Here is a 288,358-nt window from a genome sequence, read left to right as displayed (position 1 = left end):
GCACGGGGTATCCTGTGGGCTTATTTCCCTGCCCAGTTACTTCTCCATTTCCGGTCCCTGTGTAGCTGCACGGCACAGAGGCAACTAGCAGCAGCATGCTCCGTGGGCCACACAGCTGGGCTGACACTCCGCTGCCCATCCCTTAGAAGTCAACAAACCAGACCGCAGCCTTATTGTCTGCAAATGACCTCAACCTCACCAGCTTTCCTGAACTGTGTGGCCCAAGAGGTCAGGAGTTACTTATTTCTTTTTGCCAGACCCCTCTCCACCTCAAGGTCACGAGTTTGTCCTGAGGCAGATACTACTGAGCTGTAGGCGGTTCCTACCATGGAAGCCCAAGCCCTAGTTAGTTTGTGTTTGCTGCTACTTCCCCACCCTGGGTTTCTGTACCATGATATCTTTGCTGAAAGATCCCACTCACATCTGACCCATGAAAAGAAACAGAAGGGGGCACCCAATTAGCTAGGCACCCAACTAGTTAGGTATCCAAGTAGTTGGGCACCCAACCAGCCTCCTTTTGCCAGGATCTGTCCTAGCTTTAGCACTGAAAGCTCCAGCCCCAGGAACCTGCCCCCTCTCACACAGACCGGGATGAATGACCACTCTAAATCGAAGACTCCAGGACCTTGGTGCCCGAGTCTCAGTTGGCTCAGTCACAAAATGCTGAGGTTGACCAATAGGCTTTGAACATTACTGCCACATCGAAGAGCCCATGATTCACCGCCATGCTCCTGCCCCAACCATCTGCAGCCCAGCTCCCAAGCAAACTTCCCTTGAAGTAAATCCTGAGTTTACATAATCTGACAAGGAATCATAGGTGTGTTCATGGGAGAACTTAGTAGGGGGGGTCCCAGATCAATTTGAACACCGGCCCCTTGGATAAAGGCATTGGACTTGAGCTGAGCTCTCTGAGTGTGAGTTCAGCAGGGGAGATGGAACGTGTGTTACCCTGTGAGGGAGGCATTTTAGGCAAGGTGGAATTTGAGCCCCCCTCAGGAGAATGTTGCCTTGATGGGCTGCTTTCAGCTTCCAGGGGAATGGTGGCCACAAGCAGGTTGTCTTGGTCTATTTGGGTCACTGTGCACACTGTAACCAAAATAATGTCTCCCTGAGTCCAAAGACAAAAGGAAACCCCCCACCGACTATTTCTGCACCATGGGCAATTCGTCTGACTCACACGAGCTTCCCAAACAGAAGTTCCATGTGGTTCAATGGAGCGTTTCCTCACAAGTGAAATGAAGGCCTGCACTGAGCTGAGAGGAGTTGTGGGAGCAAAATGAGAAAAGGCACTTCAAGCTCTCAGGACCGTCTCTGGCTCATAGTCAGCGCTTCTCAGTATCAGCCACAGAGCCACCCTTCTTACTGCTGAAGCAGTGAACAGGGACGACTGACCCGGCCAGGTGAACCTCCAGACCTCTAGTAGCTGCAGGACGAACTGGTCACCCAAGCTGAACTGAAGAAGGTCATCCAAACCCCAGGGTTCAGAAGATAGACTGTCAGGTCATTTGGAGAGCTCACACTATCAGATTACACCATTGGCCTGAGTCCTGGGTCTGTGACAAGCCCTGGACAGGGCCATTTGGCTAGGCTGAGTTATAGACAAACACAAACTGTGAAAAGAGCCCTGGTGGCGGCGTGGGTTGCCTGTAGGGCAGCTAACTGCCAGGTTAACAGTTCAAACTCACCAAGTGCTCTGAAGTAGAAAGAGGAGGCTTTCTGTTCCCCTAAAGATGTGTAGCTTCAGACTCCCAAGGACCCAGTCCTATAGGGTCAGGATACGTCAGCGTTGACGGCAGTTTGGCTTGTGTGTTCCATTTTGTATACATTGTGAAACACATACCAAATAAATAAACAAACAAATGAGATGGCCTCATTGTTATCAGCCTATACAACAGTGGCATTGGATTTCTTCTCTCACTAACTAACGAAATGTAATGCAAAGAGAGGACATAGAAAACATTTGCAGCTGCTTTCCCATAATTAATTATAAATAAATAAAATGTATTAACTTAAAGCAAATCGACTTGGGCCTTTTATAGCTCATGGCTTCTAGGAAATCGCTTCCTTACTTAAAATGAGGAAGTGCACCTGTAGAATAATCGTGATATTTTCCTTCCCTGTAAGCTCCTGTGCTTTATCTCTTCGTATTCATTCCCTTGACACTGGGGCAATCTGTTCCTAGAACAGGGAGCCCTCCTGGTCCTTAGGTCAAATACTCACTAGGTGAACCCTTTGACTCAAAGGCCAGCCCTGCTCCACTCTGCTGACCCCACAGGGACGCTGTCAGAGCGCTAAACAAACAAAACAAAAACAAACCTTCACCTGACTCCGTTTAAACTCTCGTCCAAGCGGACGTCTTTCTAACATGAGAAAGCTCAGCTCTCAGCATGTATTAACAAAGGGTGTTTACAGTGGGATGCCTGGTTGTGCCTATTGGCTTGACTCTGAATTAATTCCTTCCTAGTGACAAAGGCTGAGCTTTTGAACTTCTGGGTATGGCTAGGCAGGGCATTCGTGCTTGGGTAGAAAAGGCTTGGTTAGGCACCTGGTATTTTGTGGCCAGTAATTACACTCCAATTGTCACTGTGCATTACCGAAACTCTGCTTTTTGACCCAAAGCCAACTGTCCTCTTTAAACAAACATCTATTGAAAGCCTGGTGTGCTTTGAAATGGCTTGAAAATCCACTTCACAAACAGGCTGTGGCACAAGTCAGCTATTTTAAGACAATGTTTTGCTTTACCTGGGATTCTTTGCCTGAGCTCTGTCACTCTCTCTGAGCTCCTTGAGCTCTTACCAGCAGTGGCTGATCATCCCATGGAAGCGTCTGATGCCTCCTCTCCCCGTCATCTCTGAGGATGCTCTATCCAGGGGCATGCTTCCCAGGGAGCAGAGTTACAGTAGGGTGCATGCTCATAACTGAGGTAGGGGAAGTGATACACACTGAAACAGCCAGACAAACGGACAAATGCTCATTGCCACACTTCAAACACAGGATTTCTCAGGTCTGGGTCTTCTTTCGGGAAGACCAGGTCCCAACTCTTCAGAGAAAGCTTGGTTGCCAAGAATATCTCAAGGATCAAGGTTGGAGCCATGTGGGTTGTGGAGGTGAGTGGATGGTGAGACATTAAAAATCCATCAGGCAGGAGGGGCCTAAACTTCTAGCTCCCTAATAGAAAACTCCCCTCACTGTTAGCTTCAGAACAATGACACCGATACGCACCTCATAAGGACCAGGCTATGTTAAATGTGATGCACATGTGATGGGAAATATTTATTTCTGGTCATTCCCGTACCCCTTCTCCCCTCCTCTATCTCTTGAAAGGCAGGCCGGCCCTGGGCCCTCAAGGTAGGTGATCGGATACAAAGCCAAACAAGAACCCCAAAACTTCTGTGATCAGAGTTTTGGGTTACAAAGAACCCTCAGAGGACAAGAAAGGATTTGGAGCACATGGAAGAAGCCCACCAGCCTGTGCGATCACGAGGTGTCTAAAGGATCAGGTACCAGGCGTCAGCAGAACAAAATATCTTCTCATAGGGTATGAGGGGTGAGGAGTGTGGAGTGGAGACCCAAAGCCCATCTGTAGGCAACTGGACATCCCCTTACAGAAAGGTCTCAGGGAGGAGATGAGCCAGTCAGGGTGCAGTGTAGCAACGATGAAACATACAACTTTCCTCTAGTTCCTAAATGCTTCCTCCTCCCCCCTCACTCTCATGATCCCAATTCTACCTTACAAATCTGGCTAGACCAGAGGATGTACATTGGTACAGATAGGAACTGGAAGCACAGGGAATCCAGGGCGGATGATCCCTTCAGGACCAGTGGTGTGAGTGGTGATACTGGGAGGGTGGAGGGAGGATGGGTTTGAAAGGGGGAACTGATTACAAGGATCTACATGTGACCTCCTTCCTGGGGGACAGACAACAGAAAGTGGGAGAAGGGAGACATCAGACAGTGCAAGATATGACAAAATAATAATTTATAAATTATCAAGGGTTCATGAGGGAGTGGGGAGTGGGGAGTGGGGAGGGAGGGGAAAAATGAGGAGCTGATGCCAGGGGCTTAGGTGGAGAGCAAATGTTTTGAGAATGATGAGGGAAATGAATGTACAAATGTGCTTTACACAATTCATGTATATATGGATTGCGATAAGAGTTGTATGAGCCCCTAATAAAATTGTTTTTTAAAAAAAGGATTCGGAGCATAGTCAAAGTATTTGGAAGGAAAAAAACCACCCCCCCAACTTCATTGGCATATAATTCACATATCATATAATTCAATTGTTTAATAACATCAAAAATAGTTGTAGATTGTTGAGAATGAGGAGGACTGGAGCAGAGATCCAAAGCCCATCTGTAGAAAGTGGGACAACCCTCCCACAGAGGGGCCACAGGGAAGGGATGAGTCACCAGGGTGCAGCCAAGCATCTCTGACACACTCTATTCCTCTGGTTCCTTGAGGCTTCCTCACCCCCCACTATCAGGACCCCAGGGCTGCTTCTCAATGCAGACTAGACTGAAACATGTACACAGGTATAGATAAGAGATGGGAGCTCACGACACACAGAATCCAGGAACAGGATAGGAATAGTGATCCCAGAAGGACAGTGGGGAGAGGAAGGGAGAAAAAGGGAACTGATGTGAATGGTCGACACATAGACACACATCTCTACAGGGGGAAGGGAGACAGCGGTCGGCGTGAGAGATGAAAATAACAACCATGTACAGTCTATCAGGGGGTCAACCGGGTGGGGGTTAGGGAGGGGGAAAAAGGAGGAGCTGATACCAAGGGCTCAATAGAAAGGAAATGTCTAGAAAAGTTTGAAGGCAACATATGTACAAACGTACCTGATTCAATCGATGTATAGATTGTGGTAAGAGTTGTACAAGCCCCCAATAAGATGATTTAAAAAATAGTTGTAGAAGCATCACCACAATCAGTTTCAGAACAGCTTTTCACTCTTGTGCTCATTGTTATTAGCTCCCGACTTCACTCCAACCTCTCCCGGCATACCCCACGGGTCCATTCGGCTAACCACTGTCTATCGATTTACCTATCCTGTGTTTCATATACGGAGAAACAGTAACAAAACAAACAGTAACAAAAACCTAACTAATACAAATAACGAAGTAAAACAGATCAAAACCTCAATCAAAAGAAAGCGGAAGTATTTTAAAAATAGAACAAATTTTAAATAGGTCATAAGGAACATCAGATGACAGGGTGCTAAATTTTAACCTAGCGGCCTCGGAAACAATCCACTTTCTAATGCATCCTGCGTGTTATCAAGGCTGTTCACATCCCTGCTCCATGGTCAGAGAGGCATCCCCAGATGTTTAATCCATGTGCATTTCCCCTCATTTAAAAAAGCAAACAAACCGGAAGCAGTTGTAAAATGGGCTTAAAAGACTTTACAATGTTCTCTGCATGATTATAGGGCTCTTCTCCTCCCTCAACTAGAGGAGATTCAGCAGAGGTTAGATCCATGTGGGGACCCTGCAAATGGACTTTGGGTTTCCACTGTCACCCAGCACCTTCTGTAAACCAGGTGTTCACAATTTAAACTCGGATGCCATTCCCTCCTTTAGATTAGATTACATTATGTACAACCCAGAGTGGGAATACAGAAGAAAGGTAAGGGGGGTAAAGGCGTAAGTGGGTCCCTCCTACCTGATCTCCCACCCTCAGGGGGAAGGGGCAGAGAATCCCAAACCACCATCTGCTCCCAGGCATGTAAACTCCCATCGAGCGCTACAGTCCCAGACGCCAGGGGAGGTTCTAACCGATGATACAGAGTCACAAGGAGTCCCAGTTGACCTAATGGCAGTGAGTACTTTTTGCTTGTTTGTTCTAAGCACAGAAGAAATATGGAGAATGGGCTGTGGGAAAGGATTCCGGTCACGGGGATGCAGGCAGCAGTAATAAACAGCACGTTCAGACCCTTGTGTGGGCTTGTACGCACCCACTTGTCCCTCCATGGCAACCGATGAGACCAGATGTTGAAGAGGGCATTATAAGACGGGAGAAGCCTGAATATTCAAGTCACTGCTTAGAAGGGAACCCCCCAGAGACCCCTACTGATAATGGATTGTGACACTAGATATAAACGTTCATTTTGTTAAGCCATTGATATTTTAAGGTTTGTGTGTTAATGCACTTTAACGAGTCTATATTACCTAGAATATATATGTAGCCATAGGGTCCATTCCAATTCACAGCAACCTATAGGAGCGGGTAAAACTGCCCCTGTGAGTTTCTGAGGCTGTAACTCTTTATAGGAGTAGAAGGCCTTGTCTTCCTTTCACAGAGTGGTTTGTGGTTTTTGAACTGCTGTCCTTGCAGTTAGTAGCTCAATGCAGGACCTCTAGGTCACTAGGGCTCAGAATATATATTTATATAATGTATGGGGTCCCGGGATGGTTCAGTTAACGTGTTTGGTTGCTGCCTGAGAGGTTGGAGGTTTGAGTCCGTCCAGGCGTGCCTCAGAAGAAAGGCCTAGTAATCTGCTGCCTGAAAAACAAGCGATTAAAGGAGTTTGGGAAGATGGCGCTGAGTTAGCGCCCCTCTCCTCTTCCCTCTCCTGCCTCTCCTAACAAGACCTTGATTCTTCCTTGACGTCTCCAAACTCCGCCAGCCCATTCAGTCAGAACTGTACACGCTCTTGTAAGACCCTGCTTTACCACCTGCAGCTGTGCTGTTCCCCCAGCCCCATTACCTTGCCAACCTGACGGGAATGTGGCTGCTAGCCCGAGAGCAGGCCGGAGACCCGGAGCAGGCCGGAGACCCGGAGCAGGCCGGAGAGCCGGAGCAGAGCTCTCGTCTTCCCTTGGCCGTGGATACTGAGCTAAGTCAGTTTCCAAGGTCATCCTCAGCTGATGACAGCAGAGTGAACACACTCCCACCCACCCATCCCTTTCCAAGCTCAAACATCAGAAATACTGCCATTGTGACTCTGAACAGCAAAAAGAATTATGTACAAATTGTTCATAATGTCTCTGTAATTATCCTCAGAACAACCAATAAATACCAGTTACCAATAAAAAATCAGCTATTAAAAACTCTGTGCAGTTCTACTCTGACACATGCAGGGTAGCCACGAGTCCCATCCCATTCTATAGCAAAGGTTTTTTTTAAAGGTACGCATGTGTATTAAGCTACATATCCATCTTCAATGTATGGGGGCATTCAGGGGTGTTTCAATCAATCTTTTACCTTCCATATTGTGAAGAAGACAAACGTTTAATTCTGGGTGATCTTGGGCAAAGATGTCACAAACCCAAATCATAACCTTCAAATGTGTGTCTGGCTTGTTCCATGGAAGCATACCTAGAAACTGAGGAGAACACTAACCTGGAGTGACAGGCACCTCCGCCCTCTGTGCCCCGGGACCTCAGCTCCCGAGGACCGACTGCATGTCTGGCTGCACCATCAGTCTCTGCGGCTCCGGCGCACCTCACGTCTCCGAGGACACCCAGTGTGACAGCAGGGAGGACTCAGAGGCGCTCTTGGATCCAGTGAGGAAGAGCTGTCCTGTTGAGCATGGCTGTTACCAAACTTCTCAAAGCAGGAGGTTTTGTGTGTTTGCTTATTGCCATCTCTAGTCCCTAAACCAGAGGTTCTCAACCTGTGGGTCGCGACCCCTGGGGGTGTTCTAATGACCCTTTCATAGGGGTTGCCCATTTAATCACATTAGCAAAATGACAGTGATGAAGTAGCAATGAAAATCATGTCATGGTTGGGGTCAGCACCACATGAGGAGCTGTGTGAAAGGGTCGTGGCATGAGGAAGGTTGAGAACTGCTGCCCTACACAGTTTCAGCATGCACTACATGGATCCTGCTCAACCATCAGAGCAACAGGGACCATCGACTGTACTCAGAACAGAAACCTCCATGGCCCCTTGGACCCTGTCCAGCCACCGATTCTTCCCCTGGAGACCACAGTCTCTTTGTCCAGCACTGGCAAGACAGTCCGGTTACCTTCCAGGCAGTGGGCTTACCTTACCTCTGCGGCATGCCTGATCATCACTCCCTCCTGGGAGAAAGCTGTATTCTAATATTTGGATTCGTGGGAAGCCTCTGTAGGGAGGGCTGGGTATTCATTTCTTCTACTTAACAAAGACCATGTTTCCTTTGGACCAGTTAACTGGCTTTGATCCATCGCAGAGAGCCTTGGCCCGTGGCATGCTTAGGGCACCCAGAGAAAATGAAGAATCATGAATTCAGTGGGAAATCTGCTCACTACTTGGATGAAGTTAAAGCTCTGTCCTACTGAAGGGACAACTGTAGCTTCATCTTTAAATAAGTGATCCTGATGTTTGGGAAAAGAAAGCATTAATATACTTTCTATAGATATTCATAGTGATAGTAAAACTGCACTGAGAATCTGAAACCTGAAGAATAAAGATACTATAACTAATTTTAATAGGAATCTCTAGGTGGTGCACAAATGTCCGTTCAGTTAATCCAGCTACTCACAGAAAGTGAGAAATTTGTTTCTGAAGCAGTCTGATAAAGCACACTTCTACATTCATGAGGTCATCATTAGTCAGAATGTATTGGGGCGGGAGGGAGGGGGGTGGAAAGAGGATCTGATACCAAGGGTTTAAGTGGAGAGCAAATGCTTTGAAAATGATGAGGGCAATGAATGTACCAGGGTGCTTTACACAATTGATGCATGCATAGATTGTGATAAGAGTTGTATGAGCCCCTAATAAAACGTTAAAGAAAAAGAATGTACTGGGGTGATTTTTCCCCTTTATTTACAATTAAATTCTTTAACCATATTAAAAAGAGTTGTGCAATTATCACGACAATCAGACTGAGAACATTTTCTTCTTTCTTGTACTCATTGTTATCAGCTCCCCATTTCTTGCACCGCACCCCCTTGCTATAGCCCTAACAAACCATTAATCCAGTTATTGCTTCTATAACTTTACCTATCCTGGATTGGATACACAGAAAATCATACAAAAATGGAATTAAAACTAAGCCCCCCAAAAAATAACAAAATGAAACAGAGAAAAAAAAACTTCCATCAAAAAGAAAGTAGAAAATATTAAACACTAGAGAAAATTTAAAACGCGTCAAAGGGAGAACAAAGGATACGATGTTAAATTTTGACATAACTGCATCTCTATTGGTCCACTTCTAATGCATTCTGTCTGCTGGCAGGGCTACTCACTGTGCTGGTCAATGGTCAGAGGAAACTCATGGATGATTTTTAATTGTTCTTTTCTTAAATAATATCTTAAAATTTTTTAAATGGTATCTTTTTAGAACTATAAAACCAATGTGCTTATTGTAGACATTTGCAAAAGTCTGCAATGGTATAACAAGTATTTTAATAACATTGATCAACCTGGAAAGGGGCATTCAAAAACTGCAATGTTGGGATTGCTGAGGGGACAGGCTCTGGCACAGGCTGAACTCCATCTTTCATGGAACTGCATTTCTGCCTTCCTGAGCACAGGACCTGTGATGTGGAGCCTTAACGACGGACGTGTAGCTTCTTGTAGAGAAGTTACTTTCACAACCCCCAGGAAATGACATGAGACTTTGAAGAACAGTTTTTAGCCTAGGACAAAGTTCAGAGGGTTAGGGAAAAAGGAGAAATGGAAACAGGAAAACAGGGAGGAAGTAGAATAAGTGATGTTGTGTTGTGGGGATTTTAATCAATGACCTGAAACAAAATGGGTGTGACTTGTTGAAAGGAAAACCAATTTGCCTTGCACATGCTCACTCGGTTCACATGAAAACGCTGGAAAGGAATGAGAGAAATAAAAAAATGTATCGCATTGGGAAAACCTGCCCTAAGAGAACTTTCATTAGTGTCAAAGAACAAAGATATCACTTTGAGGAATAAAGTCAAAACAAAAGAAAAATGAAATGCCAGAATGTATATGTAGACACTTCCGAAAATCATCTGCTTGGCTGGCTCCAAGAAATCTGCTTGAAATCACATCAGTGAGGAGGGGGAGGAGGGGGGAATGAGAAACTGATATCTCAAGGGCTCAAGTAGAAAGAAAATATTTTGAAAATGATGGTGGCAACAAATGTACAAATATGCTTGACACAATGGATGGATTGTGATAAGAGTTGTACAAGAGCCCAATAAAATGATTTTTTAAAGGGAAATTACATCAGTGACCCTCATAGAATTTTAGCTTGCTATCAGGAGCTTTGAGAAGCCCCTGACATAGTGATTAAATATTGAGATGCTAATTGCAAGTTCAAAACCACAAACCACTCTGTGAGAGAAAGATGAGACTTTGTGTTCCTATGAAGAGTTACAGTCTCAGAATCTCACAGGGGCTGTTCTACTGTATCGTGTTGCTATGAGTCAGCGTTGACTTGATGCCAGTAAATTTGTTTTGTTCTTAAATAAGGATCTAGAATATTCCTGGTAGTGCAGTGGACTATGCATTGAGCTGTTAACCTGAAAGTCAGCTGTTCAATCATGGAAGCTGCTCCACAGGAGAAAGATGAGGCTATCTGCTCCCATAAAGAATTTTTTCTAACATTTTTGGTGGCAGTAATACGCATACCACACAATTCAAAATTCAATCACATGAAGAAATACAATCATTATAATAATCAATTTTGGAACATTCTCTTTTTTCTAGTTCTCATTGTTCTTAGCTTCCCACATACCCGCTGAGCTCCCTTGCCATGTTCCCAAGAAACTATTAATCCAGTTACTCTCTGTATATATTCCATAAAGATTTTAAAGCATCGACCCCCAAAGGGACAGTTCTACTCTGTCACAGAAGCTCACTGAGTCAGAATCGATTTGACTGCAGTGAATTCAAGTTATCGGGAGCCCAGGTGATGCTGCAGGTGCAGCGTCAGGCTGCTTACTGCAGGTCACTGGTTAACCCAGCAGTCACACCAAGGGAGAGAGATGAGGCTGCCTGCTCCCATTAAGATTTACATTCTGAGAAAGCCTGGAGAGTCGCTGTGAGTTGGCATCAACTTGATTACAGCGGGTTGGATATTGTCTTAAAAGTGGATGTCATCCAAAGCCCCTGTGATTATGCTTACGTCGTGCTCCCTTCCCCACCTGTCCCCCAGAATGTTGGAACCCTTGGTACTTAAAGGTCTTAGACTCTTTTCCAGTTCAAGCTGTGATTTCACCCTCAAGATACTTTCTTCCTTCATGTTTTTGATAGGGTGTTGTTTTAAGCTTTATTGTAAATAAGGCAATGGTTTATAAATTGGAGTAGTTTTTCATTCAGTCATCTGTCCACATTTGTTTCATGTCATTGATTGTAATCCCCACAATGGAACATCACTTATCCCATTTCCTTCCTCCGTGTTCGATTCCTCCTCCTTTTCTAATCCTTTTGCACGCTGTCCTTGAGTCAGTGCTGCTATTGTGCATAGTGTCATTGCTTAAGATTCTTTTCTTTGCTTCGACTAAGCAGTCAGTTGTACTTTTTTTGGACATTTTTGGCATAAGAATTGCGGGATTCAAGGTTGCGCTATCTTATGTGGCCCCGAGAAAGTGGGAACAAGGCTTTGGTACCAGCTGGGCCCCTTGAGCCCTCCACCTTTGTGGGATCTTGGAAATATTATCATGAGATAAATAAGCTCTCACATAGAGCTCCATGTCTTTGCAATGTAGCTCTTTGGGTTTTATTGAGTAATTTTGTTTTGCTTTCATACTGATACGTGAAGCTAATTTAACTCTTGTACTTACAATTTGATTTTTGGTTTTGCTCATGCAGAAATCTGTTCCTTCATCAGTGGAGGGAATTGGTCTCGTGCAAGTCTTGTTCTTTGCGAGTCTGACTGTCCATACAAGGGGATTGAGCTTGTTCTCAGGGGAATCTCAAACTCCAGAAACCACAAACAATAAACTGTGGGCATGGGCCAAGTCTCAAAAGCCACCAACAGAAAAATAGCACACAGGCTATTATTTTATGTTATTTTGGTTTATTGTACTACTTTGTTATTATTAAATATGCCTTAAAAATTTTTTGGCTATTTTTTCTAATTCTCGCTGATGCCTGAAAAAGCAATTCCTGGTCTGTAGCTAGTGCCAGCAATCTAACAGAATGCTGGATTATATGGGATAGGAAAATGCTTTACCCTTTACTTGCACAAGCTCATTCTGGTTCTGCTGTCTCAAATCTTACTGTAGATTTTGATAAATAAAAAAAACAACAACAAATGAACCGTGTGAAACTATGGCACCACACGGACTCATAAATGTATTCCTTTGGACCTTGATTTATTCTCCCTCATTTCTGGGTGAAATCCAAAAAATGCTCTGGTTCTGAGCATTGTTCCCTTTCTGTTCACAATTCTCCATATTATAGACAAACACAGGTTGTTGCCTTGGAGAGGATCAAATGAGTCTAAACTGCCCTGACTTCAAATCATCTAGCTAGGAGGACTGTCCATTTGTAAATAACTCCTTTACTGAAACCTGGCTTGAAGGAGCCACCCCATCTCTGCCATTCCCGAACTGACGAACAAGGGCGGGCGTGATTTATGCTCTGTACAGATGTTTCTACGTGGGGGTGATTCAAGAGAAAATGACCACAGTGGGTCTGACACCTGGGCTTTGCCGGAGGCTCTATGTAGGACCAAAGCACCCTAAGAACTCTTGGGATTCTATTAAATATCCACTCAAGTTCTGATCATCTACAATGGACTTGTGAAATAAATCAATAATTCTGCATAAAAGATGACTCGTCCTCGTGGGCAACTCTAACTCATCCAGCACACAGAACTGAGTGGGGTTGATTATTCCTTCAGGTTGCTGTGCCTACTTACAGCGTGGGGCACTTAGAAAAATCCATGTACAATTAATCTACTATCATGGTTCAAATTAGGAGCCTTGGTGGTGCACTGAGTTATGCAAACCAAATGCAAACCAAAAAGTCAGTGATTCAACTTCATACACCTATGGGGGTGTATGAGTGGGGATTCACTTGATGGCAGTAGGGTTTTTAAGGCTCAAAAGATCAATAATGTTGATAGCAAGGCTGTGGCACAAAGTTCTCTAAAATCCTTTGCTAAAGTGATCGTGGACAACATAATAAAACCACCCCACCCCCAATGAACTCACTGCCAATCGACTCAATGCCAACGCATAGTGACCCTAACAAGGTGGAATTGCCCCTGTGTGTTTCCCAGAGTGTAACTCTTTATAAGAATAGAAAGCTCTGTGTCTCTTTGGAGTGGATAGTGGTTTTGAACTGCAGACCTTAAGGTTACCAGTCCAATGTGTAACTGCTCCTTTCCCAGCACGCAACAGTTTGCTCTTGGATAAATTCTTCTATAGAAGTAGAACTAGACATTGCCAAAATCCCCCCAAAAGCCACTCTGGTATATATCATTCCTTCTGTGACCATTCCTTCATTTTATCTTTTTAGGATTGATTCTTGATTATGCTCTGTGGTGCAAGTGGACTAATACTTTTAATCATTGTTATATTAATCCTAGGTTTTGTCAAATGCCTTAAGAAATATATGTATAGTATTTTCAATAAGCCACCTACTCCACTAATTGTGATTCCCCCCTCCCCCCGCTCCAAGTCAGTTCAACTTTCCACTTTGAGCAAAACCTCTTCACTGCCCAGTTGTCCCTCCAGGTGTGGCTCTGTCCTGTGTCTGGGGTCTGGAAAGTCTGAAATTAAAAATGATCATCTTAGAATGGCATGCACAAAAGAAGCCCACGCAGAAGAAAACATCCTTTTAATAGGAATCAGAGAATTTCTAAGGAAATTTTTAATCAATAGGAAAGGTGAGGGGACATTTCAGCCTTGAGGCACTTAGCATAATAAAACTTCGCCTTTCATTAAACTTCAGCTTAATCCAAGTTTGGCTTGTCTGTGCCTTCCAAAGGATAAAACCTGTGATTTAAAACCTGATGACATATAACTTCGCACGCTCTCTCTTTTTTTCTTTCAAGTGTGTGTGAGTGAATTAAGTGAAAGTTTGCCAAGCAAATAATTTTTCCATTCAATCCTTCATACACATCTTGCTTCATGTGTTAGGTTGCAATTCCATAACATCAACCCCCTTATCCCACTTCCTCCCTGCGTTTCCTGTTTCCATTCCTTTTTCTTTACTAACACTGCTGAACTTTGTCCTTGGGCAAATGCTGCACAGTGGATCTCAAATATCTGCTATTTCTGAGGTGTTATTGTTTCCCTTTTAGATCTGTCTATTGTTTGGCTGAAAATTGAGCCATGTGAGTTCATTCACAGACCTCAAGGATGACCGAGGGCTGTAACCTTGGGAATTCCACCAGGACATGTAACTTAGAACATTAACCACCCCCAGAAAACAATAGGGTGTGTGAATAAATGTTTGCCAAGGAAATGTTTACTGAGATGGTCATGAAAGAATGGTTTTGCAGCCTGTCCTAGAAAGAATGCACATGTAGATATTTCAGGAAATCATCTGCTGTGTTGACGCTAAGACATCTGTCTTCAAAAATAAATCAGCTAGCCCTGTAGAATTTTAACTTGGCCTTGTCTTATGGTTATAGGAAATCCTGCAGTCCCATGACCGTGGTCATGCACCCTTACCTTCCCCGCTTTCTGTGTAAAGACTCACTTTTCCCTCAGAATGTTGGGATACTTGGTGTTTTTGTCCTTTACTCTGTGGTTCCCAGCTTGAGCTGTCTTTCACCCTGAATAAAACGGCTTTCTTTTGCTTTGCAGAGTAACCCGACTTAGATTTGGCAAGCGTATGCCTTGTAATATTGTTAGCCATATGCATGGCCAGCTCCGGTACATAGTATATGTTCTTTCTTTGAAAAAATAGTTTTATTGGCATCTACTTCACATGTCATACGGTTTAACCATTCAATCGTATTAAGGATATTCATGCAATCATCACTACAACCATTTTTTAGAACATTTTCTTCTCCTACTCCTCTGTTAGCTCCTCCTTTCCCCTCACCCTCCCCTCTGTCCCCGTACCCTCTCTGTTCATCTACCTACCCTGGATTTCATATACAGAAAGTCATATAATTGATGTTTCCTTAATCATAGCGTTTCTTCACCTTCGTATAGCCCACAACACTTAGTAGTGTAATAGTATGGTAAAGCACAATAAATACTTGTGGAATGAATATCATTCATTGAGTTCAGGAAAATTGTTCTCACCTGTTTTCTTTAAAAAAGGGTTTTATTGGCATGCAATTAACACACTATACAATTCAACAGTTCCATCATATTAAGACGGATTGTACAGTCACCACCACAATCAATTTAAGGACATCTTCTTCATTCTTGTTTGCATCATCACTGGCTCCCCCAAACTCCCCTGCCACACCCACCCCTAAGGAACCATTAATCCAGTTCCAGTCTCAAAAAATTTACCTAACCTGAATTTCATATACAGAAAAACATTTAAAAAAGAAAATAACAACAAAACTAACAGTAATAACAAAATAAAACAGAGAAAAACCTCAACCAAGAAGAAATCACTATAAATATTCATATTTCAGAAAAATGAGGAGCTGATACCAAGGGCTCAAGTAGAAAGCAAATGTTTTGAGAATGATGATGGCAACACATGTACAAATGTGCTTGACACAATGGATGGATGTATGGATTGTGATAAGAGTTGTACGAGCCCCAAGTAAAATGATTTAAACATATATATGTTCATATTTCAATACATTAATACACATTAAAAAGAAAATATTAAAAACCGTCACATATTTAAAGTGAGTCCAGAGGGAGATCAAATGTCAAGGTGTCAAATTTTCACCTCAGTGCGTCTGCAGTCATCCCCTTTCCAACGCTCTCTGCATGGGAGCCAGGCCGTGCCCATCCCTGGCCCATGGCCAGAGGGGATTCCCCAGAGGTTTAGGCTATGTGGATTTCCCCTGCACTTATTTTATTTTTTTTTAACTGAAACAACTCTAGCATGGATCAAAAGGGAGATCAAGTGATAAGATGTTACATTTTAAACTAACTACATCGCCATAATTGACTTTACAGTGCTCTCTGTCTGATAACAAGGTGATTCACATTCTCAACCATGGTCAGAGGGGGTTTATCGGCGGCTTAATCTGTGTGCGGACCTGGCAGGTGAATTCAGGGTTTACACTGTCATCCAGAGCTTTCTGCAGACCAGCTGTTCACAGAAAGCTCTGATATCACTCCCTCCTTAGGCTTTTGTTCTCACCTACTTTTGTGTACCAGAGTCTCCACGGTTAAAAGCAAAGCCCCAAACAGCTACGATAAAGACTCCGTACACCCAGGGGGGAGGGTACATAAAGACCACGGTCTGAAGACAGACACGTGTGGTCTGGAATCCATCTCTGTTCTCCAGTTATTGGAACCATCTGAGTCCCAGGCAGGTAAGGGCTCTTCTGCTCCACACTCTCACTCTTCGACCCAGGATCCTGGAGTAAGTGCGACCTGAAGTATTGAAAACTGCCCTAACAAGCCGACCGATCATCCAGTTTACCTGAAACTCGTCTGGTTTTAACACTCACTGAAAATTCCACATCTCAGAGAATTCCTTCATTTCTCCTGTCAGCCCCCATCTGGGTTTATAGTCTCTTCCATGCAGAACCCAGCTTTAGTACCTGATCCTAGCTCATTTATTGCAAATATATTTTCATTTCTCATGCTCCACTCCAAGAACAGCAGTGGTAATAAGCTGGGCACTGCTTGCCAAAGACACAATCAGGTTCTTCTTCAGTTTCATCCATTCAATCATTTATTGATCACTGGATTCATGTATTAGACAATTGCTAATTGAACCTCTATTGTGCTGGACATGTGCTAGGTGATATGATATGACCTTCAATACAAAATATATAAATCCAGGAAATAGAGAGCTAGTAATATTAGGCTTTTATTATGCTATTTATGGATCTCATTTCCTCTATTAAATTATTTTGTGGGCAATTTTCTCTCCTGCCTTCTTCTCTCAACATTCACTAAAGATGGAATTTATAGCCTTCAAGTAATATCATCTAGGTCTAAGGTGCACTGGTTCTCAATTACCTGGGAACTTAAAAAAGTCCTGTGCCCAGGCAGTCTCCCAAATCAATTAAATTAGAATCTCTGGGAAGGGTGAGGTTCAGTCACTGCCTGGTATTTTTATATCATTTCTTAGGTGATGAGATTAGTCTAGGACAAACTAAAACCAAACCTGTTAAGGTGATTCTGACTCATAGTGACTGTGTTAGTCCGGGTAGACTAGAGAAACAAACTCATGGACACTCCTGTGTGTATAAGAAAGAGCTTCATATGCAAGAGCAGTTGAATATTGAGAAAACATCCCAGCCCAGTGCAGATCAGGTCCATAAATCCGATATTAGCTCACATGTCCGATACCAATCTATACAGTCCTCTTCAGACTCATGCAACACATGCAATGAGGTCGAACGCAGGAAGATCACAGGCCACTGGGTGGAAAGTTTTGTAGATCCAGTAGTGTTGTAAGCATCTCAGCACTGGCAGAGGTCTCCACATGGCTCTTCCAGTTCCCGGGGCACGGGGTCTGTCGGTGTAGTGCCATGTGTCTTGTCAGTAGAGCATCTCCCCAGGAGTGAACAGAGAGAGAGTGTCTCCCACCTCCAAGGAGGAAATCCAGGAGTTCCCAGAATCCTCAGGAGAAGGCCATCTCCACACAGAGGCCTCATTGGCTATGACCCAATTGACACTTCACTCTTAATCCTTTGAAGTCCTAAATTGACACAAGATTATGGAACTATCACAGTGACTCCATACATTACACATTAGGTCACAGAGGAAGAACTCCAACGTTAGCTTCAGGTGTACTGGTTAAATCAGGTCTCCCCAGAAACCCAGGAATGAACTGGACCTCTTGAGAAGACCTCTGAGATTTCCATATCACTCAAGGAGTCTCTCTGCCTCCTCCTCCTCCTCCCTCTTCTCCTCCTCTTCTTCTCCTTACTCTCTTTCAAAATATAATGTTTGAAGAGGCAATAAGAATTCGTGGTCTTATGATGCCCCTCAGTGACTAAGGGCGATACAGGGGACAGCACCGGAGACACAGTGTGGGAATTGCACCTGACCTGATCCCACCACACCGAGGCAAAGCACTGGGGGAGTGCAGCGGAACAGCAAGGGAATGGAGTGGCAAGGTCCCCAGGGAATGCTGAAAGTGGACTTTGGGGCCAGGGCGTGGTGCCCCAACAGACTGGACTGGAAAACGCTCCTAAGGGCCAGCAAACGATCCTTGAACGAACTACAAGCCTTTCTTTTGCGAAGTGTTTTGTTTTGTTCTTTGTCAGTGGTTTGTTTTTGTTGTTTTATTGTCTGGTTGTATACTGTTGCTTTGTTTTCTTCTGTCTTGTTTTCGTGCATGTTAGTGTCTCCACAGGTCTGTCTGAATAGGACAGGCTGGATGAACTATCTTGAGGAAAAACAATAGGACAGACAGTTCCGGGGGGACAGACAGTTCCGGGTGGGGGAGGGGGAGGAGGGTAAGGAAGTGGTGTTAATAAACACAGGGACAAGGGAACAACATGGGACCCAAAATGGTAGTGAGGGGGGAGTCGCAGGCCTGATGGGGAATGATCAAGGGTAAGGTTGCGTAGAGAAGAGGTATAGCTGTAGCCCAGGTGGGGGCAGAGCATGGTGGTGGGGCAGGAGGAAAGTCAAGGAAGATGGAGGAAGGAGCTGGGAGTCAAGGGGCATTTATGGAGGTCTAGACAAAGACGTGTACATGCAAACATATATATGAGAATGGGGAAATAGATCTAAGTGTCTACATTTATAGGTTTAATATTAAGGTGGCGGAAGGAGCTTGGGCCTCTACTCAAGCACTCCCTCAATGCATGAATACTTTCGTTTATTAAATTGGTACTCTATGATGCTCACTCTCCCGACACAACTGCTGAAGCCAAAGTGGGTGAACAAGTAAATGTGCTGAAGAAAGCTGATAGTGCCCAGCTATCAAAAGAGATAGTGACTGGGGCCTTAAAGGCTTGAAGATAAACAAGCGGCCATCTAGTTCAGAAGCAACAAAGCCCACATGGAAGAACACACCAGCCTGAGCGAGCGAGTGATCCCAAAAGGATCAGTTATCAGGCATCAAAGAACAAAAAATCATCATATCATTGGCTGCACACCTCCATGATAGGATCGCTGAAGACAAATGGGTGCATAAGCAAATGTGGCGAAGAAAGCTGATGGTGCCCGGCTATCAAAAGAGATAGTGCCTGGGGTCTTAAAGGCTTGAAGATAAACAAGCGGCCATCTAGCTCAGAAGCAAAAAAGCCCACATGGAAGAAGCACACCAGCCAGTGCGATCACGAGGTGCCAAAGGGACCAGGTATAAGGCATCATGCAAAAAAAAAAAGAATATGTGTGTGTGTGTGTATATATATATATATATATATATATATATATATATATATATATATATATATATATACCACATTGAATGAAGGGGGAAGTGCAGAGTGGAGACCCAAGGCCCAAGTGTCGGCCACTGGAGATCCCCCCTCATAGAGGGGTTTAGGAGAGGAGATGGGTCAGTCAGGGTGCAAGGTAGTACCGACGAAGAGCACAGCTTTCCCCCAGATCCTGGATGCTTCCTCCCCCCAACTACCATGATCCGAATTCTACCTTGCAGGGCTGGATAGGGCAGAGGTTGTACACTGGTACATATGAGGGCTGGAGGCACAGGGAATCCAGGGTGGATGATACCTTCAGGACCAAGGGTGTGAGGGGCGATGCTGGGAGAGTGTAGGGTGAGTGGGTTGGAAAGGGGGAACTGATTACAGGGATCCACATGTGACCTCCTCCCTGGGAGAGGGACGGCAGAGAAGGGGGGGAAGGGAGACTCCGGGTAGAGCAAGATATGACAAAATAACGATGTATAAATTACCAAGGGCACATGAGGGAGGTGGGAGCGGGGAGGGAGGGGAAAAAAAAAAGAGGACCTGATGCAAAGGGCTTAAGTGGAGAGCAAATGCTTTGAGAATGATTGGGGCGGGGAATGTATGGATGTGCTTTATACAATTGATGTATGTATATGTATGGATTGTGATAAGAGTTGTATGAGTCCCTAATAAAATGTTAAAAAAAAGAAAAGGGAAAAGAAAGAAAGAAAAGAAAATGATTAGGGCAAAGAATGTACAGATGTGCTTTATACAATTGATGTATGTATATGTATGGACTGTGATAAGAGTTGTATGAGCCCCTAATAAAACGTCTAAAACAAAACAAAACAAAACAAAAAGAATTCGTGGTCTTAAAAATGAATTGAACAACAGAAGGATGAGAAGTAATTTTGCCTCCCTGTTACACTCCCTGATGTTCAAGTTCTGGTCATCATGGTTGACACCCGTACCTGTTTCTATTCTATGTCTCTAGCGATCTTGGTTGTAGATAAGAACTGCAAGTGTGGGCGTTAATGCCTTTGGAAATGATACTAACGATAGTGTCGATGCACATTGTTTGGCAATGAAAAAATAAACATATATACACGCTGTTTTGCCATCTGTTATTTTCCCCTTGAGTAAATTTTAAAAATCATTTTATTGGGGACTCATACAATGCTTATCACAACCCATACATCCATTCATTGTGTGAAGCACATTTATACATTTGTTGCCATCATCATTTTCAAAACACTTGCTTTTTAATTGAGTCCTTGGTATCAGCTTCTCATTTTTTCTTCTCCCTCCCCGCCTCCTTCCCTCATGAACCCTTGATATTTTATAAATTATTATTTTTCCATGTCTTACAGTGTCCAGCGTCTCCCTTTACCCACTTTTCTGTTGTCCGTCCCCCAGGGAGGGGGCTATATGTAGATTCTTGTGATCGATTCCACCTTTCTACCCACCTTCCTCTTCCCCTCCTGGTATTTCTACTTTCATTATTGGTCCTGAGGGGTTTATCTGTCCTGGATTCCCTGTGTTTCTGGTTCTTATCTGTACCACTGTACATCCTCTGGTGTAGCCAAATTTGTAAAGTAGAATTGGGAGAGGGGAGGGAGAGAACGCATTAAAGAACTAGAGGAAAGGTGTATTTAAAAAATACTTTTATTGGGGGCTCCTACACCTCCCATCACAATCCGAACTTTCATCCAGTGTGTCAAGCACATTTGCACATATGCCACCATCATCATTTTGAAAGCATTCTTTTCCCAATGGGCCCTTGACATCAGCTACCCACCTCTTCCCCCTCTGTCCCCCACTCACTCTTGCTCACGAACCCTTGATAAATTATAGATTATTATTTCCATATCTTACAGCATCCTCCGTTGCCCCTCACCTACTTTTCTGTTATTTGCCCCCCTGGGAGGGGGGTTCTACATTGATTCCCTTGAGTAAATTTATTTCTCCAATTTCACATTAGATATTATCCAGCTCCTACTTACCTCCACCCACCATTACTTACACTGACCTCGGTAAAAATAAGGAACAAAGGCATGTGAACAATCCAGTCCACAAGTGTTGGGGAAGAACAAAGGACCTCCCCTTATACTTCAAATCATCAGTGAATTAGCATTTATGGCCCTGAATATCCCAAGTCCTGGTGACTGAAGGTTAGTTAATGGTTTTCTTCTTTCTTTCTTTTTTAAAAATCATTTTTAAAAATTGTCTATTTTTAAAAAATCATTTTATTGAGGACTCGTAAAACTCTTATCACAATCCATACATCCATCCATTGTGTCAAGCACATTTGTACATTTGTTGCCCTCATCACTCTCAAAACATTTGCTTTCTACCTGAGCCCTTGATATCAGTTCCTCATTTTCCCCCCTCCCTCCCCGCCACCTCTGTCATGAACCCTGATAATTTATAAATTATTATTACTTTGTCATATCTTACACTGTCCGATGTCTCCCTTCACCCACTTTTCTGTTGTCCGTTCCCCAGGGAGGAGGTTATATGTAGATCAATGTAATCGGTTCTCCCTTTCTACCCCACCTTCTCTCCACCCTCCCGGTATCACCACTCACACCACTGGTCCTAAAGGGATCATCTGTCTTGGATTCACTGTTTCCAGTTTCTATCTGTACCAGTGTACATCCTCTGGTTCAGACAGATTTGTAATGTAGAATTAGGATTATGATAGTGGAGGGGAGGAAGCATTTAAGAACTCGAGGAAAGTTGTATGTTTCATAGTTGCTACCCTGCACCCTGACTGGCTCATCTCCTCCCCACAACCCTTCTGTAAGGGGATGTCCAATTGCCTACAGATGGGCTTTGGGTCTCCACTTTGCACTCCCCCTCATTTACAATGATATGATTTTATTTTGTTCTTTGATGTCTGATACCTGATCCCTTCTACAGCTCTTGGTCACACAGGCTGGTGTGCTTCTTCCATGTGGGCTTTGATGCTTCTCAGCTAGATGGCTGCTTGTTTACTTGCAAGTTTTTAAGACCCCAGACCCTATATCTTTTGATAGCCAGGCACCATCAGCCTTTCTTCACCACATTTGCTTATGTACCCATTTTGTCTTCAGCGATTGTGTTGGGAAGGTTATAGAACATGGTGTTCTTGCATTGAGGGAGAACTTGAGTAGAGGCGCAATGTCCATCTGCTACTTTAATACTTAACATATAAATATATGTACATAGATATATTTCCCTATCATTATGGGTATATCTACATATGTACATGCCTATATTTATACTTCTATAAATGTGCTTTGGCTCCTAGTTCTTTCCTCTATTTCCTTTTACTTTCCTCTTGTCCCGCTGTCATGTTTGACCTTCATTTGACTTTTGGTAACTCATCTTAGCTATGTTGCACTTGATCAAACCCCACCAGGCATTCTATGCCCTCCTTGCCATCAATTTTAGATCACATGTTGCTCCCTTGTCCCTGGGTTTATAAATACTTCCAGGTCTGTCTGTTGACCCTTATGAATGTTTTCCAATTGAGTTTGATGAAGTGCCAAGCCCTGTTCCTGAAGTCTATTTTGGGGATTCCTCAGGGACTTCATTGCTTTGCTCCCCTTGCTGCTCCGTTGCACTCCCTTCATGTTTTGCTCCAGTGTGTGTGCGTGTGTGTGTGTGGGGGGGGTCAGATTGGGCACAATTCCCACACTGTGTCTCCAGTGTTTTTCCCTGAAGCACTATGGGCCAGTGAGGGGATGCCGTGTCTCATGGTGGGGCTGGCCCTACAGTCCTTTCTGTGCATTGACTGCTCTGAGCAGGAATATCGTCCTCTGGTCTTGCTGGGCCTGGATGAGGTCCACCTCCCTCCTGTCTCTCTCCTTCCCTCTTAGCTTGCTCCTGTGTATTCTGAGCACTTACTTGGAGATAATTTCATATTAGCGCATATAGTTTCACATTACTCTTTTGCATGAACCTGTATCTCTCTATTGAAACGAGGTAGTATAAGTTATTTAACCAGGCATTTGAGATACACATATGTAACAAACTCAGTCTCATCAAGTCAATACTGAGTCATAGCAACCCCCTGGAGGTTTCTGAGACTGGACCTATTAATGGAAGTAGAAGGCCCAGTCTTTCTCTTGAGAAGCTGAGGGCGGTTTCAAATTGCCAACCATGCAGATTGCACCCCAATACATAACCACTATGCCACCAGGGTCCCATATACATATATACCCCACACCCACACACACATACATAAATAGTTTTCCATCCCTTTTGCCATTTTGGACAATGCAGCAATGATTATCCTTAGGCAAGAGCAAAACAGGTAAATTCAAAAAGGTGAAATTGATGAATCAAATGGTATGCCCAATTTTAATTTTAACCCAAGCTCCCTGAGAATTTCCAAGAGGCAATAAAGTGGCAAAGGTTTCCTCCCAGATGAGTTTGGCTGTTGGGTTGACTATTTACCAGCTATGGGACTTAAGGGAAATGACTCAGTATCCTTGTTTCTCACTCTCCTCATGCATAACATTGGAAGAGCATTTCTTTCCTAAGTGTGTTATTAAAAGCATTAAATGAGACTAAAAGTGAGTCTTGATACAAAATAGGACAAAAACATCAAAACAGGATAAGCAGGTCCAAACTTGCTGCCACCGAGTCAATTCTGACTCCCAGCAACCCTTATAGGACAGGGAGCTGCTCCTGTGAGTTTTGAGACTGTTACTCTTTGTGGGGTAAAGGCCTCCTCTTTCTCCTGTGGAGCGTCTCCTGGCTTCCAACGACTGACCTTGCCGTTAACAACCCAACGCGTAACCCACTACACCAGGGTGTCAAACTGGCTGCATGAGGCCCCGAGGTAATTTTTTGTGGCCCCCGATGCTCTGAAATAAAATGTAACAAGGGAATTGTGTGTACACTATTGCCTCGATCTCCCCTAAGCGTTATTTTCTTCATAACAGTTTGTTCTATTTTCATTTTATTTCAGAGCATCATGGGCCACAAAAATTTACCTTGGGGGCCACATGTGGCCCCCCCCCTGCACTACACCATCAGGACTTCTTGACATGTAGACTCCCTAAGAAAGGGATGGGTGCCTTGAATTATCCTATCTTGGTTTGGTTCCCTGCTCTCATGTGACAAAAATGGTTTCCAAGGGCCCACATTTTGGAATATTCCTGCAAGTGGCACAGATGGGACCTGTGAAGGTAGAGGGCATGGTATGACTAAGAAGGACAGCAACGTCACAACACCACTGTGACTTGCCTGCAGCCTTTGCTTTAGGTCTTGTCACAATCACTAAACAATAGTAGGAATGTGGGGTTGCTCATACTAAAGCCTCCGAAGGAGTGATGTGCCCATAGTGAGATCTGATGCTGGCCAGTGGTGAGGAGGGCTACCTGGGGGAAACTTATGCCAAGAGAAATTCAGTGACTTGTTTAAAGCCATATAACAAAGAACTCATCCGTGGGAATTAGTACAATTGCAACACATCTGGAAAGGTCAGTATAATGCAGAGCTAGAGATCAATGGGAAGTCCAATGTTTGGTTGGGGATGTGGTCCATCTAACCCCATAAACTCTCATTACTCCCAGTCACCTGAAATTAAAAAAAAAAAGGTTAACCAACTATATAAACACGATAGGATTGTGATAAAGCATAGCTTTAGGACAGGTTTTGTAACCTTCCACTTTCAAACCAGATGACTCTCCCTAAGCCTCTTCAGAGGATCAAATCCATCTACATTGGAGTTTTGAGTAAAACACCTGATGGTAAACCACTATGGAAATCAGTATGGGACCTCCTTAAACAAATGGAAACACAATTACCTTATGATCCAACAATCTCTTTACGGTTGGTATACCCTAAAGAAATAAAGAACTCAACATGAGCAAACATAGGCACACCCCTATTTATTGCAGCAATTCCTTAATAGCAAAAATGTGGAAGCAGTCAGAAGCTCCAGGTATAGAAGTGTGGACAAACAAACTCTGGTATAGGCACACACTGGAATATTATGCATCCGTTATAAACAGTGCCAACTCTCTCCAACACCACAGGACACGGACAAAGTGGAGAACATTATATTTAGCAAAGTTAGTCAATCTTATAAAGATGAATACTTAATGTACTTAATGACAGCATTATTTTATGGAAAATCAAAGAAAAAGAAACCTGGTTCTCACACCCAAGTCACAAGACTTTGAAGACTACACGGAGGCCAGGGATGGGATGCAGACAGGGAGAGAGAGACAATTAGGGAGGAAGAATGGGAGGGAGGGAAAGAGAGAGAACCACATTAATGGAAGATTTAATGGGATATTATTACTGATTTCATTTGTTGAGATCAACTGTGCAAATATATATAAGCGAGAGTGAAGGACTCACCGCCTTGAAAACCCTCTAGACTCCTTACCCCTTGCATCTAAATGTTGGTCAGAGTGGCTGAAAACAAGGAGGACAAGTCATGTTGACGTGAACTTCGCGTCTTTAGTGACCTACAAGGTCATTTCAAGCATGAGGAGGGTGGGGGAAATTATCTCTATTAAAACGGTGCATTTCTTCGTCTTCGCACCTTTTCTCTCATGGACAGTTTCTTTTCTGGCTCCACTTCCTTCTCCCTTCCCCTAACAAAAAGGTACTGTGTTGGACAGGGTTCTCTAGAGAGACAAACCAGATTGCTAGTAATTATATATAAATATATTTATAAAGATATATATATAATACAAGAAATGAACCATTAAATTATATACAGATAGATAATACAAGAAATTAACAGTTAAATTATAAAGCAGTGAGACACTAGCAGTCCTTTAAGGCTTGAGAGCCACCAGTTGCCAGTCCCTTTCTGTAGAGAGAGCTGGGCTATATACATCCAGGCAGCAAACAGCAAGGCAGGTCCCCAACTCTCATCAACTGTCGGTCCCCAGCTCCAGAGATGAACATTCCAATCATGTGGGCTTAAAGGGACGTCAACTTACAGCGACACAGTCCACAGGCTAGGCATCCCACAGGTAGTGTACCCCTTTAAACTGAGGCACAGAACCAGCAAGGCGAGGCTCACCGAGCCATTTATCCCTCTGCCCTTCAGTTAATCCTACTTGTGTTTATCGACCAGGCTGCCACAATAAACTATAGCAGGTACGCTACAGATTCATTCAGAATCTTTTATTGCCCCTCTCTCTGTACTGTCTTGATATGCACCACCATCTACTCATGTTACCTTACACAGTGTGTGGAAGTCTTTGTGGGCCTGAGCTTTTCTCTCAAGGTCCACGTTTCTCAATCCTCCTGGGCGTCACTGCCTCCTTGTCTTGCTACCTTCAACTTAATACATCCACCAATGAACTCACTGAGAGGACACGGACCAGAGAGAAAGGTGCTTTCTACCATCGCTGAGAAGAGGTGCTGCTGATGACAGAAGGGCTGTGTGGGAAGGGCTGTGTGGCAGGTAACTTGTGGCTCCTATCAACTTGCGAAGGGGTGGAGTCTAGTCTGTCAATCAGGCCATAGCCAATGAGGTCTCCATGTGGACATAGCCAAAGAGAATCCACGAGGATTCTGGGAACTCCTGTATTCCTCCCTGGAGGTGGGAGACACTCTCTGCTTTGTCTTCTTGCTGACAGGTCACATGGAGCTACACTGATGCAGCCAGAGCCCTGGAGCAGGAGGAGCCACATGGAGACCCACACCAGCGCTGAGATGCTTCCACCACCACTGGATCCACAAGACATTCCACCTACTGGCTTGCGATCTTCCTGCATTTGACATCATTGCATAGCTGCGAGTCTAAAAGGGAATTTATGCACTAGTACTGACATATGGGGTAATATCAGACTTAACGACTTGATCTGGACTGGGCTGGGCTGCTTTCTTAATGTACAATTGCTCTTTCATATAAAGATCTCTCTCACACACATATGAGTGCCTTTGGATTTGTTTCTCTAGTCAACCTGGACTAACACCGGCTGTCTCCTTAATGTTTTCTAATCTTGACTTGGTGTGGCCTGTGAACTTCCCTAACATATCCCCATCGTGGTGAGCATTGCCTGTGTGCCCGGTGTGGCCACTGTAATGATCATCGAACCCAGCAGAGAAGTGGGTAGTTTGTTGTGGGAAGGACAGCTGGTACTGAAGAGGGTAAAGAAGGAAGGATAATCCTGCCTCCTGGACATCACTCAACAGATGTGGGGTTGGATTCTCCTTCCCAGTTTTGTAGTTGGAGGAGACTAGACATGGGTTTTACTCCATTTCCTTACCTCAGATTTCCTCCTTTGGTCTTGTCTTCTACATACAAATAAAATCTACATCACGGTCTGTCAATTGTGACCACCCCAATGTTTCGTTTGTCTTCTAAGTTCTCACTACCATCACCTCTGTCTATTGTTCAGAGCAAGACAAATGCAATGGTTATAAATGGATCTGTACGGTGAGCTCACTTGGTGGACACTCACAGAGCGATGGCCATTGCTAGCCTATTCATCTCTTTTCCTTCTGATGCACGTCACCCCTGGGCACCCACTCAGTTCTGAAAACATACTTAGGATCATGTAGTTTCCCTGCTCAAAACCTTACTGTGGCTTCTTACTGTTCAGAGTACAAAGTCCAAGCTTCCTCGCCTGGTATGGGGTCTGTGAGTAATCCCAAACTAATTTACAGCGACATCCTTCATCGCTTGTTTCCCTTCGCGAGCCTTTCACACCTGCTACAGGAACTCTCAGCAATCTGTGCTACACACGCGTGCCACTTTCCGATGTCCTTTCTCGCCTTCTCCCATTCCTGCATTTCCAAAGCCTGCTTAGTCTTCCAAGCCCCGTTCCAGTACCACTTGCATAAACCTGCAAGGGGACGCTTTGCGCTGCCATAGTTCTCAATCTCGTTTTCTCTGATGACACCTAGCATTTTGTAGCTTGTAGTACCGTAATTTGTACTGATAACGTAAATTGCACTGATAAAAGAATAGTGGTTTCCATGCAGGATCTGGTTTAATCCCCCTGATGACTCTATGACGTAGCCACTAATGCTATGATTCCCATTTTCCAGGTTAGGAAGAGGAGACACGGGGAGGCCAGGGAACCTATCCGATGGCATAGAGATAGCAAATGGCGAGCCGATGGATGGAGAAAGTCTTCCTCCAGAGCATGTGCTTCTAACCGCTACTGCACAAGACACGGTGGGTGGCTTCCTGCACTAGAAGTTCCTAGCTGGCAAAAATCCTCATGATCCATCGTTGTATCTCAGACTTCCTAACGCCATCTAACTTTAAGGAAGTTCACTAAAAAGAAGCGAAGGCTTGGTCAAGGTGCTCTGTGCCTTATTAATAAAACTCTAACCGAATGAATCTCACTTCCATGGAGTCCGTGCAGACTCGCAGCGACCCCCTGTGGGTGTCCGAGACTGAAACTGTTTCAAGAGTAGAAAGCCCAGCCTTTCTCCCGCAGAGCGGCAGGCGGTTTCAAACTGCCCACCCTGTGGATCCCTGCAGCCCAACACACAACCACTCTACCACGAGGGGTCCTTTCTCCCAGCCATGGGTGGCCAAGCCTTGCAAGTATGAGCCCCATCCCCTTTCTTTCTTTTCCTGCTTCCGGTCCTGGGCTGTCGAGAAGGCGGGGCTCTGAGGGAGGAAGCCTCCAGGGGAGACACGCTCCTGGGCGGGGAGGAAGCTCCTCCCACCTGGCCTCGCAGTTGGATTTGCAACCCTGATCAAGGGAACGGAGCTCTTGCCATAACCAGAGTAATGGGAACTCACGCCATCTGCAGAGGGGATTGTGCCGCCTTCGAGGCGCAGAACATAACCCTGCTCTGCCCAGGTCGTGCGGCTCTCACCCTCCTAAAAGTAAGATTGTGTTTAGTAAATTGTGTTAACTGGAATGCCTACTTGAATTAAATTCTGCAGACAACCGCCTCTGAAAATCCAGATCTTTCTGGCTTGTTTTGAATTTAACTTTTCTCCCCACCCTCACCTTTGGCAAGGTTGCTACGTGCACACACTTGCCTGCACGCGCACGCGCGCACACACACACAATTGCAAAACTGTTGCTTTTGAGTCGAAGTCCGACATGTAAGTGTTATTTTTCAATAAGGATGAAATCTGAAAGTGGAGGTGTTAGGTCATTAGCGCCAGGGACCAGGGTGTCCACCGGGGGCCCCAAGCCGGGGGTGGGGTGGGGAGGGTGGAGGATGGGGTGGGGTGGGGTGGCAGTACACCTGCATTGGCCTAGGGCAGGTGAGCTTAATTCAGCCAATGAAGGCCCTAAAAAGCCAGAACCTGGAGAGTTCCCCAACCCCTTTCTCCATCTGCTCCGGGCCTTCTGCTCGGCTGAGTCGCAATCGCAGTCGTTGTCGGGCCTCAGGCGGCCACGTGTGGGTGAACAGGGCCGGAGGTGCTTGTGTGCAGTGATTGTCAATCCTGAAACTTCTCTCCTTTATGAAAACCCACTGGGCTCACAAACCAGGCTGCGGCGTGAATTCTTTCTCGTGCCAAGCCAAGGGCCGAAGCATTTCCCACCTGAAGAGTCTAACAGAAGTACAGTGATAATAGGTAGAAAAGAAGTGCGAGGGGCCTTCAAAGAGTTTCTGGGAAAATGGAATTAAAAGACAATGGGATTTTCCCACCAGTTTTTTGAAGCCTCCTTATAGGATAAAGTCCATCTGTTAGACTTTTATTTTCCCCCTCTTTCTGTCAGGTGTGGCCAGATGGTCAGCTTTTTCAATCAACAGCTACTCCGTGACCTCCATAAATACTTGTAATTTGGGGGTCCAAGAATAGAAAATAGAATTTCAAAAATGGTTGGTGCCATCTATTGGTGAAGCTATCAAATGTGAAACGATTACGTTACATAATCAGTTACTTCCGGTGTTTGCCCATCACGTGTTCCTGGTTCTCCCAGAGATTCCAAGGGTCACTGAGGGCTGTGAGGAGTAAGCAGGTCTAAAGCTAAGGTGTCCTTGTTTCTGCCTGGGTGGCTCCCTGCTGGTTGCCTTTTCATTAAATACCCAGCACTTTGGAGGATGCCAGAGAAGCGAAGCCGTGACCCCTGACTGAAAAATCCTCTCACCTACTTGGAAAGAGAAAATACTTCTAACGAGCACCATTAGCTGGTATCACCAACCAAACACTAAATAGCTTGACATTAAAATGCATGACATTCATGCCATATCCGAGTACACAGTAATCGTTTACACAGTGACTGTACTTTGAGATCCTGTAGGGCAGGAAGTCTGTTTTAGTGACCACTTCCTCTAGGTCTAGCATACCAACATGGTTGGGGTACCCCTCTTAGGGGTTCCTGTCCTGGAACATGGAAACCCAATTCAGCAACTCCAAGTTAGAAAGAGAAGTTTTAGAAGGTGCCACCAGCAGGAAGTTCAACAGCATCTCAGGCCATCTTAATGGAGTCTCACTGATACCGTGAGTCCCCAGTGCAGTTACATGCCAGAATGCACATTGATTTCTGGGAAATCAAGTACTTTTCCAGGTGCTGTGCATTTCTCAAGGAACCCTGGTAATGCTCTCATGTAAGTTAGATTGCTAACTACAAGGTTGGCAGTTCAACCCCCCCCCCCCACCAGCTGCTCCCTGTATGAGAAAGATTAACTATCTGCTCCTGTAAAAACTTCCAGTCTCCTATACCTCTCTCTATATATAGGGTCATGATGAGTCAAGAGTCAACTGGATGTCTATGTATTTGGGTTGAGTTTCTTTCTCTCTTTTTAAATTAAAAGATCATTTTATTGAGGGCTCTTATAGCAATCCATACATCAATTGTATCAAACATATTTGTATGTATGTTGCCATTTCTAGCCATTTACTTTCTATTTGAGCCCTTGGGATCTGCTCCTCTTTGTTCCCTCCTTCCCCTCCCCCTTGGTGACCCTTTGATAAATTATACATTTTTATTATTTTCATATCATTTTTTTCCCTTTTCGTCAAGGCTTGGTGGGCTAGGATGTGCGCCACTTTCTTCCTCCCCCTTCATCCGCCCCTATGTGCTCTGATCAGACACGTCCCTCTCCCCAAGCTTCAGCCTTAATGCTGTCCTCTGAAATAAGTTCTTCTGGGGGGAGTATTTCCGTATCTTAACTGACCACTGTCTCCCTTCCCCTATGATTTCTGTTGTTTGCGCCCCACCCCGTGCCTTTCTTAACATTACTCAAGTCACAAGATAATCACAAGACTTAAATAAATGTCTGCCCTCGCAATCAGATCCAACACTAAAAGCAGCTTGAGTGATACTCAAGCAATCTTATCTGATGACCCCACCAGCCTCCAGACAGAGTTGATCAGCCCTTTAGGGTGAATCGTCTCCACAATCACTCACAATGTATCTGTCTTTGGGCAATACGGAAAGTTGTACAACTTTCAGGGCCTTGGGTGAGGGGCACGGCAAGTGTGGTGTGAGTTAGGCTACTGCAGAGAGTAAGTTAGGTAAATGCTGGATGATGGTACTCTAATAGGTCACAGTGGTACATTGTAGCCAAAGTATGCTTAGATAATTGAATTGCCCACTGAATAATCAGAAAATGTGTGTAAGCACAGTAAACCTTATAGAGGAAGTGGCACTTGAGTTGGGTTCTGGAATATTTTCTCAAAGGATTTATTTGTTACTTAATACAAAATACTGAAGCCATGAGTACAGTGAGACCTCTTGAAGCCTTGAACGAGTCTTTAAAACTTGAGATTTTTGTGGTTTGCTGTACAACCCCCTTTTTGTCCCTCAGGCAGTAATGGGGTTTTTGCTGAATTATGATAAAGTCCAAAAGCAACGGAAGAAAAGAAAGTAGATGGTGGGGTTCGCAAGACCGTAATGGACATGTGACTCTCGGAAGCCTTAGGGGCCAGGAGCAATCCCTGGAGGATGCAAGGGGCCTATGGCACTGTGGGCTATGTGCCGGCCTGCTGAACCTTGGGAGAAAGGTAAGGCTCACTACTCCTGTATAGATCTACAGTTCTACTCTGTCCTATGAAACAGACCAGGAATCGACTCCATAGCAGTGAGTTTGGTTTGATTTATGCAAGAAGTCTCAGAAGGTTTTTATTTCCTTCATGCGCCTGCCCCAACCCTGTAGCAATCCCATACTCAAACTATTCTTACCCTATTTGAGAGATGTGCCAAAAGTCATGAAGTGGCCACATATTTTGCTTTAGTATTTTTTCTTGTAGTATAGTATGCTAAGTAAATAATGAGCGATGTTCATAAAGGCTTTCTGGATCAAAGGAAAATAGTCTATATTCAATATGGAAATTCCCAAATAAAACTTTTACAGATGTTGACATAAGATGATGTTTTAACACATTGCTGTGTGTGTGCAGGTATCTAGAAGTATGCGGAGGACCAGAGGGATAGAAGGGTAATGCATTTTTAATTCTAACATCATAAGAAAAAGCTAAACAATTCTGAAACTTAATGAGTATCCTGACTAGCTCCACCTTTCTGGTTCTCTTTAACCAAAAAGTCATTTTCTTTGACTAATCTTTGCTGTAAAGAGGTTAATAAGTAGGGAATTGATGGTAGCACAATGATTCTTATCAACAGTTAAGCAAATGATCCCTGTTCATGGCACTGCAAGAGGCTTTTTTTCTGGTAGAGATTACAAATCTTTGTGAATCAAATCCTCATTTGAACTGACTATAACATCTTCCTGGTTCCTTCATTAATAATTGACAAGTGAAATAAAAATCTGAGCTCTGCTTCACACAGGTACAGATAAGAGCTGGAAAAACAGGGAATCCAGGACAGATAAACCCCTCAGGACCAATAATGACAGTAGCGATACCAGGAAGGGAAGGAGAAGGTGGGCAGAGAAAGAGGGACCTGGTCACAATGATCTACATATGACCCCCTCTCTGGGATGTACAACAGAAAGTAGGTGAAGGGAGACCTGGGTCAGTGTAACACATGAAAAATATATACATAAGTTATCAAGGTTTCATGAGGGAGCGAGGGGTGAAAATGAGGAGCTGATACCAAGGGCTCAAGAATAAAGAAAATGTTTTGAGAATGATGATGGCAACAAATGTACAAATGTGCTTGACACAATGGATGGATGGATTGATTGTGATAAGAGTTGTATGAGCCCCCAATAAAATGATTTAAAAAAACCCAACATTCTGAGCTCTGTGCCTATTTTATATCCATATGACAACATTGAGTGCACCTTGTCTTGAGAACGGCCCTTTGTCCTGCTGTATTCCGGGTTTTCTATAATAAAAAATGTATTGCCACTTGAGTAAACTTTCTACTGACGTGTAATATGGACACATAAAAGTACATTTACCACTCAACACTTTTTCAGAAAAACCATCTTAGGATTATCCCCAGGAGACTCCCTCTGAGCCACTACCCCCTCCCTACCCCAGCACCCCTCAGGGTAAACACCATCCTGACTTTCCACCTCATAGATGTATCTTGTCTGATTTTGAACTTTATAGAAATTGAGAAATAGTGCTTGGTGCTGGCGTCCTCAGCTCACCATTATGTTTGTGTCACTGGGAGAAGCTTTATGCCCTTCACTCTCAGTGCTGCAGAGATTCAGGATGGGAGCACACCACGATGTGGTTCCGAATACTAATGCTGATGGGTATTTCCGGTTACTCCTGGTTTGTAGCTTTTAGGAACAGTGTCACTATGAACATTTTTGGTACATATTTTGTGGTGAATCCATATCTGTCGATTATCGCATATATTAATTTTAAATCTGGAAAATAAACCTACACCACATAAAAACATTCGTAAAATTCCTTTGATCAACAAGCTCTTTTTCACAAGTAAATAATGGAGTCTAAAAGAATTAACCCTCATGCATGCCTGATTGCCAATTTCTATCGTCCAATAAGGAGATCAGCAGTGCAGAAGTGTCCACTGCTGCCGCAGGGGGTGAGGGAATCCTGGGGGCCGATAGAAGGCGGAGCTTGGTAGGGAGCTGGGCAGGGCTGGGAATGAGGTGGAAGGTGAGAAGTGCAAGGCTTCACCAAGTCCTCAGGCTTTAGTCTTTGTCTTTTTGCAAAGAAGCTTTGTCTTTTTGCATGGCAGAGAACCTGATGTATTTCTTTGGAACAGTTTACAGTTGGCAAAGTGCTTTCGTACCCATTACCTCAGTGGTAAGCCTTAGGTCTCACTTGCATCGAAAGAAGGCTGGCACTTCCATCATTTTCCTTTGTTTTAGGTGCTTAAGAGTTTACAGTGGATATCACTGATGGGAGGGTAGGGTTAGGATTCTAGTTCTTCCCTTCTGAAGCCAGTTTCCATAATCCTAGCATACTTAGTCCATCCCAGTCAAGTCAATTTGCCATCTCTGAAGAAACAAATAAATTAAGAGACTAAGACAGAAAGAGAGAGAGAAAGAAACCTACTTTTTTAAAATTATCAACATTGTATAAGAGACATATTGGAAGTGTGCTGGGCATCTACTCAAGTCTTCCCTCAAGGTAAGAACACTTTGTTTTAATAACCTGACATTCCGTGATGCTCACCTTCCTGACATGATAGCTGAAGACAAAATGGGTGCATAAACAAATGTGAAGAAAGCTGATGGTGCATGGCTATCAAGAGATATAGCATCTGAGGTCTTAAAGGCTTGAAGATAAATAAGTGACCATCTAGCTGAGAAGCAACAAAGCCCACATGGAAGAAGCACGCCAGCCTGTGTGATCATGAGGTGTTGAAGGGGTCATGTATCAGGCACCAAAGACCCGGAACAGAAAATCATATCAATGTGAATGAGGGGGAGTGCAAAGTGGAGACCCAAAGCCCAATTGGACATGCCCTTACAGAAGGGTCACAAGGAAGAAACGAGCCAGTCAGGGTTCAATATAGCACCCATGAAACATACAACTTTTCTCTAGTTCTTTAATGCTGTCTCCCTCCTACTATCATTATCCCAATTTACCTTACCCCTAATTTTACCCCTGGCTAGACCAGGGCATGTACATGGGTATAGATAGATAAGAGCTGGAAACAGGGAATCCAAGACAGATAAACCCCTCTGGACCAATAATGAGACTATCGATACCAGAAGGGGAAGAGGAAGGTGGGCAGAGAAAGGGGGAACCGGTCACAATGATCTACATTAACTCCCTCCCATGGGTACAGACAACAGAAAAGTGGGTGAAGGGAGACCTGGGTCAGTGTAAGAAATATATATATAAATCATCAAGGGTTCCTGAGAGAGGGAGGGGGAAAATGAACTGATACCAGAGCTCAAGTATAAAGAAAATATTTTGAGAATGGTGATGGCAACAAATGTACAAATGTGCTTGACACAATGGATGTATGTATGGATTGTGGTAAGAGCTGTATGAGCCCCCAATAAAATGATTTTTTTTAAATGAAGTGTGCTGGCCCTATGTCACTAAAGGCCAACAGCAAGTTTACAGACTAGCAGGCTTAACACTGGCTTTCTGTAAGCAAGCAGTGAGCCAAAGAAGACACCAGGACAGTGTGGGTGAGGATGGTGTGAAGACAGGGCCCAGCCTAGCAAGCGTGGTGAGGGTTGGCTATGGGAAGGGTGGTAAGGATGACATTGGAATCGTGGAGCTCAATCTAAGCTCGGTGGGAATTCTAGTATATGTAACAGTTTTAAATAAAATAATGCGGTGAGCAGAATGTCCCTAGAGAAGGGTGCGTTTGGGGGAGGGAGGCATCAAGCAACCAGGCTACTGGATTGGCTTATAGGCAGCATGAGTTCGGTGGTGAAGCACAAGATGCCAAGTTGGGAATGCAGTCAGGTGTCTCCATGGATCAGATAAAAAGGATTCTGAGCACTTGTGGCTAGTTGAAGGGGTCCTGGTGATGCAATATTGAACTGCTAAATGGCAGGGGGCTTAACTCCACCAGCTGCGCTTTCTGCTCCCATAAAGACTTACAGTCTTGCAAACCCTAAAGAGCAGCTCTCTGGCTGATAGGATGGCTGCGAATCAGCACCAACTCGATGGAAACGGTCTGCTTTTGTAGCTATTTGATGCCCTGAATGTGGATCAGCCAAGATTGCTATAAAGCATCCTCAGCAGGGCTAAAAAGTCTGATGACTGGAAGGTGGCTGTGTGCAGGCCTCCTGAGGCTGGTGAAGCAGAATGAGACTCACCTAAGAGGTGCTCTCCCGTGCCCTTTGCTTCATTGCCCTGAGAACGGATTAAGGCTGATCCACGCCAACCCTGTCAGTGGGCTTACACTGCCTTGGCAAGCCTATCATTGTTGACAGCTTCCAGGTGCGTGTTTTCTTAGAGATGAATTCCATGTGAGAAAAAAAATTGCTGTTCTTGTTACGAAGGCATTAATTTAACAAGTAAACCAGTTGCAAAATGCTGAAGGGGAGGATGAAGATGTTTCCAAGCGTCACTGGGCTCATCAGAAATGACTTGATCTGCTGCTTCCCACACTCAAAGGCCCAGGGACTTTTAGCTGTAGATAAGGTATTTTTTAAATCTTTTTTTCTTAATAGATTAAAAAATTAATATGCTATTGTGTTTGAGGTGAAAGTTGCGCAACAAATTAGGTTCCCATGAACAGTTTCGACACAAATTATCCATGGCTTTGGTTCCATTTTTCGCAGTGCGTCACCATTCTCATGCATTCCATTCTGGTTGTACCATTTCCTGTGCTTTAGTTGCCCCTTACCTTCTCATTTTTGCTGTAGAGTAAGTCTGGTCCATTTGGCCTCATATCGATGCTTTTTACAAAAGAGCTCATTACTCATGGGTATTGTTCTTTATGTTGTGTCTTAACAGAGGTTTTAAAACTTGTTCTTATACCGGAACACCTGTCAGACATTGAATTTTCTTCCCTGCAAAAGACGTGTCAACTTGGCTGAGTCACGATTCTGATTCTCGGTTGCTTGGCATTGAGGTGCGATCCATCTGGTCAGCAGTTTGAAGCCAACAGCAGCTCCAAGGGCGAAGGAGTGGCTGTCCACTACCCTGGTGGTGCATGCTCGGCAGTTGAAAACCACCAGTCATTCTGGGTTTGCTACTCTGTAAACAGGTCCACTGTCAGCAGCTTACAGTCAACACTGATGGCAGTGAGGACAAGAGCCTTCAAAGTGCGAAAGACTTGATTTCTGTTTTGTGAACGCCACTCGTGTTCGCTCTTTCTGTTACAGCAGCACCAGATCATTCAGACAGGATGCTGGCACTGTATGCTCATAGAAATCCTTGTATTTACTTTGCAGAAAAGCAGATTGGATGGCTTCCATTTCAATTTAGGACAAAGGAGTCCAAGAGATTTAGGATACTGTATCACATGTGAAGTATTCAAACCAGAGCCCCGACTTGTAATTCAGTAGCTACCCAAAGAGTTCTATCTTTATAGAAAACATACAGCCATTGTGCGTCACTTTCTCCTTTCCACGGGGCTAGGTGGTCTCAATGATTAGGGAAGCCCTTAGCAAAGTCCTCTCCCCTGACTTCAAAAGTTTTCAAGGGAGCTGAGATAAATGCTCAATTGTCCTTTCAGGATTTCAGAGCTGGTGTTTTTGGTGTGGGGGTTGGGTATAACCCAGTCTTGGTTGCTCAGTTTGGCAGAAGCATGAGTGTGTGACCTTCTCCTCTATGACATCTGACATGTCTAGAGGGCATTTTAATTCATATAATAAATCAGCAGCTTGTTTGTGTTTCTGCTACAAATGGCACTAAGTACATTTCAAATTCTGGGAAAAGTTCATATTGCTGAATATAAACTTGTGTTTCTTATAGTTTAATGAAGCATTTTACATGCAAAGAAAGGGGGAAAGAAATTGAGGGGTTAATTATAAATATGATTTCTCACAAATTGACATTAAGTGAGCTTTGCATTTGGGGTGCATGGTAAGTGCAAAACTGCGATGTTACAATATTCTATCATAGGAATTGTTCATTCGGGTCAACAGAAAGAAGCAAGACTTCCTGAGAACGGACGTGTGTCATGAAATCAGGTGCCCAATCGCCAGGTGGTGGCCCAATGAGAGACACCTCTGTTGGTTTCTTCTCTTTTGATTTTTTACATATAATTTTCCTATTATAAAATGAACACATCCTAATCACACAAATAAAGATAGAGAAGGGAGGTGGGGAACACCTTAATACCAGCACTTGTTAAATAGGGACTTTCCATTTTATAGGAAATTAATTTTTAAATGAAGAGAGAAATGAGAATCACCCTTGAAAAGATTTTTCAGTGGTTCTCAACCTTCCTAAGGCTGCGACCTTTTAACAGTTCCCCATGTTGTAGTGATCCTGTATAAGGGTGTATCTGCATGTGGAGACGGATAGACGAGCAGTGTCTAGGTTCCTAAGACTTTTGGAAATATGGTCTTAGGCAACCCCTGTGAAAGGGACACTCATCCCCAAAGGGGTCATGACCCCCAGGCTGAGAACCGCTGCAAATCATTCAGTGTCGCAAATCGAATGTTGCTTCTTCAGTTTAGCAACCCAGTGAAGTAGCTGTATCGATAAGTCATGCTCTGTAAATGTGAACAAATACAAAGGACAGGATCAGTTAACACCAGGACCACAGCCAGCACATAGGAACTCACCAGCCTAGGGAGTGGACCAAGCATATGTCAACTTCACATCCCCTCTTTCAGTTTACTTTGGCTGACGTTCAAGGTTCAAGCTAACTGAAGAAAAAACCCACTCCCATGGGTAATTCCAACTCATGGCAACCCTGCAGACAGAACGGATTTCAGTGGGGTCACTCGTGGGATTGAACATTTCCTGCCCCATCCCTGACCTTCCCCACTCCCACTGGTCAATGTGGACACCCATCTCTCCGCCCAGTGTCCATCACTCTGGCCGGCCTGCCCATACCCTACTGGTGGGGTCCAGGGGTAGGGGTGGTGGTGGCCAGTTACAGCATTGGGCGACAGGACACGAAGCCTAGTGACATCATTGTTTCAGTGGCCCTTCCCTCCAGCCGCTGCTATAAACCCGGGGTCATTTTGGTGTCACTCATATAACGTTGTCAGGGGTACAGTCTTCAAACCTGTCACTTTCCTAGTGACGTCCCTGGTGGAGCTGCCCCAGGGCTCCAAGCCCTTCGGTCTTTACAGAAGCAGACTGCCGAGTCTCCCTCCCTCTGCCTGGTGGTTCCACCACCAACGGTTGGCAGCCCAACACTTTCAAAACTGAAAGGAAGTCTGGGAAGAAATCACACCATTTAAACAGGCCTCTCTGGCTCTCCCCTTCCTCCTCGCTTTCTCTCTGTTTCCTCTTTCCTTTCCTCTTTTGCCCTGTCTTTTACCAAGTTTAGGTGAATTTGAGATCAATGATCTGCTGCGGCTGTATCCAGGCTTTTGCATATACCCTTTAATGACCTTTAAATGATAAAAATATGCATATACTAAAAAAATTCAAATCATAGGGGAAAGCAAAAAGGGAAAATCTTCCCCCCCCCCATCCTTTGGCCTCACTGTTCATCATTTTTCCTGATCCCAGAAATGAAGGCAGGATTGAGAGCTGCGGGGGATGGGAGCCAGGGGGGTTCCTTTCTGCACTTATTTGTGAGTGTGTGTGTGTACACGCGTTCAAATCATTTTCGTGGATTTGAAGAATAAGTAAGATTGTGGGCATGTTTTCAATCCACTATGTTGTACTTTAAGAGCTTTCAAAACCACATACATTTATTTATTTACAAAGATGGATGCATTGTTGGTTACCTGCATTGGTCCTGAGTAAATTTTTTTAATCGTTTTATTAGGGGCTCATACAACTCTTATCACAATCCATACATACATCAATTGTGTAAAGCACATTTGTACATTCATTGCCCTCATTGCCCTTAAAACATTTGCTCTCCACTTAAGCCCCTGGCATCAGCTCCTCATTTTTTACCCCTCCCTCCCAGCTCCCCACTTCATCATGAACCCTTGGTAATTTATAAATTATTATTTTTGTCACATCTTGCCCTGTCCGACGTCTCCCTTCACCCACTTTTCTGTTGTTTGTCCCCCAGGGATGAGAGCACATGTAGATCCTTGTAATCGGTTCCCTCTTTCCAACCCACTCTCCCTCTATGTTCCCAGTATCGCCACTCACACCACTGGTCCTGAAGGAATCATCCGCCTTGGATTCCCTATGTTTCCGGCTCCTATCTGTACCAGTGTACATCCTCTGGTCTAGGCAGAGTTGCAAGGTAGAATTGGGATCATGATAGTGGGGGTGGGGGAAGGAAGAATTTAGGAACTAGAGGAAAGTTGTATTTTTCATCGTTGCTACATTGCACCCTGTCTGGATCATCTCCTCCCCTAGGCCCCTCTGCAAGGGGATTTCCAGTGGCCTACAAATGGGCTTTGGGTCTCTATTCCACACTCCCCCCCTCATTCACTATGATAAGATTTTATGTTCTGATGATGTCTGATACCTGATCCCTTCAACACCTTGTGATCATACAGGCTGGTGTGCTTCCTCCATGTGGGCTTTGTTGCTTCTGAGCTAGATGGCTGCTTGTTTACCCTGAAGCCTTTAAGACCCCAGATACTATATCTTTTGATAGTTGGGCACCATCAACTTTCTTAGCCACATTTGCTTATGCACACGTCTGTCTTCAGTGATCGTATAATGGAGGTGAGCACACAATTAGTCCTGAGTAAATTTTAGGCATCTTATCGTATTAATAAATCTCTCCATAACATTATGGAAAACACCAACTGTATATCATTATATGGATCACAGAGAGAATTATAAAAGTTCATGAGAAAAGAGAGTTAAAAGACCCTGGAATTATTTCCCATGAATTTTGGAAGTCCTGGTTTTTACTGAACTAATCTAGTTTTAACTCAGTTGAGGTTGCTCTTGTATTTCTGCCTGAAGAGCACGGCTTGGATGAGCTGTCCTGGTTCTCAGCCTTTTATGGCTGCTTCCTGATTTCCTAAAGATAGGTTTCTAAGATCAAAATTGCTCACCAAAGGAAATGTGCGTTTTGGAAGGCCTTTGCTTTGTCAGAGGGCCTTGCTCTTACACTGTAACTGTGCAGTCAAGAGCCTAACAATGAGCTCAGCTTCTTTTCTAGGGTGGCATGCGACTTCAAACTGTTTTCGTGTCAAGATCTGCCTCCTCTTCGAAAGTGGGGAGTTCCCGGAATTGGGCTTGTGGGGGTGGAGGCATAATCCTCCTCCTTCAGAATCTGCAGGGAGGCTTTACCAGCTTTCCTTTCTCCACCCTTACCGAGCACACACACGCATCCCTGGTTTGTTGGTTTTGTTTTTTTTTTAAGAGGTAGAATTCAGCCATTCAAGGTTCCATTCAGATAGGACCAGGCCATTCTTGCTTCCAGATTAGAATGTACTTGCCTCTTCCACCAGAGCTATTTAACCTGTTTCGTGGGCGGGAGTAAAATCTCCACGTTGTTGAAAAGTGTCGCTCCAACTCCTGGTGCCTGTGTTCACAGGAGGAAACGCTGCCCGCGTCCTTTCATGGTGGTCATGATGGAGCTCATGGTGGCAGCTGCTGTGCCAGTCCATCTTGTCCAGGGTCTTCCTCTCCTTTGCTGCCCCTCTATGCTACCAGTATGATGAAGCCATTTTCCAGGGACTGGTCCCGGATAATGATCCCGGCCCTAAGGATGTGAAGCAAAGTCTTACCTCCATTGATTTTCAGAAGAATTCTGGTAGCATTTCTTCCAAGAGAGGATTGTTCATTCCTTTGGTCGGCAACAGTATAGTCAATATTCTTAGCCAGCACCCTAATTCAAATGCACCAGTTCTGCTCTGGTCTTCCAATGTACTGTCCAGCTTTTGCATGCTATGAGGTGATTGAAAATGCCCTGGTTTGGGTCAGGTGAAAAATATTGGCAATGAAAACCCCATTGACAGCCGATTCTGACTCATAATGGCCCCCATAGAGCAGAGTAAAGCAGGTAGAATTTTCGAGGCTGTAGATCTCTATGAAGCAGGTTATTTCATCAATCTCCTGAAAAGTGGCTGGTGGGTTTGAACTGCCTACCTTGTAGTTAGCGGTGAACACGTAACCACTGTGCCACCAGGGCTCCTCAGAAATGACTGTTTTTGAAAACAGTAATGAAATGTCCTTAAGGTGGACAGTAATTTTGGCAGAGATTACTGACACCTGGGAGCCCTGGTGGTGTAGTGATTACGAGTTGGACTGCTTACAGCAAGGTCAGTCATTTGAAGCCATCAGCTGCTCCATGGGAACAAGGCAGGCCTTTCTATTCCCAGGAAGAGCTACAATCTGGGAAATCCACCCTGCCCCATAGGCTCACTATGAGCCATCGTCAACTCAGGGGCAGGGAGTTTGGTTTGGGTTTTACTGACACCTAGATAGACTCTCCTTCTTCCCATTTGGGAGCTAGATTATGTCACTGCCATCCTTGGGGTTGTAGAAAGCCCACACCTGGGAATATACATGTCCATACATTTCCCTCCCCACCCCATCCAACACACACACACACAAGCACCCATTCCTTTTTCTGTTTAACTTCCTGTTGCTATTATTAAGACACCACCACGAAAGTCGAGCAGTGTTGAAATGTGTACTGCTGTGTAGTTCCTGCAGACCAGGAGGCTCACTAGGTTGAAAAGCAAAGGAAATATCAATACAGACTTTCAGTACATACTTCTTTAAGGTTTTTAAAAAATAATTTTATTGGTGGCACATACAACTCTTATCACAATCCATACATACATTCATTGGGTCAAACACATTTGTACATTTGTTGCCCTCATCATTCTCAAAACATTTGCTTTCTACTTGAGCCCTTGGTATCAGCTCTTCATTTTTCACCTTCCCTCCACTCCCTCCCTCCCTCCCTCCCTCCCTCATGAACCCTTGATAATTTATAAATTATTATTTTTTCATGTCTTACACTGTCCGATGTCTCCCTTCACCTACTTTTCTGATGTCTGTCCCCCAGGGAGGGGGTTATATGTAGATCCTTGTAATTTGTTCCCCCTTTCTACCCCACCTTCCCTCCACCCTCCAGGTATTGCCACTCTCACCATTGGGCCTGAGGGGTTCATCTGTCCTGGATTTCCTGTGTTTCCAGTTCCTATCTGTACCAGTGTACATCCTCTGGTCTAGCCATATTTGTAAGGTGGACTTGGGATCATGATATTGGGGGTGGGGGAGAAAGCATTTAAGAACTAGAGGAAAGTTGTATATTTTATTGTTGCTACACTGTACCCTGACTGGCTCATCTCCTTCCTGAGACCATGCTGTAAGGGCATGTCCAGTTGCCTACAGATGGCTTTGGGTCCCCAATCCACACACCCCCTCATTCACAATGATATGATTTTTTGTTCTTTGATGTCTGATAACTGGTCCCTTCTACACCTTGTGGTCAGACAGGCTGGTATGCTTCTTCCATGTGGCCTTTGTTGCTTCTCTTGCTTATCTTTAAACCTTTAAGACCCCAGATGCTATATCTTTTGATAGCTGGGTACCATCAGCTTTCTTCATCACACTTGCTTATGTACCCGCTTTGTCTTCAGCGATCAGATCAGGAAGGTGAGCATCATGGAATACCAGTTTAATAGAATAAAATGTTCTTGCATTGAGGAAGAACTTGAGTAGAGACCCAGTGTTCATATGCTACCTTAATACTAAACCTATAAATATATGCACATATATCTATTTCCCCATCAAATATAAATATATTTACATAAGTACATGCTTATATTTAGCCCTCTATAAATGCCCTTTGCCTCCTATTTCCTTTTACTTTCCTCTTGTCCTACTATCATGCTCAGCCTTCATTTGGGTTTCAGTAATTCCTCTCAGTTACACTGCCATTGATCACGCCCTACCAGGCCTCTTACACCCTCCTCACCACTGATTTTGGATCACTTATTGTTCCCTTGTCCCTGGGTTTGTTAACACCACTTTCTCCTACCTCCCCCTTTCCCATGTCCCGTGGTGTTCTCCTCCAGATTTCTTTAAAGTTTATAATGTACTTCCACATAGCTCATCTCCTGTGATCCATATAAGAACCCCTTACACAGGACCCCCATTCCACAGGGAGCAAAGCCAAGCTGACGAGATAGTTTTGAGATTTCTTCCATTTCACTTCCTTCCCCTTTCTGTTGGTGCTGTGCCCAGGGCACTCATTCTACCGAAATCGTTCTTAATCTGAAGGAGAAGTAACACAATGCACCAACCCCTCTCTGGGATTATGAGTTATGCTTTGCTTTCCCGAAAGCCCGGATAGGCTGCTTTCCATTAGGAAGGATTATGGGCAGCTCGACCAGACCTACGTGACAAGTGGATCAATATGTTCTGGCTGTCCGGGACTGAACCCATCATCACAGAACTCTAGGATGAAATGTTCTGGTAAAACTAGTTCCCACAGCACGATATCTTACAATAAGCTAATGAAGGATTAATTTTCAGGAGATTCCAGATAAGCAAGGATAATTAGAACTTTGCAAATCATTGTGGTACATCCTTCACGATCCCTGGCACAGAGCACTATTTGCCCTGGAGTGGCTGGAACACTGATGGGCTCAAGTGAAGAATTGGTGCCAGCTCAGAATTATCTACTTCAGGCTGAAAGAATAAAGAACAGAGGGAATAACAGATGTGCTACTTACACAGGGCCAAGTTAACAATGGTTCAGAGCTCCACGAAATGGCAGGGAATGTAACATGGTTCTCAATCAAGCAGCGACCACATTGGGCTCCAAACGTGGTTTTCTTTGGGGACTTGGACATCCTTTCTCATGAAAAGACAAAACAAACACCTGCAATTAGTAATTATGTATGAGGTTTATTAGACTACACTGATTCTGAAATGGCATTATCGATTTTCCCACAATTCCATTCTCATTCTAATGATCCCTGTGGGGACCTTGAGTAGGCTGGGGAAAAGGGAGATTGAGACGTGAGACCCTCTGAACCCTGTAAGGTGCTGTTAGTTGGAAGTCTGAGGTTCAGTAACACCCACATGAGTGTGAGAGGAAATGTGTAACCCTTACACTCCTGAGCCTAAAAGGAAGAGCCGTCAAAAACATCAAAAGCTGTTCATAATGTCGGCGTCTCCAATCAATGAGTTAGCAATTGTTGGGCTAAAGTTTCTTTTTAACTTGATTAAGTGAAATTACTTTAGAACAAGATCAATAACTCGGACAAAATTTGCTTGTGTGCTTTCTGCCCCATTCAGACACTAGGACTTTTGTTGGCTATATAGCCAGCACCCAAAGAGACCTGCTTCACCAACTGAATAAGGTGGCTAACTAAGGTGTGTCTTTACTGATGAATTCTGGGAACAAATGGAGAAGATCCTAGGAGGCTTGCACAAGATCTGTGAGGCAAAACAAGGGTGGGTCAGCAGATTATTAATGATCACTGGGCAGGGTAAAGAGAACGAATCCCCCGCAATGCCACGGCCACTTAAGAGGTATGAGAGCTCCAGCATGTTCAGAACAAAACCCAAAGCAGCTGTGGGGGAGTAGTCAGGCCTGAGTCACAGCAACCTTATTGGTGGAACAGGGCCTGTAGGGTTTTCGATGTCTGACCTTTGGCAAGTAGCTCACTAGAACTTTCTTCTGAGGTACCTCTGAGTGGAATTGAACTGTGCATCTTTTGGTTAACAGTTAAGTGTGTTAGTCATTTGTATAACTCAGGGTCTCCGTGGACATCTACCCTCAAGGGGCCTCATTGATAAAATGGAGCATAATAATAGTGTCTAGCAAATAGGAGTTGGCAAGACCCTGGGGCCAGTGGCTGTATATCCATGTTGGGCGAAACAATAGAAGGCTTTTGGTTCAGCTGGGACCCTATAACAGATACCAGTCATGGCCACATTCTTGTGAATTGATCAGGAACCAGCTATCGTAAGCTGCCCCATTCCAGAATCCCTGGCACGATGCTTTCACTGCTACCAAGTTGATTCTGACTCATAGCAACCCTATGAAGAGGTCCCAAGACTGGAAAACCTTTCAGGAGCAGATGACCTCATCTAGTGGGTTCGAACCACTGACCTTGCAGTTAGGGTCTGGTACAAAGATCTTGAAGATACACCCTGAAATGAGCAAGACAACTTTTTCTTACAGCTCTGAGATATGGGAATGTAAAATAAAAATTGAGTTAAATAATAAGTTTTATTTTGAAACCTAATGTGGCTATTATTAAAAAGGTTATATTCAAAAGTCAAAGGAAAGAGCAGGGATTTGGGCGCAAGATGGATGAGAAGAATTTTACTCCAGATACCTCTTATTGCTCCACGGGCCACTTTGCAATTTCTAGCAGAAGACCCTCTAGGGAGAAGCCTGGTTGTAGGGAACCTAGGAACTTGTTTCAAAGACTCCTTAGTGTCCTTTCACAAACAATTGGGGGAAAATCAGTTGTTCCACATGAAAAGGAGTTGACAGGTCTGTGAGCGGGGGAAGATAGAGGTGGAGCCACTTTAACTCACTTAGGAAAACCAAGGGTCCCCAAATCCTTTTAAACAATTCCCTGAACTTGACCACACCTTCGTAGAGTAGGTAGCAATCACATTTACCTCAAAGTAGTAAAATTATATTTTAAAATAAGTATTAAAATATTGGAGTGCTCACTGACAGGTCAGTAGTCAGAAACTATTAGCGGCTCCATTAGGACAGAGATGAGTTTGTCTCCTCCCGTGAAGAGCCACTGTCTCAGAAACCCTGCCCAGGGCTTTGGAGTCCAGCTGGGATTACGTCAATGGCAGGGGATTTTCCGTATTCTTGTATTCACACTGAGGGAGAGGGCAGGGAAACTCTGGTAGAATGTCTAACATTCATCTTTGATCAACTGTGCAAACAAAACAAGGAACTACTACATGGTTTAAAATCAAGATAGGTGTGTGTCAGAGTTGTGTCTTGTCACCATACTTAATTCAGTCTGTATACTGAATAAATAATCAAAGAAATGGAATTATATGACAAAGAGAATGGTATCAAGATTGGATGAAGGCTTATCAGCAACCTTCGATATGCAGGTGAGATGATAAAAACTTGCTCGCTGAAAGTGAAAAGGACTTGAAGCACTTGCTGATGGAGATCAAGGAGTGCAGCCTTCAGGGTGGATTGCAACCCAATGTAAAGAAAATAAAAATCTTCACAAGTGGACCAGTAGGGATCATCAAGATAAATAGAAAAAATAGAAATAAATAGTTATCAAGGAAAATGTCACCTTCCTTGGATCCACATTCAGTACACATGGTAGCAGCAGTAAAATAAAATGCAAATGCCATGTTGCATTGGGTAAATCAACTCTTTAAAGTGTTGAAAGCAAGGATGTGCCTTTGAGGATTGAGGCGTGCCTGGCTCAAGCCGTGGTCTTCTCCATCGCCTCCTATGCATGTAAATTTGTTACTGAATAAGGAAGACCAAAGAGAAATTGATGCATTTGAATTGTGTGCTGGCAAAGAGTGTTGAACTGGACTGTGTGGACTGCCCAAAGGACAAACAAGCCAGTCTTGGAAGAAGTACAGCCACATGCTCCCGAGAAGTCACGGGGGGGAAGCTTCATCTCATGTACGTTGGGAAGCTGTTTGCCATTATCTTCTCAATCTCAAGATATACTTAACCTATAATACAGAAACCCCACCCTTATATTTACAACTGAAAAGTGTTCCTATGTTTAGCAATGCCCATAATATTGGTAATGACCCCAAACTGGGCACAATCTAAACATACCTTCAACCATGTGTCATCAAGCCAGTGTTGACTCACAGTGACCCTGGACAGAGCAGAACTGTCTCCACAAGTGTGCCTAGGCTGTCACTCCGGGGGCCCAATGGGGTACATGTTGGGTTGCTAACTACAAGGTTCTCAGTTTAAAACCCGCCAGCTGCTCTCTGTTGGAAAGCTGACGCTGCCTGCTTCCGTAACAGTTTGCAGCCGTGGAAACCTGTGCAAAGCCTCTAGGAGTCAAGGCTGTCGTGTGGACAGTGGTTATTGTTTGGTTTCAATCTCTCAACAGAAGCATGCTGTCAGGCCTTCTCTCCTATGGAGCAGCTCGTGGGCTCTAACCATTGATTTTCTGGTAAAGGACATTTTAATATACTTCAGTTGATCAATTTTGTCCTTTATTTTTTGTTCCTGTATGTCCAATTTAAGAAATCTATGCTTAACCATACAGAAGAATGGATCAACTGTTTTATCCAAATGCACTTCAGAAAGTTGGTGGGGAAATTCCCGTATCTTCTGATTCCCTTTTGCTATGAGCTTTTTGAAACCCCCTCCTCATATGCATATAATGGAGTACTATACAGCAATGAAAATTGTGTTAGTCTGGGTACTTTAGAGAAACAAATCCACAGAAACTCATGTATAAGATATTTTTATATAAAGGTTAAGAGCGCATCAAGAAAACATCCCAACCCAGTGCTGCCCAAGCCTACAAGTCCAGCATTAGCCCATTAACCCATATGTCCAACACCAATCCACAAAGTTCTCCTCCATCTCACAAAATAGACGCAATGATGCTGACTACAGGAGGAAAGCTGAGTCAGTGAGTGTGTAAGCATCTCAATGCTGGCAGGGGATTCCACATGGGTGCTCCAGCATCCAGGGCTGCATCGGGGTAGGTTCATGCAGCTTCTCCTTGGGGATGTCTTGCAGGAAGTGAGCCTTGCCAGCTAAAGCAGGGAACTGGGTAAGGCAGCTGCACCCTGGTCCGACCATCAAAAAGCAAGAGACACGAGAACTTGAAAGGTGAGGCTTACTGAGCCATTCATCTCTCCACCCTTCAATTAACCCCACATATGTTTATTGGCCAGGTTGACACAATAAACTAACTACCTCAAGAATGAACGCACTATTTACTACTAAGACACACAGCGTGTAGGAATCTTACGTATCAAAGGTTGAACGAGAAAAGCCAGTCACAAAGGAGGACATACTGTATCATTCCATTTTGTATAAGATTCAAAATGAGACCGCTTCCGTGTATTTCATGAGCAATAAGGCTTGGCAGAGGGCAGTTCCTAGAGCCCTGGTGGCAGAGTGGGCTAAGCACTGGGCTGCTGCTAAGCCACCAACAGCCCCTTGAGAGAAAGACGAAATGACCCGCCTCAGAAACCCTGGACAAGGTCACTTGGAGTTGGAATGGGCTTGATGGCAGTGGTAGGTCATTTCTGTGTCCTCATCTGGGTGCTGGCTACATGGATGTGGTCCCTTGAGGAAAACTCGTCGAGTTGTCTGATTAAGATTCATTCACTTTTCTATGTGCCTGATAGACTTCAATTAAAAACCAACTTATAGCAAAGCAAAAACAGAAAACACCCAATGACTGTAATTCTCTCTTTGACTCCCTTGCTATTGGGATTCCACGGGTGACTTAGGCTGTCAATGAAATGCAGTGATGTGAGATTTGCAGGAAGGGAAATGAGGTGGTTTTCCTATAGAGTGAGTGGCCCATGTGCTTCCCTTGATGGGATTTTCAGTGGTCAGGCTTTCTGTGCTTCACTCTGATGTGGCTGTCTCACAGGCAGTGGTTTCTCTGGCTTTCTGACCTACATGGCAGCTGTATGATGTGACCTAGAAGCCTGAGGACAGCCATCCAACTTCTGGTCTTCTAATCTTAATAATGACTCTGTAAGCATAGAATTCCTTGTGCTTAGAACCCAAACAGATGTCCGTACTTAACACTGACTCAAATGACATGACTGCTCCCAGCCCTTCCCCCAAGGACCAGGATTAGCATGAGAAAGTTATGCTTTACAGTTAACCTAAATCTATCCTGATGCACGATAAAGCCATTTATTAAAGTGGATATGCTGGTTTCTGCTGCCATTCAAAGGGATTCTTAAGGCATCCATTGTCCTCTCTGCAAAAGCTAAATAATGCCGGCTCTTTCAACTGCTCTTTACCAGTTCTGCAACTCCCCCAGTTTGGATGTTTGGATAAAGTGTTCCTACAAGGGCTGCCTATTCTGGTAGGATTAGCTATTCTCCTTTGGTAGTACTGTATCCCCAGGGTCACACTTCTTTTCGAACGAAAGCTCGGCATTGCTGACTCAAGTTTAGTCTCTGGTCCGAGCCCAGTATCATGTTATTATTAGCCAAGATTTCCCATGCTTGAGCTCCATTTGAAAGACAAAACTGGCCTTTCAATATGAAGCGACATCTAACACGACAGCTTGTAAACGAGGAGAACCATCAGCCTGGAGAAAAATTAGCCGCTAGGTGGAGTCGTTGTTGTTGGGGAGCATGGAGGCCCACAGAGGCCCAATATGACAAAGTAGAACTCGCTCAGAGGGTTTTCTAGGCTGTAATCTCTATGGAATCAGAGCCCAAGGAGCATCTGGTAGCTTCACACCATTCCCTCTCAGGTAGCAACTGAGTGTTTAGCCATTGTGCCACAAGGCTCACTTAGAAAGACGGAGAGGAATAATTAAAGCATAGAATCGTATAATTCCCACTCCCATGGAGCTGATTCCAACTCATAGCAAGTCTACAGAACAGGGTGGAAACTCCCCGTGTGGGTGTCCAGGGCTTCATTCATTTTTTTTGTACATTTGAATTAATTAATTATATCGTGAGCTCAGTGATAGTTGACAGAGTAGATTGATTTTCCATTCAACCATCCCTACACATTTTGCGTCCTTCCATAAAAAGAGCTTCAAAAATAGACTGTGCGCGCGAAGACACTGAAGCTCAGGTAGGCATCCTCACTTCTGGTTGGGGGCTTAGTCTCTCTTGCTGCTCAAGGTGTGGCCCTGCATTCAGAGTTTGCATTCTAAACAAGATTGAGTTGCATGCACATTAAGATTTGAGCAGTGATAGGCAAAAGCACCATAGGTGCTTGCTCAACCCCTTTGTGACGGGGGACATACATCGTTCCCCAAGGTTTTCAGCCTCTTGGTTTCTTGAGACGCTGTTATGCCAATTGTAGTATGTGCTACACCTGGTGGGGACCTGAATAACTGCATGGATCTGAAGCAACAGCTTCACTCCACCAATCCTACCACCAGAGTCTACTTGGGATATATGTGTCCCACACAGTTGTATCAAAACCCTTGTTACTTAAAAAGGATCTCCCCCTTTGATTTCAGCCTGCCTCCATTACTGAAGACGCATGGCATCCACAAAACACTCAGGGCAGAATGGAATCTGGTCACGAGAGGGTTAATGTCTTGCGTAAATTACATCGCATAGCAAATTCTGATTTGTTTGGGGCAAGATTGTCTAATAGAGTATTTGAATAGCTGGATTAAAGGAAAAGAAAAACTCTAATGCTCTCTGGAAAGCAGGAGGACATCTATTTGAGCTGCTTGTTTTTAATATACCCGTTTACATTTTCCGTCGCTAGAAAAATTAATAGACTATTTGGCAGCGGTAGCATGCCCTGCAAAGAGAAGTGCAATAAAATGGAAAGTGTTCAGATGAATAGTCCAACTATGCAGTCATCAGTGATTTAGATTTCAATTACACAAAGGTAATTATACTAGAATCCACCTCATTTGCCCTTCCGTGAGAAAACGCTGGAGTGTTGTAATAAGCTGATGCTTTCAGGTGGTGACTGATCTCCACTCCTTGTTGGCTGGAAGCTGAATTCATTGACTTTAAACAGTTTAGGGTGGATGCTAGGAATATAAATGATGGAAACACCCTTCGTGACCCTTCTCACAAATAAAGTCACACTGCTATTAAGGGTGCGTGGTGAGGTTACAAACCCAGCCCCTCAAATCGGGAAGGGCACCACACACACTGCCTGTGGGTTTGGCCGGTGCTGGGAAGGGTGTGGCTGTGGCAAGGGGCAGAGCACGCCGCAGCTGGACTCTGCTTGGTGTCGTCCTGGTCGGTTGCCTAAGTCAGTTCTGACTCCACATAGGCAGAGTAGGATTTCTCCATAGACTCTTCAAGGGTGTGACCTTTGAGAAGTATATTGCAAAGCCAGTCTCCCAAAGCCCTTGTGGGTAGGCTCGAACCGCCAATCTACTGGTTAGTAGTCAACGGCTTAACCATGCCCACCGCCCAAAATTTGTGGGCTGCTGATAATGTTTTGGTTTTCCATTGGTGTATCCAATTTGTAGAAATTCATTGAGCTATTTATCTGCAACCAATACAGCTGTTCTACACGTATTTTCAATCGCAAAAGGTTTTTAAAGGTTGAGATGCATACGAATAGATTTCTGTGCTTTCTCCCTCCCTTTGATCCGTGGTAGAGGCATGTAGCTGGTTACCACAGTGCTGGTGATTGGAAATCATTGGAGAAAGATGTGACAATCTACTTCTGGACGCTCACTGGGCAGGGCCTACGCTGCTCTATCGGGTCTCTGAGTTGTGTGCCCTCTATGAGGTCTCTGCGACGTTGAGAAACACCATCCAGCACAATCTAGGGAGGGACTCCAATCAGGAAATATTGACCGGTGAGCTTCATTCACCCAACGTGCACATCAACAAAGAATTCCCACTGAGTTGATTCGGACGCATAGTCTTCTCATGCTGAGGAACAGTGGAACTGTGCTCCACAGGCTTTTCCATGGCTGACATTTTGGAATTTGCTTGCTAGCCCGTCCTATCGAAGTGTCCCCAGGTAGACCTGTCCCTAGGTAGGCCTCCGACCTTTTAGTTAGCAGCCACGTGCATTAAATCTTTGCCCGACGCAGGGACTCCGTGTAATAACGCATCAAATCATAACGCCCAAAGCAGGGCCCGCTGTGTTCCAGGAGCTACATAAACACATTCTTCTGGCTTTTACAGCATCCTTATAAGGACAATGTTATCTCCATCTTATAAGGTAGGTAAGGTAGGTAAATGACACTCAAAGAGGAGACTGAGTCAAGAGTCCATGTCAGACCAGACCTATCTGAACCAAAGTCGATTTTATTGGTATTATCCCCTCTGCTAGGTGGCTAGAAGGAACAAATTCACAAGGACAGCACGAGGGAGGGAGAGAGGGTGACCAGAGAAAGAGCACAGACCCCTTTACCCAGATGGTCATTCATCTTTAAGACAAATCCCAGATGAACACCTCTGATGTTTTTAGAATCTTCTTATAAGTCGATGGGAGTGTCTCTGAGGCCCAGCCCCAAGGTCAAACACAGGGTCGCTCCAAGCAAGTGAGAACTCTGATCCAGGTGTTCGGGATCAAGGCAAAATCACGTTAGGAAGTCGTGAGATATATGGATTCTCGCCTTCCACCCCTGAGAACCAGCTTCAGTAGTTTCGTGATGAGGACTGAGAGCTGTTTAAAGAACACTCCGAGAAATTGTGATGTTGAACTGAACGAGGGAACCAGGACCCTAAGTGCGGTGACCACACGAAGAGTCAAACCTGGACTGATCTTGGTAGTGGTTCATCACAAGCTAATGGGGGGGGGGAGCAAGGGGGAGCAAAGGGCACATTATGGGGACCCCCCTCCCTGAATAAATGCAATCAGTTGACAGGCCGAGAAGCAAAGCGGAACAGAAGGAAACTTGGCTACCAAGAGAGGAAAACGTGATGAAGTTAGAGCTGCAAATGAGATGCCCGCACCTGTTGTACTGCAGCGGTGTGAGGTATACTTGATTTTTACATGTTTCTTCTTCTTTCCGCCCTTTACACAAGGATCACATCTTAGTATTTAAAATGCAATATGAAAATAAAATGTGGACAATGAGACAATTTATCTCAGATCTCAATCTGAAATCCTTGGCCCAGGACACTTTGGGTTTAGCAGTTTGAGAAGGTGAGCATTGCCAGGGATGGCTTCGATAGGGCCTTTCTAGCTATGATCTTATCGTGTGTAGCCAATGATTGGGCGGCACTATGTAAATAAGGTGTTTGTGGCCCACCAAGGGGATTGGAGAACTTGCTAATAATGCAAATAAGGTGCATAGAACCTTATTGGTGGGGGTGGGGGCAGGGGAGGGCATAGAACCTTACTGGTGGGGGTGGGGGCGGGCATACAAATAAGGTATATAGACCTCAAATGAGAGATTTGGTTAGTTTTGCCATTCAGTAGGTTTGAAAGAGGCAATTTCAGAGCAGAAGGGCGACGCTCACAACCAGCAAGAAAGAACAGCTGGGAGTGGAGTGTGTCTTTTGGGCTCAGGGTCCCTGTGCGGAGAACCTCCTGGAGCCAGGAGAGAGCGAATCATCACACTGGAGACAGCGCAAGGCAGCAGTAGAGGCAAGTACAGAAGAAAACCAGCAGCAGAACCAGGAGATGGGCAGGAATCAGCACGGTGGACTTTGTTGCTAGGGAAGCAGAGAGCTAAGTATTCTTGGGTCCAGGTTGACTAGTGGAGTGGGGTGCTACTGGACACTTAACGGTGGAGCTAAAGAGGCTCGCAACAGTTACTCCTGCAGCCCATTGGCTGGGTTGGGCTGGCCCACGAGCCTCCAAAGGCCAAGCCCCAGGAGAGCCTCGCCTGTGAACACAGCGGAGAGGCTGTGTCCTGACTGAAGAATTGTATCCTGGGTTGCTCTTGAGCCTGGATTTTAACTTGTTATTCCCCAGTAAATCCCGTGATTGTGAGTATTGTCCTTGAGTTCTGTGGGGCCATGGTAATGAGTGGTCAAACCCAGCAGAGAAGTAGAGCATGCTGTGGAGGGACGACTGGGGTCAGAATTGGAAAAAAGATTCGAGAGAGGAAGTATGCCTGGCTTTCCTCTCAGAAGAACCCACATTTGTCTACTGACGGTGGGTCTCCTTCTGCCTTGGGAAGCTAGAGGACGCTACATCCTTCTGCTCAGCCATGTTTACAATTTGCAACAGAGCAGAAATGGACTTCGCAAGGCTGAAGGGGGCGCTATTATAAACACACAAGGCTCAAGAGCTCCCTTCTTCCTTTTGACCCGAACTGGTTTACTCTAGATCTGTCACCTTGAACAATCCCGACTTCTATTAGACGCTAGAGCCAGGTGGTGAGAGCATAGAGGTGACTCTGTTCAGTCAGTAACTTCCCTATCTCATCCGTCAGCTAGAATAAAAAAGCCAAAGTTGATAAAGTATTTTTTAAAATGGTTATTGGAGTGTTAATAACTTACTCTAACATAGATTTTAATTATTGAACCTTGCTAACAACTGACATATGAATTAATTACCTGAACTCACTGCCAAGTTCAACCCCTGCACAAGTTTAGAAGGAGAACGTCATGACATTCGAACCTACAAGAAATATCAATGATATAAATAATAGAACACAATTAAATCTATTTTTCATCAGTCTAAATGGGAACAAAATACAGTGAGTGATAAAATAAGGCGAGAACCAGAGCCCATCAGGTTTATGAAAACCATATCAACCTAAGCATGCTCACATGAGAAGAAACAGCCTCTGAACCTCATTTGCAGATGGGGTTCTATGTTTTATTTCTATATGTGCAAGTGGTGAAGAGAGCTCTTTCAGCCAATGAAAGGTATTCCAAAGTCAAACACTAGAGAACTCGCCAATGGTCAGGGATTTTCTAAAGTGTTAATGTTACGCTTTCTCATGAAGGGAAAAAATTGAGGGCAAAGAGGGACAAATAAGTACATGTATTTAGCGATGAAGGAGACTGTGCTTAGATTTGCTAGCAGATGATGAGCTACTCTTGGGAGGGTCCTAGTTGAACTCACCCAAGAGGACATCAGCCAGTCTAACATTCAAGATGTAGGAGAGGGTTTGTCAAGGTTCAAGGGGAATGCACAGTGGGCCCCAGCAAGCAATCCAGAGGCTATCTCTCCTTCCCTCACTGTAGTTTAAGGACTAAACGTCTTCAGCTTTGCCTTACTTTATTTAATTAAGAGCAATAGAAGGAAATGAAGATGACTTTTCCACACAGGCCTCAAACCTAGATTAAATGGATCAGCAGACAGCTGGAATGCATGAGAAGAGAATCGTATAACCTTCTTACCATCAAAAGTGATGAGTTAAAGGTATGTGCCAACACTCATTGGTCTGATGAGGGTTCAGACTCAGTGGCATGCCTTAATGGTGCAACAGGATAGCGAATTCTGCTCGAATCCTAAGGGAATATGCAAACCTACTTTATCAAACAATGCTGACAATTAGAGTCAAGGCTTAGGCCACCAAAAGCTTTAGAAATCCAAACAGGATTTTTAATGGATTTCCTTCCTTCCTTCCTTCCTTCCTTCCTTCCTTCCTTCCTTCCTTCCTTCCTTCCTTCCTGTCTCTCTCTCTCTCATTCTCTCTTTCTTTCTTTTTAATCAACTTAGAATACAATTTGGACCAAACTATTAAATCAAATAAACGGAATAATGATTTTGAACGGTTAATCTTTCACAACAGGTACATAATAAAAATGGCCTATTTTTTGTCCATAATTTTATCTTCCTGAAAAATCTGGAAGGCCAGGCTTGATTTTAGAATTCTTGGACTCCTTAGCATTTGGTTCTGGGACATGGAAAAAGCTGGGCTCCAGCCTGAACCTGCCCTCTTCTCTTTCCTTATAGTCAGGAAGAGCCTTGTATGCATATGTGGATACCTCAGCCCACACATTCCCGCTCTGCCCCCAACACCGTTACCCTGAAGTCAACTCCAATCCGTGGTGACTCCGTAAGTATCCAGCTGCTGCATGCCATTTTCACTGGCTGGCTTTTCAGAGGCCGATCACCAGAGCTTTCCTCCACGGCACCCCTGGGTCCCTAAGGGTTCGCATACCCAGGGACGCGAAGCTCTGTTCACACCTCTGCAAACAGGTTCCTCTTGGCTCCCTCTCGAAACTAGAAGCACATGTACTAGTGGCATGGTCTGTCCTGAGGAGGACAGGTCTGGGGAAGAAGCCTGGGCAGTGTCTGGAATTCTAAAGTGGTTCTGAGGATTCAGAATGTGGCCAAGGAAGGAGCAATATGCTGGTTCTGAGTGAGCACATCCTCTGAGCCCCACAGTCTCCTTATCTTGTAATAAGGGACACAGCCAGAGAGAGTCCAGGCAGGGCTGTTTCATAACCTTAAAGGGCATCTCACGGTGGGCTCCACATTCTGGGATACACTCATCCGTTTAACACAAAACATCTGGCACGCACATCAGACCTGCTTAAGCAGGAGGAGGGAGGTAGCTCCAGCTTGTCCAGACAAGGAAGATGGCTCATGGCTCCTTCCCCGGAGGGTTCACAGAAGCTTATCAATTCTTGGCAAAGCAGAACAGCCCAACCTAGGTGCGTCTGCCCAGAGTTGAGTGCCAGTTTGGTTAATGATTTAAAGGAGCACTCACTTTTTAAGGTATGAAGCAAGTAACTGGAGTCACCTGGCGCTGTCTTGGTCGGGCCCACTGCACCTGTAGCATGCCCTCCTTCTTATGACCCCTGGCCCCTCCTTCGTGCTCTTAGAGGGTCAAGGATCTATCAGCCTTTGCTGATGTGCCTGGCCCCTCTGCGAGCAAGAATCCTGCCGGCTGTCTCATCCCTTTCACCCTTCTTTCATTCCTGTCTTGCTGGTCTCTAGCCCGGAATAAATTCCACCTCGCTCTTTTTGATCTCCCAACTGAAAACCAGACTGCTGCCATCGAGCCCGATAGGATAGGGTAGAACTGCCCCAATGCGTTTCTGAGACTGACCTCTTTATAGGAGTAGAAAGCCTCATCTTTCTCCTGAGGAGTAGCTGGTGGTTTTGAACTGCTGACTCTGTGGTTAGCAGCCCAACATGTAACCTCTATGCACAACAACCAAATCTCTGCTGACTTTGTGGATCACAGCCCAACGTGTAACCACTACGCCATCCCAGGCAAACAAAATTGTGAAGGGGAAAAGTTACATTTGAATTCAAGTCAATGTCGACAGAATGAACCCAATTGAGCCCTCACCTCTACAGAGCCTTCTCAGAGTTTCCAAAATTGCCCTCCTACCATACCCACCCTGCTCCTTCTTCTAAACCTTTTCTGCTTCCCTCTGCCGATTATGGCTTCTCTACCCAAGAGAAGAAATCAAGGTCCGTTCATAGAAGCTACTCTCTCCACTGTGGGGAAAAAAGAAGACATTTCCTCTTATCCTGCTTTCTCATTCCTTTTCCCTTCAGGATTTGTTTTCCTCTTGGACCCTAGGTCGTCTGGACTCTTATTCCTGCAATGTTGCAGCCTGCACGGCCCCTTCTCGGTACGGCAGCTTTTGTTACTTATTCTACGAACTTTCTAACTTATCCTGTACCACATCAAGACATTCCATTTTTGACCCCTCCTCCCCACCTCTTAGACTCGATCAGTGTCATCCCAGCTCGCTTCTATCCCTCCTGGACCTCGATGCTATTGTCCTTTACTTTACTTTGAAAACTTCAAACAGCATCTTCAATCCCTCCCTCCTGAGTTCTTCTGTCCTACCTTTCTAGAAAATCCCACATCACGGATCACTCTGTCAGTTCCCTCTGTTCCTACTTTTAAAACCCAAGTATTAAAAAACAAAACAAAAAAATCACATAATTTTGTGGATGAGAGCCAATACCAATTTTGGCCTCTAACCCTGCTAGACTCCCAACAAGAATGACACCGGCTCTTCTTTGCTTCGTCCTTCCTGGCTTACTTCCCTGCTACTTCGTGTGGTAACAATTCTGTGACACCCACCACCACGGCCCTCACGTCCTTGTTTGAAGCCTTCACTGACTTGGTTGGTGACACCTTCGGTCTGAGCCAAAACCAACCAACTAGGAGGCGCCATGTCCTCCTTTCCCTTCCCCTTCTCCTCCAGCCCCGTCAGCCCACATGCTGTTGATCAGCTTCTCTCTCAAATAGCTTGTAGGCCCGCCTTCTCCTCTTCATTTTGGCATTTTCTTTTCTTTTTAAAATTTTTAAACATCTTATTGGGGGCTCATACAACTCTTATCACAATCCATCCATCCATCCATTGTGTCAAGCACATTTGTACATTTGTTGCCCTCATCATCCTCAAAACATTTGCTTTCTGTTTGAGCCCTTGGTATTGCCTCCACATTTTCCCCCTCCCTTCCCACTCCCAACTCCCTCATGACCCTTGATAATATACAGCTTATTATTATTTTGTCATATCTTACACTGTCTGTTGTCTCGCTTCACCCTCTTTTCTGTTGTCTATCCCCCAGGGAGGAGGTCATATGTAGATCCTTGTAATTAGTTCCTCCTTTCCACCTCACCCTCCCTCTACCCTGACAGTATGGTCACTCTCAGCACTGGTCCTGAAGGGATCATCTGTCTTTAATTCATACCATCATCCTCTCTGCCTGGCTCATCCAATTGCCTCCCAATACTAGCTCATCTCTCTCCAATTCATCTTCCACAGTGCTCTTGGATTGATATTCCTTCCTGTGCCCATCGAAGCCATTCTGACTCATAGTGACCTATAGGATAGGGTAGAACTGCCCTTGTGGGTTTCTGAAGCTGTACTTTTTTACAGGCATAGAAAGCCCAGGCCTTCTTTCCAGGAGCGGCTGGTGGTTTCAAACTGCTGACCTTGCAGTTAGCATCCCAGCGTGTAACCACTACACCACCTGGGCTCCTTAGGGAAGGGTATTCGAGAGAGAGAAGAAAGGAGAGGTAAGAGAAGGAAGAAGCCAATATCTGGAAACCAAAGAGGAACCTGGAGGGGAGACTGGAAATGCCTGTAATGTAAACAGTCTGCTCTGGCCCTTTATAAAATCCTGTGTTACATTTACATCGCATTCCGCTTTGTGAAGTTGATTTGTGTTAGGAGAAAGATGATAAAGTACTGATTCTTGCTTCGAGGTAAAACTATCATGTGAGGACAGTTAATAACTGGTTTGCTTATTTTTTCCCCTTGATTCATTCATTTAAAAAGAAATTAAATGATTGTTGGATGTCTATGGTGCTATTAGATGTCAGACTACTAACTTCAAGGCTGGTAGTTGAAGCCCACCAGCTTCTCCTCAGGATGCCATCTGCTCTTGTAAAGATTCACAATCTTGGAAACCCCAAGGAGCAATCCTACTCTGTCCCCTAAGGTGTCCTAAGAATCAGAATTGATTTGATGGGAGTGGGTGCATTATCACGCCTTAGGTACCTGCTAGGGGTTGGAGAATGAACATTGATCAACACAAGTGCCATCTTTCCTTAAAAGCATCCACAGTCTAATAGCTAAGCAGACAAAAATTTAAAACAATGACAATATAATAAGTTGTATGAGATAAAATGCCTGTAACAATGCCTAGCAGAGGCACATTAAAATCAGGAGTGCGAGGAAGGTCAGAGAGGACTTCCCAAGGAAGGTGACATTTAACCTGAGGCCAGAGGAATGTGCAGGTGTAGGAGAAATAATCTAAGTAGGCGAGAAAGCCCAGAGGTCAGAGAGAGCGTGATGAGCCCATGGATGTCAACGAAGAGGAAGAAATGTTGGAAAATAAGACAAGAGAGGAAAACTGAGATGGTTCTTACATTTAAGTTGAACTTAAAAGTTTAGACTTTATCCTAAAGGCAATGGGAAGCTTGTGAAGGACTTGAGGCAGGTTAGTGGTAATCATAGAGCACAGGGGGCAGGATGATTGGGGAGATGTGAATGGAATGCACCCTCCTCTCATTTCTCTCCTTGGGCTTTGGGTTGCTACCTGTGTTACTCTGGGATGACTAAAGAAACAAATCCAGAGATATATATGATTTATATAAAAGGGTAATCATATATCAAGAAAACATCCCAGTCCAGATCAAGTCCATAGTCTATTAGCCCACAAGTTTGTTACTAGACCATAAATATCTCTTCAGACTCACGCAGCCACATGCAATGATGTAAAATGCAGGAAGATCACAGGCTGGTGGGTGAAAAGTCTTGTGGATCCAATGGCAGTGGAAAAACATCACAGGGCTGCCATAGGTCTCCACATGGCTCAATGTGTCAACAGGAGGGTGAAGCAGAGAGAGGAAGTTCCCAGAATCCTCATGAGAAAGCCATGCCTACAAGGAGGCAACATCATGTTGTGACCTGGTTGACAGGCTAGACTTCACCCCTTCACTCTACTACCTTCGAGTTGACATGGGATTATGTAACTACCACACTAACCCACATGCTGCTTCCCCCCACCTCCCCATGTGCTACTTTTGCCTGGAGTGTGTAGAGCCCCCTACTATGGAGAGAGACTCAGACTCTACATCACAGACAAGTTGCCGTGGAGATAATACCAACACTGCTCCATAGGCTGATGTTCTGGAAGTAGGTCAGGTGCCTCTGGGTGACCTTGACTCTCAAACATTTCAATTAGCAGCTAAGTATATTAACCATTTGCACCAACTGGGGACTCAGACTGTACATTACTGCATGTAAGCAGCTCATACCAGCACTGCCCCACCCCACCCAACCCCACTGCTGTCAAGTTGATTCCAACTCACAGTGAGTGTACAGGGCAGAATGGAGCTTCTCCCTGGCATTTCCTGTGCTGTAAATCTATATGGAAGCAGATTGCCTCCTCTCCCTTTCATTGAGCAGCCGCTTGGTTTGAACAGCTGACCTTGCAGTTAGCAGCCCTATGCTTACCCCACTCAGCCACCCCAGATGAACATCTCTACCCCTTTGCAATGTGTACAAGTCTCCGTTCTCTTTACAACTTCCTTTAGGCCACCAGCCCCAGGAACCCCCAGACAGCAAGAGAGAAAGGGAATGGTGAAGTAGAATTATGAGCTGAAATGGTTATATAATCTCAGGCAGCTGACAAGTCACTGAATTTACCTGGAAGCATCTAGATTAAGTTGTATGCTAGAAAGAAGACAGGCGGTTCAGATTTAGAGCTCAAAATTAAATTTCTTCTAGAAAAAAAAAGCTCCCCCTTTGCATGTGTGAGCATTTGTAGCCTCTGGTATCTGTGAAATTACATATCAAATGTGTTGGTTTGCTGCCAGAACTTGGAATGAAAAGGAAAGGCAAAGCCAAGGGCTTCCATAAATAAGGAGCGTGCTCAGGCAGTCAGCAGAGGACAGCTGGAGCAAACATTGTGGTATAATTGTATGGGTCACGCGTCTCAGAGGGTCGAGATCTAAGACTCAAGGAAGCAGCCGTGGGCAGCAGGAAGGACCTCACCCTGCAGTCTCCACTGCTGAGGGCTACTCAGGACGTCAAGTGCTTGAGAGGAAAGCAAGCTCTTTGAGGTCTAGACAGCTAAAGAATGTTCCGAGAAGAGCCCGGAGGTATCAGGAAAGGTGTTGTGGGTGGAGAGGGATCCCCAAGGTCACAGAGGAACATTTAGGAGGAAAGGGGGGAGTGAGGGATTGAGGCAAGCAAAATGAGGAGGAGCGTTCAAGAGAGCTGGATCTGTCAGGAGCAGCTTCCTCTCCGGCCCTCATCAAAGACGCCCTGTGTCTGAGGGATGGTGAGCTTGGTTGGGTGCAGGGATGCGGGAGAATGAATAAGGTACAGAGGTCTTGCAGGAGCTTAAAAAGAATGCTGATGTGCTGCCAATGGAGTTTTGCTCAAGAGATGAACCAAGATCTACTTACTGATCTGTTTATTTCAACCTTACAACTGACTGCCATTGAGTCAGTTCTGACTTAGCGGTCCCGTAGGTCAGATTTCTGAGACAGAGCTCTGACCAGGAGTGGAAAGCCTCATACTTCTCCCTCTGAGGCACTGGTGGTTTTAAACGGATACCCTTATAGTTTGCAGTCCAGCATGGCATTCGCTACACCACCAGGGCTCTGGACTCACGGATCTTCACTCCCCATGGCGATTTTGTGTTGTTGTTTAAAAGGCGCAGGTGATGTCTTAGTTTTTGTTCAGTTCATTACACATGAAAAGTCTGGCTTTCTTTGCAGAACTCTTGAGCCCTCAAAATGGCATGCCTCGGAGGGACCGCTTTCTTTATTTCCCATCAGGAGATTCTGCTGAGAACATCTTGCTGGTCGGGTCCATTTTATTGCTTTCTGAAGAGAGTCAATGCGCCTCTGAAGGGTAAGGGGCTTTGAGATCAACTACAAAGTTCTCCTTAGCTGTGTTCTACCCATTTTCTCATTCATCATTTCTTCCACCATAAGTTGCACACTTTGGATGAAGTGTTACCTTCGTGCTAACTTCTCTGCTTCATAGAGATCACGTTCCAGGACGTTCAAAGCATTAGTTGACAAACCCAAACTGAACGCACTGCCCTGGCGTCTGTTCTGAGTCCGCGTAGACGCACAGACTCTACAGAGAAGCCGAGTCAGGTACAGAGACCTCATCTCCAGTTGAGCGGCTGGTGGGTTTGAACCACAGACCTTGCTGTTGGCAGCCCAACGCTTACCTGACAGCAGCCAGAGGAGGGTCAGTCAATAGCACTGCTGGAGATCATAAATGAATGTACTACTTACAGCAAACCAGGCGGTCTGGAGTTCAAAGCTAGCTAGCAACATGACTTTATAACCATGCAAATAAGCTCACTTGAGGAGCTTAGTTTTCAGACGAGTGTGTAAGCAGGCTGGTCTTTGTCCACTGCTCTCAGTTTATCTTTAACGCTTTCCATCCTCACATGACTGATTACATCTATTTGGGGAGGAAAATGCCAAGAGCCAACCTCGGGCTCCGTTTCATAACAGGAGGGAGGATCGGAGGAGGGCTGTTGGTAGCAGTTTGTTGCCGCTGAAACCAGCTGGCTTCCTTCCAAGTTTCCCAGACATTTTTTCATCTGTGCTGCCATCTACAGGAGAGATTCACAAGTACCAAGAAAAATTGGAAGCCACAAAATGGAAGTTAGGGGAAAATGAGTGTTACATCGTTGACCTGTTTAAAAAAAAAACCAGACTTGCTGCCATCGAGTTGATGCTGACTCAGAGCGACCCTGTAGGACACAGTAGATGACACCCTAAATAAATGAAGAGACTGTAACACGGATGGACATATGCACGCCTATGTTTATTGCAGCCATTTCCGTGAGAGCAAAAACATGGAAATAACACAAAACCTAATGATGGAGTAATGGGTAAGCAAACTCTGATACATTCATACGATGGAATATGAATGACGCATCAATAAACAACAACACTCTTAAACACTGTGAGGCATGGACAAAACTGGAGGGCGTTATGCTTAGCAAGCTGCTGGCCTTGCAAAGATAAATATTTAATATCACCATGTTAATGACTACAAGGGGGTGGGGGCAGGAGCAGAGAGAGGGGAGGGGTAGAGGGAGGTATGTGTGAAAAAGAACCACATATATGGAGGATTTAATAGGATATTGTTATTGATTTCACTTATTGAGTTGGGCTATGTAGATATATAATGTTTCTTTTTTTTTAAAATTCCCCCAGATTCCTTATTGCTCAAACCTAAATAGTGGTTTGAGAGCCTTAACTTTTTTTTTTAAGAGGAAAAATAGGAAAGAGCAGAAATGGCCCTATGGGATTCCCAGGCTGTAAATCTTTCTAGGAGCAAGAAAGCCTCATATTTCTACTCAGAGAAGCTGGTGGTTTTGAACTGCCAACCTTGTGGGTTATGCAGCCCAATGCATAACCCAACCAATATGCATTAGTATAGAAAAGTGTGATGGCATCAGCAAAATGTAATAGCTAGGACTTTACGTGTTTTCCTACACCATCCCTCCTGCACACAAAGCAAGGAGCTGGGCATTTGTTCATCAGTTTTATGACAACATGCCGGGCATTGCTGGGCAGCCTGCCCCACATTCGGGTTCTGTGCACCTAGCATTCCATTGTAAAGCTGCCCCATTCGTGATCTCGTTTTCCTATAGCTGCTGGGAATGCTCACATACTTAGTCCTGCGGACCTGGAGATGAAATGGAGGAGCCTTTGTGAATTACCAAGAGGAAGAAGCGCGTTAACAAAGCGGGGGCAGAGATTGCTAAAGTGGATGTTCTTTCTGCAGGATGTTTAGAGGCGAAATGGATCCAATGAATTCGGAGAACGCTAGGTAAAAGGGTGTACGGCACTCCTCCGTAGTGCAGGCAGTCCTTGAGAGCCTGTAGTTTGCCAATGCCACTCTAAGCCTGCAAGAGAGGAAAGGGCTGGTCAAGGTTCCCCAAACTCATTTGACCTTGAAACCCTGGGCTTTCCATAGAGCTTGTGTCCTGTGGTGCAGGCTTTAGGAAGTATTTCAATCGGTGGAGGAAGTTGGCCAGCACGTGTGCACAACACGTGAGCACACACTCCTTCCCCTCTCCATCCGACTCTGCAGCTAAATAACTTTGAAGCTTTGTATTGAAGACAGAGCCTTGCTGGAGTAGTGGGCTACGCACTAGTTTGATAACCATAAGCTCAGCCCTCCCGGGGGAGAAAGAGGAGGCTGTCCGCTCCGAGTAAGGTTTACAGCCTTGGAAACTCACAGGAGCAGTTTGACTCTGTCCTCCAGAGTCTCTGCGACTTGGAATTAACTCAACAGTGTGTTTGCTTTGGGGGTTTAGCCGGAATCGAATAGAGGTGGAAATTGTTTGATATTGACTCAAATTCACTGCCATGGAATGGATGCCAACTCATAGTGACTTTAGAACAGAGTAGAATTGTCCCTGTGGGTTTCTGAGACTGTAACTCTTTTATTTTATTTTATTTTATTTGGTGTTTTTTTTGTGTGTTTTTTTTGTTTTGTTTTTTGAGACTGTAACTCTTTACGGGAGTAGAAAGCCCCCTCTTTCTCCTGTGAGACGACTGCAGCCCAGTGCATAACCTTGAAGCCATCAGGGCGCCAGGGCTCCTTGGATAATGACTCGTCCCAGGTAAAACAAGCTCATTCTACCCAGAGATCACACCAACTCTTCTTCTCAGGTTACATGGCAAATAGTACCTAACATGGCCCAAATGGTCTTTTGTCCTTAGCTTGCATTAATCAGGCAACTCTGTGTTAAGTAGTCCTGCTAGTACCACGGTTAAGTGTTCAACTGTTAACTGAAAGGTCAGTGGATAGAACTCAGCAACAGCTTATGCGAAGAAAACAATCATCATCTGGTTTCATAAAGATTACAGCCCTGGGAATCTTATCAGACAGGTCTGCTTTGTCCTGGACTGCAGAAGTTGATTGTTTTGTTTGATTTTTTTAAACGCCATGCAAGGTACTTAGAAACGCTGGTGATATAGTAGGTTATGAGTTGGGTGGCTAACCATAAGGTTAGCAGTTCAAAACCACCGCCCAGCTGTTCCTCTGGTGAAATATTAGGTTATCTACTCCTGTACAGCCTTGGAAACTCACAGGGGCAGTTCTGCTCTGCCTCTGGGGTCCTTGTGATTCAGAAAGGGGAGTGAGTTTGGTGAGGTTGAGAAAGGTGGGGAGAACGCAACAGACCTTAGTAAACATGAAAACCATCAAGTAAGTGGAGAGACAACTTGATATACGAATTACTGAAAGATTCCTTATACAGATAAGTAACGGTCCTGTATGGAACAGTAAAGTGCTCAGAGGCAAGTGGAAAGAAAGGTCAGCTGTTTGAACCTGCCATCAATATGACATTCAAGGGAACGGCCTAGGGCCATTCTAACTCTATCATGTAGCCACTATGAGTTGGAATTGACTTGAAGGCACACAACAAGGGTCATTATAAATTCACGCATCATCATGGACGTGACTGGGAATTGTTTCTTTGGAACAAGACCGTGGGCATCCACGGGGCAAGAAAACAATAGCACCAAAGACGTGTCATTGTACTAGCATCTGCTGTTAGAGGATTTTACTCTTTTTTTTTTTTTTTTAGTAAAAAGTCACTGGCCATTATTTTTTCTGTGTTGATTCTGGAAAACGACATTCTTAATGAATTTAACAAGCAACAGCAATGCTTCTCTTTTGACAGCACATCTGTGCTTTAGGGAAAGGAATGTATATTTCGTGCATTAGACTCAAGAAGCTGAATAAAGATAACAATAAAACATCAGTCATTATACCTCTTATAATATACATTATTCCCATTTCACAGAAGGGTTCAAAGACGTTCATTGTATGTCTACTAGTTTGTAAGGAGAAGACCTAGTAGTATAGAGGTTGCACAAGGTGAGCAGTTCAAAACCACCAGGCACTCTGAGGGAGAAAGTCAAGGCTTTCGATGCCCATAGAGTTACAGTCTCAGAAACCTATGGGGGTGGTTCTATCCTGTCCTACCGGGTCACTATGAGTCTGAATTGACTCAATGGCAGTGCATTTGAATAGTTTATAAGTGTCAGGATTCAAAACCAGTCTTTTTGAGCCCAAGTTCTTATTTATTTCCTCTATGATGAGGCAGAATAATTTTTTTTTTGTTATCCAGTTTCTTTTTGTTTTTTTAAAATTTATTGGGGCTCATACAATTCTTTTCACAGTTCATACATATACATACATCAATTGTATAAAGCACATCTGTACAGTCTTTGCCCTAATCATTTTTTTCTCTTTTCTTCTTTTACATTTTATTAGGGACTCATACAACTCTTACCACAATCCATACATATACATACATCAATTGTATAAAGCACATCCATACATTCCCTGCCCCAATCATTCTCAAGGCATTTGCTCTCCACTTAAGCCCCTTGCATCAGGTCCTCTTTTTTTCCCCCCTCCCTCCCCATTCCCCCCTCCCTCATATGCCCTTGGTAATTTATACCTCGTTATTTTGTCATATCTTGCCCTATCCGGAGTCTCCCTTCCCCCCTTCTCTGCTGTCCCTCTCCCAGGGAAGAGGTCACATGTGGATCCTTGTAATCAGTTCCCCCTTTCCAACCCACTCACCCTCCACTCTCCCAGCATCGTCCCTCACACCCTTGGTCCTGAAGGTATCATCCACCCTGGATTCCCTGTACCTCCAACCCTCATATGTACCAGTGTACAGCCTCTGTCCTATCCAGCCCTGCAAGGTAGAATTCGGATCATGGTAGTTGGGGGGAGGAAGCATCCAGGATCTGGGGGAAAGCTGTGTTCTTCATCGATACTACCTCACACCCTAATTAACCCATCTCCTCTCCTAAACCCCTCTATGAGGGGATCTCCATTGGTCGACACTTGGGCCTTGGGTCTCCACTCTGCACTTCCCCCTTCATTTAATATGATATATATATACATATATACACATACATATATACATATACACACATATACACATACATACACACACTTATATCTTTTTTTTTTTTTGCATGATGCCTTATACCTGGTCCCTTGGGCACCTCATGATCGCACTGGCCGGTGTGCTTCTTCCATGTGTGCTTATTTGCTTCTGAGCTAGATGGCCGCTTGTTCACCTTCAAGCCTTTAAGACCCCAGACACTATCTCTTTTAATAGCCGGGCACCATCAGCTTTCTTCACCACATTTGCTTATGCACCCACTTGTCTTCAGCGATCCTATCATGGAGGTGTGCAGTCAATGATATGATTTTTTGTTCTTTGATGCCTGGTAACTGATCCCTTTGGGACCACTCGATCACACAGGCTGGTGTGTTCTTCCATGTGGACTTTGTTGCTTCTGAGCTAGATGGCCGCTTGTTTATCTTCAAGCCTTTGAGACCCCAGTCACTATCTCTTTTGATAGCCGGGCACCATCAGCTTTCTTCACCACATTTACTTGTTCGCCCACTTTGGCTCCAGCCGTTGTGTCGGGAGAGTGAGCATCATGGAGTTCCAATTTAATAAAAGAAGGTATTCATGCATTGAGGGAGTGTTTGAGTAGAGGCCCAAGGTCCTTCCGCCACCTTAATACTTGACCTATAAATATAGACACATAGATCTATTTCTCCATCCTCCTATATATATTTGCATGTACATGTCTTTGTCTAGACCTCCATGAATGCCCTTTGACTCCTAGCTCTTTCCTCCATCTCCCTTGACTTTCCTCCTGCCCTACTACCATGCTTCATCGCCACCTGGGCTAGAGTATACCTCTTCTCTAAGCAACCTTACCCTTGATCATTTCCCACCAGGCCTGTCACTCCCCCTTCTCTACCATTTGGGGTCCCATGTTTTTCCCTTGTCCCTGGGTTTGTTAACACCACTTCCGTACCCCCCCTGCCCCCCCACCCCAAGTCCCCCCAGAACTGTCGGTCCCGTTGTTTTTCCTCCAGATAGTTCATCCAGCCTGTCCTATTCAGACAGACCTGTGGAGTCCCTAACATGCACGAAAACTAGACAGAGGAAAACAAAGCAACAGTGTACAACCAGACAACACAACAACAAAAACAAACCACTGACAAAGAACAGAACAAAACAGTTCACAAGAGAAAAGCTTGTAGTTAGTTCAGGGATCGTTTGCTGGCCCTTAGGAGCGTTTTTCAGTCCAGTCTGTTCGGGCACCACGCCCTGGCCCCAAAGTCCACTTTCAGCATTCCCTGGGGACCTTGCCACTCCATTCCCTTGCTGTTCCGCTGAGGCAGAATAATTTTAGAAAATGCTATATACATATGAATTGGAATCTACTTGACCATGGTGAGTTTGGTTTTTTGGAGGGTTTATAATTAATTAGGAGCTCTGGTGGCATAGTGGGTTAAGTCTTGGGCTGCAAAGTACAAGGTCAGTGGTACAAAACCACAAGCTACTCCACAGAAGGAGGATGAATTGGTCTGTTCCTATACAGATTTACTGTCTCTAAAACGGTAAAGAACAGTTCTACTTTGTCCCATAAGGTTTTTATGAGTTAAACAGACTTGACAGCACTAGAGGGCTTATAATGGCTTGCTAAACTAATCACATGTGACTTGCCCAAGTGTAAAAGGCAAAATAGTTTTCCTGGGATTTAGATAATGATACGTACATATACAGAACAGATATGACCACATCTGTTCCCTTTATTTTAGTAAACCCAGTCTTAGCACCTGTCTGGAATGCAGGTTCTCAATAAAGACTTACTCAATGGTGAACAAACAAAAAACAATGTGGACCAGGCAATGGGCACACATGAACATACTTCATTATTCATTTTTCAATGCCCTGTCAACATTTTTACAAGAGAATTCACAATTACGAGCACACAAGAGAACTAAGGTAAAGGATAACACGGGGCATTTCTTTCTTTTTTTAAAAAAATTTCTTGTTATTTTTTTCCCCACAGGATATTTCAAGCAGACCTTTTCCCTTCATGAAATAATCTGAACCCTGTCAGCCGTAATGTTCCACTCACACATGTATGTTCCTGTCAAGTCTCAGTGACCGATTGATTAATGGTATTCTGAGTCATTCCGTACCAGTTTGCGTGTGTTTGATGGTTGCTTAACCATTCCCCAACAAATTCATATTTGCATCTGAAAATGACCAAACTAAGCAGCCTTGAGAGAAAACTAGAGCTGAAGGAGGTAGAGTATAAGTCATGTTTACGCTTTGAAAAAAGAAAAGTGAGAGTTAGGAATCTTGGGGTTTTGACCTGGGTTTGCTATGTGAACTTGAGCCCGTCATTTCTACTTTATGTCCTTGACTTTCCTTATCTTGAAGCCAGAGATGTTGACCTACTTGATGACTAAGGCTCCTTCCGATTCTGATTTCCGGAGGAAGTGCCTGATCTTTCCTGGGACAAAGCAGCACTTGCTTGTTGTATCCACCAGGGGGTGCTATAGTATAGTGCGGGGCCACTTTTCCAAGGTTACCCAGTTCTGGGGACGGAATTTTTCCTAAAATTACTTCTCTAGGGAAAAAGTCCCTACTCTTAACTATCAAACAAATTTAAACACCAAGTATAAGATTCCATTCGGTAATACTAACACCAACAGCAAAATCCAGCTCAATGATTCATGAAGCTTAGTAGGGAAATTAGAATCTGTGTGCACAGTAAGATCATGGGCCCAAAAGAGGGACTTACAATTCTTTTCTATAAAAAGCTCCATCTACCACAGCAAAAATTATAAATGTAAAAAGTGTGCCAGATCTCCCTGAAGACAACTATAAAACTACCTGGGAGGGTGAAAGACGGCTAGAATAAATAGAACGATATGCCATGTTCTTGGGTAAGAAGACTGAGCATTGTAGAAATTTAAAATGATTCCCAGATAGTCTTAAGTATAACATAATTCCAATCAAACTCTCAATGGAATATTTTTGAAAATTCAACAAAATCATTCAAAAGTACATTGTTAAAATGAACTTTTTCTACATATTTCATTTTGTAGAAAATTAAAGTATAAGGATAACCAATAAATAAATAACAACCTGAGTGGCAAAGCAGATTGAACTACTAGATTTTAAAAGAAATTATAAAGCTGTTGAATTAAAATAGTATTATGGCCTCAATAGGATAAACAGACAGAACTTCAAGTCCAGACATAAATCTAAGTATAGTTTACAGGACACATTTGTATATGTGTTGGTTATCCATATATTTCTCACCATGGAAACCGAAAGGTCAGCTTTTTCCCTTTCCTTCATAGCAAGGACATTTGCACGACGGTGATGTTTGTCCATTAGGATTCTAACACTGAATCCACAAGGAGGGCTCAAAGGTGGGAAGGCCATCAAGTGATTTGCAGAGGCGTTGGCGATGTCCGTGTCCAGGAGAAGAGGCCGTCGTGTGGCGGAACTGCCACTGGAAGCTTCAGATTCCGTCAGTAGTAGTTATTAACCACTCTCTGGCAACATTCAAGTCCCACGATTCTTTTAAAAAAATCATTTTATTGGCGGCTCATACAACTCATCACAATCCATACATCCATACATTGTATAAAGCACATTTGTACATTTGTTGCCCTCATCATTCTTAAAACATGTGCTCTCCACTTAAGCCCTTGGCATCAGCTCATTTCCCCCCACCCTCCCCAATCTCTCCTCCCTCATAAGCCCTTGATAATTTATAAATTATTATTTTGTCATGTCTTATACTGTCCAATGTCTCCCTTCACCCACTTTTCTGTTGTCCGTCCCCCAGGCAGGAGGTTATATGTAGATCCTTGTAATCGGTTGCCCCTTTCTATCCCACCTTCCCTCCACACTCCTGGCATCGCCACTCTCACCACTGGCCCTGAAGGGATCAATTGTCCTGGATTCCCTGTATTTCCAGTTCCTTTCTGACCAAGGTACATCCTCTGGTCTAGCTGGATTGGTAAGGTAGAATTGGGATCATGATAGTGCGGGGGTGGGGATTGGAGTGGGGGTAGGTGGAGGAAGCATTTAGGAACTAGAGGAAAGTTGCTTCATTGTTGCTACCCTGGACCCTGACTGATTCACCTCCTCTGATAACCTTCTGTAAGGGGATGTCCAGTTGCCTAAAGATGGGCCTTGGGTCCCCAATCTGCACTCCCCCTCATTTACAATGATATAATTTTTTTTCATTGGTGTCTGATACCTGATCCCTTCAACACCTCGTGATCACAGAGGCTGGTGTGCTTCTTCTATGTGGGCTTTGTTGCTTCTCAGCTAGATGGCTGCTTGTTTACCTCCAAGCCTTTAAGGCCCCAGATCCTATATCTTTTGAGAGCCGGGCACCATCAACTTTCTTCACCACTTTGTACAGGGAAGGTGAGCACACAATTATATGATCGTTTGGCTAAGTTCTCTGTTGCCAGTTATTTTGATTCTGGCCTGTTTTCTGAGCCTGGTTTTCAATGTCCTTATATATTTTGTGTACTACTGGGTATCCTTGCAGTAAGTTCCACTTTATTTAAGCTAACTAGAGTTGGTTTGCAACTTGGAACCACACAGAAACTAGGAATGGGGAGTTAGTTATAAACAACAGACTTTTAGGGAAATGAGACTCTGGTTATCCACATAATTATGCTTAAAGGTAATTACACCCCAATTAATATTCAGAGAAGAGACGGGAGAAGCCCATGGTGATCACAGTGCGACAGTAATGAAAGTGAAAGCGGACACGATGAAGAGGAGGGAAATTCAGAAGCCACGTGGTGAGCTGCTTAACTTGACCCAAAGAGCTCAAGGCAAGGGACCAACAAGTGCAAATCTTCAGATTTCGTTTTAAAATATAAACTAACCCAAACTGTGAAATTGTTCAAAGATAAAGATAGCTAAAAACCATGATTTGTACTTGTTGACAAATGAGGCACTGCACAGGGAAAATGGATAAATGAGACCTCTTTAAAGTGCACCAGAGCAAGGAAGTCACTTTGAAGACTTTGATGTACACTTGACCGAAGCCATGGGATTTTCAAACACCTCATATGATGTGAAAGTTAGATATTAAATAAGAAGAATTAATGTGAGGGAAATGCCAGCCGCCCACAATTAATCATGGGTTTGATAGGCGCAGTTGTAAGATTAAGATATACAAAGATTATAGTAAAGTCATAGAGAGCATGAGAGACAGAAGAGAGAGTCAAGTAAGTCAGACACATTTCATAGTAGCATGCTCACCTGCTGGAAGGCCATGGTCTTACCAGCCAGGTTTGTGCACAGTGTGGGCCGAGGTGAGGTGTGACAGAGAGAGCTGGCCGGCTGGAGACCCGTTTGTTGCTAACCAAGGGTTATATCTACTGAGGGGATGTGATTACTGGTAATCACCTATCACAGGAAGGGGCAGTACAATAGGCATACAAGGAATAGGCGGGGGATATGCAATGGGCATAGGTGTAACAGGAAGAGGATTAGCTAGGGGTGTACACATGATAGGAAGGGGTGGGAACTAGGGGTATACATGTGACAAGATGGGTGGACCCTAGATTCAATATGGCAGCCTAACCTTGGTCACCCACCTTGAGTGGGTTTGACTTCTCTGGGCTCTGCTTCAGGGAAACAATCTACTACTATCCTTATCAGAAGGGAGTGGGCCCTACTTATGGGATAATCAATGGTGTCTGCTTGCTCTAGATGGTTTTTAACCCTTAGGGAGAATAACCCCTGACCTACTTCTGTTGACCTCCAAGTGTATAGTCATCTGCCACATGTAGCAAGCAGCTAAGTTTGGCATATATTTGGAGGAGACAACTTGGGAGAAATTCTTCTGTTTCCCACAAATCGATGCATTTAAATTATGGTGCTGGTGAAGAAAACCGAGAGGTCCACAGACTGCCAAAAGAACAAACAAATATGTTTTGGAAGAAGTACGGCCAGAATGCTCCTTAGAGGCAAGGATGGTGAGACTTCATCTGACGTACTTTGGACATGTTGTCAGGAGACAACAACAGGGCCCATCGGGAGATAGTCCCTGGAGAAGGGCATCATGCTCGGTAAAGTGGAAAGACAGCAAAGGAAATGAGATGAGATGGATTGACACTGTGACCGTAAAAATAGGCTCAAAAATAACAATGATGAGGATGGTGTAGAACCAGGCAGTGTTTCATTCTGTTGTGCATCAGGTCCCTATAAGGTAGAATCAATTCCATGACACTTAACAACAGCAAAGTACTTGCTGATAGTTGATTTTCTGTCATCATATGTTAAAATGCTAAAAGAGTAGGAACTCAAAAATAAAAATTATGTAAATGGGAGAATTTGGGGAACTAATGATGTTTGCCTTCAAACATGACTGAGCATCCTTTGCTGATACAGCTGAAGCAGTATCTCCTTGGGGTGCTGATACTGTAAATTCCCAATTTGAGCAAATTAGTTTATAAGAGGAGGGCAGTTCTCTTTCGCCTACCCTTCCCTTGCCCTATCTCCAGATCTATAATTAGAGTCAGATTCTAGTATGCCTCAGGAGGTCAATTAAAAAGTGAAATTCAGGAAGAAATGCTCAAGAGCCAAAGGAATCTAATACCTTTACTGACTGGTCTATGGACTGTGGGTTAGAATAAATTTAACGATATAAATGAAGAACACGATGGTAGTCTGGCCCATATTGACTAATAGAACTGTCAATACGATTCTGGATAAAACTCTTACTTAAAGACTGGAAATTTTTTAAAAAAGACTGGAAATTATACTAATGTTTTGTTCTGATAACAGTTGACCGAAATCTGGATCACTGAGGACTCATGTAGCTCTCTGTGATAAAACCTAAAAGAGCAAATTTTAAAACTTCAGGAGAAAGGAATGCCAGGATGGATTGATTACATTTGACCCACTCGCTCATGCCCTAAATGTGTTTTTCTTTCTTTTCAAAAGATCATTTTATTGGGGCTCTTACAGCTCTTATAAAAATCTATACATCAATTGTATCAAACATATTTGTACATATTTACCATCATTATTTTCTAAACATTTATTTTCTATTTGGGTCTTTGGTATCAGATCCTCTTTTTTCCCTCCCTCCCCTCCCCTTACCCTTGTGACCCCTTGATATATTATAAATTATTATTATTATTTTCATATTTTACACCAACCGCTGTCTCCCTTAACCCACATTTTCTGTTGTTTGTCCTCCGGAGGGGGTTGTTATGTGTCAATCATTTCTATCAGTTCCCCTTTCCTCTGCTCCTCTCTCCACCGTCCCCTTTCTCTCCTGGTATCGCTGCTCCCATTTCTGTTCCTAAGGGGTTTATCTGACCTGGATTCTGTGTGTTCTGAGCTCTTATCTGTACCTGTATACATGCTCCGGTCTAGCCCAAAGTGAAAAGTCAGGACTGGGGTTATGATAGCGGGAGGTGAGGAAGCCTCAAGGAAGTAGAGGAATATTGTGTGTTTCATTGGTGCTATATATAGTATGCCCTGGTTGACTCATCCCTTCCTGAGACCCTTCTATAAGGGGATGCCCCATCGTCTACAGATGAGTTTGGGGTCTCTGTTTCAACCCCCCTCATTCTCAACAATATGTTTGTTTGTTTTGGGTCTTCTGATGCCCACCTGATCCCATCAACACCTCATGATCACACAGGCTGGTGTGGTTCTTCCATGTGGGCTTGTTCCTTCTCTACTAGATGGTCACTTGTTTACCTTCAAGCCTTTAAGACTCCAGATGCTGTATCTTTTGATAGCCTGGCACCATCAGCATTTCTTCACTTTTGCTTATGTACCCATTTGTCTTCAGCAATCGTGTCTGGAAGGTGAGCATCATGGAATGCCAGCTTAATAGAACAACATGTTCTTGCATTGAGAGAGTACTTGAGTGGAGGCCTAATGTCTATCTGCTACCTTAGTACTAATCCTATAAATATATGCACATAGATCTATTTACCCATCATCATATATAAATATATTTACCTGTGTATATGCTTATATTTAGACCCCTATAAATGCCCTTTGCCTCCTAGTTCTTTCCTCTATTTCCTTTTACTTTCCTCTTATCCCGCTATCATGCTCAGCCTTCATTTGGGTTTCAGTAATTCCTCTTGGTTACTTTGCTCTTGATCAAGCCCTGCCAGGCCACTTACACCCTCCTCGCCACCGATTTTGAATCACTTGTTGCTCCCTTGTCCCTGGGTTTGTAAACACTACTTCCTTTCCCCCACTTTGCCCTCTCCCCTGTCCCCCTGGAACTATCAGTCCGTGTTTTCTCCTCCAGATTGTTTATCCAGCTTATCTTATCTAGATAGCTGAGCTTAGGTTTTTAAAAAGTCTTTCCCATTAGTGATAAATACTTAGATCTTTACAGATGAAATCATAGGTTACCTAGATTTTGTTTCAAACTAGTCTAGTTAGGTCATGGGTTGAGAGAAAAGTGAGTGGAATTATAGATAAAACCTGAGTGGCCCTGAGATGATGAGATTTATAGCTGGGGGACATATCATTTCACTAGTCTCTCAAATCTTGGGTATATTTGAAATTTTCTAGACTACAGTCCAAAAGTAAGCCAAGAATTTCAAAATAACTTCCCTGGAAATCAAGTTCAATCCTCTAGTTTACAGATGGAAAGCAATGAGATCTACAGAAAAGAAAAAAAACAAGGAGTGTCTTGCTTCCTATGGCTGGTGGATCAGGCATTGGGCTGTTAAAGTGGTTCAAAATCGCCAGCTGCTTGCCAGGAGAAAGACAAGGTTTTCTGCTCCTATAAAGGGTTTCTGTCTCAAAATCCCAAAGGGATTTCTGCTCTGCGCTAGAGGTTCCCTCTGAGTTAGAACTGGCTGGATGGCAGGGACTTTGACTTTTGTAATCTATGTGACCTGGGGTAAATAACTTCTCTGAGGTTCATTGTCTGTTCAACGAGGCTATTGTTATTTCCCACTAGGGTTTCCGTGAGAATGACAGGCACTTTATTGTACACGTACAGTAACTAGTACATTGAGCACCCTGGTCCTTCCAAAATAGCATTTTTCACAGTGCCTATGATCGCACAGCTTGAAGTGGCACAGGGAGATCTAGAGCATAGGTTTCCTGACTGCTACGCCCGCCGTGCTACATCCTTCCTCTTGAGTAAGATGCTTTTCATAAGTACCAGTTGTAATGAATGTTGACTGGTATTTGGCAAAAAAAAAATAATAATCTGGAAAAGATGTGTTTCTTAAGGGACTAAGACCTTAGTGGGGTAGGTAGGGGCGGGGTGGCGGGGACTGGACTTTCTATTAAGAGTCTCCGAAACACACTGCGGAGGGTGGCTATGACAGCAGTGAGAAGATCTTAAATAATGGCACCTACCAGAGCTCGTCAGAGCCCTGACAGCATAGTGGTTGCACACTGGGCTGTGATTCAAAAGGTGAACAGTTAAAAACCATCAGCCTGCTCCCCAAGAGAAACACAGGGATTTCTACTCCCTTGAAAGTCTTGGAGATTAAAAGTCTCATGCTCTACCAACTGATCTAGCTGGGCAGGTAAATATATTAATTTATAATGAAAGCAATAGAGGCCAATGTACATGTATTGATATGATAAGTATTAAGATAGCAGATGGATTTTGGGCCTCTACTCAAGGCCTCCATTAACACAAGAACCATTTGTTCTGATAACCCGGCATTCTGTGATGCTCACCTTTCTGACATGATCACTGAAGACAAAATGGGTGCATAAGCAAATGTGGTGAAGAGAGCAGATGGTGCGTCTGAGGTTTTAAAGGCCTGAAGTCAACACAAGCAGCCCTCTAGCAGGGAAGCAAGTAAACCCACATGGAAGAAGCTCACCAGACTCTATGACCATGGGGTGTCAACGGGATCAGGCATCAGGTATCAAAAGATCCAGACCAAACAACTGTATCGATGTGAAAGAGGGACATTGGAGTAGAGACCAGCAGCCCATCTGTAGATAATTGGATATCCCCCCTACAGAAGTGGTATAAGGAAGGGCTGATTCAACCAAGGGGCAGTATAGCACTGACAAATCACACATCATTCCTCTAGTTCTTGAATACTTCCACCACCACCACCACCACCACCACCCACTACTATGACCAGTTCTAATTTGCAAATCTCTCTAGACCAGAGAACACCCATTGATACAGACAAGAGCTCTCGACACATGCAATTCAGGACAGATAACCCCCTCAGGAACAGTAATGGGAGTAGCGATACCATGAAAGGAGGGGGGTGTTCAAGGAAGGGGAAGGGGAGAAAAGAGGTGAACCCATCACAATATTAGATATACAGCACGCTCTCCCCTCCCGAAGGGGACAAATAACAGAAATGCGGGTGAAGGGAGACAGTAGACAGTGTAAGATACAAAATAACAATATATAATTGATCAAAGATACACAAGGGAGGGAGGAGAAAAAAGAGGAGCTGATACCAAGAGCTCAAGTAGAAAATGTTTTGGAAATGATGATGGCAACATGTGTACAAATATGCTTGATATAATTGAGGTATGGAATGTTATAAGAGTTATAAGAGCCCTCACTAAAATGATTTTTTAAAAAACGTCCTGGAGACCTACAGGGGCAGTTCAACCCTGGCCTATGAGTCGTCATGGACTTCATGACAGTGAGTTTGCTTTTCTATCTAGTATACCACCTGACAGTCATGGCCTGACTCCACCTTCCCTAAGTCCATAAGTGACCCCACGAGGGCTGATGTAAATACAAAGAAGCACTTTTAGAAGGTCAAATATGTAACAAGAAGTCCATATGTAATGGAACCAGCTGGATACATGGTCATTTGACTTGCCCATGGCGACCCTGCTAGCCAGTAGGCAAAAACCAGGGTTAGAGCTACAATTTCATGTTTACACGCCTGATTTCATGTATATATTATTTTAAGGTGTTTACACCCAAGGTAGGATGATTTCTATTCCAAGCACACAACACAATACTCTCCTTTTCCTAAGAAGCCACAATAAACCATGCCACATGGATCATCACACAGATGACTTCCTTGTCTTTGACTTGCTTGAAACACCTGTTTTCAGGGTGGCCCTTTGCCACATACTCTTGGCATTTTGAACTTTTGGTCATTTGATTTGAGGGAAAGCTTCTGCGTTTTGAACATATACTCTGCTTGAATGCATGCTTTCTTTGGGGGCTGGGGTGGGGCAGTGCATTATTTGGTTTGTACTAGATTTTTATACACCTCTTCCCTACTTTATGCTTCTTGAATAGTGATTACGAAAGTCTTTCGTAAGAAATGTCAAGAGGCCTCAGGGTTTCTAAGCTCTGGAGTTGGCAAATGCGAAGGTGATATATGATAAAGAGAATGGCTTCGCCCCGTCACTCCGCTCCCATCCATGAAAAAGATCAATATACTGAAATAAACAGTGTGTATTGTGCTAGATGTGGAAGACAGATACAGAGACGAAACAGACCATGTATCAGTTCAGGGAGCAGAACTGAAGTAGAAAATAATAATCATAAAAGACAAAATATTACAGCTAATCAGTAAAAATGCTTTAAAAAGAGAAGCTCAGGTGCCAAGAGTTATCAGGCTGTCAGAGAAGGTGGCATGTGGGTAGAGCCTTTATAAATCTTATTTCAGTAGCATGAGATGGGGCCAGATACACGGCCATAAAGAACCAGGAATAACCATGGGTACCAGCGTCTGATCCCAACTGATGGCTAAGAGGGCACAGGACTAGGAAATGCTTCACTCATTATGCATGAAGTTGCCATGCATTGAGGGCTACTCCAGGGCAGCTGACAGTAACGTTTATGTGGTGCCTTCTAGTCTGTTCCTAGCCTCTCTTTGGATCTTCTCAGCAACCCTTGTAGATGTTAGGTGCTGTTGTCATGGTGTCTCCAACTCATAGCAGCCCCTTGCCCAGCAGAACAAAACATGGTCTCGTCCTACCCCACCGTCAAAGTAACTGGATTGCATGAAGAAGTGTGCGGCGTCAGGCTCAGAGGAAGGCTTACTAATGACCTGTGGTATGCAGGTGTTACAACCTTGCTTGCTCAAAGGGAGGAGGGCTTCTAGCCTTTGCTGACGAAGATCAAGGATTATAGCCTTCAGTATGAATTGCAACTCAATGTAAGCAACTGTGGCAATAGGTAACGTGAAATGGAGAAAAGGTTGAAATGTCAAAGTTGTCTTTCTGTTGCACAATCAGTACTCATGGAAGCAGTAGTCAAGAGTTCAAAAGATGTGTTGCACTAGGTAAATTTGCTGCAATAGAGTATTGACGAACAAGGATGTTTCTTTAAGGACTAAAGTACACCTGACCCAAGCCTTGATATTCTCTATTGCATCATATGCATGTGAAAGTCGGGCATTGAATAAGGAAGACCTTAGAAGAATTGATGCAGTTGAATTGTGGTGCTGGAAAAAAATATAATATGATATAATATATATATGGGAACGAATATTGATAAACTTCTAAAAGGACAAACACACCTGTCTTGTTATACGTCTGTCCAGAGTGCTCCTTAGAGGCAAAGATGGCAAGACTTCATCTTACATACTCTGGACATTTTGTCAGGAGAGACAAGTCCCTGAGACGGCATCATGTTTAGGAAAGTGGAGGGGCACCAAAAAAGAGGAAGTATCTGGACCAGATGCATTGACACCGTGGCTGTATCAATGGGCTCAGGAATAATTGTGGGGCTGGCACAGGACTGTGGAGTGTCTTGTTCTATTGTGTATAGGGTCGCTATGGGTCAGAGTCAACTCGATGATACCTAACAACACCACCAAGGCCGCATTTGTTATGCTTGATCCCATTGTTGCAGCCTGAGATAGTTAAGGTTTATAGTGCCAACCTGGCCGATAAACACATGTGGGATTAACTGAAGGGCGCAGAGATCGCCTTTCCAGTTCTCGGGTCTCTTGCTTTCTGATGGTCAGACCAGGGTGCAGCTGCTTTAACCAGTTCCCTGTTTCAGCTGGAAAGGCTCACTTCCTGCAAGACCGCAAGACACCCCTGAGGAGAAACCACATGGACCTACCCTGGTGCAGCCCTGGGTGCTGGAGCATCTGAGTGGAGACCCAGGCCAGCGCTGAGATGCTTACATGCTAACTGATTCAGCTTTCCTCCTGCAGTCGGTGTCATTGCGTGTGTTTCGTGAGATGGAGGAAGGCTTTGTAGATGGGTGTCAGACATATGGGCTAATGTTGGGCTTATGGACTTGGACAGCACTGGGTTGGGATACTTTCCAAATGTGCACTTACCCTTTACATAAAACTCTCTCTTATATATATGCATTTCTGTGGATTTGTTTCCCTAGTTTCCCAGACTAATACAGAGCCACCATGTCAATCTATATTGCCGAGGCCCTCCTCATTTTTGCTGACCCTGTACTTTGCCAAGCGCCTGGATACAAGCCGGTCTTAAATTCCAACTGGAGTAGAATTCAGGATGTCCCTTAGAGATTCCAGTATACAAAGAAAATGGGAAAGGCCCACTGTGTTCTGAGAACAGGAGTGTGACGGCAACTGCCTGGTTTTTTGGTTTTTGATTAACATTTGTAAGTAAAATTTAAAGACACAGACAGTAAAGCCAAATTTAAAAGCATAACAATATACAGGATACAATAGGTAACAAAATCGTAATTTCTATACCAGAACTTGTGTATCAGGGAATGTGCCATGTGTATCTCTAATATTCACCACTTGTCTGTCAGTCTGTTGTAGATCTGCTGCACAAGATCTCTTTTAACTGTTAAAAGCAAGGATGTTACTTTAAGAAGTCAAGTACACCTGACCCAAGCCATGGTTTTAAAAATCACCTCATATGCATGTGAAAGTTGGACATTGAATAAGCAAACACAAAAAAGAATTGAGGCATTTAAATTATGATTCTGGCAGAGAATATTGAAGGTACCATGGACTGCCAAAAGGACAAACAAGTCAGTCTTGGAAGAAGTATGTCCAGAGTGCCCATCAGAGGCAAGGTTGGCAAGACAGGATCTCATGTACTTTGGACACGTCCATAGGGACCAATCCCTAGAGAAGGACATCATGTTGGTGAAGTAGAAGGGCAGTGAAAAGAGGCAACCCTCAACAAGACACAGTGGCTACCGCAATGGGCTTGAATATAAGAATGATTGTGAGGGTGGTGCAGCACCAGGCAATGTTTTGTTCTCTTGTCCAGTGGGTTGTTACGAACCAGAACCAGCGCGATGGCCCCTAACAACCACATCTCTAGTACATGAATGGGGCTATTAATGCGACAATTATCTACTGAGCCTCCATCTGGTTCCAGGTGCCAAACACTGAGGATAATGAAGGTCTCTGTGTTAGTCTGGGTAGATTAGAGAAACACATTCATAGACACTCATATGTCCATGAAAAGATAGCCTTATATAAAGAATATTGTCCATTAAGAGAACACCTAAGGTGAACAAGCGGCCATCTAGCTCAGAAGCAACAGAGCCCACATGGAAGAAGCACACCAGCCTGAGCGATCACGAGGTGTTGAAGGGATCAGGTATAAGGCATCATGAAAAAAAAATCTTACCATAGTGAACGAAGGGGGAAGTGCAGAGTGGAGACCCAAAGCCCATTTGTTGGCCACTGGAGATCCCCTTGCAGAGGGGTCTAGAGGAGGAGAAGAGTCAGTCAGGGTGCGACGTAGCACCGATGAAGAACACAGCTTTCCTCCAGTTCCTAAATGCTTCCTCCTATCCCCCCGCCCCACTACCATGATCCGAATTCTACCTTGCAAGTCTGGATAGAGCAGAGGTTGTACACTGGTGCAGATAGGAGCTGGAGGCACAGAGAATCCAGGGTGGATGATACCTTCAGGACCAGGGCTGTGAGAGGTGATACTGGGAGGGTAGAAGGTGAGTGGGTTGGAAAGAGGGAACCGATAACAAGGATCTACATGTGACCTCCTCTCTGGGGGACGGACAACAGAAAAGGGGGTGAAGGGAGACTCGGATAGGGCAAGATATGACAAAATAATAATTTATAAATTATCAAGGGCTCATAAGGGAGTGGGGAGTGGGGAAGGAGGGGGAAAAAAGAGGACTTGATGCAAAGGGCTTAAGTGGACAGCAAATGCTTTGAAAATGATTAGGGCAAAGAATGTACAGATGTGCTTTATACAATTGATGTATGGATATGTATGGATTGTGATAAGAGTTGTATGAGTCCTAATAAAATGTTAAAAAGATAAATAAATAAAATAGCCACCCCCAAAAAGAAAGCAAACAAACAAACAAACAAAAACACCCCAGCCCAGATCAAGTCCATAAGTCCAATATTAGCCCATATATCCAATACCAATCTATAAAGTCCTCTTCAGACTCACAAGGCATGTGCAATGACGCTGAATGCAGGAAGATCACAGGCCAGTGGGTGGGAAGTCTTGTGGATCCAGTCTAGTGGTAAGAATCTCAGCGATGGCAGGGGTCTCCATGTGGCTCTTCCAGCTCAGGGCACTAGCATAGTTCCATTTGTCTTGTCAGCTGCAATGTCTCCCAGGGAGTCTGCCTGTGTCTCACCTCAAGTGAACTATTTATCTCCTTAGTGCATCCAAATGAGGTCCATCAAGCTGTCACCCGATTGACAGGCTAGACTCCACCTCTTCACTCTTAATTCTCTCAAATTGACAACAGATTCTGTAACTACCAGTCTTGACCTTATCAGGTTTATTTTCTGTCTAGAGCCTTTCAACAACTAATGACGTAGTTACAACTGTAATCAGTGCTGGGAAGGAGAAATGCAAGCTGCCCGAACCTCTCCTAGGTATCCTTGTGTCATCTGGAGTTATGGATTGAATTGTGCTTTCCCAAAGCATGTGTCAACTTGGCCAGGCTGATTCTAAAGATTATGTAATTATCCTTTATTTTATAGTCTGTTGTCACTACTTTATGTGTGGTAAATCCTAATCTCTATGATGTTAATGAGGTGGGATACAATCTGTATGATTTGATTGTATCTTGAGTGAATATCTTCTGAGCTATAAACCAGCGATTAAATAAACTAGTATAGACAGGGACCTACAACCATAAAGGACCATAAATCCTTTAGACTCAGGCTCCCTGAGCTGGGAGCCACTTAGAACCAAGACATAAAGAGAGAAGACTTCCCCTAGAACCAAGCGTTCTAAATTTGGTCTCCTAGCCCTCTTAAATTGTGGAAGGACAAACCATCCACTTGTAGTGTTTCTGTGATTGTGTCCCTAGATAACTGAGACATCTGGGTTATCAGACAACTTCCTTGAAGAAGTGAGTTTTGAACTCTGAAGTAAAGCAAGGGATGTAGGGTTAGGGTTGTGTACATGGGGAGAGTGCTGTAGGCAGGGAGATGGCCTTGTAGGTGTCATCTATTATTTGGGTCACTACCCCAGAAAGCAACACCTTGTTATTTATTTATGTTGCTTTTAAATTGTGGATTGAGCGAAGGTTACAGAGCAGGTCAGTTTTCCATGTAACAATTCATACACATTTTGTTTCATGCGTTGACTGTACTTATTTCACTTTCTCTGTTTCCATTTCTCCTTCTTTCTTAACCTTTCTTAACTTTGTCCTTGGGTCACTCCTTCCCTTTTGATGATTCTAAGGTGTGTGTACCTTTCCCTTGCAGACCTGTTTGTTCCTTGCTGAAAATTGAGCCTTGGGGGTGAGTTCAGTTCCCAACTTGAAGGACGACTGTAGGCTATTCCCTTGGGGGTTCTACTAACCTCATGCTGACCAGAAAGCCTGGTCTTTTTTTTTTATGATTTTGAGTTTTGTTTCACCTTTGTCTCCCACTGTAACCAGGACCTTCCAGAACAGTGGATTGTGGTAGGCAGACAGCATCCAGTTCTTCTCGTCTCAGGGTCATGGAGATTGATGTTTACATAGTCCAACAGTCCAATAGACTAATTACTGCTGGACATCTTCAATTGTCTTTACTCTGCTCCAGGAAGGAAGAGAGCAAGAGTGGCACCTTACATAGCTGCCCACAGGTTATTAAGACCCTAGTCATGACTTACCAACTAGGATGGAGGACACTGTCTTTGTGGACTATGTTATGCCAATGGACCTTTGGTGTTTCCCAAGATCATGGTCCTGGCCCTCTGGGCCCAGTGACTCACTTTGTCAAGGGGGGTGTTATGTATAAGATGTTTTTATAACTTTTCTTCCTGTATGCTCCACCAAATTCCTGAATATATTTACAGCGAAGATCAATACCTCTATGCAACTATCCTCTGTCAAACCTTTATACATCTATTTGTAGGCAAATTTCCAGCCCCCCTTCCATACCTGTTCAGCCACCAGATCTAGCTCAGCAGCACCTTTATCAAAGGTCACTCTGAGATCAGAAGCAAGCAAGGATCAAACAAGAGAAGAGTAGATATGGAAAGAGCGGCCTTGTGATACCTGTTAGAAATATGAGCAAGAAATTGGATGATTTCGACTAGGGTGAGGGGATATTGATATGGAGAAAGTGCAGAAGGGTGTCAGTAGACAAGATTTGAGGAGGGAATGTGTGTGGCTGTGTCTTCCAAAGTTGTGAGAGTAATCAATTATCTTTGTAAGCAGACATAAAATGTTATTTTAATTATCCTTCTGTCATTTTAGACTGTATTCCCCCCCCCCCGCCAGAATCTCACCTTTCCAAAGCAGGCCCAATGTTATACCAGACGCACGAAGGAAGCAGGCCCCTCTAATCCCCATATACAGAAACTGTGCAAGAGTTAGCTTGTGGGGGCACACCCCAGGCTGTCTCACGCCTTTCCCAGGATCCCGTGCTTACCTTGAACAGAGACAGCAGGCAAGGGTGCCAGGAAAACATAATAAGAGAGAACCTGAGTCAGAAAGAAAAGTAAGATGAGTAAACATAAGTTAACTCAACTGTGTGAGAGAAAAAATTTAAAAAGGTACAAATTCCTTAGACCTTCTTGTTTGTGGTGGAGCTGTAGAATCCTTCCTGGAAATTCAAGACAAGACATGAAGATGGGGCAGGGGTGTCAGAAAAAGGCAATGATGTTTCTGTCGGTAGGAAAATGGGGTGGAGCAGCCTCCCCTCAGGAAACAAGCCAACAAAAAATGCTGAACAATATTTACACAGAACCTCGTACTATGTCCCTAGTTGGATACTTTTGACTTCGTTCCTATCCAGCCTTGGTGACCCTGGCCATGTGCTGTAGATTAGGGACTTCAGGCTCTGTTCTTTTTGAGGCGCACGGCATCCTTCATAGGCCACACCAGAAGGACTCAATGTGGGAACCCTAATAAGGGAACAGGTTTTTAACCCCAAACTCACCTGTAGCCCTTGAGCATAATGCTGAGACTAACTAGTGTGAAAAGACTCCAATAACAGCTAGCCTCAGGGAACAGAACTGGTGGATGATGACTTTCGCTTGCACCTCTTTCCTAGAGGGTGCCTAATGATTGCTGGCCCAGTGCCCGATGCCCTCTTCGTCTGATTCTGGCACGGATTAATCTGGTTGGCATGGCTCTGCCATTGTGAATAAATATTATTGAAAGCTTTGCCTTATCACCCATTCCCATTGTTTATGTAAATAGTGTCCAGATATTTAAGAGTTTAATCTGTACAAGTCAACAATTCATATACTGCTGTTCTGAGCTGGCCTATACTCATACAATTTCCTTTTCTCAATAGTGATTTAAATTTTATAGCATTGACTAAATTAATGGCACTCTCAATAGAATTACTTATGCCCCAGGGAGATGGCTGATAATGTGCTCTAACTTAAAAGGACAATGACGTCTCTAAGGTGAACAGAACATATATAAACCAGAGATATATGAGTAGATTTGGGGATCACACTAAATTCTGGCCCCAATCTAAAAACAATTTGTTTCTATGACACGGCCCCGCTTAATGTTCACCTTCATGAAGAGATCACTGAAGATACGGGAGCTATAGCAAAGTATGGCAAAGAAATTAGATGGTGCCTGCCCATCAGAAGGGATCTGGGATCTTAAAAGCTTTTCTTTAAACAAGCAGTCATCTAAGTGAGATATCAATTAAGTCCATGTGGCAGAAGCACACCAGCTCATGTGATCTTAGGATTATAATGAATAAAATCCAAATCCAAATGAGCTTAAATTGTGAGCACCTGGTTTGCAGAACATTATGGATGACAGTGGAAGTCCGAAATCCGGTCCCCACCTGGATGAAGCCTGTAGGGAATGCCCTCTGACCACAGTCCAGGGATATGAATAGTCTTGTTATCAGAGAGCATTGTAGAGGCAATGATGGCAAATGTAACTAGGCTAAAATGTAACATCTTATCATCTGATCTCCCTTTTGACCCATCTTAAAGCTATTTCCATTTGTTGTTGTTTTTTTAAGTGAAGGGTTAATACACACGGATGAAGCCTCTGGTGACTCCCTTCTGACCATAGACCAGGGTGTGAATATCATTGCTACCATGCAGAATCCATTGGAAAGTGGGTGATTGCAGATGCAGTTAGGCAAAAATTTAATGCATTATCTTCTGATCTCCCTTTTGGCCCATTTTATATTTGTTCCGGTTTTTAATACTTTTCCGCTTTTTGATTGTCTCTGTCTTAATTTGTTATTGTTAGTTTTTCAAAAATATTTTTCTGTGTATGAACTTCAGGATAGGTAAATCTATAGAGACAATAACTGGATTAATGGCAGGGGAGGCTGGGGGAAATGGGGAACTAATAACGATAAGTATAATAATAAAGAAGATGTTTTAAAACTGATTGTGGTGATGATTGTACAGCTCTTTTTAATATGATTGGACTACTAAATTGTCTAATTTGTGACTTATATGCCAATACAATTGTTTTAAAATTTTAAAGAAAGTATTCTTGGCTTTATATTACATAATACTTCTATAAAGTTGCAATCAATGTCCTTTATTGGCTTTGAACTTTAAAAGTACAAAACTATGGGCAAAGTTTTTAAAAAGAGGAAGTCTAAAACTAAAATTGTATTTCAGGGTCTTATCTGCTAGAGCAGCACCTCAGATTAGGAGTCGGACCTTGTAGTTAATTAGAAAATATCTGTTGAATTGAAGCATAAGTACTAAAGCACAATCAAACAGGGCTGTCTCAAGATCCTGAGGGTAATATATTTCTCAACTCATTTTTAATTGTTCATTTTGACCAGGAGAGTGAAACAGATCAGATAGAGGCTTAGCTACTGTGATAGAAACAGGGACTTTGTGGCATATGCAGGTAAGCTGGGGGAGGAATTCTAATAACTGGCTAATCCTGGACAAGTCTGTGCCTTTGCTTTCTTATTTTTAAAGTAAGGATATTATATAAAATGGGCCCTAAATGTTAACATTTGTTATAACATAGTATGGAAAGCAAAGCCCAGAAAGGTATAACAAATTTGGATAGGGAAAGAAAAGACAGTGAGTTATTAAAGACGACCATGAACTTTCTCTGAAGTATTTCAGAGACTCTTAAGTCACGACCGGACTCAACTGTGCATGCCTTCTTTGGGGCCCTGATAAGGAAGTGATTTCCACCACTTGTTTGTATTTAGACAAGCAGCTGTTATTTCTAAGACAGGTGTCTCTTCTTCAATCCTGTCCTCCGTTTCCTGACAACAATTATCACAACACAGGAAAGCAAGTGTCCCAGCCTAGGACTTGATTTCCTCGGAGTTTCTGCACCTCCAGTCTCCTAGGGCAGCCAACCCTCTTCTCCAGCCCTTCAATCTTCTGCAACCAAGAACTAAAGAAACAAAAACCCCATAGGAATAAATATGATTTCGTAAATTGTCATTTTATTCTCTCCACTGGCAACAGGGAGAAGCTATGGAGACGCTGGGGTGTCTTAGTTACCACAGAAACAACCACGAGGCTGGCTCGAACAAAGAGAATTGTCTTTACTCCCAGTTATACTTTAGGAGACTTCGGGCAAAGGCTTTCTCTCTCTTCCGGCTCTGGGGGAAGGTCCTTGTTTCACATCAGCAGCTGTGAGCCAGGTGCCCCATGGAGGCTGCCAGGTGTCTTGGCATAAATCTTCCTCTGGGTCTTAAGTTCTCAATGCGGAAGCCCCAGGCCCAAAGGCTGTGCTCTGTTCTTTTCTTAGTAGTAAGAAGGCCCTTTCTTCTCTGCTCACTTATCTCTCCTTTTGTCTTATGTAAGATAAAAATGTGGCATAGGTCACACCCCAGGATATTTCTCAGGGCTGTCACCTGAGCAAGGCAAGGGTGCTTCATTTTACCCTAATCCAGTGGTTCTCAACCTTCCTAATGCTGTGACCCTTTCATACAGTTCCTCATGTTGTGGTGACTCCCAACTATAAAATTATTTTCATTGCTACTCCATAACCGTCATTTTGCTACTGTTATGAATCAGCATGTAAATATCTGATATGCAGGATGAATTTTCATTGTTATAAATTTAACATAATTAAAGCAGTGATAGATCATAAAACAGTATGTAATTATACCTTGTGATGTGTTTATTTCTAATTACAAATAAATGAAATTTTGTCTTGAAGCATGGTGTAGCATGGGTCGCTGTCTTCATGCTGGGTACTTGGACGTAGGCATATCTGCATGTGGGCGGACCCACCTGGAGACTGATAGAGGATCGGTGTCTCAGAAATATGTGTTTTTCGATAGTCTTAGACGACCCCTGTGAAAGGGTCATTTGATCCCCAAAAGAGTCGCGACCCACAGGTTGAGAACTGCTGCCCTAGTCCCTTTGATTGGCTGATCACCCCAGACCACCTCAGGGGAATGATGAAATCATATAGCTGCCAGATAACATAATTTTCAAACAGCTGAGAAGAATAGCCCAGCCAAGTTGACACATATTTTGGAGAGATAGAATTCAGGTCATAACAAAGAGTTTGTTGACCAAGAACCTTTAGAGAAAATTTTACCCATGTAAACCAAAACAGTGAGGAGTGCAGGCGCATCTGTAGGCAACTGGACATCCCCTTACAGAAGGATCATGGGGAGGAGACGAGCCAGTCAGGTGTGATGTAGCAACAATGAAACATACAGCTTTCCTCTAGTTCCTAAATGCTTCCCCCATCCCACCCACCCCATTATCATGATCCCAACTCTACCTTACAAATCCAGCTAGATCAGAGGACATTCCCCTCAGGGCCAGTGGTGAGAGTAGCAATATGGGAAGGTGGAGGGAGGGTGGGGTAGAAAGAGGGAACCGATTATAAGGATCTACGTATAACCTCCTCCCTGGGGGACGGACAACAGAAAAGTGGGTGAAGGGAGAGGTTGGACAGGGAAAGATATGACAAAATAATAATTTATAAATTATCAAGGGTTCATGAGGGAGTGGGAAGCGGGGAGGGAGGGGGAAAATGAGGACCGCATTCCAGGGACTTACGTGGGGAGCAAATGTTTTGAGAATGATGAGGGCAAATAATGTACAAATGTGCTTTATACAATTGATGTAAGTGTGGATTGTGATAAGAGTTGTATGAGCCCCTAATAAAATGATTAAAAAACAATAAAAAACTGAACAAAGCCAATAATCTTTCAACAAAACCATTTCAGACACTATAAATTCTCCTTCCTTATAACAAATATTCAAGCTACTTCTTGGGAGTGTCCCAAAGGTCTTGCTTAAGAATAACAGATAATAACCACAGCCTCCCAATTCTATTAGTAAGAAAATATTCAGGGAATCTTTGCATAGGATATCTTTCCTAGGCAGCAACAGAGAATGACATGAAAATGTGAAAAACTCCAAGGAGGCTAAGAAATCATAAAGAATGTTAAGTTAAAAAAACAAAAACAAAAAAAGAATGTTAACTTTACTTGGATGAGCTCAGACCAATCTGATTTTAGTTAAATAGCAACATACTACTTTGCCCTTTGCTTCTCTAATGGATGTCCATGGCTATTTTGCAGAATTTTTGCCACTGCTTTTTCCTCTGATGGGAAGAGACCAGCAGTTGGGCCTTAGAAGTCTGCTCATGAACTTCTAAGACCCAGCAAAGTAGGATCAGAGCATGACCTTTGTAAATTACATTATGCTAATTGACCTCGGTACCCCGAAGACTAAGGTCCTGATCCCTGAGGCCAACTCATCCCTAGGCATGTTTGTTCATGCCTAAGAAGATTTTATAATTTTGTCCCTTGTAAGTTGTACCACACCCATGGATATATTTGCAGCAAAAGTAAATATACATATACAAATATCCTCTGTCAAATATATCTATTAGCTCATTAATATGTATCCCTATATTAATGAGCATACTCCCGTGCTTGTCTCCCACTTGTTCAGTCTGTGTGCATAAGGGATCTATACTTGGTCTTCATATAGTCGAACTACTTGGATTATTTGCTCAGCATAAAGATTGATTAAGTATGGTAAGAGAATAAAACCGTGACACTTACCTTTCCTGATTTTAAACCAGGCAGTAACCCCTTAGTTTGTTCAAGCAATTGCCTGTTGGCCTATGTACAGGTTGCACATGAGCACAATTGTCAGATTTTCCATTCTTTGCAATGTATCTCTATGCATGAGCAGCACAACACAATGCCTTTGCACAGTCAATTAAGCACATTTAGCCATCTTGCTGGTGTTCTCTGCTGCCAGCCGAGATGTATGTGATACCAGCAATGATACCCTTCGTGCCACATCCTCTTCTGGATGTGTAGTTAATACTGCAATGTAATTAATACTGTCTATGCAATTAATACTGCAATCGTTTTTGAATTATCTTCAGCAAAAGTTTACTTGCGTATGGTCATGATATCACTTGAAAAGTTTTACATTCTGTTAAGTCACTTTCCTTTGAAATGGCCACTGGATCTCCTCCACTTGCTTGGTCAGAGAGCTGTCCTCCAAGTTTCTGGCACCGACTTGTGAGTGCTTCCAGCGCTGCATCATACTGACGGCAGAACAAACACTGCCCAGGCCTGCGCCATCCTCACAACTGTTCTCCTGTTTGAGCCCACTGTTGCACCCACATGCTAATCTCTTGCTCTCTACCTTACCAGGCCTGATGTCCTTCTCCAGAGACCGGTTCCTCCCGACAACATTTCCCAAATATGAGTTAAGAAGCATTCTGGCTGTGCAAGATCACGTTCTTCTAGCAGTGTGTGGTATGTTCAACATTTTTTTGCCAATCCCTGTCTTCAAGGTATGTTTTCTTTGATCTTTCTTGAGTCAGCTTTCCAATGGCTTTTATTGTCTGTGTTAGTCTGGGTTGACTAGAGAATAGACTCCACCCCTTCGTAAGTTGACAACATATTATGTAACCACCACATTAGCCTTCAATTATAGAATTTTACACCCTGAGGTCCCTTGAAGAACATCTGGACTATTCCAGGAAACCACGAGCAAGGAAGTTCTAGGCAAGAGGTTCCTGGGTGGTATTTCTACTTCCCTCTGCAGATTGGAGAACTGCACTGGGTTCTGGCCATTTCTCAAGGTGGCAATTTCCCACAGTTCATTTGGGTGAAATTATTACTTCTTCCTCTCTCTTTTATTTTTGCATTTTAAAATTTGCTTTCCAACAGTTTATTACACTGTTACTCGCTGATAGGGGATTACCAAAGGCTCCACATTGTATTTCTATCGCCACCTGACACCTCTGGCACCATTGGGTCAGTTGGAGCATACGGATCCCAGTGGCAAAGCAGCTTGCATGGCAGGCTGAACCTATTGCAGAGCCTTTTGTTGTTCTGGATAAATAGGTCATAGGAACATATCCAAATGTGGGATATGTTGCCGCCAAAATTTGAAGAGGCCCATTAGGCATTTACCTCCTGTTTAGATTTTGGGGTGTGTGTGCAGATGCAATAAGTTATCCTTTGCTTTAGTAGGAATATCTTGACATTCCCCATACCACAGACCCCTAGAATTTTACTGAGGTAGAGGGTGGTAGATTTCCCACCCTCTTGCACACAGATGTTGTACCCATGAATCTAGAGTTTTTGATACAGCTTCCTTAAGGGGTCTAATCAGCATAATGTCATTAACATAATGGACCAGTTTGACATTTTGTAGATGAGACAGGCGATCAAAGTCCCTTCAGTCTAAATTATGGCACAGGGGAAAAGAGCTGATGTACCCCTGGGGGAGAGTTGTGAAAATGTATTGTTGCCCCTGCCAGCTGAAGGCAAACTGCTTCTGGTGGTCCTTTGAGACTGGTATTGAGGAGAAGGCTTGGCCAGATCAATAGCTGCATAGCAGGTACCAGGAGAAGTATTAATTTACACAAGCAATGAATCCACATCTGGAACAGTAGCTGCATTTGGAGTCATCAACTGGTTAAATTTATGATAATCCACTGTCTGTGGATAATCCATCCGTTTTTCTTTACAGGCTATATAGGTGAGTTAAACAGGGATTTGGTAGGAATCACCACCCTTGGATACTTCTAGTCTTTGATGGTGGCACTAATCTCTGCAATTCCTACAGAAATGCAGCATTGGTTTTGGTTTACTAGTTTCCTAGGCAACAGCAGTTCTAATGGTGTCCACTTGGCCTTTCCTACCATAAGAGCCCTTATTCCATATTTCAGGGATCCAATATGGGGGTTATGCCAGTTAATAAGTATATTTATTCCAATGATGTATTCTGAAACTGGATAAATAATGATAGGATGGGTTCAAGGGGCCCACCAGCCTGTGTGATCATGAGGTGTCAATAGGATCAGGTATCAGGTGTCAAAGATCCAGAACAAAAAATCTTATCATTGTGAATGAGGGGGAGTACGAAGTGGAGACCCAAAGCTCATCTGTAGGCAATTGGACATCTCCTTATAGAAGGGGCGTGGGGAGGAGACAAGCCAGTCAGGGTGCAGTGTAGCACTGATGCAACATACAACTTTCCTCTAGTTCTTTAGTGCTTCCTCTCCGCAACTATTATGACTCCAATTCTACCTTACACATCTGGCTAGACCAGAGCACAAACACAGGTACAATTAAGAACTGGAAACACAGGGAATCCAGGACAGATAAATCCCACAAGAACAATAGCGTAGCCATACCATGAGGGTAAGGGTAAGGTGGGGGGTGGGGAGAGAAATGGGTAGCTGATCACAATGATGTACCCCTCCCAGGGTGATGGACAACAGAAAAGTGGGTTAAGGGAGACATCGGTCAGTGTACAACATGACAAAAAAAAGATAAATTACCAAGGGTTCATGAGGGAGGGAGGGTAGGTACGGGAGGGGAAAAATGAGGAGCTGATACCAAGGGTTCAAGTAGAAAGCAAATGTTTTGATAATGATGATGGCAACAAAGGTACAAATGTGCTTAACACAATGGATGTATGTATGGATTGTGATAAGAGCTGTACAAGCCCCCAATAAAATGATATTTTTTATTTAAAGAAAAGAAGAATGGCATTGCATTTATCTTCAGAAAGGGCATTTCAAAATCTATCTGGTTGCACAACACTGTTTGTGATAGAATTAAATTTAGGGGATTAAAGAAAGCCAATATATACAACTATTATTCAAATTTATGCACCAACCAAAAAGATCTAATGATGAAGAAATTGAAGAATTCTATCAGCATCTTCAGTCTGAAATTGATCAGGCATGTGATCACAATGCATTGATAACTATTGGAAATTGTAATGAAAAAGTTGAAAACAAAGAGTAAAGAGCTGTAGTTTGAAAATATGGCTTTGCTGATAAAAACAAAGCTGAAGTTCACATGAGAGAATTTTGCAAACCCAACAACTTGTTCATAGCAAATACTTTTTTTTTCAAAACAAATGGTGATTATACACATGAACTTCCTTTGATGGAACACAGAGAAATCAAATTGACTACATCTGCGGGAAGAGACAATACAGAAGCTCCACATCGGCATCTAAAATGAGGCAAGGGTCGGATGGTGGAAGAGACTATCAATTACGTGTATGTAAGTTCAGATTCAAGCTGAAGATAATTAAAACAGGTCCTTAAGAATCAAAATACAAACTTGAGTATATGCCACGTTGTTTGTTTGTTTACACATGAATGTCAAGACCATCTCAGGAACAGATTTGATGCATTGAATACTGATGACAGAAAACCTGAAAAACTGTGGGATGACATCAAGAACATCATACATGAAGAAATAAAAAGGTCATGAAAGACAACAAAGGATGAAAAGATCAATGTGGATATCACAAGATATCCTGAAACTTGCTCTTCATCATAGAGTAACTAAAGCAAAGAGAAGATATGATAAAAGCAAGAAGCTGCATGGAACATTTCAAAGGGCAGCTCAAAAAGACGAAGTAAAATATTACAATGAAATGTGCAAAAATCCACAGTTAGGCTACTAAAAAGGAAGGGCACACACAGCATGTCTTAAACTGAAAGAACCCACGGGGAAAAAGTCAAGCCTCAAGTAACAAGATTGAAAGTTTCTCTGGGCAAGATATTGATTCATGCAGGAAGCATCATGAGGAGATGGAAAGAATACAGAGTCATTACACCAAAAACAGCAAGTCCACATTCCACCATTTCAGGAGATAGCATATGAGCAGGAACCAGTGGTACAGAAAGAAGTTCAAGCTGTACTGAAAGTTTTGAACAAAAGCAAAGTTTCAGGAACTGATGGAACACCAATTGAAATGTCTCAACCAGTTGATATGAAACACTGGAAGCACTCACTCATCTACACCAAGAAATTTGGAAGAGAGCCACTTAGCCAACTGACTAGAAGAGTTCCATATCTGTACACATTCCAAAGAAAGGAAATCCAACAGAATGCTCAAGTAATAGAACACTATCATTAATATCACATGCAAGTAAAACTATGCTGAAGATAATCCAGCAAGGGTTACAGCTGGACATTGACAAGGAACTGCCAAGGGTAAGGCTAGAAGTAGAGCAGGACGCTGCTGGGACAAGGGCTGTCATTGCTCATGTCAGATGAATCTTGGCTGAAAGCAGAGATTACCAGAAAGATGTTTACTTGTGTTTCATTGACTATATAAAGGCATTTGACTATGGGTAGCCTTGAGAAGAGTGTGAATTCCAGAACACTTAAATGTTCACATGCTTAACTTGCACATAGATCAAGAGGCAGTTGTGCTAATAGAACAAGATAATACTACATGGTTTAAAATCAGGAAAGTCACATCAGAGTTGTATCCTCTTACCATACTTATTCAATTTGTATGCTGAGTAAATCATCAGAGAAGCTGGATTATGTGAAGAAGAATGCGACATCAGGATTGGTGGGAGGCTTAAGAACAACCTACAAGATGCAGATAACAAAACCAGAAAGTGAGTAGGGCTTGAAGCATTTCTGATGAAGATCAAGGATTACAGACTTCAGTATGGGTTACAGCTCAATATAAAAAAAACCTAAATCCTCACAACTGGACCAACAGATATCATCATGATAAACAGAGAAAAGCTTGGGGTTGTCAAGGCTTTTGTCGTGCTTGGCTCCACAATCAATATTCATGGAAGTAGCAGTTGCATAATCAAATGACACGTTGCATTGGGTAGACCTGATGCACAAGACCTCTTTAAAGTGTTGAAAAGCAAGGAGGTTACATCGAGGATAAGGGGTACCTGACCCGAGCCCTGGTATCTTCAATCACCTCATATTCACATGAAAGTTGGATGTTGAATAAGGAAAACTGAGGAATAATGCAGGTGTTTGAATTATGGTGCTGGGGAAGAAGATCCAAAATACCAGGGACTGCCAAAGAACAGACAAATCTGTGTTGCAAGAAGTACAGTTGGAATGCTTCTTAGATGCAAGGGTGGGGAGACTTGGTCTCATGTACTTGAGCTATGTTGTCAAGAGAATCCAGTCCCGGGAGGACAGCATGCTGGCTAAAGTAGCAAGGCAACGAAAAAGAGGAAGGCATTTGATAAGATGGGCTGACACAGGGGCTGCATCAATGGGCTCAAACCTAAAAACAATTGTGAGAATGGCATGAGACTGGGCAGGGGTTCGTTCTATTGTACATAGGGTCACTATGAGCTGGAACCAACTCGATGGCGCCTAACTACTGATTGCTCTTTACTGATGTGTGAAAGTTGGACATGAATACTTCCCACAGAGAGTCTCTGAGAAGATTAATGAGGTAAATCGCCTATCACAGGGCATGGAACGAAGGAGGTTCTAAATGAACATTAATGTCATTATTAATAGCTTTCTCTCCAAATACATAGGTTGTCTAGAGAAACAAAACCAGTGCCGTTCATATACATATGAGAATGAGCTTTACATCAAGAGGTAGTCTTGTATCAAGAAAGCATCCGAGTCCAACTGCAGTGTACGGGTCCAATGCTAGCTAGGGGCCTCTTTAGACTCAGAGAGCTGCAGGCCAGTGATGCAGAAGGGTGAAGCTGAACACACCACAGGCTAGTGGGTGCAGGGCTGCATGAAACCAAGGTCAATGGAAACGGCAGAGTGCTGACAGCCTCAGGGTCAGGCAGCCCACATTGGGCCACTCCTGGGGGCAGGTACAGGTTGCAGTAAGCAGGAAGGAGAAGAGGCAGAGAGAGCAGAAGGGTTACAGTGTTTCTCTTATAAAAGAGCCACACGTCCAAGGTGGCATCACCAGGCTCCCACTTGATGGACAGGTTGGGCTCTGCCCCTGCACATTACACATTCACACAAAATTAAAAAAAAATCCTCACTACCATCAAGTCAATGCTAACTCATAGTGACCTTTATAGGACAGGGTATAACTGTTTACGGGAGCAGATCACCTCATCTTTTCCCTAAAGAACAGCTGGTGGTTTCAAACTGCTGACCTTCTGGTTCACGGTCAAATGCTAAACCATCAGCACTCCTCACAGAAATTCAAGTTGACATAAAGTCTACATCTAACTGCCACAACCTATAACTTGATTTCCCTCTTCAAGGTTTTCTTCTTTTTACTGTGCCCAGTAGAAACGGTTACCTTCTTTTGGCCTGAGGCTAACTCCTCTGCCCCTATAATTTATGTCCTCCTGGCGATATTTCCAGGTGTATGTTGTTGTTACTGTTGTTGTGTGCTGACAAGTCAGTTCCAACTCATAGCGACGCTGTGGACGACAGAAGGAAGTGCTGGCCCTGCGCCATCCTCATAACTGTTCTTGTGTGAGCCCATTGTTCAGCCATTGTGTCAATCCATCTCATGCAGGATTCTCCTCTTTTTTGCTGCCCATCTACTTTATCAGGCATGATGTCCTTTTCTAGAGACCAGTCTCTCCGGCTAACATGTCCAAAGTAAGTAAGATGAAGTCTTGCCATCCTCACTGCTAGGAGAATTCTTGCTTCACTTCTTTCAAGGCAGCCTCACCAAATACCTTCTGCAACCTGCTACCCCTCTCCTCCCCTGCCAATTTCTTTATGTTTTAACCTTTCCTCTGTTTGGCTCTTTTCCCTCTTTCACCACACCTCTCTCTTCCTTTCCATATTGCTGCCATCCTTTCATAGGCAAACTTCTCCAAAGACCAGTCCACACTGTCTCCATTTCCGTGCAGACTCAATCCACTGCAGACCTGTCCCTCACAGCGCTCCTTTGAGCATCCTTTTGCCAAAGTCCTCAACAATGGTGAGCTTACAAGTGGCAGACTTTCTATATGTTCTTCTGATGTTTTTGACCAGCCTCTCCAGAACATTCTGTCCTATCTCTGTTCCTATTTTGCTCTTGTTTTTTTTAGCTTTCTTTCAAATTCCTTTCTACCTCTTGGGCCAATGCAGCTTAGCTCTGTTGTAGGCTATTTACTTTTCTTCCACAATGCTGATATTCCCCTCTTCCTGGCCCTGGTCCTCTGTTCTTCTTCCCCAGTCCCCAAAGGGCCTCACCCATTCAAAAAGGTTCCAATCCTCACATTTCTTCTGAGAAGTAGGAAATCTCTTTTCCACTCTCAGAATCTATCACACGTCTCTACTGTAAAACGTTCTAAGGCATTCTTGAGCTAACCAATTCTGTGACTCTCTGAGAGAGGGAGTGATAGATGGTGCCAAGGTTTCCAACTTGGAGATGCATTTTGGATAATGCTGTTCTGAGACATATGCTTCCCAGTTACTTTAGTTTCAACACCCACCCCACCCACCCCAGATACCTATAGGCACCTCTGTGTATTTCTAGGCCTCACTGCATTATACTTGTTTGACTCATCAGCTCCTTGAAGCCAAAGCTTACTTCACTTTGAATTCATGTCTGGCACAGGGTCAGCATATAGAAAGAGTTTGAAAATGTCTGATGAGTGCATAAATGATAGCCTATTTCTTCCTGGTTTAGCATGGATATAAAGTGATTTATCTAAAGTAGTCCTAATCTGGCAGGACCTGAAGGTCAGTGTTGAGAAAGTATTATGTTAAGTACTATAAAAGCAGAAAAAACACAGCCATTGAGTCAATTCTGACTCACAGTGGCCCTACATAGAGTTCTTGAGACTCTGAGTTTTTAAAGAAGTAGACAGCTTTAAATAGCCATGGAGTGGCTATTGGGTTTAAACCAACAACCTTGAGTTTAGCAGCCCAATGCTTAACTCACTGAACCACCAGCTCCCTAAGTGCTATAGTAGTTGCAAAGATACATGACCAAACCAGACTCACTGCCTTTGAGTCATTGTCAACCCATAGTGACCCTACAGGGAAAGGTAGAATTGCCTTGTGAGTTTCTGAGATTGTAACTATGTACGGGAGTAGAAAACCATGTCGTTCTCCCTAGGAGCAGCTGGTGGTTTTGAACTGCTGACCTTGTGGTGAGCAGCCCAATTTATGATCACTACACCACCAGGGCTCCTCTAAAGACATATGAAACCTACTCTTCTTCCTCAAAGAAATCAAAATGAACTTAAATGAAAGAGCTAAGAATACTGAAGTACAAAGTTACAGGCATGGCGATAGTCAAAACTTTCATTTGTAGAGATCATGAAGTTGTTGTAAGTGTTTAAGTGGGGTTATGCTTTCAGGAATGTTTGTGCAAAGAATTTAAAATGAGGAACCTGGAGTAGGTTAGATGGGTTATGAGTGGGGAAGTGCGGAATGTTGGAGACGAATAGTGTGAAAGAAGTAAGAATGGAGATTCCTTTGCTGGTGAAACTTGGTGATTCTTGAAATACAAGTGGAAAGACCAGAGACAAGCCAAGAAGGGGTTTCAGGTTTCTCCCTGTGACTGGGAGAAATTAGTCCCAGCAGATAAGGGGAATTTTGTTATTATAAATACAGACAATTCAAGCTCTTAGAAGTCACAACTCTAGAATATATTGAAAAGAATGCACTGTAGACATTTAGACTATACAGAAACTATACAGAAACTCATTGAGTTGCTAAGGCTTATATACCAGGCAGTACCCCCCAAAACACTGAAATTGTTTTTTCAAAGCTACATATTTAAATTTTTAAACTTATCCCCTTCAAAGTACTCTCCATTAAACTTAATACATTTGTCAAATCTGTGATTTCATTCTTGGAAATATCTTTCAAATTCATCTGTTTAGAGGGCTGACAGCACTTTCCTCATTTTTTTCATCACCTCTTCTACATTGTCAAATTGCTGTCCTTTCATGTCCCTCTTCAAAAAGTTGCAAGGAGTGAGGTCAGGTGAGAAGGTGCCAGAGAGGCATTCTGTTTTTTGCTAAAACTGGAGCACTGAGATGGCTGCGTGAGCTGGTGCATTGTCGTGGTGGCAAAACCAGTCTCCCGTTTGCCAAAAATCAGGCTTTTTTTTTTTTTGTCGCACACTTTTAACACTATCTTTTCAGAACCTCTAATTAGAAAGTTTGACCTGGTGGAATGAACTCCAAATGCACTATCCCCCTCATAGCAAAAAACAAATGAGCATCGTCTTGATCTTTGATTTCACTTGATGAGCTTCTTTTGGGCGAGGTGATGGTGGCATCTTCCACTGGCTTGATTGATGTTTGGTTTCGGGGTCTTAAGAATAGCACCCTGACCTTGGGAAAAACAGTCTGGGTCGCTTTGGAGCTGTTCTTTCAAAGCCCGGCATGCTTCCCCTCGATGCTCTTTTTCCTGCTCAGTCAGAACCCAAGGCACAAATTTCTCAGTGACACTTCTCTGTCCCAAATCTTCCATTAAAATTTGCTGAACTGAGTTCTAAAATAGTCCAGACAACTTCCTCATCTCTTGAATGGTTTGTTGTTGGTCTTTGAGCACAAGTGCAAAAATTTTGTTGACATTTTCTTCCATTTGGAAAATTTATGGACATCCAGAATGAGGTTTGTCATAAATCGATATTTCACCTTTTTTGAAATGAGAAAACCACTCATACACTTGAGTTTTCCCCATAGTCGTGTCCTTGTAAGCTGTGTTCAACATCAACAGTTTCTGTGGCATTTTTCCCGAGCAGGAAACATCATTTACAGCTGCACACTATTCTCTTAAATCAGCCATCACACACACAAAAGACTGAGGTTCGAGTGAAACTACTTTTATGAATAAATTCGCTGTGACCAGAGAGAACCATCCCAGGCGATGCCACTGGGTGCACTAACTCAGAGCAAGTTGCTCCATGCTTGCCTAGCGGGGGGAAATGCATACTACAATTTTTTTTACATTTTTTTACATTTTTTTACATTTGGGGTACTCCTTCATATATAATAATGACTGCTTACCTCCAAAAAAGGAGCCTTTGTAGTGCAGTGGTTAAAGTGCTTGGCTGCTAATCAAGAAGTCTGTGGTTCAAATCTACCAGATGTTTTGAGGGACAAAGATGTTGCAATCTGAAGTCTTAAGGATTGTAGCTTTGGAAACTCTCAGGGGCAGTTTGAATCTACCAGAGAACGTCTCTGTAGTCAGAATCGACTCAGTGGCAATTAGTCTGGTTGTTCCTTTAATATTTTCCATGAGTTTCTGATCAAGATGGCTAAAAAGGTTATGCATGACACACTGTGAAAGCAGAACCAGGAAGTTCATGATTTCATATGAGTGTGTAGTAACTCACTTGTGATCCACTAATCCTGTTTGTAGCAAGGCCTCCTTGCCAAGGGAGAGGTGCTATAGCAAAATGGGTCTTTGACTGCACATCTTTTCAAAATATTTCATATTTCTATGATAATTCAGCATAATGAGAATTGCTGACATTGAGAGTCAATGCTTAACAGAATTACTGGACTAAATAACATTAAGGAAATGAAATAAACATGTTTTAAAATTGAGGCACAGCTAAGAAGTGATGCAAGTGAAATCTGCTTTTGCTGGAAACATGGACATTGAGAATCCGGAATGGCACTTTATTAATGTTTTCTCTGACGTTGGGCTACTCACAAGCTCCTCTGTCTTCATTCATTGCACCCCCAGGATGCTTACACCCACCCACAACATAGCCCAGATGCAGTTCTAGAAGGTCACATTTTTTTTAATGGAGAAATGCACAAAGATGATTATTTTCTTTTGTTGGATAAAAAGCTGAAAAGAAATAATGGGGATTATTCATGGGCTTTAGGGTGGGAGATACTCTGTCCATTTTGTAGAAACGTGGCACAACTTTATCAATCTACTTCTATTTCGTTTGTTTATAGTGCTGTTGCCAACTCAAGTTAAATGTTAAAGACAGTTGCTGGCCTTCCATCATGTACAGCTTGCTAATCATAAGGACCATCCCCTTAAGGAAGAAACACAGGAATACAATAGAAAGAATCACTATTCATGCTGTGTGCTGAAACATTATTAATTTCCTTCCTTGTTTACAATGTTCTTCTAACTCTGTACCTTTTCCTAATTCTCACTAAGTAGAATAAGTGCCCAGGTATTTAGGAACATCTGACTCAGGACAGGGGACAACTTGTACTTGACCTTTAATGTTATAGAAATTTGGCCCAACTTTGAAAAGATTGAACTGACCTCTAAAAGAAACAAACAAAAAATCCCAGATCCCTTCCCATCAAACATTCCCACTTAAACGGACCCTGGGGGCACAGTGGTTAAAGCACTCAGTTGGGAAGCTAATGGTCAGTTACCAGCCACTTCCTGGGACTAAGATATGGTAGTTTCTCTGTAAAGATTACAGCTTTGGAAACCCTATGGGGCAGTTCTACTCTGTCCTATAGGGTCGAGTTTGAGTTTCTTTCTTTTAAAAAAATCATTTTATTGGGGGCTCATACAACTCTTATCACAATCCATACTTATATCAATTGTGTAAAGCACATTTGTACGTTCGTTGCCCTCATCATTCTCAAAACATTTGCTCTCCACTTAAGGCCCTAGCATCAGCTCCTCATTTTTCTCCTCCCTCATGAACCCTTGATAATTTATAAATTATTATTTTGTCATAACTTACACTGTTCAACATCTCCCTTCACCCACTTTTCTGTTGTCCATCCCCCTGGGAAGAGGTTATATGTGGATCCCTGTAATCAGTTCCCCCTTTCCACCCCACCCTCCCTCCACCCTCCTAGTATCACCACTCTCACCACTGGTCCTGTAGGGATCATCCATCCTGGACTCCTTGTGTTTCTAGTTCCTATCTGTACCAGTGTACATCATCTGGTCTAGCCAGATTTGTAAGGTTGAGTTGGGATCAGGATAGTGGGGGGTAGGGGTGGGGCGGAAGAAGCATTTAGGAACTAGAGAAAAGTTGTATGTTCCATTGTTGCTACACTGCACCGTGACTGGCTCATCTCCTCCCCGAGACCCTTCCATAAGGAGGTGTCCAACTGGCCATAAATGGGCTTTAGGTCTCCCCTCCACACTCCACCCCCCCTCATTCACAATGATATGATGTTTTGTTCTTTGATGCCTGATACCTGATCCCTTCGACACCACGTGATCACGCAGGCTGGTGTGCTTCTTCCATGTGGCTTTGTTGCTTCTGAGCTAGATGGCCGCTTGTTTACCTTCAAGCCTTTAAGACCCCAGACGCTACATCTTTTGATAGCCAGGCACCGTCAGCTTTCGTCACCGCCGATTTTGTGTTTCTATGAGAATGAACCAACTCCTGCTTGCAGCAAATCAGTCACGTTCACTTGTTGCTCATGCAACTTTGAAGTCACTGGAAAGGTTTTGAGCCTTGATTTACACTAAAATAAGACTAAATAAGAACCATATGTATTTCTTCCAGCTTACCCACACATTTGACTTAAGGGTACATTTAAGAACAGATCTCATCTGTAACTTGGGACTAGCTGTCTTGATGTCTTGCCTCTTCTTTTGAATCATTTGTTGGCTATTTTAATATCATTTTCAATCCTTGTTCTTTTACCCAAGGAATTAGCAAACTCATGAGCCTTGGTCACTATTTACCTTAAAGCTTCATGAAACACTCAACTGATATGTACACGTGTGGGAGTTTATGTTTGATAAGTCTTCTTGTCTAAAAGGCATAATGCTATCCAATTAACTGAATTTACCTTAGAGCCCCATACAAATATTTTTTTACTACCTAGACAAATATATATATAGCTTAGTATCATCTTCAAATGTTATGAACATGTTCCCTAACATGTTCTTTATCCGGGACCCTAAGAGACAGTGAATCCTTTGAATTTTGGCTTGACCCCTTGAGTCACCATTCCAGAACAGTGATTCCTCAGTGAGAGCTACCCTTTGGTGCTGGTCTTGGTGAAGCATAGCTTGAGCACCTTCTCTGAATGACCTCGTGATTTAAGTATCTCAAAGTGATGTAAAAGCCATGTGGAGAAATACATTGTGTTATACAAGGTTAAGCTCTTTACCAGCTCCAGGATAGAGTGTAAGAGTCCAACTTCTAATATAAAGATTTCTTTCTACTACAACAACATGCAAAACAAAACAAAAACAAAAATGATCATAATGTGTTTGTGAAAATACCTCCTGGGGAAAGGATGTGACTGAGAAGCATAAGAGTGTGTGCATTATTTGGGTAAAAGTATGATATAGTACCCTTAGCTTCTTGTGAGGAGGTGTGTGTGTATAATGTATTTTTATACACATAACAGATTCCTTCCATGTTCGTTTTTCAAAACTGCCTCTGTCCTCAGAGCTTGTTTACAAAAATGCCTCCCAGAGGGAGAGACTAGTTGGTAAACAAAGGTAGAATGTGGATATTGTTTGTGTAAAAATAAGACAATTGGATGAATCTTCAACTTGAAAAAAATTTTATACTTATTTTCCTGTTTATCACTCTTAAACACCCCAACAAGGTTCATTTATGGAGACCTAATCTTTGCCTAAACCAGTAAATGATGATTGGTCTTGTACCAATAAGGGGAGAGGGAAGTATGACTTTACTATCTTTTCTTTCATCATATTGAATATTTGTGAGCATTTGAACTGTACCAGAAGTAAACAACCATTTTCCCCCTTACGTGGGTTTCCTGTTATCATGCCTGATATGAAGCCACACTATCCGAGCAGGCGTTGGTCCCTTTCTGAAGGATTAATAATATATTATTTTGTTGACTTTAGTATTTCTATGTTTATCAAAAAGTATGCCTAATCCAGGTTATTCTCTCTCTTCTTTCTGGCATTACTTATTAGATTTAGTCTTTGGCCCTGTTTAAGAGTTTTATTTTTAAAGATTATAAAACAGCAACAAATACCACATATGAATAAGTGACATTTTAAAGACAAGCTTAATTTTGAACAGCACTTTTGTTTCATTAATTTGTTTGACCCTAACAATATTTCTCCAAGTGAATCAGGAATAACATTTCTCATAAAAGGTAAACACAGATTAAGATCTCCACTCAGCAGCTACTGGGGCCTTAAGAGATATCTTCTCATTAAATGGAAAAGAGAGTGAAGGAAATTTAGAAGTCTGGAAACAATTAGTCTAAAGAATAATGGAGCTAAGTATTAAGGTAGCAAATGGATATTGAGCTTCTACTCAAGGCCTCGCTCAACACAAGAACTTTTTGCTGTAATAACCTGACATTCTGTGATGCTCACCTTCCTGACATGACCACTGAAGACAAAATGGGTGCATAAGCACATGTGAAGACAGCTGATGGTACCTGGCTATTAGATGATACAGTATTTGAGGTCTAAATGGCTTGAAGTTAAACAAGCGGCCATCTAGTCGGGAAGAAACAAAGTGCACAGGGAAGAAGCACACCAGCCTGTGTGATAATAATGTGTCGACAAAATCAGGCATCAGAAGACCCAAAGCAAACGATCATATAGATGTGAATGAGAGGGTCAGAGTGGAGACTCAAAGCCCATCTGTACACAATTGGACCTCCCCTCACAGATGGGTCAACATAAAAGGAAACATCTAGTCAGGGTGCAGTATAGCACCGATGAAACACACAACATTCCTACAGTTCTTTAATGCTTCCTCCCAGCCACTATCATGACCCACTTCTACCTCACAAATCCAGCTTGACTGGAACATGTGCACTGATACAGAGGAGAGCTCTGGACACACAGAATCCAGGGCAGATAAACCCTTCAGGAACAATAATGGTAGTAGTGAGATCATGAGTGTAGGGGAAGGGGAAAGGTGGGGAAGAAGGGAGAAACAGTGGGAACTGATTGTGATGCCCACCCCACCAGGGGAATGAACAACAGAAACGTGAGTGAAGGGAGACAGTGGGCAGTGTAAGATATGAAAATAACAATAATTTATAATTTATCAAGGGGTCATGAGGGTGGCAGGGTAGAGGAGGGAGTGAGAAAAGAGCTGTTTCTAAGGACTCAAGTAGAAAGAAAATGCTTTGAAAAGGATGGTGGCAGCATATGCACAAATGTGCTTGGCACAACTGGTGTATGGATTGTTATCAGAGCTGTGAGAGCCCCCAGTAAAATGATTAAAGCAGAAAAGAAGAATGGAGCATGGTCTCCACCACGCTGAGACTAGGAGAACTAGATGGGGCCCAGTTACCACAGCTGACCACTCTGAAAGGGATGACAATATGGCGTGCACATATGTAAATATATTTATACATGAGGATGGGGAAATAGATCTATATGCAGATATTTAGAGGTTTAGTACTGAGGTAGCAGATGGACATTGGGCCTCTACTCAAGTACTCCCTCAATGCAAGAACACTGTTCTATCAAACTGGCATTCCACGATGCTCACCTTCCCGACACCATTGCTGAAGACAAAGCAGGTGCATAAACAAACAGGGTGAAGAAATCTGATTGTGCCAGGTTATCAAAAGATATAGCATCTGGGGTCTTGAAGGCTTGTAGATAAACAAGCAGCCATTTAGTTGAGAAGCAACAAAGTTCACATGGAAGAAGCACATCAGCCTATATGATTACGAGGTGTCGAAGAGATCAGGTATCAGGCATCATAGAACAAAAAATCATACCATTGCGAATGAGGGGGCATGCAGAGTGGAGACCCAAAGCCCATCTGTAGGCAACTGGACATCCCCTTACAGAAGGGTCATAGGGAGGAGATAAGCCAGTCAAGGTGAAGTATAGCAACTATGAAACATACAACTTTCCTCTAGCTCTTTAATGTTTCCTTCCCCGACTATCATGACCCCAATTCTACTTTACAAATCCGGTTAGATCAGAGGATGTACACTAGTACAGATAAGAATGGGAAACACAGAGAATCCAGGACAGATAAACCCCTCAGGACCAATAATGAGAGTATCGATACCAGGAGGGGAAGGTGGGGTAGAAAAGGGGAACCAATCACAAGGATCTGTATATAACCCCCTCCCTGGAGGATGGACAACAGAACAGTGGGTGAAGGGAGATGTTGGACAGTGTAAGACATGACAAGATAATAATTTATAAATTATCAATAGTTCGTGGGGTGAGGCTGCGGAGGGAGGGGAAAAATGGGGAGGTGATACCAAGGGCTCAAGTAGTAAGAAAATGTTTTGAGAATGATGATGGCAACAAATGTACAAATGCGCTTGACACGATGGATGTATGTATGGATTGTGATGAGTTGTAGAAGCCCCCAATAAAATAATTTTTAAAAGAAACTAAAAACAAACAAACAAAAAAGAAATGATGATAATAGCAGTCCTGGATAGAATGAAGGAAAAAAGTTGGAACAAATGAAAGAAAAAATTATGATCGAGTTTTGGCAATAGATGTACGAATGTGCTTGACACAATGGATGGATGGATGGATGGATGGATGGATGGATGGATGGATTGTGATAAGAGTTGTACACACTCCCAATAAAATGATTTAAAAAATAATAAATAAAATATTTTTTAAATGATCAAGTTTAATGAATGACAGTGATAGCCTAAAATCCGTTTACACAGTCCTTATTTAGATTAAGCCTCCACTGAATTCCTTTGACCATTCCAGAGTGAGGTGACAACCTTGCTCAAAGACAGTGCATCAAAAAGGGAATTGATGCAGATACCTCAGTGCCATTGAGTCAATTCTGACTTATGGTGACCTGTAGGACAGGGTTGAACTGTCCCTGCAGGTTTCCTAGGCTGTAACTCGTTACAGGAGTGGAAAGCCTTATCTGTCTCCCAATGAAAACACAGCTAGGTTACATTTTAATATCTTATCATGTGATTTCCCTGTGGCCCATTTTTAATTTGTTCTGGTTTGTATTCATTTCTGCTTTCTTTTGGATTTAGGGTCTTCCATGTTTTATTTTGTTATGTTGTTTGGGGAGTGGGGTTTGTGTATGATGAAATCCATGATAGGCAAATCTATAGAGATAGTAATTAGATTCTTGGTTTATTAGGGTTATGGCAGGGAAAGTTGGAGAAATTGGGAAGCTAATAACAAGGAGCACAGAAATGGAGGAAATGTTCTAAAAATGATGATTTGGTAATATATTCAAACCATGGAATTTTATGGCACAAGAATTATGTCAATAAACTGTTATATTAAAAAAAACATCAGTTTTATTGGTTGGGTAGAGACTGGTGGAACCCCCAGAATATGATCCTTATTCACTCTTCAGGTTTGAATTGAACTCATCCCTGGGACAATTTTCAGTCAGTAATTAGAGAGGACTTTAAAGAGAACAATCAAACTAGTGAAGTGTACACATTCTTGGGTATTCAACCATTGGAGATTTAAAGGGCAGATTTACTCAGGGACGAAGTTCAGGAGGGCTAGGAAAGAAGGGGAAATCGAAGCAGGAAGCGGGGGAGTGGGATAAGGGTCTTACAGCCTAGGGACTGCAATCAATGACATGAAACAAACTGTGAGTTGTTAAATGGAAAACAAATTGGCTCTATATACGTTCACCTAATTCAGTATAAAAAGTTAAAAGACAGAGATCTTCATTCGAAAGGTGAATAAAATTAATAAAATAAAGAAAAAAAGACAGCAAAAGATTTACCTCCGGACATGCAAAATCAGAAGTGCAATCTGACTCACAGCTCTTAGTTAGATCTACAAGAAGAGGCTTCCCCCTCTCTAGCATCATCAGGCCCTAAAGCTAAATGTGTTCAGCAAAGGAAAACATGCATCAACCATTTGCATCGCTGATCTAAAGCTGTTTGGCTTTCTATTCTGTTTCATCAAGACTAATTGCTATGCCTTAAGTCATTTTATTTTATTTTAAAAATCATTTTATTGGGGGCACATACAGCTCTTATCACAATCCACACATACATCTATTGTGTCAAGCACATTTGTACATTTGTTGCCATCATCATTGTCAAAACAATTTCTTTCTACTTGAGCCCTTGGTATCAGCTCCTTATTCCCCTTGCCCCCTGCCATAAACCCTTGATAATTTATATTATCACTATTTTTTCATGTCTTACACTGGGCTGATGTCTCCCTTCATCCACTTTTCTGTTGTCCGTCCCCCTGGGGGACATTATGATGTAGATCATTGTGATCTGTTCTCCCTTTCTCCCCTCACCTTCCCCTCCTGGTATGGCTACTCTCCATATTGGTCCTGAGGGGTTTATCTGGTAAAGATAAGAGCTTTTGACACATGGAATCCAGCACAGATAAACACTTCAGGAACAGTCATGGGAGTAACAATCCCATGAGGGTAGGGGAAGTTGGGAGGGGTACAAGGGGGAACCAATCGCAATGATTGACATATCACCACCACCCCCACCACCGTGAGGGGGACGAACAAGAGAAACATGGCGGAAGAGAGACAGTGGATGGTGTAAGATATGAAAATAATAATAATTTATAATTTATTAAGGGGTCACAAGGGTGGGAGCTAGGGCGGGGGGAGGTAAAAAAGAGGAGCTGATATCGAGGGCTCAAGTAGGATGAAAATGTTTTGAAAATGATGATGGCAACATATGTATAAATGTGCTTGATACAATTTGTGTATGGATTGTTATAAGAGCTGTAAGAGCCCCCAATAAAAGTATATATATATAAAATTAAATATAAAGCTCTTAGGGGGATTCTGGTTTTTTTGGGTGCCCCTCATATTCCTTTGTTCTGTTCATACAAGTGCCTCTTGGTTCATGCACAGGTTCCGCATGAGAAAATTGTTTGGAGTTCCCATTCTTCTCAATGTAAAGCACAATTTGTTATCATCCATATCTGCAAATGCCTTTGCAGAGCCATTGAAACAGAAGTACAAATCTTTCTGGCACGTTCTCCTTTCAGCCAAGACCCACAGGACACCAGCAATGCTACCCTCACACTCCATCTTCTTCTGAATCTGGCTCGGCTTTCAGGCGGCTCCCCGTTGAGGTACTTTTGCAACCATATCTGAATTATTTAGCAAAACTTTAGGTTCATATGATATTAATGATATTGCTAGATAATGTCCACATTTTGTAGGGTCACCTTTCTTTGATATGGGTACAACTATGGCTCTCGTCCAGTTGGTGGGCCAGGCAGCTGTCTTCCAGATTTGTCGACACAGGCAAGTGAATGCTTCCAGTTCCTCATCCTCTTGTTGCCACATTTCAATTGACATTTCATCAGTTCCTGGGGTTTTGGGTTGTTTTCTTTTCAAATGTCTTCAGTGAAACTTTTATATCTTCCTCAGTGCATTGATCCTTGATCATATGCTACCGGTTAGTGGTTGAACGTAATCCAATTATTTTTGGTTCAATGACTCTGTATGAAGGTTTTTAGTATTGCTTAATATTATGGTAATAGGAAGTAAGAAAGCTTGAAAGGTAATTTGGGGTCAAATTGTGGATGGCCTCAAATGCCAGAAGACAATAATGGAGATTGTGATTGCTTTCAACGGAGATGTGATGTGCAGGGAAGTATTATGGGATTCTCAGTTTGCAGAATGAATTGGAAAAGGAATAACACAGAGCACTGGTTCTCAACCTGTGGGTCGTGCCCCCTTTGGGGGGTCAAATAACCCTTTCACAGGGGTCGCCTAAGACCATCGGAAAACATATTTCCAATGGTCTTAGCAACTGAGATACCACTTTTTCTATCCATCTCCAGGCAGGTACACCCACATGCAGACATGCCCACCTACCAGTACTGGCATGAAGAGTGTTACCGATGCTACACCATGCTTCAAGACAAAATTTCATTTATTTGGAATTAGAAATAAATATTTCACAATATATAATTACATATTGTTTTTAGATTAATCACTATGCTTCAATGATGCTCAATTTGTAACAATGAAAACACATCTTGCATATCAGATATTTACATGACAATTCATAACAGTAGCAAAATGACAGTTATGAAGTAGCAATGAAAATAGTTTTATGGTTGGGGGTCACCACACATGAGGACCTATATAAAAGGGTTGTGGCATTAGGAAGGTTGAGAACCACTCACATAGAGGAGCCTAGTCTAGTAATCAAGGACAATTCTCCAAACTATGGAGGTAATTATAATATTTGGTTTTTATGAAAAATAAGAAGACAGGTTTACCTTATAGTTTTGAAGTCTGAAGATGAATCATTGATGTAAATCTTTTAAATTACTTTGGAATTAATTGAGGTTTGCTGTTAGACAAAACTTGAATACGACAGATGACTATGCTGGATGAAAGAAAGTGTGTCCTGCTTGACCTCTGTTGAAGAAGCTTGGGTGAGGTGGTGGGCTAAGTGTGGGACTCCACTAGTCGCTCTGTGGGAGATACAAGGGGCTGTCTGTTCCCTTAAGAATCTACCATCCTCAGAAACCATATGGAGCAGTTCTGTCTGCAGGGCCACCATGAGTCAGAATCCACTTGTTGACCGTGCATTTAGTTGATTGCCCTTTTTCAGTGCCTAGTGTGCTTGTGGTATCTCCATTTCTGCCCTAGCAAAATCTGCTCTGATAAAAAATCTGATATAGCCATTTACTCTTTCGTAAGAGGTTTCCAGGAGTACCTGATGTTCTTTTACATGCTTGTGTAAGACAAGATTTATCTCTGAGCCGACGTTGCTGCTTTCTACCTCACATACACACAAATAATACAGAATAAACTTCTATCTCTGGTTAAGGCCACAGCAGTCTGTGGGAGTTCTTCAAAAATAAACATATAAGAAAGAAATTTGACCGGCTGTTAGGATCAAAAACATTTTCACCCCTGGGAAAAAAGTGTCTGCAAGAAAAAACAAACTACATATAATCTGGCTGTATAAACACAATAACCCATAAAGTATAAACCCCAAGGGGAGAATCTCTCAGTTCTAAACTATTTCATCCTCTGTTAAGGAATGAAAAATGTTTTATTTTAGTTGGCACAGGGAGTGAACATAATATAGGTTCTTTATTTTTTAGAGTGGTAGGAAAAACTCTCCTTTAAAAATATCAATGAATTACCTTGACAAGAAGAAAACGTCTTCTGACAACCCTGCAATTCCACTTCTGATGATAGCATCGGGAGGACTCAAAAAGGCATGCCCCTCAGGACTGTGGGCTGTGGAGCTTCCTCCTGTAGTGCGAGGACATCACGCTGAATAGTGACTCTTCCACTGAGTGGAGGGTCATCTGCATCAAACTCTTCCCACTGAAGAGCCAATTTATTATCCTACAGATAATCAAAAGGATTACATTTCTCTTTTGTCAGTGAGTAAAATTACTATCAAGCTTATTGCTTCTTGATAGCTATTATGAAAGTGAAAAGATGTCACTCAATTTCCCCTTACCCATACATTATACATAAATAATCATTCCTTTGAGTTTACATGGTTTGCCAAATTTAGAGCTACAGTTGAGTATGTTGTTACTCTCTCTTTCACACACACACACACACACACACACACACACACACACACACACACACAAACTTCTACTTGCAATAGATCTTGTTGCTAGGTGCCAGTGAGTTCCTTGCAACTCATAGCAACCTTATGTACAACAGAATGAAACACTGCTAGTCCGCTGCCATCTTCGCAATTAATCTCCCTGAAGGTCTTTCTCTTTCTTTTTTCTTGATAGCAGTGAGTTTGAAGATAACTGTGATTTTACTCCCTGACACTAAGATCCACCAGGGAACTGGAAGACCCATAGGTTGGCTAGAATAAGCAAATTCCCTCGTTGATGGTGTGGTCTTTAAAACATCCTATGTAGAACTTGGGATGGTGTCCCCATGATTAGACCTTCACGCGGAGCTACGGTGCAAAAGGGCAGGTCAGCAGGTAGCCCTTGAAGGTGGCTTTTGTGAGCCCTCAGTGCCACTCAGAACTAGCACACAAAGTGGCTCATTCGCTCCAAGACGTGGCCCACTCCCCGTTGGCTGCAGTGGGGCCTAGATCTTTTCATTATTTTTGCATCTGGCGTCCTGTTTTTTCAGATGGCACACTGCTTCCCTGCAAGAGGTTTCTTCAGGTTCACACCTGTTAGCTTCCATACTGTTCTCAGCAGGACTCATCCTCTGACCTCATCCTCACCCCACTTGGGTGATTCCTTCTAACTTGACCCGTGATTCAATGGGAGGCTTCAAAGCTTTTTTATGGATGATATCTCAAATAATAAAATAGTGCTAGACTGACTCTAATTAAATTTTCAGTTTATTAGGAATTTTAATCCCTTTCCATGAGCAAATTGGAATACTACTTTTGATCCCACAGCATTGGGATTTTCTTTAAAAATTAGAAAGAATGTGTTGATCATCCCTGGCATTGAGTGCCTTCAAATGAGAAATAAATAAGATCTAATACTTTCAAACACACCATCTTAAAATAAGCAGAATAAAGGATATATTATGAAGGTTATAGTCAGAAGGTCAGACAATGTCTTTGAGAACATATTAAGTATAGGATGCCCTTTAGCAGAATTCCTTGTTCTCCTCGCAATTGCCCTTGCATTCCTGCCTCCTGGTCGACTATGTGATTTTATACAGGCTTCTGTGTTGGGGTGTGCTTTGAACTCTCCAAGGGCCTCCTGGCTATCCTCTCAGGACTGGCTCTTGGCTCATGGGTTGATTGATTTTATTGACCCTGAGTAATTTCTTTTCTCACCTCTCTCTGACCCCACTTTATGTTGTGAAAAACAAACCCAAACCAGATGGGTCTAGAAAAAAGAATAAAAGGAGGGGCAGGGAGGGTCTGTTGCTGGGTGCCATCGAGTCAGTTCCCCTCCACAGCGACCCTGTGCCAATGGAACGGATGGATGGTCCTGCCCCATCCCTACAATAGAGCAGCGGTTTGCAACCTGTGGGCCTTGACCCCTTTGAGGGTTGAACGACCCTTTCACAGGGGTCGCCTGATTCATAACTGTAGTAAAATTACAGCAAAACTAATTTTATGGTTGGGGTCACCACAACATGAAGAACTGTACTGAAGGGTCACGACATTAGGAAGGTTGAGAACCACTGCAATAGAGGAAGTGTAGTGGTTAAAAAGTGGGAGGAAACGTCAGAAGAAGAGCAGGAAGAAGTTACCATATGTCTTTGCTTAAAATTCTAGTCTTCTAATATGTGAAAAGTATTTTCCAAAGTATATTTAAAAAGCAGATTTTTCTCTTTTACATAGCAGGTATAGGGGTGCCATGGGAACACTGAGTCGGTAAAGAGCAGGCCATCTAAAACGTATTACTCAAAGTAACTTAGACTTTTTCAAGCCTTAAGAGATTTGATTGCTGGAGGCTGGAAGTGGGCCATGGCTCAGTTCAACTGGAAAGAGGTGTGTGCATTCCCAGTACGTTCGCAGAAACTTTCTTATAGCATAATCTAAACCAGCGGGAAGTAAATTCAACTTCCTCTTAAAAACAACAAATAGGATATGGTGAGTAGAGAGAGGACTAAGGGCTACAGGTAGGGTACACAGACAAATTACTTCTTTAGTAAGTTTTCCTGAATATGGAGTAGGGATTCCTAAAAGAATGTGCAGTCTTAAACGAGCCAAAGGTACAGTTAAGCAGAGCTGACTCATTTTTTACTGAAACCAATGATTCAGTTCTTTGTAGGTTCGGAAGGAATCATGTGCACTGCCAAAGTACTAACTTCACCCCTGTGTCCCAGGTGGCCTGAGAGAACTGAGAAAAAAAGAGGTGAAAAGGCCAATGGAGATGTGAGTTAATTTCTAAGCTATGATGACATGGAGCGCTAATGGTGCTGTGGGTTAGGCATGGCGCTGCTGCTAACCCAGAGATTGTCTGTTTACACCCCCAGGTGCTGTGCAGGAGAAAATCAGGCTGTCTGCTCCCACAAACATTTACAGTCTCAGAAACTCCAAACAGGGTCACAATCCGTAGGAACTGACTCGATGGTGCTGTTGTTTAAGCTACAATGTCAATAATATTGTTATTCTAAATACAAATCATCCTGGAAATGGCTTACTTTTAAACTACCACAAACTTAAGTGCAATGATAAAAGCAGCCTTGAGTCTAAGATGGTAATGAGCCTGATCTTATAACAAATAACTTGGATCACATAAGTTGTACAAAATTTAGCTACCCCAATTTTTTTTGTGTGTGTGTATACACACACACACACACATATATACATATACACACATATATCTTTTTTTATGATCATGTTGATTTATTTTATTTTTATTTTTTTAAATTTTAACAATTTATTAGGGGCTCATACAATTCTTATCACAGTTCATACATATACATACATCAATTATATAAAGCACATCCATACATTCCCTGCCCCAATCATTCTCAAAGCATTTGCTCTCCACTTAAGCCCCTTGCATCAGGTCCTCTTTTTTTTTCCCCTCCCTCCCCTTTCCCCCCTCCCTCATGTGCCCTTGGTAATTTATACCTCGTTATTTTGTCATATCTTGCCCTATCCGGAGTCTCCCTTCCCCCCTTCTCTGCTGTCCCTCTCCCAGGGAAGAGGTCACATGTGGATCCTTGCAATCAGTTACCCCCTTCCAACCCACTCACCCTCCACTCTCCCAGCATCATCCCTCACACCCTTGGTCCTGAAGGTATCATCCACCCTGGATTCCCTGCACCTCCAGCCCTCATATGCACCAGTGTACAGCCTCTGTCCTATCCAGGCCTGCAAGGTAGAATTCGGATCATGGTAGTTGGGGGGAGGAAGCATCCAGGATCTGGGGGAAAGCTGTGTTCCCCATCGGTACTACCTCGCACCCTAATTAACCCATCTCCTCTCCTAAACGCCTCTATGAGGGGCTCTCCATTGGCCGACACTTGGGCCTTGGGTCTCCACTCTGCACTTCCCCCTTCATTTAATATGGTATATATATACATATACATATACACATATATACACACACTTATATCGTTGTTGTTTTTTTTGCATGATGCCTTATACCTGGTCCCTTGGCACCTCGTGATCGCACTAGCTACCCCAATTTTATAGGCAATGGATTTGGAAATTTGCATTGTAAAGTATAGGAGTCACTTTCACACTGTGAATATATGAATAAGAAAACATCAGATACTTCATTAAAAATGTATCAACAGAGGATGCACAGCGGTGCAGCAGGGATCTGGAAACACAGGGAATCTAGGACAGATGAACCCCTCAGGATCAGCGGTGCAAGTGGTGATACCGGGAGGGAAGGGGGCATAGAAAGGGAGAACCGATCTCGGGGATCTACATGTAACCTCCTCTCTGGGGGATAGGCAGCAGGAAGGTGGGTGAAGGGAGACGCTGGGCAGTGTAAGATAAGATAAAATAATAATTTATAAATTATTAAGGGTTCATGAGGGAAGGGGGAGCGGGGAGGGAGAGGGAGGGAAAAAAAGGAAAATGAGCTGATTTCAGGAACCCAAGTGGAAGGTAAATATTGAGAATGATGAAGGCAACAAATGTATAAGGGTGCTTTACTCAATTGATGTATGTATGGATTGTGAAAAGAGTTGTATGAGCCCCAATAAAATGATTTATTTAAAATATGTATCAAAACATGAATTTATGTCTAATTTTTTTGAGACTTTGGTTTACAAATAGTGGCTTTATACACTACGTCTTTGTGGCAAAAGCATTGACTCCATCGAGTTGTCTAATACTTCCGCAGTGAACACAGAGGGGATCCTTGTAGAACAACAGCTCTTGTTAGGACAGCAGCTCTCAGTGTGGGGTCCAGGAACCCCTGGGGTCCTCAAGGTCTCTCCCTGGGGTCAATGAATCAAAACTACTTTCATCATAATTCTCAGACATTATTTTCTTGTTTCACTTTCATTCTCTCATGAGTGTAAAGAGATTTCCAGAAGTTACACAGCATGTAATAGCTTAACAGATTCAGTTCTCTGTAGGCTCTGAAGGAGTCTTGTGTAATGGCAAAGACTTATCCCATCTTTTTACCCCAGGTGGCCTGATTTCAGAAACAGATATAAAAATCTATTTTTGCAATTTTGCTATATTTGTTAAAATCTGCTATTAATGTCTATTAAGCAAGACATTAAAATATTTGCAAAATTATAAAGGGATAGTGTTCATTCACTATCTTTTTATGGATAATAAAGTTATTTAAAATAAAATATAAGAGTTATATTAATACATACTGTCTTATAATTATTGATTTAAAATAAATGTTAAGGAATATTTAAATATTTCTCCATTTTAATTATATCTACACAGAGAGATAAACAGAGGCCTCAATTTTTAAGATTAAAAGGCAGTTTTAAAAATCAAAAAACCTTAAGAACCACTGCTTTAGAGTGCTAATTGACAAATGTCAAATCTTGATTTTTTTTATGTTCTAGAGAAAATAATTATTTTCAAATGACTTTGAATATTATTTCCAAAATACATGCACATCTATTATTTTAAAATAAATCAAAGAGACAGGCCTGTCTGAAATTATTCCCCTTTCAAATATGAAGAAATCAAGAAGTACATTAGCAGCAGAAGGGTAGTAGCACATCAAGCACTTAAAAAAAAAATTTTATTTGGGGCTCATACAACTCTTTTTTTTTATTTTAACAATTTATTAGGGGCTCATACAATTCTTATCACAGTTCACACATATACATACATCAATTGTATAAAGCACATCTGTACAGTCTTTGCCCTAATCATTTTTTTCTCCTCTTTTCTTTTTTTACATTTTATTAGGGACTCATACAACTCTTATCACCATCCATACATATACATACATCAATTGTATAAAGCACATCCATACATTCCCTGCCCCAATCATTCTCAAGGCATTTGCTCTCCACTTAGGGGCTCATACAACTCTTATCCCAATCCATACATATATCCATTGTGTCAAGCACATTTGTACATTTGTTGCCTTCATCATTCTCAGAACATTTAGTTTCTGCTTGAGCCCTTGATATCAGCTCAATTCTCTCCTCTCCCTGCCCCCCTTCCCTCATTAACCCTTGATAATATATAAATTATTATTATTTTGCCATGCCACTTTCCGATGACTCCCTTCACCCACTTTTCTGTTGCCCATCCCCCAGGGAGGAGGTTATATTTAGATCTTTGTAATTGGTTCCCCCTTTCAACCCCTCCTTTCCTCTACCCTCCCGGTATTACCACTCTTACCACTGGTCCTGAAGGGATCATCTGTCCTGGATTCTCTGTGTTTCCAGTTCCTAGATGTACCAGTGTACATCCTCTGGTCTAGCCGGATTTGCTTCTTTCATGTGGGTTTTGTTGCTTCTCAGCTAGATGTTACTATCAAGCCTCTAAGACTGCAGATGCTCTATCTTTTGATAGCCAGGCACCATCAGCTTTCTTCACCACATTTGCTTATGTACACATTTGTCTTCAGCGATCGTGTCGGGAAGGTGAGCATCATGGAATGCCAATTTAATAGAACAAAGTGTTCTTGCATTGAGAAAGTACTTGAGTGGAGGCCCAATGTCCATCTGCTACCTTAATACTAAACCTATAAATATATGAACATAGATCTATTTCCCCACCATCATATGTAAATATATTTACATATGTACATGCCTGTATTTGGACCTCGATAAATGCCATTTACCTCCTAGTTATTTCCTCTATTTCCTTTTATTTTCCTCTTGTCCCACTATCATGCTCAACTTTCATTTGGGTTTCAATAATTCCTCTCAGTTACTTTGCCCTCAATCAATCCCTATCAGGCCTCTTACACTCTCCTTGCCACTGATTTTGGATCACTTGCTGTTCCCTTGTTCTTGTGTTAACACCACTTCCTTTCCCCCACCTTCCCCTCTCCCATGTCCCCCTGAAACTGTGGATCCGTTGATTTCTCCTCCAGATTGTTTATCCATTTTATCTCGATAGATCTGCAGAGATAATAATATGCACAATAACAAGACAGAGCAAAACAAAACAACAAAACATCAACAACAAAAAACAATGACATACACACAAAAAAGAAAAGCCTGTAAAAAGTTCAAGGTCTGTTTCTTGACCTTTAGGAGTGTTTTCCAGTGGAGTCTGATGGGGTGCCACGCCTTGGCCCCAAAGTCTATTTTTGGTACTCCCTTGGGATTTCCTTGCTCTGCTCCCCTTGCTGTTCTGTTGCACGCCCTTAGTGTTTTCCTCAGTGTGGTGGGATCAGATTGGGTGCAATTCCCACACTGTGTCTACAGTGTTATCCCCTGTAGGGTTATGGGTCAGTGAGAGACGTTGTGTCTCGTAGTGTGGCTGGGCATATGGTCCTATCTGTGCATTGGCTGCTCTGAGAGGGAATATCATCCTCATGGCTTGGTGAGCCAGGATGTGCTCTGCTCTCTCTTCCTCCCCCTTCTTCTGCTCCCGTGGGCTCTGATCAAACTTGTCCCTCTCCCTGAGCTGTAGCTTCTGTGCTGTCCTTTGAGGTAAATTATTCTGTGGAGAGAAGCGCTGTCCATGTAATTGGGTTTGGGGCCGGCCCCTCAGATCTCTCTATTGGTTCCCTGCTTCATGCTGCTATGTTGTATTCACATCGTGGAGCATCAGCTTGAAGTCTGGTCCCTCTTTCTCTGTGGAGATATAAACAATACCTTGCCCTTGCATGGGTTAATGCCCTGGTTCCCCCACTACCATTTCTTTCTCCACACCCCCACCCCCTTTTTAATTGGCTACCATACGCATCCCGCGATTTGGTCTGGCCCCTGCCATACTACCTGGACATCACCCCAGGAATGTTTGTGTACAGTATCTTTTTCCCTATGCTTCTTTTGCATTTTTAAGCTTATCTCAGCGAACTCATGTTGTACGTGTCCTTTGTACTTGGCTTACTTTGCTTAGCATAATTTCCTCCAGTTCTTCCCATGCGACGATGTATTTCATGTGTTTATCACTGCTTTTTAGTCATGTGTAGTACTCCATTGTATGTAAGTACCACAGTTTATTAATCTATCCATCTACTTATGGAAATGTGGGTTGCTTCCAACTCCTTGCAACTGGCATATCAAGTGCTTTCAACTGTGCCCCAATGTTTGGGCTGGTTACTTCAATCAATTTCCCATATCAGACTTACTTTCATGTGTTGTGGTATACTGAAACAGAATCGTATCAAACGGCATATGCTGCAAACAGATCAAACATTTGCAGCCATTTCCATATTAGAGAGCTTCTGTCCAGCTACGCTAGCTCACTGTTACTTACAGGAGCTGATGGTTAACCACGGTTCAATGCTTTCCTAATATGAAAACACTGCTAACTTGTTTAGTTGGAATTCTTTGGGGCTTTCTTCATCCTCCTCTGCACAGCCTCTTTTTACAGCTCTCAGAAGGTTCCTAGGTAACTCCGAGAAGCCAGCTTTCACTCAGTCTAAGTACTGCTCTGTCTAGACTTGTCATGCTCACCACTCGGGTACTTTCAAAGCTCCCACTCCCTCAAAATCGTACTCCTGAGTTAAATTTGCAATGCCCCCGTGATTAGTCTTGCCTTACCTACTGACCGTATTTCCCTTCTTCCAGCATGGACAATCTTCAAGGTAGGCTCTCCTTCCTACACCCTCCTCATTCCAATTTCCATAATAACGAGCTCATCTTTTTTATGAGAAAATTTTAACGATTTAAGTAGAAAATGGGAAGGACTCCCCCCCCACACACACAGAAACGTTCAGGATCAATTTTACTTTTGCCACCAAAAAAGAATGATGTATATTTTCCTATTCCAACCAGATAGTTTAACGATCTCTCACAGAAATCCACTGGAGACTCAAACATTGACAACGATGACTGTTTTCACTGGATACCATGGCAGAGTGTCATGAGTCCAAGTTCCTAGTGGTTGCACCACTGAACACCAAATGTAAGAAACAACCTAATCTATAGTACCTTCAGGCTTCCACGTGAAGCCATCAGCCTCTTAGATGGGGTTTTCTCTTTCTGAAAGCAGCTCCTGAGTCCAGAGAATGCTCGAGATTCTTGAACCTTTCTTCTTTCAACTAGCCAAGAAACAGCTAAGGCTCCCACTCTTTTTTTGAGGCAAGTTAGGCTGAATCCCAGTCTCCAGGTGTGACACCAGTTTTGAAGATGACAGTAAATTGTCATCACATCCTTGCTGATGAAACACCAGTGCAGACAGTCTCATGTACAGGAAGACAAGCGAGTGGCCGACCCCTCTCAACTTTGGCCTAGAAGAAAATGATTGTGTGTGTGTGTGTGTGTGTGTGCGTGCGCGAGAGAGACCTTACACTTACAGTGGAAGATAGAGATGCAGTTTGGAGTCTTTGACAGGCTCTTGGTGGATCACAGCACAGACTCTTGGAATTTATCGTCTCACTCACTGAGACACAGCTTTTGGCTTGTTACTGGGCCTCAATAGAGACAAATACCTCACCATGGGCCACCAAATCACCATGATGCCTGAGCTGCCCATCATGATTTGGATTTTGGCTGAACCACGGCATTATTAAGTTGGAAGTGCACAGCACCACTCAATCATTAAATGGAAGTGGTGTATATGAGATCGGGCTCAAGCAAGACTTGCAGGTACAAGCAAGTTGTATGAAGAAGTCCAAATGCCTATGGTCTCCACTCCTGTTACATTACCCTCCTTCTCCTAATCTGCACCTATACCCTCATGGAGAGTCCCTTAAGATCAGTTGACTGTGGGAGAGAAACCTTGTGCTCCGCTTAGAGATGGTTCTGTATGATAAACAGGCACCACTTGAAAGTAGATGGTAACAGTATTGTAGCCCCTTCCTGAGACCTCCTTGAAGGGTAGTGGTGATGGGAAATCCTCCCAATGAGCAGAACTTAGAGCGGCAAAACTAGTTGTTCATTTTTCTTGGAAGGACAACTAGCGGATGTATGGCTATGTACTGATTTATGTGCTGTGACACATGGCTTGGCTGGATACTCAGGGACCTGGAGGAAACATGATTGGAAAGTTGGTGACAAGTTTCTCAGAGTAACCTAACCTCTGACAACCGCGAGGTCCATAAGTGCAATTGTATGGTTATAATATATAAAGATCATAGAAGATAAGAGACATAGGAGAGAAAGTAAAATAAAGGAGTCAGACACATTTTAAGGTAGCACGCTCACTTCCAGGATGGCCATGATCTCAGCAGCCAAGTCTGTGCAGAGAGCGTAGGACGAGGGCGTATATTTCCAATCACAGGTTATATATACTTAGGAGGTGTACAAGTCCCTCTGATTACAGGTGACCACACTGTAACAGGAATACACGTGACATGACAGGGATGAGCTGGGGGCCTACGCGTAATAGGAAGTGGCGGTACTAAGGGTACACAAGATGGGTGGACCCTAGAATCAAGATGTCAGCCTAACCTTAGCCCTCCTTGAGTTGACTTGACCTTGTCTCTGGGCTCTGCTTCAGGGAGACAATCCACTGTCCTTATCAAAAGGTAGTGGGTTCTACTTAGGGTGGGACAGACTATAGAGTCTGATTGCTCTAAATGGCTGAATGCCCTCAGGGAGATAACCTCTAAGCAGTTGATATTGACCTCCAAGTACAGTCATTACCATGGGTTGCATGCAGCATCTTAGGTTTGGCATATATTTGGGGTGACAACCTCGGGAAAAACCTTTTTACATCCCACAAAGGTAGTGTGGGGTAGTGTAGGGAAGAGTTATGTAGGTAAATCTTTCTGCAGAGGAAGATTTTAATAGTCAAGTGGCTAGAATGACAAGTTCTGTGGAAAAGAGTCTTTCTCTTTCCTCAGCTGCTCAACGGGCTCATGAAAAAAATGGTCATAGTACTAGTGGTAGAGGTTATGCATGGGCTCCGCAACATGGGCTTCCACTCACCAAGGCCAACTTGGATACTGCCACTGCTTAATGACCAATGTGCTAGCAGCAGAGCCCATGCAGAGTCAGGCGGGCAAACTGAAGGACCCTCCTTCAAAGCAGAAAATTGGCTAGGCCAAACAGAGCCAAGACAGAACAACCCGGCTCAGGGAGTACAACCTCCCATTCGCGTACACGGAGCACAGCCAAGAAGCTGACAAACTGTTCTCTGGACATCTTGCAACACTTGCCACCTTGGACTGTTCCCCCCCCCCCCCCCCAGGTACTGTTAAGTAGGCTAGCATAGAGCTGGGGAATGTCCATTAACGCATGCCCAGAGAGGCAAGTCACCAGAAACAAAGGAGTGGTGCACTGCACATGCTCAGAGGCTCAGGTTTCCCGCCAGTGGGCATGGGTGGGCGCTAAACCTGTATTGGCCCACCTAGGCCAGGTGAATTCAATTCAGCCAATGGGGTCCATCAGGGGTCATCCACCATGCCTCCCCGTGGAATCCTTGAAAAGGCAGGAGCCTAGAGTTGAGAGAACTTTGTCTGCGTGATGCTGAGCAGCTTCCGCCAGGCTGCATGGTCGGGAGGAGTCCTATGGGTGCCATGTAAACCTGAAACTTCTTCTAACTCTCATAAAACTCACTTGGATCAAGAACCAGGATTTGGTGTGAATTCTTTCTCGTGCGGAGCCAAGGACCGAGGTATAACTCTATGTCCAGAGAGATCTAACAGTACCTTTTAAGAACCCTACACCCTGACCACCAGGCGGGACTTCCCTGGGCTACTTGCTAGCCCATGGAACCTCATCTGGGAGCTTTCCTAATAAAGCTATTTCTGTTTTTGCTCTCCCTTTGTCCTGTCAGTTATGTTTGTCCACCTCCTTGTGCTTCGGTTTACCTTACATTTTGTACTGAAGACCTGGGAGCAGCAGGGGGGCCTCTGTGCTGCCCCAGCCTCACTCTGGCTGGTGTGCAGCCCCATCCTCTGCTTCCACGGACCTCTGAAGCCTGTCTGCACAAGCAATTGGGTTTGGCTCCTGATCTCCACCTGAAGTGCCTGGTCTTTTTCTATAATCAAGTTTAGCCTCATTACCAAGTGGACAATGGCTTGCATTGGCCAGAAAATGGCACTTTTACTGTTTCTACCAGTGAGCTCACAAGTGGCCAGAAGTACTGTACACTCAGGCTTTTCTTTTTCTTTCTCCGCTCCCGTCCCTCTCTTTGCATCTCTTGCCAACCCATACAAGTACTTTTGGATCAATTCCAGGCACAGGCACTCCCAAAGACCTAGGCAACTGTGCCTCCAACACCAATTCCCTCTCTGAAGTGACTGCATCTCCAATACCTGTCCCCTTCCCCAGAGCCAAACTGCATAATATAATGCTTGCTGGCTGGCTTGCAGGCTATTTCTCATAAAGCTGAAGGCTGATTGGCAAGCCCACGCCTTGGTCGCTGCCTTGAGGCCAGCAGGGGTAAGGGATCAGAAGACTCCAAGAAGAAACAACATTAATTGCCCGCCACCAGGATCCTACTTCAAATGTGGCCAAGAGGGCTACTGGGTCAAGCACTGCCCGCAACCCCTAACACCCAGTAAGCCTTGTGTGGAGTGTGGTCAATGGGGCCACTGGAGAAGTGACTGCCCATCGGCACCTGACTGTGGAAGGTCAGTCTCTCCAGACCCCAACCTGCTATTGGCACTGCTGGGCCTGGCAACTGATGACCAGTGAGGAGGCCCTGACTAGGCGACCCTGGTAACCCTCGCTGAGCCCAGAGTATCGATCATGGTAGCTGGTAAACTGATCTCCTTCTTGGTGGACACGGGAGCTGCCTTCTCAGTTCTCCCCTTCTTCTTGGACCCAACCTCCCATTCCCAGGTCTCGGTTATGGGAATAGATGATAAACCCTCAAAGCCTTTGGTTAATGCCACAGACTCCCCGTGCCTAGATATAGAAGGGTTTCCTCTCTCTAATTCCTTTTTGGTTATGACTTCATATCCATCACCACTGTTGGGGAGGTACTTGCTCTCCAAACTTGGGGTCAGCCTCCGGTGGAGTTGGATGCTCCTCTCTCCTTCTCCCTCTATTCCACTTTTATTAGCACTTTCTCCCACTGAGCCCCTGCTAACACCTTCTGGAGCATCACTGGCTAACTCTGTCAATCTGGTGGCATGGGACACCTGTGATCGCAACCCACCATCATCCTGTCCTTATACGCCTTAAAGACCCTACCTTTTCCCCATTTTGACCCGTTTCCCATATCACTCACACACTACAGAGGTTTAAAGCCCATTATACAGTGCCTTCTTGCTGGCAATCTCCTCACTCCCATCCATTCCCCTTGCAACACTCCAATATTGCCGGTAAAAATAAAACTAATGGCACCTATCGCCTGGTCCAGGACCTCCGTCTCATTAATGATGCTGTTGTTCCCATCCATCCGGTAGTCCATAATCCTTATACCTTACTGTCCCACATTCCTTCCGACATAACCCATTTTTCTGTCCTTGACTTAAAGGATGCCTTTTTCACCTTTCCCCTGTATGCCAGCATTTGTTTGCCTTTACTTGGGATGATCCTGACACGCAAACCACCTCCCAATATACTTGGGCCGCGTTACCCCAGGGCTTCTGAGACTCCACCCATTTCTTTGGCCAGGCCCTTGCTGCTGACTTGCAGGGGTGCCCACTCTCGCCATCCACCCTTCTGCGTGCCTCATCTGTTGTTGTGCAGCCCCTCCTTAGCCAGCTCAGAGAAGCACACTATACAACTCTTAAATTTCCTGGCCGCCAAGGGCTATTGAGTTTCATGCTCCAAAGTCCAGATTTCCTGCATCTCTGTCATTTACCTAGGGCTGTACCTCACTCCCACCACTCGGGGACTCGTGGCTGATTGGTGACACACAATAGAAGAACTCTTAAGTTCCAGACCATGGATCAGATACTTTCATTTTTGGGTTTCATGGGATGTTTTAGATATTGGATCCCTAACATTTCCCTTCTGGCTAACCCTCTATATGAGGCTGCGAGGCTATGCCTGCTGGACCCCTAGACTCTCCTTGGGTGGTCAGGATAGTCTTTTGCAAGCTTCAGAAAGCCCTTTTGTAGTCTCTGCCCCTGCACTTACAGAATCCTGAAAAAACCTTTCTTTTTGTTTACAGACGAGAAACAGGGCATGGCAGTTGGAGTCCTAGTTCAGCCACTGGGACAATTCAATTCTCCAGTTGTATACTTATCCAAGCACCTGGACATGACAGTTCAAGAGTGGCAACCATGCCTCTGGGCTCTAGCAGCTGCAGCTGCTTTAACCAAGGAGGCCCTCAAGTTAACCTTGGGACAGCCCCTCCAAACACTTTCTTCACATAGACTTCAGGATCTTTTGTCACATCGCTCCCTCTATCTGCTCCTTCCAGGCTGGATGCAGGAAATCCATCTCCTTTTAATGAAAATCCTGATTTAAGCCTACACCAATCTCCCTCTCTAAACCCTACAACTCTCCTGCCACAGGTACACCCAGCCCCCAGTGAAGACAGAAACGAAACCCTCTAACTCCTTAGAATAGGTGAAGTTAATCTAAGAGGTTTTAACACTCCTCAATGTTTCGGAGATGACTAATACCTCTTGCTTCCTTTGTGCCTCCCTCCAATGCCCTTTACTGGCCGAAGTTTCCTTGCTAATGTTTACCCCCACCAGCAACAAAAGTAGTGACTTCCCACCTCAATATTTAGCATTCCATATTCACCCCCCAAACAGACCCCAACGTTACTTACCCTCGGTGTTATCAACAACACAGAGTCCCTGCAGACTTGGCCTGAAGCTCCACCCACAACATCACAGGTCTTATCAGAGCCCTCCAGGGATGGTCTTTTGGTGCAATGGCACCCTGACTAGGTGCCTCAATGATTCTACTGCCACCCTTGGCCACCCAGTAACAGCTTATCATGTACAGTTAGGCAGAGTTCAAATGGCTACGGAACATAGAAACCTGCTTTGCCCCCCGCAACCACCAGGCAGTGTTTCTGGCCACCCTAGTGGTCTGTTTTGCCTCCTCCCTAGCATCAGCAGGAATATTCAGTGGGTTTGGGGAGCTCCAACTAGTGATGGTCTTTCCCTCAAAGACTCTCATATCCTTACAGTGACAGCTTACCTCACTGGCACAGGCCCCTGCCTGCTGACCCTGACCCAGTACACGCCAGCCTGTAACCACTCATTTTCTCCATGCCAGCAGGAAGTAACTAGATCAGATCCCTGCACCCCTTTATCACTTAAAGGCTGGAATATCTGGATGGAGGCAGGCAGGGGAATGGAAGGCCCCCCCCCCTTCAAAGCAGAAAACTGGCTAGGCCAAACGGAGCCAATACAACTCAGGGAGTACAATCTCGCGTTCCCGTACACGGAGCACAGCAAGAAGCTGGCAAACTGTTCTCTGGACAACTTGTAAACTTGCCACCTCGGACTGTTTCCCCACCCCCAGGTACCTTTTAAAAATCCTACACCCTGACCACCAGGCGTGACTTCCCTGGGCTACTTGCTAGCCCATGGAACCTCGTCCAAGAGCTTTCCTCTAATAAAGCTATTTCTATTTTTACTCTCCCTTTGACCTGTCAGTTATGTTTGTCTGCCTCCTGTGCCTCAGTTTACCTTACAGAGCCCATGATATAGAACCACTCCTTGGGGAGATCAATCAAGAGCCTGGTGATGGATTGGTTACAAAGGCTCACATCCATCATTGAAAGATCAGTGCTTTGGTCTTACTGGAATAGATGCTTACTTCAGGCACACATTTGCCTTCTCTACATCCAATGCCTTTGCCAAAAGAACCACTCATGAACTTACAGAATGCCTTATCCGCTGGCATGGTCTCACATCAAGGGACTTACTTCACAACAACAAAAAAAATACAACAATGGGCCCATGCTCGCAGATTTCATTGACCTTACCATGTTTCCATCTTCCCAAAGCAGCTGGCTTGATAGAACAATGGAATGGCCTTCTAAAATACGATTACAGTGTCAGCTAGGTGGCAACACATTGCAATGTTAATGTTCTTTAGGAGGCTGAGTGGTGTAATTAATGCTGATTACTAAGGGGGAAATTGGATTGGTATTATGTAATGGAGGTAAAGAAGAATGTTTGGAATCCAGCAGATACCTCAGAATGTCTCTCAGTCTGCCCATGTCCTGTGATTATAGCCAATGGAAAACGATAGCAACCCAATTATGACATGACTTAATGGCCCAGACCCTTCAGAAGTGAGGGTTTGGGTCATTCTGCCAGGTAAAGAAATTTGAACAGCTGAGGTGCTTGCTGAGGGCAAAGGAAATATGGAATGGGTTGTGGAAGAAAGTAGTTCTAAATACCAATTATGGCCATGTGATCAGTTATAGAAATGATGATCGTAATTTTTTGCAGATTTTCTCCTTCTATGTATGCATCAAATATTTTTGTTTCATTCACATATAAAATATAAGGTGTAGATGAGGTTAATGTGTTTTCAGCTGGTGGTACAAGTGGTAATTGTATCATATTATACTTGTCATTATTCAGAGATTATGCCAGAAATTTGTAAGACAGCTTCTTGGTCAATTGACTATAAGAGATGAATACTTATACTCAAGCAAAAGAAAGGTAACTCAACAGAATGCTCAAGTTGTAGAACAATACCATTATGTCACATGCAAGTATAATTTTGTGAAGATCACGCAACAGCAGTTGCAGCAGTACATTGACAGGGAGCTGCCAGAGGGTCAGGTCAGATTCAGAAGAGAATGTGAAGTAAAGAGTATCATTGCTGATGTCAGATGGATGTTGGCTGAAAGTGGAGAATACCAAAAGGATGTTTACTTGTGCTCCTTTGGCCATGAAAAGACATGCAGCAGTGCGGGTTATGAATTATGGATGGCCTTGAGAAGAACGGGAATTCCGGAACACTACATTGTGCTCCTTTGGCCATGAAAAGACATGCAACGGTGCGGGTTATGAATTATGGGTGGCCTTGAGAAGAACGGGAATTCCGGAACACTACATTGTGCTCATTTGGCCATGAAAAGACATGCAACAGTGCGGGTTATGAATTATGGATGGCCTTGAGAAGAATGGGAATTCCGGAACACTACATTGTGCTCATTTGGCTCCTGTACATGGATCAAGAGGCAGTTATGCAAGCATAAAATGGGAATAATGCATGGTTTAAAATCAGGCAAGGTTTGCCTCAGGGTTGTATCCTCTCACCATACTTATTTAATCTGTATGCTGAATAAATAATTAGAGAAGCTGGGTTAAATAAAGGAGAAGGTGGCATCAGGATTAGAGGAAGGCTTATAACAACCTATGATATGTAAGTGACACAACCTTGCTTGCTGAAAGTGAGGAGGACTTGAAAGATTTACTGATGAAGATCAAGAACTGCAGTTTGTAGTATGGATTACAACTCAATGTAAAGAAGACCAAAACCCTCATAACTGGACCAATAGGTAAAGATAAATGGATGAAAGATTTACTTTGTCAAAAGAAAACAGAGGAAAGAACTAGCTAGGAGGCAAAAGACATTTATGGAGTTATAAACCTAGGCATGTACATATGTAAGTAGATTGTCAATGAGGGATATGGGTCTATGTACATATATTTATATGTTCAATATTAAGGGAACAGATGGATGTTGGACCTCTACTCAGTCCTCCCTCGACGCAAGAACTCTTTGTGCTAATAACCTGGCATTCTGTGATGCTCACTGTCCCAACACGAAGACAAAATGGGTGCATAAGCAAATATGTTGAGGAAAGCTGATGGTGCCTGGCTATTGCAAGATATAATGCCTAGGGTCTTAAAGGCTTGAAATTAAACAAGCAGCCATCAAGCAGGGAAGCAACAAAGCACACATGGAAGAAGCACACTAACCTGTGTGATCACAAGGTGTAGATGGGATCAAGTATCAGGCATCAGAAGACCCCAAACAATCATATCAATTCGAATGAGGGAGGTTGGAGTGGAGACCAAAAGCCCATCTGCAGACAATTGGACATCCCCTCACAGAAGGGTCACAAGGAAGGGACTAGTCAGCCAGGATGCAGTAGAGCACCGATGAAACACATAACATTCCTCTAGTTCTTTAATGCTCCCCCCACCTCTCAACCCCTATCAGGGCCCCATTTCTTTTTTTTTAATTTAGAAGAGGCTTCATTCTGTTATAACGGAACTGCTAGAATCTAAAAGCGATTCTTTGATTGCAGTTCTGAGTTCACATTTCAGTCCCTCTTTTAAAGGCGAAAAACTCATCTATCTGTTGTCTAAGACTTAAGCAAGCGTGAACAGAAGCAGAAAGCAAAATTAGTGGTACTATTCTTTAGGGTTAGGGAACATTACAAGGTATGGCATTGATTGTAACATTCTGGTAACTTCCAGCAGAGCAAGCATGCATTACAAGGTACATCCCGTATCATAAATGAAACAATATCAAAATGGACAATAACATCCTGATTACCATAACAAGATTAACTACACCATTCAGATTACAACATCAAAGGGAACAATATTGAAAATAGTCAAAAGAAACGATATATTGAAGAATAGTCTAAATTAATTGTAGTGTCCCGAACCTGGAGACATGGGAGTTCATTCTCAAATTAATCACCAGCAGACGTTCCCATAATGGGAGGGAGAACAGGCAGGCCAGCTAGCAGTCGACTTTCTGAGATGGGAGAGAGGAATGGGCAAGTCACTTAGCAGCTGACAAAAGCGGAGTTCCTTTTGCTAGTCTGCCTCAGTATCCCCTAACTAATCTGCTTCTCACAAGGTCGAGAACCACCAAAAAGAGGAGGCAGAGGCTGGGTGAACGAGGCACAGTCTAACCGTTGTCCATTTCACATAAATAGAAACCCATCCAGGAAATCAAACCAGTCTCTGCAGCTCCCACTGAACAGCAGTGACGTGAACACTGGGCCCGTGTGCCATGACTTGACCAACTACTTGCAGTTTTCTTCATCTCTGTACCTCAAAATGTGGGACCGACTCGAGGGAGTCAAAAGTGCTCCCCTGACATCGCATAGGATGCCCTGCTTGGACCTGCCCCCCTCCAGCCTTGCTGTGCCTCCGGCTTCCGAAGCCTTCCCCCCTCACTCAGAAGCTTTCCCCTCCTTTTGCTTGCCTCTGAGTCTCTGCCCAATGCACGTGGTAGCAGTTAATCCCCTCTCGATGGCCATCAGTGAATAAGCAGCCTCTGCTCGCTCTGATGGGGATGTTCTTTATCGGCCGTTTCCACAATGGTTGTGGGGGTCCCAACAAGACATGGTCTGCACTGCCTGTCCCTGGAGACCCCAGTCTTTGACCACGTGCACCCACAGAGACCCCTCAGGCCTTGCTGCTTGTGGCTTGCTGAATCCCTGCCCGTGTGGTGTGGTAAGCCAGCACTCGATCGGCTCTTCGCATTGAGTTCCTTAGATGTTTACTCCCAGTTTGGGGTCCAGGTTTTTGTGAGGTCCAGCCTTACAACCGAGAGGGACCTCTGCCCTGCCTGATGGTCCACGTGGAAGGAGAGAGAGTGGCCCCATTTCTATCTTACAAATTTGGCTAGACTGGAACATGTACACAGGTACAGATAAGAGATCTCGACACATAGAACCAGGACAGATAAACCCCTCAGGAACAGTAATGGGAGTAGTGTTACCATGATAATTGGGGGAAGTGGTTGGAGGAGAGCAGGGAGGAGAAGGGGAGAAAGGGGGAACCAATCTCAATGATCGGGGAAATAGAGGGATAGTGAGAAAGAAGAAGGCCCTTGACAAGATGGACTGACAGAGTGACTGCCACGATGGGCTCAAACAAAAACTGTAGTGAGGATGGCACAGGCTGGTCAGACTTCCGTTCTGTTGTCCATAGCGTCACTATGAGTTGGAATGGGCTAGATGGCACCTAACAATAACAAGATGATATATGGCTTAAGAAGATGTGTACTGGTGTCAAACTGATACGTGGTGATCTGTGACAGGTTTTGTGTCAATTGGCTAGGCCAGGATTCTCAGTGGTTGGGCAATTAACATCTAGTAATCTCCACGACATTACCTGACATAATGTCATCGTAGCCAAAATATTGTAAGAGGACCAGGGTGGAATACAACAGCTTTACTCAGGCCAAAGCCCTGATTCAGTACATTGAACATTTCCTCAGGAGCCTGTCCTGCTTTCCATATAAGTCAATGCTGTGGTTTGTCTTTTGTTGGGTCTGGATCCTGCCTATGGTTCATGTACCTCTGGTTCTTTAGACTTGAGCCAATGGTTTGCCATAATGCTTGCTGATCCTGGGAGATGTAGAGACCTGCCAACTTTGGTTTCATTGCCTCTGCAGCCAACAAATCTGACCAGCTGACCTTGAAATCCTCCTCGTCTGCAGCCACTGGCCTGTGGTCTTCCTGAAGATCATCAGCCAGAGAGTTACATAAGGCAGAGGTAGCTTCCAACCTAACATCTGAACCAGACTTGGAACCTGCCTAGACTTGGACTTGCCCACTTCACCCATCATGTGAACCATTCTCTTGATAGAACTTTCTCTTGATACGTACATGTATATGCACCATTGGTTTTGCTTCTCTAGAGGACCACACCTACAACAGCCTCATAATTAAGTTTGTTATTGGCCTAAAATTGAGGATCCAGATTCAGCTAAACCTGGTCATTTTTAAGAAGCCTCTTTTCAGCTCTTCATAATAGCAATTTATAAAATGGTTTCCTTTCAATCTAGCAACAGTTCTTCCTATCATTTTGATATTGCAAACCTCAAGCATTCAAATATGGATTTGGGAAACAGGGCCTTGGCTTTGGAGACCCAATACCATGCTTTCCCCCAAAGTTTAGGGTTTAAAAAGTATTTGTATCCCAGTCCTCTTTGGATTTGCTAGCTATCAGAAGATCATTCAAATACAAAAGTAGGATACCACTGATTTGTTGTAATGATCTTAAATCTTGAGAGAAGTCTGTTCCACAGATAGTAGGTGAGATTTTAAACTTTTGTGGAAAGTCTCTAACACCAGTTTTAATTCCTGTGTCATGGTGTTCCCACTCAAAAGCAAGTATTTCTTGGCTTTACTTTGTAAAGATATCCTTTAACTCAAGTACTATAAAATGAGTGCATTTGGGTAAATGGTGACTAACAAGATGTAGGCATTTGGCACTACCAGGTGCATTTACCATCTGAGGCCTAGCCTATAAAACTTGTACAAATTGATAGTCCTTTGGACACTTCAACTGGCGGGATAGGTGTATTAAAAGGAGATTGGCAAGGGTATAGTTTTTAAATGCCCCAAGGACTGGCGGCAGGCCTTTTCCTGTTTCTAGCTGCAAGAGATATGGCTTTATCCAGGGTGGTTAGAAGTTGGGAAGGACTGAACAACTGCAGGCTCAGACTTTTCTCCAGCTCATACCCATGGAAACACTGCCTGTTTTATATGGTTTTGCATAGTGGTGGCTTAGGAATTTTAAAATAGCAGCGTAGATCCTTCACCCCTGCTCTTGGCACACTGAGAGGGTAACTTTATCTTGATAAAAAGTAATTTGTGCACTGATCTTTGCTAAGAGAATATGTATTAAATGCTATGTTGTTTGCTTCCAATGACACAACTCTTAAGTTTACTGGACCTTTATTCAACCAGCTTTCCAGTGACATGGAAACTTGTGTTTTAGACCAAGGGCTCAAGTAGAAAGACAATGCTTTGACAATGTTGATGGGTGGGTGAACAAGTATATGTGGTAAAGAAAGCTGATGGTGCCGGCTATCAAAAAAGATAGTGACTGGGGTATTAAAGGCTTGAAGATAAACAAGCGGCCATCTAGCTCAGAAGCAACAGAGCCCAAATGGAAGAACACACCAGCCTGTGTGATCGAGTGGTCCCGAAGGGATCAGTTATCAGGCATCAAAGAACAAAAAATCATATCATTGGCTGCACACCTCCATGATAGGATCGCTGAAGACAAGTGGGTGCATAAGCAAATGTGGTGAAGAAAGCTGATGGTGTCCCGGCTATCAAAAAGAGATAGTGTCTGGGGTCTTAAAGGCTTGAAGGTAAACAAGCTGCCATCTAGCTCAGAAGCAACAAAGCCCACATGGAAGAAGCACACCAGCCAGTGCGATCACGAGGTGCCAAAGGGACCAGGTATAAGGCATCATGCCAAAAAAAAAGATATATGTATGTGTACATATATATATGTGTGTGTGTGTATGTATATATATGTGTGTGTGTATGTGTATATATGTATATATATGTGTGTGTATATGTATATATATATATACACACATATATATATATATACCATATTGAATGAAGGGGGAAGTGCAGAGTGGAGACCCAAGGCCCAAGTGTTGGCCACTGCAGATCCCCTCATAGAGGGGTTTAGGAGAGGAGATGGGTTAGGGTACGAGGTAGTACCAATGAAGAACACAGCTTTCCCCCAGATCCTGGATGCTTCCTCCCCCCAACTACCATGATCCGAATTCTACCTTGCAGGACTGGATAGGGCAGAGGTTGTACACTGGTGCATATGGGGGCTGGAGGCACAGGGAATCCAGGGTGGATGATACCTTCAGGACCAAGGGTGTGGGGGGCGATGCTGGGAGAGTGGAGGGTGAGTGGGTTGGAAAGGGGGAACTGATTACAAGGATCCACATGTGACCTCCTCCCTGGGAGATGGAGGGCAGAGAAGTGGGGAAAGGGAGACTCGGATAGGGAAAGATATGACAAAATAACAATGTATAAATTACCAAAGGCACATGAGGGAGGGGAGAGCGGGGAGGGAGGGGGAAAAAAAAGAGGACCTGATGCAAAGGGCTTAAGTGTAGAGCAAATGCTTTGAGAATGATTGGGGCAAGGAATGTGCGGATGTGCTTTATACAATTGATGTATGTATACATATAGATTGTGATGAGTTGTATGAGCCCCTAATGAAATGTAAAAAAAAGAAAATGATTAGGGCAAAGAATGTACAGATGTGCGTTATACAATTGATGTGTGTATATGTATGCATTGTGATAAGAGTTGTATGAGCCCCTAATAAAATATTTTTTAAAAAAAGAAAAAAAATGTTGATGGCAACATATGTACAAGTGTGTTTGATACAACTGAATGACAGATTGTTAAAAGATTTATAAGAGCCCCAATAAAATGATTAATTAAAACACAAAATACAAGCCTGTATTTTAATTTTTTTTTGTAACAACCCTTTCAGTGTAGTTAAAACAGAATGTGTGACTCCATTATCTAGCAGAAGATGGTTGGTTTATGATAATGCATAGAATGGGGTGTTTTACTTTTGCTTACTTAATTTATTTCACAATAAAATAAGTGTCAAACACAAGCATACTGCCATCAAGTTGTTTCCAACTCATAGCAACCCTATGGGACAGAGTAGAACTTCCTCTGTGGGTTTCTAAGACTGCAAATATAGGAAAAGAAAGTCTCATCTTTCTACCTTGGAGTAGCTAGTGGTTTTTTATTGCAGACATTGCGGTTAGCAACTCTACTCGTAACCTACTACAACAGGGATCTTCATTCATGGGAAATTTGTTGCATGTTTCAATAGTTTGTTGTTAGGTGCCATCATGTCTGTTCCAACTCACAGTGGCTTCATGAACAACAGCCTGAAACAATACCTAGCCCTGTGCCATCCTCACAACTGTTGCTATGTTTAAACAACCCACTTTTGCAGCCACTGTGTTGATCGATTTCATTGAAAGTCTGCCTCTTTTTTGCCGATCCTCTTTCAAGGCATATTTCTTCAATCTTCTCAAAGTCTATAGAATTTTCAAAATTCTTCACCAACACCATAATTGAAATTTAAACACAGAAACTCTTCTTCAGTAATCATCATAGTTAAACTTTTAATAGCTCAGGCTAATAAAAATTTAATAAATGCAAAAAGGCCAATCTACTTAAAATTCAACCTGTCATAAGTTTACTGGTGTGTTTTTGCAAATGATCTGCCCCTCATTGAGATCTAGTTTATCAAAGGTCCCAGAACTCAGAAGGAACAGGCTTGTTGAGATGACCCTCCTGAATGAGCTAATTCACTGGAGTTTGATTTCTGTGGGAATCATACATATCCTAATGCATCAGATTTCATGTGAAACATCTCTTTCTCTGAGGTAGCAAGAATTAAGTTTCAGGGTATTCTGCTTGGGCTTTGATCATGTATGGAGAGGCAGTAGGAAAATTTTCACTTCAACCAACCAACCAAAACAACTGCCATCAATTCAATTGACTCACAGTGACCTTGTAGGACAGAGGAGAATTGGTCCTCTTTCTCCTGTAAAGTTGAACTGCTTACCTTGTTGTTAGTAGCCCAACACATAAGCCACTATACCTCTGGGGTACCTACTTATTTCACCAAAAAGTTCTCAGACAGTTTTTTCTCACATATATCTTGATTTCTAACTAACCGGGTTATACCATGGACATGGGTCATTCTTTTATGTACTGCTGCATGTATAAGCCATGTTGGAGGTCCTATTCTACCTCCTCTGCCTCCACAAAGGGGAAGGATTCCAATATTTACCAAAGGTCAAGTGCCACAAGGCAGAGATCAGACATGCCTCCCCCTTCCATCCTTCTTTACGCTATTCTGATACCAACCATCCTTCCCCCAGCACTCTACTTCTCTGAGTCTGAGAATCCATTGCAACAGCCACATGAAACTCACAGACAGTACTCATGATTAAAGGAGTTGATAAGGGAAGATAGAAATTTACCACAAGCCAAGATCAGGAAGACAGAAAGGACACCCTCACTGCTACACAGCAACACTTCTCAGGCAGCAACCAAGTCTTATTTTCTAGTCCTCAGCACCTCAGAAACGTGATCCCGGGACCCCTGCTTCTCTGGGCCAGGAAGCCAGCCCGTGGGGCTGCCTCATCATCTCAGTCTCCACACCGCTCTTCTGCTCGGTTGCATGATCTTCTTGCCTCTGTCTCTGGTCTGGACATGGCATGGCGTCTGCTAATGACTCCGTTAGACAGGGATTGCAAATGTGCTCCCGTGGAGGCCCTTGTTCCTTGGTGGTCCCCGTAATTCTCTCTGTTCCTGCTTCTGAGATGGTACCTTTTTAGGGCTAAGGTAGTGGCAACTTAAAAGCCGAATCCCCTCTATGAGTGTTTCACACACTCTATTTTCTTTTTAAAAATCATTTAATGGGGGGCTCGCACAACTCTTATCACAATCCATCCATCCATCCATCGATCGTGTCAAGCACATTTGTTGTCCTCATCATTCTCAAAACATTTTCTTTCTACTTGAGCCCTTGGTATCAGCTCATTTGTTCCCCTCTCTCCCTGCCCCCTTCCCTCATGAACCCTTGATAATATATAAATTATTATTATTTTGTCATGTCTTACACTGTCCGATGTCTCCCTTCACCCACTTTTCTGTTGTCCATCTCCCAGGGAGGAGTTTATAAGTAAATGCTTGTAATTTGTTCCCCCTTTCTCTCCCTCCTTCCCTCCACCCTCCCAGTATCGCCATTCTCAGCACTGGTCCTGAAGGGATCACCTGCCTTGGACTCCCTGGATTTCCAGCTCCTATCTGTACCAGTGTACATCCTCTGGTCTAGCCAGATTTGTAAGGTAGAATTGGGATCATGATAGTGGGGGAGGAAGAACTTAAGAACTAGAGGAAAGTTGTATGTTTCACCGCTGCTACCCTGCACCCTGACTGGCTCGTCTGCTCCACACAAACATTCTGTAAGGGGATGTTCAGTTGTCTACAGATGGCCTTTGGGTCTCCACTTCACACTGCCCCTCATTCTAAATGATAGGATTATTTTTTTTTGATGCCTGATACCTAATCCCTTCGACACCTCGTGATTACACAGACTGGTGTGCTTCTTCCATGTGGACTTTGCTGCTTCTCAGCTAGATGGCTGCTTGTTTGTCTTCAAGCCTTGAAGACCCCAAGTGCTATATCTTTTGATAGCCGGGCACCATCAGTTTTCTTCACCATATTTGCTTATGCACCCATTTTTTCTTCAGCAATTGTTCCGGGAAACTGAGTATCACGGAATGCCAGGTTATTAGAACAAAGTGTTCTTGCTAGAGGCCCAGTGTCTGTCTGCTACCTTGATACTTAACCTATAAATATATGCACATAGATCTATTACCCTATCATCATATAAAAATACATTTACATATGTACATGCCTGTATTTATACCTCTATATATGCCGTTTGCCTCCTAGTTCTTTCCTCTATTTCCTTCTGCTTTCCTCTTGTCCCACTATCATGCTCAGCCTTCATTAGGGTTTCAGTAATTCCTCTCGGTTACATTGCCCTTGATTGCACCCTCCTAGCTGCCCTAGAGCTTGCATGTGGTTTTTCCCCTTCAGACTTCTTTTTGTTCCTTAGAATCAAAGACTATTGAAAGGGAAAATGATTTTCTTTCCTTCAAGGATTTAAAATCTACCATTGTCCTGTGGTGTAAATCCAGGAGTGCAGAATTCTTCAGGAAATGGTTAGAGAGGTGGAGACACCTCCTTGATAAGTGCACAGACCTCCATACATCAAAAGCATTTTTAATAAAGATTTCTCTGATCTAGTAGCAAAACTTTACAATTTACCTTTGTATGTACAGTTCATGTTGATATGTAAGAAAGCAACATTTTCCCCTGTATATGCCTGCATATATATGCCTCTTCTCTAGGACTAAATATGAACTATTTTAGTAGGGAAGGAAAAGAGAAGGGTCGGTATTGATATTTCTATACTCTAATAACAACTCTATCATTAAATCTGTAATTTTGTTGTAGAATAGTCAACATTAGCCACACGTGGTTATTTAAATTTGGAATTATTAACATTAAATTAAAAATCCAATTTATTTGTCATGTTAACCACAATTTAATTGCTTAACAAGTCACACACGGCAACATTGACGGCATTGAACTGCACACATATAGAATACTTCTGTCATAGTGGAAATTTCCATCGTAAAGTACTGCTCTATAAAATAACTTTGTATATTAATTACAATGTCGGCATCCAGTTGGGGGGCATAGGGGTAAATAGTTCCGATGAGGACTATAACTCTAGTCACTCTAGTCAAATTAAAATTAATAAGTCACATACAAATTAAGTGCTTATAAGACTCAGATTCCTGTAAGTCTCAGGTGTGTTTAGAGAAACAGACTTACAGAATGGAAAGCTCATTAATCAGGTAGTATATGATAAATGGCAGATCACAGTCACAGATTCATTGATAAACACTGGATCCAACGGATACAGAAGACAATGTGCTATTTATGTCCTGGCTGTTAGTGGTAAGAGAGAAAGAGGCTGAAAAGAGTCCTGTGGCTGATGGGACAGGATGTCACTGGGGACAACAGCGAAGCATAAATGGAATCAGGGAAAATGAACTGTTTCTATCCCAATCAGGGAAGCACAGACATTTGCTTATGCACCCACTTATCTTCAGCTTCAGTGTCGGGAAGGTGAACATCATGGAAGACCAGTCTAATAGAACAAAGTGTTCTTGCATTGAAAGAGTACTTGAGTGGATGGCCCAGTATCCATCTGCTACCGTAATACGAAATTATAAATATATGCGCAAAGATCTATTTCCATATCATCATATATGAATATATGTGCGTATGTACATGCCTTATTCAGACTTTTAAAATGTCCTTTGCCTCCTAGTGCTTTCCTCTATTTCCTTTGACTTTCCTCTTGTCCCACTGTCATGCTCAGCCTTCATTTGGGTTTCAGTAGTAATTCCTCTAGGTTACATTACCCTTGATCAAGCCCTACCAGGCCTCTTACACCCTCCTCTCCACTGATTTTGTATCACTTGTTGCTCCCTTATCCCTGAGTTTGTTAAAACCACTTCCTTTCCCCCACCTCCCCCTCTCAAAGGAAATGGTTCCATGTCCCCCTGGAATCATTGGTCTAGTTGTTTTCTCCTCCAGATTGTTTATACAGCCTATCTAATCTAGGGAGACATGAAGAGATAATATGCACAAAAATATGACAGAGCAAAGCAAAGCAACAAAGAAAACAAAATAACAACAACAACAAAACAAAAAAAAGAGAGAAGCCTGTAAATAGTTCAAGGTCTGTTTGTTGACCTTTATGAGTGTTTTCCAGTCGAGTATGGAGTACCCTGACCCCCAAGTCTATTTTTCCCTAGGGACTTCCTTGCTCTGCTCCCTTTGCTGTTCTGTTGAATGCCCTTAGTGTTTTGCCTCGGTGTGGTGGGATCAGATCTGGTGCAATTCCCACAATGTGTCTCCAGTGTTGTTTTCCATAAGGCTATGGTTCAGTGTAGATGTCCTGTCTCATAGTGGGGCCGGCCATATGGTCCTCTCTGTGCACTGGCTGTTCTGAGCAGGGACATTGTCCTCAAGGCTTGGTGGGCCAGGATGTGCTCTACTCTCTTCTTCCCCCTTCATTTGCTCCCGTGTGCTCTGATCAGACATGTCCCTCTCCCTGAGCTGTAGTTCCAGTGCTGGCCTCTGAAGTCAATTCTTCTGGGGGGGAAGGGTAGCTGTCCAAGTGGTTTGGGATTGGAGTCAGCTCCTCAGACCTTTTTGCTGGTTCCCTGCTTCATGCTGGTATGTTGCATTCACATCTTGGAGTACTGGGAGTAATTAAGTTTTAACTTCAACATTCAGACATTTCTTTTTAGCTTACTCCTTGCAATCACCACAACACTGCCTCCAGTTCATCCTTTCCTAACCATTCTGAAATGAGTCGTTGTGCAATGCTGTCCCTTTGACCTAACCTGGTTTATTATGCTAAGGTGCACCTCATTGTTGTTGTTCCTCACGCAACAGATCTGTCTATTGTGTGGATGAAAAGTGAGTCAGATGGAGCAGATCAGTTCCCGACTCGAAGGATCACAAAGGGCAATAATCTCTGGGATTCCTGCAGTATCTGACCAGCCAATGCATGATGTCTTCTAGGATTCTGAGTTTCAGTCCACATTTTTATCCCATTCTTTCCAAGACCTTCTACAATGATTCCATTTGTCGTACTGGAGGTAGCTGTAACACCACTTAATTCTTCTGGTCTTAGCGTTAAGACTGATATTCACACGACTCCTTAGCCCATTGTATTGTTTCCATCTCTTTGATTTTCTGCACTTTTATTTCCTCAGGACATGGTCTGACCAATATTTGCATTGTAGAGGGCTCCTCACAAACTTTTGAGACCCCAGTCACTATTCCCTAAAACAGAATGTAGACCACTATCAACATCCCCACCACCTCAGGATCCTATTCGTTTCCCTAAGTTCACTCCTGGTATACTCTGCCATATTCACCTGTGTTTGTAGCAAAGGTTTCTAGCTCTGTATTTTGTGTGAGCCACTTTGTCTTGTTCCACATTACCTGAAGCAATTTTGTTTGTTTGCCTCAAAGAAATTGTTGTTTTAAAAACTTAATTGATGGCCGTGTGTTGTGTTCTTAGGCACTCACTCCCTGTCTCCTGGAGAATATGATCGGAAACAGGAATGTGTGGGCAGCACATGGAGGGCACATTTGCTTGTTGTTGGCCATTGCCTATCAACATGTCAATAATCAGGTGGCCCAGGTCATGAGGCTGCAGGAGATATGAGTGTTGCTGTCTTTCATTTTTTGTAGTCAGCCACTTGTGTGGCCAGCTGGGTCTAGGTGGGAACCTGCTAGTAAAGTCTCTATTTAACCTACCTATCTTCCCTTCCCTCTGAAGCTCAGGTTCCCAAGATTATTACCCACCTGTTTCACCAGCTTTGGGGTTCCCATCCTTGGTCAGTGTTTCTGCCTAGTAGGCCATCTTGCCCAAGTCTGCAGCTGCAGAGCTCCTGTATGCTCCCTAGCTTAAAGGTCAGTCAGGAGGCTTCTGGCCTCATGATAATCCTGTAGTCTCTGGCACCACCCCTTCTGAGATTGTAACTTAAAAAAAAATCATTTTGTTGGGGGCTTCTTCAACTCTTATCACAATCCATATATACATATATCCATTGTGTCAACACATTTGTACATTTGTTGCAATCATCATTCTCAAGACATTTGCTTTCTACTTGAGACCTTGGTATCAGCTTATTTTCCCCTCCCTCCATCACGCTCCTTCCCTCATAAATCCTTGATAATTTATAAATAATTATTATTTTGTTATATCTTACACCGTGTGACATCTCCCTTCACTCACTTTTCCGTTGTCCATCCCCCAGGGAGGGGGTTATTTGTAGATTCTGTGATCGGTTCCCCTTTCTTCCCCACCTTCCCCTTACCCTCCTGATATCTTTACTCTCATTATTGGTCCTGAAGGTTTTATCTGTCCTGGATTCCCTGTGTTTCTACCTCTGATCTGTACCAGTATACATCCTCTGGTCTACCCGGATTTGTAAGGTAGAATTGGGATTATGATAGGGGGGGAGTGGTGGTGGTGGGAAGCATTAAAGAACTAGAGGAAAGTTGTATGTTTCATATAACTCTTTATAGAAGTAGAAAACCCCATTTTTCCGTGAAGGAGTGGTTGGTTGGTGGTTTCAAACTGTTGACCTTGTGAGTGTGTATTTCTACAGAATCTGTAAGACATAAGAAGTAAAACTGCTAGGACTATGTGTCATCTGAAGACTTCTCAAATACACTGCCAGCAGTGGGTCTTCAAACTTTTAAATCAGTGACAACATCTCTAATTCACAATAAAATACAGTAAGGGGAGGGGGAATCCAGGGATTCTCTCCTCTGCTATCTAACATACAATAGCACATACTTACTAGTCTTGCCACCAGCTGAATCCTGAAAAAGCAAACCAGGAAGAAGTTCTACTGTCTTGTGCATGGTATACAAAGAAACTGGGCCCAAACACCTAAGAGTCAGGAAGTAGTAGTGTGGAAGGTTCCATATTTAATTATACAAAACCAACTATAGAATCTCTATAACTTATTTCACCACTTCTCTGTTGCTGGCCATTTGGGCTGTTTTCAATGCTTTGTATACTTGTATATGGATTTGCGGAAGAAAGGCCTGTAAAGGGCCAGGTGAAACACATTCTAGGCTTTGCAGAGTCATGTCATATCACACACACATGTATATTTTAAATGAAACACTTTCAAAGTATCAAAAGCCATTCTTAGTTTGAGGGCAGTGCAAACACAGAGTGTAGGCTGGAGTTGGCAGTCCTGCACAGATGTGGCTAGACCTTAATTGATAGTTCATAATCAGTGTGAAAGTTCAACATAAAAGCAGAACTCAGTCTTAGAACTGGCAAGATCCTCTAGGTCAGTGAGTCAATATCTAAGCTTAGGGAGGTGATATGCTTCAGATTCTTCTACCAATATTTTTCTCTTAAGAAGGAAGGCAACAAAGCCCACGTGAAAGAAGCACACCAGCCTGTGTAATCACTGGGTGTTGATGGAATCAGGTATCAGGCATCAAATAACAAAAAAATCATATCACTGTGAAGGAGAGGGAGTGCAGAGTGGAGACTCAAAGCCCATCTGTAGACAACTGGACACCCCCTTACAGAAGGATCGTGGGGAAGAGAGGAGCGGGTCAGGGTGCAGTGTAACACTGATGAAACACACAACTTAACTTTGCTCTAGTTTTTTCATGCTTCCTCCACACCCTCACTGTCATGATCTCAATTGTACCTTACAAATCTGGCTAGACCAGAGCATGCACACTGCTAAGAGCTGGAAACACAGGGACCCAGGACAGATAAACCCCTCAGGACCAATAATAAGAGTAGTGATACCAGGAGGGGAAGGGGAAGGTGGGGTAGAAAGGGGGAACCGGTTACCAAGGATCTACATATAACCCCTCCCTGGGGAATGGACAACAGAAAAATGGGTGAAGGGAGATGTTGGACAGTGTAAGATATGAGAAAATAATAATAATTTATAAATTATCAAGGGTTCGTGAGGGAGAGGGGAACGGGGAGGGAGGGGGAACAATGAGGAGCTGCTATCAAGTGCTCAAGTAGAAAGCAAATGTTTTGAGAATGATGATGGCAACAAATGTACAAATGTGCTCGACACAATGGATGGATGGATGGATTGTGATGAGTTGTACTAACCCCCAATAAAATGAATTTTTTTTAAAAAAAGAAGGAAGGCAAAACATGAAGGTAGTGACATCCATGATGCTGAATGGCAATGGCCAGTGTACAATAAATCATAAAGCATGACGCTGGCAGGAAATGATCGTGTTCTATGGGAACCCCCTGATTTCAGAGTGTACTCCTCTTGAAATGAACTCAACTTGTCAGTAAGTGAGAAGGGGTTGGTTTTTTGTTTTTTAAGGATATAGAATATACCTCCATTAGGCACAACCCCCAGCAATCGAAAGCGAATCTCGCCTGTCAGTTTAGTTCCACGCGGTTAGTTCATTCCACAGTGCATGCCTTGGAGCAAGTCGGGTAATACCTTTGAGTCTCAGTTTTGGCGTTTGCCGTCTGAAAAATGGAGACCCAGAATTAAGCACCGCGGCAGGCATGAAGCAGGCAAGGAGAAAGTGACAGCTAGGAGTCTTTGCACTCATGGTTACAGGGCATGAGTTGTTTCGAGTTCCACAGGGTCCTTCCAGGACGGGGGCAAAGGTGGCTCCACGCACCTGGATCTCCGACTGGCAGGTGGTGCTGGTTCCGCTGCAGGTTCACCACGATTGACCAACACTTCTGCTTCCAGGCGTCACGGCGTCGAAGGGATCAGGACACCTACGCCCGGCTCTTGGCACACCCACGCGCAGCGGCACCCAATCCTAGAAGGCGCCCCCTCACCTGCCCGGCGGGTGGGCGCGGCCGCGGGGGCGGGCGGACGAGGTGGGCGGGGGCAGAGGCTAGGAAGCCCCGGGCGCGTGGCCCCCGCCGCCCAGTCGCCGCGGTGGCTGCCGGGACGCGCCGCAGCGAATGGTCGCGTCGGGCGCCGCTCTGAGTGACCTTTCACCCGCGCCCAGCGGTCCGAGGCGGCGGCACTAGGCGGAAGCCATGGCGGAGGCGGCGGCTGCAGCGAGCGGGCCCGGCGCGGGCCGCGGCGCCGCGGCGGGTGGGGACCAGGCCGCGGACTGCGCGGGGCGGCGGCTGCGGGTGCTGTCGGGCCATCTCCTGGGCCGGGCCCGGGAGCCCGTGGCCGCCCGCGAGTGCGGCGCGCAGAGAGCCGCGCCGGCGCCCGCGGCCACTCCCGCCGCGCCCGAGCCGGGCACCCTCCCCAAGAAGCGGTGAGCGGCGGGCGGCGGGCGCCGCGCGGGAGCAGGCCGGGCCTGGGCCGCGGGAGGGGCGCGCTGGTCCCGAGCCCCGAAAGGGGCCCGCTCCCGTTCCGGGGAGTACACGGACCCTGGGCGCGGTCGGGAAGGGGCCTGCCGGGCTGCTGGAGTTGGGCGCTCTCTGGGGGAGGGGGACGGGACCCCGGCCCCTGGGCCCCTTCTGCCGGGAATTCGTTCTCGAACCCGGGCGAACCCTTGGGGGGCTCCGATTGCGCCACGGAGCGGAGAGGACTCGAAGTTTGTCGGTGGTCCTCGCCGAGATCGCTCTGTGATTTGCGCAAGACCTGGAGGGAGACGCTGAGGCCTCGGGGGAAGGTGCCGACGTGTGTGTGTGTCTGTGATGGGGAAGGTGCTGGTGTGTCTCTCTAATGGGAAAGGTGCTGACTCTGTGTGTATGTGTGTGTGTCTGTGATGGGGAAGGTGCTGACGTGTGTGTGTGTGTGTGTGTGTGAGAGATGGGGAAGGTGCTGGTGTGTGTGTGTCTCTCTGATGGGGAAGGTGCTGACTGTGTGTGTGTGTGTATGTGTGTGTGTGTGTGTGATGGGGAAGGTGCTGGTGTGTCTCTCTAATGGGAAAGGTGCTGACTGTGTGTGTGTGTGTGTGTGTCTGTGATGGGGAAGGTGCTGGTGTGTGTGTGTGTGATATTCTTCCTGCTAGGGGCATGGTCTTTAACTTTGAGTAAAACCTGTGGATAAGTATGAAGCAATAAACTGCAAACAGTTACTGATTCCGGGTATGGTAGCCACTGAGCTCTGTGTAAAGAAGTCTGGAAGATCTAGTCTGAATAAACGGTGGTCGTAGGAGATTTTTTAAAATTAATTTTTTTTGGAGGGGAGATACTAATCTCTGATGGAACATCTGGGGAAAGTTATTTTCTGAGATGTGGCTTTCTGTGGGGGCAGATCAGTGTTTTAGAATAGAGGGGAAATGATGGGAATGTGTATCGAGGAGTACTCTGTGTGTGTGTGAAGGATCATGCTAAGCGCATTGTTTCTTTTCTTCCTCCTCTAACGATGAGGTTAATGTGGCGAGCTCCCATTTTACAGGCGATGAAATAAAAGACACCAAAGGCTGCTGCAGGTTTGGTAGGTATGATAGATAGCTGGTTACATTGTGAAGCCAGATCCTGTTGACTTCAGGCCCAAGTTCTTAAGCTATATTTGAGTTATTTCCCTACTACATCTGACGGGACTTCAGGAAGTTTGTGGAATAATGGAATGAAAAGATAATGGAACACTGTACCAGGGGTCCTCAAACTTTTTAAACAGGGGGCCAGTTCACTGCCCCTCAAACCCATTGGAGGGCCGGATTATAGTTTTTTAAAAAAAACTATGGACAAATTCCTATGCACACTGCACATATCTTATTTTGAAGTGAAAAAACAAATAGGGCAAAAACACCCGGTGTGCCGGATAAATGTCCTCTGTGGGCCGCAGTTTGAGGACACCTGCTTATATGTACATTAGTCATACAGATATTTAAAGATACTGTATTTCCTCCTATAGGAGAACGATGAATCGCTCGCTTCTCGGCCTTTTGGCTAAGATCAAGTGTAGGAGAAAGATGAGAATTTCTACTCCTATAAGGAATTACCGTCTCAGAAACCCAGAAGGGGTTCTGGTCAGTCCTGTAGGGTCGCTGTGAGTCAGAATTGACTTGATGGCAGTACGTTTGGTTTTGGAGTATTTCTTCCTCAGAACAAATAACCTGTGTAAGGCAAAGCTGTAATACACGTACAATGTGATAGGGAATTTAAGTGACAGCTTAACACAGGGTGAAAGCTTTCCACAACAAGGATTTTTGAGTAAATCTTGAAGTTTGCTTTGGAAATAGCCCACAGAAGGGGAAAAGTGTTCTTAGTTGGGGTGGGGGGGCGGGGAGGCACATAGTCAAAGAGGTAAGAGGGAAATCTGGGAGTGAATGAGAAATGTCATGTTTCCGCGTTTTGGATTTTACCCTGATGGTGATGGGGAGGCTTTGTAAAATTTGTTGTTGTTTAATCATTTTATTGGGGGCTCATACAGCTCTTAGCACAATCAATACATCAGTTGTATAAAGCACATTTATACATTCACTGCCCCCATCATTCTCAAAACATTTGCTCTCCACAGAAGCCCTTGGCATCAGCTCATTTTCCCCCTCCCTCCCTCCCCTCACCATTGCAAAGTTTTATGTGGGGCAAAAAAACCCCAAAAAAAACACGGCATCATATTTACCTTTGAAAAGGTCTCACTAGGGATCAGCCTTAGGAAGCTTGGCCTGAGTTGATTGTTCATGCCAGTTTCTGCTGTATGACTTTGGCCAAGTCACCTCACCTCTTAGAGCTTCAGTTCACTCACGGCGACAACAATTTCTGCTTTTCAGTGTTGCTGTGATAATTGGAAGCACTAGAGAATTAAATGATGTAGTGTTTAGCACTTATCACATGGTCTCTACACATGATTGCTGCTGTTTCCCTCAGTCCAGAGACAGGAATACCAATTAGAAAATTATTAGCCTGAGGAAAAATGCTGACATTCTGAACTAAGGAATGATGCTGAATGTAGACAATATATTAAAAATGGATTAAAATATAATCTATACTTTGTCATCACTGAGTATAAAAAATTTTATCTATTCTAGATGGCTCCATGTATATTAAATTGTGTATATGTATATTTCTATGCAGCTTCACTGACTTAGAATCAAGTGGATAGGGCAGCTTTTCCATATGGTTGGACTTTTAAGGCCCTTGGTCTGCATGCATTCAGAGAAAAACAACTAGTCATGTTTGTAACACTAGCCTAATGGGCAGAGGTATCTATGACTGAAGTTGACTGGTCTGGGGACTCCATGTGGCTACTCGGGACTGAAGGCATCAGTCGCTTGGGTGCACCTGTGAACCCATTTATGGCTTAGATCACAGTGGGGAGGAGACTGGTGTTTGGTTGAGGCTTAAGGTGGTAGAATCTAGTCTCACAAAGTTGGTATCAAAGTGTGAGGTAATACAAAAACTTGTGTTCGATGAGAACCTCAAAGGTCTCCTTACAGGATGATCTACTGAATTGATGAGTTATGGGGAACCCAGGTCTTCCTACTCTTCACTGCTTCCCTGAGCTTAAAGAGAAGCCAAATGACGGGGCAAGAGGGGCCAGAGCTGGAGGCTGGTAAAAGGTTCAAATGGAAAAAAGTCTTTGTGTCAGAATCTAATTGATGTCAGTGGATTTCATTTGGTTGTTGATGGACATTTGGGTAATTTTCATTTTTTGTGTCAGAATCTAATTGATGTCAGTGGATTTGGTTTGGTTGTTGATGGACATTTGGGTAATTTTCAATTTTTGGCTTGCCAGGTTACTTAAATATGAATACATCAAGCTGGTGTTTTTACAGAGAATATTTGGCAGGATGAGGCAAAGATAATTTAAAATAGATAGTATTTTGGTTACCCTATGCATATATTACAAAAATCATGGGCTCAATGCTCAGAATGAAAAGTTTGAACTTTTAGTAACTGAATCCTCTAGCATAACTATTTTGAATTGATGTTTTAAATGGTTAGCATGGGTCTCTAAAATGAATTATTTAATGCTGAATTTCTAGATTATATTTTAGCAGTATTGGAAAATGACTTAACACAAGGTGACGGGTGCTTTGTTTGTATATGTATACTACTCAAAGTTATATAGAGGGCTTCAAAGATAGTTGTGCTGTAGTAAGAGTTTTTAAGCTAGATAGGAAATACATTTTATCTCGTGCTATATACTCCTTCATGTATGGGATATACAGGATTGTAAAAAGCTGAGTTGATGTAATGAAAATAATAGATGAGAAGTAGTGTAGGTGGTTGAAGGGTAAGGCAGAACTTATGAAGGGCTCACGTGACTATGCCGGTTCAGAAACACTGGGTTAGGCTATTTCTTCTCCCTTGGAATTCCTCTAAACTCAACGGCAACTACAGCAGCAACAGCCATTTTAAGTGTTCTGTTTGGCCAGTTAGTACTATTATTTCCAAGTTCTGCTTCCCTGACAGTTTGGATCTGATGTGTCTGGACCTTGCTGAGTTGTGCCGTTTCCTGTGTGAGGACATTTCTGTCTCCCCCACCAGCTGCAATTAACCTCCTCCGTTGTTGCTCCCCATCTCTCTTGTAGTGATTCTCTGTATTCAAATTAAGCTTGATGTCACTAGTCTCCATTGGCCTAGATTTTTGAGAGCAGGGTATGTAGTAATTAAACAAAGATAAAATTTATTGTGGTAAAAAAAAACCATAGTGGTGCAGTAGCATTGGCTGCTAACCCAAGGATTGGCAGTTTGAATCCACCAGTTGCTCCGAAGGAGAGAAGAGCTGGTGTTGTGCTCCTATAAGGATCCTAGCCAGGAAGCCTTCTCTGTTCTCTGCCCTTCTGGGCACCAAGTACTTAATTCAGTGACTTTAGTAACATGCCCTCAATAACCATCACCCTAAATGAAAACTCAGTGTGCTCGAAGCAGTAGCTCCCTTTGTCCTCACCTCTCTGTCTTCCATAACCACTTACCAGACTTTTGGCTCATGTTACTGGAGATCATATAGATTTGTCCTTTTTTGTCTGACTGATTTCACTTAGCGTAATGTTTTCAAAGACATCCATGCTATAGTATGTGTCGGCACTTCATTTCTCTCTATGACTGAATTCCATTACACCTCCCATGCTGTGCACATTTGCTCCGTCCGGCCCTCTCACGCACAAACATTACATTTTTTTGTGAGTAGCCAGTAATTGTTGATGAAATCCTTGTAGGGTATCAAACTGCAGGAAAAGAATGTTGTAACAGAGTGAATGGCTCCGAGGTTCTTGGCCATCTTTCTGTGTAATCCCTCAGATTTTATCTGTTCTCCTGTTTTCAGCTGCCGCTCTTCTTCAGAAGAGATTTGAGAATATTTCAGTCTTCCAATCTTCCTGCTGAGCTTCTAGCTCCTATCTTGAAATGCCTTGAATATGTTTTTTTAAATGTGTGTGTTATATGTTATCAAGTGTGGCTTTTGAATATGGAAACAACTATTCAGAAGTTAATTTTTATTTTAAACTAATATATGATGTTCTGCAAAACATTTAGACTTTATTTTCTTATTAACCTCTTTATTTTTTTTACTTCAAGGGACTTTATTTTTTAAAACAATTATTAACCTCTTTAAATGTAGAAAATGTTACCAATTTTCAGGGACCTTATTTTTATGTTTAAGAGCCCTGGGGGCATAGTTTATTTAAAGGTCAGCAGTTTGAACCTACCAGTTGTTCTGTGGGAGAAAGATGAGGCTTTCTGCTCTCATGAAGATTTACAGCCTCAGAAAACCAAAGGGGCAGCTCTGCTGTGCTGTACAGGATCAAAATGAGTCAGATTTGACTCAATGGCCACGAGTTATTATGTTGAATCATGTGAAATTGCTGGCAGATGACCATTTCTGACCAGTGCAAATAGTACATTCATGTGGTTTAAGCTTATAAAAAACGAATGCCCTTACATTTAAACTGTATTTATGAATTGAAGAAAGAGCTCTGGTGGTGTGGGTTATGAGTCGGGCTGCTAACCACCAGTTCTCATCAGTGGTTCCTCAGAAGAAAGATGTGGCTTTCTGCTCTCTTAAACAAAGGCTTGGAAACCAACCCACAGAGAGTTCTTTCCTGGGTTTGAGGGTGGCTATGAGTTGGAATCAACTCAATGGCAAGTGAGTTTATAAATTTAATACACTCAATTTTCTTAAGCACATCATTTGACTAAATTAAACAAAATGTCCCCGGATACTAAATAATCTTAATACATGCATTACGTTAGGTGTATTAACACAATGGCCTTACAGTCCTTACAATGTCCAAATTTGATTCGTGAGCTTAGAAGATTATCTGTGTTACATCACATTTAAATCTATTACACAAGTACACATTTTAGAGTTATAAGTCAATCATTCTTACAGGTCAGATTTTCTTAAATTCTGGAAGTATATTAAGGGTGAAATTTTGCATAGTTTTTAAAAAATAAATAATTTTATTGGGGCTCTTACAGCTCTTATAACAATCCATACATCAATTGTATTAAGCACATTTCTACATGTCATTATTTTCAGAACATTTTCTTTCTACTTGAGCCCTTGATATCACTCCTCTTTTTCCCTCCTTCTCCCAACCTCCCACCCTTGTGAACCCTTGATAAATTATAAATTATTATTTTCATATTTTATACTGTCCACTGTCACCATCCACGTTTCTGTTCATCCTCCTGGGGGAGGGAGGTGAATTTTACTTTGATCATTGTGATCAGTTCCCTCTTTCTCCTGATTCTCCCCCGATTCTTCCCCTACCCTCATGGTATCGCCACTCCCATTACTGCTTTTGAGGGGTTATCTGACCTAGATTCCATGTGTCGATAGCTCTTATCTGTACCCGTGTACATGCCCTGGTCTACCGTTGTTTGTAAGGTAGAACTGGGGTCATGATAGGGGGGCAGGGAGAAAGGAAAGAATAGTAAAAGAACTAGAGGAATGTTGGGTGTTTTGTTGGTGCTATACTGCACCCTGACCCTTTCTTGTGATCCTTCTGTGTGAGGGGATGTCCAGTTGTCTACAGATGGGCTTTGGGTCTCCACTCCGACCCTCATTTGCATCTATATGATTGTTTTGGGCCTTCTGATGCCTGATAACCTGATCCCATTGATATCTCATGATCGTGCGGGTTGGTATATTCCTTCCATGTGGGCTTTGTTGCTTCCCAGCTGAGTGGTTCCTTGTTTGACTTCAAGCCTTTAAGACCCCTGATACTATATCATCTGATAGCCGGGCACCATCAGCTTTCTTCCCCACATTTGCTTCTGCATCCATTTTGTCTTCAGTGATCTTGTCGGGAAGGTAAGTATCACAGAATGCCAGGTTATTAGAACAAAGTGTTCATGTGTTGAGAGAGGACTTTAGTAGAGGCCCAATGTCCATCTGCTAACTTGATATGTACATAGACCTATATCCCTATTGTTATATATTAATATATTTACATACCTGTATTTATACCTCTATAAATGTCTTGCGCCTCCTAGTTCTTCTCTGTTTCCTTTTACTTTCCTCCTGTCCCACAACCATGTTCGACCTTCATTCGGCTCTCAGTAATTCCTCTCAGCTACATTGCACAAAACATTAATACACTGGTGCTGACGTTGTTCTCCTAATCATTTATATTTAATTGCCTTCAATTCTAGATCTTTTTGTTGAAAGATGCTTACTACCAAAAGCTGCCATCATGCCACTTAACTGTGGTTATGTTTGATGAGAGAGTTTTGAGTTCTGGGTGAGATTCAAAACAAAACAAAACAAAAAGTTTTAAATTTTGTATTAGGTAAAAATTTACAGATCATGAATTTCCCTTCAATAATTCATACACATTTGTTCCAGTTCACCCATTGGAATCCCCTTAGTGTACTGTTCATTATCCCGCATCCTCCCCATGGTTCCTGCTTCCATTTGTCCTCTCCCAACCCTCTGAATATTGTTCTTGGATAAAGGCTTATCTCTCAATCTTGAATGGCTAATTTTTCTAACTTTGAGCTGAGTTCAGTTCTAGACTTGAAAGATAAATGATACGGTTTCAGGGCTCCCAGCAGTCTCTGTCCAACCAGTAAACCTGGTCTCTCTTAGGATTTTCAGTTCTATTAGGGAAGTTAACATTTTTCTCCTACTCTATTCAGGACCTTCTAATTTGGTCCTTTTGAGAGCAGTTGGTAATGGTAGCTGAGCACCAGGCAGTTTTTCTGGTTTCAGGCTTGTGGAGATTGATGTTTGCATGGCCCATTAGTCCATTGGATTGATTATGTTTCTATATGTGAGTAAATGACATGGGCAGAGCTGATCTTCTCTTGCTATATAAGGGAGAAGGAGAATTCAACTCCGCACCAGCTTACGGCCATTGTGGCTGAGTGCTCCAAGGCAGAGGAGACACTACATCCACCCTCCAGTCTGCTTTCTCCTGTTTTTACTACAACCGCCCCCCAGAACTCACAGATAATACTCTTGATTATGGACTTGATTATGGCAGTTACTGGTTCCTGCAGGTTAGGAGCAGAACATATTAAGACTACAATCCTTTTGTCTGAAGTAGTTGTTCTTCTTAGACATGTTGACAGGCACGGTTCTCAGCCTCTCAGCTACATGGTCTCTTGGCCTCTGTCTTGCTCCAGCAAGTGTTTCAGAGCCACTTTAGTTGTCATAAATGGCCAACGTGCACCCCACTCTGCAAGCCAGCACCTTGCAGAAAGGCATTCAGCTTTACCTGAGAGAAGCCGTCTACTCTCAGCTGAGAAGACCACTGCTCCTATCTCATGGTCTCTGTATTTCTCCTCTGTTCTGTCTCATGGTATAGGTGCTGTGGCCTCTGGTGTCTCTACTGCATTAGGTAAGGATCTCACAAGGGTTCTTCTTGTGGCTCTTCATTTTTTATGACTGTGAGATGCTTCCTACTTCTGAGATGATGCACTCTTGTTTCTAGCAGAAGATAAAATCGACCATTCCCTGAGTTAAGTTTTCTGCACCTTATTTGCGTGCTCCCACTCAGTCCTTTGGTGGAAGTTGCAGAAACTATGCATAGAAGAGCTTTGTCAAACAATTTCACTTCACAGCTCAATGCAATCATTTTGTGAGGGTCGCCAAAGGCTACGGGTAGAAGAACCATATTAAGTAATCCATGGAACTGCAATTTCTCATTCCGAATGAAGTTTCTCTTTATGTCTTCTTAACTTCTCTTAGTATTGAAATTGGCCCTGTAATCAAACAAAACAAGTTACCACAGAGTTGATGTCTTTTAACCTTTAATTTTGAATTTCTTTCCATTCTTTTAAGATTGAATTGATTTTTAAATTAATTTTCCCCAAAATTAATAATAAACTCAGTAGTCACTAGTTGCCCTTATCTATTCCGATCTCATTTGATTCTCACAACTACCTGGAAGACAGGTAGCAGGTAGATGGTGCTCACCCATTTCAGAGTTGGGAACTGAAGTTCATAGATACTTGCCAGAAAACAGTCACTTTTTGCTAGTAAGTGCTAGAGCTTGGACCTTTATCTAGATCTTTAATGATCTTAACTCTAGCACTTTCCCCCTTCATATTATACTGATACTATCAACTCTTAAGGAACTATGGTAGCAGCTGAACATTAGACTGTTAACTGAAAAGTCTACAGTTCAAACCCACCAGCTACTCCGTGGGAGAAAAATTAGACTGTCTGCACCTGTGAACCCCTAAAAGGGTTGTTGTGAGTCAAATTGACTCAGTGAAGTTTTTTTTTTTTTAAGTTTTTAAATGGTGTTTTCATTTTTTTATTTTACCAAATGCCAATTCTCTTTCTTTAAAATCTCCCATGTCCATTTCATTCATTAAGAGAGTATTAATTGATCACTGATATTCTAAGTCAAGATCACCAATGGCATAGTGCTTGTGCTGGGTTGCTAACCACAAGGTGAGCAGTTTGAAACCACCAGACCTACGCTGATGAAAGATGGGACTTTCTACTCCTGTGAACAATAACAGTCTCAGAAACCCATAGGGCAGTCTCTCCTGTCCTAGGGTCACCAAGAGTTGGCATAGATTTAGCGATAGTGAAGTTTGGTTGGTTTTTGATATACTCTAGGTGTTTGGTCTATATCATGAACGAAGTGGAAAAAGATCTCTGCTCTCACAGAGCCTACATTTAAATGAGGAAGGGCTTATACACGCCACAGTTGCTACCTCCTACACCTTTTCATTTCTGAAACACCTTTGATGATTGACACCGGGCTTTGGAGTCTACTCTTTGGGGGGGCTTTGGAGTCTACTCTTTGGAGGAGCTTTTCTTTTTGAAACATGAGGACTCATTGGTCCATTCTCTATTACTTGTTTCTCATGTATCAGGATATGCACAGTAATTCTAAAATCATAATGTATGTGTCATGGTAAGTGACAGATCTGATCAGATGGAATATCTAGACTTGAAGCCATGTAATATCTAGGCTTGAAGTTTCACGTGTTTGAAGCTTCATCTACTTAGGTTTCTTGGCGAGTTATTCAGTGTAGCCAAGAAACACTGAGGAGGATTACACCTCTTCATGATGTGAATATGATATGCAAATTATATGTCAATAAAACTCATGGGGAAACAAGTCTCATGTACGAGAAGTACATTAACTCTCATCACGATTGGGAGAATTTTTAAGTTAATGTGTCTGATTTTCTCATGACCATTGTTCCCATTTTCAATTATTGGATATTTCTATCTGAACAAGATTCCTTGCTGGTTTCTCCAACCTCACATGCATATATTAGTAGTCCCATGTTTCCATTCATTTCCGTCATTATGTAGTCATGCAGGCACAGCACCTCATTGATGAGACCTTGATGAGGCATGTTCCTAACCCCTTGCCTAGGTACTTGGTAAAGCATACATGCTTTTACTTTTGAGTCCAAGATACTTTGGTTTTTCTTCATTGTCGTGCCCTAGAGAAAAATTTAATTACCTCACAACTTTTTGTATTGCCACACCAACTTTTGTTCAGGGATTGTGTGGGTATTTGTTCTCAGCGTGGTGCTTACATTTTAACATTGCAAAAGTGATTGGCACTCCAGTGGTGATAGGTAGATATGTTGAAGATAAGATTGTGTAAACACTATAATCAATGTATACAGAAGAAGGAGTTAGAAATTCTTAAGGAAGATGCAATGGCTTTAGAGAAATGACTGGAACTGGTTCTTAACAGATAATTAGGAGTTCACTAGGGAGGAAGGGCATTTCATACAGGGAATATACAACAAATACAAAACCAGGATGACATAAAAGACATGGTGTGTAGAAGGAATTGTGACAGCTTTTAGTGTGGCTGAAGGAATAGCGTTTAAAAAATGTTAAAAAATAGGTTGGAACCAGATTACCAAGGACATTATCCCAAACCAAACTCCCTGCCATTGAGTCAATTCCTGACTTATGGGTAAAATCTGTCCCTGTGGGTTTCCCATACTATAACTGGGTGAGTGGAAAATCTCACCTTTCTCCTGGGTAGCAGCTGGTGGTTTCCAACTGCTGACCTCGAGGTTAGCAGCCCAACACGTTAACATTATATACTGTGTTAAAGCATTGGATTACACCCATATTGGAGAGCCAGTAAAAATTTTAAGCAAATAGTGTTAAATTCCTACTTTTGGTGGCTTTAAAACTTTGCTGGCATTGAGAATTGATTGTTTCTGTCTTATTGCTATCTATTTATTATGGAAATAATAAAGCTTAATAATGTCTTTAATTTGCCCTCAGGGCTTTCTGCTGTTCACCATGATTTTCTTATATATATGTACTATGCTTCAGCTAGGTTGAATGACTTACTAGCTTGGGAAAGTCGTGGTACTTTTCTGCCTCTGCTTGTCTATTGGATTTCAGTCCCGTTGGGCAAAAATTGGGGATTTGAATGTTACCACAGTGAAGCTTTGTCCTCCATGGCAAGGGAGGTGGATGGGGAAATAGGGAACTAACAATGAGTTTGAGAAAGAAGAAAATGTCCTCATATAGATAGTGGTGATTATTGAACAACCTTTCTTTATGTTACTGAGGAAAAAAAAGAAGCTTCGTCCTCTCAGCTAGACATGAGCAGTACATTCTCTGGGCTCTCATAGTATTTTGTATTCCTTGTGTGGCAGTCAATACATTGAAATCATGGCTTGGTTGTTAAAGAGTGTTAGAGTATGTATGACAATCATGTTTAAAACCCTGGGTGTATCATGTAATGTTTGGGTGACACTGGCAAGGAACTAAATCTTTTTGAACCTGTTTTCTCATTTTTTAAATAGGAATGATAACACCTATGTCCAAGGATTGATAAGAGCAGCAAATGAGAGAATGATTGTAAAGCCGTTAGCTTTATAATATTGTACAATATTTTGACTATTGCAGTAAATGGGAGAAAAAGAGTAGTAAAAATCCAGTGTGCAAATAGTTTCTGTAGGTAAAAACCCAACCAGAGGCATGAAGTCCTCACTGAAAACAGCGACATGTTATTAGCAAACCAGAACTGTATAGTAGACTGATTATCATTGTCATGCACATGTTGCTCATTGTCATGTTATTTCTTATTTGAAGTTCTCATCTGAGGTTCTTAAATGCCATGGCCCACTCCTAAGTCCACTTGTTAGTGACTGGGTACCTACACATACTGGGATTTGAGTAGATCTGTTGTGCTACAGACTAATTCTGTGATAAGCCATTGTTTTAATTTCTTGTGCTCTGTCAAACAAAGTGGGAGTAGACACTTGCAGTTTGGGAGCCTCACAGCAGTCTGTCCTGTCCTATAGGGAGACAATTTAAAGTGTGAATCAGGAAAAGTCCTACATTAGATGAAATCCTCAAAGTCTGGATCAGACAGTGTTAACTATGTACACCTTTCATGCCTTCTTCAGGGATACCAGTGGCTACCTCATTGATTCCAACTCCTGGCAACGCTGTGTCACAGTAGAACTGCTGCTCTCCCGGGTTCTCACTGGCTGATTGGGGGATGCAGTGTAGAAGGCCTTTCTTCAGGGCTCTTCTGTGTGGGTGCATTCGAACCATCAGTCTCTGGATTGGCAGCCAAGCATGTGAAAGTTTCCATCACCCACAAACTCCCACTCCAGGGTAGGTGGTTATAAAATTTGACTGTAGGTCTATGCTACCTTCCCTTCAGGTAACCAGCCTCCACCTGTGTTACACTCCCATCTCCTACATGGTGCGTGCCCTACTTTGCCCTCTTGTTGAAGTTGCTTTGCTCTGAAACTGCTTAGGTTCGTTCATTCTCTGCTATGAGTCATGAGTTTACAGATTTTTCTTTCCCTCGACTCTCCTGGCATCTCGTAGTTTATGAATTGGGCTGCTAACTGTATGGTTGGTGGTTCAAATCTACACCCACTCCAAGGGAGGAGGATTAAGCATTCTACTCCTGTACAGATTTATAGCCTTGGAAACCAACAGGGGTGGTTTTGCTTTGTTCTGTCTAATTCAGTTTAACAGTTACTGTCTCGGAAACTCACATGGGCAATTCCACCCTGTCAGTGTTCCCAGGAGTCAGAATTGACATGAGGGTAGTGAGGTTTTGGTTTCAGAAGGAGTTTGGGAACCTTTGTTTGCTCTGTTTAGTTTCTTTCCTCTTCCCTAGTCCTTATAAAATTTATTTTTTCCTTGTGGATTTTCCAGGGCAAAAATAATAATCCCAACAACCTATCACAGTAAAAGAAGCTTCTTCTGAAACTCAACATTATAATGTTCATAAATAGCAAATACATCAAATAAGTATGACTTTCAGCCTTGACCTTTCAAGATCTTGCCAAGTTGGTCTGCACTTGTGTGACAGCTATGAGAGGGGATTCGGAGACTAGACTTCTGTGGGAAAGGACATAGGTTAGAAACTTACATATGTTGAACATGTGTTGAGAGCATTCATATTTCTTTGTTTTGGTCAGTTTAATAAGTTACTGCAGAAATGTAAGGCTGTCCCAGAAATAGTCATTGTCACAATTTGATCAGCCTAATCAGCTTGTAATGTGATTCCTCATTTAATCACCAGCAAGAAGGGAGGGCATAGGGAAAGTGAGTAGAGAAAGTCTGTTTGTAGAGGCTCCCTATACAGTTGGAGAAAGTCTGGAGTTGGTTGCCAAAATTGTCACATAGATTTAAATTATAAGTGGAAAGTAGACATAATACTTCATGGTGGAAAAGCACAATCCAAGCGGCCAAGGGAAGTTTACAGCTTTGCTCTTTCTCTTGGTAACACAGTCAATTCCCTGATATCTGTTTGGGGTGTTTTCACCATTACATAGACCAGCAAATAGGATAAAGGACTGCATAGTGGTCTCCTGTTAAGTCGTCAAAATGGCAAATGCCAAACTTGTATGTACATGTACACCTATCCTCGAATATAAGCCGACCCGAGTATAAGCCGAGGTACCTAATTATTACCCGGGAAAGCAGAAAAACTGATTGACTCGAGTATAAGCCTAGGGTAGAAAATGCAGAAGCTATTGGTGAGTTTCAATAATCAAAACAAATGAAAATAAAATTACAAAAAATTGAGACATCAGGAGGGTAATGTATTTAAATATTTATTTTAAATAAAATACAAATAAAAGGACAAGTCATTTAACATTAGTAAACCAGCATAGTAAGTGGAAAATAGGTTCAACCAAAGCAATAAGGTATCAACAATGATACCTTAAGAGTACTATTCCCTGAGCTCAATCAGCAACTAAGCTAAAATGTAGAGTTAAAGTCCTTCAAAACTGGATTCCTCATCATCATCCGTATCCCAATGCAGAGCTTTAGCTGGTGTGAGGTCATCATAGCCGCTGTCCTCACTGAGATCGCCGTCATCACCATCACTGCTGTCATTTTCATACAAAGCGCAGTCTTCACTGCCATCCATAGCATTACTAATACTACATTTCTGGAAGGCACGTTATACCGTGTCTTCTGGAATGTCTTCCCATGCATCTCAAACCCACTTTGCTATTAACTCTATGTCAGGCTTCATGAGATTTCCTCCTTTTGTTAGTCGTTCTTGACTAGATGACATCCATTCATGCCACATCCTTCGCACATGACCTTTAAAAGGCTTATTCAAATATACATCCAGAGGTTTCAGTATAGATGTAAGCCCACCTGGAATAACGGCTAAAGTAACTATACTAGATTTTGCCAGTTTTTTTTAATGTCATCTGATAGGTGGGCTCTGAACATTTCCCAAACAAGTAACGATGGCTTTCTTTTAAAAATAAAGACAGGACACAGCTTAATTCCATTAACCAAACATGATAGAACAACTGTAAAGTAGTTTTTTGGTTTTTTTTTCATTTCCTATGGTTTTGAGAAAAAATGTTTTTTTCTCCTAAACTTGCCACAGTTCTGTTGCTTGGAAGATCAAAAGTTATGGCAGTTTCATCCATATTCCCAATATCTGCCAGGTCATAATTATAAATCCTTCTTTGTTTTATAATAAATGACTGGAATGACATACGGTAATTTTTTCTTCAAGGTCTTGTGGCACTTTCTGGGAAATCTTCGTTCTTTGTCTCAAACAGTAGGCCAGATCTATTCATGAAGCAGGTACACCATACTGCTGATGCAGCAAATTTTTCAATGCCTGGTGCTTTATATTTGTCATCCTTAGCCATTTGTAGAGCACGTATGTGGAGTCCCATGCGTGTTACGCAGTAACCATATTGATGACACTCCATAACCCGTTTATGCAATTTACTCGCTAGAGCACCATAAAAAGACGTTAAACCACGACGAGCTTTTTTAGCTTTTGGAATCTGTTCCAAGTCAGCCTTCAATTTTCCGCCACTCCCTCACTTGCTTTTCGTCAGAATTCCCTACTTGCAATACTGTTATTGCTCTCTTCTGCTCTTGACACAATCTTCATTTTGAAACCAGCCTCATACCGGCGTTTTTGTTTTGGCTCAAGAGTATCCATTTCTAATAGGATAAAAAAACAAGACTTTGAAAAAGAACTTTCATGGTAATCCCACTCCCCCACCTCCCTGACATGTTAGCTGGGACGGGGGGGGGGGGGGGGGGGGGGGGCGCGGAGTCCGTGCGGGAGGAGGATGCAGGATGTGAATTAATACAGAGACCACAGGGGAGAGACGTTGCGCAGCCACAGACACATCCTTATCAGTTCAGCTGCCTGCGTAAGTGAATCACTACGGGTGCTTCTGCGAATTGGAGCCGTCCACATCATAGGATGGCTCTGATTGGTTAGATGTGAGTAAGCAAACATTCAAAACCCTGCAGTGTCAGCGGGGCTTTGAATGAACAGTGGAGGAATGGCAATCACCTGTGAGATAACGGGCGCTCGTCCTGTTACGTCAGGGGGCCCCAGTGAGATGTTACACCTTGTTGGGGTACCACTGACCCGTGTATATACGGTAATTGTTTTTAAGTAGGAGCTATGATGCAGCGCAAGCCCAAACCCAATTTGCCCCCTTTTGATTTGTTATTACTTGGGTATTAATACATACGTCATATCATTCCTTAGTTCAATCGCATCAGACAAATTGTACGATGGCTTTTATAATCTGTTTCCCAACATTCTTTTCCTTCCTGGTCTCGATATCGCCTCCCTTTTACCTCCTGAATCCCCCACATACCTTTATTCTGTTTACTGTCGGTATAGGCTCACCAATACTGGGTTTCATTTACTGAAAAACAAAAATAGGACGGCCCCAATGACAGCACCTCTGAGATACACTGTACTATGAACAGCAATAAACAAAATGAAACAAAATGTATATCACCCATTTGCCAGAATGATACATAGCTTAATACTGCTTATAGGGCAGCGGTTCTCAACCTGTGGGTTGCGACCCCTTTGGGGGTCGAATGACCCTTTCACAAAGGTTGTCTAAGGCAATCGGAAAACACATATTTCCGATGGTCTTAGGAACCAACACACCACTCTCTATCTGTCTCCAGGTGGGTCTGCCCACATGCAGATATACCCACATACGAGTACCCAGGGTGAAGACTGTTGCTCATGCTACACCATGCTTCAAGACAAAATTTCATTGATTTGTCATTAAAAATATTTTGTAACATAAAAGTACATATTGTTTTTGAGATTAATCACTATGCTTGAATTATGTTCAATTTGTAACAATGGAAATACATCCTGCATATCAGATATTTACATTTTGATTCATAACTAGCAAAATTACAGTTATGAAGTAGCAATGAAGGTTGAGAACCACGGATACAGGGTATTAGTGAAGCAGGATGTTGATTATCCCTTTACCAACAGTTCACCATCCTCAATACAGCTGTCTTCTGCTTCTTAGACACCGTGTATTTTCCAACTTGAGACCTCAGGTTTTAGTGTATCTGATGTAGGGTGCAGCTCATTCAGTGGAGCTGCCGCTTGGGCTCTCACTGGGGTAGCTTCTGGAGCAGGCCGTGCACCCCAAAGATCCAGGATTCAGTGACTTAGTGTTCCACGGAACCCTGGCTTTTGTATTTCTATTGGGAACTTCTATTTAATTCTTATTAAAATATGAAAATTCTAAAAATAGAATGTAAAAATATGAAACTTGAGATTTTCTTTAAAGAAGTCCGGAATATTATTTCGCCTATAGAAATTCTTGGTATATTTTCCCAGGAATATTTGCTCTCCTTGAACCTTTTAATTTTAATTATTTTATTGGGGGCTCATACAGCACTTATCACAATTCATCATTTGTGTGAAGCACATTTGTACATTTGTTACCTTCATCATTTTCTTTTTTTTAAAAAATATTTTATTAGGGGCTCATACAACTCTTATCACAATCCATACATATACATACATCAATTGTATAAAGCACATCTGTATATTCTTGGCCCTAATCATTTTCTTTTTTTTTTCTTTTCTTTTTTTACATTTTATTAGGGGCTCATATAACTCTTATCACAATCCACACATATACATACATCAATTATATAAAGCACATCCATACATTCTTTGCCCTAATCACTCTCAAAGCATTTGCTCTCCACTTAAGCCCTTTGCATCAGGTCCCCTTTTTTCCCCCCTCCCTCCTCGCTCCCCACTCCCTCATGAGCCCTTGATAATTCACAGATTGTTATTTTGTCATATCTTGCCCTATCCGGAGTCTCCCTTCCCCCCCTTCTCTGTCGTCCATTTCCCAGGGAGGAGGTCACATGTGGATCCTTGTAATCAGTTCCTCCTTTTCAACTCACTCACCCTCCACTCTCCCAGCATCACCCCTCACACCCCTGGTCCTGAAGGTATCGTCCACCCTGAATTCCCTGTGCCTCCAGCTCCCATATGCACCAGTGTACAACCTCTGCCCTATCCAGCCCTGCATGGTAGAATTCGGATCATGGTAGTTGGGGGGAGGAAGCATCCAGGATCTGGGGTAAAGCTGTGTTCTTCATCGGCACTACATTGCACCCTGACTGACCCATCTCCTCTCCTAAACCCCTCTATGAGGGGATCTCCAGTGGCCGACAAATGGGCTTTGGGTCTCCACTCTGCACTTCCCCCTTCATTCACTATGGTGTGTATACACACACACACACACACACACACACATATTCTTTTTCTTTTGCTTGATGCCTTATACCTGGTCCCTTTGGCACCTCGTGATCACACTGGCTGCTGTGCTTTTTCCATGTGGGCTTTATTGCTTCTGAGCTAGATGGCCATTTGTTCACCTTCAAGCCTTTAAGACCCCAGACACTATCTCTTTTCATAGCTGGGCACCATCAGCTTTCTTCGCCACATTTGCTTATGCACCCATTTGTCTTCGGCGATTGTATCATGGAGGTGTGCAGCCAATGATATGATTTTTTGTTCTTTGATGCCTCATAACTGATCCCTTCGGGACCACGCGATCACACAGGTTGGTGTGCTTCTTCCATGTGGGCTTTGTTGCTTCTGAGCTAGATGGCCGCTTGTTTATCTTCAAGCCTTTAAGACCCCAGTCACTATCTCTTTTGATAGCTGGGCACCATCAGCTTTCTTCACCACATTTACTTGTTCACCCACTTACCTTCATCATTTTTAAAACATTTTCTTTCTACTTGAGCCCTTGGTATCAGCTCATTTCACCTCTCTTTCTCCCCCACCCTCCCTCATGAACCTCCTGGTATCTTTTACTTTCTCAGCATATTTTTTATTTCACTCATGATTGACTTAGTCTTGAAGTAATTAAGATATAATCAAATAAATAAGGATTTTAATTACACAAAACATTCTTCAAAGATTAAAAAATATCTACGTTTTGCATATGTAATTGATTTGGAGTGACTGTTATGAGATGGGTTATCTAGAAATCCAACACTGGGCCTTCATACTTCTATTTATTTAAAGTTCTTAAATAATAGGATTTCCTTATTGTTTACATTGAACAACTCAACCCAAATCACTGCTATCAAGTCTATCCTGAGTCAGAGTAATCCTGTTACTTCAACTCAACTGCTATCCAGTCAATCTTGGTTTATAGCAACCTTATAAGAAGGACAAAGTAGAACTGCCCAGTTGGGTTTCAAAGTCGAGATCTTTATGAGAGCAGACAGACACCCTAAACTTTGTTCTTTTTTTTTCTTCTTTTTTTACATTTTATTAGGGACTCATACAACTCTTATCACAATCCATACATATACATACATCAATTGTATAAAGCACATCCATACATTCTTTGCCCCAATCATTCTCAAAGCATTTGCTCTCCACTTAAGCCCCTTGCATCAGGTCCTCTTTTTTTTTCCCCTCCCCTTTCCCCTCTCCCTCATGTGCCCTTGGTAATTTATACATCGTTATTTTGTCCTATCTTGCCCTATCCGGAGTCTCCCTTCCCCCCTTCTCTGCTGTCCCTCTCCCAGGGAAGAGGTCACATGTGGATCCTTGTAATCAGTTCCCCCTTTCCAACCCACTCACCCTCCACTCTCCCAGCATCTCAACTTTGTTCTTATGAGTGCCTGATGTGTGGAGCTGTTGACCTTGTGGCTTGCAGCCCATTAAGTAATTTACTGTACTATCAGTGCTAAAATGGGAATGGTAGGTGTAATAAGCAGCAATGGAGGTGGACATACTGACCTCTGGTTTCCCTATTGCCACAAGGCAGGAGTCAGACATGCCTCTTTTGTCTATCCTTCTTTACCTATCCTGATACCAACTATTCCTCCCACACCACTGGGTTTTAGCTGACTGTGCTTGTTAATTCGTTGCCATGGCCACACAAAACTCACAGACACTACTCAAAATTATAAGGGTATTTACTTGGAAACTTGTATCAGCAAACAGTAAGGATATAGTAATTGGTCTCAACCAGCTTATTCTGTCGGCCACATGCTCACTTGACCTTTGCCTCCATGACTCATACCATGGGCTCAGACAACAGTTGTGAACATGGCCCAGACTGGGCAGTGTTTAATTCTATCTTACGTAGGATTGATATGAATTGGTGCTGACTTGAGGACCCATACTAGCACTTTTTTGTCTTTTTCTTATAAAATATGAAAAATATGGTTAAGAATTGTAGTGATGATAGAAATGATGTATTTATACAGGATGTTTAGGATTTAGCACTATTTGAAGAACAATACTAATGGACAGAGAGACTTAAAAGTGAACATCTTACTCTTTAAGATAAACGTATTGGGTGATGAAAAAGTTTTGGAAAATATAAATATAACCAATTCTATATCTCTTGGCACAAGTTTTTTTAAGTATAAAAGAATTTGAATTCGGAAATAAAAATGCTAACAGTATTTTTAAAAGAATAAGGAATGAATTCTTTATGATCTTTTTTATGACTAAATCTAATATTTCAATGATTCTACCATCCAGGGGGAATGCAAAGAAATGATTAGGTAGACACAGTATATCATAGGAGAATACTGCCACCTTGTGTATATGTGATGCTATTTTATAAGTCCCCATTTTCTTTTTGCTGCCAACTAATTACAAATATGCTTGATACAATTGATGTATGGAATTGGGGACTGTAAGAGCCACCAATAAAATGATTTTTTTTAAAGGTAAAACCCAGGCTGATTTGTTTTAATAGCAAAATCAGGTTGCTTTCTTTTTTGCCTTTTTAACAAAAAGACATTAAATTTGGAGTTTGAGGTGTCAGAGTCTTTGGTTAATTGACCTTTGGGGTAGTTGAAAATTGCATCCTTTTATTTTGGATCTGACAGGGAGTTGGTAGCATTTTGATCAGGCTTCTTCATTTCAGGCCTTGCGCCACTATGGGATCTTTATTCTGAATGGCAGAATGAATTTTCACTAACATAAGGGCAAGGAACTTACTGAAACAACCATATCTTTGGGTTGTAAAAAATATTTTTCAAGTTACATGCAAAAAATGACCATTATAATAGCATGTAAGGTTTATTTAAGAGAAATATTGACATATTGAAGTAGTTGTTTTAAATCCTTTTGGTTTATGCGAGAGCATGGCTTCTCAAAATCTCAAAACCTAGGAGGCCTGGTGGCATAATGGTTACACATTGGGCTGCTAGCCATACAGCCAGCTGTTCAAAACTACCAGACACTGAGGGAGTAAGCCAGGGCTTTCTGCTCTCTGTAAATATAGAGTTATAGTCTCAGAAAACTCACAGGGGCAGTTCTGTCTTGACAGAAGGGGTGGCTATAAGCCTGACTTGGTGGGCTTCAAATATGAGAGGCTTCACATGGTCTTGGACAATTTTTTTGATCTTTTTAAATTCCATGTTTTCATGAATTATTTGAAGCCACCTTTTATTCTGTCTTCAGAGCTGGCTAGGATTTGGCTTTCACATGCTCCCCACTAGCTTCGCCATGACAATGAGCACTTCTCTGAGCACTGCTCCTTGATTTGAAAGATTAGTAATTGTTCGGGGTGGTTTCTGAGAACCTTTTTAGTTTTAGGGTTTTGTGATTTTCAGAAGTTTTACTTAAATTTTAAAAATGTTAATGCTGTATGTCCTTCTGTGTGCTTATTATACTTTCCTAAATACTATTATTTAGTTTTAGATTTTAGTTTCCTGAATATTATTATCTAGTATTTAGTTCCTAAATACTATTTAGTATATTTGTACTTTCCTAAATACTATTATTTAGAAATTCAGTTGCACATATTGTATGTAAATTTTTAGTATGTGTTAGTAAATTGAAGAGGGGCATGGGTTTATAAAAGTTTAAAATCAGAAGCCTATTACCTATTTAATTTAACACATGAAATACTTGATGATGTCAGAAGATTGATATGGAGGTAACTTAGCTGCTAATTGTATCTAAGTTCTGTAACACTGTTTTGAGAGGGATTGCATGCATTCCAAATGCCTGTATTTCAACTTCTGGGAAGGCTAGGAAAGTGTATATAAATAGAGTAAGTCCCCTGACAGGAGGAATGAATTTGCTCATTGAGATAAAAAGACAGAAAATGTTAGCTTTACCATTTTTTAGGACATTATCTCAATTTGAAATGGTAAGGTCCAAGATTCTTCTGTATGTATCTCTTTCCAGAGGCCAGCAGCAGATCTTCTCTGCTCCCTTGATTCACCTCCTTGTCAAGTGCTGAGAGTGATGAGTGCATGTGACCACGTTTATCTTTTCCCTTGATACTATCTGGGAATAATTTTTCAGAATCCTCTGCCTTATTTTAAAGAAGTGAATCTCATTGTTGAGCTACATAAACATACCACATTTAGCTACTGTACTAAAATTATTTCTCAGTGTTTATTTTGGTGCCTTGGTGGCTCACTGTTTAGGCTCTCAGCTGCTAATAGAAAGGTCTGCAGTTCTAGCCAAGTAGTAGCTCTGTGAGACAAAGAAGCTGGCTACGCACTCCTTTGAAGTTGGTGACATCGAGCCCGTTCCGACGCACAGTGACCCTCTGACAGTGGAAACTGCCCGTACGGCTTCCTGGGCTTCAATCTTTGTAGGAGCAAATCTCCAAGTCCTTCTCCGGTGGCGTTGCTGGTGGGTTCTAAACGTTGACTTTTGTGATCAGCAGCCGAGGCCTTAAAATTTTCATCATAGTTGAATTTCCAGTAAGAAAATTCACCAACAATTCATTTCAGTAGTTCAGATCACATTAGGGTGCCATTCTTTTTTTAAAAATCATTTTATTTGGGGCTTATACAAGTCTTACTACAATCCATCCATCCATGTGTCAAGCACATTTGTACATTTGTTGGCATCATCATTCTCAACACATGTGCTTTGAGTAGGGTGCCATCTGCTTGAATAGAGTGCCATTCTAAGACACGTTCCAAACAGTGATACAATACTGCTTCCATGGGGTTGCTTACTGTATTCTTAAAATGTTTGTAAACTCAATACTCAGATTTTTAATCTACTGTATTCAAAGTGTATACTACTAGAGAATCCATCTTGTGAATTGGCCTTTTTCATCGGAGCAGAAAATTAGTAATTATAATTTATCTAGTATGTCTACAACTTTATCTTTCAAGTGAATCATTGGGTTTAATTGCGCACCTTTTTCAGGTCATCCTTATGGTGTAAACTCAGTGTTGTAGAAGATGAACTCAGTGTTGTAGAAGATGAACTCAGTGTAAACTCAGTGTTGTAGAAGATGAACTCAGTGTAAACTCAGTGTTGTAGAAGATGAACTCAGTGTAAACCCAGTGTTGTAGAAGATGAACTCAGTGTAAACCCAGTGTTGTAGAAGATGAACTCAGTGTTGTAGAAGATGAACTCAGTGTAAACTCAGTGTTGTAGAAGATGAACTCAGTGTAAACTCAGTGTTGTAGAAGATGAACTCAGTGTAAACCCAGTGTTGTAGAAGATGAACTCAGTGTAAACCCAGTGTTGTAGAAGATGAACTCAGTGTAAACCCAGTGTTGTAGAAGATGAACTCAGTGTAAACCCAGTGTTGTAGAAGATGAACTCAGTGTAAACCCAGTGTTGTAGAAGATGAACTCAGTGTAAACTCAGTGTTGTAGAAGATGAACTCAGTGTAAACCCAGTGTTGTAGAAGATGAAATGTATTTATACTCTAAGTTTCTTTCTTATCCCTTCTTTTTTCTTCTCAGTGCATTGTGTTTAGTGACTGTAGGCCCTTGTGAAACTGCTGCTTTTCTAAGAGTGATTCTGCATTCAGAAATTGTATTATAAAGGAATTTTGATATAGACTTCACTTTATTTAAGCTCACAATATTTTGTGGGCCACTTTAAAATTACTGTGTAAGTTAATTTTCAACTTTATTTTTTCAGTGTGGAGATATTTGGCATAGATCTCATTTTTATGCTTTTTTGTTCTCATTAGGCAAGAAGTTATGAAATGGAATGGATGGGGATATAATGATTCCAAGTTCATCTTCAATAAGAAGGGCAATGTTGAATTGACGGGGAAAAGGTAAACTTGATTAATTTATTCTTTTTTAATTTCTTTCAATAAAAATACTTTAAGCATACATGCAGATAAAATAATATACAGGTTATCAACATTTGTCATGTTTCATTTTTGTCTTTGCTGTTGTACTTCAGATTCTGGCATTGTCATGTCACCTTATTTATATATGTATCTTTTAAAATTAGTATTTTTTGGATTAGACCATAGCTATACTCCAGTAAATAGTAGTGATGTTATAATACAGTCAGAATTGATGGCAGTGGGTTGCAATAGTTTTAGAATACATAATTATTCTAATTTTATATTACCCAATTCACATTTCCTCAGTTGTCTCTAGAAGGATTTTTTATAGTTAATTAGTTTCAGTCAGGATCCAAACAAGGTCTGTATCCACCCTGCCACTCAATCCATGCTGTTTGCTTGTTAAAAGTTAAAAGTCACTTCCCTTTTGTGTTTGTTTAAAGATCATTTTACTGGGGGCTCTTTTAGCTCTTAAAAAAATCCATACATCAATTGTGTCAAGCATATTTGTACATATGTTGCCATCATTATTTCCTAAACATTTGCGTTCTATTTGAGCCCTGGGTATCAGCTCCTGTTTTCACCCTACTTACTCTCTTCCCACCCTCGTGACCCCTTGATAAATTATGAATTATTACTACTTTTATATCTTACACCGACCATTGTCTCCCTTCACCATATTCCCTCCTCTCCCCACCTTCCCCCTACTCTCCTGGTATCACTACTCCCATTTCTGTACCACCTGAGGGGTTTATCTGACCCGGATTCTGTGTGTCATGAGCTCCTATTTGTACCTGTGTATATGCTCCAGCCTAGTCCGCAGTGAAAGGCAGGACTGGGGTCATGATAGTGGGGGGTGAGGAAGTCTCAAGGAACCAGAGGAATATCGTGTGTTTCATCAGTGCTTTACTGTGCCCTGGTTGACTCATCCCTCCCTTGTGACCCTTCTGTGAGGGGATGTCCCATTGTCTGCAGATGGTTTTGGGTCTCTGCGCTGACCTTCCTCATTCTCAACAATATGTTTTTGGTGTGTTTTGGGTCTTCTGATGCCTGTAAAAGTAACTCCACTTTTAAATACAGGATTTTACTTTTAAGCAGCAGTTATCATGAAAGCAGAACAATTTCTGGTGTGTGTAAGAATATAAATGCTACCTTTATTATTAATTTTCTTTAATATACTAGAGAAGAAGTAATGGAGAAAGATTGTTTGATAGCTCTAACAATATTTCTGAAATGTTTTTTGATTAATGTATTGATAAGATTTCAAAAGGATATTTATAGTGTTACTATTCTTTCCAGGTACAGTTTTTTAAATATAATTTACATACAAATTTTTTTAAAGAATTCTTATTGATTTTAAGTAACATTCCCTGCTCTTGCCCAAACTGATGTTTTGGTTTGTCTGTTGAATTTAAACACAGCTTTTGAAAGGGCAGTGGGTGCAAATATGTTATACTTGAATGTTTGTTGACTTTAAAAAATAAATAAAAAATGGAAAGCGGGGAAAATGGGATACTTACTGAATTCCCTTTCTGAGGTTATTATAGTGGTATTTTCTTTACAGTGACTACGTTAAGGATGAGAGAAGTTAGATAGTGTAGCCCGGGTCACTTGCTCAGCAGGGTTGAAACCAAGTGTCCTGCACATCCTTCTTTTTCCTTCGGTTGTACTGTGTTGTGAGTTGCTTCTGGGGCTGACTCCTCGCCCCTGACCGTGCCCTCAGGGGTTTTCTGGACTTTCCACAGCAGCAACAGTAGAATTAGTCAAGATCTAAAAGCTTACTCTTTGGCAAAGCTCCTTTTAAAAGAGAAACAATAAAATTTTTGTTTGCAAACTGATAACAGAAAAATTAACCACTGGCTGGACAGTGTTCATTTACTCAGTGTATGTTTGAATAGTGTTAGAGGATAGCAAACACATTTTTGAAATTTCTGCACAGATTTTAAATTCTGGCAGTGTGGTGGACTGGACAAATACATACCCTTTGCACATAAGGAACACACAGAAAATGATGAATAAAGTACCACAATAAAGAAATATAAACAGAGCTGGAAAGAAACAGAGATCCTTAGATGGGGGTGCGAATTTATAAGATGTTCCCCTATTCTGACCCAAACAGTGCTGAAAAGGTTTTTAAACTGGTGATTGCCTATAGAGTATTTTGGGGAGGATAATTTTGGCAAGGAAAATCTTGCTGAAGATGATTCAAAAATAGTTGCAGCAGCCAGAACTTCAAGCCAGATTTAGAAGAGGACATGCAGCGAGGGATATCATTGCTGATGGATCATGATAGAAAATGGAGAAGACCAGAGATTGTTTTCTCGTGCTTTATTGGCTGCGGACCATAAAGAAAGATGATAACATTTTAAAGACTGAGAATTGCAGAGCATTTAGTTGTACTTATACAGAGCCTGTACACGGATCCAGAGTCGGAACAAGGGCCTCGTGCCTGGATTTACATCAGGAAGGTTCGCATCAGGGCTCTGCTCTTCTCTGTGCTCATTCAGTGTGTGTCTTGGGCAAATGATTCGAGAAGCTAGGCCAAGGAAGAGCGGGGCCAGTCAGCAGAATCATGATAACTGATAGAAAGATTGAAGTTGTCAGCTGTGCCAGTCTGGATGAAATGGCCCTTACTTCAGACACAGGTGGAACCTGAGGTCTCAAGTCGGAAAATACATGGTGGCTGAGGAAGCAGAAGACAGCTGTATCAAGAATGGTGAACTGTTGTAAAGGGATCATCAGAGTCCTGCTTCATCAGTACCCTATATGCTGTATTAAGATAGGTATCATTTTGGCAAATGGGTGATGGGCATTTTGTTTCATTTTGTTTATACTGGTTTCATAGTATGGTATGTATCAGAAGGGCTATGACATGGGGGTCAGATGTAGATCTCTGGGCAGTCAATTATGCCTAGAAATTTGGATATTTACCTGGCCAAATGATTAGAAAAGATCCAAATTGTGCTCATTCCAAAGAAAAGTAATTATTGAAAATTATTGAACAATATCATTAGCATCCCACACAAGTAAAATTTTGTTGATTATTGTGACAGTATATAGGCGATTACCTGAAATTCAAGCCAGTTTGATGAGAAGATTTGGAATGAGGGATGTCATTGCTCATGTCAGGTGGATCTTGGCTGAAAGCAGAGAATACCGGAGTGATGTTTTCCTGAGTTTTCTTGACTGTGCAAAGCATTTGTCTATATGGATCACAACAAACTATGAGTAACAGTAAGAAGAATGGGAGTTCTAGAAAGTTTTATTGTGCTCATGCAGAATCTACATAGACTGGGATATAATCAATCATTCAAATAGAATAAGGAAATTTTGTGTGATTTAAACTCAGGAAGACTGTTTAATAGGGAGGTAGCCTTTCACCATGCTTATTCAGTGTGTGCGGAACAAACAGTCCCAAGGTTGGACGGCATGAAGAATAGTATGGCGTCAGGGTCAGAGGAAGGCTCATCCCAACGTGTCCGCATTGGTGTGCTGAAAGTGAAGAAGGCTTGAAGACTTACTGACGGAGGTCAAAGATTATAACCTTCAGTATGGATTACCCGACAGTATGAAGCAAACAAAACCCTCACAACTGGATCAGCAGACAACACTGTGATAAGTGGAGAAAAGGTTTTATTTTGTCTTGGATTCTGTATTAGTCTAGGTACTTTAGAGAAACAAATCTACAGAAACTCATGTATGAGAGAGTTTTATATAAAGGTGAAGTGCGCATCAAGAAAACATCCCAACCCAGTGTTGCCCAACAACAAGTCCAACAGTAACCCATTAACCCAGATGTTCAATACCAATCCACAAAGTCTTCCTCCATCTCACAAAACAGATAAAATGGTGCCAACTGCAGGAGGAAAGCTGGGTCAGTGAATGTGTAAGCATCTCAGAGCTGGCAGGGGTCTCTACACGGCTGCTCCAGCAACCCAGGACTGCTCCTGCAACCCAGGGCTGCATTGGGATAGGTCCATGTGGCTTTTTCTTAGGGATCATCTTGTAGGAAGTCAGCCTTGCAAGCTGAAGCTGGGAACTGCTAAGGCAGGTGCACCCTGGTCCAACCATCACAAAGCAAGAGACGCAAGAACTAGAAAGGCGAGGCTCACCGAGCCATTTATCCCTCTGCCCTTCAATTAACCCCACTTGTGTTTATCAGCCAGGTTGGCACAATAAACTAACTCAGATTCCATTTTACTTGGACCCACAAGCTATGCCCACGGAAGCAGCAGTGCAGAAATGAAAGGATGTATTGCATTGGACAAATCTACTGCAAATACTCTCGTTAAAGTGTTTAAAAACAAAGATGTCACTTTGGGAACCAAGGTGTTCCAGATCCAAGCCCAGGTATTTTCAGTGCATGTCAAAGTTTGACAGGGAATAAGGAATACTGCATAAAAATATATGTGTTCAAATTATGTTGTGTACAGAGAATATTGTATATACCATGATCTGCCAGAACAATGAACAAATCTGTCTTGAAACGTTCAGGATGCTCCACAGAAATGAGGGTGGGGATATTTGCTCATTTACTTTGGACATATTACAAGGAGGAGACCTGATGTTGGAAAAGGACTTCATGATTGATGAAGTAGAGAACCAATGAGAAGAAGGAAGAGTGTCAGAGAGATAGATTAACACAGTGGCTGCCACATTGAACCCACACTTGGCAGCTCAGTGTTTTGATCTCTTCCACATAGGGTCCCTGTGTGTTGGGATCAACTCGGCAGCACCTAACAAGTGATGTTCTGGTTCTTTGCCAGGATGTTGGGTAATCCATCGTTGTTGGGGAATATGATGTAGAAAACAGTTTGGTGTTTGCTCAAAAAGATAGTTACCATATGACCCAGTGATCCCACTGCTAAAATTTACTAATGGCCATTGAATTGATTCCAACTCACAGTGACTCAGTAAAAGGTTTGGAGCAGATGGTCTCAGCTTTCTCCCTTGGAGCTGTTGGTAGTCTTTAACTGCCTACCTTGTGGTTAGCAGCCCAACAGTAACCCAGTCTCGCCACTTGGGCTCTTGTAGTGTTTTCAGGGGATTAAAGTGTCAAGAGCACTGCTGATTATGGTACTGTTCATAGTAGACAAAAGGTGGAAACATAATGGCCATCAGTAAGTCTTTAAGATGCTGTTTACATGGCAAGTTTACTTGATAAAAATCCATTTTCTGCATACTTTTTATTTGCCCATAGTTTTATGTGAATGCTGTGCTTTAATATTTTATAAATGAAACATTTACATACAAATAAAAATAAGAGCACTGTAGTATAGTCTTCTTACTTAGGTGTCCCATTTAAATTTTTGGAGGGGAAGAAGAGGTGATTTAAACTTTATGGTGAAAAGAATGATTGAGTGTGATTTTCTAAATACTACTCCTAGAGAATCATAGGAAATTGATCTTACTTGAAGTAGTAGCAAGGAGAGAATTGAACTGAAACCAAAACAGAATAGGGGAAAAATGCTGACTATGATTACCGTGATTTTTCTAAATCTCATTTCACAAAGAACAGCGATCTCATTTGGATTGATTGGCCAGGAACTACTTGACCTTTACTGGAAGAGGAATCTAAGCTTCAAATTTAAACAAAGTTAACTTTCTCTAAAACAGTGGCTCTCAACTTGTGGGTCGCAACTGCTTTGGGAGTCAAACGACATTTCACCGGGATTGCCCGATTCATAACAGTAACAAACGTACAGTGATGAAGTAGCAATGAAACGTACAGTGATGAAGTAGCAATGAAAATAATTTTGAAATATGGTTTGGGGGTCAGCACAACATGTCACCACAGCAATGACCATCATGTTATGGTTGGGGGTCCCCACCACATGAGGAACTGTAAGAAAGGGTCACGGCGTGAGGAAGGCTGAGAACCGCTGCTCTAACATTTTCCCTTCTTTGTACCTTAGGTACCCTGTTAGTGGCCTAACGTTACCAGCTTTTAAAGATTGGGTCCAAAATAACCTAGGAGTATCTGTGGAGCATAAAACTACCTCTAAAGTAAGCTTATAAGAATGATTAATAACATGGTTAACTCTCTTGTTTAAGACCCTCAACTGTATTTAGATAATTAGAGTTACTTCTATAATTTGTTGTAGTTGCTTTCATGGGTTTGACATGCTTTTTGGTTAAGAAATCTACTAGTAATATTGACATTGTAAGCTCGTTAGAGGCAATTTATTTAGAGTCTCAGACGTAGTTACTAACTCAGAATTCATCAGAGATTTATTTATCTGGTACATTCTTTATCCTTTTTGTGCCCCAGTATCCTAATTTGACAAGTGGGAGTAATAACTGCCTCTTCTTCCTCTCACAGGCCAATGTCGAAGTTCAAATTAGTCAACCGTGTGCAAGTACTTAGTTACAAAAGTGTAAATTGATGTAATCTATAGCTTATTTAATAAACTGACAGTAATGTAGAGTTAGTGTAGAATCACTAAAAGTGTAATGTTACGTTTAATATTCGGACACGTAGAATATGAGGAGACTTCAAAAAGTTCATGGAAAGGAAATAAGATAATGGAATTTTTCCATAAATTTTATGAGGCCCCCTTGTGTATGGAGAATTATTAAAAAGTAAACATTGATTAAGATATGAGTGATAATTTTAGTTTGCTTATATTTACAAATTGGGATTAGAAAAATTGCTGTGTATACATACCAAACTGATGTTTATCATGTCTTTATGTTATTATCGCCATAGCACATTTTCTAACATCTACTATGTAACATGGGATATAGGGTGGATTCTAGTGACTACTTAATAGGCTTATTTATAGATCCATAGCTTTTTTCCATAATAATTACATTAGCCTAGACAATTCCTGCCCCCTCATTTCAGACCCTTACTTTTTCTGAAAAAGATTGGAGGTTTTTTTTGGGTCTTTTCTTGTCTTTATTTCTCTCTCCTTTTAAAGGGACTTAGTACGAGACTAAGAAAATCTGAATAAATGCCATGTGTTTTTCTTTAAATGTTCTATAATTTTCCTTTTCCATATACCATGCATAGTTTTTTATTTTGTGTTTTTTGTTTTGTTTTTGCAGATTTGATTGCCTAGCCTTTATAGACATTATCCTATGTATGAGGCAGCATAGTAGATGTTTTTCACAAAAATGATTAATTTAAACTGCCTTTCTTATAGTAATCTTGTAAATTTGGTGGTGACCATCTCATGTAACAGAGAAGTTGGTTGCTTGTCGAGATAAAGTCTTAAAGTTGCTTATTAGTTTAAATTTAATTTAATTTAATTATGTTTTAAGATTCAAAATGGTCCTTTAAATAGATGTTTCATATTTTTGTGAAACTTTGATCATTTAAAGATAGAACTCAAAATGCTAAGTTTTATCTAGTGGTATAGGATGACAAATAAGATAAAAAAGAATAATTAATAGTATGGTTAATTTTCTTGTATAAGAAATAGTAATGCAAAAGTCGAGTGGCTTTCCCTCCCTCCCTCTGAAACGGACGGTTTGAGGTTTGGTTATGTCCCTTTGCTGGAAGGCAGTCAGGATGCAATGAAAGTCAGACCGTGGCGCGCAGAGAGAACGCGGAGCCTCGTGTGTTGGAGAGTGGGAGTAAGCAGTGTCTGTGGTTGGTAGCTGTCAGCACACAGTGGCTTCTGTAGACATTGCTTGGTCTTTTCCTTTCCTCTTCTGCCGTGCTTTGAATGCTGAAAATAAAGTGCCTTTTGTAGTCATTGTCCTTTCTGGGATAGTCCACTATTTTAGGCATTTTGTCTTCTAGAAATAAGTTAAAGAGACCAATTTTATTTCCTAGGCATCCCTAAACCTCAGTGACATACCTCCTTCTATTATAAATGAAGACTTTCTTCATGACCTCAAACAAACTAATATTTCATATTCACAAGACGCAGATGATCGAGTCTTTAGAGCTCATGGTAAAGTACTTTATACAAATACTATTAATTTTAAATTTAAAAAAATTCTATAATTTAAGATGTTTCTGCATTTTTTCTCTTTTAAACTATAAAACTAGGTCATTGTCTTCATGAGATGGTTATGCTCAGGGAAGGAATATTTGAGCGAATTCCTGATATAGTATTATGGCCAAGTAAGTTTTTTCTTTACCCTTTTATATCTAGTGTTGTTAATTCTTAACAACACTATAGATTTTACCTGTAAAAAATAAAGATAGCTATATTTTTAGATCTCTGATTATCTTTCTTTGTAGGCAGTAAGGTTTGGTTTTATTTTTTGATGAGTTAAATCTATTGTGAATGTAGATAATCGTGTTGGGATGTCAATAGAAATATGCCTTTTATGGTTAATTTGAAAGCTTAGTGCAGTTGGTGTATATAAAGGAAATGAAATTACTTCCCCCTTATTTGTGATAAAAGTTCCTCTGTGCCTTTGGATTAGTTAGGAAATAAATCTTTCGTCCTTGTTAGTTTGTATAGAAATGTAACTGTTCCTGCACCAAGGACAAAGTACCCTCATTCAGAGCAATACTTTTAACTTAAGGCTCACTCTGTTTTTTCCTGGGAAGTAATGAAAGCAAACTTTACTTAGTGTAATTTCACACAGGAAACCTTATAGAACATTCTTTGATATATTTTGAATAGGACTTTCAAATGTGCTTTTGTGTGTGTTTAACTATTAAAATAATAAGAGAATATCATAGTGAAGATATATGTCTTGCTTTAAAAAATCCAAAGAGTTCTAAAATTACAGGTTTAGGAAACAGATGGAGTTGGGCATTACACAGAAGATTATGTGCTTTGTAAAATATTTCTATTTTGGTTAGTTCCTTCACACTTTTGCCCTTTTATTGTATTTTCCATCTGAATTTCTGTTAGGCCTTTATCAGGACATACCTAGATTTTTTCGATAGTCCTAGAGGTTTCTGTGCCTTCATTTTCTTGTCCCTCCCATACAACATTGAGTGAGGTTATTTTTCTAAAGTATTCCCTTTGCTATCTTACGTTGCTGAACAAATCAAGTATATATGTTTGTTTTTTGAATCTTTGGGTATAAGAACTTCTTGGAAATAGTTTGTTTTCCAACAGTAAATTTCCAAATTTACATCATGTATATGTAAATTTCCTCTGTGTGACAAAGTCTTTAAAATAGTTCCCTTTTTTGTGTTACTCCCACCTCTTTAACAATCTCCATTAATGCCCTATTACCTGTCGAATTGAGTCTTAGCACTTCATTTAAAATCTTCCCCATGTGACTTACATAACTTTTACCTTGATTTATTCTTTAGTTATTTACAGTAAAAAAGACTGCATGTGGATAGTATTTACCATTCATTCATTAAAAAAAAACCATAACAGAGGTAAAAGCCTCAATGGATACTACAATTTGTTGGTATAAATATGAGAAACATGATATTTATATAGTCTTCAGTATCTCCCCACATGTCAATTGTTAATTTCACCAGAAATATAACATTCTAAAGGACCCCCCCTCCCCCGTGGCATATTGGCATATCAGCATATAGTGAGTGGGCTGTGCATTGGGCAGCTAACCGTACAATCAGTACTTTGAACCCATCAGACCCTCCATGGGAGAGAGATGAGACATGAGGTGTGTTCCTATAAAGACTTCTCATTTTGGAAACCCCAGGGGACACTTCCACTCTGTCCTGGAAGGTAGCGATGAGTCAGAATTGACTTGATGGAGTAGGCTTTTTTTTTTTTAAATTGTTGAGAAGTCTTGTATATGCAACATAACTAAATGAAGAAAACTAACATTGCCTGAAATAAGATGTGTCTACCTCGTGTATCTAAATATAATGCACACTATTTCTGTGGAATTATTGTCCAAAATGTATAGCCTGAACTTGATCGTGCAGAAATGCCATACAAACCCCAAATGAGGGATGTTTATGAAATAACTGACCTGTAACTGTATTAAACTTTCATGGATAGGAGAGTGAAAGACACACGGAAGAGCTGTCTTAAAGAAGAGTAAGGAAGAATGATAACTAACTGCAGGATGTGGTCCTGGATTTTCTTCCATCCAGAAAAGAGGAGGACATTGGGCCAATTGGCGGCAGAGTAGTTCATAGAATTGTACCCACATTGATTGCCTAGATTTTTGGTCATTGAATCATCATTGTAGAAGATGTTAATATTTAAGTATGCAGGGTGAAGAAAATTTTTTTGTATCAGTTTTGCAACATTTCTATTTGTCTAAGATGATTTCAGAATGAAACGTTAAACGTTAATAAACAGCCTGTGTTAAAATAAAGCTGCTAAGGAACGGTATAGATACTTACTTTGCAGGGTCTTTCATACCCTGTGATTAATCTATTTCCCTTTTTCAACAGCATGTCATGATGATGTAGTGAAGATTGTGAATCTAGCATGCAAATATAACCTGTGTATCATACCAATTGGGGGTAGGTATTTTTAAATTTTACGATGTTGTAAACTCACTGTAAACATTTTTATAGGTAAAATATGTTTATTATCAAACTGTATGATGTTCATTGCTGTTCTAAGGCTGTCCATCTAAACTGTTTGAGGCGTCATGGACTTTGAGTTCATTCATTGCTTCGTTCCATATGTATCGAGTTGAAGCTGAGATTTCATACCCAAATAAGTTCTGCTTTAGTAATTACCTTCCAAGTTGTACATTTATGGAGAGAATTTCATTTCCCAAAAGATTAAGTATAAATAACATATATAACCATTTGAGAATGAATGCTACGCAAAGCAAAAGATTAACCAATTCAGTATTGACCAGATTAGTAATGCCTGTTAATACAGAAAACTAATGCTGTTGTTGAATTTTAAGACAAATTTTGTCTCTTTGGATCTTTTTTCGTACCATACTGTTTTACCAGTGTACACAAGCCAAAATAATTTTTTAAAATCATTTTATTAGGGGCTCATACAGCTCTTATCATAATCCATACATACATCAATAATGTAAAGCACATTTGCACATTCATTGCCCTCATCATTCCCAAAACATTGGCTCTCCACTTAAGCCCATGGCATCAGCTCCTCATTTTTTCCCCCTCTGCCTGCTCCCTCATGAACCCTTGATAATTCATAAATTATTATTATGTCATATCTTGTACTGTCCGACGTCTCCCTTCACCCACCCTTGTGCTGCCTGTCCCTGAGGGAGGAGACCATATGCAGATCCTTGTAATCGGTTCCCTTTTCCATCCCACCCTCCCTCCACCCTCTGGTATCACCACTCTTACCACTGGTCCTGAAGGCATCATCCACTCTGGATTCCCTGTGTTTCCAGTTCCCATCTGTACCAGTGTACCTCCTCTGGTCTAGTCAGATTTGTAAGGCAGAATGGGGATCATGATAGTGGGGGGGAGGAGGAAGCATTTAGGAACTAGAGGAAAGTTGGTATATTTCATCATTGCTACATCACACCCGATAGGCTCTTCTCCTCCCCAGAACCCTTCTGTAAGGGGATGTACAGTTTGCCTACAGATGGGCTTTGGTTCTCCACCCCACTCTCCCCCTCATTTACAATGATATGATTTTTTGTTCTGATGATGGCTGATACCTGATCCCTTCAACACCACACCTCATGATCACACAGGCTGGTGTTCTTCCATGTGGGCTTTGTTGCTTCTGAGCTAGATGGCCGCTTGCTTACCTTCAAGCCTTTAAGATGCCAGACGCTATATCTTTTGACAGCTGGGCACCATCAGCTTTCTTCACTACATTTGCTTATGCACCCTCTTTGTCTTCAGTGATTGTGTCAGGAAGGTGAGTATCATGGAATGCCAGTTTAATAGAACCATGTATGCTTGCTTTGAGGGAGTACTTGAGTGGAGGTCCACTGTCCATATGCTACCTTAATAGTAAACCTATAAATGTTTGCACATAGATCTGTTTCCATATCCTCCTATATAAATATGTTTACATATGGGCATGCCTGTGTTTAGAACTCTATAAATGCCCTTTACCTCCTAGCTTTTTCCTCTATTTCCTTTTACTTTCCTCTTGTCAGACTATCATGCTTAGCCTTCATTTGGGTTATGTTACCCTTGGTCACACCCTACCAGGCTTCCTATCTCCTCCTCGTCACCGATTTGGATCACTCCTTCCCTTAGCCCTGGGTTTGTTACCACCACTTCCTTTCCCCCCACTTCCCCTTCTCCCATGTCACCCCGGAACAGTTGGTCCCATTGTTTTCTCCTTCAGATTGTTCATCCAGCCTATCTTATTTAGACAGGCCTGTGGAGATAATAACATACACAAAAACTAGACAGAGTAAAACCAAGCAACAAAATAAAACAAAACAACAACAAGCCAATGACAAAAAAAAAAAAAAACAAGAACAAAAAGTTTGTAGTTAGTTCAAGGACTGTTTGTTGGTCTTTAGGCATGTTTTCCAGTCGAGTCTGTTGGGGTGCCAAGCCCTGGCCCCAAAGTATATTTTTGGTATTCCCTGGGGACTTCGTTGCTCTGTTCCCCTTGCTGTTCTGTTCCATGCCCTTAGTGTTTTTCCTTGGTGTGGTGGAATCAGATCCGGCGGAATTCCCACACTGTCTCTCATGTTGTCCCCTGTAGGGCTGTGGGTCAGTGAGGGGTGTCGTGTCTCATAGTGGGGCCAGCCATATGGTCCTCTCTGTGGATTGGCTGCTCTCAGCGGGAATATCATCCTCCAGGGTTGGTGGGCCAGGATGTGCTCCACTCTCTCTTTTGCCCCCTTCATTTGCTCCGGTGTGTTCTGATCAGATAAGTCCCTCTCCTGGAGCTGTAGATTCAATGCTGTCCTCTGAAGTGAATTCTTCTGTAGGGAGGGGCAGGTGTCCACGTAGTTTGGATTGGGGCCGGCCTCTCAGACCTCTCCACTGGTTCCCTACTCCATGCCAGCATGTTGCATTCACTTCTTGGCGCACTGGGTTGATATCTGGTCCCTCTTTCTCTGTGGAGATATAAACAATATGGTCCCCTTGGGTGCGTTAGTGCCCTGTGTCCCCGCTACCCATTTCTTTTTAAGTTTTCTCCCTCCCCCCTTTTAGTTGGCTACCATATGTATCTCTGGATTAGGTCTGGCTCCTGCCATCCTACCTGGTCCTCACCCCAGGAATGTTTGTGTAGAGTAGCTTTTTCCCTGTGCCCTTTTCATTTTCCTTTAAAGCTTACCTCAGTGGACTCATGCGCTGTCCTTTTTGTGCTTAAGCCTAAAGAAATTCACTCCAGTGACAGCATTGCCATCGATGGAATGAGGCTCCACGAAACCCCCGGTTTCTTCAACTTTAGCTTAGTTTTTACTTGTTGCATTCTTGGGCTGGCGGTGAGGCAGGTTTGGGGGAGAAGGTGGTACACCACAATGCTCCTTTTATTGTGAATATTTTTCTGATTTCAAATAACTTGACAAGGAAAAGTGATTCCTGATTGCAGATATGTTCTGAACAGATAGGTTATCGTTTCACCTTATTATAAAATTCAGTCGAGTCCTGTAAATCAACACCTTCTGTAATTCTTACCTTGTACCAAAGTGACTTCTACATTTTTTTCTGTCCAAAATGCATGGAAGTATCATTTAAGGAATTATTCTGATCAGGGTAATAGAGATCTGGTTAGGAACTGGGAATATAGTGTTCCTTATTGATGTCTAAAATACATTTTTCCTTTGACAACCAGTACTAAGAAAACATCCATAAATTGTTTAAATGCTTATGTTTCTTTTGCAGTAACATCAGTTTTTCACCCCAAAGCAGGCAAACTTGTTTTATGGTATAATCTAGACATTATATTGAAGTCATCTGTTATGTGAACATAAAGCAATTTCTTAAATAATAAATGGCTCTCATGATTATGATAGAAAGGAGGTCCTGGGTTCTTTAATTCTCTTTATAGGATGGAAAAAATTTTTCTATTACGCTAACTCCACAGTAATCATTAGCTTTTAGAACGTTTCTAACTGTGGTTTTGGAATTCCATAAATTGCTAGGGCCTCCACCTGAGTGTGACATACTCTGGGATGGTGTCACATTCTTTTGCTTTCCACTTCATGGCATTTCTTCATTTTGGCACAGTGCAAACAATAAAGTTTAGTTTGTTTTTAGAGTGTTAGCATTTGTGGATCATGTTTTACAAAGTGGAAATAGGTATCACTTTCTTCGTGTGTGTAACTACCTATATTCTCTGTTAGGAGTTTCCTGTGAGAGCATAGGTGGAAAATAAAATCTTTAGACGAGTTGTCACTTCCTCTTTTTGCAGGAGGAACAAGTGTTTCAAATGGCTTGATGTGCCCTGCCGATGAGACAAGAACAATTATTTCTTTGGATACTTCACAAATGGTAAGTGATAATGTACTGGAAGATAACTTTCTATTTGGAATATCTTTATGACTCAATCTCAGTTGTTATTTTCAAAGGATATAGTGTCCATTTTGACACTTAAGTAGGTGCTTGAAATTCTAGTATAAAAATTTAAATGCCCTTTTAAAAAAGCATTTATTTAACAGAGAAAGTGGATTCAGTTCACCTTAAACCAGGGGTCCTCAAACTTTTTAAACAGGGGACCAGTTATCTGCCCCTCAGACCCATTGGAGGGCCAGACTATAGTTTAAAAAAAGAAAAACTACGAACTAATTCGTATGCACACTGCACATATCTTATTTTGAAGTTAAAACACAAACGGGACAAAAACCCGTGGCGGGCTGGATAAATGTCCTCGGTGGGCGTGTGTGGCCCGCGGGCCGCAGTTGAGGAGCCTGCCTTCAGCAGTCGGAGCTGCTCGGGATAGGTGGCACTCATCACTGAGCCGTGTCTGTGCAGAGTGGGAGTGTGCACAGCGTGCTTCTGATAGGTTGAATCACAGCTACCCTGTGTGGCAGCAGAACCGCCCCACGATTTTTCTAGGCTGTGATGTAGAGAAGCAGGTGTTTTGTTCACAAAGCCATGGGGGTTGGGGTTGGATAACCGATCACCGACCTTTCAGTTACAGCGTGGTGCCTAACCGATGAGCTACCAAGGCTCCTTTCTGGTATGATGGATAGAAAATTAGTAGAGTTTTACCAGTTTTATAATGAAATGTATATGGTAATACAAATGTTTTGTTCTTGTTTTCATTAGGAACCTGGGGTGAACGTACTGGATATAATAGATGGAATAGAGTAGTCTGTTTATTTTCTTTAGGTTTCATAAAAGTTTCCTTTAAGCCTTTCATAAAATTGGTTTTCTTCTCACTCTTCATTTTCTTTTGTCTACCACAAATATATTTAGACACCTGGTTGAAGTACAAGGTATAGAATTAGCTCACATACATAACTGCCTCGAGCCAATCTGTTGGGAGAAGATATATACAATATAAGGGCCATCAGGTTAACATGTTCTTTGTCTTCTCACTCTACAGGTTTAGCACTTCCTATTCTATAGTGGCTGTAAGATGAAAAACCTGAATTTCCCATCGTTGCCTTGAAATTACTTTGAAAGTGTCCTTTGCGCAGAGTAGCAGCATATTGTTGGGGTCTTGATCTAAGTTCTCTAAAGGCGCTAAACCAGCTACTCTTCACTTCCTGAGTGACTCGCTCCTTGAAACGCCTTTGAAAAAATTCTCAGGTGGAGCCTCTGATGGTCTGGGCCCCTTTAGAGCTGCAGCCTGACCAGGGTACTTTGATGATGAGTCAGCCACAAGAGCAACAGTGACTGACCAGTCATGGAACACCTCCCATTTGTCCATAATACCATAGTCTAGCCACAAAGGGCCCGTGTGATAGCAGTAAGGCAGAGTGAGCACTGATTGGGCACCTTGGACAGGAGAAGGGGCTGTGCATGCTGGGAAAAATGGAGGACAAGCAGTTCCTCCAAGCATGGGCAGTGGGAGATGGTGGGCAAAACCTGACACCCTCACCCTGTGGGCTTCATGGTGAGAAAGGGGCTCCCACTGCTCTATTTGATCCCAAGAGGTACCAGAGGTACTTCCAAATTGAGAGGCGGAGAGGGGGTTTTTGGGGCAGAGTTGGCAGATGACACAGTGCTGAAGATCTTATATAATCTGTGGCCCTGGATCTTATATAATGCCAGTTTAGCGGAACAATCTGGATTTGGAACCTGACCATGTCAATAATGAAGGAGTGAGTGTGGAATGAGATTTCCTTCAAGGAAGTGATTGATGCTGTTTTAGGGGCTGTCAAGTTCCACATCTTTCTGTCAGGGTAAGCTGAAGGTTCTGTTGACTCCGGTCCCAAGATCTGGAGGTGAGATGAGAAACATGCAGGAGCTAGAGGGAGAGAACTTTTCCAGAACCCTCATTTCTCTACTGGAGGGAGGTCTCAACTTGAAAGGAAATTTCTTTTTAACTGATTGGCTTGCTCGTATCAGATCACAGAATGGTGATTTTGCATAGTGTCTGCCAATCCCCTGAGAATCATAGCGTAATCAAGTTGGATAAACAACATTAACTATCACAGGTGATTTTAACTAACAAAAAAATAAATGCATTTACATACTCATTTAATGATTATACTAATAGTATTGTGGGGATCCCTGGGTGATACAAAAATTAACATGTTCTGTTCCTAGCCAAAAGGTTGGAGGTTTGATTCGATTTAGAAGCACCTTGGTGGTTTAGAATTAAACATTGCTAAACAACAACAGCAAAAGCATTGCTAACTGCAAAGCCAGCAGTTCAAACACACCGAGGAGAAAGATAAATCTGTCTGCTCCAGTAAGGCTCTCACTTTGGTAAACCCAGAGACCTGCTCTGCTCTGGCCTGCAGGACACCTGTGAGTGGCTCTCACTCTGGGAAACCCAGAGACCTGCTCTGCTCTGGTCTGCAGGACACCTGTGGGTTAACACCAACTTGCTGGCAGTGAGATTTCGGGGTTCGGGACAAAAGGCCTGGCAATCTACTTCTGAAAAAGTAGCCACTGAAAAGCCTACAGACCTCAGTTCTACTTGGACACACATGGAGTCTACAAGAGTTGGAATGGATAACATCTGACTTGGTTGGCATTGTAGTATGGCCGAGCTCTGTGAATTAAACAACGCAGAGTTACTTGTATATATTCCCATTTGTAATTAGAGACTTTCTGTATTACCATACATACTCGAGTATAATCCGGCCTGAATATCAGCCGTGGCACCTAATTTTACCACAAAAACTGCATATATGCTGAAAAACTTGGCTTATATATGAGTATAAATGGCATTTAGTGTGTCACTTTGTTTTTATTATTAGTTCTACTTATACTGATAAGTTACTATTGTTAAATTAACCATAGCAAACTGCAAATAGAGCTCTCCTGAAATCCAGGAGCGGGTTCTCTATGTTGTTTGATTGGTCAGTACAACAGAAGCAGAAGTAACTCAAGATCTGTGTGTACATGTAAGCATTCATCAGAATAAGAATGTTACATTTTTTTATTAGCAGTCATACATTTGGTAAATTGAGCTGGTTGGTACTCACTTTCTTATTTTGCTTATGAGGCAGGTATGTGGTTTTTGTTTGTTTGTTTACCCAGTTTCTCTGGGTTTATTTTGGATCATAAATAAATTAGGGATAGCATTTGTATGATATGTCTTTGTAATCACCTTTTCTAGCCTTATGGCTGTCATCTGATACTGCTAAAGTAGAAAGATCACTAACGATGTTAACACCTAAGCAGATAGTACTTACAGTCCTGTGTGTGCTAAGCTTTTTTCATGTAGACTCTCATTTTGTTTTCTGGGTACACATTATTCCTATCCCCACTTTACAAATGGGAAAGCCTTAAGCTTGAACAGTGAAGAGATTTGCTTAAGGTAAGAGGCAGGATTTAATTCAAATTAATATCTGACTGAAGAAGCAGCCACGTTTTCAACCTGTCTCCACATAGTATATTGCCTTTCTTACCAGGGTTCTTATGTTGTCTGGTTAGGATACGTGGAGCTCTCCCTTGTGGGTAGGGGAAGCCCTACATGATATCTTGTCATTTGCTGCTTGAGTTATAAAGTTATATTTCTTGAAGAATAAAAATGTGTTAATCTTACATAGCTATCTGACTTCTTTTTTCTTTGCACCAGAATCGAATCCTCTGGGTTGATGAGAAGAACCTGACGGCTCATGTAGAGGCTGGCATAACTGGACAAGAACTGGAAAGACGGGTTTGTTACTTTTTGGTTGAGGTTTTTACAACCGCTGTTGCCCCATCTGAATGAAGTACCTTCTATTAAATAGTCATTCACTGAACAAATTTGTTCCAATTCTGTTCTGCAGACTTTGAGCTAGATGACACAATAATGAATTACTCATTACCCCTACCCTCAGGTAGTTTATTTTAGGAAAACAAGGTAAGTGGACAATTATGATTCAGAATGAGAATTACTCTGTGAGGGCTAAGTGCAGGGAGCTAGGCCCAGCCAATAGAGGGAGGGAAAGCTGTGGCCAAAGGAGGCATCGCAGGATGTAACATTTTATCACAAGACTCTTAAGATGAATGGGAATGAGAACAAAAGAGTGTGGGGGGAAGGCCAGCCCCCCACAACTAATCGCGCGGGTCGTTAAGTGCAATTGTACAGCAATAATAAGTAAAGATTACAGTAAAGTCATAGATAATAGAAGAGAGAGTGAACTAACAGACTCAGACACATTTCATGGTAGCATGCTCACCTCCTGGACAGCCATGATCTCAACAGCCAGGTCTGCACCTTACGGACAGAGAGGGCAGGAGAGGGGGGATGAGGAAGGACGGGGAGAGCAAGGAGGAGAGAGCTCTTTATTGCTAACCAAGGCTTATATATCTTTGGGAGGCATGCACATCCCCTAATTACAGGTAAAGATATACATCACAGGAAGGGGTTGCACTGTAGGTACTACAGTAATGTGGAGGGAGAGCTAGGAAGGGGAAGGATTGGGAGTACACATGTGACAATTCATGATGGTGGCCTAATCCTGATTGCCCTTGAGCTGGAAACTTGATTTAGCCTAAACTTTCAGGAGAAGTAATCCATTGTCCTTAATAGCAGGGAGTGAGCTCTGCCTATGTGGTGGGACCAGACAGTAGTCTGAAAGCTGAATGCCTTCAGGGAGGATATCTCTAAGCATCTGACTTCCCACCATGTGCTGGCAAACAGCCTCTGGTGTTTGGCATATCTTTGGGGAGACAGCTGGGGAAAGTCTTATAATCCACAAACGAGTGAGAGGTTGAGAAGAGCAATCCAGGTGAGGAAGGGGCATGTGCTGAACCTTCACAAGGAGCTGCTGCACTTCAGGGGAGAAGGTGGTTTTGGCCTCTCCAAGAAAAGACGTAGTCTCAGAAACCCAGTAGAGGGTGCAGTGGGTGTGTGGTCTGGTAGCCCTCAGGGTGCTCAAATAGCCTAGTATGGTTGAAGCAAATCATAACTATATGGCAGAACACATTCTCGGGGTGTTTTTATATTGAGTGGGTGGATATAGTAATGGTACAGATAGATCTTTTAATAAGAGTTTTGTAAAGCCCCTTTTAGACGTTTACCCACGCCTGTTTCTCAGAGGGCTCATTCTGTACACAGCAGGGTAGCATTTCACGACATCCTGGTCACAGTTAACTCACAGGTGAATCCTGTTAGTATCTTTCCCCACCTTCTTACCAGACCCATGCAGGGAGAGGCCCTTTGGTGGGAGTTACAGACTTTGGCTAGAAGAACCACATTAAATAATTCACTGCCCCTGCACTAATTACTGAACTCAGTTAAACGTTTTTACCTACATCCAACAGAAGTTAAAAGGATCATGACGAATATTTAGTACCACATTAATACCAACATATAAGGCATAAGTTACCAAAATGGATTAAAACACCAAACTCCTGGATAGACCTACATCAAGTAGAAATGGAATTAATTTTTAAAAATGCTCAGGCCTTGAAGGCTTCATTCATAAATTCTATGAAATAGTTATGGTTGAAATAATACAAATTTTCACAAGCTTATTTAGAATAAGAGAGGAAGGCATACTTCCCAAGTTAATCTATGTAGGCAGAGTACCCTGATACCAAAAATCAAAGTATTTACAAAAATTTATAAAAAACAATATTTCATATTAACATAGGTATAAAACTTGTTAACAGACTATTAGCAAATGGAATCTAGCACACTGTAGAGAGGATTGTATACATTAACCAGATATACTTTGTTATAGCAATACAGGTTTGGTTTGACATCTGAAAATTAATTAAAATGCCATATTAATAGATTCAGTAACTTAGAGCTAATCTGCGTAATTGTGGAGGTTAGAATGCTTTGTCTTGGAGACTGGAAACGAAGTAAGGTTATCTACTCTCACCACTTCTATTTGGTGTTGTAATGGAGAATCTAGAAAAAGAAAAACATTTTAAAGATATACTGACGAGGCAACATAATTTCAGGAAAACTTTATAAGTAATTTATTTTTAAAAATGAGTTTAGCAAGAGATATCTAAATGGAAGGACCTAGCTCGCTGCCTGTGAGTTGATGCCAACTGACAGGGGTATAGAAGTGCACCTGTGAGTTTCCGAGACTGTAACTCGTGACGGAAATAGAAAGCCCGTCTCTCTCTTGCTTTTATGTCATACTAATGAATAATGAAGAACTGGAATTAGAATAATTCCATTTCATAACTTCAAAAAGTAAAATATTTAAGAATAAATTGAGCAACCAAAACGTGTAATGCCTACATACTGAAAATTTCAAAGTATTTGGATGTAAGTAAAAACCCATTTGCCATCGAGTGGAGTCTGGCTCAGAGGGGCCGGTGGGGTGTGGTGGAGCCGCTTCCTAGATGCCCCAGACTGAACAGTTATGCAGACAGGATGCGCCATCTTTCTCTTGTTAGTTGGAACTGCTGACCTTTCCATTAGCAGCCCCATTCGGAACCCACTGTGCCACCGGTGCTCTTACCGAGAGAGAGAAAAATGCTAAATGTTGACATTACCGTATATGATTGGAGGACTAAATATTGTTATGATACCCATTCTTCCCAAATTTACACATTCGGTGTACATGCTATCAAAATCTATTATATGAAAATAAAAAGTTGATTCAAAAGCTTAATGTTTTAAGAATTGTTGTAGCTAAAAACTGAAACAAAGAATCCCATTTAAATGATAACAAAATTGAAGGATGTACTAAATGCCTGAATTCAAAACTAGTATCAAGCTCTAGTAATCCTAACTGTGGTTTTGAGTGCCCAGAAGTAAACGCACACATGTAATCCTCATCAATTGATTTTCAACAAAAGTGCAAATATAATGAAATAAGAGGGCTGATGAGCCTGTCAGCAAATACTACTAGGCAGTTGGATATCAAAATACAAAAAATTATGGCCCATTCACTTCACCTGAACCATGCATCAAGCATAGAATAAAATCTTGTAAATCACAGGAGAAAAGAGGCACTGTTTTCTTAGATAGTTTGCATCCATATTTCTTGACATCAGACCTTTTTTCCCCCTCATTGGAGTACCTGCTTCCATTTACTTGAAGTTCTACTTAAGCTCAATTGTTAATAAAATGCCTTGAAAACATTATTAAACTATTACCTTTGCTTTTTAATTTACTGCTGTAAGATGCAAAGAACTAGAATAGAATGGACTCTATTTGTTGAGTAAGTGTTAAAGATTTTCAGTAAGCCAGGGTTTTAAAGTCAAGATGATTAGATATATTAATTATTATAGTTTGTCATCAACTTCAGCGGGCAGAATAGTTCATGAAAAACCTGCATCAATCTTCCATAATGCCTGAACGCGGCATTATCAACACAGCAATTATTTTATAACACAGGATGGCCTTTCATGTCTCCAATTTTAGCATCTGATGTAGTATTTTAACCTTTCCAAGTTTTCATTTTTTTGAAAGGTTAGAATTAAAATTCAAGGAACATATTTCCTTGAAATTTAAGTGACATTTTCGTAGACTAGGAACTTCTGATATTTTACCTACTAGTTCATTTCCCTAAATGCCAATGTAGAACTTTCTCTTTTGCCTCTAGTGGGGAGTTTAATAGAACTTCTAGAGCTGTTTTGATCCCAGTTCAAGCTCTTCCTCATTAAACTTCAGTTCCCTTCAGTCACTTCAGCTGAATGGATGTAACCAGCACAGGATGGTACAGATAGTTTTTCCTTCTTGAAAGTTTAAAATGATGCATTCCTGCCCTCCCATCATCAAAGAACCCCAGTGGCACAAATAATTAAGTACTAGGGTGCCAGTCTCTTAGCAACCCAAAAGGAACCGAGCAGAACTGTCCCTGTGGGTTTCCAAGACTGTTAACTGTTTTTACTGGAGTCAGAAACCTCATATTTCTCCTGAAGAGCAGCTGGTGGTTCCAAACTGCTGCCCAGGTTAGCAGCCCAATCCACAACCATTACACTACCAGGGCTCAGAAGCAGCACCATGGCATGGAGACTGCTAACTGAAAGGTTGGCAGTTCGAGCTCACTCAGTGGCTCTGAGGCAAAAGGAAGATCTGGCCATCTACTTCCGTAAAGGTTGTAGCCTAGGGAATTGATCCTCACTGCCAGCAGGCCAATTTGACTCACAGTGACCCTTTAGGACAGAGTTGAACTATCCCTGTGGGTATGAGAGACTGTCCCTGTTTTCACAAGAAGTGAACCCTATTGGCAGTTTTATTGCCATCCTAGATTGTTATGGCTTGGAATTGACTAGGTGATATCTACCAACAACAAACGGTAGCAACCCTGATACTGTAACATTACTTCTCTGTTTTGGAATGAACCTTTTGGAATGATCTCATTAGCTTTTAACTGTTAAAGTCAAATATGCCTGTATGGCCTTGGGCAGGTTAAAGTTATTAAACTCTTTGCCTGAGTGTCATCTACCAGATGAGGATAATGCCTACTTCAGATTTTTGTTGGATGAAATAAGTTAATAATTTAAGTACCTAAAACTTTGCCTCATTCAACTCATTATTGACCTTGTGCCTGCTTTACTTAAAAGCAACCGACTTTAAATATTACTTCAATGTATTGAAAATGCCCAAATTTATATTAACATCCCCAAATTCTTAACTGAACTCTGTCTAAACCTGGCGTCCTCAAACTCCAGCCCGCGGGCCACATGCAGCCCGCCAAGGACCTTTATCTGGCCTGCCGGGTGTTTTTGCCCCGTTTGTTTTTTCACTTCAAAATAAGGTATGTGCAGTGTGCATAGGAATTTGTTCATAGTTTTTTTTTTTAACTGTAGTCTGGCCCTCCAACGGGTCTGAAAAACAGTGAAATGGCCCCCTGTTTAAAAAGTTTGAGGACCCCTGGTCTAGACCAACGGTTCTCAACCTGTGGGTTGTGACCCCTTGGGGTCCGGGGTGTCAAATGACTCTTTCACAGGGGTTGCCTAAGGCCATCGGAAAGCACGTATTTCCCATGGTTTTAAGAACCGAGACCCCGCTCTTCTTTCTGTTTCCAGGCAGGTCTGCCAACATTCAGATACATTCAAATACGAGGACCCGCTGTGAAGACTGTTACCCATGCTACACCATTGTTCAAGACAAAATTTCATTTACTGTATATACTCGAGTATAATCTGACCCAAATATCAGCCGAGGCACCTAATTTCACCACAAAAATGGCATAAAAATGTGCTGTAAACCTCAGCTTATACACGAGTATATATGGTATTTGTAATTAGAAGTAAGGATTTCACAATATATTGCTTTTGTGATTAATCACTATGCTTTAATTATGTTCAATTTGTAACAATGAAAATACATTCTGTATATCAGATACCAATATTTACATTGCAATTCATAACAATGGCAAAATTACAGTTATAAAGTAGCAGCCATAAGATAATTGTATGGTTGGGGTCAGCACCACATGAGGAACTGTCTTAAGGGACTGCAGCACGAGGAAGGCTGAGAACCGCGGCTGATGGGGTGCTTTGTAGAAGAGTTTGTAGTGGTTATTAATCAGGCACTGTCTATTTCTGCTCTCAGAGTTGTAAAGACTGATGTTTGCATGACTCATTGGAACACTATAACCTAATATTTGGGTTTACTGATACAAATAATATAAATATATATTTATAATGTTCTGTTGCTCTGTAGATACTGTGAAGGCTTGTTTTATCATGAGAGTGCATGGGAATTCACTGCTTAATTAAGCCTAGTACATTTTAGCAAATCCATAAATGTATTTTCTTCTCAGTTATTTAGAACAAATTAGTAACAGTATTCTTTTTAAAGTAAATATGAATACAGATTTGGGGGATAGGAACTAAAGAAGATACAAATTAATAGCCTTCTAGTCTTCAGTTTCATGTGTTTTCTGGTATATTTAGATGATTAGTTCTAAAACTGTACATGAATAATATTTAGTGAAACAAATTCTATTATGTAGCAATCGAGAACTCTTTAAATCTTGTTTTCTCAGCAACAACATGAGATACCGTGTCGGACTTACATTGCTGGTGTAGGAAACTCAAGTTTATGTTAACCCTGGTGAGCTCTCAGAGTTTGGGTTGCAACTTTCGTGCCGTACTTGCCTACATACACTGCCACAGCCGTGGTTGGCATGTGGTACATCTCTGCTTGGCTTATTTGAAAACCAGAAGCAGTTGCTTAGCTGGATAACAGTCAGAGTGGTCAACACAGATTGATGGGCTTGAGTGCAGTAGGGAGTGGGCATGCAGATGGTGGTGTCTCTGTGTTTGACACAAGATGGCTGAGTCTTTAAAGTGATTTCAATGGATTGGCTTTGGAGTTGTTTTAGGAAAGGGCATCCATTCAACCTCAGGTGCTGTGCAGATGGCAAAGCCATGCTAATGTAGAAAAATGAGAAACAAGTGACTATTTAATGTACAGGAATGCATGATCTGAATCACAAATAAATGACCATATTACATGCAGGAAAGCTAGCCAGATGGCTGTACATTAAAACACATGACTCCTTGAGAGAATTAAGTACAGGCAATTTGCTCACATTTTCTGCAGACCTGCTGCATATTATATTAAGGTAGGGAGGACAAGAGATTAAGTACTTCATTTATTGAAAGTGTTTGGGTGAAGCTGGCAGTTATTGAAGCATAATCTGATCTCCATGAGTATTTAAATTTTATGAGGGAAAAAGTAGAAGGGGTGGATGGCTTTAAAACAAAAAGGTATAAGACATGAGTTTGCCCAGTGAGCCTATGGAAACACTGGAACCGATACATTGTCTTTTGGTCCAAATCAGGCAAAATCTTTTTTTTTTTAATCATTTTATTGGGGCTCATACAACTCATCACAATCCATACATACATCCATTGTGTCAAGCACATTTATGCATTTGTTGCCATCATCATTCTCAAAACATATTTTTTCTACATCCTTGGTATCAGCTCCCCAAAGTATCTCATTTTTTTCTTTTATGATTATGATAAAAGTATTTCTTTTTTCTATGCAGTTTTAAATGAATCCAAAAACCAGTGACATAGAGACACTTTGAAAGAGGGAAGGTTGATGTGTTGAGTGCTGTGTGAAGTGGACTCATTGAGTGAAAAATGCTTTTGTTTTTCAGCTTAAAGAAAGTGGTTATTGTACAGGTCATGAACCAGACTCCCTGGAATTCAGCACTTTGGGCGGATGGGTATCTACTCGGGCTTCAGGCATGAAGAAGAACATCTATGGCAATATTGAAGACCTGGTAAATTCCAAGTATTGTATCATTGATTAGTACATAGAGCTTATTTTAAAATGGTTAAATGTCTTTGAAAATTAAGAATTGTACGGCAGGGCTCTGAAAAGATCTACCCCCTTCAATTATAGTAACATTAAGTAATATGCACCCAAAGCAATTCCTTTGTTGTTGAGTGGATTCTGACTTAGAGACCCTAAGACAGGTGGAGTAGGACTGCCTCTGGGGTCTCCTTGGCTGTAAATCTTTGGGGAAACAGACTGCTACATCCTTCTTCCCAGCAATGGCTGGCAGGTGCCAAACACTGACCAGGTAGCTAGCAGCTGAGAGCCTAACCACTGCCCCATCAGGGCCCCTAGATGCAGCTAAAAGAAACAACTGTGGGCATTAATTGGGCTGTCACCGCAGGGTACTGAAGGACACCAGGTGGCATCATTGTTAGAGCTCTAGGCATAATCAAAAGGTTGGCAGTTTGAACCCAAAGGGCTTCGGGAAGCTTTGGGGGAGGGATCCGTTATCTCAGTTCCATTTTTCCACAAGTTTTTCTTTAAGCTTTCATGCTGGTTTTCTGTTGTGCAGGTTTCCCATGAGTTGGGAATTGGCCTGAATAGTAGTGGGTTTGCTTGGTTTGGGCAGATCACTGACATAAACTCTTTAGAGGCTTACTATGTAAACTTTGTAGATATTTCATGGAATTTGATTTATACGTTGTATACATTTTATTTTACAAGCTTCTCAGACATTCAGTTTTCAACTCTACCAAGGTAATAGTCATTATTTAGATGATCTCCTGTTACCTAAATATATAATATTTCCTGTTTTGAAAACAATTTTTTCTATGTAAAATTGCAGAGCCTGATTGAAAATGTTCTACAGAGTAACAGAATGACATGTAATGTTTCGTGTACACACAGTTCTGTATTAGGTGGTCCTAGTGCCAGTTCTATGGGAACAAGTATTGACACAGGGTAAATATGGGCAGCCTGGTTAGCCATTAGCTATTTTTTGTACCATTTGCAACTTTAAAAAAATACGACATCTTTTTTTTTTCCTCCTGGGATGTGTTTATTTGTATTTTCTTGTTTGGGCGCTGGTGTCTCAGGGGTGGGCCTCCCTCGGGAGATGGGGGGACACCACTGCCCTCACTTCTTGACGATTTGGATGACGTCCTTATGCTCCATGGTGTGGGACAGCCCCACCTGCTGCGGGCTGTACTTGGTGCTGGTGCCCCACACCAGGGCGTATTTGAACTGGCTGGCCAGCGACCGGTGGATCCGATGGCACACATGTTCCACGGAAGCCCCTTTCCGGAGGATGATGGCGTCTGTGAAGTCAGGTCTCTGCCCTCTTTTCTTGGTGTAGATGCAGGTCAGGGCCAAGTATTCCCACAGCATCTCCAGCAAGTAGTCCAGATTCAGCTTCATCCCGCAGCTGATGACCACACTGTTGGGTTTTCGGGCCAGGGGGTCTACTTCCTCCATGGAGATCTGGTCAATTTTGTTGTACACATACAAGCAGGGCATGTACACGCGGTTTCCCACAATCACATCGATGAACTTGTCTGGGGAGCAGTCCTCCCGGAAAAGCACTTCCGTGTTGAAGATCTTGTACTCGTGCAGGATGAGCTGCACCGGCTTCTCAGAGCAGAGTCAGCGTGACGGTCGAGTTGAAGGAGATGCCGCCGCCTTTCTTGGGCTTGAAGTAGATGTTGGGCTTGTGCTTGTTGAGGCGATGCCCACCGACTCCAGCTCCTTCTCCAGCAGTGACCGCTGCACCTCTCCTTTGGTGGCATCTAACATCATGATGACGACGTCGGCGGTTCGAGCCACGGCAATCACCTGTCGGCCACGGCCTTTCCCTGTGCTGCTCCTTCGATGATTCCAGGCAGGTCCAGTAACTGGATGCTGGCTCCTTTGTATTCAATGACTCCGGGGATGCACGTCAGGGTGGTGAATTCATAGGACGCCGCTTCGCTGGCGATGGAGGTCATTAAGCTCAGGAAGGTGGACTTACCCACAGAGGGAAATCCAATCAGCGCCACCTGGGCGTCGCCTGACTTCATCACATCGAAGCCCTCTCCTTTGGATGAGGCCGACTTGGAAGGTTCCAGGAGCTGCGCCCGATACTTGGCGAGTTTGGCTTTCAGCAGGCCCAGATGATACTCAGTGGCCTTGTTCTTCTGAGTTCGAGCGAGCTCCTGCTCGATCTCCGAGATCTTCTCCAGGATCCCCATGGCGGCGGCTCAGGGTGGGGGCCCACCGGCGGCGGCGGCTCCAGCTACCAAATACGACATCTTAACATACTGTTTATCTTTCTAAATTTCATATCCTCTTCTGTGAAAAAAATCGTTGTCCTTAAGTTAGTTTTGACTCATGCTGATCTCCTCTGTGGGTCAGAGTAGAAGCACACTCAGATGTAGCCAGTCAGAAGTAGCCGGTCAGGCCTTTCTTCTGAGGTCCAGCTGGACGGGCTGAACTTCCATGTTTTGGTTCATGGTGGAGCACATTATCTGTTTGCACCATCCAGGCACTACTTCTGTTAAAAACTAATGATATTTGAGGTACAAACGACATAAAATGAAAACTCATATCAAAAGTCCCTGGTGTATTGGTTGTTGCTTCATAGTTCTTGGTATTTTAATAATAATTTTAAAGAACTTTTAATTTGCAAAGCTATTAAAATGATTATAAAAGCATTATACCTAGAATGGTTGAGCTTTGCTTTTCAAATACAAAGTCTCAACATTTTCATTATTGTCTGTATTGATGGGAATATAAAATCTTTAATGAAATGTATTTGTGTTTTATAGTTAATACCAAATAATTTGAGACTCTTAAAGTGTCTTTTATGAATACTTTTTATATTATTTATAATTTTAATTGAAGATATTAAAATTCCATTTTTCCTTTTGGGGTTAAAATAGTTTACATTCTGTGTCAGGAGAGGTTTGGTTTTTGTGCTATTGCTTACGAAGATCTTGTTTGGAGTTCTGCCTGCATTGGACAGACAGCCTCACTTAGCACTGCTGAAGCATATAGTTTAGTCATGCTTGAGAGCTAAAAGCCACAAGATATAAACACGCATCCTAATGGACTGTTTTACATTAGTAATTACTTAGCATATTTTGTTCTTGACTTAAATTTCTTTTACAATATATGATTTTCTCTGAAGCAGTCTAAATTTATCTTGAATTGCTTTGTGGAAGTTTTACTAGAGTTGATATTTTTATCTATGTAGCTGCAGTAGGACTCATGAAAATAAATTTAATTTTTTTTGAGTGTTGAAATATTTCTCCAGTCAATGTTAGTTAGTGTTTAATTAAGGCACAGTAGACAATGATACCAATACCTTCTTTAATTAGTTTGGAAACAAACTAAAGATAGTTGTGTAGTCACAATTATTTGATATAATGATCTGAGGATTTGGAAATTTTAAGTGCTTTCTATAGCTAATAGATGGGATTAATTTTAATTTCTGGCCCACACATGTTTTCAAGGTCATTTTAAAGAATACCAATTATAGTAGAACTCAAATACTTCTTGATTTTGTAAATATCCCTTTACTAAATACATCAGGATTTCTGCTTCAACTCTCTGCTACTGGCCCTGGAACGCACGACTATCACAAGAATTCACTGCAATGCGTTCCTGTGGTAGAGGGGGCACAGATAAGACCGATAGAGGTAAAGTGGTGTATATTCACGTATAGTGATAAAATCACCCTAAAAATTTGGAACAAACAAAATCATGTATGTGATAGAGCTTTTGGTTTTTAAATTTCTTTCCAAAGATCCTTCTCTGAAATCATACAGTTATGATAAAGTACTTTAGCAATTAAAAATATGTACTCATTACAGAAGTACAGAAGATTCAGTTATAATTTATATACTTAATACATATGAGCACTTATAACAACTTTTTAGCATGTTCATGTTTTTCAAACCCTTTCATAGACATACTCATCAACATACGTATATAGCTTTAAAATTTTTTTATATCTAACTTTTAATAATAAACCATTTTGTGTTTAATCTGCCCTTTATATTTATTGACATACTACTAAGGAAATGCACATAAGCTTGTACCATTGATTTGAAAGACTGTATAATTATTTTCTGATAATTATTGAGGAACATAGTGTATTTCTTTCGGAATCCAGCTTCCTGAGATCCATGGAGTTGGAGTGGCCCATCCACGCCTTTTCCCTCTGATGTTTTCTTGAGTTTTGAGCCTTGAGAAACTGGTTTACTAAACTCACTGTCACCGAATCAGTTCTGACCACTACCAGCCCTTATAGGACAGGGTAGAACTAACTGTCCCTGTGGATTTCTGAGACTGTAACTCTTGATGAGAGTAGAAAATCTTGTCTTTCTCCTGGTTTCCTAAACTTACATTTAAGTGTTAACAGTAGCCTACTCAGTAAATACTTCATTGATATCTTTCATGGAACTATTTGTGTACAGAAATAACACTGTGAGGACCTGTTTCCATGGCAGTGTGTAGGTAACATGGGATATAAGACTCTTTGTCGTTGTCGTTAGCTGCCATTGAGTTGGTTCCGACCCATAGCTACCTTACACACAACGAAAGAAATGCTTTCTCAGTCCTGTGCCATCCTTACAATTGTTCCTAAACCTGAGCCCATTGTTGCAGCCACTGTGCTCATACATCTCATTGAAGGCCTTCCTCTTCTTCGCTGCCCTTCCCAGTTTACCAACTATGGTGTCTAGGGTTTGGTTCCTCCTGACAATGTCCAAAGACTGTATGATGAGGTCTTGCCAGCTTGCTTCTCAGGAGCTCTCTAGTCATACTCTTTGGAAGTTAAGACTTTTTGGAAGTTCTTTAATCTTTGGAACACTTTTTACTCCCAGTTGAAACTTACTGAGCCCTGGTGGGAGGAGTGGGTTACATGTTAGGCTGCTATCTACCGTGTCAGCAGTTCAAACCCCTGACCCCGTCTTTGTTAGAAACGTGAGGTTTTCTGCCTCTTGTGAGACATTTACAGCCTTGAAAACCCTAGAGAGCAGCTCTGCTCTGCCCTGTAGGGTTCCTATGACTGGGCAGTGGGTGATAGTTGAAATGTTATTCCAATATGCAAATCATGTATTTAATTAACTAATCAATTTCTATTAATGGCTTTATGGATATAATTTTTGTTTTGACATTATTAACATAGGCCTCCATTAGAAAATATTTAAATTGTTTTTCATTAAAAGCTTACTGAAAACAAAAGAGAACATCCACTACTAATTTCTCTGGCTTATATCTTCAATCATTTTCTTTGGATATATTCTTGAGTTTGAATTGTTGAATTAAAAAGTTAATGTAGTTTTAAACCCCTAGGGACCTGTTTGCTCTGTAGAAATTTTGTAAACATTGGCATCCACTAGGAGTACGAGAATCTTGATTTCACTGGAGGTGTTTCCCTTGGGAGCAGGGGAGGTTCTTTTAATTTTGTATTTAATTACTGAATATAATCTTTTAAAAAGTACTCTTTGACCTTTTTTCTTTATGAATTGATTATTGATGCTTTCATTTCATTCAATAGCGAATAGTTATTTATTTGTCAGAAAACAAAACCATGCTAAAAATGTGTTGTCTTGTTTCTAATACTGACCTCAGAAACTGATTTTGAGTGGACCCCACGGGCTTATAGCCTCACTTGTGTGAGATATATCTTACACACACGTGGGTGCTACTGAAAGTTTGTGGGAAAAATGAAATTGAAGGATAGTGGGATTTTTCCATAAAGTTTTTGAAGTTCCCTTGCATGCGGCACAGCTATCTTTTCTATTTCTTGAAGTAATAGCCGGGTATCTCTCTCTAACCCACTTTTGATCTGCTCTTAACTAATAGGTCATCCTTTGTACGCGTTTCTAACTAAGTGGGTAGAGTAGACAGAATCTCATGATTGAGAGCAGCGCCTGACATAAATAATGTTATTAGCTGCTGTTGAATCAGTCCGCACCTCTTGGGTCCCTCACGTGTTACAAAGGAGATGTGTCCCATAGCTTTCTTTTTCCTTCGTTGTAATCTTTAAAGAAGCCAAACCTTTCTTCCACAGAGCCGCTTGGGTGGGTTCAAACTGCCAACCTTTAGGCTAGCAGCCAAAATTGCTTATGCTACCCAAGCCCCTGACTTGAATAAAAGTGCTCCCATATGTGTCATTAAATAAAGACTGAACCTATTATAATATGATCATTGCTGATGTCTTGGATCCTTTAATGTCATCTGGGAAGCCTTGGGTTAAATTGGCTTTAAATTCTTAGGATGATAGGGACTATGTCTAAATTTAGTATTTTAGAATAGTTGTTTTAAAGCTTTATACAAATTAACCTTTAAGAATTACTAAAAATATTACAATTCTGAAGGCATTACAATTTATCACTTGATCCAGTGTTTTAAAAGTAACTGTTTTCCATAAATATCATAGACACACCTACACAGAATGTACTGGCAGATGTCTAGAACTTACATCATGTATTGTATTAAACAGGTGGTTCATATAAAAATGGTAACACCTAGAGGTGTAATACAGAAAAGCTCTCAAGGACCTCGTATGTCAACAGGCCCTGATATCCATCACTTCATCATGGGATCTGAAGGTAAATAGAACTACAAATTTATTATGGAAAGCTACAGATTCGTGAATTAGTTTTGTGAACATCTGTGATATTTTAATGTCAGATCTTTAGAAAAAAGATAATTTATATGTTTAAGGATTAATGGTTTTCTTTTTAAGTTTATTATTGAACTTGGTACTTCATATCGTTTATTATAAGAAAGTCATATTCAATGCCCTCATATTTTGCTTGTTCTTTTTTTTATTTGATTTTTTTCTTTAGCGTTTTTCATCAATACTTTTCGGAAGGGTAATTGCAGGAGAAATGTAAAGGAAGTCAGATTGGTGGGTGTTTGAGGTTTCTATAAGAAGGGCATGCGTAGAGTGAGCTTTGCAGGTGGCTCAGTAGAAACTAATCCCAGTAGCACTGAAGCCAGGTGAGGGAGAGAGTAACCCCATGCAGGCAGGTTTACCAGGAGACGGAACCAGGTGTGCTTCAGGAAGTTGCCACTTTTTCAATGGAAGTGCCACATAAGGTTTCATTGTGGAGTGGAGGTGAGCTGCAGAGATGAGTGAGGGTTACAGGGTGGCTGAAGACATTTGCGCTTCATGCCTTTTTATATAGCTTCATGCCTTTTACCCAGAAGACTGGAATCTCTCTCTCAACAGTAAATTATTGTATGAATTTAAGGACAGAAAACTTAGTATAATAAAGTACCGTATACACTCATGTATAAGCTGAGTTTTCCAGCACATTTTAAATGCAATTTTTGTTGTAAAATTAGTTGCCTCAGTTGATATTTAGGTTGGCTTATACTCAAGTATATACGGTAAACAAAAAAGGAATGGGCAATATGCTTATATAGAAGGCCAAATTGCTCTAGTTAAATGAGACTTTATTATAAGTATTCATATAAAATGGCATGCTGACCAAGAGGGTGAGGATGTCAGATGTGGATCTCAGTGCTGATCCCACCACTAGTTTAAGTGGTCATTCGGTGTAAGACAAGTCACTGTGCCCAAAGTTCTTAGCTATTACTTGGTACCGATAAGCACATTTATAGCTATAAAATTATAAAGATTTTTAAAACCAGTTTTGAAGTACCTAAATACTCAACAACAATAAAATGCCTTATGTATTCGTGTATAAACTGAGTTTCACATCACATTTTTAAGGCAGTGTTTGTGATAAAATTAGGTGTCTCAGCTGACGTTTGGGGCACTTTATACTCAAGGTTATACAGTAATAAGTACTCACTGCCATCGAATCAGTTCCAACCATAGCAACCCTATACAGGGTTTCAGAGATTGTGAATCTTTATGGGGGCAGACAGCTTTAACTTTGTCCGCCAGAGTGCCTGGTGTGTTTGAGCCACCAACCCTGTGGTTAGCAGCCCAATGCTTCACTCATAGCACTCATAACATTGGGGTTTCTTTTTTTTTTTAACAATTTATTGGGGCTCATACAACTCTTATCACAGTTCATACATATACATACATCAATTGTATAAAGCACATCTGTACAGTCTTTGCCCTAATCATTTTTTCTCCTCTTTTCTTTTTTTACATTTTATTAGGGACTCATACAACTCTTATCACAATCCATACATATACATACATCAGTTGTATAAAGTACATCCATACATTCCCTGCCCCAATCATTCTCAAAGCATTTGCTCTCCAATTAAGCCCCCTGCATCAGGTCCTCTTTTTTTTTTCCCCCTCCCTCTCCTTTCCCCCCTCCCTCATGTGCTCCTGGTAATTTATACATCATTATTTTGTCATATCTTGCCCTATCCGGAGTCTCCCTTCCCCCCCTTCTCTGCTGTCCCTCTCCCAGGGAAGAGGTCACATGTGGATCCTTGTAATCAGTTCCCCCTTTCCAACCCACTCACCCTCCACTCTCCCAGCATCGTCCCTCACACCCTTGGTCCTGAAGGTATCATCCACCCTGGATTCCCTGTACCTCCAGCCCTCATGTGTACCAGTGTACAGTCTCTGCCCTATCCAGCCCTGCAAGGTAGAATTCGGATCATAGTAATTGGGGGGAGGAAGCATCCAGGATCTGGGGGAAAGCTGTGTTCTTCATCGGTACTACCTCGCACCCTAATTAACCCATCTCCTCTCCTAAACCCCTCTATGAGGGCATCTCCATTGGCCGACACTTGGGCCTTGGGTCTCCACTCTGCACTTCCCCCTTCAGTATATATATATACATATACACATATATACACATCCATACACACACTTATATCTTTTTTTTTTTTTTGCATGATGCCTTATACCTGGTCCCTTGGCACCTCGTGATCCCACTGGCCGGTGTGCTTCTTCCATGTGGGCTTTTTTGCTTCTGAGCTAGATGGCCGCTTGTTCACCTTCAAGCCTTTAAGACCCCAGACACTATCTCTTTTAATAGCCGGGCACCATCAGCTTTCTTCACCACATTTGCTTATGCACCCATTTGTCTTCAGCGATCCTATCGTGGAGGTGTGCAGTCAATGATATGATTTTTTGTTCTTTGATGCCTGGTAACTGATCCCTTCGGGACCACTCGATCACACAGGCTGGTGTGTTCTTCCATGTGGACTTTGTTGATTCTGAGCTACATGGCCGCTTGTTTATCTTCAAGCCTTTAAGACCCCAGTCACTATCTCTTTTGATAGCCGGGCACCATCAGCTTTCTTCACATTTACTTGTTCACCCACTTTGGCTCCAGCAGTTGTGTCGGGAGAGTGAGCATCATAGAGTTCCAATTTAATAAAAGAAAGTATTCATGCATTGAGGGAGTGTTTGAGTAGAGGACATTGGGGTTTCTTAGTAAATCCTAAACAAAAGGTCAATTATGTAATTATTATGTGACTGTTTATTGTGTAGGTACTTATGTGTTTTGCAAGTATATTTATGGTCCCTAATCCCCATTTTTGTCTGTATATGTATATTTCTAGAGTCATTTAGTGGAAGTTGAGAAAATAAATTTATGTAAAAGAATTCTCTGTTGTAAAATGTATTGTAATCTGCTATTTTGTACTACCTAAGAAATAACCCTGTTTGGTACAGTGGTTAAGTACTTGCCTAATAACTGAAAGGCTGATGGTAGGAATCACCATAGACACCATGGGACAAAGATGTAGTAATCTGTCTTAAAGAAGACAGCTTGGCAAACCCTGCGGGTGGCTCTCTTCTGCCCTACTGGGTTACCAGGAATCATTCAACTCAATGGCAAAGGTTTGGTTTCATTGGGTTTAACTAATGTGTATCAGAAACTCTTTTCACCAAGCTTTAAAATAATTTCTTTTCTTTTAAAAAAAATGTTCTTTTCAAATAGTTAACCCATTTGATGACAACCTTAAAATATTAATTCCATAAAGCCTATTTATAGCTAACAAGTTCCCCATGGGACTAACTAGGGTGTTCTTTGTGTGTGTGTGTCCTTTTTATGATTATTAAATACTTTACTGGGGGCTCCTACAACTCTTAACCACATTTCAAACCTTTATCCATTGTGTCGAGCACATTTGTACATATGTTGCCATAATTATTTTCAAAGCATTTTCTTTCTACTTGAACCCTTGATATCAGCTACTCATTTTTCCCCTATATCCTCTACCATCCCTCCCTCATTTACCCTTGATAATTTATAGATTATTATTTTTATACATTGTCCTCTGTCTCCCTTCATCCACTTTTCTGTTGTTCGTCCCCTGGGATTATATGTCCATTCGTCCCCTGGGGTTATATGTCCATCCTTGTAATAATTTCTCCCTTTCTCCCCCATCTTCCCCTTATCCTCCTGGTATCTCTTTTTTCATTATTGTTACTGAGGGGGTTATCTGTCCTGGATTCTCTGTGTTGCAGGGTTTTATCTGTAGCAGTGTACATGTTCTGGTCTAGTCAGATTTGTAAGATAGAATTGGGGTCATGATAATGGTGGTGGGGTGAAGCATTAAAGAACTAGAGGAAAGTTGTATGTTTCATTGGTGCTATACTGCACCCTGACAGGCTTGTCTCCTCCCCGAGACCATACTGTAAGGGCATGTCCAGTTACCTACAGATGGTCTTTGGGTCTCCACTCCGCACTCCCCCTCATTCACAATGATATGATTTTTTCTTTGTTCTTTGATGCCTGATACCTGATCCTATTGACACCTCGTGATCACACAGTCTGGTGTGCTTCTTCCATGTGGGCTTTGCTGCTTCTCAGCTAGATGGCCGCTTGTTTATTTTCAAACCTTTAAGACCCCAGATGCTGTATCTTTTGATAGCCGGGAACCATCAGCTTTCTTCACCGTATTTGCTTATGTACCCACTTTGTCTTCAGCGATCATGTAGGGGAGGCGAGCATCACAGAATGCCGGGTTAATGAGCAAAGTGTTCTTGTGTTGAGGGAGTACTTGAATTGAGGCACAATGTCCATCTGCAACCTTAATACTTAACATGTAAATATATGTACATAGATCTATTTCCCCATCGCTGTATATAAATATATTTATATGTGTTCATGCCTGTATTTAGACTTTTATAAATGTCCTTTGCCTCCTACTTCTTTCTTCTATTTCCTTTTACTTTGCTCTTGTCCCACTATCATGTTTGGCCTTCATTCTGATTCAGTAGTTACTCACTGTTACATTGCCCTTGATTAAGCCCCACTAGGCCTCTGTGTTAGACAGAGTTCTCTAGAGAAACAAAACCAAGACACTTATGATTTTATATATATATGGATAGATATATATAGCACTACAGAATATAACAACTAATTAGTCCACACAGCAGTACAGAGGGCTCAGTTCAACTCACTTCTGTGAAACAGTTAATATATGGCAAGTCCTTCAGATCATGAGGGCTGCTGGGCCAAAGGTCAAGTGAGCAGACAGCTGAGTCTTCTGTAGAGCAGTGCCGGCAGTCCGGCCACTGGTAGTAAACAGTAAGGCAGGTCACCAACAGCCAGCCAGGTGACAGGATCGGACAGCCCCCAGCTCAAGCAATGTATATACCAGCATTGTGGCCAAGCAGGTCTCGAAGGAACCTCAAGCTCCACCGACATAGTCCATGGTTGGGTGTACCATAGGTAGTGTAGCTCGCAATTTGAGGCAGAGAACTAAGCTAAGGCAGCCGCACACTGGTTAGATCACCAGAGAGCAAGAGAGAGACAGGCGGTGCTTGCCAAGCCATTTATTTCTTTGTCCTCCTATCAAACTGCAATTTTCCCACATGTTCTTATTGGCCAGTTTGGCACAGTAAACCTACCTATCACAGCCTCCTACGCCCTTCTCTGTATTGATTTAAGTTCACTTGTTGTTCCTTTGTCCCTAGGCTCATCGAGCACCCCTCCCCTTTTTTCTCCCACCTCCCCTCCCCTGTGACTTCCTGGAACTGTGGATTCTGCGGTTTTAAGTCAAGCAAAACAACTAAGTAAGATAAAATAGTAACAACAACAAAACCCAAAAACAAAATAACAACAACATAAAGAAAGCCAATAGCAAAAACTGAAAAGCCTATAAATAGTTCACGGTCTGTTTGTTGGCCTTTATAAGTGTTTTCCAGTCTAGTCTGATGGGGTGCCACACTCTGTCCCCAAAGTCTATTTCTGGTATTCTCCGGGGCATCATTGTTTTGCTCCCCTTGCATGCCTTTAGTGTTTCGCCCCAGCATGACGGGATCAGATTGGGCATAATTCCCGCACTGTGTCTCCAGTGTTGTCCCCGTAGTGCTATGGTTCAGTGAGGGATGTCGTGTCTTATGGTGGGGCTGGCCCTGTGGTCCTCTTTGTACATTATCTGCTCTGAGCAGGAATATTGTCCTCGGGGCTTGGCGGGCCAGGATCTGTTCTGCTCACTCTCCTTCCCTCTTTGTTTGTCCCGTGTGCTCTGGTCAGACGTGCCCCTCTCCCCGAGCTGTAGCTTCAGTGCTGTCCTCTGAAGTGTATTCTTCTGCAGGGAGGGGACAAATGGTTGAGAATGGGGCCAACCCCACATACCTCTTCATTGGTTTCCTGCCATGGTTTTCAATAAGCAGGTTCCTCCCATTTGTATAACATCAATATAATGGAAATTATACTGAATACTTAACAGCACCTGTTTCCATTCTTTTTCTAGTATATGGTATCTACTAATAACTTACAATGATTTGCTTGTTTATTTGAAAACCAGTTTAAAGTACTCTTCCCTTCGACCTATGACTCAAGGGTTTTAATTTTTGCTCTACAGTCATTTGCAAGGGGCTTCGGAGAGTGTATGGAAAATGCAATTCAAAGAGAATAAAATTTCTTTATGAACTTTTTAAAGCTCCTTGTCATTGAAAAGCTTACCAACAGTCATTTTGTGGTTTTATCACTTATCTTTCCTTTACTCATCCTCCAGTAGATTCCCCAGGAAAGACACATTTGTACATCTCCTGAGTTCTGGAATGGTCTATGTTTCTGTGTCTTAGAAACTTGGAAGGACAGCTTGAATGACTATAATGCCCTAGAGCCACGTTTTCTTTCTGTTTCTTGACCTTTTACATTTTTCCTAAACACATCCGATGGCAGCCTAATTCTCTCTTTATTTTTGTAAGTTGTTTCCCCCATTAATTTATTGGAGTCTTTGAGTTTTTACTTTTTCTTCATGAACTCTTATTTGTTTTTTAGTTTCTGTCTTAGAATGGCATGTTTTGTCAGTTTGTTCTAGTACCTAGTAAACTCTTCTATGTGGAAATTCAGATCTTTTATTTTTGGAATTTTTTCTGGGTTCTTGTGTTAAATATTCAGATTTTTTGGTTTTCATTGTTTTAATTTTTCTGCTTCAGAGACACCAGTTATGTTTAACTTCCTTTGCCTACCCACCTTCTACTTCAATCGCCTATTTGATCCTTTTGTTTTTTAATCATTTTAGTGAGGGCTCATACAACTCTTATCATAATCCATACATACATCCATTGTGTCAAGCACATTTGTACATTTGTTGTCATCATCGCTCTCAAAACATTTTCTTTCTACTCGAGTCCCTGCTATCAGCTCCTCATTTTTCTACCTCCCTCTTGGCTCTCCCCCCGCCCCCCATGAACTCTTGATAATTTATAAATTATTATTTTTTCATTTCTTACACTGTCCGTTGTCTCTCTTCACCCACTTTTCTGTTGTCTATCCCCCAGGGAGGGGTTATATGTACATCCTCCTGATCAGTTCCCCTTTTCTTTCCCCACCTTCCCCTTACCCTCCTGGTATCTCTACTCACATTATTGATCCTGAGGGGTTTATCTTTCCTAGATCCTGTGTTTCCAGTTCTTATCTGTACCAGTGTACTTCCTGTGGTCTAGCTGGATTTGTAAGGTAGAATTGGGATCATGGTAGTGGGAAGGCGGGGAGAGGAGGAAGCATTAAAGAACAGAGGAAAGTTGTATGTTTCATCGGTGCTACACTGCACCCTGACTGGCTCGTCAACTCCCCGTGACCCCTCTGTAAGGAGAGGTCCAGTTGCCTATAAATGGGCTTTGGGTCTCCTCGCCACATTCACAATGATATGATTTTTTTGTTCTTTGATGCCTGATACTTGATCCTATCAACACCTCTTGATCACGCAGGCCGGTGTGCTTCTTACATGTTGGCTTTGTTGCTTCTCAGCTAGATGGCTGCTTGTTTATCTTCAGGCCTTTAAGACCCCAGACAGATGCTATATCTTTTGATAGCTGGGCACCATCAGCTTTCTTCACCACATTGCTTGTGCGCCTGCTTTGTCTTCAGTGATCATGTCGGGAAGGTAAGCATCATGGAATGCCAGGTTAATAGAACCTTGTATTAAGGTAGTACTTGAATAGAGGCCCAATGTCCATCTGCTACTAACCTATAATACTAAACCTATAAATATATGTACATAGATCTATTTCCCCATCGTCATCTCTAAATATATTTACATATGTACATACCTGTATTTAGACCTCTATAAATGTCCTTTGCCTCCTAGTTCTTTCCTCTATTTCCTTTTACTTTCTTCTTGTCCCACTATCATGTTTAGCCTTCATTTGGGTTTCAGTAATTCCACTTGGTTACATTGATCAAGCCCTACCAAGCCTCTGACACCCTCCTTGACATTGATTTTAGATCGCTTGTTGTTCCCTTATGAGAATATTCTTTGCTGCTTTTTTCTATCCTCTTCTATTTGTTTTATAAATGGAAGTGGTTTTTGGTGGGGAGAGGGATGGCATATCTTGTTATCATTCATTCCTATTTAGGGTCTCTAAAACTAGTTCTATAGTGGTCAATAAAGCAGAAGTGGAACCAACCCAAAGTTTTGAAATTTTGGGTGATGCAGAACACTAGCCAGAAAGGAAAAAAATGTATGGATTGAAGCCTTGGATTGGGAAACTTGGAAGAGGTATTGTAAGTACTTTCAGGAGCCTAATACATGACATCAGATCTTTACAGGATTGTGGAGAACCATACACATTCAAAGTGGCCATCATCTTTGAGCAGGGCACAACTTGTTTTTTGACTCGACTGGTCAAAAGATTTGGTTGCTATGTATAGAGGTTACATGTTGTACTGCTAGCCACAGAGTCAGCAGTTCAAAACCACCAGCTACTCCTCAGGAGAAAGAGGCTTTCCACTCCCATAATGAGTTAAGTCTCAGAAACCCACAGGGGCTGTTCTGCTCTGTCCTACGATGCCACTGTGAGTGAGTGAGTGAGGCAGTGTTCATCCTCTCATGTTCTAAGAGGGCATGAAGCGTCTAGCCAGGCTTTGACCCATAGTGTGCTATTAGTTATAATTCACCCACATTTTAAGAATTCAGCTCTGTTCCAGTGTTTGTTTCTTGCCTATAACTGAACTGGTTTGAACCAGTTTGAAGCTGTTTCTCTGGAAGCTTTTAATTTCTCTTTTATTTCATACTTTCTTACTAGTTTGTCTCCAAAGGGTAAAAATTCTTTTGTGTATATGATAATTCCCTGAATTAAAACTATCCCAAGGCTACATTTTGGATTCCACCAATTATTAAGCCCCTTCTCATAGTCAGAGTACTAAAACCTGCCAAGAACTTTGGCATAATTTTTTCACCCCCATTTTCTCAGTGTAATTTTGCTTGTATCCCCATCAAATCCTCAACTACCCTCTATTTTTTCTTCCGGAGTTGTTGAAGCTGGCTTGACATAAGGAATGCCATTTAAGACTTTTAAAAGAACTCTTCCCGACCCTTTCCCTGCCTATATTCTTGGCATGTACTTTGTGGCTAGAATGTCCTTCAGAATGTACTATGTGGTCACAGTGTCCTTCACAGTCTCGACAGTTCCGGTAATGTGCCCCACTCAATAACTCTACGAGAGCTGGTTTGGGTTTTTGTAGGACGCTTGGATAGCTGTGTTAAGGAAACCCAGACCTACCACTTAGTCATCCACGCTGTGGTTTTTCCCTTTTTAAGACTTTGTAAGCTGTTAGGGAGCAGTGAGGGGCTGCTGGAGTTTGAAAGAGGTTTTGGTCCTCCCGCAGCCGCTGTCTCTTTAAAGACTAAAATGGAACTTTGGGTGCTACAGTGGTTATTCAACCTGTTAGCTTACAATGGCCATTGACTCAGACTTAGATGACGATATGAGAAAACAATGAAGGCAAATTCTTTTTCCTGGACTTACGGTTTCCTAGTCCAAAGAAGATCATTGGGATTCTGAAGCATTTCTAGAGCCTTAGTAGTATTGTCACATAAGCATTGGATTGTTACCAAAAGGTCAGTAGTTCAAATCCCATCTCCAAGATGAGGTTATCTGGTCACATAAAAGTCTTAGAAATCCTCTGTAAGTGGCTATAAATTGGAATTCACTTGGTGGCAGTGGCTTTAGATTTTGTTTTTGGTATGCATATTAGAGATAAGGAGAAATAAAGTATTAATAGTGATACATGTAATATCTAGTTTTCATAACAAGGATGTTATATGGGATTGTATCAAAGATTTTTCTGAAATTAAGTCTTTAAGTATGTTCAAAAGAAAGAAAAGCATAGTTTTACACTCCCCCCCCAAAAAAACCCATGTATGTTCATAAAAGCATATTCATAGTAATCCAAAACTGGAAACAACTCAAGTGTCCATCAAGTGGTGAATGGCTAAACAAAATTATATATACCATATATTAGGATATTATGCAATAATTAAGGAGGTATGCAGAATATCTTTAATAGAAAATTTTAAATATTTTAGTCCAAGAAGATGTTTCTTTCTCTCTCTCTCTCTCTCTCTCTCTCAATGTTTTGTGAATTGGTAGAAGGTTTATAGAGCTGTTCAGTTTTCCATTCAACAATTCATGTACATTTTGCTTCATATAATTAATTGCAGTCTCCACAGTATAACATTCCTTTTCTCATTTCTCCCAGTTTGCTCTTTCTGTTACTTCTTCTCTCCTAAACTTCTGAACTCTGTCTGAGTAAATGCTGCACTTTTTATCTAAAGTGGTTGATTATGCTAGAGTCTGTACCTCTTTGGAGTTGTGATTCCGCATCTAGGAGGAATTGCACTGGGCGGAGCAGCTTTCAGGGTGCTTTGCAGCATTGTTCTTGCTGGGCAAGCATTGACCAACTGACTGAGTTAGGGCACCCAGTGCCTTTGCCTAGGAAGGTTCTCTGGTCAGAGTGATTTTTTTTTTTTTTGTAAAAGCTGTTTCACTTGAACCTTGTGTTTTGGTGATGGCCGATTTAAGAGAATAGGGTGCAGCTGGGAAATTTTGATTCCTGCTCGGGAAAAATGCCGCAGAAACTGTTGTGGTGTTGAACACAGCTGACAAGGACAGTGCTGTGGGGAAAACTCAGGTGTATGAGTGGTTTTCTCATTTCAAAAAAGGTAAAATGTTGGTGGATGACAAACCTCATTCAGGATTTCTATCAATTTCCCGAACGGATGTAAATGTTGACTGGATTGGAGTTTTTTCTATCAGGTCAGACTGTTAATCAAGCTTTCTATTTAGAGGTTCTGAAAAGATAGCATAACAGTGTGCAGCAAAAATGGCCCGATTTATGGCAGACAGGGAACTGGTTTTGCCACCACGACAGTGTACCTGCTCACACAGCCATCTCAGTGCTCCAGTATTGGGCAAAAAAGAGCATGCCTGACCTCGCTTCTTGCAACTTTTTAAAGAGGGACATGAAAAGGACGGCAATTTGAGGACATAGAAGAGGTGAAGACAGAATGCTGGCAGCCATCCAAACAGATGAGTTTGAAAATGTTTCTAAGAGAGAAATCACAGATATGACAGATGTCGTAAATGTAATGGAGAGTACTTTGAAGGTGATAAGGTTGTTTTGTAAAAAAAAAAAAAAAGTTAAATACAAAGCTTGGAGGGGGTGGTGTTCCAGGTTTTGTGGGTACCTCCTCATATATATGGATAAATCACTACTCGAGTCAGACAACTCTGAATGTTTTAAAAACCTTGAATTTCACATTTTAAAAGGGTGAATTGTATGGTTGTGTGAGTAACATCTCTACGAAGATGCTACAATCAAAGAGAAAATCTAAATACTCATCAGATAGAATTTATAAGAATGTATGTGAGTGTGTGTGTATGTGTAAAATATTAATTGGACCAACCTTGTCAGACTTTTGTCACTATGTAAGTTGTAATAAGGTTTATGTACTTGGTAGAAAGTCATTTGTATGAGTGTATGTAAAGAATATGTTTTAATCTAATGTATATTGACGTAACTGAATGTATGTTGACAGGCTGTTTTAGGTGTATTCTAAATTTATTGAGAGGTTTGTTTTGTGTGATAATTTTTATTTATGCCTAGTGTTTTAATTAAGTTCTGGAGTTACAAAGATTCCTTTTACTTTTTATGATTGTCAGGAACACTTTGTAGTAACATTAATATTTTATTTTAGTTTCTACCTTTACATCTAAGAAACCAATGATGTGAAAAAAATCTCTGACTGTGATACATTTTTATCCTGTCTCCAAGTATTTTAGCATAGATGTGGGTCTGTTTTATGTAGTTTTTCTCTTCGCTGATTATTCATGCTTCTCCCCACCAAAATAAAAAATAACAATTTTTGAAAATAGTTTTATTGGTGTCCTCTTATGCTGGCTGTTTATGATAACCTGTTTTTTCTTTATTACACGGGTAGCTTAGTGTTGCCTTTGTCTTTTTTTGGACATGAATTACTAGGGGAAAAAGACAGTAATATTTCCTCTAGTTCCTTCTAAAACCTTATATTGACATAGAAGAATAGGTTCTATTGATTTGTTTTTAAGGTAAAAGTAAGCACAAATAGCCAAATACTTTATAAAAAATACATTTGAACCATAAAATCTTTTGTTTTATAAAATTTTTTCCCCTTGACTAAGACTTTCAAGCCCATTTTCAAGTAACTTTCTTGAAGGTAGGATGCATTTTAAAAATTTTTGTTTAAAAAAGAGGTATTCCTGAACACTATGGAAATTAATGAAGGTTGTTAAGTTATTTCTCTTGAAAGACTCAAGTAGCCACTATTGCCCAAAGGGAGTTTATGTAAATGTGATTTAGAAAATTGGCATATGACTCACTGTATTATTCCCCCTTCTTTTTCAGGAACTCTTGGTGTGGTAACAGAAGCTACAATAAAAATCAGACCAGTCCCCGAATACCAAAAGTATGGCTCAGTCGCTTTCCCTAACTTTGAACAAGGAGTAGCCTGTTTAAGAGAAATCGCAAAACAGGTAAAAAAAACAAACAAGCAAAAATTTGTTTCTGTATTTTAAAAATTCTGCATAATTGATTTTGATGTTGCATAATTAATCTGTGTATTTATTTGTGGGGTTTTATACAAGGGGTACCGCCCCCCCCCCCCAAATGGGAAAAAAGCTCCTCTGGGCAGAGTTTTTGAAGTACACATTTTTTGTGTGTAAAACAATTTAAATACCTAGCTTTGAAAAAATTACAAGTGTTGGGGTACCCCCTTACATACTGCTGTACAAAAAGATAATGTTATAAAATCATGCTTTTTAGTACAGTTGGTTTTTTTAGTGTTTTTTTTTCCCCTTAGGCAATGGCAATGGGTTTGGAAGGGGTGGGGTGTTTGGTGTAATTTTACATCAAGGTATGATACATCCTTTACTTGATTGCTTCAAATGTCTCTCTACCTATAGCATGTTATAATTTCTTATGTTATTTTGCGGTAGTGATATTTTGTTAAACTAGGACTTCACTGAAGTGAAAAGAAAATGGCTGAATATCAGGGACTCTAAATATTATAAATTGAATGTGGGTAATCTAATTTTTATTAATTCTTAGAACTTGCTATTTGGCCTGTTTTTAAAAAATATGATCTAAAATATAAAACACATCCAAACTCACTATAGAGTCCGTTCCAACTCACAGGCAGCCCTGTGGGTGGGGAGCCGGCGCCCTGGGACTGCTGAGGCTGTCGCTCCATGCTGGGACAGACGCTTCCTCGTCTCCCCAGAGAGGATGAGGGGTGTGAGTTTGCAGTTCAACAAGTAACTTACTATGCCATTAGGCACCTTAAATGATATCGTTTAGTATCATACATCATAATACAATTAGCTAGCTATAAGTTAAAGAAAGGATATTTTATCAAGATGTTTTAAAAGACTAGGTAACCAAGTACGTTTTTCCTCCCTGTTTAACTTTGTGTGTCAGTATAGAAAGTTATACATTTCTTTAGGTACTTGGGTTATTCTTTGAACTATAACGGTTTGTGATTTTTTTTTTTAATTTACTTTTCTGCAAGGGGAATGTAAAGAGATAGACTCTGGATCCTTTCTTGCGGTTTCCAGTCAGAGTTCTTTCATATTTCATCAGCCATACCAAACTCGACTCTCTAGAGGAAGGGAGGGTTCCAGTGTGGCCTGCGCAGGCTCTCTTCCTAATATCCCGACCAGCAAGGTGGAGGGGAGACCTGGCACGCAGAGTATATGCAGCAGGTAGCCATACGCACTTTGGATTTCGCTAAGGTGTTGAATATAGGAAGCTTTGACTACAGTGTGTGTTTTAACATGTTTGACTCTCAAATGTAATAAAATAAAGTCTCTTCCTTAAGCATGTCTCATCTACACCCAAGCTTCATTTCTGTCTTGCTCAGTGATTCTAAAAACTATCCTCCGTATCTGAGTTCCATGTTTATATTTCCCGTCGCCTCCTGGAGCCTGTCAATATGATTATCTTATAAGTAATACACTCATCTTTAGGCATTCCTTTCTTTCTTCCAACCAGTTTTCAAAAGGAAGTCTCAAGTCACCACCACAAATCCATTCTCAGTTTTCTCAGTTAATTATTCACTTGTTTTGTTTAAATCATACTTTGTACATTGGTACCCCCGTATCCTGTTCTTTATTTATCTGACTCCCTCATTTACTCAAGAACTTGTCTGCCCTTTACGTGACGAGTTCTCAAGAAACATTTGTCGGGTGAATTAGGAGGCATGTGGTAGATTGAAGAGAGAGACATGCGGGTAAAGAAGGTTTAAGAGGAAGACTTCAACAAGTAAGACATACTAGGATTTCAGGTCAGCTATTGAACATTGCGGTATTAAATTATAATACTGAGAATTAATGTTAAGATGATAAATATTTAATATATTTGCTAGATTCACCTTTGATCTTAAATTTGAACAAAATTTTGACAAACACTTCGTTCAATCTGGAAATCCAGAAAACTTAATGAAAATAGAAATACTGTGTTTTATTACTGGCTGCTTCCAGGCTGAGCACTATTAGTACACACTTACTGTTGAGGGCCACAAGAACATCACTGCTGGCTTTAGCAGCCACTTAGACACCCTAAGAGTTCACTCTGAAAGTCACGTTAACGTCGTTTCCCACTTGCAGCTTATGTGCACTTGGACTTCAAGTAGTTGTGTTCAGATTTTATTAACTGAAGTCCACTATTATTAGCTCACTACTTACTAAGTCCAGTATTATAAGTCCACTGTTTATTAGCTGTGTGGCCTTTGTGAGTTATTTACACTCCTTGCCTTACCCTGCCTATCTTTCTCATCTATAGATTGAAATAATGCTCTTTGTGACCTCTTATGTTTTTATTATCATCTTTATCACCACCATCCATTATCATCATCACCTCCACTAAGTCAATTGACTGTCCTTGGAAGTACTCCACCCTCAATTGCCATTTCTATCCCTATAGAAAATGTGAAAGAAGAGTTAATAGAATAAAAAAAAAGAAAGAAAAGAAAAAATGTGGGATCTTTTTTTTAACCTGAGTTGCTGCACTGGTTTTCTAATTAGTCTCTTTCTGGTTAATCAGTAACTGCCTTCATGAGCCACCCATAGGCCAGAAGAAGTAGACGGTAGTTGGCTGCCACTGATCTTCCTGAGGACGTTAACAACAGATAGATGCGGATGTGTGTGTGTGTGTGTGTGTGTGTGTGTGTGTGTGTGTGTGCGCGCGCGTGCTTGGCTGATTGAAACTAGAGAAATCAGACACTGCCTTGAGCTACTTGTGCTAAATGTTTCCTCCTGAGGCTAACTTATAGGTAAGCAGATTGGCTTACTAAATCAAGACTATTTCCTGTGAGGCCTACAGTTTTTTATAAGATCTTCTTAATCAGATGATTAAGGATCAAAGATGAGAAGGTCAGGGCGTAGAAAAGCTAGAATATTGGAGACAGAAATCAACAAACGGTCATGCATTGTGAATAATGTAATCAATGTTGTTCAGCTACTGGTGCGGATTTTTGAATAGCAGCCTAATCTGCTGTGTGAATTTTCACCAAAAATGATTACTCTACATACTCGTGTATAGCCGAGCTTTTCAGCACAAATTGGGGTTCGGCTTATTCACGGGTCAGTGGTACTGCAGCAAGGTGTAACATCTCACGGGAGATTGCCATTTCTCCGCTGTTCATTCAAAGCCCCGCTGACACTGCAGGGCTTTGAATGGACGTGGATGGCTCCAGTTCGCAGAAGCACCCGTAGCGATTCACTTACGCCAGCAGCCGAGCTGGTAAGGATGTGTCTGTGGCTGCGCTCCATCTCTCCCCTCTGGTCTCTGTATTAATTCACATCCTGCATTTCCCGCCCTAGGCTTATATGTGAGTCAATCAGTTTCTCTGGTTTCCCAGGTAATAATTAGGGACCTCGGCTTACATTCGAGTCTATATGGTATTTTTAGATGCAAGCAATAATGGCGGATTTAAGAGATATTATTCAAAAACTTGAATGAAATAGTGTGAACTTTTGAGGTGCAATACATGTCTAAGTCCAAAAATATTGTCTGGAGGCTTCCAATACATTCCTGAATGGACTTATTTTAAACAAAACAAGTTTAAGTATGTCTCTGTGATCGAAGTGCCCACACGTTCTCACAGATACACACTTGTTTTAATCTCATTTGGGGGTCTTCAAAAAGCAAAGCTCCAGTCACAACAGTGACTGCCAAGGGGATCTGCTAGACAGATCAGCTCACAAACCCTAGAAGCAAGACTTTTTGACTACCCTTCTATTTATGCTTTTCTGAGTGTTCTGCCTACTTTTCCACATTGCAAGTACTCATATGTAAATAGGAGTATACCTTAGGTTTAATTAATGAGAAATGGTGAGCAAATGTGTATAAATCTGAAGTCTACAATGTTATTAAATGGAAAATATTTAAGTATAAGTAGTTGTTTCAATTGGGTGCTTTTGTTAAAATTTGGTATGTCCAGTAGAAGGTGGCAAAGTGCTATTTGTGTGTAGTTACAATGCAGGGAATGGAATTTTCCTTCATCTTTGCATAAGTCAATAAAATTTGCCCCCTTTTAAGTTCATTTTCTCCTAATTTTATTTATGGTTGTTGTGACAATACACAAAACAAAGCATAAGCCAATTCACCAGTTTCTATATGCCCCATTTGAGGGCATTGGTTCATTTGTGGAGTTGTATTGCTAAAATCTTTTGGATATTCGCCTATTCTAAGTGATATAGCTATAACTGTACTCTAAACTCATTATTGAAACCACATTAAACGTGTGTATGTGTGTTTTGCTTGGAATAAAGAAAGGTGGTGATTGAGAGAAAGTGCCACTCCACTGCTAAAAACTTCCCAAGAAGAAATTCCATTTGATCTGATAGTTTTAATAATGTTGTTTTGTGTACTTAGTGATAGACAGTTTGAGACATACATAATATAAATAGCTTTATGTGAAACGGGTCAAAAAGCCTAGGTAAATAATATCGTCAGGTATTGCTCTTGTGTTTATCAAATGCAGCAGTTACTAAGAATTGTTACTGGAATTTAGACATGCTACGTTGTCCTAGGAACTGACACAGTTGACTTTTACTAGAGTGCACGTGTACAAAGGCACCACTGCTCCGGCCCTCACACTGGTAACTAGTCCTTGTGTGGTTTAAGGACATTTGCATTTTAGTTTACAGCATGTACAGATCGTGGCTGTTAAGAATGGTATAGTACTTGCTGCCGTGTTCTGCAACAGTAGTCTCTGGCTGAAAACAACATGTCCAGGTTTTGGCACAGTCATTGTTCAATTTGGTATTTGGAATTTCCGCTGATAGAAGAATTAAGGTCCATTAAAATAGATGGCACATGGTTTATGGTTGTGCCAAATTCTTGATTGAATAATGAGTTGGCTGCTTGTAATTCTTCACTGTCATTTTGTCGCCCTTCCATTTTTTGTAGTATTTTCAGAGTCAAGTTGCTCTTGAAATTAGAAAGTGTATTTTGGATGAGTACCTTTTGGATAGAAACATACATGATAGTTTACTAATAGCCAAACGGTCCCTGTGTATATTCTCATCCCTATTCCACCTGAAGGAAATACATTACACAGCCTTATACAGGCAACAGAAGAGCCTGCTAAGATCTTTCATCTAATCTTTGTCCATGTGTGGACTTGTCCTCTTTGAATCCTTCACTGCCTTGTGAGGATCTAGAAAAGAAGATTAGTGGAAGATTAATGTCATTGTATCTCATAAATGGCAGTCCAGTCCAGTTTCCAACTTTATTCAGTAGATGGGTAAGTGATTTTTTAAGACTTTCCTTTCTCAGAAAATAGATTATCTATGTAGCTTGTCAAAGGGGGAAATAGTGTTTTGGCAATCAGAATATCAGTGTCAGATAAAATTTTCTATTCTCATTTATTTGTTGATGGTGATGTTGCCTTAATAAGATTTGGCTAGAAAACTGAGTGTTAAACTCAGAAGCAATATTTGAAGTTTGGATTTTTGTTTTATTTTTCACCAGTAAAAACCTAGACATTATTTATTCCTTTTATGGTGTTTAGAGAAGGCCTTTTGTTCCAGTAAAAGAAAAAACTGCCCACTTGCTTGGGCCGAGTGGATTTGTATTCATTCCCCTAACAAAATTCTTTTATGATCTGGAGCAGGTTTCAGAAATAGAGCTGAAAAGACAGCTTTTTTCTCATTCCCTTTTGATCAGAGCGAGTTCTGTTTCCCCATTACCGTTTTCATTTTCAACCATTTTGCAATGATTGTACTTTTTCCATCAGGAGTTTAGATTATGAGAAAGTAAAGAATAAATCATACCTATCGAAATATTATATATTCTCAATTTTTCTATTTTCAGTTTACTTGATCTTAGATGCGTTCAAGTAAATTAAAATAAGTTTTAACACTGAATCATTTAAAGCTTCTTTATATTGTGCAGAAATCCTGTGCATGTATAGAAAAGGGTTTATCATTTTAAATAATTATTTCTGTGTGTGTGTGTGAGAGAGAGAGAGACTCTTTTTTCTGAAGCAGAGGGAATTATCCTAGCCAAATGTTTAGTTTCATGGATTTTTTACCAGCAAGACTATGAAATTGATGACAGCGATAAGCCATTCTCTCTAAAACAAGAACTTACTAAAAAAAGTAATTCTACTTTTACTAAACTGAAAAATATAAAAGTATAATTAGTAGAATTTTGGCACAAATTTTGGCCCTCATTTTTCTATTTTGAAGGGAAATAGTTAATTTATCACATATATTTTATTCTTTAAAATTAAGAGGCAATTATATCATTAAAAAGACAAACTGTCCATATAGACTAGCTATTTTTACTTATGATATGAACAACCAGTAGTACCAATAACCTTGAATATTGCATGATTTAATCTGTGGTATCAACTCCAACTTATTAGTTAAAAGAAGATCTTTGTACATTTTGAGCTTTCGTATCAAAAACTTGCATTTAGCATAATTTTCAATTCATCATTCATATAGTCTTCTTTTAACTTTTCATTCTGTAATTTTATTGTGCGACTTTTATGTGAGGTGATGTACTCCTAACTTTATAGCCATTATAGTGCACTGGATACTGTGCATGTTAAATAGATGTTCCAGGCCCTTAGTAATCAGTAAAGATGTCGCATATCACGATGAATCCGCTGTGTTTTTGTATAGCTAGCCCTACGCCCTTTGTGTGGCCAAACCCTGGAATAAAAGATCTGATATTGAGGCATTTGCTTCTGTCACACAGTATGAGACTAGTAGACTATCTTTAATATAGTTTTTAGACTCAAAGATGAAGGCTTTGCTCTGAAATCTACACAGAAAGTGTGGTTTATCCTTGAAGAACAAAACATTATCAATTCAAAGATGATTTATTTCTTAGCCAGCTTACCAGAAATATAAAGCGACACCATTCACTTTATAGATAATGTTCCTTATAATTAGAATAGTAGAAATCCTTCAGACATTGGAAATAAATGTTAATATTGATTTTCATTTGTCAGTAACTAGCAAATTAAGAAATACTTTCTCAAATAAAGTGTGCCTCATATGACAGTGAGGAATTTGCCAGAAAACATAGTCAATCTTACACCTTTCTTTTGAAGACATTGTAGTTATTTATTTCTTTTTTACCTGCAAAGAGTGTTATTTCTTCATTAATCACAGTAAATTTCACATACCTTTACCATACTCTTTACTAAGGAATCACTTATCATATTAGGAAAAAAAAATTATTAGCTCCAGTGTGGAAAAGCAGTTTTTGTTTGAGTGTGTCTTAAATTCTCTGAATTTATCTTAGCCCAACAAAGAAATTACTTGGAAAAGATATTCCTCCTCAGTTTGGTTCTGATCACCTGCCAGCAGGGGTCACTTTAATTTAAGGACCTTTTCCCACCATTTTCCTTTCAAGGAATACTTTCAGCTCAGAATAACTGAGTAGCATGAGAATACGTTTACAGTAACTATTCTTGAATTTCTGCTGTTTTTTTTTTTTAATTTAAATGACAAAGTAGCTCATTGCCTACCACATTAGGTTTAAAGCAATTGAAATATAGTCTAATCTCAACTATTTGTAGAATAATTCAGATTGAATGTTATTATTGGTTTAAGGATAGTCACACTTTGGCCTTTTGATTATAAAAACTTATGCTCAATAAAGGAGCCCTGGCAGTGCTATGGACTAAGCATTAAAACTAATAAACACCTTCAGGTCAGTAGTTCAAACCCACGACTGATCCTCAGGAGAAAGGTGAGGCTGTCTGCTCCCATAAAGGTTTACAGTCTCAGAAATGCTATGTAGGATTGCTAGAGGTTGGAATTGAATCTATGGCAGTGGGTGGGTTTTTTATACTTAATTAGTAGTGGTGATAACGTCAAAGTATTTTAAATTATAAGAAATATTTCTTATTTATAAGATTATAGAGATAGAAACAGTGTTTCTTATGTAAATGATCAGAAATGTTTCAAATTTAGACTGAAATATATTGATTTACATGTTATTGATTACCAGAAGAGTCAAATCTAGATGCAATTTTTTAACTCAAATGGTTAACTAATGAGAATTTATTTATAATGATAACTGAATTTATATCTAATGATAAATGAAAACTTACTGTTTAAAAATGTGATGTTATTAAACCATGTGACTAATAAGGAATTTAATTTTTTAACAGTATTGAAAACTAGTTTAATATGTAGAGTGAATTCTTTTTCCAATATCTTTTTGATAGTATTAGTCTTTTGGTATGAATTATGCCTTTTTAATGTAAGAAGGAATATTGGGCTACTAATTTACGTGACCCAGCTGTCAAGTAAGTTAAAATCACATTCAGTATAATTGAAGACAGATTGCCACAAGTACCTTTTCCAGTTTTTTTATTTGGAAATTTGACACATACAGAAAAGTTAAAAATCAGAAATGCACTTCCATGACTCAACAATTAGTAAGTTTTTACTGTTTGTCCAAAAGTATTGCTACAAAGTCAGATAAGCCTTTCTAAAACAAAGGTTTCACACCATGAAACATATCTAACGTCTAGATTTTTATACTTATGATGGTAGTGATTTCTGTCTAACCGTTTCCTGAAGAATGTTGAACTCAGGTTATATCACATCCAAACAGCAGTTTTGGCCTCCTCTGGGGATTCAAATCATGTGTCTATGAAATGTTCTTTCAGTCTTAGGAACAGAAAGCAACTTGTACAAGGCAGAATAGAGGCTGTAGGGTGTATGTGGTTTCCAAACAAAACTCTTTTCAGATAGCCCTGGCCTCCCTGGAATAAGGAGCATGGGCACTTTGCTGCTCTGGGGGAGATTCCTAGGTTCCCAGCCTGTTCCTCCCCAGTGCCGTCTTCAGTTTTCTTGAAGAAGCTTCATCATCATAACTCTTGTCACCAGTCTGTTCCTTCCAAGAAAAGTCCACCAAGATTACTCTTTTGGAATAACAAAAAACAGTTGCCAAAATCAAAACATTTGATCTTTCTCAAAACTCTTTTGTGTGGAGCAGCAGGCTCATGACCTTGTTGCAGAACGGCAGTGATTTAGAAAGATGTCGACTTGAGTTTTGCTGGAAGTTAGATATTAGCCCTTACCCCAAAATTGTTTTATTCCATGCCACAAAAAGTACTCTGGCATGTTTTTAGGGGCACCTTAGTGAGACTAAGGCCTCTAAGAGAATACACTTGTCCACAGCCAACCACTGATCCGAGACATGCTTTGAATCTCAACATTATATTAATACTCAGGTTGTGGATAAATATTGTTACTCAGAAGAATGTTTTAAAAGTTTTTGTCACTTGTCAAAATATTACAGTCTAAACGCTTGTTTAGTATATAAGTTGGTTAGCTGTGTTTTAAAAGGTTGACAGAAACCTATAAATCTCATTTAGAGTACAGTGTGATTTTTAAAAAATTCTGTGTAACAATTGTAGTTACCTTGAGAGTTGATGGTGTGACTGTGGTAGTGCTTTAACATGACAGACTTCAGTCTGAGTATCTGTGCCCCGTATTTTTCTTTCATGGCAGCTCTTGGGTTATACCTAGACATATATAGCACTGGTACAGTTTTTGATAGAGAACCTCAAGCCTCAGAAGATTCATTGCTGTTTTCATACAACTAACCTTGAACAATCTGAAACTTCTAGCCACTGAATACTTTTTTGCATTTTTGTTATTATTTAAAATGAACAATGATAAGTGAGGAAAAGGAATAATCCCCAACATTAGCTGTGAGCACTTTGCAGACCTTTTTTAAAACTGCTATGGCCACAAAAGATTTCATCATCTTCTTCCTCTTTGAAAGGTGTCAGAGAGCCTGATGGCACAGTACCGTTCATAAACAGCAAAGTGCTCCAGGCTCTAGCTGTAGGCTGAGGAACAGCTGCTGGTCTTCTGGAATCCAAATCACTGAGTCCAGGACGTTGGGGGTGACCCACTCCGGCCATCTGCCTTGGATATCCTTTTGAACCCTGACCCTCTAAGCAACTGTTTCCCAAAAGCCACCTTCCAGTGGGTAGAACTTAGTAAGCCCCTAACCAACGGTTTGGCTTTGGGCATCAGCCTCTTTTAGGTCATTCATTACCCATGCGCTGTCAATTTCAAGAAGTAGGAACCCGGAGCTGTGACTGAAAATGCTGGACATGTCTTTAGTGACTGCATTAAGCAACTACACTACAACCAACACTCTACCCCTGTATTTGCTCTGATGCTGTTTCTTGAGAAATTAATATGATAATGACATCGATGAACCACTTTTAACTAACAACTCCCTCTCCTTTAGAGCTACATTTCCAGTTGAATTGTACCCACTCACAATACATATATTTAGTAACATTAAATGTTTCTATGTTTCTTTGTGCGTTTAGATTTTTGACAAGTTTTAGAAATTTCTACTTCTTTTCTCCTTAAGTGTTCCACTCCAAGGCCTGGTATTTCTTTTAGCTTTTTCCCCCCGATCCCTGCTGTGCATTAAGTAGATCTTATTATAGGTAAATAAAAAATCTGGTGACTTCATTATATATGCATATATGTATTATATGTAGATTTCTCAGTATTTTATAGAAGACAGTGATGTTTTATTTGTCTTCATAAAATATTAAGATTATTTCCGTGTCTGTACCTTAAGAACTGGGCCCATGATCCCCTAAATATAGAAAGATAATAGTCATGTTCTACCTGTATAGTTAACACCTACTGAATTAATATTCTTATTTTTTTAAATAGAGATGTGCGCCTGCTTCTATCCGCCTCATGGACAACAAGCAGTTTCAATTTGGTAAGAATTATGGATTGTACACATCTTCTGAAAATTTATGTTGAAGCCCTAGCCCTTGATACCCGTGAACATGACCTTATTTGGAAATAAGATCGCTAAAGGTTTTATCAGTGACATTGACCTAAGGTCACATTAGAAGAAGGTATGCCTTAATGAATCCAGTCTTACTGCTGGTGTTCTATAAAAGAGATGGAAAAAAAGAGAGAAAACACAGATTGCTTTGTGATAATGAAGTTGTACACAAGCTGCAAGCCAGGGAATGGCTGGCACTTCCAGAGGTCAGAAGAATCTAGAAAGAATCTTTCCCCAGAGACTACTGCAGGATAGCTGCTGGCTAATATAACTAATTTGGACTTTCGGCTCCCAGAACAGCGACCCTCTCATTTCCTGCCAGCGGGTCAGTGACCACTCATCATGACACTGAAAGACAGGGTAGACCTGACCCATGAGTTCCTGAGAGTGTAACTCTTTACAGGAGCAGAAAACCCTTTCTCCCAAGGAATGACTGGTAGTTTCAAACTGTAGTCCGACATGTAATCACTACACCCCCAGGACTCCTATAGCAACCATAGGAAGCTAATATAATATGCAGGGACTGGTAGTTTCCATATTTGCTTGGTTAGCAACAAACTACATATGAAACACCAGTTATATGCATGAAGAACACTGGTTGCAGAGCTGCAAAGGTGAGTGTTAATAGTACTTTTCTTTCAAAGGGCGGGCACTAGGTTCAATGAAGACATCTACAGAAGTGACGAGGTATTAGAGATGCTGCAAAAGAAGATTGCACTGGTTCCCTTTCAGTGCAGATGGAGGGAGGGACTGACTGATAAGTCTTGAGGTAGAGGTAGACTGTCAATGATAGGGTAATCGCCAATCACCTATAAGGAAAACCAATTAGCACGAACATGAACCAAATTTATATAACAACCACTAATGCAAAAGATGAAGAGCAGTCTGAGAGTGACCAAACTTGCCATCAAAATTCATTGATAATTAATGGTGATTGGAATGTAAAAGTTGGAAACAGAAAGATTAGCAGATGGTGAATAAGACCTTGATAATAGAAAGAAACCTTTTCAGAAATTACAAAGATTTCAAGACTTCATCTTGTGTACTTTGACCAGAGCAATGAGTTTGTGGAATAGGACATTGTGCTTGGTAATACAGAGGTTCAGGGGAAATTTGAAATACATGAACAGTAAGATGATTAACCCAAAGACTTGAACATGACCTCATCGCAATACTTGGAAGGATAGCAGAGGACCAAGCAGTGTTTAGTTCTGTTGGACAGAACTGATTTGAGGGCCCCTAACAACCTAACAAAATTCTCTTCCATTTTTCCCAGCTAGGAAATTTGTGTAAGAGTTCCTTAACCAATTATAGATTCTGACTCATGGCAAACCTGTATGTATAATGAGTTTAGTGTTGTGTAGATAAAACATGATAGGTAGAATATATTTGGAGTATTATTAATTTGATAGATAATGTTAAGAATAAGTAAAAAATAGCAATTGATAGCTTCTAGTTCAAACTCCACCAGTACCAGGAGGTTTTCTGCTCCCATACAGAGGAACCCTGGCCATGGAGTGTGTTTAGGTTAGGCTGCTAATGGATAGGTCAGCAGGTGAAAACCACTAGCTGCCCCTCAGTGGGAAGACTGGCCTTTTTACTCCCACAAAAGTAACAGTCTCAGAAACCCACAGGGGCAGTTCCACCTGCCTGTAGGCTTGCTGAGAATTGACATCGACTTGATATCAATCAGTTTGGAGAGTTTTGAGTTAATAGTACTGATTTACCCACGTAAGCTTCTTCTACTTTTATTACAAATTATGCTTAAAATGCCTGGTATTTCAGCTTAGTATTAGGGATATGTATATGTGACTCATTCCTACTATTTGTGGAAATTGTGAATATAAATATTAAAATGTTTGTATTACTCCCCTGCAAGGCAGTAGTATTTGGACTTGTCATGTATTGTATAAAGATATGTGGAGCAGAAGATAGTGTATAAGTAATAGATATTTAGATTTTTTTAAAAGCCTGTAGCACATATACTTACGCATATATACTTTTATGTATTGTGTTAAAATACAATGAGGCCCATTGTGATAGGAAGTAAATGTTTTAATGATAATGTCACTGTTTTTACATGCTAGAGGCTATATCTTTTACAGCACTGGTTATACTAGAGAAGCTTAGAGTAAAAGGGGTGGAGGTAGGTGGCGCGCGGGTGGGGGTGTGATCTGGGAGCTCTTAAATGTTCGTTAGGGTTAGCTCTATGTAGTCTGTCCTTTATTATTTTATATATATACGTATATATAACTTAGTTATATATATTTCATTTAAGTTTTACTTAAGACTTACGGTGCCTTGTATTTTATGTAACGTTTCTTATAGTCAGTAAACGTATAGTGAATAAATACAGTCACATTCATACTTTTATGTAGAATAATATTAAAAGACTACATGTGATAGATAATTTTATGTATTGTTGCTGCTTTCCCTCATAGACAACTTTCTTTCTGAGAAGTAGCTAGTTTTCTATTTGCATCCATTTTAAAGAACATAACACTTTAAAAATAAACCAGTAACCTCCACCTTACCCCCCGCCACCCTTACAAAAAAATCCCAAACAAACAAAAACTCATTATAGCTTTAAACAAATTAATGTTTTACTTGGAGATGATTTTCTATTTCAGGCTTTACATTCTTCATAAAACGTGCGTAGCCCCACTCTTTTCTGGATGGGCTCATCATGTGAAGGCCAGATGCATGACTCTTAAATGTAGCAGCCCTGGGGATTGAGAAGTCGATACTCCCTTCAAACAAAGGAACAATAGTAAAAAGCTTTTGCTCTATTAAGCTCAGTCCTCAGGCAATGATGTTAATTTAACCGACTTTGAGACCCCATTTATGTTATTTTGGCAATTTTAATTCTCTGGGTGTGATTAAGAAAGCAATTACTAGTCTTATGCCAAGAATTCTGTGTGAATTAAGAAATAATTAAGAAACAACCTTAAACCTGGCATTGATTCTATATTTGGTTATAGTTCTCAATGGTGTCTGTATAATTCAGTAAAATAAAACTAAAACTAGCCACCATTGGGTGTTCTTAATGAAATAAAATCTAATGAAGTGGTTTTACAATGTGTAAACCAAACCACACCATTGAAAGATAATCTATATGTAGTAGTATTAAATGCATACTATAACTTAGAAAGCAAGTAAAGCTTGAAGTGTCATAAATAAATTCTGTATGCCTTTTGAAGAGGTAGTGATAAAAGATGGAGATCTTAATAGTTATGTGTGACACATACATAGCACTTAACACGACCACAGAACCAAAGTGTGTGTGTGTGTGTGTGTGTGTGTGTGTGTGTGTGTGTAAATACATTGTTGTTAGGTGCTGTGGCATCAGTCCCAACTCATAGGAACCCTATGTACAGCAGAACAAAAAAACCTGCCTGGTCCTACACTATCTTCACAATCATTATGTTTGAGCCCATTGTTGCAGCCGCTGTGTCAGTCTGTTTCCTTAAGCTTCTTCCTATTTTTCTTACCAAGCATCATGTCTATCTCCAGGGACTGGTCCCTCCTGATTAATAACATGTCCAAAGTATCAAGAAGCATACAAATTAAAGTAACAAAAACCTTTTTTTTTTTCTTTCAGGATACTTAATGTGAGATAGTGTCTTGTCTTGAAAAATGCAGAACTTACTGTTAATTAAAAATAACTTTTTCCTTCCTTCTTTAGGTCATGCCCTTAAACCTCAGGTTTCCTCTATTTTTACATCATTTTTGGATGGACTGAAAAAATTTTATCTTACAAAGGTAAGAATTTTTATAAAAACCTAAAAAATGTGTGCTTATTAGGCTATTAATTTTGATTGTTGCTTTTTTTCTCCTTACCTCTACTTTTCATGTTTGTTTTTCCATGCTACTGTATAAACATTATCACAGATTTTCACATTGAAATAAATATTTCAGCATATAATTATATGATTTTTAAAATGTTATATATGTTTTCAGTTTTATTTCTAATATTAACAATTTTGAATAATTTCATACATATATAGAATTTTATTCCTAGTAGAAATCTAGAAATGAAAGAAGAATTTTTGTTTATTTTAAATTTTTAAATGTTCAACTCCTTTCAAGCTTATTCTACCACTAATAATGCACATGTGCCATTAGTTATTGTGTCCTTGTTTTGTACGTAGGATTTCTTATGATGTGTGTGATGTTTTCAATCTAATGTAGGGCAAATCCTACAAGGAAAACAGAGCTGGGTTGGGTCTCAACAAAGCTATCATTTTCTGTGGAGTCCCATAAGTTTTCTGCCATTGATAGGTACAACTTGCTCTGCTTTGCTGTCACTTATTGTAAAAATGAGCAGGATTTATTTGTTGAAAATCTAGTCCCCGCCCCCCCCCCCCGTTTTTCTGAATTTTTGTTAATATCATCACTACATGTTTATTCTTCTAGAAAAATTGTAGGAACTCATTATTTTAAAGAATGCATTAAGATTTTTTACTAGGATGGGAGTAAATTAATTTGGGCTACAGGTAACAGGTGTTTAGTACTTAGTGTGTCCATTCAGGAAGGTGTACTCTCTTTTTCTGGACTCCCCTGATTTTGGAGACCTCATGTGGATCAAGGACAACTGTGCTTCATAGTGTTTTCTTTATGTTTGCAAACCTTTTAGTGTAATTTGGTTGGAGGTTTACAGAGCAAAACTTCCTACAAGTTGCTCATTTTGTTTCATGCCATTGATTGCTGTCCTCACAATGTAGCATCATGTACTCCACTCCCTCCTGTGCTTCACATTTTCATTCCATCTTTCCTAATCCATCTGAACATTATTTTTGGGTAAGTGCTTCCCCTTTCTCCTTAAGTGATTGATTATTCTAAGGTATGTTCCCCTTATCGACCTGTCTGTAGTTTAGCTGAAACTTGAGCCATGGAGGTGATTCATGTCCAGACCTGAGGAGTGACTAAGGGGCCATAGCCTTGGGGCTGGGGTGGGCATGCGGTCACCAGCGTCAGGTCAGCCAGTTAGCCTGGTCTTTATGATTTGGAGTTTTGTTCCTAATTTTTCTCCCCTCTATTCAGGACCTTCTAATTGACCCTTTTCAGAGAAATTGGTATAGTGGTAGCTGAGCACCATCTAATTCTTTTGGTCTCAGGATTGTAGGGGCTGATGTTCACACGGCCCATTAGTATATTGTACTAATTGTCTCCATGTGTTCAGTTGTCTTCTCTCTTCTTTCTTCCCGATGGGGAGACACCAGTACCTGAGCTGCTCACGAATTTAAGACCCCAATCACCAAAGTCCTGATGTAGAACTTTGACTCAGGTGGACTGTGTTACACCAGTTGACCTTGGTGTCCTCAGAGACCATGGCCCTGAGCACCAAGATCTCATAATTCATAAGAGATTTTCATAAATTTTCCTTCCATATGTTCAGCCACACTCATTGATATATTTGTAGCATAGGTAAATACACATGAAAAAAATCGCCTCAATCAGATCTATAGATAGTCATGGGTGTGGTATTTACCTGTGTTGCTTTTAAATCTTGCGTTCTTCCCAGTACCTTCTCCATGTCTCCATCCTGTTTCACTGACCTCCCTCTGCACCCCATGCAGTGTGTCTGTCTGCCCAATAGTAACTTAAGTATAGCTTTCGCATCCGTTTTAGACTGAAGATCATTCTTATATATTTTATAAATTAGTTTTATGCATAAAATCTCTTGAAAAATATTCTTTAACAAGAAGTATGTAGGGTACTAGCTTCCCCTCACACCTGTATTATAGTCTTCCTTTCTTATTTTGTTATCTTTTTATTTTGTGAGTGACTTGAGTAGGCTCACTGAGCATTCTGGTTGATTGGCATGCAGTTTCTCCCCTCTGCCCAGGACCTTCCAATGTGACCTTCTACGGAGAAGTTGGTATAGTAGTGGCCGAGCACTCTGGATTGTAAGGGCTGATGTTACTATATTGGACTACTTTTAAATTTTCCCTAATTTTTAAGGCGTTTTATTATGTTTGAGCCCAGATCAGAAGAATAAAAGAACAAAACATATTTTGATGTACTGTTTTATAGACTTTTCTGTAATAATGACATGTTTTGTTCTTTTGTAGTTTAAAGGATTTGACCCCAATCAGCTAAGTATAGCTACATTACTGTTTGAGGGGGACCGTGAGCGGGTTCTTCAACATGAAAAGCAAGTGTATGACATTGCTGCAAAATTTGGGTATGGCTTTAAATTCTTAATTTTAAGTTAAACTAAACTTTCAATATCTCCAGTCACTATTAATGTACCCTTTTTAGTATTTGCTTTGTGGTCAAATGTTAATGACAAAGTTATAATATTGCATCTGGTGATTTCCTATTTTTAAAGAAGTTAGGTTGGTGTGTTTCTCTGACTTGTCTAGTCATATATGTGTACATTAAGTACAAAAAACCCCATTTGCTAGAGATTATTAGTTAATTTTATAATATTTGTTAACTTTTATAATACTTCTCATACTAGAATGGAGTAAGGGTAAAATGCAGACATGTTAACTATTTAATGGTAATTGTCCTGAATAAAGTATGCTATAAGGATGTTTTCAAAAGGAAATTATGTCTAATCAAAAGTACTTGATAAATTATCTATACTCCACCCCTGTCACTTATTGTTTTGTGCTGGTACAAAGAAACAGAACATTTCACATCTATAACCGACTGAATAATGGGAGGGTGGTTTCTGCTTGTCAGCTTGATGGATTATAAGACTGATCGATGAGAACTCCAGTGAAAATGTCATTTATCAGGACTACAGTTTTCCTCTCCTTTTCTAGAACATAAACTAACAATTTTCCAGATACCATTTCTTATTTCTCTTTATTTTAAGGCTTAAGATACATGTACACATTGTGTTTTACTGAGTTCTGAATCATTTTACTAAGGTTTTGCTGTTATTTGGGGATAACGGGAATATGTTTTTTTTTCCTTTTTTAGTGCAAACAAACACTTTCTTTGGAACCATGTGTCATAGGATGATCCATCCACTTTTGTTTAATTTATTTCTAGAATTTTCTGTAAAAGCACAGCCTTGATAGAGAGGAAAAGACATAATTGTGGGCCTAATTTTGGCCCCTTTTTGAACTGTTCAGCATTACAGATTAATTCCTCATTTTTGTTTGTACCCTTTTCGGAAATTGCAAGAAGAGTTTTCAGTTCTTTTAAAAATCTGGGGGTTCATTAATGACAGCAATAGATGTTTTTCTTTTTTCCTCTTCCCACAGTTCCTTTTTTGAGGATCACTGATGTTTAACTCAATTAGTTAAGAGTAAGTGTGTCAGAAAAATCGATTTAAAGACCAAACAGCTTGGATTTCAGGTGTTATTTTTGTTTGAATTTTCTAAATGTACACATTCACTTTTCTTAAAATCTGTGTATGTAAACTACCTTCTAAGTTTTGGAGAAAATGTATAATTCGATTAAAAGGTAATTTTTCTTAAGGCAGATTATAGTAGTCAGGAAGATTTAAAGCGATTAAGTTAGAATCTTTCATATCTCAAACCCAAACCAAACTAACTGCCCTTGAGTCAGTTCAGACTCATAGCAGCCTTATAAGATGGGGTGAAATTGCCTTGGGGTGGGTTTCAAAGCTATACATCCTTATGGGAGCAGGAAGCTTCCTCTTTTACCTGTGGAAGGGCTAGTGAGTTTGAACTACCAGCTTCATGATTAGCAACCCAGTTCATCAGACAGTGAGTGGGGCTTTCTCTACGGGAGATCCAGGTTCTGTTCCCCAATCACTTCATAAGCAGCTACCACCGAGTTCTTCATGGAGGCTTGTTGTGTTGCCGGGTGTTTGAACAGCTTCCAGTGGAGCTTCTAGACTAAGACAGCCTGGAAAGAAATCCTGGGTGGTCTTCAAAACGTAAAGCCAGTGAGTCAATTCTGAAAAACCATGCGGTGAAATCCCTAGGGATAACAGCGGGCTGATTCCACTGCATATGGCGGCCCATGAGGTGGGCGCTGACTCAGTGCCAATAAAGAATAACTGTCTTAAATAGTATGACACCGAAACATTTTTTTAAAGTTTTCTTATAGAAGGGGACTTCAAAGGGTGCATGGAAAAATGGAATTAACCAAAAAAATAATTGAATTTTTTTCATGAACTTATTTCAATCCCCCTGTATGTTGAAACATTGAATTGAAGTTTAAGATTTTCGCAAATGGACTTATAAGAAAATGGAAGGTGACATTTTACTGGAATTCTATAAAGTGATACTGTAGTATTTAAAAATCATGTGAATTATATTATTTATGTATAGTTTTATCTCATTCCTCTTCCCACAATACACATGCACGCACACAAATTCTATTTTGTAGCATATATATTTATCATTATAACTCGGATTAGCCAGCAAGTCATTACTGGTTTCCTACTAGATGGAGCTAGAGTAATGAGAAGATGTCCGTTTACCCACCTCACACATACTTTTTGAAGGCTTCACCACCGATGGCCTGATACATGCTAGACTCTTATTAAATATTGAATAAATTAATAAAATATAATATGGTTTCTCTCTGTCATATTTTATTCTGCTTCATTTATGCCTAATTAACCATGCTATCCTTTTCACAGTATGTTTTAATCTTTAGGTATGCGCCAGACAGTTTTGTCAGTTTCATTTAACTTGGGAAGTTCCACATAATGCTAGTTTTTTCCCACATAACATCCATTTGCAGTTTAGAAATGAGAGTAAATCTTCCTTAAGATGTAGAATCCAAGTCTTTTTGAATAGTGATACTTGCATTCTTGAACTATTAATTTAATTTGAGTGAGTTTGCATATTTGTTTTAGATTCAGCCTTTAAAAATAGACTATATAAAAATAGACCATAATGAAGTGAAAAAAACCTTAAACCCAGAAGGCTATCTCACTTATTTACTAGTGTTATTTGCTACTTGTTGGTTATGTATTGTAACTAATTTCTTCATGTGCTTTCATCATGGCTTCCTTTATTTAGATGAAGGAATCTATGTTGAAAACCCAGGCTAAAAGAAAACAACCCAGGCTGCTGATTTAGGCTGGATGACTTAAGCCTTTTTTTTTTTTTTTGATATGTGGATCTAGTTTTTTGTGTTTTCCTAGTAGAAGCCTGGTTTCTATCCGTCCTCTGTGCACTTCTTCTTGGTGTGCATAAGAGTGGAGAAAGCACCACCCAAGTTTCTTGCTGCTAAAAGTTTTATAACCTAGTTTAGTTCTTGCTTCTCTCTCTCTGATTATTGGCATTATTAATCTATCCTCTACTTTCTGTTTGTTTGGTTTTTTTTACCTTTTGTATCTACCCCATGCAGTTTTAAATCTATTGTCTTTTGTTATGGTCCTTAAATTTTGGAATATTTTTATGAATTAGGTATTATAGATAAAATTGTGTCTCTTCAAACTGAATGTTCTAAATCCTAAGGTAGTTAAAATCCCATTTAGGAATGGGTTGTCTTTATTATGTTAATGAGGCAGGATTAATGTAGAGTGCATTAGTTAATCCCTTTTGATGTAAAAAGAGATTAAAGAAGCAAGAGAAATTAGAAGAGGTGAGGTAAAATAGATGCCAAGCCTCTTGAAGATGTCCCAGGAGCGGATGCTCAAAAGAGACAAGGACCTTGCACCAGAGTTAACACCTGTTAAATTCACCTAGCCACCATAACTGAAAAGGTACATTTCTGTATGAGCCATCTACTTGTGGTCTTTCTGTTAAAGCAACACCAGGTAAGTCAGTCAGAATTTGTTCTAAGAAGTGGAGTCCTGTTCTCTACATGCCTGAACTGTTGAGGCAGTTTGGTTATTGGAAGTAAGCTTGAAGAGTTTTCGGGTGTTTAATAAGTATCTACATTACCTTTTAGAATTATGGGTATCAGAGGCAGTTTTGGTAACTGCTCAAAAGGAAGTGAGGAGAGCTATAACAAAAGTATCACTAATGCATGTGGTGCCAGCCACAGAACGTTGCTAGCAATGTAGACGTTGAATGTGCTTTAAAATAAAATGAGGAGCCTGTGACTGGACAGTGGAGAAGGGGCATTGCTTTTTATGCAGCGTTCAAGAACTTGTCTAAATTGTGTTCAAATATTTGGTGGAAGTTAGAACTTATAAATGTTCTACTTAGATATCTGCTTGATGAAATTTCCAAGCAAGATCTTAAAGGTCTCTTCCCGCTGCTCATAGTGAGAGGAAAAAGGAGAGAGGTGGGCTTACAAAGGAACTGTGCGGGATGGAGACAAAAGTTAAAAAATGGGGAAAATTCCATTGTGCAAAGTGAATGGTATGTGACCTAGAATTTTCACCACAGACAAGGCTATACAATCTTTTATTAGATTAAGCCTCTGCCTGATGGCTCTGACCAACTACCCAAGCAGAAAACCCAACGATTTAAACTGAAATTTGCTTTTCGATTGCATCAAAGTCTACAGTTTAACTAGCCCTCCGTCGTTTGTATATATTCATAAAGGGATCTTGGAAGCCCTGGATTAGACAAGTAAAAGAAATGAGCAGAGGAGTGGTAAGGTAGGCACCAATCCAAGGTTGCCCAGTAACTGTCGCTCAGAAGGCAAGGATCTTACTGGAGTCCATGGAGAAAACCTACCTCTAGATCAGCGTGATGATGTCTTAGGAACCGAGACACCGCTCCGCTACGTCTCCAGGCGGGTCCGCCCACAGGCAGATACGCCCACATACAAGTACCTGGCATGGAGACTGTTAACCATGCAACACCATGCTTCAAGACAAAATTTTATTTGTAATTAGAAATAAATATTTCACAATATGTAATTACATATTGTTTTGTGATTAATCACTATGCTTTAATTATGTTCAATTTGTAACAGTGAAAATACATCCTGCATATGAGATAGTTTACATGATGATTCATAACAGTAACAAAATAACAGTTAGGAAGTATCAAAGAGAATAATGTTATGGTTGGGGGTTCGCCACCACGTGAGGACAGTATGAAAGGGTTGCGGCATTTGGAAGGCTGAGAACCCTGCTCTAGAGCTAGCATTCTGAATGCAGACTTTCATCTTCCTAAGCTGTGAGAAATCACTTCCTGTTTGTTAATGCCATCCACTTGTGGTATTTCTTGTGTAGTAGCACTAGATGAGTCAGGGAGTTTATCCGTATTTGACAGTGGTGTGATGCACTTTGTCTTTGCTAAGGGTTGGACATAATAACCCCAGTACTGTCAGCAGTTGTGACTGTTGTACTGACATTTACCCAGAAAACAAGGTAATGTAGTATCGCTATTTTGAAAGTGTGTTTAAGTTACTTAATGCAGCTTAGCCCGAGAATGATTAGGTTCACCTAATCTATATATATTCTCATTTCCTCATTCATTAGTCTTTCCCAGTCGTTTGTCATAAAACAACTTGAAATTTGCATAAGATACCTTATTAACTGATGGTTGAAATTTGGAGATGATCATGAAGTGGATATTGCCACTCTAAGATAAAGCAATTTGAATTTAACTAGAGTTTTTCAAATGACTACAAACCTGGCATATTAAAACTCTTTACTTTTAAGCCCTGCTTTGGTTTACAAGACAAACCAGGCTTTCAATTCCTGTAAAGCATTAATGTCTTGGAAACCCACAGGGCCAGTTCTAGCCTGTTCAGGAGGAATACTATGAATCAATAACTATTTGATGACATTGAATTGGAGTTATTGTTTACAGATGAATTCCCAAGGCAATTCTAATTGGAGATAGTCCTAAATGCTAAGAGAAATTTCAAATAACTAAAATTTCAAGGAAATTTGTGACTCAATGTCTTCTCCTTTCGCGTTTGTAACCTTAGAGGAGAGGAGGGGAGAGGTTTTGTCATATACTGCATTCTTTAGATTAGATCTTTGTTTTTCCCTGCCAGATATTAGAAGGGTAGGGGAAATAACATAAATAGCTAGCTACCTGGGATTTGGAAGCAGAAATTTGATTTGCTCTTTTCTAAAGATTCCCTACACAGGTCTCTTACAGCTTTTCTAGTGTTCACTCGCTTTTCCTTCCTCTCACTGCTGGGCTCAGGATGCACTGTTTCTGTTTTCTACATCAGAAACGTTTTTATCTCTTAGACTCATAATCTGTCGTTTCATACCTCTACCTCAGCTATCATTAGTTTATTTTCTCTGAAGTTCTTGCAGCAGCAATTTTCAGAGTGAATTTTTCCTTTTCGGGGGAATTTTGTTTCTCTTTTCTTTAGTTGTTAATATTTAAGTAATACCAACAACATCTTTCATTTCCTTATACACTACCCCCAAGTTGTTCTAGACTGGGGCTGCTTCTGTCCTGGACGACTCTAATCTGTGGATCTCCAACTATAAGAAGTTAGGGAATTATGACTCAGCTAGTGTATCTCAGCCTAAAATTGCCCAACAGAATTTGTATAGAGCAAGGATACAACTGAACTGTATTATTTATACCAGATCAGCAGAATTTCAGGGGAAGCAAGGGATTTAACTGCAAGATGTTCATTAAAGCCACAAGATAAATGGTTCTTCCAGGAGAGGTTCACATAGTCGTTTCAAGAACTGAGTCTTGGGTAACACCCATGGTTAATGGTTCAGCATATTAAATGAGACCAGAGAAATACAGTTAGGACCTGAGAAGACACCCAAAAGCTAATCATCAGCCCTGAGCAAAAATCACCAGAAATTTGTTTTTCTGTTGATCTCGTTTTATTGAGGAGTCTTCAGTAAGTACATTGAGAGTTGGGGTGAGCTTTATTTTGTTGTCTTGAGACCAGTTAAGTGTCAGTTTCTCTTTGATGATGGGAAAATTGTAATTAAAAGTTCTTTACTGAAGTTAATAGAAAACGAGATTCATTTGTAGTCTTTTAAAGTTAGGAACCAGAGACAGTACTTGAGGTTGAATTATACACCATATGGGATTAACTCTAACTGCATCACCAAATATGATTGGTATGGATAAAACTATATTCAAATAGAAACGAATAGTTTGTATATGATCACAGCTGTAAAACCTTACCTGTTGATCTTGTACTTATCTATGTATATGCTTTGTAGACTATAATATCTTTTAAGTATATATTGCCTCATTTAAATAGTAGATTGCATAAAATAAACACCATGTCTATTGCCTTCTATACTATGTGTTCAGTAGTTTAAAAATCTTATGGAATTTGGTAGATACTGGTTAATCATCATACTTTATATATATATATAAAATATAAAGAAGATCAGAATTTAGGTATCTCAGTGCCTTTTGAAGATGATTTAAGCGAGTTTCTCATCATTCTTTCTCTGCAGATAGACATGGTTGAAAAGAAAATGAGTTTGTTTCATTGGCTTGATGAATAAAATTTTTAAATTAATGACTAAACTACAATATGAAGTCTATGTAGCCAGGGTTATTTTCTTGACAGTTCCTTGAAATATTTAATAACAACAAGAATGCAGTGTAATATGCTTTAATCTGTTAAGCAGTTGAGGAAACAACTCAATTTGGTTCGTAGTGTATGTATATTTTTAATCGTTCTTTGGAAATACGATAACAGTTGAATCTTTAATTGCAGCGGACTAGCTGTTGGAGAAGACAATGGACAGCGAGGTTACTTGCTGACCTATGTCATTGCATATATTCGAGTAAGTTAACTCAGATTGTCCCATCATGTTATTCATGTTACACATAACTTTGTCTAACGTTGAGAAAATAAAATTGTCTACTTTTTTATTTCTTAAATTTTAAGCTGTTGTAATTGATTACAAGTTTAAATGAGTTCTTCACAAGCTCATTTAAACTTTCCATCTACGCTTGTCGGAGAACTTGAGGATGATTTAGTAGATCATGTGCTCTTTAAAAGAATAAAGCCATTCTTCACTGGAAGTTGACCTTGCCATTTCAAACATTACTTGGCTAGAATCAGCTAGCAATCCCACATTTGTTCATAGAAGCTATTACAAAAATAATATAAATAAAAACAATGCATATTTATATTAAAATATATTTTTAAAAATTAAATCTTTCTTTAAGTGTATTTTATAAGCTGATATTTAATTGGCCATCTTAGGTGTAATTGTTGATCTCGCTAAAAGAAAAAAGTTAATACTTATTTTTTTGCAAGTAGTTATTCATCAGTGATGATTATAGTACAGAATTAAAGAAATAACTTGTGTATGTATATATGAACTCCACAAGTTTCTAATTCTACACTTACTATTTGTAGCACACATTTCTCTAGCCGTCGTTAACCACGGGGCTATTACACTTTATTCATTAATTAATTTTGTTTGGCTTTTCTACTTTGGCTCTAACAAACTGAAGTTTCTTAATTGCTTTCTACGGTCACTAGGGTGACTGTTATTGGTTTATATTTTTCATTTTGCTTCCTAAGTAATTTATAGGATCTTAATTTAAGAGGTCATTTCTCAGATATCCTATGGACAATTTAGTCTTCTCAAATCCTGCCTTTTCTCATTTTTCACTTTGAAATGCGTTGTTAAAAAAACTCACACAAACCTTTGTTTTCACTCCTCTAGGAAAGCTTGGATAAATGTCCTCATCCAAAGACTGTAATTTTAGCTAAAATGCAATGAGTGAAGGCATAGAGGATACACTTGCCCCGATAGTGCACACAAAGAAAAGCACAAATGATTGCCTGTAACTTGTGTTAGAGGTTGTGAAAATGATAAGGAATTTTAGACAAGATTTGTGCCATGTATGAATCACATCTACCTCCTTGTTTCTTTGTTTGTTAGACATGTTCTCTGGGGGTATTGACTATTTTCCCCAATAATTAATTCAGAATTGTAGAAAATGAGATAGAATTGTATTAAGTGCAGCAGACACACGATTGGGAATAAGTTTCTTGACTTCTTAGGGCTCCAATCAATGTTAATTACCTACAGGAGCCCTGGGGACAGAGAGGTGATGAGTGGGGCTGCTACCCAGGAAAACAGCGGTTTGAACCCACAGCCCCTCCTAAGTAGAAGATGGGGCTTTCTTCTTCCGTAAAGATTATCGTGTTGGAAACTCAGAGAGACCGTCCTATACTAGGACCTCTATGAGTCGAAATCAACTTGATTCATCAAGTGAAAAGCAAATTAGAGGCTTATTTTTTCCCTTTTGGATTATTTGTTGTATTATCCCAATGCTTAAAATCACTGTCACTGAATAGAGACTTTTTGAATAACGGAAAAACATTTAGTTCAGTAATTTCGTCTTTTTTTTTTCTATCGATTTCAATGATTCGATTTACTGAAAAACTTAGCATGCGCTAATTATTCTGCCTTAAGTTTTGTTTTGGCATTTGTACTTCTGTGGTTGTGAATTGTTCTTTCAATTTTTACGTTAATGTAGAATTTGTGCTTTGGAAAATAAATTAAGCATTATAAATAACTTGAATTTAACTGGCTATGGTCTCTGTGCTATAAAATACATCTCGCAAGTAGAAGTGCATCCAGATGACCCAGTCCTTCTACTCTCTGTCAAGTTCTGCTTCATTCATGCGCTTTGTACAACGTTGATCTAAAGCAGAGATCATCTCATGATTCTTTTGTCCTCTTCCAGTGCTGATGGTCAGTTATGATATTGTTTGACTTGCTGCTGAGGCCACTAAGAAGGTGTCCTGCCAGCATTCTCTTAATGGAAAGTAGACTGGTTCAGGGTGGAACATCCGACCACTGGAGAAATAGTCCCATCCTACTCTACGTCTGGTACTCAGCAAGGTGCTAAGGGTATACAACTGGTCTTCAAAACATTCATGGGAAAATTCCACTATTTTTAAAGTCCTTTTCCCCCACAAACTTTTTGAAAATCCCTCTAATACAAGGAAAGAAGCTAGACAAGACTCCTTCCCTGATGGAGTCTCTACCTCACTTTGGAGGCATTGTTCCGTTACATTTATGATGTCGGTAGGAGTAAAGAGTAAGTGAGGTTAAATCAGAAATATATAATATTAAACATTGAATGAAATAACACAATAAATGTGAAATGCTAACAGTAGTAATTCTTTGGCGTTTTTTAACATGTATATATTTTTATATGTGTCTTAACAGGATTTGGGCTTGGAATATTATGTATTAGCAGAATCATTTGAGACTTCAGCTCCTTGGGACAGGTAAATGTAATAGAACATCTGATGTATTCAAGTAGGCTATATGAGTTGAAGTAAAATAGTTTTCTGTGTGACTAGGTAAGAGTTTTAAGATTCTATTAAGAAGTACAACAACAAGAGAGTCCCATTTTATTTAAATTAATGTCTTCATCAGAATGGAATATTTGCCATTCATTTTTTGTTTGAGGCCAAATTCTTTCTGACCCATAGAAAAAGGAAGGCATTATAGACATTTACCTTGTGAAAAGTCTTAACTGAGTTTAAATGTCAGTAGTTGCTTTTACTAGTCTTTGATTTAAATTCTTAAGTGAATTAAATACTTAAGTGTTCTCTAAAAAGTACCACAACCAACCAGTCTTCGTTTATCATATATTATTTATTTCACTTGGTATTTTTATACGTATATGTTATGACTTGTGTTTTAATTTGTATTGAAGCAGTTTGTGAAAGAAATCCAACTTATGTACAATTACCAATTTAAATTTTATGTTAAAATCCTACTACTGGAACATATGATTCAAATACGACAAATGGAACTAAATTTTAGAAGGGCTTCTTGCCAAAATAATGCTTTTTCTTTCTCATATACACACAGATGCACATTGGCGGAAGTAGGGAGAATAAAAGCCAGGTGCCTTTGAGTCAGTGCCAGCACATAATAACCCCATGGGTGTCAGAGTAGATCACCAAACCTTTCTTTCAGGGTGCCTTTAGACCCCACTAACGTTTCAGTTAGCAGCCAAAGCACTAAGTGAGGCTCCATCCAGAACTCCACAGCTGATGAAGAAATGGAAAATAGTTTTATTAAAAATGAATTTGAGTAGTTAACTTCATACTTTAAAATTCTTGAGATTGTCCGTATATTTTTACGTTCTTCTAATGTGCTTTATAGAATTATGAAATACTTTAAATCTACGGAAAAGTGCAGAGCTTATATCAAAATTCCATGAATCTACATCCCCAAATATTAAATATCTTAACATTTTGTCTTCCCTTAAATTTTACTTATATACCTGTAATCTTCAACTACTGTAGATTATGACTTTGGTGCATAGCTTCTCATGCTGTGAGCATCGTTAGTTAACCGAGTTTATAGTACTAACATGGTGGTCACAATTTTTTATACTAAATTTTAATAAGAAGATGAAATCATATAAATAAATAATGAAGAGATCATTAGCACCTAAACTTTTTGTGCAGCTGTTGTGTTGATCTTAAAGACCATTTTAATCTTTAATGCTCCTAGTGGCGTGGTGATTACACATTGGGCTGCAATCCACAAGGTCAGCAGTTTGAAACCACTAGTGCAGTGCTCCCCTGGAGAGAATGATGGGGCTTTCTATTCCCTTGAAGAGTTACTGCTTGGGGAAACTCACAGGGGCAGTTTGGCATCAACTCGATGACAGTGAATTAAAAAAAAAATTTTTTTACAGAGTAAGTGGGTTAGTGTACTATTTACCTTTTCTTCAGTGTTTGTTACATATGAATATCCTTGTCATAAATTTACTACTAACTGATGATGTACTGCTAACTGCTAATTTAATACTAATTGCCATCTTACCTTGTTCTTCCAACTGTGGAAGCTAATCAGGTATTGTCTGTTCATTTCTTAATCCTTTCCCTGTAGATATTTACACAATTATCTAATTAATTCATACAATGTATGCTGTATTCAAAGTTATGTACTTTTACTTAAAACAGTTTCTTCAGTTGAAGTTTATTTTGATACTTAATACTACTAGAAAGCAGTTATATTCCCGACACACAATTTAGTTAGCAACACATTTAGCAACTTGCCTCCCCCAGCCCAAATTTCTGAGTAAACACCTTGTGTAGTAGCAAGCCATGGGATGGGGGTCTTCCACTCTCACTCTTGAGATCATTGGTCTTCACATTTGTAAGCCTGCTAAGGGGCTACTGGTCTTTGTGTCTCTGTAGTGGCCCTAACATAATGACTGTACCCAGTTAATGTTCAATGATTATTCTGTATGAACAAACTCTTGGATGGTATAAAAATGCAGCCTATTAGACACTATTGCCTAAGAGGTCAGCATAGGAGGATATGGAAATACCAGCCTGATGCTTGTGAATAAAACTAAGGAGATAGATACAAATATGTATGGCTATATTGGAGTTAAGGGAAAGGGGTCTAATGAGGAAGCCCAGGGAATATAAAATTTTAAGAGATAGTCATGCAAACAAGAACTGACAAATAAAAGGGGATTTGGGAGAATTTTCAAAACAATGAAGTATGAAAGAAGGCTTGGGGAGTTTTTCCAAAAAGAATAGTCAACAGTGTTAAATTTGTTGACCAAGTAAGAATTTAAAAGTATACATAATATGTTTATGTCCTATAAAATTGATCAAAATGGACCGTATTGACCCTTGTTCACTTTCTATGAAAGAACATTAGCTTACAAATCATGTATTAAAAATTGTCCAGTTGGGGATTATAACCATTCAGTCCTGTTCTTTCTTCCACCCTCCTAATTTTTCAGCTCCTAGTAGATTATAAACATAGATAAACTACAATTCTTTTTTTTTCCCTTCAGATTACACACCTGCTGTACTTAAATTCCATTTTCTACTCATTATAATAAACTTGTTACCTTGATTAAAAATATGATATTCATTAACCTTTATGGATATTAAAAGTTGAGTAAGTCATATTTCTATTTAAAGAGTTCATAAATGTCTGTCTACATGCTGGATATTTTTGGAAATGCATTCTCCCCCTTTCATAAATGAGGCATAGGTGATGTTGACCTGTTGGTGCAGCTTTCATAGATTAAAGCAGTATTTAGCTTAGCGCTGTTTTGTAAAATTTATACAATTTCAGGTACAACTAAATTTTTTAATGTAGTATAATAAAACACTAAAGCTCTTTTTGTATTTGTTCAATGTCCTGTATATTTAATCAACATCCTGTGTAATTTCTTGATGAAAATACAGGTAACTTTCATGTCGTTTTTAAAGAATAATCTGTTTAAATGTTCATGTTTTTATCTGTGGCTCCACAGTCAAATCAGTCTTGAGTCTAGAGATAGGTCTGCCCTTTGAGTTTCTGTATTATTTTTAATCCTCTTGAGTTTAAACACAAAAGTTAGTGTCAGTGCCTGCCTTGTATAGTAATTAGGGAAAAATTAACTTATGAATCTTTAGGGTGACAGAAAATAATAAAATGCTACAGCTCTCATTCAAGAATAGATCAGTAATGTCAGCTTTTCCTCCCCTTCCGCGACTCACTCCCTTTCACCTGATTTCCCCCTGACTTTTAATATAAAACTGTCTAACAGAGCACATTACCACTTACGCACAATTGATGTCCAGTAAGTCTCGGTTGCTTAGTGGATTCCAGCTCAATATTTGAAAAGATTGTTGAACATTTGATATAATATCATAATTATTTAATTGAATTACTTTCTTATTTTAGAAAACATACATAGATAAAAGTTGGTATTTCTATAATCTCAGTATTGCATATTTGTTACCGTGTTCTCTGTTTTGAGAAGCTTCTTAAAGTAAAAGTTAAACTTATTTTTTAACTTAGTTTTTTCTATGGTTTCCCTTGAGTGTGATCTTTTAACTACTTTCCTCCTTATATAGCCAAAAAGGACTTGGCTCCCTTTGACGTTATGAATGGAAAGCTCAATTCTGAGTGATCGACTCTCATTTCTGAAAGCTTTAGTTAAGAGGATTCTGACTTGAAAGGTGTACATAAACTAGCATTGTATTAGAATTTGTATAATTTATTTTCAAACTTCATGTGCTCAATTGTCTTTTCTTAGAGTCGTGGACCTCTGTAAAAATGTAAAAGAAAGAATAACAAGAGAATGCAAAGACAAAGGTGTCCAGTTTGCCCCTTTTTCTACATGCAGGTGAGTGGTTTAAGTTTCTGCTACTCTTGAAAGGTTTATAAAAAAAATTGAATTAAAATACAAAATTTTAGGGTGTGCTATGAGGAAAGCATTTTTTCTTGTGCCTTGTAAATTTCCGTTCAGAAGCGTGTCAGAGGAGTAGTTTTCAGCGGGACTGTCAGCGCTTGAAGAGCAGTACAGGAAGCACCAAGCCCCCCGTGGGCATTCGCGTGCTTTCACACAAGTGCATTGAAGGGAGAACCATAATAAAGGCTGAGGAAATGGACACTTGAGATTCTTTGCAAGGAGATCCCAAGGAAATTAACTCATCAGTGGGCTGCATGTATTGAATGCATTTAGTAAAAGTTTCTTTGGATATGGGGATAGAAATTCCAACTCTAAATTTTCTGAAGCAGGGAGGCGGGAAGGAATTTTTAGTGAGTGTCCAAAAGTAAAATCAATTCCAAAAGGGGTTGGGCATTAAGACTTTTTTTGAAGTCAAAGAACATCAGTGTGACTTGGTCAGCCACATGATCACTTAAATCCACACGATCATGGAACAAGTTAGTGTTTAGTTGTCTCAAGTGCTAGAAATGAATTCATTAAAATTGGAGCTTTTCCTAGCTGCTGCTTGTTATTTAAGAAGCCCTAGTGGCAGTGTTGGGTAAGCTTTGGACTACTAATCTCAGGTCAGTGGTTCAAACCCACCAGCCACTCCATAGGAAAAAGATGAAGTTGTATGCTTCTTCTAAAGATTAGAACCTGAGAAACTTTGTGGCAGCAAGTGTGGTGCTTGCATTAGTTAGAGTAGCCTTGGTCTTTGTCGGCAACACTGATTCAGTCCGCCCTGTCGGGTTTGGTTGTGAATTTGGTAACCAGCTGGTCCCCTGAAAGCTGAACTGTATGATGTATAAGACAGATGCTGCATTTGTTGGAAGGTAACGGTGACTTATTAATGTTTACATTTTTTGTTTATTCATGGATTTTCTGTTTTCTCATGAATCGTTTAGTTTATTCAACTTTCAAATTTCACTTGCTTTTGTTTTTTTTCTAAATGTAGTGTTCTCAAAAATGAGTTCTCTAGTGTTTCTTCACCTTGTAAATCGGGTGTTTAAAATGTAAACAACCCAAGAGGTCTTTTTTGTGAGAGTGAATTAACACTGGAAGAAAAGCCCAGCTGGCAAATTGACAGTAGCATTGTTACACAGCGCATTTCTTCTGTTCTGCGGCCCCTAACATTTGGCCTAAAAGCCTGTTAAAATTTTAAAGTACATTTGATCTGTATTGTGCAGTAAAAAGAATATTTCCCGGGTCCTTGTTCCTTCTGTTAAATTAAATTCTTTGTGGGAACCTCAGTGAATTGCATTTGGAAATTTTACTATGTTTACTTTTTTTTTAATGACTCACCTAATTTAATTCTTAAAGCCTAGATATATATCATATATATGATTTAATAATCTAACATTCTCACTGTCTACTGTATATATGTGTATACCATGCACTCATGCAGGCATGACTTTAAGAGACACGATTTTAAGGCCAGGTCACTGCTTTTGAGCTGATCATTTCATTTGTTTCCAAGATCCTACCAGTTTCTGTCATGGGAACTTGGTGGAAATACTCAATTTCACCCAGCTTGATCATTTTTGGTACTTGAATATTTCTGAGTTTTACATTCTCAGATTTATTTCTGTTAACTTTAAGGGTGGAAGACTTAATCAGCTGATCACTCAATTTCATTTTGTCATATATACTCATGTATCAGCCAAGTGTTCCAGCACATTGTTTATGCAGTGTTTGTGGTAAAATTAGGTGCCTGAGCTGATATTCAGGTCAACTTATACTCGAGTATATATGATATATATATATATATATATATATATATATATATATATATATATATATATATGATGCTTCGTTTATTTCAGAGCAGTTGGAGAGACGTTTACATAGTTTGTAAATTATTTTTAAACTTTTTACTTCTAACAAGTTGCTAAAACAGTACAGAGAGTTCCCATATATGCTTCTGGATTTCCCAAATGTTCACACCTTACAACATACTGATGCCATGTTTGTCTACATACCTACAACCTTATTAACTATTCCACAAACCTTATGTAGATTTTATCATTGCTTATGTCCATTTCTTAAATTCAGGGTCCAGAGCTAGATCAAAAAATGTGTTTAGTTATTCTGGTTTCTTCATCTTTTCCAATCTAGAATGGGGCCATTGTATTGTTCCTGGACTTGGAATTTTTAAAGAATACCGGACAGCTGTTTTGTAAAGTGTTCCTCATCTCACGTTTCATATATGCTTCCTTGTGGTTCAATCCAGGTCATTCTTTCTACATTTATGATTTGGAATTTTATTATCAGGAAACATTCTCATCTCTCCAATTGCATATTTATCCTTTTATTTGTAATAGTGTGAACTCATCACTATTTAATTTTCTGGGTGATATCTATTATCATTATTCACTTTGTTGTTCGAAATGTCCCGTATTTGGCCACTGGGAACTTCTTTAGGTTAGCTCTGTGTCCTTTTGTCATAGAAAGATTAATAAAACAAAAAAGCCCTCAACTGTTGTTAAGTCGACAATGCCTACTTAGGATGGGTCAGGCCCGAGGCAGAGGGAGTGGCGGAGAGGAGTGTATACTGCCGACACCTGCTATCACAGCAGTGATTTACATGGCTCCTTTATTTTGGTTTCTTTCTCAAATTCTTTTAATTTTCTTATTGAGATATTACCAGTTCTTCCTTCCCAACATGGTTCTCTTGATCTCCCGTGGACCCAGCTGCGTCGTTTATTGTCAGAGCCTGCCCTTTCTGCCCTTGGTGAATTATCCCTTTCCTAGAACTGGAGCTTTATAAAAGGCGCCTTTTCTAATATGGCCTGCCCAAATTTTCTTATTCGTGGTGTAATCACTTACTGTGATGTTTATTTCCTTAGCACTTTTCTTCCAGTTAGTCTAGAATCTACGCTTGTTTTTAAGCTATGTGAAACTACTATGTTGTTTGTCTTTATATTCTCATTCAAGGTGTCTGACACATCTTCAGATGGCTTTAAAAAAAATATTTAAATCATTTTATTGGGGGCTTGTACAACTCTTATCACAATCCATACATTCATCCATGTGTCAAGCACTCTTGTACATTTGTTTCCCTCCTCATTCTCAAAACATTTGATTTCTACTTGAGCCCTTGGTATCAGCTCCTCATTTTTTCCCCTTCCTCCCCAGACCCCCCTTCCCCATGAACCCTTGATAATGTATAAATTTTTATTATTTTGTCATATCTTACACTGTCCAATGTCTCCCTTCCCCCACTTCTCCACTGTCTGTCCCCAGGTAGGAGGTTATATGTAGATACTTGTAATCTGTTCCCCCTTTCTCCCTCACCTTCCCTCCACCCTCCTGATATCGCCACTGGTCCTGAGGGGTTCATCTGTCCTGGATTCCCTGTGTTTCAAGCTCCTATCTGTACCAGTGTACATCCTCCGGTCCAGCCGGATTTGTAAGGTAGAATTGGGATCATCATAGTGGGGGGGGGAGCATTTAGGAACTAGAGGAAAGTTGTATGTTCATCATTGCTACACTGCACTCTGACTGGCTCGTCTCCTCCCTAACACCCTTCTGCAAAGGGATGTCCAATTGCCCACAGATGGGCCCTGGGTCCCCACTCTGCACTCCCCCTCATTCACAATGCTATGATTTTTTGGACTTTGATACCTTATACCTGATCCCTTCGACACCTCATTATCTCACAGGCTGGTGTGCTTCTTCCAGGTGGGCTTTGTTGTTTCTCAGTTAGATGGCCACTTGTTTATCTTCAAGCCTACAGGACCCCAGACTCTGTATCTTTTGATATTTGGGCACCATCAGCTTTCTTCACCATATTTGCTTATGCATTCACTTTGTCTTCAGTAATCATGTCAGGATAGGCTGATGTGCTTCTTCCATGTGGGCTTTGTTGTTTCTCAGCTAGATGGCTGCTTGTTTATCTTCAGGCCTTTAAGACCCCAGATGCTATATCTTTTGGTAGCCAGGCACCATCAGCTTTTGTCACCGTATATACAAATGTAAATATATTTATATATGACAAGGGGAAATACATCTATGTACATATATTTATAGGTTTAGTATTAAGGAAACAGATGGACACTGGGCCCCTATTCAAGTACTCCCTCAACACAAGAACACCTTGTTCTAACAATTCAGCACTCTGAGATGCTCACCTTTTTGGCACGATCGCTGAAGATAACGAGTGCACAGCAGATGACTTTTTAAACTGAAAGCATAATTATCAGCTTTCTTGAATTCTTTCATCAGCCTATATCCTGAACTACATTGTGTTTTGTCTATAGAGAATCGGAAAGAGTGGCTTCTAGTGCATTTAATTACTGGGGTTAAAAATATGTTACTGATACAGACAGTCCCCAGGTTAAGAAAGAGCTCCATTCTTAAATCTGTTTTTAAGTTGAATTTTGTACATAAATCAGAACTGTTTGTTAGGTATAGTTTGTATCTAACATCAGTCAGTCAAATGTTTACTTAGTATGTAATACATAGTGGACCTTTCTCTGTATAAAAAACAGTAAATGAAATCTTCCAGTTACTAAAGCATCATGAGTATAATATACAGTGATACTAATGTTTTGCTGCACATTTCAAAGTTAGTGCCTGTTACTATGAACCAATTTATGTACCTCGAAGTTTTAGTACAATAAGCTTTACAATTGTTGCTTTGTAACTATAAGTTGTATGTGAGTCGGAGATCCAGAACCCTGGGACTGCCGTTACTTACTTCAGGGTCATTTATTTTTGAACTGGAGAGTCTGTTTTGGCCTGTAACCTGAGTGATTTACTTTTTCTTGCCCAGAATGTATTGAGTCTCTTAAGCCGGGAGAATCCGACAAACCACAGTACTTAATGTACTTTGAAGAGATTGTAATTGTCCGCTGTGTTACTCTGGGTAGACTAGGGAAACAAATGCACAGAAACTCATACATGTATACATGCATACATACGTGAATGAGAGAGCTTTATATAGAGGGTAAGTGTACATTTAGAAAGCATCCCAACCCAGTGCTGTCCAAGCCCATAAGTCCAACATTAGCCCATATGTCCAACACGGATCTACAAAGTCCTCCTCAATCTCACAAAACACACACAATGACACCAACTGCAAGAGGAAAGTCGAATCAGTGATTGTGTAAGCATCTCACTGCAAGCAGGGGTCTCCATGCAGCTGCCCCAGCATCCAGGGCTGCATCAGGATAGGTACATGTGGCTTCTGAGAGATTTCTCACAAGAAGCGAGCCTTGCCAACCCACGCAGGGAATTGGCTGAGGCTGCTGCACCCTGGTCCGACCATCAGAATGCAAGAGACCTGAGAACTAGAAGGGCGAGGCTCACTGAGCCATTTATCTCTCTGCCCTTCAGTTAATCCCACATGTGTTTATCGGCCAGGTTGGCACAATGAACCCTAACTGTCTCACCCACATTTGTTCAATATGCATTTTTTAAATCTTAGGTGTTTGCATGCTCATGTATACTTTGCATTTCGTGCCGATATTTTCAGCAGTGATGCCAAGCTTTGGGTTTTTTTAGCCCCCTAGTTGAATGTTGCCTCCCTCCAGGATCCATTTGCCATCAAGTTGATTCTCATTCACGGCAATCCCGCATGTCAGAGGACTGTGCTCTACTGGGTTTTCAACGACTGTTTTTCCTGAAGTATATCTCCAGGCCTTTCTTCAAAGATGCTTCTTTATGGACTCAAATCTCCCAAGCTTTAAGGCACCCTGGGACTTGTGCATCTGTGTCATGCCTGGTTACTGTGGCAGTGTAAAAAATAGTGACATCTATACATGTGGGCCTACTGCTTTCCTTTGGCCTGAAACACACTTGAAAAATAACGACACTGTCTGTAGCTGAATATACCTCAAGTGCTGTCTCATTCCAGTTAAACGAAGAATTAATCATACATAAAATTAGCTGAATAGAGGAAGATAAAAAGTTAAGCATTACTTTATGGCCCAAATTGTTATTCTGACAGTTTTGATGCCATATTTTTGTTAAATGTGCACCTTTTATGATAAAGTTGTAATGTTATTTTGATTGTATAATTTAAAACAGCTCATAATCGTACATTTGTCTGATTGTGTACATGCTGTTAATAGCTCCCATTACTTCTAGGTAACTGAAAACTTGCATAAGATCAGGGGAAGATGGCCAGGTCACCAATACATGAAAGGTGTCATTTTCCATTTTAAAAATTTTTCAATAGACATAGGATTGAACAGACAAGAGAATGATAGCATGTGTATCTATAATATTGACCAAACTTTAATTTATTGTCATGAAAATAAGATCTTTCGGTTTCCCACTGCAGCTTTGGTTTACTTGTGTGGGCCACAAAGCTTAGAGAAATGTCCAGTCCACATTCCTTCTATAGAGAAGGAGATTAATGTTTAAGCAAATTATCTGGGTGGTTTTGCCTTTAAGTTTCTAGATGTTAAATCTCATTTCACTAAAGTTTAAGCCTTTAAGGGGATATTTTTCTCTGTGTTTTTTAGGGTGACGCAGACATACGATGCAGGTGCATGTATCTACTTCTATTTTGCCTTTAACTACCGGGGAATTAGTGACCCACTGGCTGTGTTTGAACAGACTGAGGTAATTATGATTACATGCATATGCTCTTACTTCTTATACTTCTTACTTACTTAAATAAACGTATACTATCAATGTTTGTATATTAGTTGGACTTTTGGTGGTTACAAATGGTTTGCTTGGCTGCCAGCCCATAGAAATGGAAAACATACTGTTGTATTGGCTTGCATAATGAATTATGCGTCTTAAATTAATAACCTCCACACCTGTAGCCACAGATTCTTTGACTGTACATAGTAGCTGATTAAATAAAGGGCTATAGGAATCCTTGAGATCACTTTGGCAGCACAGTCATCTCCAGGTAGCTGCTGTGGTTGAAGGCAGCACACGTGCTATCATTCTAGGCTTACCGTTTTGATACTGATGACGTCTGTATGTAGCCCACTGTTGTTAATTGCTGGCAGTCTGTACCACTTTTCCTAAGTGCTCTTGAGCGGCTTACTTTTATAAAGCCCCCTGTCCTCACGCAGGTTTCTCATTCCAAGTACACTTAGAGTTCACACAGACTCGACTGAAGGAGTCAGAGTTCTCGCTCCACCGCATGCCGGCCACAGGGAGTTCTCCGGGACGGCTTTCAGTGGCGAACTTTGAGACCTAAAGTTTACAGAGTTTGACCTCCTTTGGAGGCTTCACCACCATTTTACAGATTTTTTCCAGGTATAATTGAAAAACACTAAACTTATTTAAAGTTACAATTTAAAGTATTGTAAGTATTATTTAAAATATACAAATGGGTGAGACTTGACATATGTATAATTGTGAAATCATCACCCCAATCAAAATAGTTTGCATATTCATTACCCGCAAACATGGGTGGCTTTTCCAATTACCTTAGTCTCTCAGTGCTATCTAGCTGCCCCAAAGTCCCTTTCCTTCAGTACCAGAAGAGTGAAATTGTTCCTTCTTCCTCAGTCCAGACTGCCATTCTCTTAAGTGCTAATGACCTCAAGTCATTGTTGCTGTGATTATTTAAAGTAGTTTGTTAGAAAACTTATTTCATGATTCATATGAAAACTCTACTGATGGGGGTTCTCGTAGAGCACTGTACAGTGAAATGTCTCCGCCCCACCTGGGCCCTCTTCCCCTGGCCTACCTCCTGGTGGATTGTACACACCTGAGTAAACTCTTACGTTGTTCATGTCTATTATATATAATAATGACTAGCAATTTGTCCCCAGAGATTGGCCTATGACACCCTCTCCGTAAGATCTCTACGGGCTAGTGTCTGATAGCGTTGTTAGTGAGCTGGACTCAGATTTTCCCTGTACAATCTTAGTTAAGTAAGTTAGCCTGTCTGAGCTTCATTTTCCTTCTCTCTGAAATGGGAATAATTATTTCCGTAATGTCGTAATGAGTTATCTCGGGAAAATTCTTAGTCACTAAATGAGAGAAATTTACTTAATGAGAAATTTATTCCACATTAAATTCAACAATTGTTTGTCATTTCATTTCCAAATACAGGCAGCTGCTAGAGAAGAAATCCTTGCTAATGGAGGGAGCCTGTCACATCACCATGGAGGTATTCTTTATTGGGGGTAGAATTTTCTAATATCCTTCTTTTAAAAATATTTCTTAACTCTGATATGTGGGGGAGAATTCATGATAAGGGGTTTTGAGGGTACTTGAAAATTTCAACAAGTTTCTCTGCCTTAGGGCAGCAGTTACTCAGGTAGCTGCGTTTGGGTACTAAGCAGAGAAGCTTCTGTTGACAAGCCTACTCTCTACAGAAGCTAGCCAACCTTCTGAGTTCTCAGCTCCTCCAGGGACCAGAGAATATGTCCGAAGGTATCCAGTCACGACACCAAAAGCTTATATGGCCACTTCTGGAAGGTAGCTGGATATCAGTCATCAGTTATACCACAGATCCAAGAATGATTTGTTCTGCCACCCACCCAAAACTCACTCACTAAGCAAGACAGGATATGGGGGAAAAGTTGTATTTTGTTTTTAATTTTAATACTATTTTGTTAATGCTTGGTGATCATTATGGCGTCAATTTATACTAGAGAATTTATCACACCACCAATAAAAATCATTATGATATATCTACCTGTGTTTACTGGTGCGCTTAAAAAAGTAATACAAGGCGATCTTTTTTTTTTTAAGTTAATCAATGGCATTCTGTCATTAAAATTGCAATTTTTGAGATTATTCACATGTCCTCTGTAACAAATTTGTTCACAGTGTCTCCCTTTTAAAATAATTTGATACTTATAAAATAGAAATACATAGTTTTTAATGTTTGAGAGTTTTGGGTTTTTTTAGAAAACAGGCATGAAAATAAATGACTGCCTTATTTAAATATTCAGTTTGTACCATTAAACTAAATTCTCCATTAACCTCTTTTGCTGCTTTATGTTTCTTCATAGCATTAATTATCTAGTGTGCTGTTTTTCTTTTCTTTCTTTTTTTTTTTTTTTAAGACTATCCTGTCTTATGGGGAAATGAGCCCCGTAACAACAGCGATTTTTGATTAGTGTGTTGCTCTATCCCCAGCAGCCAGAATAATGTGCAGGCCCAGGCCCAGTCAACTTCAGTGCAAGTATACAGACTGAATGAGAGGTTCTTATGGAAACAGGAGTAGACTGTACTGGGTTCATGCCTATGTAGTAATACTGGAAGGGAGGGCTTCACAAGATTGCTAACGTAGGAGGAGACAGAGGGAGACAGTGTCCAACTTCATTGTAAAAATGTAATCTTTTGCTATCATCTTCCTTTTTTCTTAGACATCCTCCCCCCTTCCCTCACTGCAACACACAGATAAATTGTCAACTGAGCTGACTATTAAGGATTAAAATGAGAAAATTTGCTCCTTTTCTCTGCTTTATTATACTCGGATGGTGATACTAATGAATGCTACTGACAAACATGAAGAAGGAATGAAAGTGGATATTAGAAACCTCTCAAGTAGAATTAAGATCTTGTAAATAATCTAAACATCTAAGTTATTTTGCAGAATTTTAGACGTGTTGGCATAACACGTCTTTAGAATGTTTAGAAAACCATTTACATTATTTAAAATCTTTTTTGAAGGTTCTGTTTTCAGGATACCATTATATTGATATGAAGAAACATTGCAAATATATTTTGAAATAAGATCTTCATCCCAAATTGATGCATGCATGGTCCCCAAATCCAGACGCATTGCTGTTGAATTGACTCTGACTCACAAACACCTGACAAGACCGGGTGAACTGCCCCCAGGGCTCCAGCTCTGAAATCTGTGCAAGGTGTTGCCGTCTCTCTCTCACAGACAGCGGCTGGTGGTGCAAACCACATGGTGGGTTCAGATAGCTAGCTGATCTTAGAGTTCACACTTAACCTCAGCGCCACCATACTTAGTTGCTTGAAGAAAAATTAAGAGGTCCTTTCAAAGTATAGCCAAGAAATTTGTTCTTTTGGTCCAGGTTGGTGACCAAATGATACATTTTCTCCTTTAAGATTAGGAAAACTGGTTTTATGATTACAGTGGTAAATATGAAAAAGCAGTGTGATTCTACAAGAGGCTAATAATGACTGAAGTATGTGTGTGTGTGTGTGTGTGTGTGTGTGTGTGTGTGTGTGTGTGTAAATAGGCTAATTGTGATAGTGGCAGACATTCATAGAATTTGGAAATGAGAATGGCCCACAGCCTTGCAAAGGAGAATGCAACCAACAGGGTTTTTGTTTTTTCTCGCCAATAGCACTTTATCCCTTTAGGAACTACAAGGGTGTTCAAGCCCCACCAGTAATAAATGTCTATAGTCTGAGACGCTGGAAGCTTAATAGGGCAGAACTGCTGAAGGTACTTACTCAGCTATGCCCCCGACTGGCAGCACTTTGACAAACTTGAACATAGACACACATGAAGTCACGTATCTGCTAAGCTGCCATTGCAGAGGCAAGGAAGTGCATGTAGTTTCACGGACAAGTTCAATAGGCCTAATATGAATTCATTTAAAATTGTTTGTGAAAACTATGATATTAGTCTATTGAATCGATCACACAAAAAGCAGTACTTGGTAAAAATGATCTTACTTTACCTATAATACCATGTTTATTCAATTTCTCATTCCAAAGCAAATGATACAACTTCCTTTGATACTTTTGATACAAATTATCTGTAGTGCTTTTTAATATTGTTGTATGCATCTTCCATAATATAAATCTTACTAGCCCTGTAGCAATAGGGTTTCAGAAATAGCAGGACTTCAAGACCTGAAGGCCTTTATAGCCCAGTAAAATAAAATGTTACTCTATTTCAAAACATTTCTGATCAAATCCAGTAAGCTTATATCATCGCCATTTTGATCAAGGTTAATGTCTACTCTTTTCTCCAAAAGCCATTCAAAAAAGAAGGGAAGTGGGATATGAGGAAGGAATTCGCTTTTATAAAATTGTTCATATTTTCCAGTGCTCTGCATAATCTTAAATTTAAACATAATTGCTGTGGAGTGTGTTGCATTTTATTCTTGATTTTCATGTGCAGACCCTACAGTTCCGAGTAGTATGCTAACTTACCCAAGGTACTGGCAAGAATGGTATGCTAACTTACCCAAGGTACTGGCAAGAATGGTTTGGGCCAGTATTTCAAAATTCCTCCTGCTTTTATACTCATTGCTGTCTTCTCTCTTAAGAGGCTAAATTATCTGCCATTGCAGAATCTAAATAAAAGTTTGGAACTGATTCTCTGAAAAAATTAATTAAACACATATATATATTAGCATAGCATTATTATTTTTCTTCTATAATATAAAACCACTATTACTTTAATTTTGACATGGTCTGTGTCAGTTACTTGTCCTGCTTTAGATATTTAGCATGAATGAAAAATTTTCATTTCCTCGTAAGTATTTCATTTCTTTCTCAGGTCTTATTCACGTGGCAGTTTTACTTCCTGGCTATTTCATATTTTCTGACTATGCACACCTAATGTGATGGCTGTCTCATTCAATAAAACAGTGTAGGTCAGATTATGTTACAATAAAACTCCTTGTATAATTTCTGTGCATTTTCAGGTTCTAGACCTATAGCCTATTATTTGTTCAAGACTCCAAGTTGGATAAAATAATATATTTCCATAAATTATCGCCTAATTTATAAAGCAGGACCTCCTATTGCAATCTGTTTTAAAGATGTAGGCAGGCAACCATCTCTAGGTCTGTGGTCCTGGGCTCACTGAGGCTGGAGTTTGTTTGGGCCAGTAGTCTTCTGAACTAATTGTTTCGATGCGTCTTTGATTTCTTTCACTCTTTGCTTCTGTCGGGGTTTGCTAGCATATTTATTTATTAAGAGATTCTGCCTTATTTTTATCTTTTCACTTTCTCGTGGTCAAAATAGAACTACATGAAACAAATTCTAAATTAGCTGGCTCCTGTCCAGCTTAGAGAAGGGAACCAGGTAAGCCTGAAAAAAAGTAAATTTCACGTGAGCTGGTAAAAGATGAAGCTACATCCGCTTTGTTGGCTTGTTCACTTCCTAAATGTGGGAGGGCTCAGTCTCCTCCACCTTCATTCCTCTAAGCCAGTGGTTCTCAGCCTATGGGTCACAATCCCTTTAGGGGTCGAGCGACCCTTTCACAGGGGTCACCTAAGACTATCGGAAAAAACATACAATATTTCCAATGATCTTAAGAACTGAGACAGTGCTCCTCTATCCTTTCCAGGAGGGTCCGCCCACATGCAAATACGCCCACATACAAGTACCCTGTGTGAAAACTCTTACTTATGTGACATCATGCTTCAAGACAAAATTTCATTTATTTTTAATTAGAAATAAATATTTCACAATATATAATTACATATTGTTTTTGTGATGACTCTATGCTATAATTATGTTCAGTTTGTAACAATGAAAATACATCCTGCCTATCAGATATTTACATTACAATTCATAACAGTAGCAAAATTACACTTATGAAGTAGCAACAAACATAATTTTATGGTTGGGCTATCACCACTACGTGAAGAACTAACTGTATTAAAGGATCACAGCATTAAGAAGGTTGAAAACCACTCCTCTAAGCACTCAACTCTCAGTGGTTTTCTCCAGTCCCATGATTTCATTATATGCCATCTACACCATGTATGTGGTGTGCAAGCCCGAAGTTCTCCGTTCCACCTCCTAATGACCATCCACGTAAAGGGTTTCTATGACTAAGTCTTTATAGGAACTGACAGCCTCATCTTTCTCTGTGGAGTCGCTGATGGTTTTAAACTGCCAACCTGAGTTCAGCAGTGCAGTTCTTCTCCTGCAACTCCACCAGGGCAAGACTCCCCAACTACACCACCTGCACCACCATAGCCTTCTCATTAGCTATTAATCTGGGCTGTCTGTGTGTCCCCTCTAGCTCCTCAAAGGTTGTTTATGTCGCTGCCAGACTCATCTTTTTAAAAACTCGGTGATTTCTCATCACTCAGAATAAAATCCAAATTCCTTATCAGAGCCTTCAGGACTACACAGGACCTGCCTGTCTGCGTGTCCTCTTCTCACTCCCTCTCGCAGTACTGCTTACTGGCTGGTCCTCAGACATACAAAGCCCTTCTCCCCTTCAAGGCCTGGCCTATTTCTTCCTTCCTTTTCTCATGTTCTTTATCGTGTTCTCCCCCAGATCTTTGCATGATTCACTTTCCTCAGAACGTAGCCTTAGATAAACATGTCACCTTTTTATAGCCACGCTTCTGTTGTCGTGGTTGAATTAAACCAAGGGAGGTTAGTGACTATCTTGTTTATCCCTGTTTCCCTAGTCGTGCAGCACCGAGCACAAAGTAGAAGCTCAGGTGGATGTGTTGAGAGGATGCGCCCACGCTCAACTGTGCACAGCGCTTGAAACAGCTGCGTGAATTCTCAACGTATTCTCTTCTACTAGGATAACAGTAGTGGCATTGCTATTCAGCTTCCAGTATTTAGTAGCCAGCCCTTATTTAAATATGTGGCCTTACTTAATCATAGAAAGACTCAGTTATGCTATAATACGTTTGGCAAAGCTTTTTAGCACACCCAATTATTTAGTTCAGAGGTAGGGTCAAATAAGGTTCAGCTCTGTGCAGTCCCTGAGCTCCTCCATTTTAGTACTCGCCCTTAAATACACTCTGTATGTGGAGTCCTATTCAGACTGTCTGGAAACAAACACTGTCAAACCTGTGAAAGCCAAAACCCGTCAGAAAAAGAAAATTCAAATTTTCTACTAAGAGAGTGACAGAAAATGGTAAGACAACAAAAGGTGGATAAGTTGCAAACCCCTGAAAATCTAAGGCCGTCCCCTCTAGTTCAGCTCTCACAGGTTTCTCTATAAGCTTGAGAAGCTTATGAGCTGAAGATGTTTGGAATCAAATGTACATTTGACTCCTGGCCTGGATTTAACTAGCTGAGACCTTCAGATTCACAGCGACCATGTGGGGCAGAGTAGAACAGTTTCTGTGGGTTTTTGAGACAGTAAATCAATGGGGGCTGGAGGGTGGGGGGTGCTTTCACACTGCTGACTGTTGGGTTAGCTCGCTGCCCAACTCAAAGCCCATGCAGTCATTGGGGTCTCTGAGTCAGAATCAATTCAATAGCATGGGTTTGGTTTTGCATTTGCGTGACCTTAGGAGAGTGGACTTCCTATGCTGCAATACCCTGTGTGCAAAACAAACTAATAGTATTTAACCTCATCAATTCGTTACACAGTTAGACGTGGTAATATAAAGTGTCCTAAATGCTTTATACATAGTAAGTGCTTAAAACAGTTTTCAAAAGTTTCCCACTAAGGCGAGAATAGTTAACAGAAAATAATGAGACTGTTCCAGATAGGTGGAGGCCATGGGAACTCTGTTTTCTCTGTAATTTTCCTGTAAACCTAAAGCTGTTTTAAAGACTAAAGTATATCAAAAATTAGAAAGCAAAAAAAAAAAAAACAAACGAAGCATCTTGCCATTGTTAATAGAAATAAAAACAAACTCGCTGCCATAGAGTCTGCCTTAACAATTTTTTTGGAAAAAGACCCAAGGATTCAAAAAAACGTTTATTCAACCATAGTCTAACCCTTTTCCTCTGTAGCCTGCAGTTGGGTCTCAGTTATTAGAAAAGTCTATTACTATGTGTATGTAAGAGAAAGTTAGTTCCTTATGCGCTTCTGGCGACAAAATATGCTACATAAAAATTTGTAAATGTTTCTCTACTTAAAGATGATGATCGGATTTATACATTTCAAATGCCTGTTCCTCTTCAGTGTCATTTCATAAAGCGGAAACCTTTCACTCTAAGTTTCCTATTAAAAGTGGGTTTAATTGTCCTGTTAAGCTTTGCCAATACTAGGACTTTTGAGGTAACATGTCTTTCTGTTGTAGAAAAGGCTGCTTGTAATTTGCATCCAGATTTCAATTGAACTCACAGTAGCATCTTTATTTACTGACCTTCAGGCAGCATCATGATACTTAGTACCGTTTTGCGTTCCTGAGTAGGAGGGATGGGGGTTGGGAGGATATTGATGCAATTTCTCTTAGAGTGCTTGGCCTGTAATTGTGATTAATAACAGTTGCTTTCACTATCTGGAAACAGACAGGCTGGTTTGTCTGCCTACAATCATGCTGTGATAAATGGAGCTATTTTAACTCTGGTTTTGTGTATCGAAGAAAACAGATGTAGTCTGGAACTGGAGGCTATAGGAAATATAAAGCTAGTTTAGCTTAATCTTCAAAATGCTTGTTTTTGTAACTGATGAGCTGGTCAATTTAAACAAGAGTTTATATCCACCACATAGTTAATTTTAGTTTATGACTTAAGTTTTTAAATTGTTCATTTGCTAAGACTCTCCTTATGCCCTTGTCAGGAAGTTTAAAACAAAAACAAAAAACCTTGATTAAGTAAAACCAGTCTTAGTTTAAATATTAGTTTTCACCGTACCAGAATTTTTTTTTTGTTCAGAGAATAATTATGGGTTAACTGCTCTTAGCATTTTTTAGGGTCTTAACAGAATCCAGTAGTAACAGAAACTTTAAAAGCAAAAGGAAATTCCTCAAAAGAATTATATGATTTATGACTTATTTGCCAATAAAATTGTTTTTAACAAAAGAATGAACCAAAACCAGCTTTGGGTTGGTTTGTTGAAAAACTGTAGTGTGCGTTAAAAGATACAGATTGGAGTGGGGAGGGAGGGGGAAAAAAAAGAGGACCTGATGTAAAGGGCTTAAGTGGAGAGCAAATGCTATGAGAATGATTGGGGCAGAGAATGTGCGGATGTGCTGTATGTATATGTATGGATTGTGGTAAGAGTTGTATGAGCCCCTAATAAAATGTAAAAAAATAAAAGAGAAAGAAAAAAAAGAAAATTATTAGGGCAAAGAATGTACAGATGTGCTTTATACAATTGATGTATGTATATGTATGGATTGTGATAAGAGTTGTATGAGCCCCTAATAAAATGTTAAAAAAAAGATACAGATTGGAAAGGTATACCTATATTTACTTGAAAATGCAGGAACATTGGTGGTAGCAGTGGTTAAGCTTTCTTCTGGTAACCGAAAGGTCAACAGTTTGTACCCACCAGTCACGCCGCAGAAGAAAGATCTGCTTCTGTAAAGTCTTGGAAATAGTCGGCCAGTTGTGCTGTGCCCTGTAGGGTCACTGTCAGTTGGAATTGACTCAAGGGCAACAGGTTTTTCTTTTTCTGTAATTGACAGATTTTTTAAAAATCATTTTTTTAGGGACTCATACAACTCTTAGCACAATCCATACATACATCAATTGTGCAAAGGACGTTTGTACATTCATTGCCCTCATCATTCTCAAAACATCCACCCTCCACCCAAGCCCCTAACATCAGCTCCTCGTTTTTCCCCTCCCTCCCCGTCCCCCCTTCCCTTATGAAACCTTGATAATTTATAAATTATTATTTTGTCATATCTTTCCCTGTCCGATGTCTCCCTTCACCCACTATTCTGTTGTGCATCCCCCAGGGAGGAGGTTGCGTGTAGATCCTTGTAATCGGTTCCCCCTTTCCAACCCACCCTCCTCTACACTCCCATCGCCACTCACACCACTGGTCCTGAAGGGATCCTCCGCCCTGGATTCCCTGTGTTTCCAGTTCCTATCTTTACCAGTGTATAACCTTTGGTCTAGCCAGACTTGCAAGGGAGAATTCGGATCATGATAGAGGAGGAAGGGAGGGACGCATTTAGGAATTAGAGGAAAGTTGTATGTTTCATCATTGCTACATCGCACCCTGACTGGCCCTTCTCCTCCCTGAGACCCCTCTGCAAGGGGATCTCCAGTGTCTGATAAATGTGCTTTGGGTCTCTACTCTGCACTACCCACCTCATTCACTGTGGTAAGATTTTTTGTTCTGATGATGCCTGATACCTGATCCCTTCAACACCTCATGATCGCACCTATGAGGCAGAGTAGGTCTGTTCTGTAATCTGTACAGTGTCATATCACTACATCCTCTCCTTAGAAGCAGCTGGTGGCTTCATATCACTTATCTTTCCATTTGAATCAAGTGCTTAGCCATTGTGCCACCTGGAATCCAACTAAGAAAGCATATACAGGATTTATATTCCAAAAATTAAAGAATGATGCTGAAAGAAGTCAAAAAAGACCAAAGTAAATAGAGAGTGTTAGGGAGTTGGAAGACTTAACATAGGAAAGATAACGATTTTCCCAAAATTCATCTATTTAATACAGTTTCTGTCAAAATCCCAGCAAGGATTCTGTGTCTATGATGCTGTATGCTATCAAGTCTATTTCAACTCCTTGTACCCTCCTGTGACAGAGTAGAACTCTCATAGGGTTTTTCTAGGCTGTGAGCTCCATAAGAAGAGTTAACAAGATCTTTCTCTTCTAGAGCCCATAAATAGATTCAAATACCCAAATTTTTGATAAATTACCACATCAGCATTTCTATGTGAAGGCACATAGAATAAACCTGTGTGTGAGCAAATGAGCTGATACACTTATGAAAATACTCTAACTTATTCTCATATAAATCTGTAGGACTAATTATGTATAAGAATCATAGCCTCATTTGTCCAGAGACCAAAAGAATTAGATGGTACCTAACTACCATTTTTGACTATTCTGACCGGGGACGCAGGAGATAGCCCTAGATAGGATGGCAGGGAGTTGTGGAACAAAACTCTGGTTTTTATTTTTTAAAGGGTTAGACTTAATGGACTGACTGAGATTAGAGGAACTCCCATCTCACAATGCTTCATAATGAGACCAGCACCTTAAGGTACCCTTTAAACTTTGAACTGAAATCACCTTCCAGTTACATAGTAGCTTGGCTCAAAAAATACAGTACCATCTATATGAGATAGCTGAAACACCAAGAGGGAGAGAAGTTGCTGTGTCAATATCTGTCCTCTAGCAGAAATGAGGTCAGTGGGGGAAAGGTATGCTGGGTTAATGGAAGGAGAATAACCAGAGAAGGTTGTTAATCAGAATTGATACTCCTAGTTGTGGCTTTGGTCTTATGGTAACCATCAGATGAAGATAGTGTTTTTAACTGTGAGCCCTGTAAAACTGGCATGATGGGGAATGTCATCTCTAACTTCACAAGGGGAGAGAGAGCATCAGCAGTAGCCCAAAGCTACTTCCTATGAAGCAGGTCAGACATACTTTCTCTAACTTTTTTTTAAACCAATGCTCATCCTTCCCACAGCACTGCCCACTTCTCCACTGGCTTCAGTCATTCTTTACAGTGGCCACAAAGAACTTCTAGGCAAGTTCACAATTGTGGATTTATTAGAGAAGTACCAGCTTATACTGTATATACTCGAGTATAAGCTGACCCGAATGTCAGCTGAGGCACCTAATTACCACAAAAGCTGCTTTTAAAAGGTGCTAGAAAGGGGGAACCTATTACAAGGATCTGCATATAACATCCTCTCTGGGGGAAGGACAACAGAAAAGTAGGAGAAGGGAGATGTTGGACAGTGTAAGTAAGGTATGACAAAATAATTTATAAATTCTCAGGTTCGTGTTGGAGAAGGGAGCAGGGAGGAAGGGGGGAAATGAGAAGCTGATGCCAAGGACTCAAGTAGAAAGAAAATGTTTTGAGAATGATGGCCACAAATGTACACATATGCTTGACATCATGGATGTATGTATGGATTGTGATAAGCATTGTACGAACCCCCAATAAAAATTTTTTTAATGATGAAAAGCTCAGCTTATACAAGAGTATATATGGTAATTCAGTATCAGGAGTGGCTCAGAATACAGTTCTTCAGTTGGACTGCCTCTCGGTGGGTGCCTACAGCTAGACCTCTCTGTCATTCTTGGCTTCTCAGCATCTCCTTTCCTCGAACCTCTGGTGTTGGCCCAGCCTCTGACTCTGGTGAGTGTTACAAAGTTCTTTTGCTCTCCTGACAAGTACGTGGAGGGGCCCTGCTCTGCGAGGAAGCTACCTGCCCAAAGCTGTTCTGCTCTCTTGTTCTGTGGGTCAGCACAGCTACTTTGGTCATCTTTGATCAGAGCAATCTCATCCCAGTCACTTCTCCACAGACGTTGCCACTTCTCCACAGCAACTTCTCTCCATCGCGGTGTTTCAGCCTTCCTTGTCTCCGAGGTTTAGGAGATTCCCCAGACAGGCCCCCAGTCTAAAGATGGGTTCTTTTGCTTCCCATTTTTCTTTGTTGTCTCTTGGTTTTGGTTTTGATGGCAGTGAAGTTCCCCTGTCTGCTTATGGGTTGGCTCATTTTAAACCTAGCTATATGGCAAAACTTCTTTGTATGTTACCTTGATCTGTGTACCTTATTTGCACGATCCCGCATGGGGTCCATGCACCTTATTTGCATTCTTTGCAAATTATTCGGTTACCTTGTTGGGACACAAGTACCTCATTTGCATAGACCACTCAGTCATTTGAAGGGAGCTACAAATAAAAGTTATCCATTACAACAAATTCTTTTGTTTTTTATAAAGCATTTTATTGGGCCTCATGCAACTCTTATCACAATCCATACATACATCAATTGAGTAAAGTACCCGTATACATTCTTTGCCCTCATCATTTTCAAAATTTGCCTTCCACTTGGGTTCCTAGAATCAGCTCATTTTCCTTTTTTCCCCTCCTCCTCCCTTCCTGCTAAAACAAATTATTGATTGATTACTACAAGATAGCAGAAAATATTTGTATTAATTTTTTCTTTCAATTTTTTTGTGACTGGCCCTTTTCTCACAAAACTTAATAGAGTGGTTATAATATTTTCTCACTGCAGCAGTGTTGTAAATAGATTCTTAGAGTAACCTGTAAAGGCCAACTTTACCCATAATTTAGCTGAACATTAAACTATTTTAACTATCTCATAAGTCGAACAGATTTGAGATCTGGGAGCAAAACGTGTAGTGAGAATGCTCTAATGCTGCCTCTTTCTTCCCACTGGAGCCTGAGATGCCCAGGCCAAGAGAGAAAAGACTGAGGGAGACAGAGTTGTGTTTGCTGTCCCTTACCATCTGCTAAATTGATAGTAGCTTCTAGACTCAAATCTATCTCTAGGAGCAAGTGAGTGGGTAGGGTAGTACCACTTCTCTTTGTACGCTTAAAGAAAAAAGATTTCCCTTCTTTTGAAAGTAACCTAATAAGATTAAGGCAGCCACATTACCAAGGTTCAAACCTTAAACAGGTGCTCACAAGCCTAATGGTTAACTTGCAGTGCCACTAGGTCTCCTTGCAGGAAGTCTCAATGGTGTGCCAGTTTTCCGGCCCTACTACTTCTTTGTCAAGGTTGTTTTAGCATTCTAAGTCATGTACCAAGATCATTATGTACAACTATGTAATGATTGCAGGGACATATTTAAACACATTTGAAAGAAATTTTAAATCTTTTGAGTAATGTTTTTATCTAGAATGCTTATAAATAAGATGTATTTTACTCTGAGAATTTTTGAAGTACATTATTATTATTATTACAGATAATTATCTATGCTTAGTTTCATGTGATTGGGTTTTATGTAGAGCAAAAGTGACACTTTATAAAATTTGTTTGAGATGAACTTGTTTGTCACGTTCACAGATACAGTGATTAGGATTAGGAGGGGCATTATAACAGTGTATATGATGTTTCCTGCCCCTTTTCTGTCTCCTCTCATTTGACCAGTTGAGCATTGATTACCACTCTGAATTAAACTTGCAATGTGTTAAGCCATTTGGGGGCATGCCTAATAAAATTAACTATTAGTTGTGGTTCTAAAGACAGCTTGAATCCAGCTCTCGTTGTCTATTATCACTTTATTTTTCTATTTCATAATCTCTAAAAACCCCATCTAAACTTTATAGGCACTTAGAACTGTTAAACAAACTGCACAGTTGAAATGATAGCATAAAGATCACTTCCATTTACAGTGCTTGCGATAAGAGAAAAATCTTACAGTGATAGAAAATTGTAATTGCTCTGGTAACACCCAATGTGCTTAAAGTTTTTGTTTTCTGAACATCAGAAATGCATTGCAAAATAAAGTCAAAAGATGTCAGAGAGAATTTAAACATGACTTTTTCATATTAATTAAACATTACATTTTTGTTTTTAGAACCTTAGGTAGTCAGTTCTATCACGCATGCTCATAAAGGCTGCATATTAACATTTACAGTTAGAGATCTGTTGGCTAACGTTGAGCATATACTTTCAATAAAACCCACTAAGCACACAGCCCGCTTGTTTGATGTTTTAGGTGCTGTGTTGTCGGTTCCAAATCATAGCAGCCCTGAGTACAGCAGAACGAAGCACAGCCCGCTCTGCACCATCCTTGCCTTTGTTAGGCTCATGCCACTGTGGCAGTCACTGTACCTGGCCATCTTCTTCACTGCTGTATGGTGTCCTTTTCCAGGCACTGGTCTCCTGAGAACGTGTCCAAAGTTACGTGCAAGGAAGTCTCACCTGCTCATGGCTAGGGGTCATTCGAGTGTATTTCCTCCGGGATAAATTTGTTCTTGTGGCAGTCCATGGTTCTTTCAGTGCTCTTTGCCAGCAAATAATTCAAATGCATCAACTCTCTTCAGGTCTTCCTTATTAACTTAAAATACCACCATGTCTTGGGTCAGACACACCTTAGTCTTCAAAGTAACAAACATCCCTGCTTTTCAACCCTTTAGAGAGGTCTTGCGCACATTTGCCCAATGCCATCAATGTGTCTAATCTCTTAACTGATGTGGATGTTGATTGTGGATCTAAGTAAAATGAAATCCTTGACAACTTTTCTCTGCTTCTCACGATACTGCTTATCGGGCCACTTGTGAGGATTTTGTTTTTCTTTGTCTTGAGACATAACCCACATTCTAATCTTCATCAGTAAGCACTTCAGGTCTGCTTCACTTTTCCAGCAAGCACAGCCATGTCAGGTCATGCCTATAAGCAGTTAAATACAGATTTTATTATTTTTTTTTTTTTTAGATTTTCTGGGTTTTTGTTGTTGGCTTTTAAAAAAATTTTCTGTTTTAAATCAGCCTATAGAATAGTATTAGAGTAGATGTTCAAAGTTGAACTTTGGGAAGTAAGCTGTTAAGATAAAGGCTTCTCCTTTGTCTAAGTTTTATTTCTGAGCTTTAGCTTTAGTAGATTTTTGCATTTAAAAAAATGTGTGGCCTGTTCATATATTTTTAAAATAAATAAATAACAAATCCTTTTGGCCTTATACTCAAACTCATATATTTAAATTTTTCAAGGACTGTCTAGCTTAAGGAACCTGCCTGTCAGCCCCCAGATTTATCCTTTGTAGGATAGAACTGGTCAGCAGTTTTCTGCTAAGTCATCAGTTCCTTACACCTCAGAAAGTAATTCCAGGTACTTTTTTGGTGGCTAGGTTGACCACCGTGTCCACGTTTCCATACACAACTCCCAGCCCTGTCCATAATCTGCTCATTCTTTTCTGCTACTGATCAGGATGCCTCGTTTCATGAGACAGCTCGCTTCCAGAGGGAGCAACCTGTGACTGTGAAGACTGCCCCTGATGCTCCCCAGTTTGTATTTCAAAAGTATTTTTTTTTAATCTGTGGAATTTGGAAGAGCCCGAAGTTTGTTTCATATATCACTAGAAGTTAAATTGTAAAAAGGGTAAAATTTTAATTTAAGCACATGCAAAATATTTCCTCCGTTTGTTTTCTATAGTATTTAGTATTTGATCCATCTTTGTTTATCTTTTTCAAATACACCCGAGACTCTTAAAACTTGGCATTATATTTAAAATGACAGAGAGTTATGAACATAGAATCCCTACCTTATTTTCAAAGATGATGCTCTTGGCTTTTTGTAGCTCTGGTATTGACTCTCAGGCTAGCGTTGTACTTGTAAATCAGAAATCAAAGACATGTAGTTGGGTCACTGGTCTTGAATATTGGAGCCGATGAGCCAGCTCTGGGAAGAGGAGGAAGCCTCATGCGGTACAAGTCAATGTGTATATGAGCTTTCAGGGATGCGTGTCCCATCCAAAGAGTGTTCAATAGTGCAACATAAAAGTAGCTCTTCTTTTTCTCAAACAGATTGTACAAATGTCAAGGCAGCTACTAGAGAGTGTTGTAGACACGTGTAACATTGTGTAATCTGCTGCTCTCTGCATGTCTAACGTGCACCTTAGGGACTGTACATAAGGCTGTTTGTTGGTGGTGAGTGGCATCGGCTTTACAATAAATATCTTCAACTTCGAAGTAAGAGTCCTCTCTGAGATTGGGGCCTTTTGATGTTGGTCATCATTGTTTTACTTTAATGTCTCTTTTAAAATTAGTTCCTCTGACACAGTCACAGAAAGTTCCATTAAATCTTAAGAAGATCACTCCTAATCATTATTATGTTGGTTATAAAGGCTCATTTAGATTTTGTGCTTAGACAGTTGTTTTCTGTTTACACAGCCTAAAGATGCCTAGTCCCTTTAATTGCATAAACCACGATTTCTGACCCCAGTTCAAACTGTTAGCAGCTGTCGAAGCAGCTCACAGACCTCTGCCACCAAGGGGTTAAACTCTTTTATCAAATATGTTTATGAGGGGCCATAGCTATGCCAGCTGTACTCTACTAGCTTTCTTTCTTTTTAACTTTCTAGTTCACTAATCAAATGTATGTTTGATTGATTATTGTAAAAGTATAAACCATAGAAAATTTGACAAGATAGATGTGTAAATTATCCTTCTGACAGAACTAATGATGCACTCCAAGCACCTTCTGTTTTCCAGCGCTTGGTGAGTGACTTCATTAACTATGCAATGGCTGCTGGGTGGCTTCTCAGATGATGGTTCAGTTCCTTGTGGAATTGCATTATTACTAGAGGTGTAAAACCAGGCCGACGAGCTAGCTGGTGGGCATCCTGCTGAGGTTCTAATGTGCTCCATCTTGTTGGAGCAGTTGTTTGCAGTCTTTTCGGGACAATTACTTCTATAACCACAGGACACATTCATGAAGCTGTATTACAGATAAGCGTGGAGATGGCATTGACTGCTCCTCACCCCTCTCTCCAGCAGCCCAGTGTGGACAGCTTAGAGCCGTGCCATTTCTATACCCACAGAACAACTGGGTCTGGATTTATTTTTAATCTCTTAGGGCAAACCCGGAAGGAGACGATTTGCAACTTTTTCTTTAGTTTATAAAAAATATAAACTATTAAGATTGAAGATTGTAGAACATATCAATTCCTTTTTGCTAATGAGAAAAACTGAGACCAAAGCATTGTGGGTTTTTTGGACATAGTAGAAGAACATCTTTGAAGTGGTACATGAATAAGAATGTGTCCTGCGTGTCTGCTGGTTTTAGAGTTCTCTTAAACAGAATTTCTCTTTTTTGCCTTCGCGGCCACCCCTACACTGCAACTTAATACCAGCCATGCTTTTTTTACTTCCCGAACCCAACCAGAGATGCTTTGGACTCTCAGGGGATCCTGCTGTTTGTTATTTTGATGACAGTGTGACCGTTCCCTGCAGAACTGCACACGGAAGATAGTCTGAGTTGAGTTTGAAGTGGAGTTTAAGGGTTCCAAAAGGCAGCTGCTCCAGTGTATCACACGGCCTGATAACTGGGAATGCATTGTAGAATGACAGGTTGAAAACGTTAATGAAAGGGTTCCCATTCTGGTTGGCCAATTAAATTACTTTTGATGACTTTGAATCATTAATGAGTATTTGTGGGAAATGACCATTTGGATTCCTTTATTACAAAAATGCATTTGTTGGGTAATAACCACAAATAATCCTCACCATAAATTAAAAGGTTTTTTTCTATTTCACCATCCATACACCAGCATATTGCTTTAATTTTTAATGCCAAAGAAAGTACCTATATTTTGTGACATGTCTACTTAGAGAAGGTTGTTTTTCATTGGTGCCTTTGGGAATATCACGTATGCTGCTGGCAGTAGTGTCACTAAGCTACAGCAGAGGAAATGACTACGAGTTAGGGGAAGGAGGGAAAGATACCACTCAGTGTGTAAAAGCAGAAGATAAGTTTGAGTTGGGTTGGGTGTTTATTTAGTGGCTTTAAAGAATCATCTCTATATGAGCCCCCAATAAAATGATTTTTTTTTAAATCGTTTCTAGTTCTAAAAAAAACAATAGGAAAAAAGTAGCCACTGTGTGGGAATATATTTGCTTAAAAATAGTTAACCAAAAAGGGGGAATTGGAAATGGGAAGTTTCACGAAGTTGTTTTTGTTGTTGGGTTTTTTTTTAATGTTTATTAAGGGACAGCTTTTCTTCTATTTTAAGCTTTTGTACACATATGTCCTGTTGTTTTTGCTCTATTGTACAGTTTCATCTGGCTCTGATGCTTTTCTTCAGTTGCTTCGTTTTCTCTGAAACCTTGACCTGTTTTTGGTAGTTAAGAGGGTGTGTGTTCTTGTGAAATTCATGTTTTTCTCATTTTGTTGTTTGTAAAATGGGCCATACTCTTAGGCCATGCTGCCTCCATCTCCATTTCGTAGTTTACAGAGAAAGGAGACTGTGTGGAGCACAGGCATCCCCTGGGAAGGCATTGGGCTTAATGAGCTTGATAGTCTGGTGGGCTCAATAAATCAAAGAAAGCAAAACATTTCTCATTTTTGAATAAAAGCATTTATCACACAGTGTTTGTTCATTCATGGTCACAAGATTGATTGGTCCCAGCATCACAGTGTAGTGTATACTGAAGCATTGTTGATTCTGTTTTTCCAGTGGGCAAGTTGCGGAAGCAGTGGCTTAAGGAAAGCATCTCTGATGTCGGCCTTGGGATGCTGAAGTCTGTCAAGGAATACGTGGACCCCAACAACATCTTCGGAAATGGAAACCTTTTATAAATTCAGTGTAGAACATCACTTTTTCCCCCAATTTCTCAACTATGGTTATACCAGTAATCAAATATGTCATGGACTGTATTTCAACTCAATTTGTTTGTTGGTTTTGAAATGAGTTTGTTTTCAAGTCTTGTTTTTTTTTTCCGTTCCTTAGTTTGTTTTGTTTCTATGTCTGTGGATTGACAGAGGGTATTTCAAAATCTCTCGCATTGTAGGTGCATCAGTTTACAGCCAAACGGTCATCAATTTAAGTTTTATTCAGGCAACACAAAACTGCTTATTGTTACATCCAAGGAGGATGCTGCCAGCTGTGTTGTATTGAAGCGTCCTCCTCGAGGGAGGGGAAGAAAGGCAGATATCGGTGTTATCTCTTTTCCAAAGGTTGTTTGTGGGAAGGCTCCTACTGAGGAGCGGTGTCTGCATGTGCTGCTCAGGAGCACACTCCAGTGTGAGTAGTAGGCGGTTCAGGAGAGAGCATATCCGACCAGGAAAGGTGATAGGCAGCTTGTTCTTTGGGATGCCTTCAGTTTTGTCAGGTGCTTCACCTGCATTTTCCTTGCAATTAGTATATGTAGAGAAAGACCTTAAATCATCACTATACAAACTGTACTGTTATGGGATGCATTTTTAGCCTCTGTGTTTTTGTATCTGCTGCAGCGTGAGCTGCCCTTGTAACCCTGACATAACCTACTGCTACATCGTGGTTCGTTCGTTACGTTTCGTAAGGAGAGCTGACTCAGTAGGTGAAGACAGGTTTACCACAAAACTCAACGTCTCTCTTCACTGTCGATTCCTAATGTTTCTTGTTTCACTGTCTTATGCTGAGCTGCAGAAGCAGCAGCTACAACAGGAGCAGAAGGAGGAAGACATCTTGCCCGAATATCTCCAGTAGGAGGGATTGTTGGACTAAGGAAACAGTCAACATTGAGCTATTATTGAATCTGAAAGCCCTAACAGTTCCAATGATAAAAAGAATTTTTTTCAAATTAATCCAAACAGCATGATAAATTTTCATCTGAAAGTAAAGTTTCCATTTAATTTTTAATAATGGCTTAATGCCTGTTTTGAATTACTGGTTTAACCTAAATTTTTAGAAGAAAGTAATATAATGCATACATACCATAATCAAAAGTTTGAAATATCATATTTCTTAAATAATGAGAACATTAATCACCTTTAGCCAAGCATTTTTACATTGAAACCTGGATATTAAAATGAGTGAAATGATTACTTTGAATTACTGCCTGTCAAGGTTCATGATCACATTTTGAGATGGATTCTTTTCTTAATGCAATACTTAACTTTTTATAATTTTTTAAAATTGATATTTGATCAGTTCGTGTAAGCCAATCTGCGGACAGTCCTTTACAAGGACATCTGTCTGTGCAGCAGAGCCCCACAGCATGGGGCAGTTTGATATCTTTTATATCTGAAGTAGCCTTAACCAGACAAGCGGACATTTAAAATCGACAAAATGGCATTTTTAAGACTTCAAAATGATAAATCATTTTTAACTATTAAATTTGGCTTCAAACTAATAAACCTAAATCGCTAAGCAAATCAAAATTAAATATTAGTTTAACAACAAAACTGAAATATGTATCTATTAGAAGCTCCCTTCATTGGTGATTTATTTTTGATTGTACAACTTCCAGCAGACCTTTGCTTAAAGTCCTTGATTTTTGAAATAGTTGGATACTTGAGGAGGAAATTTTCTCTAAAATGAAAATTCTCAGCTTTATAAAAATTCATCAAAATAATTTCTCTAGTTATTGAAATGTAAAGTGTAATAAGGTACTAATAGCTCACTGGAAGTGTATACATGTTCCTGAGTTTTAAAAAAAGTTTTAAAATAAAACTTACAGATTCATCAGCAGATCCATTCCTTGCATGTGCTTGTTATTAACACACTTTCTGAGGGAATTCAGGTTTCAATAACTTCGGAAGTCTTTGCTTGGTGTTAGTAAACAAAAGCCAAAACAAGCCCACTGCCGTCAGGGTGACTGCAACTGATAGCACTGTAGAGAGAGAGAACTGCCAGTGCTGTGAATTCTGTGAGCTGACTGCCACACCTCTGTCCCCACTGCTGCCGAGCACTTGAGCCACCAAGCCACCAAGATTCCTTGACTTGGTATTAGACAACTATGTACCAGTACAACCAGAATGCTCCTGAGAGGCAACACAGACTTGCTTACCTTGGGCATCTTGCCAGGAATGGCCTGACCTGGAAAGGGACGTTGTGATTGGTAAAGTAGAGCATCGGTGAAAAGACGGCGACCCTCTGTGAGACAAACTGACGCAGTGGCTCCAAGAATGTGCTCATCGCTGCAGTGCTGGTGGGACGGTGCCAGGCCGGCCGGTGCTCTGCTCTGTGGAGTCGGACGGAACCCACTCACCGGTCCCGGCAACAGCGGCCGCCGACATCGTTGTCTGCGCTCGTCGAGAGGGCGCCGGGGCAAGGAGCGGTTTACTTTGGCTTTTCCTTCGCCGTGTATGCAGGGTTCCAGCTTTAATTTTACAATGGCAACCATGCGATAGTATGTGCGAGGATCCTTTTGAAGCACGTGAACATTCATCAATACTGTTTCACTCTGATTTAGTAAATTAGAAAGTCAGTTCCCCAGTTTCCTGGGGTGCTTCTGAGAGTTGCCTCTAAATTTACAGAAGACTTGAGTTCATAAGTACTCTGAGAGCACTTCAAATGTTGCCTTTTAACTCTGAAATGTCTGGGGAAAATGGCTTCATAAAGCTGAGACCTTTGTTTATGTAAAGCTTCTTCACTCATTTTTAATAAGCTTGTATTAAATATCAAAAGCCCATTTTAGTACTGCATCACATATGTTTGTCTTTAATCAATTTTAGTTACATTTTCCTCAGTTTTGATGATGTCACATTTGGGTTGACGTTTCAGTGGGAGTGAAACTTGCTGATAGTGAGAAATAGCCTGAGTACTGCTAAATACTCCAATAGGCTTTATTGACCCCTAGAGAAATCGATGCCTTAATGTTTAGTGCAGTTGACAGTGCATAAGTGAATTCCATCTTATGCTAAGTAACTTGAGCTTTTTTAGTAAGGACTAAGCGAGCCACACATTTGTGTCAAGCTTTTTGCCACAAAGGATGAAATTATTTCCTATTCTGAGGACTTGGGTGTTGTCCTAAAATTACTTTCTTACTGTATCACTGTTACTTAAAAGTTATATGAAGTTGGTAGCCTTTTAATATGCATACATGGTCGGTGTGTTTGGGAAACAAACTCAAAATAAGACTCCATTTTCATCAGCATATGTGTGTATATGGGACACAGATGGTTGCAAGGAAATCTCTTCAGAATATTAGGAATTGCTAAGTCTTCGTTTGCATTTTCAAAATGCCTTTCTGCATGTTGGCCTCAATGATTTGCCATTATCATGTTGTTTCCTAACCACAATTGATCAAAGAAGTTCAGTTGTCCCAATCAGAAGTGTGTTATAATGACGTATTCAAAGGGAAACTCACTTTTGTTGCGCTACTGTTCCATACAAATGTAGAGCACGGTATTTACTGTTGGGTGATGGACAGAATGCACATGATGCTGGTGTTTGAGGTGGCCAAAATGTAACATTGTGGAAAGTATGTATCAATTACCAAAAAAAAAAAAAATAAGGAATTAAGGACCACTATAATAGTTTTTTATTCACAAAATCTTGAGTAATCTAGATTTAAAGCAGAGCTTAATTCATGCAGAGGGAAAGGATGAAGATAAACAGTTTGGGATTAAGAATTGAGAATCCAGGGTATTTGATCTTTGGCTTTTTGAGTTTTGGAAGCTTAACCTTGCCAGAGATATCACCTTTCCAATAAGCCACATGCCAATAAGTTCCTTGAATTCATCTTAATTTCACTTTCCCGGAAAATGAACACCTTGGAGATGTTGAATCTATAAAGTACAAAAAGTTTTCTCAAACTGTTGAAGTACAGTATCTGATATGAAGGATGTAAGTTACTCATCTTTCTGCCCCCAAGCCAAATGTATGTCTTTAGTGTGTAATTTAACTGTAAAAATTGCTTGTAATGTCAAAAGATTTAAAAAAACTTATATTGTTAATAAAAAGGACCTGCGTCTGTTTTTTTTTCTTCAAAGAGAGTATGAAACTATTGATTCTTCTCTTTATGTATGAGTTTTTATTTTAACATTTCACCTTCATCTATGTTTCCACCACTTTAAAAACAGAAAATTCTTTATACTTTCATGGATGTAACATTGTCGCTATGTACAATCTGAAGATCACAGACCCCCTTTTGATTTCTAGTTGAGCATATTGTTAGCCAGAAGCCAATGCTATATTCTTAGGAGAGGTGTAGTCTCCTGTGAACTTGAAGCATTCCTCCAAGGACGGGCCCTCTTGTGCTATCCTAACCCCCACGGTCATTTCTTCGACACAGGACCACTAGTGAATACTGCATATCAATAAGTACCGTTCAAACCAAAGAGAACGAACTACTTTTAGTTCTGCGAACACAAAAAGATTCATTTTTTATTTCCAGGGGGAGATTGTTACTTTCTTTTTCACAAGGAAGAATGCAGGACATACCTTTAAACACAAGTTTCAGAGACCAAAATTCCACATCAGAGATGGAAAACAAAATTTTGTATTTCTTAGCAAATGCATGCATGGTTTTAAGACATTTTACTGTTGATAGTGTTTTCCTTGTTAGGAAAGCCACATGAACACCTACAAAAATTTGTTTGATTCTTAAAATGTGCTTGTTCACATACCCAGAAGACACGAAATACTACTACTGGTATACAGCTTCGGGAATTATCTTTGGAGCAGCTTAGAATCTCCGCAAAAGCTCACAGTGCCTTGTTGGGGTTTGGTTGGTTTTGTTTTGTTTTCTTGAACTAGCCATTGTTTAAAATGAGCGGGAATGAATAGGTTTTTGAAGAAAGGTGGTTTGGAGGTACGAGGCAGTTGCTCTCCAAGACCATGCCAAGCAGTAAGTAGTTGTATGAGCTCACTGTGTGGTGGACCTGCACTCACATCTAGCGACTCAGTGGGGTTTCTCTGTACTTTTCTTTCCCCCTTTCATCCCTACTGTTCCGACCTGGCCACCCTCACGGCTCAGCGGATGTGGATGTGAGAGTCACCACCTGCTGCTGCTCAGTGGGTTCTGTCCGTTGTGTGTCAGCCCTTTGTTGTGTGACGGTGCCTTCTGAGTAATCTCTTCCTGGACAATAATAAATCATGTGAGACATGAGTGTAGGTTAATTTCCTTAATTTTTGTCTTTTCTGCTAAGCCTGTGAAATACTTTGATACCACTTGACTGGATACTACCTTATCGTGAGTCTTCCTTGAAGGCGTGCATATTCCTGCCAGTGCTGTAGTCGTCTTTGGGGAGCAACCTGTGGGGAAGCACTTGTATCTAAGCCATTTCACTGCTGCCACAAGTGCATACAAACAACTCTGTTTACATCTGTAGTCCGAAGGTAAATCTGTAGCGGGAAGGAAAGGTGCTGAGACTCCAGCGGGACTTCCCTCAGTTCAGACAGCCATACTGCTTTCCACAGGGCTCAACGCATCGTCTACTGTGCTCTGTATGTTGCGAATTCTTCTTTTACTGGTTTTCATAGACTGTATGAACAAATGCCCATGTGTGAGCTTTAAACTGTGCTGGGCGTGGGGGTTAATAAAACGATACCACAATCACTCATTGTTAGGAAAAAGCATTATTTCCTGTGAACCCATTGTTGACAGCATCATGCTGTGCCAGGTCAGGGGTGGGGGTGACGATGAATTCGCTTTTCTAGCAGTGGAGGACATGTGCACAGGTGTTGATTCTTGTCTCCACCTGGGATTCCCATGTTGGAAGGAAGACTGTCAAGTGACCCCCATCAACATGATGGCATGTTGTCATTAGCCACTCAATTTTAACTCCTACATGGGTCATACAAGCTCAGACAGAACGAACCTTAGAAATTGTTACGCATTGCACATGGGCCAGAAGTCCGCTAGGAATGATACACCCCACACTGACATGGGTGTTAGGTTCACCGGAGATAGAACTGAACCCTGACACACACTGCTGGCGAAGTGGAAACCATAGCAAAGAGTAAGCTTTTCTCCAAAAGGAAAATCTTACTCCTCAAATTCCCCATGTCCATTTTCAGGCAATGGCATGCCACGGTCGGGTCAGATGCTGTGTGGACACCACACTGCCTGGGAGCAGGGGGCCTGTACTGCTTGCGTCTTCTGCTAATCCAGGGGCCTCCCTGGGCTTTGCTTCCATGCTGGAAAGACTGCTATTCTGTGAGCCTCAGCTGCTGGGCCCTTCAAGGTCTCTGCTGCTGGCTCCTACCACTGCTACCCAGGCTCATGTTCTCTCTTTGAGCACCACACTACCAAAGCCTGGGCTGCCCAAAGGTCTCTGGCTCCCACCACCCTGCCCGGGGAGAGGGGGGGATATGGCACAGGGCACACTCGGGCTTCTGTCCTGCACGGGCCTGTCGCGCAGCTCAAGCATCAGGCAAACCTGCGTGGAGGCATTTGTCAGCTGCTCCCGGCCTGAGGGCACCCAACTACCTTGCCCTTCCCAGCTGCCTCTATGGGAGCCCTCCATCTCTGACCAGTGCTAACAGCTCTCTTCCCAGTCTAGAAGGTTCCTAGGGCAGAGACCCCTGTCCAAGAGACACACTCCACTCCACGCCACGCCCTTCTTCCAGATGATATATAACTCCCAAATGGCAAACCCAACCAATTCCTTAGTGGACTGCAAAGGGGCTTTAACACTATTGGGAGAATTTTGAAGTAATTATTTGCATAAGGAGTCCTGGCATCACAGTGGACTGACTTCTAACTAAAAGGTCGGCAGTTCTAAACTACCAGCCCCTCAGAGGGAAGACAGGGCTCTCCATTCCCGTGAAGGCTTACAGCCCCAGAAACCCACAGGGGCAGTTCTCTGTCCCATGGGATCACTGTGAGTCAGAATCAGTTCTGTGGTCATTTTGTGGTTATTGTTAATTATTTGCACAGTAAATTGACCAATAACAAGACTGTGGCCCACCCAGTCAGTTTGTAGGAGTTAGAGGTCCATGGCTGTAAATGCCATTATAAGTATTCATTATACCACAGAAATCATCTTATTTCTACCCTGTGTAAAAAAACCAAAACCCACTGCCAAGCCCAAGGGGCACAAACACCCAGTCTCCTGAACAACTGCTCTTTCTAAATGGGACTGTATTGTCTTTTCAGGAAACCATGTCTGCTCACCTGAAATGGGCACTGTTTAGCCACTATACCATTAGGGCTCCTACCTCAGCTATTGTCCAATCAGCTTTTACTCAAGTCAGTTTCTACATCATGCTTGATCCTAACTTCTTTGGAGACACATTTCAGAGTAGTGCCAACGTGTCCTTTATTTAAAACAAAACAATATAAACAAAACCCACTCTCATCTAGTTGACGGTGATTCGCTGCCCTGGACTCTGACTGCTCTTGAGATTGTAGGACAGAGTAGAGGTGCCTCTGTGGGCTCCTGAAGGTCTAAATCTATTTTCTTTAACTTTTATTTATTTAGTGGTTGAGAATACATACAGCAGTACATACACCAATTGAACAATACCCATATGGACCATTTAATGGTATTGATTACTTTGAGGCTGTGAATCTTTACAGGAGCAGAAAACCTCTTTCTCCGGCAGACCTAGCTGGTGTGTTTGAACAGCCAACTTTGTGGTTAGCAGTTCAATGCCTGAACCACAGAGCCACCCCTAGGTGGCACTCCTAGTGATGGCACCACTACATTTATGGTAGACATTGCAGTGTTGATTCAAACTGAACTTGAATTTTACCAAAACTTTTCCTTTTTTCCATATGTAACATTTTGACATCTCCCTGGAGGCTGAAATGTTTAATTCAGCTGATGCCACATTCAGAGAGGGACTGTCACCAGGACCTCAAGTCCAGGGTCATTCCTGGTACTGGTCAAAGGAGTCTGTGCTTGGTGGCTCTGCTCGGAAAGGTCAAGCTCGTGTTCGCACAGGAGAATGTGGCTGTAACTAGTCAAAAAACATGCCCATATTCTGCTCATGTGTGTTTAGACCCCAGATGATGAAATACTGAACTTCATATTTGGTCCAATTAAAATAGACTACACCACTACTATCAAGAAATCATAAGAGTAAAAGGAATAAAGGTAAACCTTATTAAGGAAAGTACTTAAGGTAGAAAGACCCCTCAGGACCAATAATGAGAGCAGCGATAACAGGAGGGGAAGGAGAAGGTGTGGCAAGAAAGGGGGAACCGATCACAATGATCTACACATAGCCCCCCTCCCAGGGGGACAAACAACAGAAAAGTGGGTGAAGGGAGACATCAGGCAGTATAATACATGAAAAAAAATTACAAGTTATCAAGGGTTCATGAGGGAGGGAAGGGAGGGGAGGGGGGAAATGAGCTCATACCAAAGGCTCAAGTAGAAAGCAAATGTTTTTTTAAATGATGGCAATAAATATACAAATGTGCTTGACACAATGGACATAAGTATGGATTGTGATAAGAGCTGTATGAGCCTCCAATAACGTGTTTTAAATAATTAAAACAAGAAATATAGAACGATTAGGAACAAAGGGGTCATCTCCATCAAATGCCTGTGCTAAAGTTGCTGGCCATAGCAAGGAGGGCAGGCACACATTACACACCTATGGGGACCATCCAGGGTGGAGCATGCTCAGTCCCAGGTCACCTAGACCCAGGTGGAGAACAACCTGGGCACACCCATGTGGACCTAAACTCAGCCAATGAGATCAGCCAATACCCTCAGCCATGCCCATCCCCTACACAAAGGGTCGACCTTGCTCTTTGAGGTTGCTCTCTTGCAGGTCGGGAGTGTGGGAACTCTCCTTTGTTCATGTGCCTCTCAAGATTTACTCTCTCCTCTCCTCCCATCCCCTCTCCTCTCCTCTCCCCTGCCCTCTCCTCTCCCCTCAGTGGACTCCTCTTAATTAAGGGCCATCCCCAGGGTCCCACGATGTGTGTTTTCTGAGACTAACACCTGAAACTTCCTTTTTCCTCATAAAAGTTATTTGGATTTATAAAAGTGCTTCTGCTGCATGAATTCTTACAGCAGAGACTTGCAAGAACTGAGGTAAACAATCCCAGAAACCAGACACTTACAGACGAGAGGGCAACTGACTGTTCCTGGGAAAATGGAATGGAAAGATACTGGCAAATTTCCACGAACTTTAGGAAATCTTTCCTATGTGCTAAGAGCATGAAGCAAAGCTTTTTGTCAGACTTTACAGGAATGGAAATTTTCCTTCTAATGGCAAGATATGGGATCGTTGTAAAGACACGAGGTGAGATCTAAATGCAAAATCAAAGGGCAGTAAGTGCTAGCTGCCGGGCCAGGTTGGTCCTGAGGCTGCTGTAGCCAGGCAGGCCACAGTCCTTCATTGGACGCGGACACCTCCCTGGGGAGGGACAACCCCGACTCCTTTACCAGGAAATCTCAACTGCCCAGCGCCAAGGAGTTAAACACTGTTCTGAAAGCTTCTTATGTTCTGAAAAGCTAAATTACACATACATGTACTCCACAAATACCCGGCACCTGGGTAAATAAATTGGCTGAATGAAGACTGGGGAACCGAGGTGGGTGGAGGAGGAAATCTGGGAAACATTCGTTTTTGGGTGGCTAACAGGACTCACACACTGTTTCTTACAAAGAAAAAGTCGCTTGATTTAGTGGAAAGGGGAGGGAATGATCATCAGAAAGACAATGTGGCTATTGAAAATGAGACGACAGTTCATTTACTCTACAAATCTTAAGGAGTCCTGAACCCGGAACAGAACCACTGCTCAAAGAAACAGCAACACTTAGTACAAAGGTTGTTGACGGAGGAGCGTTCCCAGAGATGGGGCCACCACAGAGGTCAGTGAGCACTGCTTTCCCAGTACGGGAGCAAAGCCTCAATTGTCAATGGTAGCAGCTCAGATCCTCAAGTAGTTCCACTTCATATGAGCTACATTCTTCAATCAACCCGACAGATTTTAAGTTTGGAAGTCGGTCATGTAACAGATGAATACTTCATCTGAGTACCTTTGGGACAAAGTGGGTCTTCCCTGAAGGGGAAAGAAAAAAAAAAAAAATATATATATATATATATATATTCTTTAAAGAAAATAAAACAATATATATTGATATATATTCCTTATGACAGGTTTCTGAACTCTAAGTGGAAATAGCAGGCTGAACCTTAACAAATTGTGATTTTCTTAGGTAAAAATTTTTCAAAATCAGTTAATTTCCAAAGATTCAATGAGTTACTTTATTTTCCTAAACCAGGACAAGTGAAGATCAACAGGTTTCAGAAGAGGGGTGAGTGTGGGGAAACAAATGGCAAAACTCTTAGGATTCAGCAAATGAAAGACCTGAGCAGGCTCAGTCACTTCCCACTGAGGACACTTGGAAAGCACTGCAAGGGTTGGGGGAATGAAACTGGCACTGCGAGTCCACTAGGTAAAGTGTCAGGACCCACTCACTGGCTTTCCCACCTGTGTGTGTCCAAGAGAAGAGTTTGGTGGCAGATGGAAATAGTGTACAATTTTTCCTTATCCAAAGGCTACGAGGTGGAAGCACACCCCATATTAAGATCTGCTCAAATGGCAAAGACACAGGTAGGAGCTAACAAGTGAGTTCGAGAGCCATCTGCGCTACACATCACTGTTGCAGGTTAATGAAAGCTATTGCCAAAGCCAACCAGGCATAGCACATCTTGTTCACGGGTTCAAAATATTAATAGGGCAAAAGAAATCCATGGAAATGTCTTTGTCATTTGTTTATTGTCTCTATGCTATAGCACCATAATTCTGTGAGGACACATGTTTACCCACTGAATTTTACATGTTAAAAAAATCTAAATCCTAAGAGGAGGCGGGGGTGGGGGTGGGGGGGGGCTTGAGTATTGGAATATGCTGCCAGAATATTCTAAAATCTATGTGAAACATAAACATAACAAATTAGTAGGGTAAATGAGAATAGACCATGAATCCCTGAAGTGATTATTAAAACCCAGAAACCCTCTACTTTAATTAGAGTCCTACCTAGCTAGACCTGATAGCACAGAGTCCCTGAATGACGTAAGCCATACACAAAGGATCCTCAAGACACAGCAAAACACAAAGATAACAAAGGAGTGAGACACAGTCCTAACAAGTTACAACTTCCCCTCGACCAGCTTTTAACATATTTGTAAATCAGCTTTCTAAATTACTTATCAAAAGCATTATCTAATTCTTATAATTATAAACAGTACAAAGTTCACCATATAACAATTCTAACGATCCCAAAGATTAAAGTAAAATATAACTACATACTAGATATAGATAACAAAGCATATGATAAAAGCCATTATCAGCCATAATTACATATTCCACCCTGTAATCTCATAAATCAAAGCTCTTAGCTGTCTGGATTCATATGTGACTGTGTTCTTTCCAATATGCAGTCTTTCTTCTTCCAGCGGTTGTTCAATAACTGCAGGTATGTTCCTGCCATACAGTTCACATTGCTCTAGAAACTGGACGCATTCTTGAATAACACTGTCACGTAACATGATAGTGTGTTTTGACATGTTTTCTAGTAAGGACAGAAAGCATCTTTTGGCATAATACCACGTATCGGTTCCCAGCTTTTTGTGATAAGGTTCCAGGCTCTTGATCACTCGAGAAATGCCGAAGTCATAATTCCCTTTGGCACAGTACAGTGTCCCTATCACCAGGTTGACAATACACAGGTGGTAGATCTTCTTGTCGGGGTCTTCATAGGACAGCTGCTCTTCCTCCTTTTCGATCTTCCTCATCAGCTCCTCAGCCTCTTCATTTTGGCTTGTCATAATGTATGAAACGCAGAGGTTAGCTAATACAATAGCGCTGACATTCAGGATGTTATCATAATGCTTCTTGACAATGGGCTCATAAAACCCAATCGCCTCTTTGTACTTGTTCTCCTGCATGAACAGAACATGAGCCACGTTCAGCTTCCACACATCGTGGTCGTTACAGAACTCCACAGATTTGCGGAAGATCTTTTCCACCATTGTGTAGTTTTCCAGGTTCCAGTAGATTTTTGCCTGGGCCATCAACACAGGGATATACTTCTCCAGGGTTTCATCATACTCATTAACAGCCTTTTTGACAGCTTCGTCGTCTCTGTTGTGTCTGGCTTCCTGTACTTGAATAGTGAGTTTCCGGAGCTGCTCTGTCAGCATCGCAGCTAATCCATCAAGCTTAATGAAAGCCTCTTCAGGTGCGGTCTGGCAGGTGATCATGGCGTCCAAGAAGTCATAGAGATAGGGTGTGAGGAACCTGTAAGTCAAATGTGCGTTTTCTGCCAGGACATCTGCCGCCAGGTCGAAATATTCATATTTGCAGTAGAGGAGCAGCAGGTTGCCAAACGTCTCTGGGGGAAAGGGGTTCTGTTGGAGTAAGAACTGTAGCTTTTCGAATCCTTCTGTAGGTTTGGCGTCCATGTTCATGAGCGCTTGGTTGTGTAAAGTCACAGGATCTAACTCTTCCTCTGCCCTGGGTGGCATGTCAGTGAGGGCTTCCTGGGCCGCTTCATGGTTTTTCAGCTGGAATTCAATGGCTGCCTTGAGGTTGAAGGCTTCCACCAGAGCAGTCTGGTGAAGGACCAGGGTGTTGCCAACACTGCGAACATCGATGCCCTCCGTGGTCATGCCCACACCCAGCTCGGGATGCTGGCGGATGCCATGCTCAATAATGTCTGCGATGTGCTTCAGAGCTGAGGCATACTGCCTGCTGCTGTAATAGGCCAAAGCCAAGTTGTAGGAAAGGTCAGGCCGATACCCGGAGGCCTGCAGGGCCGCCGAGAACTTGGCGCACGCGGCTGCATACTGGCCCTCCTTGTAGAGCAGGCAGCCCAGGTTGACCTGCCCGTCGAGCTCACTCTCGCCCCCACCGTCGTCGCCTCCGTCCCCGCTCAGCAGCTGCTCCACCAGGCTGCGGGCCCCGGGCAGGTCGCCCTCACTGTACTTGATGGCGGCCTGCAGGCGGAGCACCCGGCCGTTGTAGGCGGGGTTGTCCAGGAGCAGGAAGGCCACCCGGGTGGCCTCTGGGTACAGGCAGGCCTTGTACAGGGCCTGGGCCTGGTACAGGCGGTACTGCTCCAGGTCCGGGTGCAGCTGGCTGAGCTGCTCGTAGCACTCGGCGGCCAGCGCGAACTCCTGCAGGCGGTAGTAGCAGTAGCCCAGCAGCGACAGGCCGGCGCGGCTCCTCGCGCTGCGCTGCACCTCCCCGCCCAGCAGCTGCACCGCCTCGGCGAAGCGCGAGTCGCGGACCAGACGGTACACGGTCGCCGTGAACTCCCCGTCGGGAATCTCCGAGCCGCTCAGTCCCGCCATAACTGACCAGAGTCTGGTGCATTCTCGTTGCCAAGACAACAGTCGAACCGGAACCGGAAGCCTGCGGAAACATTTGCTCCGGAAGTTACTTTGCCGCGGGAAGGCTCTGGCCGTGAGAAGATGCCCTGAGGTTGAGTCTCTTAGCTTGATTCGCTCTGCGGAGAACTCCAGACTGCAGAGGCTCCAGCCAGGGAATGGGAAAGGCAGCCTTTCCGGTCATTCGGGAACGGAAACTCCAATTCCCGGCATGCCTCTCTCCAAGCGCCACTTGCGGAAGTGGTTGCGCTGCCTGCTGGGGAATTTAGTTTCAGGCGAAGGCTCTCCAGCGGCTGGCAACGTGGTTTCCACAGGCCTTTCCTCGTTACTGCAGGTTAGGCTTGTTGGCAGCGTCTGTTACACCCCTTTCGATCGTTGCGTGCTTACAGCCAGAAATCCCATGCGTTGTTGAGCTTTGTACAGAGAATGTCTCACATTTTGTTTGTGTAAAGGAACTGGAATGGAAAAGGCCCAATGTCTCCTTGGAATACTCCCCAAAATGAGTAGCTTCAGTGTTCAGGTGTCTGGAAGTCAGTTTGTGGGTAGCCTTTTCCAGGGAAAAACTTTGGAAGACAAAAATGTGTCTTTCTCCATGCACTGTTTTTTTCCCCTCTCTTTCTTTTAAAACCCTTTGTGATCTGTATGAAAGGTTACAGAGCAAACTGCTTTCCACTCAGCAGCTCATACCATTTTACTTCTTCACATGTTTGCAATCCACAGTGTTAACTGCATTCTTCCCACCTCCACCGCAGTTTACTCTGCCTTTCTTGGTGTGCTAGCTGTTGAGTGGGCTGCGTGCCCGTGGACTGTGAACTGCAAGATCAGCAGTGTGAGCCCATCAGCTGCCCTGAGGGAGAAAGATGAGCATTTCCCCCCTTGCTAAGAAAACCCACAGGGGCAGTTATTCCCTGCCTTATGTGACTGGCATGAGAAATAATGGACTAAAGGGCAGTGAATGGGTGTGAGTTGGTCCTTTCCTATCCCATCGAATAAAGCAGGCCAAAGAATGGATGGATTTGAATGGTGGTGCTGGTGAAGAATATTGAAAACATCACGAACTGCCAAAAGAATGAGGAAGTCTGCCTTGGAAGACATACAACCAGAATGCTCCTTAGAAGCAAGGATGAACATAGATGTGTGTTGTGTTAAGACCAATAATGAAACAATCACTCTGTGGTCTTCATATGACTGGGTTGGGTAACAGCTGTGAGCAGATGTTAGCAGTAACTTAACTGGGGTAACAGAGCTCCCAGTTACTGGTTAGGAGGCTTCGGTAGGTGTCTCATTGCTCACATCATGAAATGACTGCATTCATATACTCATCCATTCTTCTCACTCGCTGAGATGTTTGTGAGCACTCTGGCCTTTTGAATGGGACTGGACAAGGAGCCCCTACTGCATCAATACAAAGGACATAGTATACACACTTCAGACAGATGCAACATGGCCTTGGACACCTAGTGCCCCTAGATAATTAGCTGGGCAGGATTGCTATGACCCCACTCGAAGATTTCTCTCTACCTAGTCTCCAGACTCACCCCTGATGCAGGGAAGTGTATTGGTTGAAGGATACTTGCTTCTACTCAGTGATTGGGGATCTTCTTTATGGTTGTCTTCTTGACATTTGTCCCTTATAAACCAGTTCAATTTTTAAATATCCTTATATCAACTTTGACTAAATTGCTACTTACGTTGACAGACCACAGAAACACAAAAGTGCCTTTTATGTCTTTCCTTCATCTCGCTGTTGTGAAGATTTGTGTTTTTGGCTTCTTCCCAATGTGATAAAAATACCAGGATTATCTGCCCCCACCCCCAAAATATTACTGATATCTGCCGGCATCAGTTGGGGTTCTCCTCTCTGAACCAGTACACAGATGTGAGTGTGGCTGCTAAAATGGGCAGAAGGGAGGCTGTGGAGAGTGTGCCTCCTTTCCTGTGCTGCTGCTCCAGAGGCCTGGCTCAGAAAAAGCAGGACAGTCGGCTTAGACAGATGGAGGGCAGGCTCATTTTTGGAATGAAATGAGTGCACAAATCACACTGTGAAATTGGCATGACCATCACGGCTGCTGTGATGGGGCAACTTTTATTTAGTCTTGGACAGGCGTTTGGGGAACTGTGTGTGTGTGTGTGTGTGTGTCTGAAAGGAATCAGTTAATTGATGATAGAAATTCTAGTAAGCAATAAATGAAGTGGACTATTACAAAATGCCATAAAGGATCGCTTTGCTTCCAACTGTATCCTGAGAAGCTGAAGCGCATGTTAAACAGTGAGTGCGCAGTGCCGTTCCGAGTCATAGGCACACATTGGGTGGTTACAGGAAAGTGATGCAGTGACCGGTAGAAAGGAATTAGGTTGTGAGAAAATTGCTTTCGACCTGGGGGTGGGTTTTCCTTGCTGAAGGAGAGGTCTGCTTATCACGTGGAAGAAATCCGTTCAGGAAAAATGCAGAGGAAGTGAAAGTACTATGTGTGTTTGCATGCTAATATGTTTATATTTCCGCCCCGGTAAATATGAGGTAGTCAAATTTCATATGTGATTTACTTAGCATTCTCTTTAACTGATCATTGAAAGGTATTCTTTTTTATTTATCCTTTAAGTACATAAAACCGCTCTCGTTGGCAAGCATTGTTCGTTTTGGAGAATCTGAATAACAGCTATTGTCAAACATCTTTCATGTTAAAGGAAGAGCTTCTGTAAAACCATTGTCCAGTCTTAGCTCCCTCTCAAATGATCCCAGGCCACTTCCTCTAGGAGGGCCTGTTGGCCGGCTCCGAACCTTGCCTTACCCTGGAACTAGGTTGACGTTTTGCCCCTCTGTATCCACTGGCGATGGTAGGATGGACACTTCTGCCGCCTCATTCCTCCTCTCCCCTCCCATAACAGGGACGAAGGAAAACAAACCAGTACCAGATTGGCCATGGCACGGACTGATTTCTAACAGCACTGTTCAATCTTGTAAGCCTTTGTGACAACACTGCACATTGAAGCAACACAGAGAAATGGAACATTACTGTGGAGAGAATTTAATCTTGCTTTGCTGGTGTCCATGTGTATTTACGTCTGTATTGACCAGGAGTGCAGGTCCTTCTTGAGTAGACCTGGATTTTGACAAGCTGGTTGAGCAATCATGGGTTGAATTGAATCCTCCCCAAAGATAGGTTGAAATCCTAACCTCTAGACCTGTGAATGTGATCTTGTTTGAATCTAAGGGTTTTTATTGTATCAGTTAAGCCAGCTGACAGCATACCAGAGTGGACCAAAACCCAAAGCAAACTCACTGCCATCAAGCCAATACCCACTCATAGTGACCTCAGAGGACAGTGTAGAACTTCATTGTAGGTGAAAGCCCCACATTTCTCCCCCATCAGGGTAGAGTGAGTACTAGTTCTACTGCCTTCTGGGTGGTGCCTTCTGGACTGGACGAGGACAGTATGTGAAGATCCATCAACAAGCAAAAGAACAACAAAGACTTCAGCACCCACTTCCAAAAGCCATGAAGGAATGCATGGACCATTTCCTCTCCAACGTTGCGGAAAGATCTGACTAGGCCAAGACCCCGATTTGAACTTTTAACTTCCGAAAGTGTGTGTATGTGTGTTGTGGGGAATCAAGCTCTTTTTAAAAAACTGCCGCCTACTCTGGAGTGTTTTGTTACAGCAGCTCTAGAAAGCTAAGGGTTCTTATCAAACTCAATGCGGGTTAGGCATTGGGCTGTAACCACAAGTGCAGTGGTTCAAACCCCCCAACCATTTCTAGGGAGAAAGACGAGGCTATCTGCTCCTGTACAGTGTCATAGTCACAGAAATCCTGCACAGGGTGGCTATTAATCAGACAGAGGTAGTGGGTTTAGTTAGAGTTCTTCGTGGTTTATGAGGAGGAAATAGCAGAGAAGAGGAAATCCAGGACACTCCATTGAAAAACACCCCCTGTGGTGCAGTGCGCGCTGGGCTGCACCGAAACGCTGTTACCTGATTATGGCTGAGCATCTGTCACAGCTCACATTTCACGAGGCAACGAATGAGTGGGAACATCACGCCTTTTCTTCAAGATCAGGGCGGACAACAGGCCCTTAGATCCAGTCTCTGCCTTTTGGGTGTTATTGTTTCCCGAAAAACAGCCATTAACATAATATATGGTTGGAAAAACAATGGGTCGCCCATTTTTGTTCAGGGTTTTACTTTAGGGCTTTGGTAAGCTTCTGATTGCAGTTGGCCATTTCTCCAGGAGATTGTAAGATCCATGTGCAAAATAGAACTCCCAGGGGCTTCTCTTCCTTTGTTCACGTTTCTCACCCATGTGTTTAGAGTCATGTCACC

The 288,358-nt window shown here is 41.4% G+C and overlaps 2 protein-coding genes and 1 pseudogene across 3 annotated transcripts; 1 reads left to right on the top strand and 2 right to left on the bottom strand.

Annotated features, from left to right (window-relative positions):
* The first annotated feature begins 145,092 nt into the window (after positions 1 to 145,092).
* AGPS (alkylglycerone phosphate synthase) lies at positions 145,093 to 274,257 on the top strand. 2 transcript variants are annotated; one of them, XM_075528826.1, is made up of 20 exons: positions 145,093 to 145,351; positions 169,146 to 169,235; positions 175,169 to 175,259; positions 177,037 to 177,157; positions 177,256 to 177,330; positions 179,554 to 179,625; positions 183,434 to 183,513; positions 187,223 to 187,303; positions 194,664 to 194,789; positions 201,276 to 201,384; positions 213,856 to 213,983; positions 224,694 to 224,745; positions 228,503 to 228,579; positions 230,892 to 231,004; positions 238,330 to 238,399; positions 240,812 to 240,873; positions 244,659 to 244,748; positions 251,303 to 251,402; positions 252,861 to 252,918; positions 270,486 to 274,257. In XM_075528826.1, exons 1-20 carry the CDS (start codon positions 145,122 to 145,124, stop codon positions 270,605 to 270,607), a joined length of 1,947 nt encoding a protein of 648 aa, XP_075384941.1. In that variant the 5' UTR covers positions 145,093 to 145,121; the 3' UTR covers positions 270,608 to 274,257. The 2 variants fall into 2 exon arrangements, with proteins under 2 accessions (XP_075384941.1, XP_075384942.1); XM_075528827.1 differs by lacking the exon at positions 145,093 to 145,351 and adding an exon at positions 157,880 to 158,013.
* Positions 195,836 to 197,025, bottom strand: LOC142423878 (developmentally-regulated GTP-binding protein 2 pseudogene; annotated as a pseudogene).
* A 6,542-nt stretch (positions 274,258 to 280,799) lies between the features above and the next one.
* On the bottom strand, positions 280,800 to 284,037 carry LOC142424270 (intraflagellar transport protein 70B). The gene has a single exon (XM_075529400.1). The coding sequence runs from the start codon at positions 284,001 to 284,003 to the stop codon at positions 282,006 to 282,008; it is 1,998 nt and encodes a 665-aa protein (XP_075385515.1). The 5' UTR covers positions 284,004 to 284,037; the 3' UTR covers positions 280,800 to 282,005.
* Positions 284,038 to 288,358: the final 4,321 nt, after the last annotated feature.

Source organism: Tenrec ecaudatus, chromosome 13 (assembly GCF_050624435.1).
Source record: "Tenrec ecaudatus isolate mTenEca1 chromosome 13, mTenEca1.hap1, whole genome shotgun sequence".
NCBI lineage: Eukaryota > Metazoa > Chordata > Mammalia > Afrosoricida > Tenrecidae > Tenrec > Tenrec ecaudatus.
The sequence above is the reverse complement of the archived record's forward strand: the minus strand, read 5'-3'. Positions and strand labels throughout refer to the sequence as shown.

Coding starts and splice junctions, on each gene's coding strand:
- AGPS (XM_075528826.1), top strand. CDS start 145,122: ATGGCGGAGGCGGCGGCTGCAGCGAGCGGGCCCGGCGCGGGCCGCGGC. Junction 201,385..213,855: donor CTTCATCATGGGATCTGAAG/GTAAATAGAACT, acceptor CTTCTTTTTCAG/GAACTCTTGGTGTGGTAACA. Junction 244,749..251,302: donor GCCCCTTTTTCTACATGCAG/GTGAGTGGTTTA, acceptor TGTGTTTTTTAG/GGTGACGCAGACATACGATG.
- LOC142424270 (XM_075529400.1), bottom strand. CDS start 284,003: ATGGCGGGACTGAGCGGCTCGGAGATTCCCGACGGGGAGTTCACGGCG.